This window comes from Grampus griseus, assembly GCF_964374135.1.
Source record: "Grampus griseus genome assembly, chromosome: 15".
Taxonomy (NCBI): domain Eukaryota; kingdom Metazoa; phylum Chordata; class Mammalia; order Artiodactyla; family Delphinidae; genus Grampus; species Grampus griseus.
The window spans coordinates 58,333,109-58,605,514 of NC_139009.1; the positions used below are offsets into that span (position 1 = coordinate 58,333,109).

The window sequence follows — 272,406 nt, forward strand, 5'->3', positions numbered from 1 at the left end:
ATTATTGAGTGAAGGAGTCATTATCCTTCAGAAGAAAATAAGAGGATAAGGAGAGAAAACAGGGGAAAAAGCTAAACAACAAAGCCTGGAAAATATACTATGCTAATATCTTAAAGAGCTAGTAAATTGAAGGAAAGATTCTGGGCAGGGGATAACAAAGATATACATGGTGAGGGAAGAGGAGGGCGTGATGCTCTTTGCAGAGCATTAGCACCGGAAGTGAGAATGCGGGGATCGGGGGTGGGAGCGTTTCTAGAGTTCATCTGCATTTTGTAGATGAGGACATTGGGTCTAGAGTTGGTGGCCAAGCTGGGGCTAAACTTTGTTCTGTTGGCTCAAGGGTCCAGGGCTCTTCTCTGTACTTGGCCCACCCTGAGAAGGAAGCGAAAGGATCCTTTATAAAGACATGGAAAACCATCTGTGAAAAGTTAGTGGATGCCCACATAGTGAGAGGTTTGGGCTTGGCACTTGCAGTGGACGTGATATCCCTAAAAAGTGAGGGGTCCTGAGTGAAAAGAAGGGCATGATTGACGTGCTGGAAATGAAGGATTCAGCACTACAGCTGTGCGACTTTCAAAGCAAGGGTATCAATCATGCCCAAGAAAATTTTTGTTTTCAAATAGGTATTGAGTTTTCAGTTCGTGCTGTGAGTGTACCAGGTGCAAGGAGAGCTGTGAAAAAGTATGAGGCAGCACTTCCAAAGACATCCCAATGCCTTGTGTAACAGCCACATGCTCAGTGGTTTTGGGCTTAGACAGGGAAGGGAACACCTAGGGGGAACAGAAGGAGAGAAGGAGGAATGGAAGAAAGGCGTAGAAAGGCAAAAATAAGGTTTAATGTTATGATTTTGAAATTTTACCTATTAAAAAGGATGGTTAGCAGATTAGGAACCAAGATGGCGGAGTAGAAGGACGTGCTCTCACTCCCTCTTGCGAGAACACTGGAATCACAACTAGCTGCTGGACAATCATCGACAGGAAGACACTGAAACTCACCAAAAAATACCCCACATCCAAAGACAAAGGAGAAGCCACAATGAAACGGTAGGAGGGGCACAATCACAATAAAATCAAATCCCATAACTGCTGGGTGGGTGACTCACAGACTGGAGAACACTTATACCCCAGAAGTCCACCCACTGGAGTGAAGGTTCTGAGCCCCACATCACGCTTCCCAACCTGGGGGTCTGGCATCGGGAGGAGGAATTCCTAGAGAATCAGACTTTGAAGCCTAGTGGGATTTGATTGCAGGACTTTGACAGGACAGTGGGAAACAGAGACTCCACTCTTGGAGGGCACACACAAAATAGTGTGTGCATTGGGACCCAGGGGAAGGAGCAGTGACCCCATAGGAGACTGAACCAGACATACCTGCTAGTGTTGGAGGGTCTCCTACAGGGGCGGGAGGTGGCTCTGTCTCACCGTGAGGACACGGGCACTGGCAGCAGAAGTCCTGGGAAGTACTCCTTGCCCTGAGCCCTCCCAGAGTCTGCCATTAGCCCCACCAAAGAGCCCAGGTAGGCTCCAGTGTTGGATCGCCTCAGGCCAAACAACCAACAGGGAGGGAACTCAGCCCCACCCATCAGCAGACAAGCAGATTAAAGTTTTGCTGAGCTCTGCCCACCAGAGCAACAGCCAGCTCTACTCACCACCAGTCCCTCCCATCAGGAAACTTGCACAAGCCTCTTAGATAGCCTCATCCACCAGAGGGCAGACAGCAGAAGCAAGAAGAACTACAATCCTGCAGCCTGTGGAACAAAAACCACATTCACAGAAAGATAGACAAGATGAAAAGGCAGAGGGCTATGTACCAGATGAAGGAACAAGATAAAACCCCAGAAAGACAACTAAATGAAGTGGAGATAGGCAACCTTCCAAAAAAAGAATTCAGAATAATGATAGTGAAGATGATCCAGGACCTCGGAAAAGGAATGGAGGCAAAGATCGAGAAGATGCAAGAAATGTCTAACAAAGACCTAGAAGAATTAAAGAACAAACAAACAGAGATGAACAATACAATAACTGAAATGAAAACTACACTAGAAGGAATCAATAGCAGAATAACTGAGGCAGAAGAACGGATAAGTGACCTGGAAGACAGTATGGTGGTATTCACTGCTACAGAACAGATTAAAGAAAAAAGGCTGAAAAGAAATGAAGACAGCCTAAGAGACGTCTGGGACAACGTTAAATGCAACAACATTCACATTATAGTGGTCCCAGAAGGAGAAGAGAGAGAGAAAGGACCAGAGAAAATATTTGAAGAGATTATAGTCGAAAACTTCCCTAACATGGGAAAGGAAATAGCCACCCAAGTCCAGGAAGCGCAGTGAGTCCCATACAGGATAAACCCAAGGAGAAACACGCCAAGACACATAGTAATCAAACTGGCAAAAAATAAAGACAAATTATTGAAAGCAGCAAGGGAAAAATGACAAAAAAAGGGATGGTTAGCTACTACATACAAATGGAACTTTATCTTGTAAACCATATGCCAAAGTTCACAGCCTTTGAGTGCAAAAGCTTCCATTTCCTTTAAACTTAGAAAAAATTAAAATGAATACATGCAAATGGGGGGAGGGGAATCCAAGCACTACAAAAAGTTTTAAAATTAAATCTTACTTTCACCACCAACATCACTACTCCTTTCCCCACTATTAATAATTTATTTATAACTCTAGAAAAATGTGTTATGGTTATATAAAAATTATAATAAACATATCACATGCACATACAACACACACATTTCTTAAAATGTATACATATGGGCCATACAATACACACTCTGTGAAACTCTACTGCCTTGATTTCGTAATAATGTATCTTAGAGATCAACCTGAAAATGAGCAGGATCCTGCAAGGCTTTCTCGGGGACAGACCCCCGTGTCCCCTGCCTCTTATTTCTAGAAAAGTTTTAACCTCCTAGGCCTTCCCCTCGTTCCAAAGAATAATTTTTTTTTTAAACCCCACATTTGTTTATTTATTTATTTTTTTGGCTCTCTTGGGTCTTCGTTTCTCTGTGAAGGCTTTCTCTAGTTGTGGCAAGCGGGGGCCACTCTTCATCGCGGTGCGCGGGCCTCTCACTATTGCAGCCTCTCTTGTTGTGGAGCACAGGCTCCAGACGCGCAGGCTCAGTAGTTGTGGCTCACGGGCCTAGTTGCTCCGCGGCATGTGGGATCTTCCCAGACCAGGGCTTGAACCCATGTCCCCTGCATTAGCAAGCAGATTCTCAACCACTGCGCCACCTGGGAAGCCCCAAAGAATAAATTTAATCAGAGAAGTGAGAAAATGCAGAAACAAAGAAAAGCAGTCAAGCAAGACAAAATAATAATAGTTTAGCCATAAAACAAAGTCAAGGACCTTTAGTTCCTCCTCAAGGGCTATAGATAGTATCCTGAGCCATATCCTTGAGTTGTTTTGCAGATACTTAAAACCCCCACCAGGTGGAGGAAGTTAACTGCATGCTGACCATTAGCACATAGACCCCAGACCAGTTGGACACAGAAGGTTGATAATTGAGATTCCCAAAACAGCACCCTGTTATCTCACTGTCAACAAATCAGAGAAATATGCATGGGCTGATCACGCAAACCTGTGACCCTCTCCCTCACATTGTCTTTAAAAACCCTTCCCCGAAAGCCACGTGGGAGTTTGGGTCTTTTGAGCACAAGGTACCTGTTCTTCTTGCTTGGCAATAAATGCCATACTTTTTTTTTTTAATTTATTTATATTTTATTTTTGGCTGCATTGGGTCTTTGCTGCTGCATGCAGGCTTTCTCTAGTTGCGGCAAGTAGGGGCTACTCTTCTTTGCAGTGCACGGGCTTCTCATTGGGGTGGCTTCTCTCATTGTGGAGCATGGGCTCTAGGGTGTAGGCTCAGTAGTTGTGGTGCACGGGCTTAGTTGCTCAGCGGCATGTGGGATCTTCCCGGACCAGGACTCGAACCCATGTCCCCTGCATTGGGATCATGGAGTCTTAACCACTGCACTGCCAGGGAAGTACCAAGCCCTTTTAATGTTTTATGCTGCAAATATTTGTTCCCAGTTTATCTTTTTATGTTGTACATACATTTTTCTTGCTATTTATTGTTTAATTTGTTGTCATGGAAAAATCAAACTTAAAAAAATTAGAGAGAAGAGTATCCCATGGACTCATTACCAAACTTCACTCCCATCCCAAGTTATTTTGAAGCAAATCCCAGACATCATATCATTTCATCCACACGTGTTTCAGTACGTATCTCTAAAGACAAAAAATCTTTTAAAAACATAACTATAATACTATTATTACCTGTATGTGGTATTTTAATATAAAAACTGCTGATTTCTATGCAAATGGATCAATCATTTTCCATTTGACTTCTGGGTTTTGTGTCATGCTTAGAAAGATATTCATTACAAGATTATAAATGAATTCACTCATGTTTTCTTCTAGTAATTTTTTTTTTTTTACTGAAAACCATTTATTAAGTTTAAAATAATTATCCAGGGCATGCAGAGTCCATAAGTCCTGGGAAGAGGCTGAGTGATGCAGTAATCAGAGCCAAGAGAGGTAATTTCTTTTGCTCCCTTTCTTCGTATAAAACATCTACTTCCGAAAAATACCCTTCCAGACCCAGTTCCACTGTACCTGACCTCATTACTTGGGTCAGAGCCTCCCCTGGACTCTCCAGTCTCTGGGCTTTTCATTTTCTTCTTCCTCTTTTTTTCTTAAGGAAGAGTGTTACTGAAATATAATTCACATACCATAAAATTGACCCTTTTAAAGTATACAATTCGGTGATTTTTAGTATTTTCACAGTTGTGCAACCATTGCCACGATTTAATTTTACAAATTTTTCATCACCCTGAAAGGAACCTCATATTCATTAAGCAGTCACTCCCCATTTCCCTGTCCGCCCCCCACCCCCGGCAACAACTAATCTACTTTCTTTCTCTATGGATTCCCAGGACATTTCACATAAATGTAACCATACAAAATGTGACCTTTTGTATCTGGCTTCTTTACTACTAGTACCTTTATAGTTTCATTTTAACATTTTACATTACATTCCTTCTGGAATTTACTTTGATAAAAGAAGTGGGGTTATATAGCTTGAATTTATTCCCCCAACTAGTCCCAACACTTTTAAAAATAATCTATCTTTCCTCTCATGAATTGGAAATGTCACCATTACCATTTACTAAAATCATGTGTATTTTAGTCTGCTCTGGATTCTCTATTTGATTCTGTTGGTCTCTCTACATTTTTCTGGAATGAAACTGTTTTTAATTCTTGTAACTTCAAAATGCAATAAAATATCTAATCTGATTGCCCCCCCAAATATCTTTCCATTCAGATAGTTTTCTTGTTTATTTCTACTAATGAACCCATTAAGATTTTCTAATGTTTACATTTTTTTGACATTTTGATTGAGATCACATTGAGTTTACAGATTAATTTAGCAAGAATTAATATTCCCTAATAGAGATTTTACATTTTCTTTATATAGGTCCTGTCTATTTCTGGTTATGTTTATTTTCAGGTATATTGGTGGTAGTGTTGCTGTTGTAAATGGGATCTTTCCTCCATTATATTTTCTAACCATTTGTCAATTTTGTACACTAATGGTAAAAAAGTAGCTGACCACTTTAATAAGTTCACTTATAATTTCTGTATCAGTCAGCTTTTGCTGCATAACAAAACACCCCAAAACATAGTGGCTCAAAACAACAAGCATGTGTTATTCCTCAAGACTCTGCAGATCAACTGGTGTCCTCGTCTAGGCCAGTTCAGTTTATCCCTGCAGTCAACTGGCACCTCAACTGGCCTAGGTAGTCTGGGATGGCTTCATGGGTCTGGGAGTTTGTTCTGTGTCAGTTTGGGTAATGTCAATGACTTGACACATGTGTCTCACCATCCAGCAAGCTAACCTAGGCTTAATTCACAGAGTAGTGGTCTCAGATTTCCTTAAAACATAAAAGAGGGCAAGTTCCAATGCACAAGCACTTTTCAAACTTGCTAATTTCCCAATGTTCTAAAGAAAGTCATATAGTTCAACTCAAATTCAAAGTGTGAAGAAATATACTCCACTCCTGAGAAGAGCTTCAAAATATCGTAGCCATTTTTGCATTTCCCACAACTTCCTAACAGTTCTTTTTACTCTTCAGGTTTCTCGTTATCCTTTGATACAATTACAAATAATAAACCTTTCTTACCTTAAGAGTGTCTTACTTAAGGTATGAAAGGTATCTCTTACCTTAAGAGATATCTCTTAAATTCTTTTCTTATTTAACTGTACTGGTTAGGATTTCCAGAACATTATTAAGGTATAATGTCTTCTTCCTTACTTTAATGGTAATTAAAGTATGATACTGGATCTTTATAATGGCAAAAAAAAATCTAGCTATTCATGATAGTAAGCCTTTCTGGTTTTTGTTTTGATTTTGTTTTGTTTTGTTTTGTTTTTTTGGCTGCATTGGGTCTTTGTTGCTGTGCGCGGGCTTTCTCTAGTTGTGGCGACTGGGGACTATTCTTTGTCGTGGTGTACGGGCTTCTCGTTGCAGTGGCTTCTCTTGTTGCGGAGCAGGGCTCCAGGCATGCAGGCTTCAGTAGTTGTGGCTTGCGGGCTTTAGAGCATAGGCTCAGTTGTGGCACACGGGCTTAGTTGCTCTGCAGCATGTGGGATCTTCCCAGACCAGGGCTCGAACCTGTGTCCCCTGCATTGGCAGGCAGATTCTTAACCACTGTGCCACCAGGGAAGTCCTGATTTTGTTTTGTTTAGTCAGAAATCAATTTTGCTAAATGGTATTTAAGTATCTATTGAGATGATTATATTGTTTTTCTCCTTTGATTTATTAATATAGTGTCATATTAATACAAATCCAAATAATGAACCATACTTGCATTTTTTTATTGGAATATAATTGCTTTACAATGTTGTGTTAATTTCTGCTGTATAACAAAGTGAATCAAAGTGAATCAGCTATACGTATACATATATCCCCATATCCCCTCCCTCTTAAGCCTCCCTCCCACCTTCCCTATCCCACCCCTCTAGATCGTCACAAAGCATCAAGCTGATCTCCCTGTGCTATGCAGCAGCTTCCCACTAGTCATCCATTTTACATTTGGTAGTGTATATATGTCAGTGCTACTCTCTCACTTCATCCCAGCTTCCCCTCCCCCACCTCAAGTCCTCAAGTCCGTTCTCTACATCTGTGTCTTTATTCCTGCCCTGCCACTAGGTTCATCAGTTCCATTTTTTTAGATTCCATGTATATGCGTTAGCATACGGTATTTGTCTTTCTCTTTCTGACTTACTTCACTCTGTATGACAGACTCTCAGTCCATCCACCTCATTACAAATAACTCAGTTTCGTTCCTTTTTATGGCTAAGTAATATTCCATTGTGTATATGTGCCTCATCTTCTTTATCCATTCATTTGCTGATTTAGGTTGCTTCCATGTCCTGGCTATTGTAAACAGTGCTACAATGAACACTGTGGTACATGTATCTTTTTGAATTATGGTTTTCTCAGGATATATGCTCAGTACCTACTTGCATTTCTGGCATGAGTTTGATTTGATGGGGGTGTGTTTTTTGTTACAGCTGGTAGAAAAATTATGTCTCTATGGATCTGTCTAATCTGGACATTTCATACAAATGGAATTGTACGATACAGGCATACCTCATTTTATTGTGCTTCACTTTATTGTGCTTCACAGATATTGTGTTTTTTATAAATTGAAGGTCTCTGCCAACCCTGCATCGAGCAAGTCTATTGATGCCATTTTTCCAACAGCACTATTTCTTAATTAAGGCTGTTTTTTCAATGTTTAATTGTTTTTTTTAGACATAATGCTATTGCACACTTATTAGACTACAGTACTGTGTAAACGTAATTTTTATGTGCACTGGGAAACCAAAAAATTCCTGTGACTCGCTTTATTGAGGTAGTCTGCAACTGAACCTGCAGTATCTCCAAGGTATGCCTGTATGTGGACTTTTGTGCATGGCTTCTTTCACTAAGCATGTTTTCAAGATTCCTCCACGTTGTATCATGTATCAGGACATCATTCCTTTTTTATGGCTGGATGATATCCCATTGTATGGCTATACCACACATAAATGATCTTGTGGCATCTACTAAGTTCATGCTTACATCATCCTTCTAGTTAGTAGAATTCTTGATATTCTGGTGTTAAAATATCCTTTCAATCCTGCGTCATGATAATTATTCTTTTAATGAATTGCAAGATTCAATTTGCTAGTATTTTATTTAGAATCTTGGTATCTTTTTATAAGTGAGCTTATTATTTTAAATTTCTTCTGCTTTTAAATTTAGTTCTGATGTGAGTTATAGCACAGGAAGAGTTGGATAAGGTAGGAAATATTTGTTCCTTAAAAGTTTCATAGAATCTAATCATAGAGTTATAGGATCTGGTTTCTTTTAGGAAGTAGATCTTTGGCTACCATTTCAGTTTCTTCTATGGATATTCGTTTATTCAATTTTTCTATTTCTTCTTGGGCCAGTCTAACAGACAAACAGTGAAGTTTATGAAACAGCTTGATGACATTTCACAAAGCAACACACAGGTCAAGAAATACAAAATTGCCAATATTCCAGAAATCCCAAAAGTGATTTCCCCTAATCACTACTCCTTTTCTTTTGAAAGATAATTATTACCTTAACTTCTGTGATAATTATTTCCTTGTTTCTCATTGTAGCTTTTCTCCTAAGCATGGAACCCTAAGCAGTATAGTTTGGTTTGACCTGTATTTAAACTTTATATAAATGGAATTATATAATATATATTCTTTTTTTTCTCATTAAACTTTTTTAATGGGTCTCAAATTCTGTGAGAGATTTTTTTGTTTTTCTTTTTTTGCAGTACGCGGGCCTCTCACTGTTGTGGCCTTTCCCGTTGCGGAGCACAGGCTCCGGACGCGCAGGCTCAGCGGCCATGCCTCACGGGCCCAGCCGCTCCGCGGCATGTGGGATCTTCCCGGACCAGGGCACGAACCCGTGTCCCCTGCATCGGCAGGCGGACTCTCAACCACTGCGCCACCAGGGAAGCCCTCTGTGAGAGATTTTTGGTCAAGTTGTTTCCATTAAAAAATACTGATTTTAAAAACTAATAACTTAAAACTGCCACAAACAAAACTAATGGTCCACAAAACATTCTCCTTTCCTTCTGAAGGTTTTACAATGCATTGTTATCATTAACCAGTCTTTTGCTATTAAACTTAAATGGCCAATTGAGACAAATAGTTCTGAGACCGTTCTTCCACCACCGATTAAGACTGAGGTGGCAGGTATTGAGGATAATATTCATTTAGCCTTCTGAGCTTTCTGCGTAGACTTGGTGACCTTGCCACCTCCAGCTGCCTTCTTGTCCACTGCTTTGATGACACCCACAGCAACCGTCTGTCTCATGTCATGAACAGCACAACAGCCCAGAGGAGGATAGTCAGAGAAGCTCTCAACACACATGGGTTTGCCAGGAACCATGTCAACGATGGCAGCATCACCAGATTTCAAGAATTTGGGGCCATCTTCCAGCTTTTTCCCAGAATTACGCTCAATCTTCTCCTTCAGCTCAGCGAACTTGCAAGCAATGTGAGCTGTGTGACAATCCAGCACACGTGCACATCCAGCACTGCTTTGGCCTGGATGGTTCAAGATAATCACCTGAACTGTGAAGACAGCTGCTTCCATTGGTGGGTCATTTTTGCTGTCACCAGCCACATTGTCATGACGACCATCTTTGACAGACACATTCTTGACATTGAAGCCCACGTTGTCCCCAGGAAGGGCTTCACTCAAAGCTTCATGGTGCATTTCAACAGACTTCACTTCAGTTGTCACTTTGACTGGAGCAAAGGTGACCACCATGCCATGTTTGAGAACACCAGTCTGCACTTGACCCACAGGGACAGTGCCAATACCACCAATTTTTTAGACGTCCTGGAGGGGCAAACACAAGGGTTTGTCAGTTGGGCGAGTTGGTGGCAGGATGCAATCCAGAGCTTCAAGCAGTGTGGTTCTACTGGCATTGCCATCTTTACGGGTGATTTTCCACCCCTTGAATGAAGGCATGTTAGCACTTGGCTCCAGCATGTTGGAATGGTTGAATGTTGACACCATTCCTGCCAGAAATTAGCACAAATGCTACTGTGTCGGGTTTGCAGCCAATTTTTTAATGTAGGTGCTGACTTCCTTAACAATTTCCTCCTATCTCTTCTGGCTGTAGGGTGGCTCAGTGGAATCCATTTTGTTAACTCCAACAATTAGTTGTTTCACACCCAGAATGTAGGCCAGAAGGGCATGCTCACGGGTCTGCCCATTCTTGGAAATACCTGCTTCGAATTCACCAACACCAGCAGCAACAATCGAGACATCACAGTCAGCCTGGCATGTGCCTGTAATCATGTTTTTGATGAAGTCTCTGTGTTCTGGGGCATCAATGATGGTCACATAGTACTTGCTGGTCTTGAATTTCCATAGGGAGATATCAATGCTGATACCACGCTCGCGTTCAGCTTTCAGTTTGTCCAAGACCCAGGCATACTTGAAGGAGCCCTTTCCCATCTCGGCAGCCTCCTTCTCAAACTTTTCAATGGTTCTCTTGTCTATCCCATCACATGTGTAGAGCAGATGGCCAGTAGTGGTAGACTTCCCCGAATCTATGTGTCCAATGACAACGATGTTGATGTGGGTCTTCTCCTTTCCCGTTTTTGCTTAGGTTTTGCTTAGGTTTTTAGGACACCCGTGTCCTGGTGGCAAACCCGTTGGGAAAAAAGCTAATATATATTCTTGTGGATCTGGCCTCTTCTACTCAACAATATGTTTTTAAGATTCACCCAGGGGCTTCCCTGGTGGCGCAGTGGTTGAGAGTCCGCCTGCCGATGCAGGGGACACGGGTTTGTGCCCCGGTCCGGGAAGATCCCACATGCCATGGAGCGGCTAGGCTCGTGAGCGGTGGCCGCTGAGCCTGCACGTCCAGAGCCTGTGCTCTGCAACGGGAGAGGCCACAACAGTGAGAGGCCCATGTACCCAAAAAAAAAAAAGAACATGTACACATATTTTTATTGGGTATATTCTTATAAATGGCATTGCTGGGTAAAAATTTATATGTACCTTCAACTTTATTAAATACTATAAAAAATTTTCCAAAGTGTTGTACCAATCTGCAGTCTTCCAGCACCATATAAGAGTATCTGCTGTCCACATCCTCACCAACACCTGGGAGTGCTGGTCTTTTAATTTTAGCCATTCTGGTGGGTATATAATGATGTCTGGTTATAGTTTTTATTTGCATTTCTCTAATTATTAGGGATGTTAAGTATCTTTTCATATGTTTATTTTCCATTGGATATCCTTTTTTTTCCCCAGAAGCATCTGTTCAAATCTTTTGCCCATTTTTCTTCTGGGTTGACTGTCATTTTCTTATTGGTTTATAGGATTTCTTTATGTATTTCATACATGAGCTCTTTGTAGGTTATAGGTTTGCAAATATTTTCTGCATATTCTGTATCCTTTAATAAATGGAAAGTATTTATACCAATGTTAAATTAATCTCAAATTTATCAGTCTTTTTCTTTATGATCAGTTCTTTTTGTCTCCTATTTTAAAAGTCTTTCCTTGCCTTTAATGAGGTTTTAAATTTTAATGTACTCAAATGATCTTTTTCTTTATGATTAGTACTTATTAAAAATCTTTTCTTATCTTGAAGTCATGAAGCTCTTCTTCCTTTAGAAGCTTTATTTAGCCTTTTACATTTAAGTCTATGATACATCTAGATTGAATTTTTTAATGTACCGAGTTTTCCATTTTTAATATTTGGTTAAACAAAATACATCTTTTGTAAACAAACTCAACACAAGGCCAACAAAAAGAAAAGCATGAAAAACAAAACGCCCAGCGTTGCCCCTTACTGGGCATCAGGGTCAGGCTTGCCCCCTTCCTTAAAGGAAGTGGGGCTTTTTGCCCTTGGGCATCAGCATGGGTCCCTGTTCCTAAGCACCAGAATTGGATATGAACAGAGAAACCAGCCCTGAAATGTTTAATTAAGCATCTTTGCATATCCCTTTGGCTCATGGACTGCAAGTGCATGGGGATGGAATGAATTTTCATGTATAGTATGAGGTAGGTGTCAAGTTTCTCCACATAATTTATTCAATGTTCCCAGCACCATTTATTGAAAAGATTATCTTTTCTTTAATGCTTTGCAGTGTCTCTTTTGTCATAAATAAAATATCCACATAGGCATGGATCTTCTTATGGATTTATACTCTATTTCATTGGTTGGTATGTCCATCCTTGTGACACAATTATTTATAATACATGTAACGGACAGTAGAGTAAGTCCTCCCACTTTGTTTTTCTTCAAGATTGTGTGGGTTATTCTAGGCCCTTTGCATTTCCATATTATCAAGTTTCAAAAAAGAATTTTGGCTAGATTTTGTTGGCTACCAATTTTTTTTAAAACCCTCTATTTGATCTTCTAAATAATCATTTGAATATTATTTCTTGGTTTCATGAGTTACACATCAGCAAACATATATAGTGTGGCTGCCTTAGGTAAAGTAATTGACCAGGTTCAAAAATATCTCTGATATGAGCTGAATCGCTCATTTTAACAAAATATGTTGCCTTAGGAAACTGCCTTCTTATGAGAGTCATTCCTATAGAAGCACTTTAAATTCCTTCCTCTCAGTAAACCCAGTAGTAATTGTCCTCTCTTTCCAGTCTCCAGAGGATGACATAAATAGCTGTAGAACTAGAAAGAAAAATGAGTAAAAGGATACAAATCATTTACAGAGTAAGACTTTACAGGTGCAAAATGTAGCTACAAAATTCTTATTCAAAGTATGACAGTTCTCAGTCCAGAGACTTATTTGCTTGGGTTCTCAATTCTTTCATCCATTTCCTCTTTTCACCCTTGTCTTTCTCTTCTTGCCTCCAATATTTTCTTCACCCCAAGGCTTTTCTCCTTAACTACCCCTGTTGCTTGCCCTCCAGCTCTTTGTATCTGTGTATCGGCAGAAGCACAGAGGCTCTCTCTTCTAACTATTAAAGGCAGGCCTGACTTCTCAAGATTATCTTCCCAAGTCACTCAACAAATCTCAAGAGCTGTTGCATATTTGAGAGTACATACCTGGGAAGCAGTTCCCCAGAAAGCTACATGGCAGTCTTGCTAAGTACTTCACAGTTCTGAGTCCCATTTTAAACAGGAGTGAAAAACAGCCTGAAGTTCAAGGGCAGAGCTGGAATTACAGTTCAGAACTTTTGGCTGGTCTGCTATGCTACTGACTAACCCGCCTGGTTATTAATGGTATCACAAATCATGCCTCAGTCTAGGTGAGCTTGTAAAGGAAGCACCAACCACTGTGGTAACCATTTACCTCTTTATGAGATGCTTTTTTCTTGCTTAACTAAGGCTTACCGTATCAACCTTGAAAAGTTTGGAAAAGTATTGAGAATCTAAACACCAGCCATAATCTTACCAGTTAGACAGTATTACCCTCATTGCTTTGGCATATACTTCCAGGCTTTCTTAATGCATAGCTGATATTATACATAATTTTATTTTCTGCCTAAAATTACATCAAAAGCAGGTTTCTATGTCTTTACATTTTTAATATTAATAAATGGCTGTAAAATATTCCTTTGAATCGTAAAGAAGTGAACAGTATCCCTTTTATTAGATTGTAACTTATTTCCAATTTCATCACAATTGTAAATAACATTGATGTGAAAAACCTCATGAATGACTCTTTGTCTGTATTTTGGGTTATTTCCATAGGCAAAATATGTATCTGATAAAGAACTTGTATCCAGAATTTTTTATTTTTGGTCACGCCATGCAGCTTGTGGGATCTTACTTCCCCGACCAGGGATTGAACCCAGGCCCTGGCAGTGAAAGCGCCGAGTCCTAACCACTGGACCTCCAGGGAATTCCCTATCCAGAATATTTTTTTAAACTCTTACAAATCAATAATAAAGACCAAACAACCCATTTTTAAAAAACTGAAGTATGGTTGATGTACAATATTATATAATTACTGGTGTACAATATTCACACTTTTAAAAGGTTATATCCCATTTATAGTATTATAAAATATTGGCTATATTCCCCATGTTGCACAATATATACACTTATAGCTTATTTTATACCTAGTAGTTTGCACCTCTTAATCCCCTACCCCTATATTGCCCCTTCCCCCTTCCCTCTCCCTAATGGTAGCCACTAATTCGTTCCCTATAACCGTGAGTCTGCTTCTTTTTTGTTATATTCACTAGTTTGTTGTTGTTGGGTTTGTTTTTTTTTTTCCGGCACGCGGGCCTCTCACTGTTGTGGCCTCTCCCGTCGCGGAGCAACAGGCTCCGGATGCGCAGGCTCAGCGGCCATGGCTCACGGGCACAGCCGCTCCGTGGCATGTGGGATCTTCCCGGACCGGGGCACGAACCCGTGTCCCCTGCATCGGCAGGCGGACTCTCAACGACTGCGCCACTAGGGAAGCCCTGTTGTATTTTTTTTTAATAAACTTTATTTATTTATTTTATTTTGGGGGGCTGCATTGGGTCTTCATTGTTGCGCGTGGGCTTTCTCTAGTTGTGGCGACCGGGGGCTACTCTTCGTTGTGGTGCACAGGCTTCTCATTTGTGGTGGCTTCTCTTGTTGCAGTGCTCTAGGTGCATGGGCTTCAGTAACTATGGCTCCCGGGCTGTAGAGGGCAGGCTCAGTAGTTGTGGGGCATGGGCTTAGTTGCTCCGCAGCATGTGGAATTTTCCCGGACCAGGGATCGAACCCGTGTCCCCTGCATTGGCAGGCGGATTCTCAACCACTGCACCACCAAGGAAGTCCCTGTTGTACTTTTTAGATTCTACATGTAAATGACATCATACAGTATTTGTCTTTCTCTGTCTCACTTATTTGAGTTAGCATAATACCCTCCAAGTCCATCCATGTTGCTACAAATGGCAAAATTTCATTCTTTTTATGACTGAGTAGTATTCCATTGTGTATGTATACCACATCTTTTTCATCCATTTAACTGTCGATGGATACTTAGGTTGCTTCCATATCTTGGCAATTGTAAATAATGCTGCTATGAACTTTGGGGTGCGTGTATCTTTTCGAATTAGTGTTTTTGTTTCTTCAGATGTATACCCTTGGAATGGAATTGCTGGGTCATATGGTAGTTCTGTTTTTAGTTTCTTGAGAAACCTCCATACTGTTTTCCACACTGGCTGCACCAATTTACATTCCTACCAACGGTGTACAAGGGCTCCCTTTTCTCCACATACTTGCCAACATTTGTTACTTGTGTTCTTTTTTTTTTAATTGAAATATAGTTGATTTACAGTGTCATGTTAGTTTCAGGTTTACAGCACAGTGATTCATATATATACTTTTTCAGATTCTTTTCACTTATAGGTTATTACAAATATAGAGTATAGTTCCCTGTGCTATACAGTAGGTCCTTGCTGGTTATGTATTTTATATATAGTAGTGTGTATATGTTAATCCCAAACTCCTAATTTATCCCTCCCCCTTTGGTAACCATAAGTTTGTTTTCTATGTCTGTGAGTCTCTTTCTATTTTGTAAATAAGTTCACTTATAGTTTATTTTAGATTCCATATGTAAGTGATATCATATGATATCTGTCTTTCTCTGTCTGGCTTATTTCACTTAGTATGATAATCTCTAAGTCTATTCATGTTGCTGCAGATGGCATTATTTCATTCTTATTTTGGCTCAGTAATATTCCATTGTATACATATACCACATCTTCTTTATCCATCCCTCTGTCAATGGACATTTAGGTTGCTTCTGTGTCTTGGCTATTGTAAATAGTGCTGCAGTGAACACTGGGTGCATGTATCTTTTTGAATTATGGTTTTCTCTGGATATATGCCCAGGAGTGAGATTGCAGGATCATATGGCAGCTCTATTTTTAGTTTTTTAAGAAACCTCCATACTATTCTCCATATTGTCTACACCAAATTACTTTCCCACTAACAGTGTAGGAGGGCTCCTTTTTCTCCACACCCACTCCAGCATTTATTATTTATAGACTTTTTGGTGATGGTCATTCTGACTGGAGTGAGGTGATACCTCATTGTAGTTTTGATTTGCATTTCTCTAATTAGCAATGCTAAGCATTTTTTTCATGTGCCTGTTGGCCATCTGTATGTCTTCTTTGGAAAAATGTCTGTTTAGATCCTGTGCCCATTTTTGTCTGAGTTGTTTGTTTTTTTGATATTGAGTTGTATGAGTTCTTTCTATATTTTGGAATTTAATCCCTTGTCAGTCATATCATTTGCAAGCATTTTCTCCCATTCTGTAGGTTGTCTTTTCTTTTTGTTTATGGTTTCCTTTGCTGTATTTATTTGCATTCTTTTTGATGATAGCCATTCTGACAGGCAAACAACCCAATTTTTAAATGGGAAAGAAAGTGGACAATTTACCAAAGAAGATATACTCAAGAGAAATAAGCACATGAAAATATACTTAACAACGTTAGTCATCTGGGAAACACAAATTAAAAGGACAATGAAGTAATACTACACATCTACTTGAATGGCTAAAATTTTTTTAACTGACAGTGCAAAGTGTTGACAATGATAAGGAGCAACTGGAATTCTCATATTTGCTGATGGGAATGAAAATGATGCAGTCCCTTTGGAAAATAGTTTATCAGTGTTTTATAAAGTTAAATTACACTTACCATACAACTCAGCAATTGTCTTCCTAGAAATGAAATAAAATTCTACTCCCCAAAAAAAGGAAAATATATGTCCACACAAAGACCTATATGTGAATATTCATAGCACTTAATTCATAATAACCCAAAACAAAACAATGCAAATGTTCATCAACTGGTAAATGGGTAAACAAACAATTGTGATCTATCTATACAATGCAATATTTCTCAGGAATAAAAATGAGTGAGTTATTGATACCTGCAACAATACAGATAAATCTCAAATGAAATATGCTATGAAGCCAGACACAAAAGACTACTATATGATTTCATTTATATGACATTCTAGAAAAGGCAAAACTATAGTGACAGAAAGAAACTTTTTGAGGTAGTGGAAATGTCTTGATTGTTGTGATGGTTACATGACTGTACATTTGTTAAAACACATTAAATTTGTGTGCTTAAAATGAGTGAATTTTTCTTGTATGTAAATTACATCTCAATAAGCAGATTTTTAAAATAAGGAATGATTCTGAGTTGTTGTTGTTTTTCACTTGGGCAGCTGACCTGAAGTAGAACCCGAGAACACATGGGGAAATTCAGAAAGAGAAGTGGGACTTGAGGGATGCGGAGGATGGTATCAGGATAATGACTTCTGGTTTTGGACGTGTTAATGAGGTTGAGTTAATGAGGGCACAGAGAGAGAAAAGAGACATATAGAAATGAGAAGGAAAAAAAACTCATATGCAGTAAGAAAGAAAGCATAAAATTGAGAAAAGGAAAGATGATTATTGTACATAGGCTTTTCTGTGTTGCCTGTTCTTGTCTCAATTTAATTTCTTTTTTTCCCTCTTTATTCTCTTGGTGTTTCCTTTTCTCAGGGGTTCTTACACAACACGTGTGACCATCTGTGCTTCCAAAGTCTCCCTCTAAACAGACCACACACACATCAACAATAACACAACCAAATGAGAACAATAGGTGGACAAAGTAAAGCAAAAAACTCCAAGAAGCTAAAGATGTTTAGCCCCTGCCCTAACGTGCCCTAACGTGGTAGGGAGGGTTCACTGTTGGTCCTTCACATTCTACAGGGAGAAGCCACAGAAAAGTACCAGGTTATTTGCCTTGAGTTTAAACAGTGGAATAGGAAAAGAGCTTTAATAACTCCATTAGGACCTGGACCAAGGACTTTTCCTATGGGTTTGTTGTGAATAATTAAAGGTTAATGATGGCATTTTTCTTTCAACCTGGCGGAGGCAACCACACCAGTCATGATCCTAATTGAATCCAACTGGGAAACTCCAAAAATTTTCAATAACAAATTTGCCATGGCTCTGGGCCTGTCATTCTGTATCCACGAAAGGCAATGAAGCTGTATTTTTATTTCCATCCTATAGTTGAGGAAATTAAAATTTAGAAAAGCAATGGAATCTACCCACTCCCTCATTAAAAAGGACCAAAGGACAGATGTTCAGGGCAGTTTGGCATTTTGTTTTTAGGAAAGGCAGACAAGAGCTTCTCGGGCTATTGAGGCCTGGGTTCTCCACGAGTTGTCAGGAGAGCGCTTAGATCCTATCCACCTTCTCTGGACCAGGTTTGTGGACTGCTATCACATTAGTAGCCATGGCTCAGAGAAGGACAGGGTAGGACTATTTGGGGTCATCGAGATCTTCTGAGAGAGCTGATGAACAGAGCGGCTTGGCTTCTGCCCCAAACACACATCAGGATGCTTCTCACTCCAACAACTTTACTCCACTTCATACAATATCACATGGCTAGAGAGTGTGCGAGCCAGGGGGTGAGCCCAAATTCTGTCTAACTGCAAAGCCTTGCTCTCAGCCTTCATACTCTGCTGCCTCCTATCCTTCTCGAAAATCTCCAGTATAGGTATTATTATAGGTAAAAAAGAAAAAGGAAGAAAAGAAGAAGGGAGAGAGGGAAGGGAGGGAGGGGGATGCCCTCTACTTCTGTTTCCATATGTTTTCATAAAGAACCTTCCAGTCCGCTTTTTAGAGGAGAGCACTATCTCCCACCCCTGTCACTCATTCTCCCCAAGGAAGGAGCCATTTGCCAGAATGGTATTAGGAGAAAGGTCACTCTTACATGCAGCAGCAAATGTTTAGTAATTGGCTTTGGGATGGGGGAAGAGCCCTGACTTGCAGCACAGGCCAGTTCCCATGGTGTAAACACCTCCACCATGGCTGATTTCAAGCTACTGAAGTAACGTAAACCAGTTTGCAAAATTCCTGAAAATTGAGCACTCAGCTCCCATGAGCTGTTATGTGGGGCAGCAGCACATCAACACCCACGTAACATGGTTATGTGGGCCTCAGCTCCCTGCTGTTAACAGACCCCAGATCTCCTCCTCTGTTGCTCCATTGCTTCCACTTCTTCCTGAAAAGCATCACCTGTTTCCCTGGGGCACCTAACTCTTTAAGGAGTTTGGGACTTGGAGAAGTTCAGCCTTTCTCTCTCTCCTTCTCGCTCTCGCTCTCTCTCACACCCACACACATACATACACACAATTAAAGAAAAGAAAAGAAAGAAATGTTATTTTTAGCATTTTCTGCTTTCTACCCTACAACACAGACTTCACCTGATGAAGGAACACCAAGGCCAGGCTATCTGCCTTGAAAAGGAGAAGGGAAAACCTAATATAGCATGAACAAAACCCAGTTCATAGAAACTTCACTCTCTGCTGCTCTGTCCTCCACAAGGAAGGGACAAGGACAGTCTTCAGTCTGCGTCCCTGTCCTAAATGAGTTCCCAGTGCTGGGTAACATCTTTGTAAGACTCCAGCCTGGACTCTGAGCACATTTCTGACCTCCCCCTTTTGGAGGCTTTTCTCCTTTCAGGTTTACCATCCCACAAGCCCTGGATCTTTCTTGTCTGTTGAGGCTGGGCCCTGGGCTGGGGGTTCAGGGCAGATATGTGAGAGCATCATGATTGACAGCCCCATCCAGATCCCATGGAATGGGGGTTAACTTTCTCCGAAGGAGGGGAGTATACTGTTTCCAGAAGGAAAGAAGTATGACGTGAGGACCAAAGGCATCCACCACAGGACTTCAGGCATAAATGAGTTGATAGAATATAAGCATCTACTCCCAATAATCAAAGCCGGGGAAGCACAAGAAAATCAGACAGTGGGGCTTCAGTGAGGGAAAGTGACTGAGACCTCTCAAAGCACTAAAGCCTTCTTCAGAGCCTGCATCCAGGTACAAACCCAGTTCAGCCAGCCTACTGTCCACAGTGTGTCCACCGCTGGGCCCACTGCTACTCCTGGAGATACAGGCTTTCCCAAACATCAGCACTTTATTTCCTGGGACCCAGGCAGGGTTGAAAGGCTGGCTGGGCTCCCATCGAACTTATGTTGTCTACTCAGTTCCTGAGCATGGGAGAGTGCTTATGTTGGGCCAGATCCCTGGGCTGGGACCTAATTTGTGCTGAGATGCCCTAGAAGGCAAACGTGGTTCAACCTGAGCCCAACCAATAGCCAGGCCCCCACGTCCAGAGGTGCTTGAGTCAGTTGGTAGCACGCTGGGCCTGCTCCAGGTCTGAGTTCAAAACCACAGCAGTTTTCTCCTTGGAGTTTCTGGGGCTTATTCACAATGCCCCCTGCTGACCATTTCTGGTTAACCTTGTGTCTTCTGGATCTCTGGTCAATTTGGTTCATGAAACTAATCCAGGGCCCTCTAGAGTGACAAGGTGAAGTCAAATAATAGATGTGAAGATGCTTTGGAGAACTGAAAAAGGAAGTCTATATAAATGCAATGGATCATTATTGTAAAGCCAAGATTGAGGTGGACAGAAGTAAACGCTTCCCTTGTCTTCAAAACTTGCCTTCTCCTGTATACATTTTCAGTAGCATATTATTTCAGTGGAAAGAAATCAATTGTAATGGACTGAATTGTTTTTCCCCAAAATTTGTATGTTGAAGTACTAACCCCCATTTCTTCATAATGTGACTGTATTTGGAGAAGGACCTTTAAAGTGGTAGTGAAGTAAAATGGGGTCATTAGGGTGGGCTCTGATTCAGTATGACTGGTATCCTTACAAGAAGAAGAAATTAAGATGTAGACACAAACAGAGGGAAGACCATGAGAAGACACAGAGAGAAGGCAGCCATCTACATGCTGAAGAGAAAGGCCTCAGGTGAAACCAATCTTGCTCATGTCTGGATCTCAGACTTTGAGCCTCCAGAACTGTAAGAAAAATTTCTATTGTTCAAGCCACCTAGTCTGTGGGTGTTGGGCTGCACCCCACAGGCCTGTAAGCCCTGTACTCGCCCAGCCTCAAAACTGAAGAAGAGCCTGGAGTTAATGGCTGAGACATCAATGGTTTAATGGATGGGGGAGCTTACACATATGAAGCAAGGTCCTGGAGCGACACCCCTGCGTCTGTGGCAGATGGCGGGCAGGACGTGGCGGCAGTCTTCGCTCCCAGGGGAAGAGGGAGATTACCAATTACAGGAGGAATTGACATCTGGTTCACTCACTGGTTGCCAGGGAAACCAGCAGAGTGGTGCACCCCTCACAACCCCTTTGACAAACTATCATAGTGGAGATAGTTCTGATTTAAAGATTAGAATAATCACTAGCTGGGGCCAGAGGCAAGTACATACGCACTTACTGATTAGGCTCTATGATTAAGGGGGAAGGTCAGTCATGTGAGTAGGGTGTGGGTGAAGCAGGGACTGGTCAAGCAGGGGATGTACAGAGAGCAAGAGAACAGCCATCTTGGGTGGCCCAACCTTACAGTGGTAATTGTTAAGGCAGCTCTAGCAAACTGATACATCAGTCTATGATATATTTGAGCCCAGCTATTATAACTAAGTTTTACTGTACCTAAAACAAGGCCCTGACTCAGAAATTCATAACCTAGAAGGAAGAGATAGGCAAATACAATTAATTATTATGGGTGTTATTAACAATGCTACCTACTGTATGCCAGATACTTTACCTATGTTGTCTTTAATACTCACAAGAATCCTAAAATATTGTACAGATGAGAAAGTAAAGGCACAGAGAGGCTTAGAACTTGCTCAAGGTCATAGAGTTATTATCAAGACAATAATTGAATATATGTTCATCTGACTCAAAAATCTGCTTTATCCCCCACTAGGCCCACTGTCTCTGCACAGAAGGCAGTGGGAACATGAACGGAGCAGTAGGGAGGGTGAGAAGATGATCATGGTAGACATTGGTGGTCTATTTTCTTTTCCTGGTAACAGCGTCTTCTCTTTTATTGGAGAATGGCTCCTCAACAAAGGGAGTACCCATCTTCCCTCCCCAGGTCCAGAGGGATGGTCCAAGGTCTGGCCAATCATAACTTTATCCCTCCATCCACAGGTCAATGACTGTGCATATGTCTGCAGCCATGCTAACCTTAGTTTTTCCCATAATTTTTATAAGCTAAAACTAGGAGAAAGAAATTTTTGCTCTCCCCTGAGATGTCTAAACTGTATATAAGCCTGGAGCACATTTTCCCCAAGCAAGAGAAAATGAGATAAACTCATAACAAGAAACCAAAGTTTGTGTGTGTGTGTGTGTGTGTGTGTGTGTGTGTGTAGACAGAGACAGAGACAGAGCTAACAGCACCATTCAAGTGTTTGGATCCAGCCATTCCTGAGGCTGACTCCAACCAGTCGTCACGTATATGAGTTAATACATCCCCCCTTTTAAACTGAAGTTTGTGGTGGGTTTCTGTCACTTAAAAGCAAGTTTTGAGAAATATAATATTGGTAAAAAAAAAAAATCTTCATAGATGAGGTAACCCAAGAAAGAAGGGACAAGAAAGACAAGAAGAGAAGAGAGACTGAGGCCAAGATGCATAATAACAGCTACATTTGGGGAACTGCAGACAGCTCAGTATGGCTAGAGCTGAGACATGTGGAGGGGTGGAGAGATAGACAAGGCCTTAGTGCCCTGCTGAGATAATTTGGTCTCTATATGAGGTCAACGTGGAGCCACCCTGGAGTTGTTTTTTTTTTTTTTTTGAATTTTTGAACTTTATTTTATTTATTTATTTTTTATACAGCAGGTTCTTATTAGTTATCTATTTTATACATATTAGTGTATATATGTCAATCCCAATCTCCCAATTCATCCCACCACATTCCCCCCTTGGTGTCCATATGTTTGTTCTCTACATCTGTGTCTCTATTTCTGCCTTGCAAACTGGTTCATCTGTACAATTTTTTTGGATTCCACATATATGCGTTAATATGCAATATTTGTTTTTCTCTTTCTGACTTACTTCACTCTGTATGACAGTCTCTAGATCCATCCACATCTCTACAAATGACCCAATTTCATTCCTTTTTATGGCTGAGTAATATTCCATTGTATATATGTACCACATCTTCTTTATCCAAGACCTGTACTCAGAAAACTATAAGACACTGATGAGAGAAATCAAAGATGACACAAACAGTTGGAGAGATATACCATGTTCTTGGATTGGAAGAATCAATATTGTGCAAATGACTATAATACCCAAAGCAATCTACAGCTTCAATGCAATCCCTATCAAATCACCAGTGGCATTTTTTACATAACTAGAACAAAAAATCTTAAAATTTTTATGGAGACACAAAAGACCCCAAATAGCCAAAGCAATCTTGAGAAAGAAAAATGGAGCTGGAGGAATAAGACTCCCTGACTTCAGACTATACTACAAAGCTACAGTAATCAAGACAATATGGTACTGACACAAAAACAGAAATATAGATCAATGGAACAGGATAGAAAACCCAAAGATAAACCCACACACCTATGGTCAACTAATCTATGACAAAGGAGGTAAGGATATACAATGGAGAAAAGACAGTCTCTTCAATAAGTGGTGCTGGGAAAACTGGACAGCTACATGTAAAAGAATGAAATTAAAACAATCTCTAATACCATACACAAAAATAAACTCAAAATGAATTAAAGACCTAAATGTAAAACCAGACACTATAAAACTCTTAAAGGAAAACATAGGAAGAACACTCTTTGACATAAATCACAACAAGATCTTTTTTGATCCACCTCCTAGAGTAATGGAAATAAACACAAAAATAAACAAATGGGACCTAATGAAACGTAAAAGCTCTTGCACAACAAAGGAAACCACAACCAAGACGAAAAGACTACCCTCAGAATGGGAGAAAATATTTGCAAACAAATCAACGGACAAAGGATTAATCTCCAAAATATATAAATAGGTCATGCAGCTCAATATTAAAAAAACAAACAACCCAATCAAAAAATGGGCAGAAGACCTAAATACACATTTCTCCAAAGAAGACATACAGATGGCCAAGAAGCACATGAAAAGCTGCTCAACATCACTGATTATTAGAGAAATGCAAATCAAAACTACAATAAGGTATCACCTCACACCGGTTAGAATGGGCATCTTCAGAAAATCTACAAACAACAAATTCTGGAGAGGGTGTGGAGAAAAGGGAACCCTCTTGCACTGTTGGTGGGAATGTAAATTGATACAGCCACTATGGAGAAGAGTATGGAGGTTCCTTTAAAAACTAAAAATAGAATTACCATATGACCCAGCAGTCTCACTACTGGGCATATACCCAGAGAAAACCATAATTCAAAAAGATACATGCATCCCAATGTTCACTGCAGCACTATTTGCAATAGCTAGGTCATGGAAGCAATCTAAAGGCCCACCCTGGAGTTTTCAGCAGTGGTATGCTGTGATCAAACTTGTTTCAGAAGGTCACTCGGGAGATAAACGTAAGAGAGAACACAGCAGTAGGCAGTTTCAACAGGAGGCTGCGCCAGGAATCCAGGAGAGAGGTCAGGATGGAAAATGACTCCCAAGTTCTTGGCTTTGCCATTGGCTGGAGGGAAGGGCAGGAACAAAAAGAATTGCATTTTCATCACTGCAAGGTTGAAGTATGTGCCAGACCTTGAAATGGAATTGTCCAGTATGTATATTAAAAGAGATGCCTGAATTGGAAAATTTTTTAGAGTTCTGAGTCATCAACTCAACTATTTACTACATGCTTACTACTGGTCAAGCAGTGTGCTGAGAAGAATACAGTCAGATTTATGCTGCCCCAGGATTACACTCCAGCGAAGGCAAAACAGATAATAAACAGACAAAGAAATAGGTAAGTGCCTGGTAAACAATAAAGCATCATTGTGTGATAGAGATGACGTAGAGCAGGGGCTTCATTAACTTAGGTGATTGGCTGCTAGGAAATGCAGAAGCCCCAAGGGTGGAGGAGGCTGCCACAAAATGAATGTTCCCAAATTCATGCAAATATGAACATGCCCGGTAAAAAATCCATCCATTTGGTAAAGTTGCCTTCTTTACCTGGCTATGCCCTCAACGTTGGCCATGATGTGACAAGAGGCTTCAGGGCAGAAAACTGAGGCTAGTGCTTGGGGAACTCCCATCAATTCCTCTTTGTTTATCCAGCGGCTTTCATCCCGCATTCCCAACACCCATCCTGGCATCTGCCCTGTAATTGGCAGGCCTGGCTCATTGGCACAAGCAGGTGGTATCTGATCATTATCCCTCCATCATAAATAAGGGCAACAAAGGCCAAGGTTTACAGGGCATCAGACAAAATTATTTTGTGAGTCAAAGGATCTTATTTTGAGTTGAACCAGAAATACTTGCTGTCTGTTCCTTTCTTTTATAATTGTTTCCTCTTTGAACGCAAGCATCTAACAACTTGGTTTCTCTTCAAGGACCCTGAAGCCATGTTGCTTTATCCCACCTACTCCAGGTCTGCTACTCAAGCCAATCAGTGTTTCTCCCAGAACATTCTTTAAATTGAAGTGTTACTTAAAATTCAAAATACATTACAATTTGTTTCTTTTTTTAGGGGCTCTTGTATAATGGCACAAAATTCATGAAGTAGTTAAGGTGAATTCCTGTGTTTTTAGATTGCCTGGGCAGGGGTTTTGGTTTGGGTTGTTTCCTCAAAAGCTGGGAAGTTCAGGTCACCATCTGGGGGGCTGATTGTTTGGGGCTGTGTTGAAATGATGGTATTACCTTGGAAGCCTGGTCAGTGTAATAAACAATTTCTCTTTCTTGAGGAAATGTTTATGCAAACTAAAGAGGACTGCCATGAGATCATTTTGAATAATCTCATGGAGTTTATGCATAAGATAAAAATCAGGCAGCCTTAGGGACTTCTGGCTATGGCTGTGTGAAGAGGTTGGTGAATCTTCTTGGCAAAAACAAAAGAAGTATAAAACTGGATTAAATTATTTAAAAAATAAAATAAAGTGTTAGGGCTCTGGAAATTGACCACAGGCAGAAAACAAACTAGGAAACATTTATTCTTGAAAAATTACTAGACCTTCAGATAGGAACAGTGGAAATCTATAGCTGTAATAGTTATCTACTGCTGTGTAACAAATTACTCCAAAATGTAGCTGCTTAAAACAACAAGCATTTATCATCTCACAGTTTCTGTGCATCGGGAATCCAGGAGTGGTATAGCTGGGTACCTCCGGTTCAAGGTCTCTCATGTGGCTGTAGTCAAGCTGTTGGTAGGGCTGCAGTCTTACCTGAAAACTCAACTAAGAGAGGATCTGCTTTCAAGCTTATTCAGGTGGCAGCTGGCTGGCTTCAGTTCCTTGCTGGTCATTGGCTGGAGGCCTTTCCTGACCACATGAAGTTCTCCATAGGGTTGCCTAACCTCATGTCACCTGGCTTACCCCAGAGAGAGTGATTTGAGAGAGGAAGAAAGGGAGAACCCAAGCTGAAAGCTGCACTTTTTTTTTTTTTCAAGATATAAATTTTACTAATTATTCAACTTTTTTAGAGAAATAAAATTCTGATCTGTGTTTAGAAACATCAAAGAATTTAACAATTTACCTCCTGGTTTAAGCAAAACACACTTGTAAACCAACATATGCAGCCTAGTTCGACTCAAGAGTAGCTTAGAAGGCATTTTTGTTAGTCAAAAGTCCCAAGCACTTTAATTCTGCCTCTGCACTGGTTACATCTCCAGAATGTCTTCCTAATTTTTTTTTTTGTATTGAGATAAGATTCACATAACATAAAATTAACCCTTAACCATTTTATTTTGTTGTTGTTGTTAAAATATTTATTTATTTATTTATTTAATGTACAGTTGATTTCCAATATTATTTTAGTTTCAGGTATACAACATAGCAATTCAATGTTTTTATAAATTATATTCTATTTAAAGTAAAAATATTTACTATATTCCTTGTGCTGTACAATATATCCTTGTATCTTATTTTATACATAGTAGTATGTACCTCTTAGTTCCCTACCCCATCTTGCCCCTCCTCCCATCACAGTCTGTTTTTATTATATTCATTTGTTTGTTTAATTTTTAGATTCTACATGTAAGTGATAACATAGAGTATTGGTCTTTCTCTGATGTTGAGCATCTTTTCATGTGCCTGTTGGCCATCTGTATGTCCTCTTTGGAAAAATGTCTCTTCAGGTCTTCTGCCCATTTTTTAATTGGGTTGTTTGCTTTTTGGATGTTGAGTTGTATGAGCTATTTATATATTTTGGATATATGACGTATCATTTGCAAATATTTTTTCCCATTCAATAGATTGCCTTTTTATTTTGTTGATGGTTTCCTTTGTTGTGCAAAAGCTTTAAAGTTTAATCAGGTCCAATTTCTTTTTCTTTTTTTTAAATTTATTTCTTTTTGCTTTTGTTTCCTTTACCTTAGGAGACAGATCCAAAAAAAATATTGCTATGACATGTCAAAGAGTGTTCTGCCTATGTTTGCTTCTATGAGTTTTATGGTTTCAGGTATTACATTTAGGTCTTTAACCCATTTTGAGTTTACTTTGGTATATGGTGTGACAAAGTGTTCTAATTTCATTCTTTTACATGTAGCTGTCTTGTTTTTCCAGCACCACTTATTGAAGAGATTATCTTTTCCCCATTGTATATTTTTGCCTCCTTTGTTATAGATTAATTGACCATTTCTGTGTGGATTTATTTCTGGGCTCTTCATTCTGTTCCACCGACCAATGTGTCTGTTTTTGTGCCAGTACCATACTGTTTTGATTACTGTAGCTTTGTAGTATATTCTGAAGTCAGGGCATGTGATACCTCCAGTTTTGCTCTTTTATCTCAGATTTCTTTGGCTATTCAGGGTCTTTTGTGGTTCCATATAAATTTTAGGATTATTTGTTCTAGTTCTGTGAAAAATGTTATGGCTATTTTGATAGAGATTGCATTAAATCTGTAGGTTGCTTTGGGTATTATGGACATTTTAACAAGATCAATTCTGCCAATCCATGAACATGGAACTTCCTTCCATTTCCTTGTATCATCTTCAGTTTCTCTCAATGTTTTGTAGTTTTCAGAGGATAAGTGATTCACCTCTTTGGTTAAGTTTATTCCTAGGTATTTTATTCTCTTTGATGTGATTTTAAATGGGATTGTTTTCTTGCTTTCTCTTTCTGATAGTACATTATTAGTGTATAAAGAAACCAACAAATTTCTGTATATTAATTTTGTATCCTGAAATTTTCCTGAATTCATTTATTGGTTCTAATAGTTTTTTGGTGGAGACTTTAGGGTTTTCTATATATAATATTATGTCATCTGCAAACAGTGACAGTTTTATTTCTTCCCTTCCAATTTGGATGCAACACTTAACCATTTTAAAGTGTACAATTCAGTTGTGTTCAACACATCTAGCCAAAACAATTTTGAAAAGAATATGTTGGAAGACTTACATTACCTGATTTTAAGGCAGCTATTCTAAATCTACAATAATCATGACAACGCATAAGGGTAAACATGTAGATCAATGGAACAGAATAGAGAGTGCAGAAATAAACCCTCCTTTATGGTCAGTTGATCTTTGATAAATGTACCAAGGCAATTCAATGCAGAAAGGATATTCTTTTCAACAAGTAATGTTGATTGTATATCTATACACACACATACGCATGAAGGAGAAGAAGAAGGAGGAGGAGAAGGAGAAGGGGTGGAAGAAGAAGAAGAGGGAGAAGGAGAAAAAATAAGAAAAAGAAAGAAAAGGAGGAGTAGAAAGGGGAGAAGAATTAGAGTAAGAATTTAGACCCTTACCTCATACCATACACAAAAACCAACTTAAAATGGATCATAGACCTACAGGTAAGAACTAAAACTATAAAAAACCTCTGGAAGAAAACATAAGAGAAAATATTTATGGCCTTGGGTTAGGCACAGATTTCTTCAGACAGAAAAAGTATCTATAAAAGAGATAATTGATAAGTTGGACTGCAACAAAATTAAACACTTTTGCACTTCAAAAGACACCATCAAGAAAGTGAAAAGACAACCTACAGGAGAGAAAATATTTGCAAACATACATCTGATAAGAGTCTAGTATCCAGAATATATAAAGAGTCCTTACAACTCAATAATAAAAAGACAAATAACCTAATTTTTAAATGGGCAAAGGATTTTAAAAAACATTTTTCCAAAGAAGACAAAAAAATGGCCAATAAACTCAACATCATTACTCTTTAGGGAAATGCAAATCAAAACCACATGAGATACAACCACACACCCATTAGAATAGCTAGAATCAAAAAATGGAAAATGAAAAATGTTGGCTAGGATGTGGAGAAATTGGAACCCCTGTACATTGCTGTTATTACTATAAAATGTTGCATCTGCTGTGGAAAAAAATTTGGCACTTCTCAAAAAAGTTAGAGTTACAACATGGCTTTGTAATTCTGGGTACAGATCCAAGAGAATTGAAAACATATGTCCATGCAAAAACTTGCCCATAAGTGTTCATAGAAGCATTCACAATAGTCAAAAAGTGGAAACAGCACAAATACTTATACTTTGAGGAATGGATAAATAAAATGTGGCATACCCATACAATGGAATATTATTCAGCCATAAAAAGGAATGAAGTAATGATACATGCTACAACCTTGAAAACATTATGCTAAATGAAAGAAGCCAGAAACAGAAGGCCACATATTATACCATTCCATTTATATGAAATGTCTAGAATGAGCAAATCCATGGAGACAGAATATAAATTAGTGGTTCAGTGGGTGGGAAGAGGTAGGAATGGGGGTGACTGCTAATGAGAACAGGGTTTCTTCTGAGGGATGATAGAAATGTTCTGGAATTGGATAGTGGGAGTGGTTGCACAACCTGTGACTATACTAAAAACCACTTCATTTTACACATTAAGAGGGTAAATTTTATGGTCTGTGAATTATATATCAATAAAAATTCAAGTTTTTCACTTCAAAAGACATCATTAAGAAAATGATTAAGGTATAGATTAGGACAAAATATTTTTAAATCATATATCTGATAAAGGACTTGTATCCAGAGCACAAAAAGAACTCTTACAACTTAATCAGACAAACAAATCTAATAAAAAAAAATAGACAAAAGACTTGAGTAAACATTTCATCAAAGAAAATATTCAAGTGGATAATAATCACACTCAGAGATGCTCAACATCATTAATCATTAGGAAAATGCAAGTTAATACTACAGAGAATCCACAACAGACTCACTAGAATGCCTATAAGCAAAAAGACAGAATATAACAAGTGTTGTTGAGGTTATGGGGAAATTGGAACCCTCATACATTGCTGGTGAAAGTGTATAATGATAGTTACTTTGGAAAAACTTAGCAGTTTTTAAAGCTAAATATACTTTACAACCTAGCAATTCCACTCCTACCTATGTATCCATGAGAAATGAAAATATATGTCTACACAAATACTTGCTCACAAGTATTCCAAATGGCATTATTCCTTTTTTTAAAAAAAATGTATTTATTTATTGGCTGTATTGGGTCTTCGTTGCTGCGCGTGGGCTTTCTCTAGTTGTGGCGAGCAGGGGCTACTCTTTGTTGCTGTGCGTGGGCTTCTCATTGCGGTGGCTTCCGTTGTTGCGGAGCACGGGCTCTAGGCGTGCCAGCTTCAGTAGTTGTGGCACATGGGCTGAGTAGTTGTGGTGCACGGGCTTGGTTGCTCTGCGGCATGTGGGATCTTCCCGGACCAGGGATCGAACCTGTGTCCCCTGCGTTGGGAGGTGGATTCTTAACCACTGCGCTACCAGAGAAGTCCTGACATTATCCTTAAGAGCCCCAAATTGGAAAAAATCCAAATGTCCACCAACTAGTGAAGAGATAAATGGTTGTGGTATATCTATACAATGTAGTATTTATTAGCAATAAAAGGAACAAATTATTGGTGCATGCAAAGAAAAAAGGATGAACTTCAAAAATATTATGCTAAGGAAAGGAGACTATGTATTATATTATTCCATTTATATGATATTTCTAGAAATGGCAGAGCCATAGAGAGAGAGCAGATCAGTGGTTGCCTGGGTTGAAGGCAAGAGTAGACAATGATTACGGACGGGCAGGAAGGGACTTTTTGTCACAATAGGAGTGTTCTAAAACTGGATTGTGGTGAAGGTTGCACAACAATATACATGTACTTAAAATCAATGAACTGTTGACAAGAAACAAAAACAAATTAAAAAACAAACAAAGAGGGACTTCCCTGGCCATCCAGTGGTTAGGACTCTGTGCTTCCACTGCAGGGGGCACAAGGTGGATCCCTGGTTGGGGAACTAAGATCCCGCATGCCATGAAGTGTGGCCAAAACAGAAAAAGAAATGTACACAAGGAAGCTTTGGGATAAAGGTAATATTCTTTTTCTTGGCCTGGGTGGTTATTTGGATGGGTTCATTTAATGATAATTTGTGCCCTTATATATATTTCTCAAACTTACAATTTATTCCCTTTACGGTATATATGTCATACTTTAATTTTTAAAGGTTTAAGACAAAAATTTAACAACTTAGACAATCTAAACAATTCACTGATGAAAAAAAAATCAGGGTGAAATTTAGTGTTCTGCTGATGTCTGTTGGGCCTAATCTTTGCTGTTAATATTTTTTTCTATAGGGTCCTAAGAGAAGAATAGAGGAGGGACAAAGATAATGGATTTGATCATGACTCTGAGTGTTGGCCAGTCCTAGAGAAAATTGGGAAGTAGGCTAGGTGCCTTTAAGGAACTCCCCTGCCCATGCTCTTTTCTTCTTTGGAATATCTTATTCCCTGTGGCCCCTCCCCGCCAAAGCCTTGCCTCAACATCAGGTAGCCTGGGCCCTCATGATGCCCTGGAATGGTACCTCATCTGATTCACTCATCTCAGGTGATGCCTAAACTCTGAATTTGCCTGGACTTCTACAGTGTATGCCCTTGGGGATTGGATTTCTATCAGGTGACAGGAAAGCTGAGAAACTTACACAGTTTATGTGATCCCTTCCCCCTCGGATGTTATCAAAGGAGTCTTCTCAGGAGAAAGCTGGAATTAAAAACAGCTGTTTTAATGGTGGAAAGTCTGGCTGGGAGATGTTCTCATGGGAACATAGGGCTGTGTGTCTAGCTGGGTCTGGCACAGCTCAACAGTTTCTGCATTTCATTGCAGATGTTTGGTTTGGAATGTCCCTTGGCTCTTTGGCTTCTGGAGTCCTCTCTCACCATGGAACTCCTCTGTGGGAGGACAGGACTCATCAATCACATTCCCCAAATGTCAAGCTCCTGCTGTGTGACCCCAGGAGAACCTTGCTTTTCATCTACATAACAGAAGCAAGGACTCCACATTTGCTGGATAAAAGCTTGAACTGTTGGGCAAAGGGCCTCCCTGATGGTTAGAATTCCCAAAGAAGGCTATAAATTGCAATATAAAGGTCACCCCCATCCTCTGGATGTTCGTCATTTCACCCTTCCTTCTTCTCTTTCCTACAGTCTCTTAAGAGATTCTTAGGGGATGTAATTCACTAACCATAAACAAAATTATATTTAACTTTCTCAGTTAGATGCTGTTTCAGCCATGTGAAGCCAGAACCCGAGATCCCTGGAAGAGGTCACTGAATCATTCAGGTTCAGACTTGTAGAATTACTTGTACTTTCCAGAACCTGCCACATTTTCCTTTAACTCTAATACTTTAGACCTGCTGCTCCCTTCCAAAATAACTAAACAAACGAGGGAGTACTTCCAGAGAATATAATTCTAATTAGAATTTGCTTCATATCCTCAAGGCTTGGCCCTGAGTGATAGGAGAAAGGAAACTGGCAATACTAACTGTAATCTCTGCCTTTAAGGAGTTTTCCATCTTTTTGAGGATGGTACTAGTGTTGGTCACCTCCCTGCACCGTGTCAGACCCTCTCAAGCCCCGACTCCCTCTCCAGCAGTGCCCTGGTGACCACTTTCATTCAAGCCCCTCCAGTTGCACGTGTTCAAAGACTCATGGGTGAAAGAGTATAGAGCATGCATGGAAATCCACGGAAAATCCAGACTCAAGAAACCAAGGGTAGCTGAAACAAAGTGCATTCATGCGGAAAGGAGCAGAGGCAGTGATGGGAAGGGATGAGGCTGGAAGGCTCTTGACAGGAGCCAGCTCTTGAAGGACTTTCCAATTATGCAAAAGAATGTCTCCTTATGCCAAGGAGCAGCCAAAGGAGGGTTTGAACAGGGGAGCGACTTGATCAGATTTATGTTTTTAGAAGCTTCCTCTTGTAATAGTGTGGAAAATTGCCCAGAGGAGGGCAAAGCTGGAGGCAGGAAGTTCAGCTGGCAATTACATGTTCTCAATCCTGGCTGCACATGAGAATCACCTGGGGACCCATAAAGAAACATGTAGAGGTGGAAACCACACATCATTTTTTTTTCTTCCAATTCACCAGTAATTCTCATGTGCAACCAGGGTTGAGAGCCATGCCATTAGAGGTACTGGAAGATGTTCAGTACAGCTGGAGTATAGAGGGACATAGGGTAAGGCAGGAGAAACACGCAGGGAGTCCCTGTTCACTAGGCTAGTGATCAACCTGTTCTGTTTTCTCTGATTCACACTAATTTTGGCCCAACTGGTTTTTAAATTTGAATTAGTTGTGCAGAGGGTTTTAGGCCAGTGAAACCATCCTGTATGATACTATAATGGTGGATATATGTCATTATACATTTGTCCAAACCCATACAGTGTAAAACACCAAGAGTGGACTCCTATGTAAACTATGCGCTTTGGGTGATTATGACCTGTCAATGTAGGTTCATGGATTGTAACAAATACACCACTCTGGTGACTGATGTTGATAGTGGGGCAAGGCTATGCATGAGTGGGGACAGTAGGTATATGAGAAATCTCTGTACTTTCAATTTTGTTGTGAACCTAAAACCACTCTAAAAAATAGCCTATTAAAAATGTGAATAATTGCCAATATTAAAAAATACACAAAATTCACACAAAATATCCAAATTTCTGCTTCTCTAAGAAAGTTGTAAGATCTGGCCACACTGGGTCTGCATGACTCCACGGCAACAAACCAAATACTGACTGTCCACTGTCAACACTCCCCAGGCCATCGCAGTCCCCACCACTTGCTATCAATTTCCACCACTGCAGGTAAGGCCAGTTGCTATTTCATCTTACACCCAGCCAGCTCACTCATTTAACTCAATTGCCTGGTCCTTATTGGGATTAGAGTTTGGAAGTCAAGAGCTAAACTCTACAGGGTGGGAGACTTGTTAAGGATTTTGTTTTTGACCTTGGAAGCAGTGTGAAGCCATTGAAAGGTTTCATACAGAGCAATAATATAATGAAATCTGTGATGTTAAATGATCAGCCTGGATTGTTTATATTCCAAGTACAGGAACTACTGTACGAGATAATGAAGACAAATCAAGACCCCTCAGCCTCCTGCAGCTCTCTTACATTCCTGTAATCAATTACATTCTTGTAATCAATTTTTTAAGAATGGATACTTTTAACCAGTAATTTTTCAGAAATAATAGCAAAATAACAGGATGACAATAGAATTGAATTAGAAGGCAAAATATCTGGAAATTTTAAGTGACTTTGACTCTGATCCCCTTACCTTTGCTGCCCTCCTTTGTAAAGTGGAAATAATATCAGATTCTCCTACATGCCTCACAGGGTCATTGTGAAGATCAAATAAAATATATGATAGGAGGAGCTTCAAGATGGCAGAAGAGTAAGACGGAGAGATCACCTTCCTCTCCACAAATACATCAGAAATACATTTACATGTGGAACAGCTCCTATAGAACACCTACTGAACGCTGGCAGAAGACCTCAGACCTCCCAAAAGGCAAGAAACTCCCCACGTACCTGGGTAGGGCAAAAGAAAAAAGAATAAACAGAGACAAAGGAATAGGGACCTGCACCAGTGGGAGGGAGCTGTGAAGGAGGCAAGGTTTCCACACACTAGAAGCACCTTCACGGGCGGAGACTGCGGGTGGCGGAGGGGGGAAGCTTCGAAGCCATGGAGGAGCGGGCAGCTACAGAGGTGCGGAGGGCAAAGCGGAGAGATTCCCGCACACAGGATCGGTGCCGACTAGCACTCACCAGCCCGAGAGGCGTGTCTGCTCACCCGCCGGGGCGGGCGCGGCTGGGAGCTGAGGCTCGGGCTTCCGAGAGGACTGGGGTTGGCATCGTGAACACAGCCTGAAGGGGCTAGTGCTCCACAGCTAGCTGGGAGGGAGTCCGGGAAAAAGTCTGGAGCTGCCGAAGAGGCAAGAGACTTTTTCTTGCCTCTTTGTTTCCTGGTGCGCGAGGAGAGGGGATTAAGACAGCTGCTTAAAGGAGCTCCAGAGACGGGCGTGAGCCGCGGCTAAAAGTGCGGGCCCCAGAGACGGGCATGAGACACTAAGGCTACTGCCGCCACCAAGAGGCCTGTGTGCGAGCACAGGTCACTATCCACACTCCCCTTCTGGGGAGCCTGTGCAGCCCTCCACTGCCAGGGTCCCGGGATCCAGGGACAACTCCCCCGGGAGAACGCACGGCGCGCCTCAGGGTGGTGCAACGTCACTCCGGCTTCTGCCGCTGCAGGCCCGCCCCGCACTCCGTGCCCCTCCCTCCCCCCCGGCCTGAGAGAGCCCCCGGATCCGCTGCTCCTTTAACCCCGTCCTGTCTGAGCGAAGAACAGACGCCCTCAGGCAACCTACACGCAGAGGCGGGGCCAAATCCAAAGCTGAACCCGGGAAGCTGTGCGAGCAAAGAAGAGAAAGGGAAATTCCTCCCAACAGCCTCAGAAGCAGCGAATTTAATCTCCACAATCAACTTGATGTACCCTGCATCTGTGGAATACCTGAATAGACAACGAATCATCCCAAATTGAGGTGGTGGACTTTGGGAGCAAAGATATATTTTTTCCCCCTTTTTCTCTTTTTTGTGAGTGTGTATGTGTATGCTTCTGTGTGTGATTTTGTCTGTATAGCTATGCTTTTACCATTTGTCCTAGGGTTCTGTTCGTACGTTTTTTTTTTTACTTAAAAATTTTTTTTTCTTAATAATATTTTTTATTTTAATAACTTTATTTTCTTTTCTTTTACTTTATTTTATTTTATCTTCTTTCTTTCTTTCTATTTTTTCTCCCTTTTATTCTGAGCCGTGTGGATGAAAGGCTCTTGGTGCTCCAGCCAGATGTCAGGGCTGTGCCTCTGAGGTGGGAGAGCCAACTTCAGGACACTGGTCCACAAGAGACCTCCTAGCTACACATAATATCAAACGGCAAAAATCTCGCAGAGATCTCCAGCTCAGAACCAAGACTCAGCTTCACTCAACGACCAGCAATCTACAGTGATGGACACCCTATGCCAAACAACTAGCAAGACAGGAACACAACCCCATGCATTAGCAGAGAGGCTGCCTAAAATCATAATAAGGCCACAGACACCCCAAAACACACCACCAGATGTGGACCTGCCCACTAGAAAGGCAAGATCCAGCCTCATCCACCAGAACACAGACAAAACACAAAGAAGTACCCTCCACCAGGAAGCCTACACAACTCCCTGATCCAACCTTAGCCAGTGGGGGACAGACACCAAAAACAACGGGAACTACGAACCTGAAGCCTGTGAAAAGGAGACCCCAAACGCAGTAAGTTAAGCAAAATGAGAAGACAGAAAAACACACAGCACATGAAGGAGCAAGGGAAAAACCCACCAGACCTAAGAAATGAAGAAGAAATAGGCAGTCTACCTGAAAAAGAATTCATAATAATGAGAGTAAAGATGATCCAAAATCTTGGAAATAGAATAGAGAAAATGCACGAAACATTTAAAAAGGAACTAGAAGAGCTAAAGAGCAAACAAACAATGATAAACAACACAATAAATGAAATTTAAAATTCTCTAGAAGGGATCAATAGCAGAATAACTGAGGCAGAAGAAAGAATAAGTGACCTGGAAGATAAAATAGTGGAAATAACTCCTGCAGAGCAGAATAAAGAAAAAAGAATGAAAAGAATTGAGGACAGTCTCAGAGACCTCTGGGACAAGATTAATGCACCAACATTTGAATTATAGGGGTCCCAGAAGAAGAAGAGAAAAAGAAAGGGACTGAGAATATTTGAAGAGATTATAGTTGAAAACTTCCTTAATATGGGAAAGGAAATAGTTAATCAAGTCCAGGAAGTGCAGAGAGTCCCATACAGGATAAATCCAAGGAGAAACATGCCAAGACACATATTAATCAAACTATCAAAAATTAAATACAAAGAAAAAATATTAAAAGCAGCAAAGGAAAAACAACAAGTAACATACAAGGGAATCCCCATAAGGTTAACAGCTGATCTTTCAGCAGAAACTCTGCAAGCCAGAGGGAGTGGCAGCACATATTTAAAGTGATGAAGGAGAAAAACCTACAACCAAGATTACTCTACCCAGCAAGGATCTCATTCAGATTTGATGGAGAAATTAAAACCTTTACAGACAAGCAAAAACTAAGAGAATTCAACACCACCAAACCAGCTTTACAACAAATGCTATAGGAACTTCTCTAGGCTGGAAACACAAGAGAAGGAAAAGACCTACAATAACAAACCCAAAACAATTAAGAAAATGGGAATAGGAACATACATATCAATAATAACCTTAAATGTAAAAAGATTAAATGCTCCAAACAAAAGACATAGACTGGCTGAATGGATACAAAAACAAGACTCGTACATACGCTGTCTACAAGAGACCCACTTCAGACCTAGAGACACATACACACTGAAAGTGAGGGGATGGAAAAAGATATTCCATGCAAATGGAAACCAAAAGAAAGCTGGAGTAGCAATTCTCATATCAGACAAAATAGACTTTAAAGTAAAGACTATTACAAGAGACAAAGAAGGACACTACATAATGATCAAGGGATCGATCCAAGGAGAAGATATAACAATTGTAAATATTTATGCACCCAACATAGGAGCACCTCAATACATAAGGCAAATACTAACAGCCATAAAAGGGGAAATTGACAATAACACAATCATAGTAGGGGACTTTAACACCCCACTTTCACCAATGGACAGATCATTCAAAATGAAAATAAATAAGGAAACACAAGCTTTAAATGATACATTAAACAAGATGGAGTTAATTGATATTTATAGGACATTCCACCCAAAAACAACAGAATACACATTCTTCTCAAGTGCTCATGGAACATTCTCCAGGATAAATCATATCTTGGGTCAAATCAAGCCTTGGTAAATTTAGGAAAATTGAACTCATATCAAGTATCTTTTCCGACCACAATGCTATGAAACTAGATATCAATTACAGGAAAAAATCTGTAAAAAATACAGGCACATGGAGGCTAAACGATACACTACTTAATAACCAAGAGATCATTGAAGAAATCAAAAAATACCTAGAAACAAATGACAATGAAAACGTGAAGACCCAAAACTTATGGGATGCAGCAAAAGCAGTTCTAAGAGGGACGTTTATAGCAATACAATCCTACCTTAAGAAACAAGAAACATCTCAAATAAAAACCTAACCTTGCACCTAAAGCAATTAGAGAAAGAAGAACAAAAAAACCCCCAAAGTTAGCAGATGGAGAGAAATCACAAAGATCAGAAATAAATGAAAAAGAAATGAAGGAAACAATAGCAAAATCAATAAAACTAAAAGCTGGTTCTTTGAGAAGATAAACAAAATTGATAAGCCATTAGCCAGACTCATCAAGAAAAAAAGGGAGAAGACTCAAATCAATAGAATTAGAAATGAAAAAGGAGAAGTAACAACTGACACTGCAGAAATACCAAAGATCATGAGAGATTACTACAAGCAACTCTATGCCAATAAAATGGACAACCTGGAAGAAATGGACAAATTCTTAGAAAAGCACAACCTTCTGAGACTGAACCAGGAAGAAATAGAAAATATAAACAAGCCAATCACAGCACTGAAATTGAAACTGTGATTAAAGATCTTCGAACAAACAAAAGCCCAGGACCAGATGGCCTCACAGGCGAATTCTATCAAACATTTGGAAAAGAGTTAACACCCATCCTTCTCAAACTCTTCCAAAATATAGCAGAGGGAGGAACACTCCCAACCTCATTGTATGAGGCCACCATCACCCTCATACCAAAACCAGACAAGGATGTCACAAAGAAAGAAAACTACAGGCCAATATCACTGATGAACATAGATGCAAATATCCACCACAAAATACTAGCAAACAGAATCCAACAGCACATTAAACGGATCATACACCATGATCAAGTGGGGTTTATCCCAGGAATGCAAGGATTCTTCAATATATGCAAATCAATCAACGTGATACACCAAATTAACAAATTGAAGGAGCAAAACCATATGATCATCTCAATAGATGCAGAGAAAGCTTCCGACAAAATTCAACACCCATTTATGATAAAAACCCTCCAGAAAGTAGGCATAGAGGGAACTTTCCTCAACATAATAAAGGCCATATATGACAAACCCACAGCCAACATCGTCCTCAATGGTGAAAAACTGAGACCTATTCCACTAAGATCAGGAACAAGACAAGGTTGCCCACTCTCACCACTATTACTCAACATAGTTTTGGAAGTTTTAGCCACAGCAATAACAGAAGAAAAAGAAATACAAGGAATCCAAATCAGAAAAGAAGAAGTAAAGCTGTCACTGTTTGTAGATGACATGATACTATACATGGAGAATCCTAAAGATGCTACCAGAAAACTCCTAGAGCTAATCAATGAATTTGGTAAAGTAGCAGGATACAAAATTAATGCACAGAAATCTCTAGCATTCCTATACACTAATGATGAAAAATATGAAAGTGAAATTAAGAAAACACTCCCATTTACCATTGCAACAAAAAGAATAAAATCTCTAGGAATAAACCTACCTAAGGAGACAAAAGACCTGTATGCAGAAAATTATAAGACACTGATGAAAGAAATTAAAGATTATACAAATAGATGGAGAGATATACTATGTTCTTGGATTGGAAGAATCAACATGGTGAAAATGACTCTACTACCGAAAGCAATCTACAGATTCAGTGCAATCCCTATCAAACTACCACTGGCATTTTTCACAGAAGTATAACAAAATTTCACAGTTTGTATGCAAACGCAAAAGACCCTGAATAGCCAAAGCAATCTTGAGAAAGAAAAACGGAGCTGGAGAAATCAGGCTCCCTGACTTCAGACTATACTACAAAGCTACAGTAATCAAGACAGTATGGTACTGGCACAAAAACAGAAAGATAGATCAATGGAAAAGGATAGAAAGCCCAGAGATAAACCCATTTACATATGGTCACCTTATCTTTGATAAAGTAGGCAAGAATATACAGTGGAGAAAAGACAGCCTCTTCAATAAGTGGTGATGGGAAAACTGGACAGCTATATGTAAAAGTATGAAATCAGAACACTCCCTAACACCATACACAAAAGTAAACTCCAAATGGATTAAAGACCTAAATGTAAGGCCAGACACTATCAAACTCTTAGAGGAAAACATAGGCAGAATACTCTATGACATAAATCACAGCAAGATCCTTTTTGACCCACCTCCTAGAGAAATGGAAATAAAAACAAAAATAAACAAATGGGACCTAATGAAACTTCAAAGCTTTTGCACAGCAAAGGGAGCCATAAACAAGACCAAAAAACCCTCCGAATGGGACAAAATATTTGCAACCCTCCGAATGGGAGAAAATATTCGCAGATGAAGCAACTGACAAAGGATAAATCTCCAAAATTTACAAGCAGCTCATGCCTCTCAACATCAAAAAGACAAACAACCCAATCCAAAAATGGGCAGAAGAACTAAATAGACATTTCTCCAAAGAAGACATACAGATTGCCAACAAACACATGAAAGAATGCTCAACATCATTAATCATTAGAGAAATGCAAATCAAAACTACAATGAGCTATCACCTCACACCGGTCAGAATGGCCATCATCAAAAAATCTGCCAACAATAAATGCTGGAGAGGGTGTGGAGAAAAGGGAACCCTCTTGCACTGTTGGTGGGAATGTAAATTGATACAGCCACTATGGAGAACAGTATGGAGGTTCCTTAAAAAAACTAAAAATAGAACTACCATGCGACCCAGCAATCCCACTACCTGGCATATACCCAGAGAAAACCATAATTCAAAAAGAGTCATGTACCACAATGTTCATTGCAACTCTATTTACAATATCCAGGACATGGAAGCAACCTAAGTGTCCATCAACAGAGGAATGGATAAAGAAGATGTGGCACATATATACAATGGAATATTACTCAGCCATAAAAAGAAATGAAATTGAGTTATTTGTAGTGAGCTGGATGGACCTAGCGTCTATCACACACATCTATTCCTTACTTTCTGAAGTAAGTCAGAAAGAGAAAAACAATTACTGTATGCTAACACATATATATGGAATCTAAGGGGAAAAAAATGGTTCTGAAGAACCTAGGGGCAGGATGGGAATCAAGACACAGACCTACTAGAGAATGGACTCGAGGACACTGGGAAGGGGAGGGGGAAGGGTAAGCTGGGACAAAGTGAGAGAGTGCCATGGACATATATACACTACCAAACATATAATAGATAGCTAGTGGGAAGCAGCCACATAGCACAGGGAGATCAGCTCAGTGCTTTGTGGCCACCTGGAGAGGTGGGATAGGGAGGGTGGGAGGGAGGGAGACGCAAGAGGGAAGAGATATGGGAACATATGTATATGTATATGTATAGCTGATTCACTTTGTTATAAAGCAGAAACTAACACACCATTGTAAAGCAATTATACTCCAATAAAGATGTTAAAGATATATATATATGTATATACATGATATATGTTATATATATATCATATATATATGATAAATGCTTTATAAACTTCAAAGCGATTCATAGATGTAAAGAACTATCATTATTCAATTATTTCCCCCCATCATACCCATTCCTACTGTGTTTGGCTTGGGAATATAAAATGAGTACTACAAGCCCTAGGCGTCTATAGTCTATTCCAAGTACCAGTGATATAAAGAGATTATTATAAGGTATATATCCAAAATAGTGTAATTATAAACAGAGACTTGAACACATACTTGTATACCAATGTTCGTAGAAGCATTATTCACAGCAGCCAAGAGGTAGAAACAACTGAAGTGTCCATCCACAGATGAATGGGTGATCAAATGTGGTATGTACATACAATGGAACATTATTCTGCCAAGAAGAGGAATGAAGTTCTGATACATGGATAAACTTCAAACACATTATGCTAAGTGAAATCAGCCAGACACAAAAAGACAAAAACTGTATGATTCTGCTTACATGAAACTTCTAAAATAGGCAAATTCATAGAGACAGAAAGTAGGTTAGAGGGTACCAGAGGCTGGAGATGAGGTTGAGATCGGTGAGTTGTTGCTTAATGGGTACAGAATTTCTGTTTGGGGTGGTGAAAAATTTTGGAAATAGTGGTGATGGTTGCACAACACTGTACTTAATTAATGCCACTGAATTGTACACTTAAAAATGGTTAAGATGGGGCTTCCCTGGTGGCGCAGTGGTTGAGAGTCCGCCTGCCGATGCAGGGGACACGGGTTCGTGCCCCGGTCCGGGAAGATTCCACATGCCGTGGAGCGGCTGGGCCCATGAGCCATGGCCGCTGAGCCTGCACCTCCAGAGCCTGTGCTCCACGATGGGAGAGGCCACAAAAGTGAGAGGCCACAAAAGTGAGAGGCCAGCATACTGCAAAAAAAAAAGGTTAAGATGGCAAGTTTTGTTTTATATATTTTACCATAATAAAAACGAATAAATAAATAAATGGGCGGCTCCCCTGGATGCACAGTGGTTAAGAATCCGCCTGCCAATGCAGGGGACTTGGGTTCAGTCCCTGGTCCAGGATCCACATGCCGTGGAGCAACTAAGCCCAGAAGCCACAACTACTGAGCCTGTGTGCCACAACTACTGAAGCCCATGCTCCTAGAGCCTGTGCTCTGCAACAAGAGAAGCCACCACAGGACTTCCCTGGCAGTCCAGTGGTTAAGATTTCGCCTTTCAATGCAGGGGGTGCGGGTTCGATCTCTGGTCAGGGAGCCAAGATTCCACATGCCTCGTGGCCATAAAACAGAAGCAATATTGTAAAAAATTCAATAATGACTTTAAAAAATGGATCAGATTAAAAAAAAATAGAAAATAAATAAGAGAAGCCACTGCAATGAGAAGCCTGCGCACTGCAACAAAGAGTAGCCCCCACTCAACGCAACTAGAGAAAGCCCTCACGCAGCAATGAGGACCCAGCGCAACCAAAAATAAATAAATAAAAATTAAATTAAATTAAAAGTAAATAAATAAACAAATGGGTTCAAGTTCAACGAAAGACAGCAGAAAAAAACAACAGAGCAAACCTAAAGAAAGTATAATAAAAATAGTAAGAATAAAAGCAGAAATTAATGAAATAGAAAACAAAGAAACAATAGAGAAAATCAAATCAGCCAAAAGCCGATTCGGTGGAAGAGGAAAGCTAATAAGACAATAAATATAAACAACCAAATAAAAAGAAGTAATTATAACAAAATGTGATAAGTGCTAAAAGTGATTCACTCATAAAAATGCTATGAAGAAACTCCTAAATGCAAAGGGAAGTAGAGGTCTTCACAAAGACAAGCTTTTTGAACTGTGAACTTGGGAGAGAAGTTTTCTAGGGCACTGTGTGTGTGTGTGTGTGTGTGTGTGTGTGTGTGTCTTCCAGGCAGAGAGACTCTTGTTCTAAACATCATTGTAACTCCTTCCTAGCCCAGCGTCTCAAATCAGGGTGCTTAAGGAATGTTTGCTAAATGAATAAACATCTTCTTTGTCTTATTCTCCAATGTGTCTTTTGTCTGTCCAGGGATTTTAAAATGTAAAATTTCCTTAGCCCCTTACCTATAACTTTCAAATTTGTCCATTCTACAGTCTTTCATGGCAAAGCAGTGTGATGCTATTTTCCTAAAGACCCTACGTTAGAGGCTCACAACATTTATTCTGTTTCACCTGGAAACACCTTGGCCTGAATAGAAATGGTAGTGCCTGTTGGAAAGAAAACTGAAATTCACGTGTAACAGTGGGTGCCGAACTACCTTAAGCATACATATGAGGGTGGGATGTGCCCATCTTCTGCCCCAGCTTTGGGGCATTGGTGTTTGCTGTGGGCATTTTAGGTGCCAAGAGAAGGTTCTATGGCTGCATCGGGGCTGCAGTCATGGTTGTGCAGGTTGTCCACTGCACAAGAGCTCCTGGCAGAGGTGGTGAGGAGGGCTGAGATACAGCCTGTATTCCACTTACCAGGCTGTGCACCCTGGGGCTTTGTCCACCCAGATGAAAGAACGCTTTTTTAATCTGGCACAAATGCATCAGTGAGTAGGGGCTACTTGCAGGCCTATGTCCTTGGCTGTCATCACTGTGCTGTTCCAGCTAGGAGAAGAGTCATGCCTGAGAGTCTCCCTGTCCCTGAAAGTCTTCCTTTCAAAAGAGCTCCCTCGGGCTTCCCTGGTGGCGCAGTGGTTGAGAGTCCGCCTGCCGATGCAGGGAACACGGGTTCGTACCCTGGTCCGGGAAGATCCCACATACCGCAGAGCGGCTGGGCCCATAAGCCATGGCCGCTGAGCCTGCGCTTCCGGATCCTGGGCTCCGCAACGGGAGAGGTCACAACAGTGAGAGGCCGGCATAACGCAAAAAAAAAAAAAAAAAAAGCTCCCTCAATTCTCTTCAGCCTCAAAGTATCTTTTCAGAGGATCTTCTCAAGCCCTTTGGTGGGTGACTAACGCATCACTGGCAATCCACGGATGGAGAATTATCCTCTGCCAGGAGACCTTCTGAGTTCCGTAAAAAGGCAAAGATAAGCTCATTTCCCCCATGCTTCTTGTAGTCCTGCAGTTGCTTCTCCTGCCACAAGATGGCAACCTCCCCCAAGTACTATAAAGAGACTTCACTGAGGACTAAAGTGGGGAGACAGAGGAAGTGGGGATGCAGGGGCTGCCTGTGTAGAACGGACTTTAGTTTGATACCAGCCTTTTTTTTATTATGTGATTTGGGAAATACCTTATCATCCTGTCATGTAATTTTATTAAATGGAGTAACAGTTTCACAGCACTCACCAAGCTCATATAGAGCCTCTTCTCTTTTTCTTGTTCGTCTGGATATATTTCAATCCACAGATGTTTAAATCCAGGAGACACAGGTCAAGGCATAGGGAACACAGTTCCCTGAAAACTAGTATTTCTGGGAAATACTACAAGGCCTTATTGATAACATCATGGGGTGTTGGTTTCATAAATTCTGATTCCAGGCAACCAATAGCTATTAATCATTTTAGCATTCTTCTTTTTTAATTGGGGCATAATTTACATTATATTTAAAAGTATAATTTTTTTTAAGGAGAAGGTTTTTTTAGTCAAGTTTTCATTATGATTTTTCATTTAACTATAGTTAATTTACAATATTGTGTTAGTTTCAAGTGTACAACAAAGTGATTCAGTTATACATATATATATATTTTGATTCTTTTCTGTTATAAGTTATTATAAGACATTGAATATAGTTCCCTGTGCTTGTTTACCTATTTTATATAAAGTGGTGTGTATATGTTACTCCTAAACTCCTAATTTATCCCCCCATCCCTGCTTAAAGACAAAATTTTTAAGTGTAATGTTCAGTGTGTTTTAATAAATATATATGCCAGTGTAACCACCACCCCAATTAGGATATAGAACGTATCCTTCATGATGGTAAGGTCTCTTGTCTGCCTTCAAAGTCAACCCCCAAGACCTGAAGAAGACTTAAGGCCCAGGGGAGTGCAAACAGTGGGTTGAGCAGGGAGTATGTGGCCTTGAGGATAGCGTGCATTATAAGAAATTAAATAGAATTCTTTTTTTTAAACATCTTTATTGGAGTATAATTGTTTTACAGTGTTGTGTTAGCTTCTGTTATATAGCAAAATGATTCAGCTATACATATACATATATCCCCATATCCCCTTCCTCTTGCGTCTCTCTCCCATCCTCCATATCCCACCTCTCTAGGTGGTCACAAAGCACCGAGATGATATCCCTGTGCTATGCGGCTGCTTCCCACTAGCTAGCTATTTTACATCTGGTAGCGTGTATATGTCCATGCTACTCTCTCACTTCATCCCAGCTTCCCCCTCCCCGTGTTCTCAGGTCCATTCTCTACGTCTGCATCTTCATTCCTGTCCTGGACCTAGGTTCTTCAGAACCTCTTTGTTTTTGTTTTTGGATTCCATATATATGTGTTAGCATACGGTATTTGTTTTTCACTTTCTGACTTACTTCACTCTGTATGACAGTCTCGAGGTCCATCCACCACATTACAAATAACTCAATTTCATTTCTTTTTATGGCTGAGTAATATTCCATTGTGTATATGGGCCACATCTTTATCCATTCATCTGTCAATGGACACTTAGATTGCTTCCATGTCCTGGATATTGTAAATGGAGTTGTAATGAACATTGTGGTACATGACTATTTTTGAATTATGGTTTTCTCAGGATATATGCCCAGTAGTGGGATTGCTGGGTCATATGGTAGTTCTATTTTTAGTTTTTTAGGGAACCTCCATACTGTTCTCCATAGTGGTTGTATCAATTTACATTCCCACCAACAGTGTAGGAGGGTTCCCTTTTCTCCACACCCTCTCCAGCATTTATTGTTTGTAGATTTTTTGATGATGGCCATTCTGACCGGTGTGAGGTGATAGCTCATTGTAGCTTTGATTTGCATTTCTCTAATAATTAGTGATGTCGAGCAGCTTTTGATGTGCTTCCTGGCAATCTGTATATCTTCTTTGGAGAAATGCCTATTTAGATCTTCTGCCCATTTTTGGATTGGGTTGTTTGTTTTTTGATATGGAGCTGCATAAGCTGCTTGTATATTTTGAGGATTAATCCTTTGTCAGTTGCTTCGTTTGCAAATATTTTCTACCATTCTGAGGGTTGTCTTTTTGTCTTGTTTATGGTTTCTTGTGCTGTGCAAAAGTTTTTAAATTTCATTTGGTCCCACTTGTTAATTTTTCTTTTTATTTCCACTCTCTAGGAGGTGGGTCAGAAAGGATCTTGCTGTGATTTATGTCATAGTTGACATGTCTCCTTAGTCCCAATTAATCTGGGATCATTCTTCAGTCTTACTTTGTCTTTTATGACCTTAACACTTTCGACGAGTACTGGTCAGTTATTCTGTAAAATGCCCTCAATTTGTATTTGTCTAATGTTCCCTCATGATTAAATTAAGGTCATGTATCTTTGGAGGAGTGATGTTGTATCCTTCTCAGTGCATAAGAGCAGGAGGAACATGATGTCAATTGTCTTCTCCGGAGTGATGTCAACTTTGATCACTTGGTTTAAGGTGATATCTGTCAGGTGTCTCTACCATAAAGTTACCATTTTTCCCTTTGTAGTTAGTAAATATCTAGTAAGATAGTACATAAATATTCTGTTTCTGGCCACTCTTTTACTCTAAAATGCTTTAAATTTATAGCATTATATATATATATATATATATATATATATATATATATATATACTTGTTATTAGTCCTCTTTTTGATATGTGTATTGTAAATATCATACCCTACTCTAAGACTTGCCTTTTCATGCTCTTCATGTCTTTTGATGAACAGAAGTTCTTAAGATTAATATTATTAAATTGACCATTTTCCCTGTATGATTAGAACTATTTGTATCCTACTTAAGAAATCTTTACCTATTCTAAAACATTGACTTGTCTTCTTCTAAAAACTTTATTGTTTTTTTTCTTTCATGTTTGGATCTACAGTCCATCTGCAATTGATTCTCTTTTAGGTAACACCAAGATTCATTATTTTTTCATATGCTGTAAATTGACCCATCACCATTCATGGAAAATGAATGGTGCACTTTCCCCACTGCACTGCTACCTTGGTTATAAATTAGGTGACTGTGTGGGTGAAGGTCTATTTTTGCCCTCTCTCTTCTGTTCCAGTTATCTATTTGTCTATCTTTGTGTGAGTGCCACACTGACTTAAGGACCATATTATTATTTTTTAAATTTTTAAATAAATTTATTATTTATTTTTGGCGGCGTTGGATCTTTGTTGCTGCGCGCAGGCTTTCTCTAGTTGCAGTGAGCAGGGGTGCACGGCCCTCTCATTGCAGTGGCTTCTCCTCTTGTGGAGCACAGGCTCTAGGTACACGGGCTCAGTAGTTGTGGCTCACGGGCTTAGTTGTTCCACGGCATGTGTGATCTTCCCAGACCAGGGATCGAACCCGTGTCCCCTGCATTGGCAGGTGAATTCTTAACCACTGTGCCACCAGGGAAGTCACAGGACCTTATTATTAAGTCTTGATATCTTTATACTTCTAGATTTCATCTTCTTCAGCATAGACTTTGCTTTCTAATTAGTGTTTTTGTTTTCTTTGGATAATACCCAGGAGTGGAATTACGGGGTCATATGGTAGTTCTAGTTTTAATTTTTTGAGGACTGTCCATACTATTTTCCGTAGTGGCTGCACCAATTGACATTCCCACCAATAGTACATGAGGGATCCTTTTTCTCCACATCCTCGGCAACACTTGTTACTTGTTATTTGTTGTCCTTTTGATAATAACCATTCTGACAGGTGTGAGGTGATTTCCCACTGTGGTTTTGATATGCACACCCCTGGTGATTAGCCATGTTGAGCATCATTTCACGTGCTCATTGGCCATCTGTATTTCTTCTTTGGAAAAATGTCTGTTCAGATCCTCTGCCTATTTTTTAATTGGATTGCTGTTGTTGTTGTTGTTGTTTTGATATTGAGTTGTATGAGTTCTTTGTATATTTTGCATATTAACCCTTATCAGATATATTGCTTGCAAATATCTTCTCCTATTTAGCATGTGGCCTTTTAATTTTGTTGATAGTTTCCTTCATTGTGCAAAAGATTTTAGTTTGATATAGTCCCATTTGTTTATTTTTGCTTTTGTTTCCCTTGCATGAGGAGACATATCCAAAAAAATATTGCTAAGACTGATGTCAAAGAGTGCACTGCCTATGTTTCCTTGTAGATGTTTTCTGGTTTTACATTAAGTCCTTAATTTATTTTTTTAATTAATTAATTAATTTACTTTTGGCTGCATTGGGTCTTCGTTGGGTTGCATGGGCTTCTCATTGCAGTGGCTTCTCTCGTTGCAGAGCACGGGCTCTAGGCTTGAGGGCTTTAGTAGTTGTGGCTCTCGGGCTCTAGAGCACAGGCTCAGTTGTAGCACACGGGCATAGTTGCTCCCCGGCATGTGGGATCTTCCTGGACCAGGGCTCAAACCCATGTCCCCCGCATTGGCAGGCGGATTCTTAACCACTGCACCACCTGGGAAGCCCCCTTAATTCATTTTGAATTTATTTTTGTGCATGGTGTGAGAGAGTAGTCCAGTTTGATTCTTTTGCATATAGCTGTCCAGTTTTCCCAGCACCACTTATTGAAGAAGCTGTCTTTTCCCCATTGTATATTCTTGCCTCTTTTGTCATAGATTAATTGCCCATATAAGTGTGTGTTCGTTTCTGGGCTTTCTATTCAGTTCCATGGATCTATGTGTATGTTTTTGTGCCGTTTTGATGACAGTAGCTTTGTAATACAGTATAGTCTGAAATCAGGGAAAATGACACCTCCAGCTTTGTTCTCCTTTCTCAAGATTGTTTTGACTATTTGTGGTCTTTTGTGTTTTCATACAAAGTTTAGAATTATTTTGTTCCAGATCTGTCAAAAGTGTCATTGGTATTTTAACAGGGATTGCATTGAATCTGTATATTGCCTTGGGTAGTATGGACATTTTAAGAATATTAATTCTTCCAATCCAAGAACACGATATGTCTTTCCATCTATTTGTGTCATCCTCAATTTCTTTCATCAATGTCTTATAGTTTTCTGAGTACAGGTCTTTTACCTCCTTAGTTAGATTTATTCCTAGGTATTTTATTTATTTGATATGATTGTAAATGGGATTGTTTCCTTAATTTCTCTTTCAATATTTCATTGTTAATGTATAGAAACACAACAGATTTCTGTATATTAATTTTGTATCCTGTGGCTTTACCAAATTCACTGATGAGCTCTACCAGTTTTCTGGTGGTGTCTCGAGGATTTTCTATATATAGAATCATATCATCTGCAAACAGTGACAGTTTTATTTCTTCCTTTCCAATTTTGATTCCTTTTATTTATTTTTTCTTGTCTGATTGCTGTGGCTAGGACTTCCAATACTATGTTGAATAAAAGTGGTGAGAGTGGCATCTTTGTCTTGTTCCTAATCTTAAAGGAAATGCTTTCAGCTTTTCACCATTGAGTGTGAAGTTAGCTGTGTCTGATTTACTGCGTTTACTGTATATTTGCCTTTAACAATGAGCTTTTTCCTTTTGTGTGGCCTGTCTTTTCTTTTTCTCATAGAGAAGTCCCTTTAACATTTCTTGTAAAGCTGGTTTGGTGGTGCTGAAATCTTTTAGCTTTTGCCTTTATGTAAAACTTTTGATTTCTAAATCAAATCTGAATGAAAGCCTTGCCAGGTATTCTTGGTTGTAGGCTTTTCTCCTTCATCACTTGAAATATATCATCCCACTCCTTTCTGGCCTATAAAGTTTCTGCTGAAAAGTCAGATCATAGCCTTATGGGCATTCTCTTGTGTATAACTTGTTGCTTTTCCCCTGTTACTTTTAATATTCTCTATTTATTTTTAACTTTTGTCATTTTAATTACAATGTATATTGGTGTGGTCCTCTTTGCGTTGATCCTGTTTGGGACTCTGTTCTTCCTGGACCTGGTTGTCTGTTTCCTTTCCCAAGTTAGGGAAGTTTTCAGCTATTATGTCCTCAAATATATTATTTGCCCCTTTCTCTGTCTCTTCTCCTTCTGAGACCTCTACAGTGTGAATGTTAGTAGGCCTAATATTGTCTCAGAGATCTCTTAAATCTCAGTGATCTCCTCATTTATTTTAATTCTTTTTTCTTTTTCCTGTTCAGCTTCAGCGATTTCCACCACTCTGTCTTCCAGCTCACTGATCAATTCCTCTGTATCATTGAATCTACTATTGATTCTTTCACATGTTTTCTCCATTTCAGTTATTGTATTCTTCATCTCTGTTTGGTTGTTCTTTATATTTTCTAACTCTTGATTAAAAGCTTATAACTTCTCACTCTGATTACCCAATTTTTCCTGAGTTCTTTGGACGTCTGTTTGATCATAACCTTGAACCCTTTATCAGGTAGATTGCCTATCTCCACCTCACTTAGTTCTTCTTCAGGGACTTAATTTTGTTCCTTTGGAAAATATTTCTCTGTCACCTCATTTTGCCTAATTTGCTGTTTTTATTTCTATGTATTTGGTGGGTTGGTTATTTTTCCTGACCTTGAAGAAGTGCCCTTTTGTAGAAGACATCCTATGCATCCCAGGAGGGCACTCCCTTCTGGTCACCAGAACTGTTACTCTAAGAGTGTCCTCTATTTGGGCTGTGTGTGTCCTTCTCTTGTGATGAGCTGACTACTGTGGGCAGCCTGGTAGGTGTGGCTGGTCGCTGGTCTAGTTGGCTTTCAGGCCTGGCCTTGTGTGGAGGCTGCTGACCATTGGTGGGTGGGGGCTGGGTTACAAGCCTGCTGGCTGTGGGCCCTAGGGGTATAGTGCTGGCCCACAGTTGGGCATAGCCAGGTTCATGAGTGGGTGGTTGCAAGGCCAGGAGTCCCAGACCTAGTGTCAGCCTGCTGGTGGTTGGGATGGCTTCCTGACATGGCTGGCTGTGGGGTCCAAGGTGTCTTGGAGCTGGTGTCTGCCTGCTGATGGTCAGGGCTGGGTCCTGGGGCTAGTGTCAGCTCACTGGTGGGCAGAGCCTGTCCCAGGGTCCCTGGCTACAAGTCCCTATGGGTCCAGGGGGTAGTGCTGGTGCACTGGTGTTCATGACCAGGGCCAGGTGGTACTGTGGGCTCATGGAGTCTTAAGGCAGCAGCCTTGCTAGTGGATGGGGCTGTCTCTCCACACTGCTAGTTGCTTGGCCCTAGGTGTCCCAGTACTGTGCCAGCAGGCTAGTGAGTGAGGCCTGGACCTGGTGCTAATTAACAATGAGGATTCTAAAATGGTGCTTACTAACACCAGTGTCCACCTGGTAGAAGGAGTTCTCAAAAATGGCTGTCACCAATGTCTATGACCCCAGGGTGAGCCCCAGTTGCCTCCTGCCTCTCTGGGAGGCTCTCCAAGATCAGTAGGTAAGCCTGACCCAGGCTCGTTTTGAATTACTGCTTCTGCCCTGGGTCCCAGAGCATGTGAGATTTTGTGTGCATCCTTTAAGAATGGACTCTATTTCCCACAGCCCTCTGTCTCTCCTGAAAGTGAGCCCCGCTGGCCTTCAAAGCCAAATGTTCTGGGGGCTCATCTTGCTGGTGCAGGACCCCCAGGCTGGGGAGCCCTATGTGGAGCTCAGACCACTCACTTCTTGGGGAGAACCTCTGCAATTGTAATTATCTTCCCATTTGTGGGTTGCCCACCCGGGGGTGTGGGGCTTGACTATACCGTGTTTCCACCCCTCCTACTCATCTTGTTGTGGTTCCTTCTTTATATCTTTAGTTGTAGAAGATCTTTTCTGGTAGATTCCAGTCTTTCTCATCAACAGGTGCTCTGTAAATAGTAATTTTGGTGTGCCCATAGGAGGAAGTGAGCTCAGGGTCTTCCTACTCTGCCATCTTGGCCACCCTGAGTCTTGTATGTTGTACTATGCCATTTTATGTAAGGAACTTAAGCATCCAGGGATTTTGGTGTCAGTGGGGGGGGGGGGGTCTTGGTACCAATTCCCCATGGATACCAAGGGACAGCTGTATAGAAAAATGGATGATCATGCTAGCTCTCACCCTATACTATTTGCAGCTGCTGTGTTTTTGTGATAGCTGACTTACCTGCAATCACTTCAGAGCTGTCCACGTTCATCTGGGGTATTTGCAAAAACAAATGAGACCATGATGACTCCTATGATCAGAGCTAATTTTCATAATGATGGTTTGATTTTATGAGGCATATATGTGAGCTGCAGGACAGCAGCAGGAAAAGTACAAGCTAGAAGAGCAGACGCTTAAAAAAAAAAAAAAAGGTCAACAATCTTGAAAGAAAATTACCTTCCTCATCAGCTGCCAGGCTTCTGAGTGGGGTGAAACGTGGACATGGGCACTTCCCTGGAGCCAGTGATCTACAAATGCATTGTTATTTGCTTGTCAAACTTTGCTAAAGTTTATACTGTTGTAATGCAAGTGATTAACCTCTCTGAGGTCAAATCAGCTTTCTCTTTTGGTTGAGCTGCAGCATCTTATGGTAGCCAAAATAGGTTTTGGAGAAGAAGAGAAAAAAGACATTCCTCTTTTGGGTCATTGAAAAAGGAAAACAGCAAGTGCTGCACGTTTTTCTTTGATACATTTCTGGTAGAATTAGACTATCTCCTGATGGGGAATGGGGTTCATAGAGGATTCATCACCACTGCTTACGATGTCTGTCTGTTAGGCAAACATAAATTTCTGAGATCCTAATATCTAAAAATGAGATAAGTTGGGCAATACCTCTTTCCAAACACCAATTCATTGAATAAATATTATTACAGTACCAAAAGAGGACCTAATCCAAAGTTTGTACTAATGTAGGCATGTTGCTCATCTGCTGCCATGTTATGCCTTAAATTTCTTGAAGGAGCCCAGGCTGGAAGTGAAGCAAGTTGCAGTGTCACCTTCTCCATGGAGGCAGTGATCTGCTGGCTCAGGTTTGAGGAGGTGGGAAAAAGGGAAGTCCAATGCTAATCACTGAAGGTAGAACTGTCACTACCATTGGGCAGGGGTGTCGCCAAGCAGACTTGTTTTTCTGTCTGTTTTCTTATCACTGTTCTTTCCCTTACCTTCAATTTAGCAGGTTGGAAACAGAGATCTTCTTAATTTTTTAAATTTTATTTTGTTTTTAAAGTGAGGTATAATTGACATATGACATTATATTATCAATACTTTCAGGCATACAGCATAATGATTCAGTATTTATATACATTGTGACAGAATCACCACAATAAGTCTAGTTAACATCCATCACCACACAGTTACAGAAATTTTCTTTTCTTTTCTTTTTTTCTTGTGATGAGGACTTTTAAGATCTACTCTCTTAGCAGCTTTCCAACATGTACTGTAGTATTATTAACTACAATCGCCATGCTGTACATTACATGCCCATGATTTTATTTTATAGCCAGATATTTGTAGCTTTTGACACCCTTCACCCATTTTGACCTGCTCGACACACACACACTTCCCTCTGGCAACCACCAATCTGTTCTCTGTATCTATGAGCTTGGTTTTTGGTGCTGTTGTTTGTTTGTTTTGTTTTTCAGATTCCACCTATAAGTGAGATCATATGGTATTTATCTTTGTCTGATTTATTTCACTTAGCATAATGCCTTCGAGGTCCATCTATGTTGTAGCAAATGGCAAGATTTCATTCTTTTTTATGGCGGAGTAATATTCCATTGTGTATATATACATCTTCTTTATCTCTTCATCCACTAATGAACACTTAGGTTGTTTCCATATCTTGGAAATTGTAAATAATGCTACAAGGAATGTGGTGGTGAATGTATCTTTTCAAATTGGGAAACACAGGTTTTCTTCATGAGAATCCCTCTTGCAAACCTTTCACAGACTTTATTTTAGCAAGCCTTATACACTGCTGTGACCTGTGATTGGGATACCTATTATATAATCTCAGAAATCAATGGATTCTATGGTCCCAGATGGGTTTGTGCCTAAAGCAGCACTAGTTCCCTGGCAGAAAGATGGAGAGAGAGAGGAGATGGAAAACTGCTGTTCTTTTTGTAACAAATCTTGTAGAACTATTTGTCTTTTAAAACTGTGTGCATTGGGCTTCCCTGGTGGCGCAGTGGTTGAGAGTCCACCTGCCGATGCAGGGGACACGGGTTCATGCCCCGGTCCAGGAAGATCCCACATGCCGCGGAGCGGCTGGGCCCGTGAGCCATGGCCGCTGAGCCTGCACCTCCGGAGCCTGTGCTCCGCAACGGGAGGGACCACAACAGTGAGAGGCCCGCGTACCGCAAAACAAAAAACAAAAAACTATGTGCATTTGCAACTATGATAAAAATCAAAGCTGTATATTAAAAAAAGTTGGTAGATGGGCTGAATAAAATGGACACAACTAAAAATAGAATTAATGAACTGAATTAAGATTAATACTAAGAATTCTCTCAAGCTCAGAGCTAAAGGACTAAAACAAAGCCAAAATAAAACAAAAACAACCAATGAAAGAAAGGTTAAGCGACATGGAGGATAAAGTCAAAAGTTCCCACAGCATCAAATAGAAATTCCAGAACAAAAGAATGGAAATAATGGAAGAGAGATATAATATAGGTGAACTTTTCTGAGTTTGGAAAATATTTCAGTCTTAGTGAACAACCTAAGAGTGCCAATCAGGACAAGCAAAACAGGTCCACTCCTAAACACATTCTTCAAGGGAAAGAGGAAATCTTAAGTTTTTCTTGTGAGAAAAACTAGATTATCAACTAAGGAAAAAGAACCAGTTGAGTATCAAATTTTTCTTTGATACCAGTGGATTCTAGGAGACAATGGAGAGATATCTTGAAGGACGGTGTCAAATTTAGTTTCCTTATGAGCCCCCAAACATGGCATTTAATATAATTAGGTGGTAGCAAATACTATTTATTTTAAAAGGGAAAGATTGGTTAATAGTTTTGTTATTGAATTTTAATTTTATTAGCTGTGATCAGAAAAATAGCTAACACTAACATAGAGTTACAACAAACTCTTCAAAAAATATGCCATTTAATTATTATAACATAGCACCTATAATGTAGGTACTATCATTATTCCCATTCTACAAATGAGAAAACTAAGGCACAGAAAAGATAACTGACTCTCTTAAGGTCATCAACTAACCAATGGTATAGCTGGGATTCAAACCCTATTTTTATTTTGGAATTTTTTGTGGTTTTCTTTGCAATAAATATTTTGTCAGTTTTTGTGAATATTCAGTAGATGATTGAAAGGAAGCTGCTTTCTCTGTAGAACATGGAGTCCAGTCCAGTTCATAACTATTCATTCTACCTCATAAATAATATTATTCCAATCACTTGTATGTTTTTTGGTGTTTGGTCTATCAAAGTCATAGCAGAGACAGTTTAAATCTTACTTCTATTTCATATTGTAAAACTTGGAAAACTAGTTTCTTCTTCTGCCTCTTAGATGCTGTTTTCTTTTCTTTGTTCCAGAATTTTTTCATGGTTTTATAACCTTTTTTATGCTTACTCATCCTTGAATTTAACCATGCTTTGCACTTGTTCCCAAACAGTATGAGCTAATGCTTCTTGGCTCCCTGCCTGTCTATTTGGATGCTGTTAGAATCTTCTTCATATCTTAAGCTGAAGGATTGATTACCTTCCGGCAGCCTGTAAGGATTGTGAAGAGAGCCATCTGGCAAGGAAGGTCACGCCTGTAAGGCTTCTTCTCAAAGTTTCTGCAAAGCCACTGTCCCAAAGGGCTGAAGGTTATCTGGTCTTTGTCCTCACCTCCTTCTCGGCCAGCAGCCAGAACGGATATCAGAGAGGAGCTTGCCACTCAGGGTAAAAATTCCGCCCCCCCCAAAGGCTCTGGGGCATTTCAGTGAGTACTGGGAAGGGAGATTCAGAAGTCTGGGTTAGACACCCCCACTCCTATCTAGAAGTGTTCTGGAAATTTGTTGTGCCATAAAATAACATCCCAAAGTTCATGGTATGAAACAGTGATAATCATTTACTATTGTCATCTCTCAGGAGTCTGGGGATTGGCTGAGTTCAGCTAAGTGGTTCTCACTCAGTGTCTCTCATCTGGCTGCTGTGAGACAGGGATGATGCAGGGGTCATCTGGCTTCTTCATTAGCTTGTCTACCACTGGGTCTGGGAAAGTTCAAACTGCTGGGGCTGAAACAGCTGGGACTCCTCCGACTCTCTTTGTCTTCATGTGGTCTGTCCACGTCGTCTCCACAGCATGGTGGCTTCAGGGAAGCTGTACTTCAGGGCTCCACAGGCATATGCTCTGAGTGAGAGAACTAGACAGAAGCTATATCATCTTTTAAGACCCAGCTTCAAAAGCATTACTATTGTTATGCAATCACGGAAGCTCACCCAAGAAGTCCACTCAGGTCCAAAGAGTAGGGACAGAGATGCTATCTCTTGACTGGGGTGGGGAGAGTGGTGTTGGAACAGCATGAGAGACTGAATATATTATTACAACCAATTCTGAAAAATACAATCTGCCACGGGAAGTTTAATACAATTTTGTTCAATTAGTAAGTGATTGTATACCATCAATAGTAATACTTACTGACACATACTCCATGCAAGTATCTAACTCATAGAACTGTTGTGAGGATTAACTGATTAAAACAGCATATCTAAAGTACTTAGAATAGTGACTGGCGCATGCTAAGTGCTTATATAAATGTTAGCTATACTCTACAGTTAAGTAAATTAGACTCAATAACTATAGTGTTAACTGACCACCCTTCCCTGCCATTCAATTTTCAGTTGTCCATTCCACTATTCACTTTTTTTTTTTTAAACATTCTTGGTTTACTTCCTTGTTTTGGTGGAACATACCATCTGAAAGCTTCTTAAGAAAAGATTCTTGGAAGATAAAAAAATATTTTTAATCTTTCATGTCTGAAAATATCTTTATTTACCCCCACACTTGACTGATAGTTTGGCTGGGTATAAGAACCTGTATTGGAAATAATTTTCTCCCAGAATTGTAAAGACATTATTCCATTGTCTTCCAGCTTCATGTGTTGCTATGGAGAAGTGATGCCACTCTGATCCTTCCTGATCCTTTGTGTGAAACCTCATTTCTCCCTCTGAGTGCTTACGATCTACTCTATGTCCCCAGTGTTCTGAAATTTTATCATGATGTGCCTTGGTGTGGTTCTGTTTTTGTCCATTTTGTTGGGCTCAGTGAGCCCTTTCAATGTGGAAACTCATGTCCTTTAGTTCTAAAAATATATGATTGAATTATTTAATTGATTTCTTCCACTCTGTTTCCCAGATATCCTGGGCTGACTTTTGAATTTTCTTATCCTTTCTTACATCCTTCTCTTTTTTTGGTCTCTTATCTACACATTCTAGGATATTTCCTCACTTTATCTTCCTACAATTCTACTGAGTTTTTCATTTTTGCTATCATAGTTTTAATTTAAAAGAGCTCTGTTTGGTTCTCTGAGTGTTCATTTTTTAGAGAATCTATTGTATTTCCATTCTATTTTATTCTATTTTTGTTTCTCAAAGGAGATCAATGAAAGATTTTTCAAAGTTTTCAACTCTCCATATAGTCTTGTTTCTTCCAAGTTTCTTTTTTTCTGCTCTGTTTCATATCAGATCCTTCCCTTAAATTCTGATGACCTTTGAATGTTTGTTCTTACTTAGTAGTGTCAAACTTAGTAAAACAAACAAAACAGGACACTTAACTTTTCATTGTAGATAAACAATAAATAATTTTTAGTATAAATATACTCATGCAATATTTAGGATATACTGTATATAAGAATTTTATAATTTAGTAAAAAATTATTTGTTATTTATTTGAAATTCCACTTTAAGTGTCTTGTATTTTATCTAGCAGCCCTAAGACTAAGATCTAAAATGCTGCCTGGAATAAAAAAGAGTGGGGTGAATTGGGAGATTGGGATTAACTTATATACGCTAATATGTATAAAATAGATAACTAATAAGAACTTGCTGTGTTAAAAAAAATTAAATTAAAAAAAAAAGAATGAAATCTTGCCATTTGGGACAACATGGATGGACCTAGAAGATATTATGCTAAGTGAAATAAGTCAGACAGAGAAAGACAAATACTGTATGATTTCACTTATATGTGGAATCTAAAAAACAAAACAAATGAACAAACATAACAAAATGGAAACACAGTTATAGATATAGAGAACAAACAGGTGGTTACCAGAAGGAAGGGGTCTGGGGAGAAGAAAGAAATAGATGAGGGAGATTAAAAGGTACAAACTTCCAGTTGCAAAATAAATGAGTCATGGGTATGAAGGCTTGGGGAATATAGTCAATAACTAAGTAATAGCTTTGTATAGCAACATGTAACTAGATTTATCATGGTGATCATTTTGAAACGTATGGAAAAAATCAGTGTTGAGTAACAGGAACTAACATAGTGTTGTAGGTCAATTATACTTCAAAAACAAACAAACAAACATACAAACAAATTCATAAGAAAGAAGATCAGATTTGTGGTTACCAGAGGCTGGGCAGTGGGCCGGGAGGGGTAATTGGATGAAGGCAGTCAAAAGGTACTACAGGGCTTCCCTGTTGGCGCAGTGGTTGAGAGTCCCCCTGCTGATGTAGGGGGGACGCGGATTCGTGCCCCGGTCCGGGAAGATCCCACATGCCGCGGAGCGGCTGGGCCCGTGCGCCAACGGGAGAGGCCACAACAGTGAGAGGCCCGCGTACCGCAAAAAAAAAAAAAAAAAAAAAAAAAAAGGTACTACAAACTTCCAGTTATAAGATTAAATAAATAGTAAGGATGTAATGTACACCATGATAAATATAATTGACACTGCTGTATGTTATACAGGAAAGTTGTTAAGAGAGTAAATCCTAAGCGGTCTCATCACACGCAAAATTTTTTTTTATTTCTTTAATTTTGTATCTATATGAGATGATGGAGGCTCACTAAACTTATTGTGCTAATCATTTCATGATGTATGTGAGTCAAATCATTATGCTGTACACCTTAAACTTATACAGTGTTGTATGTCAATTATATCTTAATAAAACTGGAAGAAAAAATAAAATAAAATACAAACATTTAAAAATTAAAATAAAATGCTGCCTGGAAGCTCTGTATGCCTGGGTAAGGGGTGGGGCTTGACTATGGTGAAGTCACTAAAGGATTGCTCCGGTTTCATTGAATAACCAATGACAGTCTCTTTAGGTCTTTTCTCTTCCCCAGAGGAGAGTATTCCAGACTCCTCATCTTGGTTGCCAGGGTTGTAGGAGTCAAGTGAAGGAGGAATACTGAGCAGCTCAACATTCATTATATTAAGTTTCATATAGATCTTCAATTTCAGGGCCACGCCCCCAGCCTTGTGTGGTAGATTAAAGGTGGCTGCAAATTTTTTGCTAGTCTCCCAATTGAGGGATGAAGCCTAATGCCCCTTCCTTGAGTCTGGGCTGGCTTTAGTGACTTCCATGAGCTATAGAATGCAACAGAAATAACGTCCAGGGGCTGCCAAACCTAGATAATAAGAAGCCTAGTAACTTTTGCTTGGATCTCTTGGAATATCCTTTTTGCATGCCCTGAGCCTCCACAGGAAATCTGACTACCCTGAAACTGCCATGTGGAGAGGGCATGTGTAGGTGCTCCTGTGGACAGTGCCTGCTGAGATCAGCCTTCCAGCACACCTTATCATGGTGGCAGACATGTGAGTGAATCCTCCAGACTGGCCCATCTGCCAGCTGAATACCATCAAGTGACTTGTTTAAAAAAGTTTTGTCTGGTGTATATTTTTAACATACATACATATATATATACACACACACACATATATATATGTGTATATATATACATATATATGTGTATATATATGTGTGTGTATATATATATATATATATATATGTATATATATATTAGTTCCTGGTATACAACATAGTGATTTGATATTTCTATACATTTCAAAATAATCACCATAAGTCTAGTTGTCCTCTGTCACCATACATATTACACGTTATTACATATTATTACATATTATTGACTATATTCCACACACTGCACATTTCATACCTGTGACTTATCTATTTTGTAACTGGAAGTTCTACCTTTTAATCTCCTTCACCTATTTCTCTCCTTCTCTCCCCTCCCCTCCCTCCCCTCAGGCAACCACCTGTTTGTTCTCTGTATCTATGGCTCTGTTTCTGTTTGGTTATGTTTTTTCATTTGTTTTGTCATTTAGATTCTACATGTGAGTGAAATCATACAGTATTTGTCTTTCTCTGTCTGACTTATTTTACTTGGCAGAATATACTCTAGGTCCATCCATGTTGTCCCAAATGGCAAAATTTCATTCTTTACTATGGCTGAGTGATATATATATATATATATATCTTATTTGTCCGTTCATCTATTGATGGGCACTTGGGTTGCTTCCAAATCTTGGCTATTGTAAATAACACTTCAATAAACATAGGGGTGCATATATCTTTTCTAATTAGTGCTTTCGTTTTCTTTGGATAAATAGCCAGAAGTGGAATTGCTGGATTGTATGGTAGTTCTATTTTTAATTTTTTGAGGAATCTCCATACTGCTCTCCATAGTGGCTGCACCGATTTACATTCCCTCCCACGGTGCACGAGGGGTCCCTTTTCTCCACACCTTCACCAACAACTTATCGGTTGTCTTTCTGATAATAGATATCCTGACCTGTGTGAGACTAAGTGATTTCTGTTGATGTCACGTGGAACAGAAGAAATGCCCAGCCAAGCCCTGTCCAAATTCAGACCTAAAAAATCAGGAGATATAATAAAATGGTCATTGTTTTTATTCACCAAGTTCTGGGCTAGTTTGTTAGTCAGCCTTAGATAACCAGAACATCTCGACTACACTTGGTATGCCCCATTCCAGAGATCCTCTGCTTTATCGCCTTCAGAGACTATGTTTCTGATTTGCTGCCCAAGTGGGAGAGGGCAGTGGCAGCTGCGTACTATTGGGAAGGAGATGGAGGAGATTGGCTGCTTCCAGTACAGACCTACAAAAAATCCTCCTGTTTTTAGTTTTAGTTATATACCCACTCTTAGAAGCACTTGGTGCAGCACGCAATACCTGCGTTACCCTGGGAAATTCTACAATATCATGTTGCTTCTTGGCTTTCCCTACTCCTGGCTTAGGAGTCAGTTTTCTCATGTCTGCTATGTCAATTATCACCTATCTGCTTTCGGGTTTCCAAAATTTTGTTATTTTTCCTCACTTGTTCTTGTGAGGTTTTCTTGGGGGGAGGGGGTTAGTTTCTTGTTGTTGTTTGTTTGTTTGTTGGCTGTGTCAGGTATTAGTTGCAGCATGCGGGATTTTCGTTGAGGCATACGGGATCTGTAGCATGTAGGATCTTCAGTTGTGGCATGCAGGATCTTTTAGTTGTGGCATGCAGGCTCTTAGCTGAGGCATGCGGGATCTAGTTCCCTGACCAGGGATCGAACCCTGGCCCCCTACATTGGGAGCGTGGAGTCTTAACCGCTGGACCACCCAGGAAGTCCCTCTTGAGAGTTTTTTTTAATCTACTATTTAAAAAATTTTTTTTACTGAAGTATAGTTGATTTACAATGTTATGTTAATTTCTGATGTAAAGCAAAGTGATTCAGTTACACATACATATATTCTTTTTTATATTTTTTTATTATGGTTTATCACAGGGTATTGAATATAGTTCCTTGTGCTAGACAGTAGGACCTTGTTGTTTATCCATCGTATTTATATATAATAGTTTGCATCTGCTAATCCCAAACTCCCAATCCTTCCCTCTTCCACCCCCTCCCCCTTGGCAACCACAAGTTCACAAGTCTGTTCTCTGTGAGTGTTTCTGTTTTGTAGATATATTCATTTGCATCATATTTTAGATTCCGCATATAAGTGATATTATATGGTATTTGATCTTTCACTTTCTGACTTACTTCGCTTTGTATGATAATCTCTAGGTCCATCATGTTGCTACAAATTTGTCCTATTTCATTCTTTTAAAACATCTACTATTACTTTAGTGAGATTTCAAGAGGGAGCAAGGCAAATGCATGTGTTCATTCTGCTATATTTAATTTAAAGTCTCCTTTGAATCTTTAATTTCAACTGTTACATTAATTTTTTATTTATTTATTTTTTTAAACTGCTCAGAGGCTGTTGATTTGTTTACTTTCTTTTTTTAAAAGATTTTCTTTTGGATGGGGTCCATTTTTGTAAAGTCTTTATTGAATTTGTTACAATATTGCTTCTGTTTTATGTTTTGGTTTTTTGGCCGAGAGTCATGTGGGATCTTAGTTCCTTGACCAGGGATCGAACGCTCACCCCCTGCCCTGGAAGGCAAAGTCTTAACCACTGGACAGCCAGGGAAGTCCCTATATTAATTTTGTAAATACTCCTAAAAAAAACTTAAAACATTAAATGAAATAAAATACTCACAGATCAGGTTGCCTAGAAGCAAAGCCTGAGACAGGGATTCTTGTGTAAGTGTCTTAGTGAGGTGATATTCTCAGGAGAACCTGTGAGTCAAGCAGGACATCGCAGAGGAAGAAGCAAAGCACAGAAGGGTTTTCTGCTGAAATTTAGCCTCAGCCTAAGCCCATGGGAGCTCTGGAATAGGAAGGATATCATAGATTAATTCTTGGCCTTTTGTACCCTGTAAGGTTAGCATTGACTGTGGCTTCCCAACCTGGAGTGAGGGCAGTTATGGGGAGAAAAGGGGGCGCTGTGAGCTGGGTACACCCGCCTAGTAAAGGTGATCTTGGCAGGGTGCATCTGCTCCATTTCTAACCTTTTCTTTTTTATTTTATTAATTATTTAAGGATTAAGTAGTGGATCTAATCCCTCTGAGGAAATGAATTAGCCTTATTTCATTTTTTCCCACTGTTTGTCTTCTTTAGTTGACTCCACGTTAGTTCATAAACTGAAGCTCAGAAACTTAAAGGTATCAAGCAGAGAAAAGGGGCTGACCAGGTGTAGAATCCAGACCAGTCTGATCCCCAAACCCATGCTCTCAACCATATTAAACCACCTCCTTTAGTTGCATCTTAAGGAAATAATTTAATGTTACCTCTCCAGCTTTTTGTTTTTAATATAAATTTATTTATTCATTTATTTCTGGCTGCGTTGGGTCTTCGTTGCTGTGAGCAGGGGCTACTCTTCATTGCCATGCGCATGCTTCTCACTGCAGTGGCTTCTCTTGTTGCGGAGCACAGGCTCTAGGCCTGTGGGCTTCAGTAGTTGTGGCGCACGGCTCTAGAGCACAGGCTCAATAGTTGTGGCGCACCGGCTTAGTCGCTCCGAGGCATGTGGGATCTTCCCGGACCAGGGCTCAAACCTGTGTCCCATGCATTGGCAGGCGGATTCTTAACCACTGAGCCACCAGGGAGGCTCCCCTCTCCAGCTTTAAGGTTGCTAACAGTCACTTGCATTTTGATCTGTTCGATATAAAACACACTCCCCTGGTGAGGCAGTGGTTAAGAATCCGCCTGCCAATGCAGGGGATCGATCCCTGGTCCGGGAAGATCCCACAGGCTGCAGAGCAACTAAGCCCCTGTGCCACAACTACTGAGCCTGCACTCTGGAGTCCGCTAGCCACAACTCCTGAAGCCCACGCTCCTAGAGCCGGTGCTCCGCAACAAGAGAAGCCACCGCACTGCGAAGCCTGCGCACCGCAATGCAGAGTAGCCCCCTCTTGCTGCAACTAGAGAAAGCCAGTGCGCTGCAACGAAGACCCAACGCAACCAAAAATAAAAAATAAATAAAATCGATTCTTAAACACACACACACACTCCCCAAAGCTACCTACCCTCTGTTAAATGAAATCCGAATTTGCCGATATACACAATAGGTTCATTATGCGAGCATTCACTGCCATGTGCCAGGACGGTACTGGGTGTGAGTGCAAAGACCACTTAGACCCAGTCAGTGCCTTGTTTGAGTCCAACCGGGGAGGCAGATACGAACAAAGATTGTATAATAAGGGGAGAGCGCTGTTTCAATGCCGAACCCGGGAGCTACTTGACCAGCAGCGAACCCAGGTAATGGTAGCGAGAAAGATCTGGAACTGCTCCGAACTCCCATTTCCAAAGGTTTCCCCAAGGAAAGGGAACTCGGCTTTTCTCAAGGGAGAAGGTGGAACTACGGGGAACTTTGGGGTATGTATAGTGCTGAGAGGGAAACGAAATGTGCCGTTCTGATTTCACTTTCCACTTTTCCGGCGTGAGAAAGTGCAGTGTCGCGGGGAGGAAGCTTTGACTCTCTGCCGGAATTCCGGCCGCGGTGGGCGCAGGGCGTGTGCGGGAGAGGTCCCGAGGCGCGGCCCTCCGAGGGTGTGGGCGCGCCCGAGCACCGGAGACCTGAGAGTCCGACTGCTTCGACTCGAGGGAGCACGAGCGCGCCCGGGCGGGGCCGGGCAGGCTGGGATCCAGGCTGGGGACAAAGCCGAGAGCGCGACGCGCGGGCTCTAGGCCGGTGCAGCCCCTCCCCGGGCGCCAGGCGCGGCGGTCCCGGCCCCGGCGTCCAGGTGCGCTTCGCCCGCGTAGGCTTTTCCGGTCTCGTGGGCAGAGAGGGACAACCAGGAACTCGGGCTCAGTCTCCACCCCGAAGCGGGGCGGGTCCGCTTGGGATAAGACCCGCTGCCCGGCCCCGTCAGGGTGTGATCTCGGTGACCGCACAGAAGGAACGCCGTCCCGTCTCGGCCCCAGGGGTAAGGGGGTCCCGGGCTCCGGAAGGGGTGCAACAGCCCGGGAAAGCCTCGCGGGGGTGGCGGGTCCGGCGCCGCGCCGCTCCCAGGAGGGAGTGCCCGCGGCCGGCCTGCGGGCCCGCCCGGGCAGGCACAGGGTGGAGCGAGCCGGACTCGCTCCGGGTGGGCAAGGGAGAGGCAAACACCGCCCTTATCCACCGGCACCTTCCAGGAGAACCTCCAGAGCAGTTTATGCAGCTCAGGATGTACACCAGTTAGAGACCACCGCAGCTATTTATTGAGTTCATGTGCCAAGCACGGTGCTGGATTTAGGCATTACAAAGGATTGAGTAATATTCCCTGGAGCTGACTCAGTCCAACACCCAAGTTTTGCTTTTTTAATTCTTTCTTTACTCCGTTTAAGAAACGAACTCCTTTCTCCTAGTCTCTTACCCTTTCTCTCCGTGTGCACCTGACGTGCTCAGCACAATGCCTGGAACATGGGAATCTGATATTATTATGAGATCCATGACCAGCGTCTGCCGGTGGCACAGCCTCACTCTTTAGTCATGGTTTTAACCAGCTGGAGACTTTGGGACCAAAGAGGTTATTGCTTTTCAACAATCTGCCCAACTTTATGTGCTTCTCAAATTGATGCAAGTCTTCTGTAAGCTGTTGGGAGCATGTGGGTCCTGAGTAACCCACAGCTTTCATGAAAAGTGGGCATCTGCTCTCTCTAGCTGACAGTGGGAAGAATGAATAGGGTCCTCCCCCTCTAAATGATCCATCCCATTGTCCATCAGTTCTAGAACCCTCCACCTCCTCCTTACATTGCAAGTAACTCTCTTGATAGGGAAGCCCTCACTCTTTAGTTGCCAGGGAATTCTCAGATGACAGAGGTGGAAGAGCAAGCAGCAGAGGAAGGGGACAGGGATGAGGAAATGGGTAACCATAGCCGCCCAGGACCGGCTGACTTCCCAGAGCCCTTTCTGGCCAAGGCCGGATCCCCTACATGAGCTTAGATCAGATTTCTATTGCTTTGGGGGTACACGTGCGGGCACAGACGTACACACAATTACTGGATCAAAGGTGTCTGTGAATTTCCCTCCTAGATGTTCTTGCATTTGGTTAGGGATAATTTTTCTCTGAAAGCTATTTAGAGGGTAACATTGCAGTTAAGTCCGAGCACACCAGCCCTCAGTATCTGTAGGGTGAGAAGCCACTTGGTCATCCACAGACTGTATCTTGTGGCCCATTTCTTTGCTTATGTCTAGCCGCTCATTTGTTTCTCAGCCTTGCACATCTGCTTGTAGACTAAGCCTGCTCTTCTCCAAGGGAGACGGAGGTGAGGGGCGGGCACCGGGATAACAGACCTTGTGCCAGGGAGTACTTGTAGCTTCAGAATAAACCAGAGGGGGAATTTTCCTTGGGTGTCAATTTTATCCAGGTATTTGAGGATAAAAACACTTTTCATACAAAAACAATTACAGATATACTTTGTAGTAGGATTCAGAATTTAGATACCTTCTTCGTATAAAACAAACACTTCTAAACTTTTTGCCTGGGCTTGGGGCTGCAATTTGACCCAAACCTAACCTTTGGGAGTTTGCTTTTACTGCAGTTAGGCCTACTTATGGAGGCAGTTTGATCGATGCTGCAGTATCCTCCATGGAGGGACTTTGAGTAACAGCTGTACTAGGTTACTTGTTTAATCTTTATTTCAACCTGAGGCGGGGTTATTAAGCTTGTTTTACAGAAGAGGATCCTGAGGCTCTAAGTGGTGGTCCTTAGTCAAGGTCAGACCTTTTGCGAACATTTAAATCCAGCTGCTGGATACTAAAGCCTGTTCTGTTATCCTCTCTGTCCTACTGCAGCTCTGTCAGTGCTTGGTTCAGAGTGATATGGCATTTGGATTTGTGGCTTCCTGGCTTATTAACTAAATCTTTTTTTTTTTTTAACATCTTTATTGGGGTATAATTGCTTTACAATGGTGTGTTAGTTTCTGCTTTATAACAAAGTGAATCAGTCATACATAAACATTAACTAAATCTTGACCAGTGTTTTTCTTTGCCTTTTCAACTTTCTTCTGGTCAAGCTGATATGTAAACCATGGTGGGAAGAACTGGACCTGGCAGTAGTGTGGGGATACAGGTGAATGGCCCTAAATTTGGGAAGGGCTTGGCTTGTGGATGAGGGAATAGACTCACTCTTTGTGGCACTGGGCAGAGCTGGGCAGGAATTTTTGGATGGCAGGTTCTGGTTGGACTTAAGGAAGTGGCTTTTGAAACCCGTAGGCTGGGTGACTTTGGAGCTGGCGGGAGTCTCTCCCCAGAGATATCTGGGCAGAGGCCGAACAGCCCCTTTCTGATGGAGCTGGGAAGGGGACAAGGTTAAACTAAGATGACTTCTAAAGCCATAGTTTCCAAACTTCAGGTACATCCCTCCGGAAGCTTGGCACAGCACACAGGTTCTTGCCCCCAAAGTTCTGATCAGTATGACAGGGTGGGACCCAGGAATCTGCCTGTCATTGGTTTTATTGGGAATAACTTGTTAGTGTCCAGTTATGTTTGAACTGGACAGAGAGCTCTGCTGTGGGAACCTGCACCACCACCTCTGAAGAATTTAGTTTAAAGGTTCAAGATGCTTGAGGTCAGTCAGTTGCCATTCTGCTTCTTGGTCTGGACTGCTAGACATAAAACTCATGTGGAACATTTTATCCGCAATCGGCAGCAAGGATAAATTGCAGCCAAAGGCCAGACTGTAAGTTACTCTGGAAAAGACCTTCACCTTTTCCCCCTCAACATCATTAACCCTTTAAGGCCCGGATATAACGCAGCATGAACAGCCTGACTTGAAACAGATCAGGAGGCCCCATGGGTGGACTTTTGTCAAGTCATCAGAAAGACGTCCCTGCCCAGTCACTGTGGATTCAATCCTCTGGGTTAAGGCACTCACCTCCCCCCACCACCCAACAGGTAACATTAAATTATTACCAGGAGCTAGTGTAGAGGGGCCCTGTGGTGAATGGGAACAAGTTCTCCTGATTCCTGTGTAGTGGAGCCATCTCCTCTGGAGGAGGTCCTTTGTGGACACAAGCCCGGTGGTATCAACAGTCCCCAGCACCTGCCTTCTCACTCCTCTCCAAGGGCCTCAGGAAGGCATTTTCTGGACCCTGCTTAGCTTCAGCTTCTGTTATTGCTGCTTTTTGATGCTGTACAAGGACCCAGTGACTCACTGGTTCTCATCCTTGTTAGAGTCACAGACCCCTTTGAAAATCTTTTCTTGTTTTATTTATTTATTTTTATTTTTTGGCCGTGCCACACAGCATGTGGGATCTTAGTTCCCCAACCAGGAACTGAACCCGTGCCCCCTGCAGTGGAAACGCAGTGTCTTAACCACTGGACCGCCAGGGAAGTCCCTGAGAATCTGATTAAGGCCACGAATCTCCTCTTGAGAAGAATAAACATGCATTTGACATTTTCCCATACAGTCTCAAGGGGTTTACGGACACCCTTCTAATCCCAACCATGGATGCCTAGACATTGTGTTAAGAATTGCCCTAAAATTTGGCAATGTTTCTCAGAATTTTAAAATCCATTTACTTTTGTTCCATCAATTTGAATACTAGGAATTTATCTTAAAGATATACTTGGACATGTGTGTGGAGACATGTGTACAAGGATATATACATTGCAGCATTGTCTGTAGCACCAAAAGTTTGGAGACGATTAAATATCAGTAAGGGACTGGTTAAGTTATGGAACATCCATGCAATACGATACAATGCAGCTGTTAAAAAGTGGTGCAGGGGCTTCCCTGGTGGCGCAGTGGTTGAGAGTCCGCCTGCCGATGCAGGGGACACGGGTTCGTGCCCTGGTCCGGGAAGATCCCACATGCCGCGGAGCGGCTGGGCCCGTGAGCCATGGCCGCTGAGCCTGCACGTCCGGAGCCTGTGCTCTGCAACGGGAGAGGCCACAACAGTGAGAGGCCCGCGTACTGCAAAAAAAAAAAAAAAAAAAAGTGGTGCAGGTCGATAGGAACAGATATAGAAAGATATTGAAGATATATATACATATATTTAAAGCAAAATACAGTTTTACAAGATATGCTAACATTTCTGTATATAAGAATCGTGGAGGCTATTTATATTCTTAGGTACTTGTTAATGCATAAATACTTCTGAAAGTTTACACAGGAAAATTATGACTGCCACTGTAGTTGGAGGGAGGTGAAGTTCTTACAGACTTATCAACATATACTTTTTGGTACTATTTGAGTTGTTTTTTTTAATCATGTTCATGTATTGTCAGCTTTTTAAAACAGAGAGTTACAGATAGCACCTGTCCATTTAACACTGCTTGTGAAGAGGGAGAATGAAACAGAAATGAAGAATGTACAATTATCAAGTTTTCCAACCTTAAAATTAATATATGGTCATATACTTTCTTATTTGTGTACAAAGAGCTAGCATGGAGTGTGCTTTGGTTTCCATACATTCCATCTGGCTATACTTTAACTGGTTGCAAAAATATTGTAAGGTGCCTTGACTTGCATGGTGGGGAAAGTTCTGCATTTAAATGGTCCGATGGTTCCATGTGTTTTTAGCTGCAGAAGCAGAGAGAGGAGGTAGATGGGATAAGGCACAGCTTGTAGACTAGATAGACCTGCTGGGGCAGGGCGCTTTGTCAGAGAAAGTCCTCACAGTGATATCAGGTCATGGGCACTCAGAGACCTGGCTTTGGCTTCAGAGCCTGGGCCTCCTTCTGCGGCTCAGTCTGTGAGGTCTCTGCCTCTCTGTAGGCTGAAACCTAGTGTCCCCTATGAGCCTGACCCTGTGCCAAACACCTGGCATGTTATTTTTAAAAAATTTTTCACCTATGTTAGGTGGGTCCTGCTAATGTCGTCTCCATTATACTGATGCAGAAACTGAGGCACAAAGGGATTGAGGAATTTGCTCGACATCACATACTATCAAGTGGTAGAGCCAAGACTTGAACTTGGCAGTCTGATTCTATCTCCTGTGCTTACTACTCTGTTATACTATATAATGGGTTAAAAGTGGGGAATCAGCCTGAGAAGGCAGGGCTGGTAGATTAAGCTGACTACGGGGTTGGACTTTTTCAGAGGTAAAGAGGTAGAGGCTATGTCCAAACCACTGGTCCAAGATGGATTTGATGTCATCTGGGTCATTCTAAGTGGGCAGGAAGTCCCAGCTGTTAGGTGGGGAGTGGAGCAGACATCAAACGAGGATGATGTGCTGTGTCATGATGCTGGTGGTGCCTCCCTATGGGAGCAAGACTTGGGGCAGCATCTAGGGGCAAGAGAGGCAGCTCAGCACCTCAGAGAAGGGTCTTCAGGTGGTAGGCAGGATGTCAGTGGCCCCCGCCAAATGGAAAAAAGTTCATTCATTTATTATACAGTGTGACATATGCTAGCTATTCAAGGATAAAATACCCAGACCCCATCCTTAGGGAGACAAACAAGCAAATCAACAATTAAAAAATCATACGATTGCATGCAATTTTTTTTTTTTTTTACAGAAGCCAAATACATTTATTAAACCTGCTCTCAGCCAGGCAGTTAGATACAAAGATGTCTATAACTACAGGGGCTTCACAACCTCCAGAACCACTTAACCAGGCAATGCTGGGTAAAGGTGACTTCGATTAGCTTTAAGCAAATAAGTCCATTTTGAGCTGGTCACTTGGCCTCTGGTCAGCAGTCATCCAGTTTGAGAAATACAGAAGATGCTGCTGCCTCCCAGAATGTCCTGTCCCAACAAGTGGGCCCTGAGGCTGGGGCACAGGGCAGTCTGCAGAGGTTCACTCCATTACCTCACTGCATTTATCATTGCATGATAAATGATTTGATACACTATGCACAGACTGCCGTAGAGCTGAGGGGGTATACCTAACGCCATCCTGGGTGGTCAGAGGAGGCTTCCTGGAGGAGGAACCATCCTGGAGGTGGGCTAGGAGAAGAAGGGCTTATGCACAGGCATGGGGATGAGAAAGCAAGACCAGGCACAGTGGAGGAGTGGCATGTCAGCCAGAGCAGGACTAGTCCCAGCGGCCAGAGCGGGAGGGCCCTCAGAAATTAAGGCCATTCTGTAGGCCCATGGGAGACAGGATCAATTATTGGGGGATAGGTCTTAGAGAGTCCAGGCATCCCATAGTACAAACTGCTGGCCTAGGTTATTAATCCCTGTTTTCTTTTGCATCTGCTCCAATGCTTAGCACAGTTATGTGATAAATGTTTTTAAATAAAAAGGAAGCTCTGGGTACCAGGAAGGAAGAGATTCAGCCTTGGAAAAACAAGGCTCCCTGCTTCCCTGCCCTACACTAGGCCAACTCTTTAAGGTTTGGCTTACATATAGTCTTCACCCCTGATTGGCTTAATCTGGGTGAGGGGTCTCCCCTGGGTGCTCCTGTCTCCCTGTGATTCCCCTACCACAAGAATGTTCACACTTTTGTGCCTGATTACAGGCCTGTGCCCTCCCCTCAGCTTTGAGCTCCTCTGAGGGCAGGGCCGTGTGCCCCCCGTCCTCTGGCCCAGTGCACAGTAGGTGCTCACCAAAGGGGTGCTGAATGAATGTGCTATTTTTCATGGCCTGGAAAATTCAGTCCAACCTCCAAGCCCCACAGAATGACCCATTTTTGAAAATGACTGTTCCAGCCTTTATCTCTACTCTCTTCATGTCCTTAAACCAGCCCAAGTCCACACTTAATGCATTTGACCCTTGAACAACTCGGGGGTTGTTCACTTCCTGCACAGTTGAAAATCCACGTATCACTTTACAGTCCATCCGCTTATCCTTGGTTCCTCGGTATCCTTGGTTCTACACCCGCGGATTCAACCATCTGTGGATGGCAAACTGGCGCAGTAGAATTTAGTGAAAAAAGCTCAGGCGTAAGTGGCTCTGGGGAAGCTCAAACCTGTATTGTTCAAGGGTCAACTATACTCTTTTCCAAATAAGTCTTACCATTCATAATCAGAGCTGAGGCTTCATTTTTACTGTCTTTGCCTACAGACCTCTTTGCTGTTTAAATCCTGTCTGTCTTTCTAAGCTTTTATCAAACGAGAGCTTTTTGACTCTCTTGGGTGGTGGTGGGACGACTTAGTCTGTAGTCTCTCGCTACCCTGAAGGTTTTATGATAGTTGCCGAGCGCTGCTTTGTCATTGGATTGGTTAGCAAGATCTTCTCCGTCTCTGTTTCTCTCACAATGCCTAGTACCTGATAGGGGCAAAATAACTATTTAAGTAAAGACGATGAGTGGCTGCCCACACAGCAAGTGGCAGTTTTGGAATGGGGGGTCTCATGCAGGGACTACCTAAATGAGAATCAGGGCCTGGAACTGGGTGTGAGGAGAATAAGCAGGGGTGCTTATTGGAACTTGATTACATAAGGTCTTTGAGCCCCACCCAAGATTTACTGACTCAAGTTCTAGAGTCTAGCATCCCCCAAATCCATTTTTCTGAACACTCCCTGAGTGATTTTTGGGCACACTAAAGTTTGAGGACTTTTCCCAGGTACCGTGCTAGGTGCCTTACCCTCTGTACTAATTAGAATCTTTTTCAAGCCATAGCTCCAGACGCCAAGTCCTGACATCATCCAAGGCCCCAAGGAAGGAGGAAGTTGGTAGGCTGACTCTATCTGTTTTAGCCTGGGGGACACTCTGTCTCCAAGCCCCTTGGCAGGCTTGCCTTTATTTCTCATTGGCCAGAGTGTGTCACATGGCCACTCATAGACCATTGTGGCGGTTGGAATGGGCTTGCCTTGGACCAGTCATTATTTCTTCCTGGGGAGTCCCACCTTCCTGGTTTACCAAACCCAGTCTGTCAACTCATGAAGGTTCTCTTAATGAGGAAGGAGGGTATGATGGGGATTGACATTATTGCTAATCCTGGCAGAAGTCCTGCACAATAGACACAACTATCTCAGATTTATGCCAGAATAAGCTGGCTCTCACAGTGGGGGTGAACCTTGAAGCAGGGACTGGAGCTCCGCCCTTGTTCTGGATTCCCAGCCTCCTACCTCCAGCGCTGCATGTCCTCCTTTATAGCCTAGGCCACCACTCACATGTAGGAAGAGACTTGAATTTGGAGTTTCACAGATCTTATAAATTAACAGCTCAGGCCTGCCAGAAGTAAAGCATGTTTGCAGTGGGTGGTTTTGAGAACTCTACTGTTTAAATAATCTTTGGCAAACATATTTCCTGAGTCATATTTAGGCATAGCTATGCTTGTATATATTAAACGGTGTTAATGTTATGATACCCCCCCTTCCATTAATAAAATTTTGCCTGTTTTTCCCCCCATGACCTTATTCTTGATGTAAGATCATGAGTGGGAATCTACAGTTATAAAATGCCCATGGGATGGTTTGGGGACCATTTTAGGCATCAGTAGTTGGAATCTAGAATCATTACTCTAAAGCAGTGGTTCTCAAATTTGAGGATGCATCAGAATCACCTGGTGGGCTTCTTAAAAACTAAATTGCTGGACCCCCGCCCCAGAGTTTTGGATTCTGTAGGTCTGAGGTTGGGCCTGAGAATTTACACTTTTAACAAATTCTCAGTTGATGGTGACGTTCTTGGTCTGGGGACCACACTTTCACAGCCACTAGGTTGTATGAACTTCTTTTAGGTTGAAATACTGGTCTGGATTTATTGAAAAGATAAACATAGTGGGATTTTAATCATGCACATGGCGCCTTCTGCCTTTTTCAGGTTCTTTTGTGCTCCCTATTAAAGCTGCCTGTGACCTCCCCACCAGAGCCATGCTTTGGGTGGACTGGATTCCCAGGGTTTTCTGTACTTCAGTGAATCTGGGGAAGGCTTATTCCTCAGAAGTGAGAAGATGAAGTGGCATCCACACGCCCTCCCTCCAGGCCAAGCATGGTTGTCTGGGCACTAAAGGTGGCCTTAAATATTGGTCTTAAACTCCTGCTTTTACCTTAAGAACGAATGAATTTCTGATATGTGCTCAAACATATTGATAGGAGAACCTTGGGAACATTATGCCAGGTGAAATAATCCAGACACAAAAGAGCAAATGTGATTCCACATATAGGGGATGCCTAGAAAAGCCAAATTCAAATTCATAGAGACAGGAAGTAGAATGATGGTTAGCCGAGGCTGGGGTGAGGGGGGAATATCGAGTTATTATTTAATGGGTACAGGGTTTCTGTTTGGGATGTGGTGATGGTTGCATGATATTGGGAATGTAATTAATGCCACTGAATTGTACATTTAAAAATTGCTAAAATGGTAAGTTTTGTTATGCATATTTTACCACAATTAAAAAGAAAATCATCCTTCATCTCTGTTCTCCCAGTGGTGTCCTGGAGCGTTCTTGTATCAGTCCATCAGAGATGGTTGTTAAATGTGCAGGGGTTTTGCAAGCTGATTGCTAAATATAGCCACTATTTAAAATTCAGTTAGGGCTTCCCTGGTGGCGCAGTGGTTAAGAATCCGCCTGCCAATGCAGGGGACACAGGTTCAAGTCCTGGTCCGGGAAGATCCCACATGCCATGGAGCAACTAAGCCCGTGGGCCACAACTACTGAGCCTGTGCTCCAGAGCCCGCAATCCACAACTACTGAGCCCGCGTGCCACAGCTACTGAAGCCTGCGCTCCTAGAGCCCTTGCTCTGCAAGAAGAGAAGCCACCGCAATGAGAAGCCCACGCACCGCAAGGAAGAGTAGCCGCCGCTCGCCGCAACTAGAGAAAGCCCGCGTGCAGCAACGAAGACGCAACACAGACAAAAATAAGTAAATAAAATAAATCAATTTAAAAAAATTCAGTTAAATGAACTTAGGCGTAAATACATTACCTTAAAATAGACATATTTATAAATAAGTTTTATGTATTTATTTTTAAATAAGTTTTATTGAAAACAACCCATCACTTTCCAATTATTTTACTACATTTTACTATTATATATAGTTTCTTATATCTGTGTGGTGGAAATACTATATAATGGTGTACTACTGCCTACTTATTCCCAGCTCCAAGTTCAGTGACACCACATAAGTAAGTTGAAATTGGTCATGTTGGAAATATTTACACCAAAGAAATGGAGACAAACCAGGGTTTTCTTTCCCTGGAGAGCTCCTGTTAGATTATTAGCACACCCCTGGTCTCCTCATGTCTCACTGGTGGAGCAGGGTTGGAGTAAGCTTGTAGGGATAAAGCACCAGCTACTTGGGATCTTCCAGCCAGACTTTCTTGAATTGAATTCTAGCTGTTTCCAAATAGCCATGTCATTGGGTGTTTTCCCCATGCCTGAAAAAGAAGACGTGATGGCTAAGTTTAGTGGGTAGGAAACTGGATGAGTCATATAGTAAGTGAGTGACTTTAACCTCCTGGGCAAGAGTTTTCTCAACTGGAAGGGGTGGGAGAAAAACTAGTAGAAATAAAATAAAGCACTTATTCTAGCAATGGGGAAGAGATACTTCTTTTAAAAGTTTTCATTATGGACTTTTCCCCACATATACCCAAAGTGGGAGAACACTAAAATGAGGCCCCATATACCTGTTCCTCACCCAGCTCAACAATTATCAACATTTCACCAAAAAAGAGACTTTTCTAACCATTGAAGTAATAATAAGAGGGAAGAGTACGAAGGAAAAGATGGGAAGAGTACAAAGTACAAAGGTATGATTTACAATTTTTCTCGCGAATTTTGACTGTACTAAAAGGAGAATATGAAATTGGAAAGATACATAATAAATTCTTGATATAAAATATTAAATTTTATAATATATTCGTAATTTCTAGAAACGTGTTAGTGAAGCACCAAGATCCCAAAAATGGGCAAAAAATGCAAACAAATAATTCACAAAGAAGGATACAAGTGGAAAAAGAGAAGAGAGTGTTCCTGCTACGCGTTCAAAAAAGCAAGTTAAACCAACGGTAAGGTTCAGTACTACACCTCCTAAACATTAAATTATAAATAAAGCAAGCAAACAAGCTTATGGCTGGCTGGGATTTGGATAGCCTTTTAACTTTGGAGGACAACTGGAAATGTAATTATCAGATATCACAAGGAATAGGTCAAAAGAAGAATAAAATCTACAATGCTAACTCTAAAGATTGTAGTCACAGCATAAAAAAACCTGAACAACCAATAGGAGAGGGACATTGAATAAATTATATCAATACAGTGGAAGAATATAAATTTAGTAAAATAATAAATATGATGATTGTGTAGAATTAGGAAAATTAAGAGGAGAGAGTAGAACATAAAATGATATACATACTGTGATTACAACTGTGCTAAAAGATTGGAACAAACAGTAAGTGAAAGTTGCTGGTAAGTTTACATTTTTTTAAATGACCTTTTCAGTGCTTAAAGTTGACTTAATAATTTACAAAATAAAATCAAAGGGGGAAATAGATGTGATTACTTAAGAGCTTATAGTCTCTAAAATTCTATGAAAGTTGATCTTCTCCATTTGTAGGAAAGATCCATAATTATTAGCACTGCACTGGAAAATTCTACCTCTGCCCACATTCTCACTGGGTTTGGGAAACAAGTTTATCAGACCATGCAGGCAACTTAAATAATAACAACTGGAGGGAAAGAGAGGTGACAAATAAAATTAATGCTAACTATCCTGGATCCATACGTCATTGTTACAATTACAAAATCCTGAGGTTGCTAAAACAGAAATAAAACCAAATAATAAATTGTCTGCCATGTACATTTTATAATAAATAAAGGTTATTTTTTAAAAGCTACCCAGTATTTTCTGTTTTATCTTTTCTGTGATCTCTTAAGGTGTTTTTTTAATTTATTTTTTATTATTATTATTATTTTTGGCTTCGTTGGGTCTTAGTTGCAGCATGTGCTGGGGTTGTTGTTAATGCATGCGGGATGTTTCATTGCAGCTCCTGGGCTTCTCTCTAGTTGTGGTGTGGGGGTTTTCTCTTCTCAAATTGTGGCACGTAGGCTACAGAGTGCATGGGCTCTGTAGTTTGCGGCTCGCGGGCTCTTTAGTTGAGGCGCTGTGAGCTCAGTAGTTGTGGCGCATGGGCTTAGTTGCCCCGCGGCATGTGGGATCTTAGTTCCCCGACCAGGGATCAAACCCGTGTCCCCTGCATTGTAAGGTGGATCCTTTACCACTGGACCACCAGGGAAGTCCCTCTTAAGGTGTTAATATTAGATTTTTTATGATCTCTGCAGATAGTCTCCATGTCTTTTAGAAGGACTCCTGCTGGAGGATTGATTGATTGATTTTTTTTTTTTTTTGCGGTACGCGGGCCTCTCACCGCTGTGGCCTGTCCCGCTGCGGAGCACAGGCTCCGGACGCACAGGCTCAGCAGCCATGGCTCACGGGCCCAGCCGCTCCGCGGCATGTGGGATCCTCCCGGACCGGGACACAAACCCGTGTCCCCTGCATCGGCAGGCGGATTCCCAACCACTGCGCCACCAGGGAAGCCCTGGAGGATTTATTTTTATGGGGGGAAAAATAGTTGAATCCAAACAGTAGTGAAAAGAATATTATTTAGATGTGATTTGGTAAGCCCTCTTAAATACACATGAGTGTTTTGAAAATAAAATCTCTTGCCACGGGACTTCCCAGCTGGAGCAGTGGTTAAGAATCTGCCTGCCAATGCAGGGGACACGGGTTCGAGCCCTGATCCAGGAAGATCCTACATGCCACAGAGCAACTAAGCCCATGTGCCACAACTACTGAGCCCGTGAGCCTCAACTGCTGAAGCCCGCACGCCTAGAGGCCTTGCTCTGCAACAAGAGAAGCCACTGCAATGAGAAGCCCACGCACCGCAACGACGAGTAGCCCCCGCTCTCCACAACTAGAGAAAGCCGGCGCGCAGCAACGAAGACCAAACGCAGACAAAAAAAAAAAAAAAAAAAAGTCACTGTTTTTCAAAAGTAAATTTCTTATAAAATTAAACCAAAAAAAAAAAAAATCTCTTGCCACTCGGGAGGGAGGAAAAGAGTGATCATAGAAAATTAATCTCGGCCTTGATGTGCTGAATACAGAATATTTAAGCCAAGCTCTTTAGTCTCAAAGGATTTCTTGATGTTACTATGCTAATCATTTTCTCCTCCTATTTAGAATGTGTTCTTCTGCCAATGATTCCCTGAATGTTTCTTATGAATAATTAAGTGAATTATTTTCAGGGATAAGCTTTGCCTTTAAATATTCTGAGGCTTTTGTTCTTTTGTCATAGACCCATTATGTGTTTTTCTTTCTTTTTTTAACAAATGGGGAAATTAAAGCACCAAGAAGATAAATATTTTTCTTGGTGAGATCTAAAAGAGATAATCTGAGATAATCATTCACGTAAAGTGTTTAGAACAGTGTCTGACACATTATAAGTGCTCAAAAATACCTCTCACAATTATTACACAAGGTATGTAATAGAAATATAAAGTGAGCCACAAATGTAAGTTTGAATTATCTAGAGTCACATTTTAAAAAATAAAAAGATACAGGTGAAATTAATAATATCCATTATCTTACCCAATAGATTGAAAGTATTATTATTTCAATGTATAATCAGTGTAAGAAATGATTAATGAGGTATTTTACAGTATTCTTTTCGTACTAAGTCTTAACAAATCGGTGTGTATTTTACACTGACAGAACATCTGAATTCTATTGCTGAAGTTTCATCAGAAATACTTGATCTGCATTTAGATTTAATAAAATTTAGTTTTCATGTAGATCACATACTCACATTACTTCAACCATACATAAAAGTTTTCCAAAAAACTTAAGTACCAAAAAATAATTTTCCTTTAATATTTGCATCCACATTGAAAAACCTGGTTCATCTTTTTTAGAATTGATTTGACTTTAAAATGAAAAGCACATCACTTTTATTTATTTTATTTATTTTAAAAAATATTTATTTATTTATTTACTTACTTATTTTGGCCGCACTGGGTTTTAGTTGTGGCATGCAGGATCTTTTCAGTTACAGCATGTGGGATCTAATTCCCTGACCAGGGATGGAACCCAGGCCCCCTGCATTGGGAGTGCAGAGTCTTCCCCACTGGACCATTAGGGAAGTCCCAGCATATCACTTTTAAAACTGCACCTGTCCCAGTTAATTCACTAACTCTTATGCCAATTGAATCTCTTTTTCCTTACTGTGCCAGTCATAATGCTTCTGCCTTTCCACTCAATTCCACATCAGTAAGCTGCCTTCATTTAAAATTTTTAAATGTGTCCATAGATATTTTTTCACACTAGAAAATGTTATAATTAAAATAAGTATTTAAATGTGATTACAAATTACAGTTTACATAGATATCACTGTAATTCATGCTGTCTGCAAGACATATTCAAATAAACACATTAAAAATGTTGCATCAATCCATAGATAGTATCAGTCAAAGTGAATCAATCCATTGACACCAAGTGGATTGGTGGTGTGATTAGATGTAAAACTAGAACAGATGCAACGTGCCTGACATGCGCACTGCACAGTGCAATGGTTAAAGTGAAATGTGACCCCACCAAAACATTGCAGCTGTGTGTTATGGAAAAATATCTTATACTGCCTCAATTTAAAACTTTAAACTTAATTAAAATTAAACAAAATTTAAAGTTATTTTCTCTGTCACACTAGCTGCATTTCAGTTACTCATAACCACTTGTGGCTTGTGGCTATGGCATTGCACGGCACAGGTATAGACTGTCTGTCAAGGATAGGGTGGATGGGACACTTTGGTCCCATCCTGTGCACCTTTTTGTGTTGGCATCAGCTTTTTATTTATTTATTTATTTATTTTTTGACTGCATTGTGTCTTTGCTTGCACCCAGGTTTTCTCTAGTTGCTGAGAGCGGGGGCTACTCTTTGTTGCAGTGCTCAGGCTTCTCATTGCAGTGGCTTCTCTTGTTGCAGAGCACAGGCTCTAGGCGCGCGGGCTTCAATAGTTGTGGCACACAGGCTTCATTAGTTGGGGCTCGCAGGGTCTAGAGCTCAGGCTCAGTAGTTGTGGCACATGGGCTTAGTTGCTCCGCGGCATGTAGGATCTTCCCGGACCAGGGCTCGAACCTGTGTCCCCTGCATTGGCAGGTGGATTCTTAACCACTGCGCCACCAGGGAAGCCCGGCAACAGCTTTAAGCAGGAGAGAAGGTTGTTTGTACAGTGCCTGATCGAATTCCCACCTCTAGCTGGTTTTCTCTTTGTTTCTTTTCTGCCTCTCCGAGGTAGCATCTTTTCCTACCCCCAATGCCCGGTTCTCTGATATATAAATGATGCATTTCCACCAGGGTTTTTTTCACTGGTCACCTTTCCCTGCCTCTACTCTGCCTCTTGTCTGGTTTGGGGATGAGTAAGTAGGGTGAGTTAAGGGTCCACCTCACAGCTTCTCAACTCAGGTGGCTGGGCTGGGCTGGGCTGGGGTTTTCTGGAGGGATCCCCACATCAGACAGCTGATGGAGGTGTGTAACCCGTCTCCCCACTATCTCCCCCTCTCTGTCTCTCTCTCTCTCTCTCTCTCTCTGTCTCTCTCTCTCACACACACACACACACACACACACACACACACACACACACACTCACTCGATCTGCCTCAAGTTAGTTTCAGTTCCTCTCAGCTTCTGACATTGTCTCATGTCAGTCCTAGAGCTTTGGGTTTTGTCATGGAGTTTCTTCCATTGCCTCCCTGTGCCTTCATGAGTTTTTTTTTTTTAATTTAATTTAATTTTTTTTAATACAGCAGGTTCTTATTAGTTACCTATTTTATACATATTAGTGTATATATGTCAATCCCAATCTCCCAATTCATCCCACCACCGCCCCCGCTTCGTGAGGTTTTTAATGAAAAACTGGGAGAGGCGGCATCAGAAATAGCAAGTTCCCTGTGTGAATCAGACATCCACTGTGGGAGAATCTTAACAGTTCTGTTTTTGTATTCTTCTTTCAGAGTCAGCTTGAACTCTGGAAAGATTTGGAAATAGAACCCCTGCGCTGGCCCACTGAGGGAGTGTCTGATCCAGGGGGGAGTGGCACTGCCCACAGAGCTAGATCTTGCATATTTGCAGGGCGTGGAGGTGCCAGAAGAATATGTGACATTTAAGAGAGCAGTGTTCATTCTCTGCTCGCTTCCAGATCTCCAAGGTTGAAGCAGTGTAAACCTGTGAAGGAAAACCTAGTTGCTTTTCCCGTTTGTTTAGGAAGAGTGTTTTCTTCCCTCGTGGCGAACAGAAGCGGTGGTATTGGTAAGGAAAGGCCTGGGCTGCATAATAACTGTTTTCCTACCTACAGGCAAACAAACCCTAGCAGGACAGGAGGACGCCTGGCCACGTCAGACTTTCTCACCGCCTCTTTACCGATCACTCCCCTCCAGTACTATAGTTTCTCATTCGGCCCGGTCTGTCTCCTCCCTTCCCGCATCACAAGGATTTTGTAAAGAGCGATGGAGTGGATTTTAGTTTCTCTGGGAAGGGTTATAAGAGAAAGGCCAGATGTTAGATTCAGGGTTCTTTTTTCTGATGAGGCGCTCCCCTTGTTTACCCCTAAGACTTATGATGGCTGAGACAAGACAGGAGATCAAGAGTACTGGTCAACCTTGAAATTTGGGTCTCAAAATATGCGGCCTGTTGTTTGTGATTCATAAGGAGGGGTCCAGGTAACCCAGGTGCAGATGGACATACAGAAGCTCTGGTGATAGAAGAGACAAGAACTGGAGATCAGCACCAGTAGCTTTGTGATCATCCTAGGTGAACAGCTAGTGGGGTTCCTGTCTTAGAGTCTTACTTGCCTGGAATAGTTTACTTATGGTATTTCTGAAGGGGAACATGGAATCAAGTGACCTTTCACATTACCTTGAGGGCCTCTAATTCTAAAATAACTCGGAAAATGGATCGGGAAAACAGTGTAACCTGGGGCAAAGCTTAACTATGCTGAACAGATTTTTCTCTTTGAATAGTTGTTATCCCTGAGGAGCCATGGTTTTACCCGTGATGCTGTGCAAAAGCTGTATGGATTTTTGGATTCCACTGAGTTGGACTTTGCCTTTGAGTGGGTATTGCTAAATGAAAGAGAACAGCAGCAGGCTTCCCCTGAGAGGCCACTGTCAGCCTACAAAGCTGTATAGGTGTGTGTTATCTTAATCATATACTTTTGGCTGTAGACATGTTTATTATCTTATTGAAGTGTAATTTACATACAAAAAAATGCACAGATCTTAAGTGCTTAGTTCAAGGAGGTTTTTTTTTATTTTTTTAAAAATTATTTTTTAAAAATTGTGGTAAAATGCACGTAAGATAAAGAAGATGTGGTACATATATACAATGGAATATTACTCAGCCATAAAAACAGACGAAATTGGGTCATTTGTAGAGACGTGGATGGATCTAGAGACTGTCATACAGAGTGAAGTGAGACAGAAAGAGAAAAACAAATATCGTATATTAATGCATATATGTGGAACCTAGAAAAGTGGTACAGATGAACCGGTTTGCAGGACAGAAATAGAGACACAGACGCAGAGAATAAACGTATGGACACCGAGCGGGGAAAGTGGGGTGGGGCGGCGGTGGGATGAATTGGGAGATGGGGATTGACCTATATACACTAATATGTATAAAATAGATAATAAGAACCTGCTGTATAAAAAAATAAAATAAAATTCAATTTTTATCGGAAAAAAATTATTTTAAAAAAATTGCGGTAAAATACACGTAAGGTAGAATTCACCATCCTAACTATTTTTAGGGGTTCAGCTTAGTGGCGTTCAACACATTTACATTGTTTTGCGACTATCACCACCACTCTTTTCATCTTGCGGAACTGCAACTCTGTACCTGCTAAACTGTAACTCCTTTTCCTCCCTTTCTCTCACCCCCTGGCACTACCATTCTACCTTCTGTTTTATGAGTTTGACTAAGTACCTAATATAAGTGGAATCATACAGTATTGATCTTTATGTGTCTGGCTTATTTCACTTAGCGTAATGTCCTCAAGGTCCATCCATGTTGTGGCACATGTCAAATTTCCTTTCTTTTTAAGGCTGAATAGTATTCCATTGTGTGTATGTACCACATTGTGTTTATCCATTCATCTGTCAGCTGCCACATGGGTTGCTTCCATCTTTTGGCTATTTTGAATAGTGCTACTGTGAACATGGATATACAAATATCTCTTTCAGTCCCTGCTTTCAATGTTTTTGAAAGATACATACATACATATATATATATATCTCCAGATTGTATATACCTAGAATACATATACCCATAAGTGGAATTGCTGGATCACATAGTAATTACTCTATTTTTAACTTTTCAAGGAACCACCATGCTGTTTTCCAAAGTGGCTGTACTATTTTACACTCCTGCCAGCAGTACACAAGGGATCCGGTTTCTCCACATCTTCACTGACACTTGTTATTTTCTGTTTTGTTTTGTTTTTGTTTTTGTTTCTGTTTTTTGGCCGCACCATGTGGAATCTTAGTTCCCTGACAGGGATCGAACCTGTGCCCCCTGCAGTGGAAGCTCAGAGTCTTAACCATTGGACTGCCAGGGAAGTCCCATTTTGTTTTGTTTTAGTAGTAGCCATCCTGATGGGTGTGAGGTGAGTTCAATGAGTTTTGACAAATGTATACAGCTGGGTACCACTGCCCCAGTCAAGATAAGGAACATTTCAGTCACCCCCTAAAGTTCCTTTCCTCATGCTCCTGGGCAGGTATATCCCCTCCGCCTCACCACCAGCCGCCAACCCCTGACCCTAGGCAACCATTTTTTGCTTTCTGGCATTATACATTAGCTTTGTTTTTTCTAGAATTTCATATAAATTTCATATAAACACTTTATTTGGCATCATTCACTCAGAATAATATTTTAGATTCATCCATGTTATCACTATATCAGTAGTTTACTGAATAGTATTCCATTGCATGAATATTCTGCAATTTGTTGAATATTGAGCTGTCTCCAGTTTGGAGCAGTTGTGAATAGGGCTTATGTGAACACTCTTGCCCAAGTGTTTTTGTGGATATGGGTTTTCACTTATCTTGGGTAAATAAGAGATGGAATCCTGAGTCAAAGGGTAGATTCATCTTTAACCTTATTTTAAACTGACGAATAGTTCTCTCAAGTTCACAGTGTTGGAAAGTTTCAGTTGCTCTATATCTTCTCTAACATTTAATGATGTCCGGTTTTTGTTTTCCGTTTTTTTTTTTTTTGCGGTACGCAGGCCTCCCACTGCTGTGGCCTCTCCCGTTGCGGAGCACAGGCTCCGGACGCGCAGGCTCAGCGGCCATGGCTCACGGGACCAGCCGCTCCGCGGCATGTGGGATCTTCCCGGACCGGGGCATGAACCCGTGTCCCCTGCACCGGCAGGCGGACTCCCAACCACCGCGCCACCAGGGAAGCCGCCCCCCCTTTTTTTTTCACCATTTTAGGGGATGTGAAATGGTATCTCATTGTGGTTTTAATTTGTATTTTCTGCATAACCAATAACAAGCATGTTTTCATATACTTACTGATCATTCATATATCTTTTGTGAAGTGTCTGTTCAAGCCTTTTGCCCATTTAAAAAATTGCCTTGTTCATCCTTGTGTTATGATTTTTAGTTCTTTATATACTCTTGATTCAAGTCCTTTGTCAGATGTATGTGCAGTGAATATTTTCCCCCAATCTATGGCTCTTCTGTTAATTTTCTTAATAGTGTCTTTTATTGAGCAAACCTTTTTTAGTTTGATGAATCTTGTCGATATTGGCTTTTATGGCTAGTACTTTTTTGTGTCCTATCTAAAAAATCTCTGCCTACTTCAGGGTGGAGAATATATTCTCCTATGTGGGTGAGAAATAAACGCCAGTTGGACTGTGGCGTTGGCTGCACCACCCTCAGATTTGGACCTTCCCATGGGTGTTTCCCATCATAAGGACGGCACGGATTCTCCTGTACTAGTGTGAACCTGTCCCACCCATGCTGCCAGCACCTGCCAGACCTTGGGTCAGTGAATGAATCCAACACGTGATTACCACGCATGTGACCCAGAGGCAAACCCACCACTTACCTGTAGACAGGGCTATCTCATGTCTACATGAAGGGGTGGGCTGGGCGCTCTCTGTAGCCTTCTCTACCCTTAAAATCCAGCACTGGTGGAAATGAGCTCGTTCTGGGGCAGGCATTTCCGCTCCATTTCTACTCCCTCTTTCTTTGTGTACTTACATCATGGCCTTGGGTTGCTCTCTCACCTGTGGTTTGCTAGATGTTTTGATCTGAAATGGGGGAAAAATCAACTCTGGGAGATCAAAAGAATAGTTGTGATTTAATTCTGGAGGGGCACTGCCTCTAATAGCGTAAGTAAACTGGCATCTGGGGCTTGAGAAAACATGTCAGAGCTGCGCCAAACCCATGTTAGACTTTGAATGAAAGCCCGTGCTGTTTTCGGTTCGTAGCATAAGCCGGAAGAGCTATTTCTAGCATCCCTTCTTTCTCTCCCTACTCGTGTACACTGGAGAGTCTAAATATTGCTGACATTAGGATAAACATAACCAAATGGGTCCATTATTTTAAACCTTTGACACTGGACTCAAACTATCCCAAGGGTGTGATGCATCAGTCAGTCTGAAGCAGGCTGCACTTGGGGTACTTTCATATTGTGGTTGGAACCCCTGCACTGAGTACAGGATTCTGGGCCCTGTTATGGGGGGGAGAAGCACAGAATGCGCCTGGATGGACTCCTTATGTCCCTCTCAGCTGGAAATGGCACAACTCTGGCCACGTGTCAGCTCCAAGAGACACTGTCACAGAGCCATGTTGCCTTGTTCTCCCACTGGAAAGGCTGGACGGCTGAACTAGGGCAGGGGCGTGTGGGGTTAGAAATATGGTCTCTTCAAATAGCCAACAGTCTTGTAATCAACACTGTTGACTGGGAGCTGTCTGCCAGCCAAAGTGTGGTCTAGTTTCCAATGGATAAGTCTGGGAGAGGAATGTTTTTGTTGTTGTTTTGTTTTGCATCCAGCTTGTTAAAGACATGAAGAAGAAGAAAGTATTTAGCTCAGCAAAAGAAGTGACAATTTAAAGTTTTGATTCCATTATTACTCTAAAAGCTTCTAGCATTACGCCTGCCCTAATGCATAATGGTACACGTGTGTACACATGCCTGCATTTAACGTGGTATAGTATAAAGGTCTCTAGGGTCACGGCTGTGACTGAAAACAGCTCCTACCACCCGCTACATGAGTGACTTTGGGCATCATGCTTAACTTTTCTAAAATTTAAGTTATCATGCCCAGTTCACTGTACAATGAGAAGGCGAAAAGATAGGGTATTGATAAAGGACCCAGGCGCACAGTATAACTAAATGGTCAATAAATATTTATTTAAAAATAAAGTCCCCCCCCCCAAAAAAAATAAAAAATAAAAAAAAATAAAGTCCCTCCAGCTCCAGCACACATGACAAGGAATACAAGGCTAGTATTCCTGATGCTGAGCAGTGGCAGAGGTTGTCGCACGGTGGAGTGAGCCCCAGGACCAGAAGGAGGAGATTAAAGGCTAGGAGATGAGCCTTCAGAAAGGTTGTAGAGTCCTTGCAATGGGAAGGAAGTTCAGCAGAGTTCTCGCCAACCACCTGCAGGATTTTTTTTACTCATAGACTACTCTTGAACAGACAAGGCACAGGGGATAATTTTCTGTATGAAGGGAATAGATGGGGTGATGAAGGTGTGCCTTTTAGCACCTAGCATGGTACCTAGCTTGGGGCAGGCATTCAGATCATATTTGTTGAATGAATGAGCGTGAAACATCAGTGAAACTATCCTATCAGTTCCATGATTGAGAGCAATAATTGGTGTTACCAGTGCATCAGCTTCTTGTTTCTACGGTCACTAGCCTGAGAGGACAAGGGGAAGTTTGTCTGCAGTTAAAAGGCAGAATAATTTAAAAACACCACCACCAACAAAAAAAACAGCCAACCAGAATTCCAAAGATCTCCAGTCCACGGGTAGCATTTGGAGTCACTCAGATAATGAAAGAAAATTACTTAGGAAAATTTGAAGCCTTATATTATGGAAGCTGAATGCAGTACCCAGAGAAACACTTATAAAATTTATTAGAATATGCGTTGATTTGTGCCCTGCTTGAAGCTTGTGCCTGGGGAGGGGACACTGAGATATTATGTGAAGTAGAAAGGACATGTAGCAAAGCAAGCATTGAACTAAGAGTGCAGGGCCCAACCAGCTCTCCAGCAATCATTAAAGCCACCTCATTGCTCTTTTTATTTTTCTAATCTTATCTCTTGATACAATATAGAACTCACCATAGCCAGCTTTCATTATTATATCACCCAGTTGGTTTGTAAAGTGGAGATAATATCATGATTCCAAAGGTTACTGGGTAGATTAAGATCATGTAGAGGAGTGTTTAATAAATGTTCCTTCCCTCCTTCTCCCTGCCTTTTGGACAAAGGAATCAGAGTAGAAAACTTTAGTAGACTTTGGCATGATGTAGGAATGGTAGAGAAGGAGTGGGGATGTTTTAAATTATATGTAAAACCTGTGTTTTTTAATTATTTGTGGATTGAAATTATTATTACTGTTTCCAACAATGCTATGAATAAGTGGCTAAAATTTGGACAAAAGACTGTTAATAAGTTACTTGCCAGATGATGGGTTGGAATAGATTCTTCCCTGTAATTGCTTAACAAATAAGTTTCCAACTTTCCATTCATTTAGCTTGCACACTTTGCCTTGGATTAAATGTTTGAAAATGAAAACGCCATCCCGGCAACAAAATTTCCTTTGTTTTTATTATTTATTTATTTATTTGGTTGCACCGGGTCTTAGTTGTGGCAGGCAGGCTCCTTAGTTGCGGCACGTGTGCTCCTTAGTTGTGCCATGAGAACTCTTAGTTGCGGCATGCATGTGAGATCTAGTTCCCTGACCAGGGATCAAACCCAGACCCCCTGCATTGGGAGCGCAGAGTCTTCTTACCCACTGTGCCACCAGGGAAGTCCATCCTTTACCTTTAGAAGAATCTGAGTTCCAAGGAAAAAGAGTTACTTTCATGTTCCCATTTCATAGACAGTTTTAAAAACCTTTAGTGCCTGGGTGGGGCCCACTCGCACTCCACAGATCCACAGACTAAATGTTTAAATTTGTCATCCTGTGGGATGTAAAATGAAACCACGTACCAAAGAAAAATAGTGAATGACTCACTCACACGTGATCTTCCAGGGAGGAGAAGGATTCAGTAAGAATGTGTCACAAGGACATCAGATCCCTTCACGATGAAGGTGGAGGTTGCCTGTCCTGGCATGTGAGTCAATGTTATGAATCTGAATGGAGGCTGCCAAGTTATGTCGGGGTCTCGAGGAGAGCATGTGGTACTGGGGTGAATTCCTCATGGTGCCGCATCCAGCAGTACCAGAGAAATTGTATTTGTTAGCACATCAGGAAGGGGTTCATCTCTCAGGGACGGGTTCATATTTATAGGCTTATCACACATATGCTTGCACACGCTAATTTATTTATGTTGAGAAATATAACTGTTACTTAGACAAAAATCCTCATACTCCAGTGCTTTGTAGACAGGTCCACATGGGAAGCCAAACTCTAGTCCAGAGGTTGCTTGGCACCCGAGGAATCAAAACAAAGAGTTTTAAATGGATAAAATTCATCTTCATAGTGGGGAAATATCTGGCGCCTGAACCATTGATCGTGGGGCCAAGCCACCCTTTCTTGAGGCCAGGGTTTTGATAAATATTTCAAAGTACTCTTCTCTGATGGTTTTGGGTTGAGCTTGCATTGTTGATGGACACAATTTTTCTTTAAATATGTCTTAATACCCTTCAGCAAGCTAGCTTCATCTCGGAAGCCATTCTTTCTCCTTGAGATGAGTTTGCATATCTTTGTTTTGATGATCATTTACTGATTTCACTAGTGAGTCTAATTTGCCTGCTTTCCAAATTCTGGGTGAGTGGGGAGGAATGCACCACACTGCTGCCTATATGGCCTACTGAAATATTACCAGGAGTCAGGGCCTTGTTCACATACCTGCAGTCTGCCGTAAGGACAGGAGAAACTTTATGCTTGAGTCAGTACCTGGCTTGCCAATTTCGGGCAGTGATACAATAGGGCAGAATGCAGGGTAGTGTAATTATTATCCTTCTGGACATACTAGAGGAAAACAGTAGGGATGTGTTCTCGACATACCTAATTTTTCTTTATGAATTCATCATAAATTATTTCTGAAAGTGTATGTAATCTTACTTGAAATAGGTTGAACTTATTTATAACTTATTATTCCCTTATGTAACTGCCATTGGGATAAGTCTCTTACATTTAGTTCCCAGCTTTCTTTCAGTTGCTCTAAAACTATGTCCTAAAATCTTCAGGAATCCTGTCCTGAGCCCTAGGTGAGGAGTTCCCATATTATAAAGAAGATGCAGTTTCCCACCCACTGCATAACCCATAGTTTTTTTTTTAAAAGGCATCGCAAACATATGGTCCCTTCAGCCTTCATCTTTCCATCTTGAAGTGTCCTGATGCTTTTAAGGTCATTTGAGCGACACCCAAGACTGAGTGTGTCTGCATTTCACAGATGTAAAGACTGAGGCAAGTTGCTAATTATTTGCCCCCTTGTGAGCCACAAAGGAGCTTGTACAACCCCAATACAAAGTCTGAGTCGTTGTGAACTCGATCACACTGGTCAGTTTATGTGACTGTAGGCTGGCCTTCCGAGAGAAAGAGCAAATGAATCAAGGAGGTTGAGGCAGAAGAGGATTCCTATAAAGAATCCTTGGCTCTGCAGGCCTGCGGACGTGCGGGTGGCCTTTTAGGGATGGAGTTTCAGGTAGAAGGGCCTTTCGTCCTCTGGAGGCTGATTATTCTGCGCAATTAAGAAGAGGCCTACAGCAGTCCTCTATTGGGAGAGGGGGGTGTTCGATTCCTTCCCCCATTCTTGCCAAGAGTTATTGAGGTGCCAGATACTGTGCTAGTAAGCATGTGTGTGGGTTCACTTTACACGTATTACCTGACATCTAATGAAAGAATCAAAGGATGCCTTTTACTGCATTCATTTCTAAAATCTATTTAGAAACTCAGTTGGTACTAGTAAATAATAAATATACAACAGCTGTCTTTATATAAATGGACTTATGCTGTGTGCTGTCCAAGTTTTAAAATAAATTGTCTGGCTAAAAGCACCCTGCGTTCAAGTGTGATACAGTTTTTTCCTTTAGTAAAACATTTCTAGCTCATTGAATAATGACTCTCTATTTCCAGAAAGCTTTGCTCAAGCCACCACTGAAATTTGAATTTTATATAATGTTAATGTGTCATCAAATATTATTCTTTTGATTTTTGATCAACTGTTGAAAATGTAAAAAACCATTCTTAGCTTGTAGACTGTAGAAAAATAGAATTTGGCCCCTGAGCTGAAGTTTGCCAATCCCTCTTCTATACCATTATCCTGTTATATCTTCATCTTACTGGTATCTGAAATTGTCTTACGTATTCATTTGTTTGTTTGTTGTCTGTCTTTCCTGGTACATTGTAAGCTCCATGAAGGCAGGTTCTTTGTCTTATTCACTGTATTATCTCTATCAACTAGAACAGTGTCTGGGATATAGAGGTGTGTTATGAATATTTAGTGATTGAATGAATAAATCCATATAGTTTAGGAGCCACTGAATCCAATAAAGTCTTCCTTCCAAATATCTCATGTGTATATCCTATTCCAGGGGCCACATCCTACCCAGATCTTTGCCTCTGTTTTAGTGCAGATCTTTGTTCCTGTACTAATACCTCGAGCCTTCCTGACCCCTTGTCTCTGACTCTAGTCTACCCTCTAGTATAGTAACTTGCTGACGTATATTTTGTCTTACATCATTTCTCTGCAAAACCCAAACCTTTTCACTGTTTTCCCGTTCCTACAGTGTAAGTCAGACTCCTCAGGTGCACGTACAGGGCCCTTGGTAATCAGTTCCCCACCTGCTTTTCCACCCGTATCTCTGAGCCTTCCCTGTAAGGAGCCCTCTGCTCCAGCAGCCTCGTCACCTTCTTGTCCCTGAAGCCACTGCTCATTCCCACCTCTGCACCTTTGCTCCGGCTGTGCCCCAGAGCCAGTGGACATTCCCCGTAGGAAGGGATTGACCCCTAGGTCATAGGAGATAAGTCTGTAGCGAGTGATGGGAAACAAGGAAGAATGAGCTAAGCCTCAGAAAGTGGAAGATGAAGAATGAACGTGGCCAAACATAACTCAGTTGGTGATAAAGTGGGGCAAGAAGGATGTCGTTATTCTGGGAGAATGATTGAAAAGGGCTGCCTGGCAGGGTTATCTAGGCCAGTGCTTTTCAAACCACTGTGTGGACAGATATTCAGGGAATCTTGTTAAAACGCATATTTTGGCAGTAGGTCTGGAGTGGCGGCCTGGGATTCTGCACTTTGTAAAAATTTTTTGAATTTATTTTTTAAACCTTTTTTATTTATTTATTTTTGGCTGTGTTGGGTCTTCGTTTCTGTGCGAGGACTTTCTCAGGACTTTCTCTAGTTGCGGCGAGCGGGGGCCACTCTTCATCGCGGTGCGCGGGCCTCTCGCTATCACGGCCTCTCTCGTTGCGGAGCACAGGCTCCAGACGCGCAGGCTCAGTAGTTGTGGCTCACGAGCCTAGTTGCTCCGCGGCATGTGGGATCCTCCCAGACCAGGGCTCGGACCTGTGTCCCCTGCATTAGCAGGCAGATTCTCAACCACTGCGCCATCAGGGAAGCCCTGGGATTCTGCACTTTTAAGAAGCTCCCACGTGATGCCCATGCTTCTGGTTCTGGGATGATTCTTTGAGTATCAAGCATCTAACTAAATGCTCAGGAAAGGAACCTTTTCCATAAGACCTGGATGTGGAAACAGGAAGCCAGTTGGCCTGCTCCTCAGAGGCCTGCCTTCAATAAAGACATTTCTTGCATTCTAAACGACTGAATAAATGAGTGATGGCTCCCGGCTTCTTGCTGAAGGAGGGGGTGTTGAAGAGAACTAAGGGCCAAGCTGAGCGTGTAAGGCTGCAGCTTAAAGGGAGGAAGCACCTTTAAGTCCTGAGATGGTGGCAGTGAAAGTGGTCATTGGGAAATGAAAAGTCTAATGTTGGTTGGGCCAGTGGCCTGTCATTATACACAAATGCGCGTGCGCACACACACACACTCCCTCATTTAGGGTAAAGGCTGGAGTGCAGTGCTTTCCCTGTTGCAGTCGGATTCTCTTTTCTCTCCGAGAGGCACCTCTTCTGATCCACTAGAGCTTCCAGTTCAGAATCTAGGTTTGGCTTGAGTACAAGCAATGTACCTCACCCTAACTAAGCAAGAGGAATCATTTCTGTAATGTGTTATCTCCAAACAGAAGAGCAGGTAGGACAGTATTTTGTTGGCGTAATTAACTCGCCCCTTAGCACAGTTTCTCTCTAATGATTAGCCTGGCCCTTGTCTCTTTGGCTAATCAGTAGCTGGCCTTTTGATGAAATTGGGTGTTATTTCCCTGTGCCTTAACTTTGTGCAAATTGTACGTCATCCTGATTAATGATTTTAATGACACTTCTCTTATCACAGTAATGTCCCTTCTGCTTTTATCACAGAGAAACTTCTGCTTGGCTGACTGAACTCTGATCCTGACATAGTAAAAGTCATGGTAAGTTGGAGACGTGCCTCACCCTCCCTGGTGCCAGCTGCAGACAGGTACAGGATGTGTACTCAGGGACTGTTGCCTTATACAAAGGGTTGTTTGCTCATCAGAGGAGAGGGACGAGGAAATGGAAAGGCAGTTTCTTTTTTCGAAAACACCATTTTAACTTCTTTCAGGGGTGGTGAGTAACCTGACCCTGAAAATTAATTCAAAGAGGGACTCCTTTGAATCCTTCTAACATCCTGAGATACAGAAACAAGTTATAGTTTTCTCTCTGCAGAAACACTACATGTTCATTTTAGAAATTGTAGGCAAATAAAAAGGAAAAACTCAAAATCCCGCAGCTTCCTCCACTAGGAGATGACCGCTGTCCACACTTTGTGTAACCCCATCATTTCAGGCTCATCAGCTAAGAAACACTTGTCATCTGCCTCCCGCTGTTGGCTGTGACTGGACTCCTCAGAGCTTGGTTACCTGATCTCAGGGACAGGCAGGGAATTGGATCCCTTTGAGAGTTCCATAAAGCTCACTGCTGCTGTGGAAGCTGAGCCTTTCAGCTACAAACGTGGCTGTACCTGAGGCTGGCCACCTGCTCTCCTTCTCCTGCCCAAATAAAGTTTCTCAATAGGCAGGTGATGCTTGATCCCTGGTCTTCTAGGAAGAAATAATAGAAGTAGAATCTCATACTTGGAGAGGAACTAGACATTCCGCCAACTCTACACACTTCCCTTTAGGAAGATGGATGTGTAAACTATCCTGAACAAAGAGTAATATACTCTTAACATCTTTTTTTTTTAATTAATTTATTTTATTATATCATATTTTTTGCGGTACGCGGGCCTCTCACTGCCGTGGCCTCTCCCGTCGCGGAGCACAGGCTCGGGACGCGCAGGCTCAGCGGCCATGGCTCCTGGGCCCAGCCGCTCCGCGGCATGTGGGATCCTGCCGGACCGGGGCACGAACCCACGTCCCCTGCATCGGCAGGCGGACTCTCAACCACTGCGCCACCAGGCAAGCCCTCTTAACATCTTTTTTTAACAGTAGACATTCTAGAATTTTCTTCATCATCTCTGACAGTCAAGGGCTTACTCGTGTCTGCACCAAATCTCTTATGCTGTCCTTTAAAATCCATTTGTTCTTGATGGGTTCTCCCTGGACATGTACAACATTTATTCAGAGATGTTTACAGTGCCCCTACTTTGTGCATGGTTTTTGGCCCTGGGGACCCATAATTAATGGGACACTCTTCCTGTTCTGAACAAGCTCGCAGCCTTTCTACATGTGAAGACAGTAACCAAGTGACCCTTTAGTGAGCTTTCCACTGAGGAAAATTACCTCAGTTGCTCTCATCTTTCCTCCTAGCACCTGTTTTTCCATTATGACTGTTATTTATTGGACAGATAAAGGGCTTCTTTAAAGGAAAGGAAAACCATACAATATAATCACAATGTTGTAATTCCCAATTATTTTTCATCACTTTATTTTAGACCCTACTTGTATGACAGTGGTTTTGAAATAGTAGTAATAAGAACGTAAAGAACAGTTAATGTATTCACTCTAGTCTTTGCTATGCTAACACGTTTATTTTACATCTTATAGCATATTAAAATTATTTACTCTCGATGGTGGAGTTATGGGTGTTGTATTTTTCTTCTTAATTATTTAAAATTATTTTATTGAAGTATAGCTGATTTACCATATGTAAATTTCAGGTGTACAGCATAGCAATTCAGTTATATATATATTATGTATATATTCTTTTTCAGGTTCTTTTCCCTTATAGGTTATTACATAATATTGAGTATAGTTCCCTGTGCTATACATTAGGTCCTTGTTGGTTATCTATTTTATACATAGTAGTTTGTATATGTTAAGCCCAGTCCCCTAATTTATCCCTCCCCCTACCCCCGAGATTTTCTTCTTAATTCTTAAAAAAAAATTTTTTTTTCCAAATCTCTACAATGACCATATGACACATTTCTAAAAGGAAAATATGTTTTAAAAGCCATTGTATTCAAATATTTACCAAAAAGTTTTAGAGGTATGATTTACATACAATGAAATGCACAGCTCTTAAGGTTACTGGTAGATGAGTTTTGACAAAGGTATGTATCGTGTGACCTACCCCTCTTATCAAGATAGAACATTTCATCGCTCCAGGAAGTTCCTCTATGCCCCTTCCAGATCAGTCCCCGCCCTGCTCTCCACTCCTCTCCAGAAATGGAACGATTGTTCTGATTGTTTTCACCATAGATTAGTTTTGCCTGTTCGAGAACATCCTATAAATGGAATCATAGAGCGTGTGCTCTTTTATTGTCAGCATTATATTTTTTGCAATCCATCCCTGATGCTGTATCAGCAGTTTGTTCCTCTGTTCCTTTTCATTGCTAAATATTTCATCGTATCGTATTCCCATCTTTTGACATTTATCTTCATCATTATTTATTATTTTAATAACTGAATGACATTTCATTGATTGTGATGTATCACTGATTTCTAGCTATTTGTTTTCATCATTCTTCCCTACATCCTCTGCCTGTTTCCTTTGCCTGCTGCCACAAGAAGCCTTCCTGGGGTGGAATCCCCTGCCTTCCTGGAACAGATAATGATACATTATTCCCTGGAATTTAGTCGATATGGATACTTTAGAGCTAACAGGAACCAATTTTCCGGGCTTATCTTGTTCTGGAAAAAAGATGCTGATAGATAAGCTGTATTATCTTTGCACATTTCTCTATCGATTCATCTTGTTAGATATTAATTTTAATCCCATACTAGTGTCCCTCAGCAATGCAATTTGCTTTAAAAGTCAAATGCAGTGTTTAAGTACCATCCAAAATTTTTTCAACACTGGAGTTCCAGAAGAACATTGGGAGACATTTGACTCAGACAGCTGTCTTGGAGGGGTCAAGGGCTGAGCTAGGCCATTTGAAATTCTGACAGCAAATCACAGCTTGCTTATTACTACAGATATACAGTAGAAGAAAACAAGTAGAATGCCTGCATGAATTTCCTGAGGCTGCCGTAACAAAGCACCGCAAACTGGGTGGTTTAAAATAACAGAAATATGTTGTCTTGTATTTCTGGAGGCTAGAAATCCAAAATCAAGATGTTGGCAGGGCCATGGTCCCTCTGAAATCCGTAGGGGAATTCTTCCTTGTCTCTTTCTAGCTTCTGGTGGTTTGCTAGCAATCTTAGGCATTTTTTGGCAGACATTGGAGTCAACAACACATTATCATGTGGTGTTCTCCCTGAGTGTCTTTGTCTTCACGTGCTGTTTTCTAAGGACACCAGTCATGTTGAATTAGCGGCTTCCTCATCTTGCTTTAATTAATTACAATTAATTAATTCATTGTAATGACAGTATTTCCAAACAAGGGCACATTCTGAGGTACTGGGGGTTAGGACTTCAACATATCTTTCTTTGGGGATGCAATTCGGTGCAATTGATCTCTTTGCCTTTTATGGACACTGTGAATCTCATTATTGATTACAGTTTCCTCTTGTTTGGCTTCTAGACAGAGAAATCTGTGGCTCATGTCGAATAATTACACAGGCCTTTAAGGTCTCTGTTTCCGTTTCCTTTCTACCCCCTTCTTTACTGTAATTTTCTATGCTTTGTGGCCTGTCACTGAACTTCTTCATCTATTTATTTATCTTTTGTATTGAATTATGTTTCTCTTTGCTGCCTCACGTACATAAATAACATTAATAAATCAGTAAATAATTAGAAATACTCAGGGCACCTCGATCTTAATCAGTACATTATCTCTAAATCATAAGTCAACTGAATGGTACCTACTGGTTACTAACCCATGTTTTACTTGTTGATGTTTTTAATTTGTAGTCTGTATATGCAGAGGGTCTGATTCACTAACTTTTTTTTTGTTTGTTTGGTTTGGTTTTTTGCTTTTTTGTGTTACACGGGCCTCTCACTGTTGTGGTCTCTCCCGCTGCAGAGCACAGGCTCCGGACGCGCAGGCTCAGCGGCCATGGCTCACGGGCCCAGCCGCTCTGCGGAATGTGGGATCTTCCCGGACCGGGGCACGAACCCGTGTCCCCTGCATCGGCAGGCGGACTCTCAGCCACTGCGCCACCAGGGAAGCCCAGATTCACTAACTTTTTGTCCCTTGTATGCATCAGAGTATTTCTCACTTTAAGGCATGCTGGTCGTTTCTGGTGATGCTAATCCTCATCTCCAGTGTCTAGACTGCCGTCTCCTCCTCGTGACTTCCCATCTTTCCCTCTGCCACTTGGTCAGGCTTCTGTCCCCTCCATTCCACTGCAGAAGCCTTTGTCAGGATCACCAGGACCTTCCGTGTTGCCCAATCTGACCATCCCTTCTGTGTCCTCTACTCACACCTACCTTAGCAGGCACTGACATCTTCCTCCTTCCTCAGCCTCTGGACAACACACAGTCCTGGTTTTCTTTATACATCAAGGACCAGTCCTTCTTGGTTATCCATTCCGGTCCTTCTCTGCTGGAGAGGCCCAGGCTTGTCCTAGGACCCCTGTTCTTCACTTTCTCCCTAGGTCATTTTGTCCAATACCATCCAAACGCTGATGTGTCCTGAATTTATTACTCTAGACTTGCCCTCTAGATTTACGTTGTATAACCAACCATCCTTTTGACAACTCCACTTGGATGTTTAATGGACATCCCAAACTTAACATTTTGAAAATAGGACTTCTAAATCCCACTCCCCACTGCCATCCCAAATCTGGTAGTCCTCCAGCATTCCCCATCTGGGTAGAGGATGCCACTCTCTGCTTGGCTGCTCAGGGAAAAAGATTTAGAGTTACACTTGCTTCTTTTCTTTCCTCACCTCCCACATCAGTCCATTGGCAAGTTCTGCCGCCTTTGCTCCAAAACATGTGCTGAGTCTGTCTGTCTCTTTCCATTTTTACTGTTTCACCCTCGTCTACCATCATATCCCTGGATCATGGCCCAGATTCTCAACTAGTCTCTGTATCTCCCTACAGCAGCCCAAGTGATCTTTTTAACATGTAAATCAGATCATCTCGTCCATCCCTTTGCTGAAAACCTGCCAGTGCCTCCTACTGCATTTAGAATAAAACAGAAACTCCTCACTGGCTTGTGAAGGTTCTTGTTCTGCCCTTGAAACCTCTCTGATTTTCTTTCTTTTTCATTTTTAAAGTTTTTATTATGGAAAAAGGTGAACACATACAAAAGTAGACCAAATATTAAAAAGAACCCCTTTGTACTTATAATTATTATTAACTCATGGTCAGTAACTATTATATTACATAATAATAACTCAGTAATTATTAACTCATGGTCAGCCTTGTTTCTTCTTTACCTCCACTTACTTCCCCCAACCCGTTATTTTGAAGCAAATTCTAGACATCTTATCCTCTCATCTATAAATTCTTTCAGTGTGTATAAGATTCAAACTCTTAAAAAAATAAAATATAACCACCATACCATTATCATACCTAAAACCGTTAACACTAGTTGCTTAATGGCATCGAATATCAAGTCAGTGTTCAATGTCCAGCTGTCTCATAAATGTCATTTTTTTTTAGTGTTTGATTCAGGATCCCAATAAGTTCACCCATTATGATTATTGATGTGCATTTTTAATCTCTTTTAAGCTATATTTCCCCTCCATCTCTCTCTTTCTCTTTTTTTTAAAAGAAATTATTTAATTTAATTTATTTATTTTTGGCTGCATTGGGTCTTCATTGCTGCGCGCGGGCTTTCTCTAGTTGCAGCGAGCGGGGGCTACTCTTCGTTGCGGTGCGCGGGCTTCTCATAGCAGTGGCTTCTCTTGTTGCAGAGCACGGGCTCTAGGCGCATGGGCTTCAGTAGTTGTGGCACGTGCGCTCAGTAGTTGTGGCTCGTGGGCCCCAGAGCGCAGGCTCAGTAGTTGTGGCACACGGGCTGAGTTGCTCCGCGGCATGTAGGATCTTCCTGGACCAGGACTCGAACCCGTGTCCCCTGCATTGACAGGCGGATTCTTAACCACTGCGCCACCAGGGAAGTCCCTCCATCTCTCTCTTTTCTAATTCTCCTTGCAGTTTATTTGTTGAAGAAACTAGATCGTCCATCAAGTAGTGTTTCTCACAGTCTGGATTGTGCTGATTACAGCCCTGTGGGGTGGGTTAACATTTTCCTCTTTCCTCTTTCTCCTATTTACCATAAATTGGTATTTGGCCTTAGAGGCTTGACTGAATTCAGGTTTGATTTTCCCCTTTCAGGGGAGACAAGATTACTTTGTAGGTAACGGTGTAACTTATCTTACCACTCCCCAGCTTGCCCACCAACTCAAGCCACACTGGCCTCTGTCCCACTCCTCCCCCAGAAGGCAGCTCCAGCCTCAGTGCCTTTGTCTCAGCTGTTTCCTCTACCTGTAACACTTTCCCCTGATCTTTGCACAGTCAGCTGTTTTCTGTCACTCAGACCTCAGCCTGAATGTCACTCCTCAGAGCAGCCCCTCCAGGACCTCCCTGTCTGCCCTGTAGCCCTTCTCACCACCGGCCGCCTGGTGGAATATTTGTTTGTTGGCTCGTTTACTGTCTGCTTCCTGCTGAACTTGAACATCAGCTCCAGGGGAGCAAGAGCCTCATCTCCCACAGTCACTGCCGTGTCCCAGCACCTGGAAGAGTGTCTGGCCCATGGTGGGTGCTCAGCAAACTTGCTGTGTGAGATGGCGCCATGCTGGTGAGAAGTGCCTCTCAGTCACCATCTTTCTCTGTGCACTCAGGCAGCCAAGGGAGGCACCGTCAAAGCTGCTTCAGGCTTCAGTGCCACTGAAGATGCCCAGACCCTGAGGAAGGCCATGAAAGGTCTCGGTAAGTGTCCCACTGGAGGTAAACACCCCTCATGTGCTGTGCATGACAGAGTCACCCAGAGGGTGTTGTGTCCACAGGCAACTGTGAGTACGTCTCAGGCTAAGAAAACACAATGGGAACAAGTTGACTTTTCAAGGCAAACTAGACGGGAGGGTTTTTTACTAAGAATTTTAAATGTTATGAACTCATTCTGGACCTCCCTGATAATTTAAATCTGTTTTACATTCCGGTATTATGAATCTATATATCAGATTTGAGAAATGTATTTGTTTTCCAGTTAACCCACGTATGCATGTCGTGCCAGAAGGTTTACAAAGCACTTTGACAAACATTATCTGAACGAATACGTGCGACAATCCTGTGATGTAGTGAAAGCAGCTGGTCCTATTGTTATTTTCACCCCATTTTACAGATGTGAAACTGAGACTCAGAGAAGTAACATAGGAAGGCACAGAGTAAGTGGAACTGAGTCATGAGTCACACTCAGCAGAGCCTGCCAGCTCTAAGTCCATGTTCTTTCCCTTGAGTCAGCCCCCCGCCTGTTGCTGCTGTAATACGCACAGCTAGGCCAGTACCCCCGTGTAGCATGTGGGATTTTAGGTGAGAAGGCTGTGCGTACGTGACCAGAAGGGCTTGTCTTCCAATGCACCACCCTCTGGTAGCTCCCGTGGGCAAAGGCTTCCCACTGGGTGGGCACAGCCATGCCCGGGCACTGCAGGCCATGCTGACTTAGACCCTGCCTCCAAACTTGCCTGAGTGGACATTTGGCCAGAGAAGTGCTCTCTGTTTCATAGCTGCCGTTTAGAATCTCCTCAAGATTTGGATAAAAACGTTTGACCATGAGGCATTATTTCCCAGTTTTTCTATCCAAGAAGAATTCACCTTAGCCCCAATGCTACTAACAGGAACAATAATAATGAGCATTTATTAAGCTCTACTGTGTGTCAGGCACAATGTGTTACATAGATTATGTGTTAATTCTGACAGCAGCTTGTTTAACTAATGAGAAAGTTGAGGTTTAGGGAGATGAGCTAACTTGCCCGAGGTGTCTGGGGTTGTACATGTCAGGATTCTAGGCAATTCCAGGCAGTCCGACTCCAGAGCCGGAACTCAAGCCACTGCGCTGTGCTGCCGCCCACCTCTGAACAGGACATTACCCTGAATCTATCATTTTCCCTTTTTATAAATAAAATGGAAAAGGTACTCGGCCCGCCCTTTTTTTCAGGGGTATCCTAATTCTTTGGTGGATAGCAAGAACACCATAATTCAGAACGTAGACCACATGGCATTCGGAATTCTCAGAGTCAGGAGGCATTGGATACAACAAACCATTTTCAGTGCTCGCTGTGTGGGCCAGTGAAGGTTAGAGGAGACAAGGACTATAAACCTAGTCCTGTGGTTCAGTCGTCCACGGATGCTAGGCAGCCAAGGCATGCGCAGAAACATGATCGGTTCATAATATGATAGCGACGGGAGGGGCACAAGTAAGATCCCATTAGGAGTCAGGGAGGTCACATGTCATTTGAGAGCATCAGGCAACACTTCTTGGAGGATGTAGAAATTGAGATGGGCCTTGGGAGAGGAGTTAAATTTATTCAGTAAGTAAATAAATAGATAAGAGAGAATGGGTTTCAGGTGAACGGAACAGTGTGAGCAAAGGCATGGGATGAGTGTGAGCATTGCCCTGTTTTGCATTTTAGCTGAGGCACTTAGCTGCAGGCCATGTAAATACGTGGCTTGCAGCAGGATGTACTTACAAAGCAGGAGCTGACTTTTTAGGTGACTTCTGGGAAGGCAGGTACCATGGGGCGGGTCCTGAGGATGCTACTGACATGGGAGGATGACCCAGAGGCATTGTCCAGGAAACAACAAATGCCAGAATCAGGATGCTAGATGGAGGGGGTTAGGGAGACCTAAGCCCATAGACTGGTAATGAAGGAGGTCAGGAGAAAGGAGTGCAGTGTAGTTGGGTCAAGTACAGGAATTCAGGAGCTAAGTCTCTGGATTTGGCTGCCTGTAGCTTTTTATGTGGATATTTACAATAGTGAATGGGGTATGGTGGAGAGTCCCAAATGCCAGACAGCAGTGCAGATAGTAAATCCAGCAAATGGTGGGGAGCCATCGTGTATCCTGAGCAGGGGAGGGACACTGTGAGAGTTTGTCGTTTTAGGAAGATGAATCTGGCAAGACGTTGGAAAGACCAATTAGGAAGTGAGACTACTACTTAGCAGACTTTAAGTTGTCTAAGAAGAAACCCTGAACTGGAGTGGTTGTCATAGGAATTAAAAAGAGGGGACAGATACAAAAAGGGTCTTAGAGCTAGAGTTTGCATGACTTGACAGGAAATCTGAATGTGAAGGAAGAGAGCAGGTAAAATAATCAAAGCTATTTTGAGGGTTCAAGCCTGACAGACCGGAAGAGTGGTGGTGCCTTTCACAGAAACTGGTTAAAAAAGCAAAAGGCAATGAACCTTCTCCCACCAGCTGAGAGTTCTCCTGGAAAAAGGATGCTTGTATCTATTACCCTCTTTCTTTTTTTTCCCCCCCCCGAGAGAACAGAGTAGGTCACTAAGTTATGTAAACTTAAAACTCTATAGCGGGCTTCCCTGATGGCGCAGTGGCTGGGAGTCCACCTGCCAATGTGGGGGACACGGGTTTGAGCCCTGGTCTGGGAAGATCCCACATGCCGCAGAGCAACTAAGCCGGCGAGCCACAACTACCGAGCCCACGTGCCATAACTGCTGAAGCCCGTGCGCCTAGAGCCCATGCTCCGTAACAAGAGAAGCCACTGCAGTGAGAAGCCCGTGCACCGCAACAAAGAGTAGCCCCTGCTTGCCACAACTAGAGAAAGCCCGCACACAGCAACAAAGACCCAATGCAGCCATAAATAAAAATACCCCAAAAAACAAAAAAAACCTCTATAGCTTCCTCCGTACACCTCACATTTTTCTAGATCTCTAATTTTGCAAAGAATAACTCGTAAATCTATACATTTTTTTATTTCTTCCTGAAATATTTCAATAGACTCCCCTATAACTCATCACATCTTCCCATACAGTATATGGGAAAATGGAAAACTCACCCAGCATACATGAACATCCAGCTGTGAAAGTCGCCTGTAAAAGCTGCTGCAAGAAACAGGCAAACAAAATTTAAGATATTTTAAATTTGTAATTCAGGGACTTCCCTCATGGTCCAGTGGTTAAGAATCTGCCTTCCAATTCAGGGGATGCGGGTTCGATCCCTGGTCGGGGAACTAAGATCCCACATACTGCTGGACAAATTAGCCCGCGTGCCACAACTTCTGAGCCCATGCGCTCTAGAGCCCGCACACCACAACTAGAGAGAAGCCCATGCACCACAATGAAGAGCCCTCGCACCACAACAGTAGATCCCACATGCCTCAACAAAGATCCTGCATGCTGCAGCTAAGACCCGACACAGCCAAATAAATTTTTTAAAAAGAGCAAAGATAATCTTTTAAAAATATTTTTTTAAAAACTGTAACTCATAGTGAAAGTTTTGGTAGGATATTGCATCATGGGAATTCATGGGCAGTTATAAAAAGTTTCCTGATCAGAGATCAGGAAAGAGAGCTTAGAAAAGAAAAACACAAATACAGATCTTAAAACGCAGTGGATACAATGAGCAGCCAATTTAAACCCTGTGAAGTGCCAAATCATGAATTAAAAGACAGGTTTGAACTGTTTTGAAACTCAGAGGAGATGATAAAGAGATAAAAGTGAGGAGAGAAAGGCAAGAACGTGGAAGATAAATATGGGCGATCTAAAGAGGGAAAGTACAATGATCACTCACATTCATAGATAAGGAAACTAATGCTCAGAGAAGTTAACTCTTTCATTTAGTGGCACATATATACAATGGAATATTACTCAGCCATAAAAAGAAACGAAATTGGGTTATTTGTAGTGAGGTGGATGGACCTAGAGTCTGTCATACAGAGTGAAGTAAGTCAGAAAGAGAAAAACAAATACCGTATGCTAACACATATATATGGAATCTAAAAAAAAAAAAAAGGTTCTGAAGAACCTAGGGGCAGGACAGAAATGAAGACGCACATATAGAGAATAGACTTGAGGACATGGGGAGGGGGAAGGGTAAGCTGGGATGAAGTGAGAGAGTGTCATGGACATATATACACTACCAAATGTAAAATAGATAGCTAGTGGGAAGCAGCTGCACAGCACAGGGAGATCAGCTCGGTGCTTTGCGACCACCTAGAGGGGTGGGATAGGGAGGGTGGGAGGGAGGCTCAAGAGGGAGGGGATATGGGGATGTATGTATATGTATAGCTGATTCACTTTGTTATACAGCAGAAACTAACACACCATTGTAAAGCAACTATACTCCAATAAAGATGTTAAAAAAAAAATAGCTAATGAAAGGAGAGACCGAGACTCTAATCTAGTGTCTGTTTTCCCACCAAAATAGACAAACCCTCTGAACAAGAACTTCTTTTCTTAGAAAGCTCTCTGCGTGTGTTTGGGTTACACCAGTGTCCGCAGAGGAACCCATTGTCTCATTCCTCTCTCAAATCACACTCACTCCCTGTCTCCGCTCCTCACCAGGCACGGATGAAGATGCCATCATCAACGTCCTGGCCTATCGCAACACGGCCCAGCGCCAGGAAATCAGGACGGCCTACAAGACCACCATCGGCAGGGTAGGTAGCAGCTCTCTGGCTTGACAAGGGACCTGTCAGCAGTAAGGGAGCAGGGGCCCCTTCCTTCTTGAATCCTGAAGTAGTGGCCCTTGGTTTTTAAAAGATGGATCCTTTGCCTTGTGTAAAGATGTTCTTGGAAAAAACAAAAAACACTTTCAACACGTTCAAGAGTTCCTCCACTGTCCATAGCCAGAAGTGATTTCAGGGAGCTCTTGATTCACAAAATTCAAGGCTAAGTTTAGTCTCTTCCCCCACAAGTCCTTTCAGGGACTTGGTTGTGGAATGGACTCAGCCCCCTACCCTTTGGAGTACTGGGCAGGGCACAGATTTCAGTGTTGCTTCCCTTGGCCTTTCCTTTAGGCCACGTGCTAATGAAGATCCTCCAAACTGACTAAAATGTTTAAATCCAGTTTGTTCTAAACAGGCTCTCCGAGGATTTAGGGTCTATCCAACTCTTCTACATAAACCCCTTTGTAGTATATATTCATTCCTTTGAATGATCCTTAATTGAGAGCCACCCCCTCCAGTTCTAGAATGGGGCTCTGTGTGTGTGTGTGTGTGTGTGTGTGTGTATTTTAGTGGCTTATGCATTCAAAGGCGGTTCACTCACCATGTTTTCCCCTTCCTCTCTGAATTCCACACCCCTGAGCAACCCTGTCTCAGTCTCGTTTTCAACAGCTTACTTACCAGGGTCATTGACCCAATCTTTCCACATCACTGGAAGCCCATCTGTGTGATTAGAGAATCTTTTTATTGAGGTAATGTTATCAATGAGTGCTTCCAGGTCTCAGAGTGCTGTTAACTCCATGATAAGTATTTCTATTCTTGGATAATTTTATAAAAGCTAGTCAGACGGGCTGCCTCTCAAAGGCAGGCATTAAGCTGCTGGGTGGGGCACGGCTGGCTCAGCTCTTCCCGGGAGCATCTATATGCAAACCTTGGCTGGGCACCAATGGGATTCCTCCCTCAGATTGCTCAGAGTACCTTCTGGGCATTTTAAGCTCTTCTCCATCCCCAAGGAAATTTAATGAACATGCATGAGATGTGTGAGCTAGAGACAAAGTGTTGCCACACATTTGGGGTTGATTATTCAGCTTCAGAACTAAGCTGATCTGACAGCAGTTTGTTTAGATGACCAACCTTAATGGAGTGACTGAACGCTAATTTATTTGTTCATTCATCTATTTGATACGTGTGGATGTAACATAAAAATATGCACAATAGATTGAAATATAGTGTTGCAGACTCAGGTTTGTGAGAATCTGAGATTGGAACTTGAAACCGAATCAACTCCCTATCGGTTGATCTTAAGCAGGTTCTTAAATTCTCTGACCTGTTCTAGGAGGAAATGTGACTAAATGTCTTTAGGAATTGGTCCTTTGGACTCCCTCTTGCGAGAACACCAGAATCACAATTAGCTGCTGGACAGTCATCGACAGGAAGACACTGGAACTCACCAAAAGAAATACCCCACATCCAAAGACAAAGGAGAAGCCACAATGAAACGGTAGGAGGGGCGCAATCACAGTAAAATCAAATCCCATAACTGCTGGGGGTGACTCACCGACTGGAGAACACTTATACCACAGAAGTCCACCCACTGGAGTGAAGGTTCTGAGCCCCACGTCACGCTTCCCAACCTGGGGGTCCGGCAACGGGAGGAGGAATTCCTAGAGAATCAGACTTTGAAGCCTAGTGGGAATTGATTGCAGGACTTCAGCAGGACTGGGGGAAACAGAGTCTCAACTCTTGGAGGGCACACACAAAGTAGTGTGCACATCAGGACCCAGGGGAAGGAGCAGTGACCCAAGGGGAGACTGAACCAGAACTACCTGCTAGTGTTGGAGGGTCTCCTGCAGAGGCCGGGGGTTGCGGTGGCTCACCTTGGGGACAAGGACACTGGCAGCAGAAGTTCTTGGAAGTACTCCTTGGCATGAGCCCTCCCAGAGTCCGCCATTACCCCCAAAGAGCCCAGGTAGGCTCCAGTGTTCGGTTGCCTCAGGCCAAACAACCAACAGGGAGGGAACCCAGGCCCACCCATCAACACTCAAGGGGATTAAAGTTTTACTGAGCTCTGCCCACCAGAGCAACAGTCAGCTCTACCCACCACCAGTCCCTCCCATCAGGAAACTTGCACAAGCCTCTTAGATAGCCTCATCCACCAGAGGGCAGACAGCAGAAGCAAGAAGAAATACAATCCTGCAGCCTGTGGAACAAAAACCACATTCACAGAAAGATAGACAAGATGAAAAGGCAGAGGGCTATGTACCAGATGAAGGAACAAGATAAAACCCCAGAAAAACAACTAAATGAAGTGGAGATAGGCAACCTTCCAGAAAAAGAATTCAGAATATTGATAGTGAAGATGATCCCAGGACCTCGGAAAAAGAATGGAGGCAAAGATCAAGAAGATGCAAGAAATGTTTAACAGAGATCTTTTTTCATCCACCTCCTAGAGTAATGGAAATAAAAACAAAAATAAACAAATGGGACCTAATGAAACTTCAGAGCTTTTGCACAACAAAGGAAACCATAAACAAGACGAAAAGACTACCCTCAGAATGGGAGAAAATATTTGCAAACGAATCAACTGACAAAGGATTAATCTCTAAAATATAGAAACAGCTCATGCAGCTCAATATTAGAAAAACAAACAACCTAATCCAAAAATGGGCAGAAGACCTAAATAGACTTTTCTCCAAAGAAGACGTACAGATAGCCAAGAAGCACATGAAAAGCTGCTCAACATCACTAATTATTAGAGGAATGCAGATCAGAACTACAATGAGGTATCACCTCACACCAGTTAGAATGGGCATCATCAGAAAATCTACAAACAAGAAATGCTGGAGAGGGTGTGGAGAAAAGGGAACCCTCTTGCACTGTTGGTTGGAATGTAAATTCATATAGCCACTATGGAGAACAGTATGGAGGTTCCTTAAAAGACTAAAAATAGAATTACCATATGACCCAGCAATCCCACTACTGGGCACATACCCAGAGAAAACCATGATTCAGAAAGACACATGCACTCCAATGTTCATTGCAGCACTATTTACAATAGCCAGGTCATGGAAGCAACCTAAATGCCCATCGACAGATGAATGGTTAAAGAAGATGTGGGGTACATATATTCAATGGAATGTTAATCAGCCATTAAAAGGAACGAAACTGGGTCATTTGTAGAGACGTGGATGGATCTAGAGACTGTCGTACAGAGTGAAGTAAGTCAGAAAGAAAAAACAAATATCGTATATTAACGCATGTATGTGGAACATAGAAAAATGGTACAGATGAACCGGTTTGCAGAGTAGAATTTGAGACACAGATGTAGAGAAGAAACGTATGGACACCAATGGGGGAAAACTGTGGGGGGTTGGGGATGGTGGTGTGCTGAATTGGGCGATTGGGATTGACATGTATACACTGATGTGTATAAAATTGATGACTAGTAACCTGCTGTATAAAAAAAGAAAAATGCGGTTGATATAATTCCATTTTTGTGGGTTAAAAAAATGTCTAGTAAAAACTCATGGAGCTGTTTACACACACACACAAAAAGAAATTGGTCCTTTGTCCAAATAATTGCATTTCTTTTTAATCATTGAGCGTTAAGAAATAATCATGAATGATCACAAGGATGCAGCTAAATGCTTGTTTAGAAGAATAGTAGAAAAATAGAACGGGGGTCTTATTAAAGAAATTATATTGCCTCTACATATGGAAATTTCTGCAGCTGTTAAATATGTTGTAGGTAAATATTGACTTGGAAATACATTCAGGGTATATTGTTAAGTGAGCGAATACACTGACGTTGGAACCCCTTTACACTCCTAAATTATTGAGGACCTTTCTGTTTTTGTGGGTTACATCTATTGATGTTAACCATTTTAAAAATTAAAACTTAATTTAAATTAAGGACATTTAAAAATAGGTATTTGTTAACTTATTTAAAAATCTATAAAAAACATATTACATGTTAACATAAATAACGATTTTAGGAAAAAATAGCTTTATATTCCAAAAGAGAAAAAATTAGTGAGAGGATTGGCATTCTTTTAATATTTTGCAAATCTCTTTAATGTCTGCTTAATGGAATACCCTGGATTCTCATATCTGCTTCTGCTTTCAACTTGTTGCGATATGTGGTTTTGGTTGAAGTAGGAAGGAAATCTGGTCTTGTACAGATAGGTAGTTGGGAAAGGGAGGAATATTTTATTATTATTATTTTTTTTTTTTTTTGCAATACGCGGGCCTCTCACTGTTGTGGCCTCTCCCGTCGCGGAGCACAGGCTCCGGACGCGCAGGCCCAGCGGCCATGGCTCACGGGCCCAGTTGCTCCGCGGCATGTGGAATCCTCCCGGACCGGGGCACGAACCCGTATCCCCTGCATCGGCAGGCGAACTCTCAACCACTGCGCCACTAGGGAAGCCCGGGAGGAGTATTTTAATAGCCTTTTCGCATAACTGTAGATCTGTAGACGTACCGAGTAGCCTTTGGAAAGCTTCCCTGGACAACTGTGAGAGGATGAGCGTGTAAAGTCAGATCCCACGTCTTAGTGTTATTACGAAGTTGGTTTTGTGCACACCAGCCCCTGAAAGGGTCTTGGAGCCCCCAGCCGTCCCTGGACCCCTCTGAGGGTGGCTGGTTTCCGTTACTGTAGCAGTTAAGCAGCGTGCTTTCTTGTGTCCCAGGACCTGATGGACGACTTGAAGTCAGAACTGAGTGGCAACTTCGAGCAGGTGATCTTGGGGATGATGACGCCCACGGTGCTGTACGACGTGCAGGAGCTGCGAAAGGCCTTGAAGGTTCGTGGTCCTCCCCTCCTGCTCTCGGTGCTGTTTGTGTAAATGCTGGCTGCTGGCGGGCTTTCTCAAGAATCAGTGATAGAGGCCTCCTGAGAGTGGGGAGGAGGAGATATAGGAGAAAGATTTTCCTGCATTTATGACAACTTGAAAACATGACATTGCATTCTAGCCACTGTAATTTAAAAGTTGTCTCTCCAGAGGTTAAGGAATCATTTGTTCTTTCCTGTGGCTCACTGGGGACTGATTAAACTTGTGCTTTTGGTGCAGCTCCAGAAGCTTTCTTGCTGTATTAGCTACTTTTGAGATATGAAACTTCTGACTGACATCTTGGGGGCCTCTCGGTCTGCTCAGAACTGGTAAAGTGTTCTCAGCTGGATGCTGGATCCACTGTGCCCTACCCCAGGGTCTGCCGATTGTTAATGACCAAGTATGAAATTCAAATACAACTACCCTCCTCCACCATGTCAGTAAATACTCAGCCTCGTGGAAGGTTCTGGGCTAGACTCTGGAAAAACAAAGAGATAACAGCCTTTGCCAGAAGATTCTGCCCTGCAAAGGAAAAGTACAGGGGAGGGCAAGGAAAGACAGCCCCCAGAGGGCAGAAACTGTCCCTAACCAGCACATAGAAACAGCCTATAAATGTATGTTATGACTAATAATGATTGTAGTAAACATGTTGGAATTTGGGTCGGACAGTTAAAAAGGAGCAAATCCTGTTGCTAGAACTTGGTGAGTTGTTTTTATTCTCTGCAGATTCCTGGTTGTATTCCTCCTGTGTGTGGGACTCAACTTGGTAAACTGACTCATAGCCCTCTCCTCTGGGTTTTGCATTTAGGGCGCAGGCACGGATGAGGGCTGCCTGATTGAGATCCTGGCCTCCCGGATGCCCGAGGAGATCCGGCGCATAAACCAGACCTACCAGCTGCGTATGTAGCATCCTCAGTGGCCCTGGCTGAGGCCCTGTTCTCTGAGACCTAGAGTAACAGCAGGTGGTTACCCACTGAAACACTGACCATGAGGGATCCTCAGTTCCAAGCTCTGCCTTCAGGCAGATCCCTGTCTACACAAATGACTGTTGGCTTTTCAAGACTTCTCAGATGCACCTGCCACTCTACTTAGGCTACCCAGGGTTTTATTACCCTGAAAGCTGGAAAGGGGTTCCTTATTATCAAGCAGAGAATCAGAGGTGCTTGTTCAAAAGTGGTGGTGCCATTGAATCTTAGCATTCCAGGGAATGGCCTGGAGGAGCAGTCTTGCCCAACTTCTTACCTTCAGACTGGACTATAGGTCCTGCAGCCACCTCAGAGGGATAACCACTTGTTCCCCTCTTAAGAATCTCCAGAGGGCTTCCCTGGTGGCGCAGTGGTTGAGAGTCCGCCTGCCGATGCAGGGGACACGGGTTCGTGCCCCGGTCCGGGAGGATCCCACATGCCGCGGAGCGGCTGGGCCCGTGAGCCATGGCCGCTGAGACTGCGCATCCGGAGCCTGTGCTCCGCAACGGGAGAGGCTACAACAGTGAGAGGCCCGCGTACCACAAAAAAAAAAAAAAAATTCTCCAGAGAACAATACATCAATACATGCCTTTAAAAGATGCCTACCTTTTTACCCTAAGAATATAATAAAAATGCACAAAGGTTTAGAGCACACAGTGTTGCTTATATTAGCTTAAAATGTCCAACAGGTTGGCTAAACAAAATATGGTACACACACACAATGTAGTCATCAAAATGTATATTGAAGGATATTATTAAATTACAATAAGTGGTATGGTGTATGGATAAGTGAAAAGGACAAATCATAAAATGGGATGCTATGATCCCGTTTTTCAAAGAAAGAAAAAGAATATGTGTGTATGGGGGGAAATGAGGAAGGATATTCACCACAATGTTATCAATGATTATTATATCTGGGTGATTAGATTCATGATGAGGTTTTCTTTTCCTCCCTTCATTTTACTTAGTTGTTTTTTCCTAAGTTTTCTGTAATAAACACATACACTTTGGTAGAAAGAAAACAAAACAATAAGAGTTTTTTGGTAAGTGTTCAGATCTGGAGATTCTAAACCTCGGGAGTCTGGTTCTAGCGCTGGCTCCCCACGTCTGCCGCATACAGGACTTCTCCCTATGGACAGTCCCTGGCTTGTCCCCAAACACAGGTTCAGAAACCCCACTCTGTTTGCCTTTCCACGGGCTGCTTAGCTGCTTCTCTGCGTCACTGCCAACCATGTTCAGGACAAACCCCTGGACGGTAGGAACCACAGAGTGGGGATCACAGCCCGGCCTTCTCAACTGCCCAATTCAAGGAAAAAGAGCATCTCATTTCCCCTCTAATGACAAGCTAAACTTATCTTGACCATTTTACCAGAGTTTAGTTTTTGGAAAACTGTGTGTGGGCTGAAAAACCTCACAAGGAGCTGCTTCAGTAGACAGGTCCTGAAGAGGGTGGGAGGCTCTGGGGTGTGATGTGGTGCCGGGCAGGGTTCTTTACTCTGATGTCACTGATTTTACTCTCTTGCTAGAATATGGGCGGAGCCTTGAAGATGACATTCGCTCTGACACGTCGCTTATGTTCCAGCGCGTGCTGGTGTCTCTGTCTGCTGTGAGTCGCTCCCTCCTTTTGCGGGGGAGGGTTGGGTGTTATTGAGACACTTACTCTCTACCCACTTTTCCAACCTTTCTCATCTTTTCACCCTCCCAAATGGGCATATTCCCCTGTGTTTTTCTTGGGTCTCTGTTATTTTATCCTCTCTCCTTTAAAGACTCTGGCTAGTCATGTAGGCCCATTTGTTCTCATTTATACATACAAGCACCGGATACATGCCAGGTGCTCTTTTTTTGTTTGTTTTAAAGTTGTTTTTTGTTTTTTGATGTGGACCATTTTTAAAGTCTTTATTGAATTTGTTACAATATTGCTTCTGTTTTATGTTTCGGGTTTTTTTTGCACGTGTGGGATCTTAGCTCTGACCAGGAATCGCACCTGCATTGCAAGGCGAAGTCTTAAGCACTGGACTGCCCCGGAAGTCCCAGGAAGAGTAATGTTATAGCGATATGTTAGATGAATTGAACCAGAGGCGGGGAGCCCAGGCAGGAAGGTTACCTCGGTATTCCAGATACCGTGAAAAAAGCAGGTCTGGGCTAGTGTGGGAGCAGGGGTGCCAGAAAAGAGAGATGGATTTGCAAGGCCTTCCTGGTGAGCTGGTGTTGGTGAGGGATGGGGCACTTTCAGGTGCTCCTCAAGCCCCCACCGTTGGCCCCAGAGTCTCTTGATTCTCCTGTCTTTCCAGCTCCTGTTTGGCAGAATTGATCAGTGTACATTTGCCAGTTAGGAAGGCATAAGTCAGCAGGGAAGATACAGGAGTGGGGGCAGGGGAGGAAGGAGTAGAGGACTGTCCCAGAGGGAGCAGTCACCAGGCCATATGTGTCCTCCTGCCCCTTCAGCTGGCAGAGACGCCCACACAACATCAGGGAGCCACACCGAGCTTGCCTTCTGATCGGTCAGCTCAGAACTGTGGGAATATCGCAAGCACGTTCAAAGACATCTGTCCTCTCTCCCTAAGCTGGACTCAGGACCCCTTCTGTCTAATTACCATGTCCTTGGGTTCCCACACACTCTGTCTTATCAGACCTCCCAAATCTTCATGGATCCTCTCTCAGTCTCTTTGGTTTGTTTTTCTCATGCTCAGGGTTTGTTTTTCTCATCCTCAGGGTGGCAGGGATGAAGGAAATTATCTGGATGATGCTCTCGTGAGACAGGATGCCCAGGTCAGTAGAACTGCAGCCTCTTTCTTCTCTTTTGCCAATAAGACAGACCCTAGTTGGTGGACACTAGCTGTGTCCTAGTTGATGGACACACACACACACACACATATATATACATATATATATATATGTGTATATATATATATATATATATATATATACCCACTCTCACCTTTTTGTGGGTTTACTAGGTGCTAGGCATTGTGTTAACTACTTTACATTTCTTCCTTACAACAGATCTGTGAAGTAGATGTTATTACTTCTGTTTTATAGATTAGGAGACAGATGCATAGATTTAAGTAACTTGTATAACATCACATAGCTGGTGGAATTGTGCTCTTTGAATCCAGATCTGTTTGATTTTTTTAAAACCATACAATTCATATTATAAAGCTATGGTAATCAAAGCAGTACGGTATTGGCATTAAAACAGACATACAGATCAATGGAACAGAATACAAAGCTGAGAAATAAACCCATGCATTAATTCATGACAAAGGCGCCAAGAATATACAATGGGCAAAAGATAGTCTCTTTGATAAATTTTGTTGGGAAAACTGAAAAGCCATAAACAAAAGAATGAAAGTGGACCACTACCTTACACCATACACAAAACTTCGCTCAAAATGAATTAAAGACTTGAAAGTAAGACCTGAAACCATAAAGCTTCTAGAAGAAAACATAGGTGATAAGCTACTTGATATGGGTCTTAGCAATAATTATTTTAATCTGACACCAAAGCAAAAGCAACAGAATCAAAAATAAACAAGTAGGACTACATCAAACTAAAAAGCTTCTGCACAGCAAAAAAAACCATCAACAAAATGAAAAAGCAACATACTAAATGAGAGAAAATACTTGCAAATCATATATCTAATAAAGGGTTAATATCTAAAATACGTAAAGAATTCGTACAACTCAATAGCAAAAACCCAAACCATGCAATTTTAAAATGGGCAGAAGATCTGAATAGACATTTTTCCAAAGACATACAGATGGCCAACAGACACATGAAAAGATGCTCAACATCACTAGACATCAGGGAAATGCAAATCAAAACCACAGTGAGATATCACCTCACTCCTGTCAGAATGGTTGTCATCAAAAAGACAACATGTAACGAGTGTTGGCGAGGATGTGAAGAAAAGGGAACCCGCATGCACTGTTGGTGGGAATGTAAATTGGTGCAGCCACTATGGAAAACAGTATGGAGTTTCCTCAAAAAATATATAAAAATAGAACTACCTTGTGATCCAGCAATTTCACTTCTGGTATTTACCCCTCAAAAATGAAAACACTCAAAAAGATATATGCACTCCCTTGTTCATTGCAGTATTATTTACAATAGCCAAGATATGGGAGCAACCCAAGTGCCCATCAATAGATGAATGGATAAAGAAATTGTGGTGTATATGTACAATGGAATAATGCTAGTCAGCCATAAAAAAAGGATGAAATCTTACTATTTGCAACAATGTGAATGGAGGGCATTATGCTAAGTGAAATAAGTCAGAAAGAGAAAGACAAATACTGTATGATCTCACCTATGTGTGGAATCTAAACAGACAAACAACAACCAAAAAAACCAACCTCATAGATACAGAGAACAGATTGGTGGTTGCCAGAGGCAGGGGTGGAGGTGGGCAAAATGGGTGAAGGGGATCAAAAGGTAGACTTAGTTATAAAATAAGTAAGTCATAAGGATATAATGTACACCACAGCGACTGCAGTTAATAACAGTGTATTGCATACTTGAAAGTTCCAAAGAGAAAAAGATCTTAAAAGTCCTCATCATAAGAAAAAAAATTTTGTAACTGTGTATGGTGCCAGATGATAACTAGACTCATTGTGATGATCATTTCTCAATACATACAAATATCAAATCATTATGTTTTACACTTGAAACTAAAATAACGTTATATGTCAGTTATACCTAAATTAAAAAAAAATACACACAACGAAAACCATGCAATTCAACAAATACTTGAGAGTTCTTCAAGGAGCACAGTTCTCCTTGGAAGTGACCAGATGAAAAGGTGCTTCCAAACAAATTTGGGCTGGGAGAAGTTGGAAGGAGTAGAAGCAGTAGAACTCAGAATAGGGTTTTTCTGGATCCTCCAAGTCTTACAGAGAGGCAAGGAATTTAAGAACAACTCCAGTCAAGGCTTCAGCTCTTCTTCCAAGATGAGACAGTAGGAAAACCTGGTCAACCTTCGCTCTTTAACATACGTCAGCAGTAACGGATATGTGCAAACTTTGGGTATTATAGCTGAATTTTGATGTAGGAAAGTAAATGAGTTTGAGATGAAAAGAATTATCAGAACAAGTGGAATTAGCTAGTAATTTATTATCAAAGGCAGAAATTTTAAAGTATAGAGAGGCTATTATCTAAAAGTCCAATTTTATCTATTCTTGGTATGAAAACTGCATTGAAGGAAATAGCAGGCAGTATTTAGAATTCCTACTTTAAAAAGAAATTTGTAGGATATTAATGCCACATTAAAATGCCCCTTGGAGCTTTTGTTAGAAGATGGCACATGTTTGATTCCCTTCTGAAAAACAAACAAACCAGGAAATACAAAAATAGAGAAAAATCTGCATCAACACTGGAAACTGTGGAGGAGGGCCATTAAAATGCCAGATGGGCAGCAAAGCTGGGCCAGGGATGCAGGAGAGCCATTCCTGCCCCAGAAAAGATGCTAACACACACACACACACACACACACACACGCCCTGCCCCCACTAGAAATAGACACAGCGGCTTCCTGCAAATGGGGAAACTCCTCAGGGAAGACTTGGGCTGTGTCTCAGGTGCCTCCACTGGACCAGCAGCATGTCCTCCTGTTTGAAATTCATCCAAATGAAAAGTGAGGAGCTCAAAGGAGAATCCACTTCACCTCATTCTAGGGGAAAAACCAGGTCTGGATATACTGTTCATCATTTCAAGATCAAAGAGCATGAACATCAACAAATCCCAGCTCAAACACTTTGTGGTCTGTGAACAAACTGGGCCACAAAGGGAGGCAAACATGGGCTCTCTATATGGAAGAGACAGATTTCAGATCACTTTGGATCCTGACACAAATGAGAGAACGACAGCTTTTAATTAAACAAGAGCCAAAAATAAAAAAGATGCAATGAGAAAATAATGGAGATGAAAATGGAGCTGGATGAAGGGCAAGCAGAGATAAAGAGAGAGCTACATGAGTGGAGGAGAGGTGTTCTTAGGAACAAGGAAAGACAGAATCTAAATGTTTATTAGAAGCAGAAATGATCAGAAATGACATTGCAGAAAATAATCATTGTGGAAGGCAGTACTAAAAAATTTCCAGGGTTCAGAAGAAAAGGACAAAGCAATCAGAGAAGAGGAAGAATATAGAGGAAACACTGTGGAGATTAGAATCTCAACAAGAAGGGTGTGGACAAATTTGCCCTAAAATATATTTAAATATATAATAAATGTACAAATAAATTAAAGCATCTGGTCCTGGTGTAAGAATAGGGAGAAGTCAATGGAATGATTAGAAAGTCTAAGAGCAGAACCAAGCCTATGTGAGAATATTCAGGAATACATACAGAATAGATGCATTTCAAGTCAGTGAAGAAAACACAGATTACTCAGTGGAGTTGGGACAATTGGCTAACCATTTGGGAAACAATAAAGTTAGATCGCAACTTTCACCTGACATCGTAATAAACTCCAAATAGATTGAAATTTTTAACATAAATAAAGCAAGCCATAAAGGTACTATAAAAAAGTATAGTTAAATACTCTTTTTTAAATCTGGAGCTGGGAAAGGATTTTGTATGCATTTTCTTTTAAGGCAGAAACCATAAAGGAAAAGGGTTGATAGTTTGGCTAAAAAAAAAAAAAAAATGCACTGTCTTAGCAAACAATACCACAAACAAAATTACAAGATCAAATGATAGAATGGGAAGAAATTTCACCTTATGTATAATAAGCTTAATATATAAAGTACATAAGTAAACTACAGTTTTGATACTATGAATAAGAATGCCCCATTTCTCAAAAAAAAATGGTCCATGTGTATTAACAGGCAACTCAAAAAAAGGAAAAATAGAAATGGCAAATACACCAAAAGATGACCAACCTCACTAGTTATTTTTTTTAATTAACACAAAAAGATACCATCTTCTACCCATTACTAAAACTTTACTCAAGTTCATTCTTATGGTATTTTACAAAAGTATCATTCTGTGACAGATTGAAAGTTCGTTCCTTGCCCACATGTTCTAGTTACTATTGCTGTATAACAAACCACCTCAAACTCAGTGACATAAAACAGCTACCATTTTAGTATGACCATGGATTCTGTGGGCCCATAATCCACACAAGGCACAGGTGAGATGGCTTGTCTCCTCTCTGCAGTGTCAGAGGTCTTAGCTGGGAAGACTTGAGTAGCTGGAGGTGACTCAAATGGCTGGGGTTGAAGGCTCCATCACTCATGTGTCTGGTGTCTGGGCTGCAGTGACTCAAAGGCTGGGCTCATCTGGGGCTTCGAAAGGATCTCTTACATGTGGCCTCTCCAGGTGGCGTGGGCTTCCCAGATCATGGCGGCTGCATTTCAAGAGGGACCATCTGGAAAGGCAGCACTCCACGAGAACCAAAGCTGCCTGACCTTTATGACCTAGCCTCAGAAATCAGTGTCACTGCCACCATGCTTTAGTGATTGAAGCAGTCACAAGCCTGCTGAGATTCAAGTTTGAAAAACACTGAATTAGATGAACCTTTTGTGCCCTCCCAGCTTTAAAATTCCACGGTCCTATGAACTGACTCTTTAATAGTGTGGGAATTAGAGAAGGAAGTGAAGAAACAGCTGAGTAGATGGAGGTAAGCCCAAGGAATGACACAATGTATCAAGGTAGGGAATTTTGAGAAAATGAACAAGCCAGCTGCTGGTTATAAATGAACAGTAGGGTTTAAAAATTTTTTTTTAATAAAATACATATAAAATTTACCATCTTAACCATTTTTAAGCATACAGTTCAGTAGTGTTAAATATATGCACATTGCTGTGCAGCCAATCTTCAGAACTTTTTCTGAACTTGCACAACTGAAACGCTATGCCTGTTAAACAACTCATTTCCCCCTCGCCCCAGTCACTGGCAACCATCATTCTACTTTTGGGCTCCATGATTTTGATGCATCTAGGTACCTCATATAAGTAGAATTATGCAGTATTTGTCTTCTTGTGACTGATTTATTTCACTTAGCATAATGTCCTCAAGCCTCATCTCTGCTGTAGCATGTGTCAGAATTTCCTTCCTTTTTGAGACTGCCTTGTATTCTACTGTGTGTGTATATACCATGTTTTATTAATCCATTCATGTGTCAATGGACATTTGGGTTGCTTCCACCTTTTGGCTATTGTGAATAATGCTGCTTTGAATATGGGGATACAAATAACTCTTTAAAATCCTAACTTCAGTTCTTTTGGAGATATACCAAGAAGTAGTATTGCCAGATCATATGGTAATTTCATTTTACTTTTTTTGAGGAAAAGCCATGCTGTCTTCTATAGTAGCTGCATCATTTTACATTCTCACCGACATAGCACAAGGGTTCCAATTTCTCCACATACTCATTAACACTTGTTATTTTCTGTTTCTTTGTTTTAAATAGCAGCCATTGTAACGGGTGTGAGGTGTTATGAACAGTAGTTTTGATTTATCGATAATACCGTATAGTTAAAGGGAATTCCCTGGCGGTCCAGTGGTTAGGACTCCGCGCTTTCACTGCTTAGGGAGTGGGTTTAATCCCTTGTCGGGGAACTAAGACCCCACAAGCTTCACAGCACAACCAAAAAAAAAAGTAATAATATAGTTAAAGTAACCAGAATCAATTTCTTATATTTCTACCAGGTTGGAATATAAGCAATTACTAATGGGGTCCTGGTTCTACTGTGAGACCTTCTGTAGTCTCAAGCAAATCACAGATCATTCCAGAGTGGTGTTGTCCAATAGACTTTTCTGTGATGTTGAAAATGTTCTACATCTGCACTGTCTAGTATGGGTAGCCACTAGCCACAAGTAGCCACTGAGCACTTGAAATGTGGCCAGTATGACTGGGGAGTTGAATTTTTAATTTTATGTAATTAATTAAAATTCAAATAGCCACATGTAGTTAGTGGCTACTGTATAGGACAGCCCAAGCCTAGGACATTCCTTTCGGGTCTTAAGACAGAAACATGTAGTCTGCATGTAGGGAGCTGCTGGTGTTTGCCCTGACTCTCAGGGAGATATTATAGAGTCCCATTAGTTTTATACCTAAGGAAAAATCCTGAGTCATTTCCACTCACTGCCAACACCACTTCCACCGCCATCATCAACAAAATAAAACTAAGCTAACTCTGCTCTCTGAAGTTCTGGAAATATTTACATATGTCCTGGCACCTGCTCCATTGTGTTTTAAACTTGTACTTTGTTTGGCTTCAGGACCTGTATGAGGCTGGAGAGAAGAAATGGGGGACAGATGAGGTGAAATTTCTAAGTGTTCTCTGTTCCCGGAATCAAAATCATCTGTTGCATGGTAAGGCACTTGCCTCATTGTCTAAAGAAACTATTTGAAAGATAGTGAAAACTATATCACCTGTAATTGATAACCTTTTTCCCTTTACTTGGTACAAAGATCTAATTTTACTGAACTGTCTTAGATGTCTTACCTTGGAAATGTATGGGTGCAACAATGTGCATGAGGGCCAATTGCTGAAAGATTAATTATGAATAATTAGCAGATATATTCATAGAAGTTTGGAATTCCTGTTGGTAGGAAACTGACCTCCATAGTCAGTCCTTTTTCTAAAGCAGTTCCATTTAAATTTAGTTACATAAGACAAAACCTTTAGTACATCAGCAAGCAATAAAATAGAAATGTTGGTTGACATTTATTCCTATTTAACATCCAAGTTGTAAAAGCTAATAGAGGGCTTCCCTGGTGGCGCAGTGGTTGGGAGTCCGCCTGCCGATGCAGGGGACACGGGTTCGTGCCCCGGTCCGGGAAGATCCCACATGCCGCGGAGCGGCTGCGCCCGTGAGCCATGGCCGCTGAGCCTGTGCTCTGCAACGGGAGAGGCCACAACAGTGAGAGGCCCGCGTATCGCAAAGAAAAAAAAAAGCTAATAGAAGTGATTTTTTTAGGGGGTGTGTTGCATAAGATGAATAGTGGATGATTTCAGATTTTATTTCCTATGTGTAAAGTTTCTAGTTTGCTTCTGATAATGCTAGTCTTTTTAATGTGATTTTAACTTCTTTGGGAAAAAGGTACTATACGATTGTAGAATATTTATTGTCAGGTTTATTTTCTTCTTGTGAACAGCAATAAAGGTTTAATAAAATATTTCATCTTTTATATAAGCTTTTGAGGTCTGTATGCTATATCCTAATTTTATAAACTCATCATGCCCTTATCATCACTCACAATTTATAAAACTTGTGGGAAATTTGAGAAGAATGAGTTTGCTAAATTGAAAACGTGAAAAAAATGGAAAATTACAACACATTTGGAAGTTGCAATTATTTCAGATATTCCACAGTGACAGTAGGTGATTACTCCAGTTAATAAATGTCATGGGCAGTCATCAGATGCACCAACTTCTGACTCAGATCCTTATTTTTTTTGCCTTCCCTTGCCTGATTACTAGTAAGGCAAATCTCTCCCTGGTGTTATTTTCCAAGAACTGCAGGTCCTCAGAAGCCGATTTAATGCAAATATATTTGTAACAATTTTCGCTTCCAGGCATAAGTCAATAGTTGGGCAGTTATGAAACATTTGCTTGTAAGCCACTGGAAGAAAATCTTTTCAGCATTATTTGAATAAAGAAAACATCATAATTTTCTTACCAACCAACAATAGTAGTGAGGATTCATAATAACTAAGATTTTGTTAATTATCTTCTAGGTGCAGTGCTAAGCATATTATAAGCATCCCAGTGAAGCAGCCATTATTTTCCCCATTTTACAGTGGAGAACACTGAGTCTTAGAAAATGTGTCAATTAGATTTTTAAATTCCAAGAAATAGGCACTGAATAATTACATAGGAAAAGAGAAAATCATATAGAAGGGGACAAGAGGGAAAATGGAAAATACTAGAGGTCCATTGAATTGAAGGGAGAGCTGAACAGCTCCAGAAAGACTAGAAATCAAGGCAGTTCTGAGGATCTCAGTAGAAGGGAGTCATGGATTTATTTCTAAGGCAGAGTTTCCTAAAATCTCGTCTCCATTAAAAATGCTGATTCTTGGACCCCCTACTTCAGACTGGCTAACTTAGGATTTCTGAGAGTGACACGCAAGGAGTTTAACAGGTTTCCCAGGTGATTCTTATGTTCTCTGAAGTTAAAGATGACTCAGTGCTTTTGGCTATCCTCATCATATCTGCTCAGTTAAAAAATTCCCAGGAGAGTAAGACTGATTGGCCCTGGTTGGATGAACTGCTCACTCATTTGTTAGAGCTTGTCATGTATGTTGGGGGGTAGGGGTGTTCCTGGATTGACAGCCCTGTGAGAATCACTCTGATGGGGGTGGAGTAGCATCCCAAAGAAGGCAGTGTTAAGAAGATAAACAGCAGATATCCACTCTAAGAAGGCTCCAGAAGGAGGCAGCAAGAGAGAAAAATATGTTCATAATATTCAAAAATACTTGGTAGAAAAGGGGAGAAATTTTAATTATGTTAAAGTCTATTAAAAGGTGCAAGCAACTGTTACCAAATGTGACCAAGTTTTGAAAAGGTTGAATTGCTCTAGTTATTTTTTTAATTGACGTATAGCTGATTAACAATGTTGTGTTTGTTTCTGGTGTACAGCAAAGTGATTCAGTTATATGTATATGTATATACATATATATATTCTTTTTCAGGTTCTTTTCCATTATAGGTTATTACAAGATATTGAATATAGTTCCCTGTGTTATAGAGTAGGACCTTGTTGTTTATCTATCTTACGTATAATAGTTTGTATCTGCTAATCCCAAACTCCTAATTTTTCCCTCCCCCACCTTTCCCCTTTGGTAACTATAAGTTTGTTTTCTATGTCTTTGAGTCTGTATCTGTTGTGTAAGTTCATTTTTATCATTTTTTAGATTCCACATATAAGTGATATCATGTAAAATTTGTCATTCTCTGTCTGACTTACTTCACTTAGTATGATAAACTCTAGGTCCATCCATGTTGCTGCAAATGGCATTATTTCATTCTTTTTTGTGGCTGAGTAATATTCCATTGTGTGTGTGTGTGTGTGTGTGTGTGTGTGTGTGTACACACACCACATCTTCTTTATCCATTCACCTGTCGATGGACATTTAGGTTGCTTCCATGTCTTGGCTCTTGTAAACAGGAATTGCTCTAGTTTTGATGTGCTGAAAGGAAGATGAACATACAGGTGATTGCCAAGCTTATTAAGGAAACAAGGAGAAAAAAAAGCAAATCTCTCCAGAGGTTATCTCCACTTTATGTAGTGAAAACAGGGTCCCACATAAGGGAAATGACTTGCCTGAAGTCCTCCAAGATTCACAATATTCCTTCCTCCTCTCCTCTGTTCCATTCCACTTGCCATATGCATCCTGGTTCTCACCCACATTGCTAATTAGTTTCCTCTTGAAATATACCAAAGAATAATAGTATAGTCTAGTTAAAAGATGCTCATTCTCTCTGTACAGTTTAGTTTCCTCTATTCTTTATTATTTATATTTTCATTTTGTTATTGTTTGTAGTGTTCGATGAATATAAAAGGATATCACAGAAGGATATTGAACAGAGTATTCAGTCTGAAACATCTGGTAGCTTCGAAGAAGCTCTGCTGGCCATAGGTAAGCTGGTAGGGGGTGGGGAGTGGAGAAACAAATATTTATAGACTTTCCTCCTTATTATCAATTTGTTGTCATGGGTTGTAGAAATTTTTTTTCAGGGATAAAAAAATTGTTTAAATCATTCATGACATGTGATCCAGAAATTTTTTTTTTAATTGGTTTATTTTGGGTTGCACTGGGTCTTCGTTGCTGTGCACGGGCTTTCTCTACTTGAGTCGAGCAGGGGCTACTCTTGGTTGCGGTGTGCGGGCTTCTCATTGCGGTGGCTTCTCTTGTTGCAGAGCATGGGCTCTAGGTGTGTGGGCTTCAGTAATTGTGGAATGCGGGCTCACCAGTTGTGGCTTGCAGGCTGTAGAGCACAGGCTCAGTAGTTGTGGCACACAGGCTTAGTTGCTCCACAGCATGTGGGATCTTCCTGGACCAGGGCTTGAATCCGTGTCTCCTGCATTGGCAGGTGGATTCTTAACCACTGTGCCACCAGGGAAGTCCCGTGTGACCCAGAATTTTAAGCGAGAAATATTATATATAACCTGATTGTTATTGTACCATGTGGCTTTATCTATTTTATATCCTCTGTGCCTTTATATCTTAGCACGTGGAAAGGTTAATCCTATACTAGCTGCATCTTGCAAGTCTGTGAATGGTTAGAACTAATAACTGTTTCATATGGTACAGATAGCAATAATCTTTTTGAAATTTTATGCTGCCTTTTGCTTTAATGGCCTTTATTAATTATTTGTCTAGGAACTTGACGATAAATTGAGGGTACTTTCCATCTGTGAAAATGCTTTTAGCATAGCCTATGCTCATAAAACATTGGCTAAATTTTTCGACAAAGCAATCAAAAGATACTACTTCACACCTTGTAGAAACAATGGGAACAACTGTCTCTTCTTGTTTTGCAGATTTTATCTGTAATCTTTTCATTTCTCTTTTTATCTCTTGACAGTAAAGTGCATGAGGAACAAATCTGCATATTTTGCTGAAAGGCTTTATAAATCTATGAAGGTAAGTGGCCTCATTGTTAGCATCTGAATGGCTCTGAGGGTCTTGTGTCCACCTTCATATGCTTACTTATATCCCCCATGCAAATTAGCCAAAATCAGCTTGAGCTATTCAGTTCAATTCTTCAAATACTTCACTGAGTGCTTGCTAATAATAATGCTAGGTAATATTTATTGAGTACTTATAATGTGTGATTACTGTTCCTAATACTTTATATGTATAATTTTATCCCCACAACAGCTCTGTGGGGCAGGTACTGTTATCATCTTCCATTTTACAGATGAGAAAACTGAGGCATAAAGAGGATAGGCAATTTGCCCAGGGTCCTCAGTGAGGAAAGGAATGGAGCAGGGATGCAAACACTGGTAGTCCAACTTCAGAGCCCCAGCTCCTAACCATGCATTGTACTCCGTGCAAACACCCTTGCTGAGAGCCATGGGAGGGGCAAGAGAGATCAAAATGCAATCCCTGGTCTCAAAGAACTTCTAGCTCTGAGAGGAAGGCAGCTCTGTGCAAAACACCAGTAAGAACAAAATAGAATGTAAGACGGTAGTTGAGGATCCAAATATTATAGGAACACAGAGGAAAGGGTGTTTAAAAAAATATTTGTTTGGGGGTGAGCATCAGAAAAGGACATATAAAGAAATTGGTATATTTGAGCAGGACCTTAAAGGAAGTTTTACATCAGAGGGTTTTACATGGTAGGAAGGATGGTAAAGCTGGGAAGGGAGGATGACATGGTGGGTGGATCACTGTATGTGAGGCAGGAGGGCTGGAGAACACAGGGTATGTCCCTAGAAGGGCAGAGAGCTATCTCCTCTGGTCAGAACACTGAGTGTTGAAAAGATAAGTTGGGGAAACCCTTGAGCTCCATGGTAAGGAACCAGACTCCACAGGCCTCTAAGGTTAGAGTACAAGGGACGTCATTGGGAGACTGATACATAGTTTACCTTGATAGACTAACAAAGAGCACTGTCTAAACTAGCTCAGCTTTGCATGCAGGGATCTTGTTTCTTCCTTAGGGCTTGGGCACTGATGACAACACCCTTATCAGAGTGATGGTTTCTCGAGCGGAGATTGACATGTTGGACATCCGGGCAAACTTCAAGAGGCTCTACGGAAAGTCTCTGTACTCCTTCATCAAGGTGGGTCACAGCAGCCTTGCCTTGGCCCAGAGGAAAGTGCTGATGAAAGGAGGGGGTTCTGACCTAGGTTTTTAGACACTTCTTATCCTCTCCTTGGCAGACATCATTCCATTTAAGGATGGTACTCTAATTCAGATATTTCCAGTCTCTCTCCTTTCCCACAGATGTTTAAATCTCTGCCTGGTTAGAAGCTGGAAATGTTTGCTTTCTAAATAGAGTTAATTATTTCATGTTGACCCCAGACAAAGAAAGATTATATATATATATATATTTTTTTGGAGTGTCCATATTTTTTTTAATTTTTAAATTTTATTTTATTTATTTTTTTATACAGCGGTTCTTATTAGTCATCAGTTTTATACACATTAGTGTATACATGTCAATCCCAATCTCCCAATTCATCCCACCACCACCCCCACACCCCCTGCCGCTTTCCCCCTTGGGGTCCATACGTTTGTTCTCTACATCTGTGTCTCAGTTTCTGCCCTGCAAACCGGTTCATCTGTACCATTTTTATAGGTTCCACATATATGCGTTAATATACGATATTTGTTTTTCTCTTTCTGACTTACTTCACTCTGTATGACAGTCTCTAGATCCACCCACGTCTGTACAAATGACCCAATTTCGTTCCTTTTAATGGCTGAGTAATATTCCATTGTATATATGTACCACATCTTCTTTATCCATTCATCTGTCGATGGGCACTTAGGTTGCTTCCATGACCTGGCTATTGTAAATAGTGCTGCAATGAACATTGGGGTGCATGTGTCTTTTTGAATCATGATTTTCTTTGGGTATATGCCCAGTAGTGGGATTGCTGGGTCATATGGTAATTCTATTTTTAGTTTTTTAAGGAATCTCCATACTATTCTCTATAGTGGCTGTATCAATTTACATTCCCACCAAGAGTGCAAGAGGGTTCCCTTTTCTCCACACCCTCTCCAGCATTTCTTGTTTGTAGATTTTCTGGTGATGCCCATTCTAACTGGTGTCAGGTGATACCTCATTGTAGTTTTGATTTGCATTTCTCTAATAATTAGTGATGTTGAGCAGCTTTTCATGTACTTCTTGGCCATCTGTATGTCTTCTTTGGAGAAAAGTCTATTTAGGTCTTCTGCCCATTTTTTGATTGGGTTGTTTGTTTTTTTAATATTGAGCTGCATGAGCTGTTTATATATTTTGGAGATTAATCCTTTGTCCATTGATTCGTTTGCAAATATTTTCTCCCATTCTGAGGGTTGTCTTTTGGTCTTGTTTATGGTTTCCTTTGCTGTGCAAAAGCTTTTAAGTTTCATTTGGTCCCATTTGTTTATTTTTGTTTTTATTTCCATTACTCTAGGAGGTGGATGAAAAAAGATCTTGCTGTGATTTATGTCAAAGAGTGTTCTTCCTATGTTTTCCTTTAAGAGTTTTATAGTGTCCGGACTTACATTTAGGTCTGTAATCCATTTTGAGTTTATTTTTATGTATGGTGATAGGGAGTGTTCTAATTTCATTCTTTTACATGTAGCTATCCAGTTTTCCCAGCACCACTTATTGAAGAGACTGTCTTTTCTCCATTGTATATCCTTGCCTCCTTTGTCATAGATTAGTTGACCATAGGTGTCTGGGTTTATCTCTGGGCTTTCTATCTTGTTCCACTGATCTATGTTTCTGTTTTTGTGCCAGTACCATATTGTCTTGATTACTGTAGGTTTGTAGTATAGTCTGAAGTCGGGGAGTCTGATACCTCCAGCTCCGTTTTTTTCCCCTGAGACTACTTTGGATACTTGGGTTCTTTTGTGTCCCCATTCAAATTTTAAGATTTTTTGTTCAAGTTCTGTAAAAAATGCCATTGGTAATTTGAATCTGTACATTGTTTTGGGTAGTACAGTCATTTTCACAATACGGATTCTTCCAATCCAAGAACATGGTATATCTCTCCATCTGTTGGTATCATCTTTAATTTCTTTCATAAGCGTCTTATAGTTTTCTGCATACAGGTCTTTTGTCTCCCTAGGTAGGTTTATTCCTAGGTATTTTATTCTTTTTGCAATGGTAAATGGGAGTGTTTCCTTAATTTCTCTTTCAGATTTTTCATCATTAGTGTATAGGAATGCAAGAGATTTCTGTGCATTAATATTGTACCCTGCAACTTTACCAAGTTCATTGTTTAGCTCTAGTAGTTTTCTGGTGGCATCTTTAGGATTCTCTATCTATAGTATCATGTCATCTGCAAACAGTGACTGTTTTACTTCTTCTTTTCCAATTGGTATTCCTTTTATTTCTTTTTCTTCTCTGATTGCGATGGCTAGGACTTCCAAAACTATGTTGAATAATAGTGGGGAGAGTGGACATCCTTGTCTCATCATTCCTGATCTTAGAAGAAGTGCTTTCAGTTTCTCACCACTGAGAATGATGTTTGCTGTGGGTTTATCATATAAGGCCTTTATTATGTTGAGGTAGTTTCCCTCTATGCCCAGTTTCTAGAGAGTTTTTAATCATAAATGAGTGTTGAATTTTGTCAAAAGCTTTTTCTGCATCTATTGAGATGATCATATGGCTTTTATTCTTCAATTTGTTAATATGGTGTATCACATTGATTGATCTGCATATATTGAGGAATCCTTGCATCCTTTGGATAAATCCCACTTGATCATGGTGTATGATCCTTTTAATGTGTTGTTGGATTCTGTTTACTAGTATTTTGTTGAGGATTTTTGCATCTATATTCATCAGTGATATTGGTCTGTAATTTTCTTTTTTTGTAGTATCTTTGTCTGGTTTTGGTATCAGGCTGACGGTTGCCTCATAGAATGAGTTTGGGAGTGTTTCTTCCTCTGCAATTTTTTGGAAGAGTTTGAGAAGGATGGGTGTTAGCTCTTCTCTAAATGTTTGATAGAATTCACCTGTGAAGCTATCTGGTCCTGGACTTTTGTTTGTTGGAAGACTTTTAATCACAGTTTCAACCTCATTACATGTGATTGGTCTGTTCATATTTTCTATTTCTTCCTGTTTCAGTCTTGGAAGCTTATACCTTTCTAAGAATTTATCCATTTCTTCCAGGTTGTCCATTTTATTGGCATAGAGTTGCTTATAGTAATCTCTTAGGATGCTTTGTATTCTGCGGTGTTTATTGTAACTTCTTCTTTTTCATTTCTAAGTTTATTGATTTGAGTTCTCTCCCTCTTTTTCTTGATGAGTCTGGCTAATGGTTTATCAGTTTTGTTTATCTTCTCAAAGAACCAGCTTTTAGTTTTATTGATCTTTGCTATTGTTTTCTTTGTTTCTGTTTCATTTATTTCTGCCCTGATCTATATGACTTCTTTCCTTCTGCTAACTTTGGGTTTTGTTTGTTCTTCTTTCTCTAGTTCCTTTAGGTGTAAAGTTAGATTGTTTATTTGAGATTTTTCTTGTTTCTTGAGGTAGGCTTGTATAGCTATAAACTTCCCTCTTAGAACTGCTTTTGCTGCATCCCATAGGTTTTGGATTGTCATGTTTTCATTGTCACTTGTCTCTAGGTGTTTTTTGATTTCCTCTTTGATTTCTTCAGTGATTTCTTGGTTATTTAGTAACGTATTGTTTAGTTTCCATGTGTTTGTGTTTTTTATGTTTTTTTCCATGTAATTGATTTCTAATCTCATAGCATTGTGGTCAGAAAAGATGTTTGATATGATTTCAATTTTCTTAAATTTACTGAGGCTTGATTTGTGACCCAAGATGTGATCTATCCTGGAGAATGTTCCGTGCGCACTTGAGAAGAAAGTGTAATCTGCTGTTTTTGGATGGAATGTCCTATAAATATCAATTAAATCTATCTGGTCTATTGTGTAATTTAAAGCTTCTGTTTCCTTATTTATTTTCACTTTGGATGATCTGTCCATTGGTGTAAGTGAGGTGTTAAAGTCCCCCACTATTATTGTGTTACTGTCGATTTCCTCTTTTATAGCTGTTAGCAGTTGCCTTATGTATTGTGGTGCTCCTATGTTGGGTGCATATATATTTATAATTGTTATATCTTCTTCTTGATTTGATCCCTTGATCATTATGCAGTGTCCTTCCTTGTCTCTTGTAACATTCTTTATTTTAAAGTCTATTTTATCTAATATGAGTATTGCTACTCCAGATTTCTTTTGATTTCCATTTGCATGGAATATCTTTTTCCATCCCCTCATTTTCAGTCTTTATGTGTCCCTAGGTCTGAAGTGGGTCTCTTGTAGACAGCATATATGGGTCTTGTTTTTGTATCCATTCAGCAAGCCTGTGTCTTTTGGTTGGAGCATTGAATCCATTCACGTTTAAGGTAGTTATCGACATGTATGTTCCTATGACCATTTTCTTAATTGTTTTGGGTTTGTTTTTGTAGGTCCTTTTCTTCTCTTGTGTTTCCCACTTAGAGAAGTTCCTTTAGCATTTATTGTAGAGCTGGTTTGGTGGTGCTGAATTCTCTTAGCTTTTGCTTGTCTGTAAAGCTTTTGATTTCTCCATCAAATCTGAATGAGATCCTTGCTGAGTAGAGTGATCTTGGTTGTAGGTTCTTCCCTTTCATCACTTTAATTATACCATGCCACTCCCTTCTGGCTTGTAGGGTTTTTGCTGAGAAATCAGCTGGCAACCTTTTGGGAGTTCTCTTGTATATTATTTGTCATTTTTCCCCTGCTGCTTTCAATAATTTTTCTTTGTCTTTGATTTTTGCCAATTTGATTACTATGTGCCTCTCCTTAGGTTTATCCTGTATGGGACTCTCTGCACTTCCTAGACTTGGGTGGCTATTTCCTTTCCCATGTTAGGGAAGTTTTCGACTATAATCTCTTCAAATAATTTCTCTGGTCCTTTCTCTCTCTCTTCTCCTTCTGGGACCACTATAATGTGAATGTGTTGCGTTTAATGTTGTCCCAGAGGTCTCTTAGGCTGTCTTCATTTCTTTTCATTCTTTTTTCTTTATTCTGTTCCATGGCAGTGATTTCCACCATTCTGTCTTCCAGGTCACTTATCCGTTCCTCTGCCTCAGTTATTCTGCTATTGATTCCTTCTAGTGTATTTTTCATTTCAGTTATTGTATTGTTCATCTCTGTTTGTTTGTTCTTTAATTCTTCTAGATCTCTGTTAAACATTTCTTGCATCTTCTCGATCTTTGCCTCCATTCTTTTTCCGAGGTCCTGGATCATCTTCCCTATCATTATTCTGAATTCCTTTTCTGGAAGGTTGCCTATCTCCACTTCAATTAGTTGTCTTTCTGGGGTTTTATCTTGTTCCTTCATCTGGTACATAGCCCTCTGCCTTTTCATCTTGTCTATTTTTCTGTGAATGTGGTTTTTGTTCCACAGGCTGCAGGATTGTATTTCTTCTTGCTTCTGCTGTCTGCCCTCTGGTGGATGAGGCTATCTAAGAGTTTTGTGCAAGTTTCCTGATGGGAGGGACTGGTGATGGATAGAGCTGGATGTTGCTCTGGTAGGCAGAGCTCAGTAAAACTTTAATCCGCTTGAAGGTTGGTGGGTGGGGCTGGGTTCCCTCCTTGTTTGGCCTGAGGCGACCCAACACTAGAACCTACCTGGGCTCTTTGGTGGGGGTAATGGCGGACTCTGGGAGGGCTTATGCCAAGGAGTACTTCCTAGAACTTCTGCTGCCAGTGTCCTTGTCCTCACGGTGAGACACAGCCACCCTCCACCTCTCAAGAAAGGTTATATTTTAATGAATGGTTTTAAGAGCACAATTTCCATTTCTACCTGCTTACAATAAAAGAGAAGCAACTGAATCAGTCATCCAGGGCCAGCTGAGGTCTGCTGAAAATATGGGAAAACATGATAGTCATCCTGGATTGCTATTCTTTACCTGGCACCAGACTTCTAGGAGTCCTAACATGGCATGGGAGTGATGCGAAATGATTCACGTCTCTCAAAACCCCTCATTACTGGGACTTTGCTTCTTGAGGATGCCTCAGGAATATGAAGCCAAAGCCATTTCCCTAGAAGCTGGTGTTGCCAGCACAGATCAGGATTTGATCTGTGAATTAAATATTCTGATCCTACTCATAGCTTGGAGAGGTTTAACTACTAGGTGATTTGAGCTGCAGAGTTTATGACTATGTCTACAAGGCATTTAGGAACTTGTTTCTATTTCTGTACAGTCTGTGAGGTCACTGTTTTTTGCAGAGCTGAAATACAGCTAGCTGTAAGCAAAACAATTTTAAGATTCAAGGATGACCATAAATGAAGCTATGGGAAAATATATTTGTACCATATACTTATAATGTAGGGTTAATATCCCTATATGAGGAACTTGTACAAATTACTAAGAACAAGGAGAAAAATCCAAAAAGAAAACTGGACAGAAAGAAAACATGAGCTTCATGAAAGATGAGACACAAATGGACAATAAATATGTACAATGTTTAATCTCACTAATATACAATGGATTGCAAATAAAAGCAAATCACCATTTTTCACCTAATACCTTAACAAAGTTTAAAGAGGTCATAACCAGCATTGAGAAAGGCTTGGGAAAATCTCACCGTCTCTTATGGAAGCACTATAAACTAGTCTAACTTTCCGGGGAGGCAACTTGCCAATAAATGTTTAAAAAATAAACTATACCTCTTACTTAGTTATTATATATTTAAGAATATCTTTAGGCAAAATAATAAGATAAAAGTGCGCTAATCCACAGAATGGGAGAAAATAATATCTAGTAAGGGTTTACTATCCAGAATATATAAAGAACTCCTAAAACTCAATAACAAAAAGACAAACAACCCAATTAAAAAATGACAAGGGATTTAAATATCGTCATTTCTCCAAGGGAGATATACAAATGGGCAATAAGCACGTGAAAAGCTGTTCAACATCATTATGAAAACCACAGTGAAATACCACGTCGTACCTACTAAGATGGCTATAATTTTTAAAACATGGAAAATAACAAATGTAGGAGAGGATGTGGAGAAATTAGAACGTTGTGTATTGCTTGTGTGAATGTAAAATGGTGCAGCCGTTGTGGAAAACAGTTTGGCGCTTCCTCAAAAATTTAAACATAGAATTACCATGTTACCCCGCAATTCCACTTCCAGGTGTATACTCAAAAGAAATGAAAAAGGGGACTTAAACAGGTATTTGGACACCAATGTTAACATTATTTATAATAGCCAAAAGGTGGAAACAACCTAAGGGTCCGTGAACAGGTGAATGGATAAACAAAACGTGATATATGCACACATAATGTGAATGAAGTTTCCGATACATGGATGAACTTTGGACACATGCTAAGTGACCTAAACTAGACACAAAAGGACAAATACTGTATATGATTCTACTTACATGAAATATTTAGACTAGGTAAATTCATAGAGACAGAAGGTAGATTAGAGTTTACCAGGGGCTGGAGGATAAGGGGAATAGGAAGTTCTTGCTTAGTGGTTACAGAGTTTATTACACATTATTTTAATTTTTATTAACCAATAGAGAATGACTCAAATTATGGGAAATCTATCCAGTGGAGTACTATACAGACACTAAAATGATGGGGTAAAAAATATTGATTGACTAGGGGAAACAGCACAATAAATACATTTACATTATATGTTTGTATATATATAAATACGTTAATATGTGTATACACACACTCATATAACACTGGAAAAAATTTAAAATAAAGAATACATTGCCCATTCAATAAAAATTGTCAAAAGAAACAGAATAGAAATAGAAAATATGTAAATAATAGAAAAAAGACAGGAGTAAGGTTACAAATGTAAGTTATAATAATAAATAAACTCTCAGGTTAGGTAAAAATATAAAATCCTACTCTATGCTGTTTATAAGGAACAGTTGAAATACAGTGATATGTAAGAAGCTTTAAAAAGAAAAGGCCAGGGAAAAGAACATTTGACAAAAAGAAAGCAGGGATTATACTATAAGTAAAAAGAAGAATTTAAGGGGAAAAAGCATTAAATAGGACAAAGTAATAGATCACTTTATATTGATAAAAGCAACAATTTACAACGAAGATTAAATTACCATAAAACGTTAGTTGCCAAATAGTATTGCATTCAAATATATAAATAAGAAACTTGAGGCTCCAAAAGAAGACGTTGATGGAAATACTATGCTAGATAGACTTTAACACATCCTTCTCTTTTGGCAGATCAATGAGACAAAGTATAAACAAGGGTGTATTAAGATTGATTTTAATAGATATACATTAAACTTTGAATCCCATCCCATCTTTTCTAGTGCCCATGAAGCACTAGCAAAAATTGATCTATTATTTAGGCCATGAAAAATACTATGTAGAAATTATAGCACCTTTCTGGAAGGCTATTTTGCAACCCATATTCAAAGAAAATACATGATCATTAATCTGGTAATTCCCATTTTATGAAAATTTATCCTGAATACATCATTCAAAAAATGCACAAAAATTTATAGTATGTTTATTGCAGCAGTGTTTATAATAGTGAAAAATTGGGAAAAAAACATAAATATCCAATGAGGGGTAATCAAATAAATTATTTTACCTATGTGCAATAGAATACTCTGTAACCATTAAGGAATGATGCTGTGGAAGAGTATTTAATAAATTAAAATAGGGAAATAGGTATAGAAGTTAAAAAAGTAGAATATGGAAGAATACTACAATCCCATCATGTAGGAATCTATATCCATAGAAAAAAGTCTGGAAGGATATGCAAAAAACAAAATGTTAGGCAGAGTAATCTCTAGATGTTAGAATTATAGATGATGTTTTTATGTTCTTTTATGTCTATTTTCTACATTGAACAGGTGTTCTTTTTATAATAAAAAATAACAAATGTCATTTAAAAAAAAAAAAAACCTCTCTAAGAAAGATCCCGGCAAGACTGAAAAAGTTAACCTAGATGACTTTGAGCTGTGTATTCTATTTTAAAACCCATTTATCTGATTGTAACTCTGCTTTCCTTGTCCCCAGGGTGATACATCTGGAGACTATAAGAAGGTATTGCTCATTCTCTGTGGAGGAGATGATTAAAATAAAATCCAGAAAGGATAGGAGGATTCCCTACACTTTGAATTTTTTTTAACTTCATTTTTCTACACTGCTACTAGCATTATCTCAGAATGGTTATTTCCAATTAAAATGCCTACAGATGCCTCCTAAGATATAGACTGCATTATTATTCATCTGTAATTACTCACTATGATGCTTTAAAGCTGTACTTGCTTTTCAAAGCTTATAAAACCTAAAAGGAGATTTTAAATTAGAAATAAGAATGTGCTCCATGTTTTCAACAGATTTCTTCCTTGTTTGTGTTTCACAGAAATTGGAATATATTAAATTATTTCATATTTTCTTTTTGGTGAAAACTGTTGAAATGGAAGACTGTTCTAAAATCACATTTCTTCCCTAATTCTATTTTTAGAGTGGCTAGTAATTTCTTGATGTGAAATTGTGAGCATCTAGTTAGTAAGAAAATCTATCCAATTTGCTATTTTACATGTCATAGTTTGAAAGCATCCACAGATCTCCTTTGTTTAGGTTTTTGTCTAAAGTGTTAGTTGATCTTTACTAAGTTTGGCATTAGAGACTTCCTCCATCACATCTTATGTTACCATCTCAGTCTCTCCAGGTTAAAGTATACCAAACTCACCAACTCTTCTGAACGAATTCAATTCTAAATGTGGTTATACAGATCATATATGTCTGGTTACCAAACATAAATGCTGAACATTCCACAATATTATGGTTAATAATAACAATATAATAAAATAATAATAATGGTATTGATCCAGCTTGAAGATGAATGTGAAAGAATTGTGTCAAACTGCGTATTCTGGTGATGGTGTAGTGCTCTGAATTTATTTTTACTTAAAGAAAAATTTTTGTGCCCAAAATTTTTAAAATCATTTTCAGTTTTGTTGATTTGTAGTAATTTATACTTGCACTGTGCCTTTCAACTCTAGAATTACTGTAAAGGTGTACTTGGATTTAATTTAAAAGTTCACTTTGTATACAACATGGAAAAATAATTTCAATAAAACACAGTGCCTTTCAAATGAGGTGTATGCTTTCTCTGACTGACTTTTCTGCTTGTGAGTTTTTTCATCCTGGACTCTGAAAGTAGATATTTTTGAAGGATTTGTGTTACTCAATTTCTATTAGAAAGTACAACATTAGGAAAAATAACATATTTAATCTTATGTACCTCTACTGCTGTAAAACTAATGTTCATATATACCAAACACTACTTAATGATATAAAATAGTATATTTAAGTTATCTCTGGAAATGAGTGATGCTCTCGGTTCTAAGTAGAACATTCATATTAAATAAGAATATTTGTCTTCTTCATTCTGTAGTTATTTGTTGTATTTTGATGGGTGAAATATAAGGATTTGTTTCTACTTGCCTATTACAAGTGCTTGACTACTGGTGAAAGCTATTTACATGAATACTTAGTCATTCCAGTTAATTATAGGAAATAGTACTGCTGCTTCAATACCTACCCAGAAGAGCATGGAATTTCCAAATTAACGTTATTTGGCTTTGGAAGCATTACAAATTTGGGAGGGGTTATCTTTAAATTATATATGGCTTAGCCAGAATTTTAAAACAAATTACATATGTTGATGGGAAGCTTTCTACAGAGTAGGTTAAAGCTACCCTGGAGGAATGATTGATGTACTGAACAAGCATGACTTTGTAATATAACTAGGAAGCAACTTTGTTTTTTTTCTCCCACTGTCCATTTACATTTATTCATTGGGTCCAGTTCTTCTCCTGTCTTTAGATGAAAATTCAGATAGAGGATAGGGTCGTGACTTTTCTGGTCATTCTTTGGCTTTAAAAAGTCCTACTATAGAACTGTGTCATTTCAGCAATTAATGTTTTCATTCAAAATTCCAAACTTCATTTACAGTTGAGGCTTTTCCCCTCATTCAGATCTGGCTTATTGCCAGCAGGAAGCTGGAGTTTGGGGAGGGTGATATGGTGGGCTTCTTTTCTTTCTTCACCTAGTCTTCTTTCTAGACCCTACCTTCCCCTCCCCTACCTAGCAGAAGGGAGGAGAGTAAATGGGAGCAGGAAAGTTCTTACCTGTTAGTGCTGTGGTGGTAGATGATCAATGCTGTGTGACCCTGTCAGATGTTTTTTGTTTTTTAGTTCTGTCAGAAGTTTAAAGCTGATTCTTGTTGGCATTCTCCTGAGTTCCTTTACAACTCCATCACCAGTAAAATACTGATCTTTAGTTCCTTTGGCAAAGCAAATGCAGTTCTCCTTTTTCAGCCCCTAGGAATTCAAGCTCTTTGTGCTGAAGTCTTTGTCTTTCCACCCAGGCCTTTTAGACAGGATCTAAGATGATTCCATGTTGGCTGTCTTATAGTGGCCCACATTTGTTCCATGCGTATCCTTTGTGCTGACAAATTCTGGGCATGCAGGCTGATCCCCTAGCAGCAATCATTTTCTGCTCCTCCCCTACCCCCTACCTCCACCAAGCTGCCTCTGCTAGCCTCTCTCAGTTCAGACTTCTCGGAGTGAGTACACTGGGATGTCCAAATTACACATACCGCTGATGGGAGTATAAACTGGTGCAGTCATTTCAGAGAGCAATTTGGCAACAGATAATAAAGTTGAAAAGTTCCCAGCAAATTCACTTCTGGGGATCTATTTGGTGACTCTCTTGCACATGGTGTTTAATGCTGCTCTATAAGAGCAGTAAAGTAGAAACAACCTAACTCCCTCAGTGAGGGAAAGGATAAAATTTGGGTGTCACACAAGAGCAGTGAAAATTAACTATAGATTTGTTAATTGAATAAGTCTCAAAAGTATAATTTTGAGAGAGAAGAAAGGTGCAAAATGATAGGTATGAATGATTCCATTTAATTTACATGTCTAAACGTGCAAAAGAAAACGTATTGCTATGGGTACACGTATAAGAACGTGCATGGGAATAATGATATACACCATTCTGAGGATAGTGGTCACTAGAGTGGAGGGAGAGAAACAGACTGAGATGGAGAGGGAGCTTCTGCCTATCTGTATTGTTCTACTTAAAAGAATTAATCAAAACAAGTATAATACATTGAAGTTTTTATTAAAATTTAAGTTATTATACTTGTGGTGATAGGTATTTATCATATTACTCGATTTGAGTAATTCATTATAAATATTTCATTTATGGTATTTCATTATAAATATTTTCATTATAAACATTTTATTTAGAAAGTAGCCGAAGGGTGATGAACCTAGGGGCAGGACAGGAATAAAGACACAGATGTAGAGAATGGACTTGAGGACGCAGGGAGGGGGGAAGGGTAAGCTGGGACCAAGTGAGAGAGTAGCATTGATATATATACACTACCAAAAGTAAAATAGATAGCTTGTGGGAAGCAGCTGCATCACCCGGGGAGATCAGCTCGGTGCTTTGTGACCACCTAGAAGTGTGGGATAGGGAGGGTGGGAGGGAGACGCAAGAGGGAGGGGATATGGGGATATATGTATACCTATAGCTGATTCACTTTGTTATACAGCAGAAACACGACGTTGTAAAACAATTACACTGCAATAAAAATGCTAAAAAAAAAAAAAAAAAGAGTAGCCGAAGGGAATCAGGGAATGAAAGCTGACTGTCCAGGGTCCATAGCAATGGCTGCAAACTCCAGGCATACACCTGTTATTTTTGCTCAGACACCTGTAAATTTTGCTTGGGTCTCCAGAAGGCACTTTAAAACCTGACAGTCCCGGTTCAGACCCTATTCAGACATCCCACTGCCGCTGGGAGGGAAGGAAAAGAAAGCATGGAACGGTTGCCATAATCAGTTAAGGGCAGCGGAGAGGTGCTGCTTAAGAAACCCGAGGGCCTAGCAAAGTTCCACATTCTAGGTCCTCCTCTGTTGGAAAGCCTGCGCAGGGCGTGACCCTAGCACAAGGTGAACTCCTCCAAAGACGACCCCAAACAGCAATGTCTTTTTTGCCCCTTGCCTAACACAGGGCCCGGTAGACATCTGGAGCTTAAGGAACCTTCGCAGAAAGAACAAACGAGGTGGAATTGCCGGTCTTGCTAACACAAAGGGATGTAAAAAGTAATTCTAAAAGCTAGCCCGGCCCCCAATTCAGGATTGCAGGTGGGCCTAGCTGACCTCACGGCAGAAAGCGCCAATCTGGACACGCACGTCCGCGCTCCCGCCCTCATCCCATTCTGCGCAGGCTCCATCCGTGACGTACACGCACCTCCCCCCGCCCCTTCCGGAGGCTCGCCGTGCGCATGCGCCCTACGGCCCGCGCTTTATTGCGAAAGTCTGGGGGCAAGGTCCTGAGGTCCGCGCGCGCTGCGCGGCGAGACGCGGTGGGCGTGGCGGAGGATGGAGGCGGTAGCGTCCAACGCAACGGTCGGGATTGCGCGTGAGAAGGTGGCGGTGTAGGCACGCGCGCTACGTGGAGGCCGGCGGTGGTGGTCGGGCCATGGCGGGAGACCGTTTTCGTTGGACTCCCTGAGGTGCGCTCCCTGAAAGTGTCGGCGGGCCGTGACCCATGGGCTCGTTGAGCAGCCGAGTGCTACGCCAGCCGGGGCGAGCCCGAGGCCAGCAGGAGCCGGGTTCTGGGGCTGGGGGCTCGGCCCGGAGGCTGGAGAGTGGTGGCGACGCGGCCGCCCACGGCTTCTGTTACTGTCCGGGCAGCCGTAAGCGCAAGCGGAGCGGAGAGGCCTTCTGCTCCTGTCACCCCGATTCCGAGACAGACGAGGATGAGGAGGAAGGGGACGAGCAGCAGCGACTCCTCAACACCCCTCGAAGGTACGTGGGGGGACGCGCCCGCACCTGTTGGGCGGCTGCCGCGGTCCGGCCTGGGGATGAGCCCGGTGCCCGGGGGGCTTCGGGGGCTGCGGCGCTCCCCAGCCTGTGAAGAGCGGACGTGCCCTTGATGGGGTAGACCTGGGAGCCGGTCCGAGGCAGGGCGGATGGGGAGCACCTGGGGAGACGCTCGGTATTCTGGTTTGTAAACCACAGACGCCGCCAGGGTGGTGCTACAGCCCCAAGACGAGACTGAGAAACGCCAAGCTAGAGCTTGCGCCTCATTAAACCTTAGACAGGGCCGGCCGGCTGGCCCTTCGTAATACACCTTGGTCCTCTCTGAGCGGGTGGCAGTAGAATAAGATGTTTTGCATCCGGCTGCCTTCTATGGGCCAAGACACGTAAATTTAGGCTCTGAAGTGGGCACCCCTGTTGTCGGTCCACAGTGGAAGGGAAATGATTACAAACAGGAACTCTCGCTGTACAGGTGAAATTTATCAGTACTGTGTACATTTGTTCCTCACTAGGAACAGTCTTTCAACGTCTCTAGTACTCGAAGTCGTTGACCGTGGATATATGTAAGGCAGCTTGCTTAACCTTTTTTAGAAGAGGTGAAAAACGGAATATTTACTTGTGAACTAAAATGTAGTTTATAAGTGGAATAAATTTTCACATAAAAAATCCGGTTGCTCTTTTTTTAAAGGCCATCAGTGGGTTACGTAGATGTAATTTTTTGAACGAAACTTTGAAAGATTCTAAAATTTTATGCTACACGTGTTACATATTTATTGTCAAATAAGAGTATCATAAACAATCTCTGTTAGTAGTTTGATTTATAAATCCCTTCATACAGTTTTATGTATGAATGTTTATATTTACAAAAATGGACCCCCACTTCCAAACTGTTCAGTTACCTTTTTGGAGAATTAGTATTTTAAGAGCTCAGATTCTGAGTTCTAGTCTGTACTTTGCACTTAATAGCCTTATTTCCTCATATGTAAAATGGAGATACTAATACTTGCCTTATAGGACTTGACAAATATTAGAATGCATGCGATGCACAGTGCCAGGTATGGAAGCACTCAGTAAATATTAGGACTCCTTGATGAATTGGCTCCCCTTATCTTTACAAAATGTAAAGACATTTACATTCCTGATACTATAGCCACTGCCACTTTCTTTTGATAAGTGTTTAAATGTTACATCTTTTCCCACTCTTTCCCTTTAAACCTGTGTCTTTAAGTATCTTGTAGACAGCATTTAGTGGGGTCTTGATTTTTTAAAAATCCAATAGGATAATCTCTGTCTTTTAATTAGTATTTAGACCACTTGCATTCAGTGTCACTATAGAAATATATATGTCCGGGGTCCATTTCAAAGAAATCACACAGTAATTTGAACAGGGAAAGTTTAATATAACCATTATTAGGAAGTAACAAGCGATTAACTACTAAAGGTAAGTTACTAAGGTAAAGAGATCTCTAAAAAATACAGGAATAGAGGACATAGGGAGCTGTCACTACTTCTAGGACTGAGACAGAATACCCAAGGAAGGAACAAATTTGGGCTAGGACCACCTTTCCCAAGCTGAGATTCAGATGTTGGAGGAGTTGTGGCCCACTGGATGGTAATGGAGTTTGCTAAGATGTGGAAGGCTGAGACTGGCAAGCGAGAAACTGCCCGCTGGCGTGCCAGCAAAACTAGCTTGGAGGCTGTCTGGTCCACGAAGCTGAAAATATTAACTGTCTAGACCTTTACAGAAAAAGTTTGCCAACCGCTGAACTACATGAGTGGAGTGGAATGGAAAGCTTCTAAAGCAAATTTTTGTTGGAAAATGCATGTCCGAGTCTAGTATGTGTTGTATCAGTACAAGATGCCTAGTTTATTCAGCTCAGCATGGATGAAAGGTGTTAGAAAATCTTGTATGTTGGCACTAATATGCTTCCTGAGGTTGTCTCATGTGCACTTCCACCTCAACTAACAGCTCCATGAAAAGCCTTGGCCTCCAGGCCCACCTTCTCTACCTTATACCTTTTGTCAAGTGCATGTTTTACGTTTACGTTAACAAGACTTAAAACTCAACTGTTCAGCAACCAGATCTTTAGTTTTACGTTCATAGGTTGTCTCTAAACATTGAAATCTAGTAAACAGTTAGTTGTTGTTATAGCTATGTAAATATTGTTCACTGCAGAGTCAAGTAGTGTGCTGGGATTATAAATCATACTTCTTGGGTCCAATGTCACAACCCCTTGTTTTTCTCTTGGGAGAAATTTTCTAACCTCATAATTAAATGGAATTTTTTTTTTACATTCCATCATGTTGGGCCCTATTTTCATTTGTAGCTTATTAGAATAATACTTTTTCGTATTGCTTTTTTATTTTCTTAGACTTTCTGACTGCCTTCCCTCCCACCCCCGCCATTGACAAAATAATAATATTCCTTCATCATATCTTCAGATTTTTCTCTTTCCTAACACACTTGCATGGAGTCCTTCTTCTCTAAACCCAAGACCTCCCTCCTGGGTCCCTGCATCTTCTTGTTCCAATCTGGATCCATTGCTCTCTAGGTCTACACTTATCCTGGGACTTACTTTGACTCTGTCTCTAGGATCGGATCCACTGTTTTCTGTAGCCTGTATCTTTTTGTTTCTGAACTCATTTGAGGGAACTACATCCTCAAATATTTTCCTAAGAAAGGTGTAAAAGAAGGTAATTTGTGCTTATCTAGCTGTAAATTTAATCTCTCACTTTAGTCATCTTTTGATTGGGTGCAGAAATCTAAAATAACTTTTGATATCTTTGATGGTATTAATTCATTGTCTTCTAGCCTACCATACTGATGAGAAAATGTGATGCTGGTCTAATTCTCTTTTCTTTCTAGGTGACTTTTTTTCTCTCTGGGACTTCTGGAATTTTTTCTTTAGTGTTTTGGGATTTAACTAGAAGGTGCTTAACTGTAGGTCTTTTAATGGCCTTGGTAGTTGGTGGATCCTTACAATCTGGAGACTAGTTTGGGGAAACTTTCTTCTGTAATTCTCTTTCTCCTGTTATCTTTGTTTTCTCTTTCTTGGACCCCTCTTAACTGGATTTTGGATTTCTTGGATTGTACCTCTTTTCTCTTTTCTTTTTTTCCTTTCTAGGTCTTTTTTGCTTTGTGTTCTGGGAAATTTCCTTAACTTTCCCTTTTGTTTTTTTGAATTTCAGCAACTGTGGTTTTGGTCCCAAAGATCTCTTTTTTTTTCCCCCTTGTTCTGAGTAATACTTTAGCTTAGCATCCTATTATTTTATAAATGTAGTAATCTTAACTCTCTAGATGTACTAGTTATAATTAGAGTGTTAGAGTTTTTTTTTTTAAGTTCTGTTTTCCGTGAATTATATGTTTCCTCTGATGCCAATTTTTCTCTTTTTTAAAATAGTCTTTAATGCTGTTAATTTTCCTCATGTTGAGAGATCCTTGATTGTCTGCTTCAGAATGAGTCACTGGTGTGTGTGTGTGTGTGTGTGTGTGTGTGTGTGTGTGTGTGTGTGTGTGTGTGTGTGTGTGTGTGTGTGTGTGTGTTTTGAGTAAATAGATCTGTTTCTGCTGGGCCTTCCCTTTGAGTAGGTAGACTGACTACTAAGTTGGATATGGGTGGGGCATGCTTTGTTTTAGAGCAGAGATTCACAAGCCTTATTGGTTCACAGTGCCCTTAGTGTCTCAGTAATTTTTTTCATGGCACCTCTGGTCCTAAAGAAATATCTCATAGTTAGGTCCAAACAACTTAATAGCGTAGATTGCATGGTATCTGAAAGATGTTTCTGTGATTTCCTTTAATTTTGGAATATTCCACATGCATCCCTGAATTTGCTGTGGTGCTCTAGGTGCTTTGGCACACAGTTTGGGAACCATGATTTAGGGTGAATAGGTTGGGAGCTAACAGGCTACAGATTCCTCAAATGCCAGAATGAGGATTGCTTTGTCTGGGGCACCAGCACCTACACCAAAGTCTTAGATCTTCCTGATAGATTTGTTCTGTTTCTTTCTAGAAAAACCTTGGAATCTGTTTGTATAAGTTATCTGTACTCTGTGTTCATAGAGAGTGGGGGAGGCCATTAGGGGAACAAGTTTCCCCATTTTTTGCCTCACTCCTCACTTCAGCCTTCTGTTTCCCTTGAGACCTCATCCTCCCAGCCCCATCCCTACCCCCACGGTTCTGAAGGGCAGATGGGCTTCAACGTCCATCCTAGACCGTGATATCTTTTGGGCTGTGGTTGTCACTGCTCTTTTCCATTCCAGTTTATTTTCTAACTTCCAGATCCATGGAATTCTCTCATCATGTGATAAGCCCACCCTCACCTTTTTCCTGTTGTGGGTTTATTCCTTTATGTACTTTTAATCTTTTCATATAATTTGGGGAGAGTGCTGTCAGGAACTGGAAACTACATTGTCTCATTTATTTCTTACAGTAACCCAATGAAGTGGATAATAATATCCTCTTTTCACATATAAGGTAACTGAGCTGTGGTAGTAGAGCTGGGACTCAAACCCAAGTCTGTCTGCACTGAAGCATGTACATTTTTTACCGTCTGTTGGGAAGGGGTGTTCAATACACTGATTTGAGACACCATGTGAAACAATTACTTCATTTTTTAAAAAGATTTTAAAACTTTACTAGGAAAGCTATCAGGATTGGCCAGGAATATAAAAGATATTGATCAGTCTCTGCCTAGGGCTTTGCTTACTTACTGAACCATCTTGAGCAATGATTGTCAAAACAAAAATAACAATTCTTCCTTTAAATTAAATCTTATGCACAAATCCAAGATGTTTACAAATATAATATATGATGCTGCTCTGGTTGAAGTTAGATGGGATGCCCAGAGTTCACACCTCGACTCTCCCTGGTGGCCCCTAAGACACTTCTCCATTGAGCATAATTTTGAAAACCTTTGGTCTAAGGCTGCAAACCATTTGTCCAATGTGGGGAAAAAGACATTTTAAGGAGTTTAAGAATAGTTCGATACTAAAATAAGATTAAATGTAAATTATTTTTAAAATTACTTGTGTAGGGTGAAATTTTTATTCTTGTTCTTCATTTTGTAATTGCATAGCAGTATTATTGCAACTGTATTACATCATCCATAGTGCTGGTTACTAAATAAGGAAATACGCAAAAATCACCATGCTGACTTTTCTTTATTGAATAGGTAATTCTCTTAGTTCAAAAATCAGAAATTGCAAAAAGCTGTATAGTGAAAGGTCTCTCTTCCACGCTGCCCCCATCTATCCACTATTCCCCCTCTTGGGAATAGAGTACCCCACAGGTAACCACTATTATTAGTTTCTTATGTACCCTTTCATACATGAGCACGTTTGAATATATAATATCCCTCTATCTTTTTATACAGTGGACAAATTGGTTCTATTTAATAGAAATTGAGCAAAAGGAGTATTTTGAGTTACATGCAAAATCAGTAAAACATTCAGTTTTACATATATGTAACGTCTGCATTTCTTTTAACAGGAAAAAATTGAAGAGTACATCCAAATATATTTATCAAACATTATTTTTAAATGGTGAAAACAGTGACATTAAGATTTGTGCTCTAGGAGAGGAGTGGAGCTTACACAAAATATATTTATGTCAAGTAAGTATTTTATTTTTCTATATATTTGAGTAACCAAGGTAGTCACTTAAAACAACTCACACTCTTATAAGTCTTGTTCTTTCTCATTGCATTTCACAGTAATCTTTTGCATGAACATTTGTTGTTTAAGTCCTGTCTGATGAAAAGTCTTGTTTTGTAAGAGATATGGTGAACATTGTTAGTGAAAACTTAGTTTGGTCTAGAAAACAGATTTTGAGTTTTCATTGTCATACCAACCTTTTTGTCACTACTCCAATAAGGTACTTATTTTGGTGCCTTCTGTTGACAAAAAGGGAAAAACCATTCAACGTTTAAGTTAGGATTGCTGAATTTGTTTATTTTGTATATGATTATTTCAGTTGGATAAATTCAGCTGAAATGTTGCTTTGTAGTTAAGACTGAATGTAAATGGAAAGTTCTTGGCACTTACTCTTCCCTCTCTCCTAGAAAATGCCAAAACCAAAACCAAAAAAGTATATGGACTAAGTCATTTAGCTGATATACCTGTTTGATTTCTGTGAAAATATTATTATCAGCCACCCCATTTTAAACATTCAAGACTTTCAAAATAAAAGAAAATGTTGTTCTAATGGCTCAAATATTTTAATCATTTATTCCTTCATCAAATCTGTTTTCAAGTCATTGGTCTAGGCAGTGGGAATAGAACAGTGAACAATTCACTTTTTATCCTATGGAGCTTATATTTTCCCTCTCCTCTTCATGATATGACAGTAATTACTGGTAAGACGGTATAGTATGAGATTTTTCAATAGAAGCATTTGAAAGGAATTTTTTCTCTTACACTTTAATCATGTTTTTTATTTAATTTTTTTGAACAAGTTTACTTTGGCTTGCATTATATTACCCCAGAGACTATATCAGAATACTGGTCTTAACTTGAGGACATGGTCCATATCTTTCTTTTTGATCTCTGAAAGCAGTTTTGTGAATTCAAGGGTGAAAATGCCTCTGTTAAGGCTTTCCCTCTCAAGAGAAACTGGATTGATCATAGTGCAAGACACATGCTAAATTATAAGTCCCCTGAGGACAGAAACATCTGTTTTGTTTTCTGCTATATTCACAGTGCCTTAAACTACATACTTAGTAAATTTTAAAAAATTAGTAGTTAGTATTTGATCCGTTCCAAAGTAATTCTAGTTATGGGAGGTGCTACCTAGAAGGTAACTAAAGACTTCATCCATTCTGGTGTCTTTCCAATAATTCAGATTCATTCTGGAATTTTTTTTATAAGATAAAACTAAACTTTGGATTTTCCCTAATTCCTTGGGGATCATCCTATTAGTGTTGACTTGGGACTGGTCTGGACCCTTTATAGCCACTGAGATAGAGTAAGGACTCAACAGCTTTTAGTTTTCTCTTCTCTCTTCCTCAGTATATTATTTTGTATCCACGTTACGTGTAGTTATATGTTTATGAGAGAGACTTAAATATATGATACAATTTCTAAGCTTGAATTTAGAATGCTATTGAAAAGGAAAACATATTCATGTAATATACTCAGAAATTGTTCAACTAAGTAAAAAGCTTAGTTGGTTCAAATAGTAACATAGGAAGTCAGTTCAGGTAGTAATACGAGAATTTGGTTTGGTTTTCAATAATTAAAGTATTTTGATAAGCCTAATGAGTGTCCTTATCTTAATTTCTTTTCTCCTATCTGGCAGTTTGTTTTTCTCTTGAAATAATATGATGCGTTAGTTTTGATAGAATAGTTGCTTAGAGTTAGAAATGGGAAAATAATTTGGAAGACACAGAAAGTACTGCATAAGTGTGTTTTTTGTTTTTGTTTTTAAGTCTGGCTACTTTTCTAGTATGTTCAGTGGTTCATGGAAGGAGTCCAGCATGAATATTATTGAACTGGAGATTCCAGACCAGAATATTGATATAGAAGGTAACCGCCACCATGATTACTATTATGCAAAAATCATAAAAACATAAACTTTGTATTCTTTTCACAGAAAATAAATATTTTCTTCTAACTTTGTTGGCTAGAGAAAAGCTCCATTTAACACCCTAAGGTGACAACTTTATATTAATTTACTCCAGAGTTTATCAGTTCTGTTCTAGTATCTTTAATCTATTTAGTCATGTCAGCCTTATCAATCTGTTTACTTCATGGTTGTAAATATATCTGCCTGGGATATAGAGGATGTAGAGTGAAGGAAGGAGAAGTATGACCAATAAACAATAAGCCAATAAATATTATTCATTGATTATTCCCTATATATGAAGACCTTTTCTGAGAATAAGTATATGAATCATGTAGTCAGTATTGTTTTAGAGCTGTAAGGACCTTAGATGAGGAAGCTGAGGTCCAGAGGATTTAAGAGACTTACTTTAGGTCTCAGAGCGGTTTAGTGAGCCTACATCAGACTGTAGGTCTCCTAACTCCTGTCCTAGTGCTCCTGCTCCTGTCTTTGATAGCTGAAGTGGAAGTACCCAGCACTCACCTCATAGGCAAACAGAAAGGAACATTTATAAAGCAAACCATGTAGGACATGCATGAGAATGGCAGTAGAGAAAAGGGTGGACAGACTTAAATAGCTGTGGCAGCTGGGTGAGAGTGTGGCATGCATAGGACCAGGAGCTTTTCCACACTCCCCAGTGGTAAAGCACTGAAAGCACCAGGGTTAAGATTATCATTGGGTCTGTGTAGTTGTACTTAATGATTGGTTTACTCAGGGATATCTTTATAAAACTTTTTCCAAAGGTGTCTTAATTCTGACCACTAACTAATGTCAAGATTAGATGTAGAAAAATCCAGCATGATTTGGTAGAACAGATGGAAATGTATAACATTGTTATTAAATTAGCACCATCAATCCATAACCATTACTAATAGTTAAATTAATGATACTAATCTTATCCTTTTCTGTACCTACTAGATTTAGACATATGTCTTAGTGTATGAAGACTGTCATTGTTATTTTTGTAATACTCTTACAGCTATAACTGTTATTTCATTCTACCTGTGTACTTTTGCTTTAAGCACTGCAGGTGGCATTTGGGTCATTGTATCGAGATGATGTCTTAATAAAGCCCAGTCGAGTTATTGCCATTTTGGCAGCAGCTAGTATGCTGCAGTTGGTAAGTATGCATAGTACTGAAAAAAAGGATCACACTTGTATTTTTGTTTCAAGGTATCTGTTCCAAAAACCATAATAAAACTTAGCTTTTTTATAACTTTTAAATGAAATGTATAAATATTCCATTCATGATAAGTCATTTAAAATGTTTAATGAAAAGCAGTTTATTACAAATGAGACGGTCTCGATGCCTATGTAAAATGAATGCAAGCTATTTCTGTGTGGATATCTTAGAATGACTATAATGTGGAAGGAAGGTACTTGTCTTAAATCCATTTACAGATTTCTGTTCGTTAATAACTTATCTTGACTGTTTTAAGCAGGTGGCTTATTACTAATTCATATAGTTCATAGGTTTGGGAAACATTGAGTGCTTACTATGTAAATGTTTTCTTAATTATGAAATAATTGTGTGTAAACCACCTAAATGTATATAATCTATTGGTAGAATGACAGATTTGTTCATTCATCAGAAGTGTATTGAGCAGTGTGTCAAGCTAGGCATAGAGATACAAAGGTAAATAAAGATATAATCCCCACCTTTAAGAAGCTCACAATATAACGAGTGTGTAGAGTGGGGGAGGGAGGGTTGATATACAGACTCAAAGGTAAAGTAAGAGCTGTCCAATATTATAGATGTGATGGTAAACTTTCTGTAGGATTTAGTGGATGCACAAAGTGGTTGGTTTAACCTGTTGGTGTCAAAGAAAGAAGTTGTGTTTGAGGTTGAGCCTTAAAAACTGAAAATGTATTTATCTTGTGAAGTAAGAAGAGAGGGGAAGAAAGAACATTTCAGACAGAAAACTAAGACCTAGAAATATGAAACAATGGAGGATTAGAGAATCTGAGTGGAACATAGATCTAGCACAGACTATAAGAAGGGTTCGAGAGAGGGAGGCAGAGACCAGATCACGAAAGCCCCTCAATCAATACCTTTTAAGAAGTTGAGACTTTACATATAAGTACTTTTGGAAAATTTTAATCAGGGGAAAGACAAAGTTATATTTCAGAATGCTTTGGGAACAGTGTGAAGGATGAACTGAAGGAAGGATGAGTATAAAACCTATTACATTCCCACCAACAGCTGATTCACTTTGATGTACACTTGAAACTAACACAACATTGTAAATCAACTATACTCCAATAAAAATTATAAAATAAATAAATAAATTAGAAAAATAATGATGAGAAAAAAATTCAAGGTATATTAACATTAAAAATTTGTTGCCACATCTAGGAGAATTATACTAGATATATTAAAATTACTGTACATTCCATTAAATATGAAGAAAATGAAAAAAAACCTATTGCAGTAATCCACGGGAGGGTCTAAATGAGGGTAGTAGCAAAAAGCATGGAGAGGAAAACTGGTTACCGGAGAGGTTAAGCAGGGATAATCCACTGGACTTGGTGACAGATGAGATATTAAAAGGAAAGGGAGGGAGTCTAGAATGGCTTCCAGGTAAGTGTAAAATCACAGTGGAGTCAACATTTTATTTTGATCATTTTAAAAAGTTGTTTCTTTTTATGTGACTTTTGTATACTGATTTATTTTAAGTATTAGTTAATAGCTTGCTAAATATCCTTGGCTGAGGTAATTTGATTTTTTTATAAATGTTTTGATCCTTTCAATACTTATTTCCAATAATTATACTTTATTTTTTAACTTTTAATCCTTTTTTGGTTTAGTTCTTAACTCACTTTCTGCATTATCTGTATGATTTAACTACTTAACACTAATACACTTGCATGATGAATATATCTCAGAAATTTGAGTAAAAAATGACGGGGTCCTTTCCATATATTAAATAAAGTTAGCTATTTGAAATCTTCCATATAAACATTTTAGATTAAAAATTCATTGTAAGTTTTAAACAGTAATATATTTGTTTTAGGTGTATTTCTTAGGTATTGATAGGTGTTTTAAACTAATAAAAACTTTCTGATGATTCATATTGTTTACTTACCTAGCCCATCACCTGGTCATCTGACTATATAAAGAGGTCTTAGTTTTAAAAGAACAGGCAAAACAGACAGAATGCTGCTTAAATTTGCAAAGGTCCCAGAGAGGGGAAGGACAGAAAAGAGAGAATAGCAATATTCACCTCTGTCTTCCTGCTTTTACTTCCTCCCTTCCATTTTCACTTCCAAGTATTTAGTTTAATACTTGCTGGATTTTTTTAGGTATTTTTACTGGACTTATAAAAAGACTTAGGTTTGCTGCACTTATGAGTTTTCTTTCTTTCTTCCTTCCTTTTTTTTTTTTTTTTTTTACTTTTTAATATGTAAAAGCACATATTCAGAGCTTATTTTTCCCATGTGAAATGGGCCTTTCCAGTGCTTATTTATATTTACAGGATGGTTTAATACAGCAGTGTGGTGAGACAATGAAGGAAACAGTTAATGTGAAAACCGTATGTGGCTATTACACATCAGCAGGGACCTATGGACTGGATTCTGTAAAGAAAAAGTGAGTTACCTTTCTTGTTTTTCCTTTTATCCTGCTTTAGGGAATTTGGCTGCTTTGGTTTCTTAAGAGAATGTATAGCTATAAAAAGAAAGAAAAAAAAGGGAGGATAGAATTTGTTATAAAAGGTCTGTTTTTACATTTGGACTATTTAGTAAATTCCTCAAAAGTGTGGTCTTTGTGATTGTGGGTGGGTTATACATGCTTATAAAAACTATGGCCACTCTTTACAGCACATCTCTATTAAATTTTTTTAAGCAGTAGGCATAATAGTCATTACAGTCGTCCCTCACTATCCGCAGGGGATTGGTTCCAGGACCTGGGTGGATACCAAAATCTGCGGATGCTCAAGTCCCTTATTTAATGGTGTAGTATTTGCAAATAACCATCCTCCTGTATACTTTAAATCATCTCTGGATTACTTATAAATACCTAATACAATGTGAATGCTATGTAAATAGTTACAAATACAACGTAAATGCTTTGTAGATAGTTGCTGGCTTGCGGCATATTTAAGTTTTGCTTTTTGGAACATTCTGGAATTATTTTTTTTTTCTCCAATATTTCCAATTCTCGGTTGGTTGAATCCATGGATACAGAACCCGCGGATACCGAGGGCTGACTGTATATCAGTGCAACTACTGGCAATGTTTTTAATTCTTGAGAATTGCAGTACCCATTTTCAAATTATAAAGAAGGTAATAGAAGTATGTAAACCCCTTTATAAACCATTTAACACAAACTTGAAAATGAGGTTTTCTTAATTAGAAATGCTCTTTTTAATATAAAGGGAATATTCCCTTACTAACTGCTGACAAAAACAATACTAACTTTCCAATTGTTAAATTTAAAAATTTGCGCATGTCCTAGAAAGATTAATATTCTTTTTTAATTTTAACTGTAAGTACTACTTAATAAATCATAGATACATGATATATAATGTAATAATTCCATGTTTAATTTCAGGTGCCTTGAATGGCTTCTAAACAATCTGATGACTCACCAGAATGTTGAACTTTTTAAAGAACTCAGGTACTTGAATTTTAAATAACTTTATTATCATTTGTTAATATGCAAGACATTTTTGTATAAAGTAAAAATATATTGCTTATGAAAAAGTGAACAATTTAATGAAAGGTATCTTGACTACATCATGAATTGAAAAAATGCTACACAAATTTCTTTTCTTTGTTGTAAATGATACAATGTGTATTATGAATACTCCTTTAACCAATTTTAATGTAAAAATTCATTGCTGCTATAAAACTATAGAAAAAGGGTTACCTCACTTTTGCTGGGCTCTTAGAGAATCTAAAAGTTTATTTTAAAAACCATCTTTTCCCATTGAGAAATTACATTTGAGGAAATTGCTTTAAACTTTTTGCTAAGCTTAGTGAAATTAAATTCACAATTAAGTTGGTCTTTTGAATTAAGTTTGCTTATTATTCCTTCTTTCAACAAATAATTTCTGAATGTCTACTGTGTGTAAAGGTACTATGTTAAGGGCTGCGAAGGAGGCAGAGGTGATTATGTCATGGTCTCTGCCCTCTAGGAGCTTATTTGTAATAATGGAGATGACTTATCTGCCCTGGGTCTGAGAAATTCAGAGTGGGAATGAACTTTTAAAGGCCAGTAGACTATGCAGTCACTTTCAGGCTTGCAGTTCCTTGACAGTGGTGCTTCTGAGACAAGGGTACAAATGTCCCTAGGAATGTGTGGCATTCTGATGGAAATATGCAAAACCAAAGCCTTAACATTGCATAGCTTACTGGGATGTCAATTTTAATGATTTTTGGGGGGAGGTGTGGGGAGGAGTAGGAGAGAAGTAAACACTTTTATGTTTAAGTACATTGTGGAATAGAGAGAATTAAGTTTCTTTGGATTTACAAGATGAAATACAAAAATTAATAGAAATGTTATTCTTATGGCTAGCCTACTCCTGGATTCCTGGGTCCTTTCCTTTCCTCTGCCCTTAAGAGGTACTTTGGTAGAAAAGTTTGAGAAGCATTATTCTACCAAAAAATCATCACCTAATGATATCAAGGCATAAACAAAGCTCTGCAGTGTGTTTGGTTTAAAAGTCATTAGGGGACTTCCCTGGTGCTGCAGTGGTTGGGAGACCGCCTGCCAATGCAGGGGACGTGGGTTCGAGCCCTGGTCCGGGAAGATCCCACATGCCGCAGAGTGGCTAGGCCTGTGTACCACAACTACTGAGCCTGCGCTCTGGAGCCCACGAGCCACAACTACTGGGCCCATGTGCCACAACTACTGAAGCCTGCGTGCCTGGAGCCCATGCTCTGCAACAAGAGAAGCCACCACAATGAGAAGCCCGTGCGCTGCAACTAGAGAAAGCCCACGCACAGCAACAAAGACCCAAAGCAGCCAAAAATAAATAAATAAATTTATTTTTAAAAAAGTCATTAGAAACACTTTTTCTCTTTTATAATTTCTCGTTGAGTTTTTTCAAAAGGAAGATAAATCATAGTGGTCATCTTAAAGCCCCAGATGCTCTTCTGGCTTTTTGTGGCTTCAAGGAAGGAAGGAAAAAGGAAAAAAGAAAAGAAAACAGCTAGTGATATTATTTCCATTCTAAATTTAAACTAACACATATTTCTTGATTTTAATCTCCTTAACAGTAATAAAAACATGTTTTATGACTAAGCAATTCTCTTAAGCCTAGAGGTGAAAGATAGACTTTGAAGATATATCTCTTTCAGTGAATTTTGACAAGTGTCTTTTTTTTTTTTTTTTTTTAATTGAATGAGGGGGAAAGAAAAAAGAGGAAGGCTGCCACTTTATCAGAGCATACTAAAACTTATCTTACTGGGACCTTGCTTTAACTTGATTAATTAGCACAGCAAAGCTCTTTGTTTCCTTGTCAGTGCAAGAAAAGACCTTTCACAGCATTACTGTCTGAATTAAAAGTATCCTTATGTTCGGATAGACTCTTTGTCTTGGGCAAAAAGACTGATGTAATTTTTAATTCCACAGTCTCTTTTGATAAAAAAGACTTAAAGTTTTCAGTTCCACCAGGGTCTTTTAGCTTGTGCATGAAGAGAGGCTCACTACTTCTATTTTATCTTTTCTAGTATAAATGTCATGAAACAACTCATTGGTTCATCTAACTTATTTGTGATGCAAGTGGAGATGGATGTATACACAGCCCTTAAAAAGGTATTGCCATAATATGATGTGTAAAGATATCCCCACTGCATTGCTTATAATATTGAAAAGCTGGAAACAGCTAGTGTCCAGTGGTAAGGGAATGGTTATAAATGTGAGAAAAGTAAAAGGAAATATGCCAAAATGTTAAGAAGTCTTTGTGTTTAGGGAGTTGATATCATGATTGATTTCAGTGGTATTCTTTATAGTTTCCTCTCCTAAGAATACATTTCTTTTTTTTCCCAGATTTTTTTTCAACAGTTAACATGTTGTTATTTACATTATCAGAAATGTTAAATGTTTTATATGTTTTTCAGAAATGTTTGCAAAATTGAGCTTTAGTTGAATTAATAACTTTATGATGAAGTTTTCACATGTTTTTCTAGAGAATGTTGAAATTCTTTTAAAGGTCTTTTGTACTTCAGGCATATATTTCAGTTCATCCTTTTGAAAGGTTTCAACATTTTTAATATAATTTTGTTTTCACAACGTCTCTGAAGAGACAAATTGGCTATTACTCTTGATCTGTAGATGGTAAAACTTAGAACTCTTACAATTATTAAGTGGCAGGCTTGAGGCAGAACCCAGGCCTGTGAATTCCAGTCCATTGCTTTTCCCACTGCATAATTTTGCCTTTAGCCTTTGTCCCTAGCTAACATGGGACAAAAATGTAGTTGAGTGGCTTCCCTGGTGGCGCATGTGGAAGATCCCACATGCCGCAGAGTGGCTGGGCCTGTGAGCCATGGCCGCTGAGCCTGTGCGTCCAGAGCCTGTGTTCCTCAGCGGGAGAGGCCACAGCAGTGAGAGGCCCGCGTACCGCAAAAAAAAAAAATGTAGTTGAGTCTACACTCACAGTGTAGTTGAGTCTATACTAACGCGGTCGTGAAATCTGGGAATAGTCACCTTCTAGGTTATATCATTGGGATTGTTTGTCTTATGATAGAGATGAGACTCTATTACTATTTTTCCTCAGGGAAGTTTAGTAACTGTGTTAACCAGTCATTAAAGGAGGGTAGAGAGTCCATTTCTATATCTGAGCCACTGGTAGTATTCATTCTTTCCCGTAATTATTGATGAATGCTTACTATGTGCCAGGCACTGCTCTAAGTATGTTACACATATTAATTCTTTTAATGTCCTGTGACATTGACATATTATCATGCTCATCTTACAAATGAAGAAATTAAGGCCCAGATTACAGAATGATGTAATTTCCCTAGCTATTAAATGACAGGGCTAGGATTTAAAAAACAGTAATGCTCTTCATTACTCTGCATACTGTCTCAACAGCAATTAAGACAATAAGAAACTCCTTTTTCCCCATATTTAATTTCTTTCTTTTATAATCTCACATAGTATGTAGTGAAACTGAATTAATTGGTGAGTAGAATAAATTAGTATATTTTATATATATATAGTATATTATATATAATATACATAATAGTGTGTGTATATTATATATATATACACACACACACGTAGAACATTTACCTTTTTAATACTATAATTACAGTGTGTTTGAGACCATAAGTACTTTTCAGGGATTAGCTTATTCCTTATCATATACTCATCTAGTTTTTATCTTTGGACCATGATTAATGCCATGATGAATTTAAGAATTCTGAGCATATCCTGTGATAGTTCTACTTCTTTCAATTGCTTGTAAAATGGAAATTAAATTTTTTAGATATTATGTTTTAAGGAAGCAGTTTGAAAATGTAAAATCATAAACTAAATGAAGTCTTGTAATTTTTTTAATTTATTTTTTTAACCTAGTGGATGTTCCTTCAACTTGTGCCTTCTTGGAATGGATCTTTAAAACAGCTTTTGACTGAAACAGATGTCTGGTTTTCTAACAGGAGAAAAGGTATGCCTGAAATTTTTATTGAGAACTTGTCTTTTTTGTTTTAAATTGAAATTTAATTAAAATCAGGCCCTGATAAACCTAGGGGATTTTAGAGCTGGAGAGGACCTTAGCAATGGTCTAATTCAACTCCGCATTTACACTGAGAAAATTGAGACTGGATAAAACAGACATAGAAAAAACAAAATTTTAATGGCCCTCAGATGCAAAGAAGTGGATAAAAATCGTAATCCTTAGCTCACGATTTTCATAGTTTACTGTCATTTTTAGTCCATGCATGGCCACCTTTTTCATTTTTTTAAATAATGTATTGAACCTCAGTGAACTAATCTTCAAGCACTAGAACATTAGTAACTTCAGTCTGCTCATGTGCTTCTTTCCTATTGTGTCCCTCTGACTTTGCTTTTAAAAAATGTTTAATGTTATGGCATTTTGCACGTCTTAACATGAATGCGTTACATAGTGATGTGCTGGTAAGCTGCCTCTCTGAAAAAATAATCACTTATTTGTAGCATTTTTTAAAATTTTCATGATACAAATTCTCCCAGCATGGCTAATTTCAGGCTACTAACGTGACACCACTGAATGTGGAGTTGGGAAGAAATGCGTACCATCGGCTCCTGTGAGCCAGCACAAGCCAGATCCAGCACACCACTGGACAATATATCATCCTGTTTTTTTGTTATTGAACTATTTCATATTGTGGTATTGATTTTCATTTCCTTGAAAACTAAGGAGACTGAACACCTGTTTGTGTGTTTATTGGCCATATGTTTCTTCTTCTGTGAAATGTCTGTTCAGGTTTTTTTCCTATTTTAACATTGTATTTGTCTTTTCTTACTGATTTGTCGGCATTCTTTATATATTCTTGATTCTTTGTCATAAGTGTGTGTTGCATTTATCTTTCAGTTTGTAGTGTTTTTTTTACTTTTCTGAAGGTGTCTTTTGATGAATAGAGGTTCTTATATTAAAATTTAGTGCTCTTTTTGTCTTGTTTAAATAAATTTTGGGAATTATTTTATGTAGTGAGATTTACTAGCTAATTATTTTTCCTTCAAGCTCATGAACCAAAAATGTGTAAATGACCATATCAATAAAATCTAACTTGATTTGCTTGAAGAACAAAATGCTAAACTTCTATCTTAAATTACACTTTAGAGCTACATTATGGCATTTAAAGAGGGATTTGAGAAATTATAAAGGAAAAAAGTAGAGGAGAAAATTTAACTTAAAAAACAGAGATAAAAGCTGAAAAAGATAAGGACCGTGGAGAAGCTAAAAAGGCAAAGGGGGTCTTCCCTGGTGGTCTAGTGGGTAAGACTCCATGCTCCCAGTGCAGGGGGGGCCGGGTTAGATCCCTGGTCGGGGAACTAGATCCCGCATGCATGCCACAGTGAAGATCCCACATGCCGCAACTAAGACCCAGCAAAGCCAAAATAAATAAATAAATATTTGTGGGGGTGGGGGAGCAAAGGGACTCAATGGAAACAATAGATGTTAGGTAAATGTTGACATAAATTTATGCTCATTTGAGCTCCAGTTGGATTAACTGCAGCAGTCCATCAAGAGAGAAATTATTCTGTAGCCTAAGTGCAGAAACTAGAATAAGAAGCTGTGGTCCCCTTCTGGTTTTCCCACTCCAAGCTCTCCATCCCAGCCTCAGTAGTGTAAAAGTATACATTTTAAGATAACTTTTCAGGGAAACATTTATTGCATAAGGCAAAATGTATGTCTGATGCCCTTGTTTTTCAGTGAGGACTTTATAAGTTGTTTATCAGTGAGGACTTTATAGGTTTATTTCATACAGTTTTTAAATTATAAAAGTGATGAATACTCAGGAAATAAGACCAAAAAAATCACTTATGGTCCCCTCACCCACTATATTTTAGTATATTTCTCTTAGGTTTTCTTAATTATTTGACTTTGCAGATATATATGGGTCAGGACTATCAGAACAATAGAAATTTTTCTGCACAATTATATGTAGGGATTGCTTCTTTTATTTACTATCCTTAATAGCAGCAAGGCTGAGTACACTGCCATGGGTATACCTTGTAATAGAGAACAGGCTAGGGATTATGTACAAGTCTCTGCTTGATAGCAGTAACTCCAGATCTTTCCTTCCCACTCATGAAAGCATATTAGAATGCAACTGAGAGTATTTTTAGAAATAACCTTAAATTATCCCTATAAGAAAAAATTGATAAACTTGAATTATTTTAACAATAAATACTACCCTTGTGTTGCAAATCCATGGCTACGATGTCTTTGTATCTTATTTTGTATTTTAATAGAGAATTAATATATTAACTAGTGTTCATCACATGTAACTAAAGCATAAATTAGAAAGATCCCAAGAAATGTTCCATGTCCTGTGTATCTTGTGAAGACCCTTGAGTGAGGCATCTGGGCTCTAGAGTTCCACTGAAGTGGTGGGATTCTGGAAAGATACCTGAACCCTAACCACCATTCTCAAGCCGCCTTTTCCCACCTTGCTGCACTGTAAGCTCCAAATTCCAGAAAGGTGTCAATTGAATTCCCAGCCCAAGGGTCTAATTAGGACCAAAGTTAATTTCCTGGGGCTTTTTTCTAAATCTCCCCAAGTTTTTTATCCACACACCCAAAGTTTATAAAATCCTTGAAAACTTTGAAACTAGCTTATTTGTATTCTAGTAGACGTGTGTGTGTGTGTGTGTGTGTGTGTGTGTGTGTGTGTGTGTGTCTCCCCCTGCCCATAAAAACATGTAGGAATAAATAAATTGATTTGAAAAGAATGGCTATTTAATTTAATCTGTTTTTTTGTTTTCTTTTACAGATTTTGAAGGTATGACCTTCCTTGAAACTGAGCAAGGAAAACCATTTATGTCAGTATTCAGACATTTAAGGTTACAGTATATTATCAGTGATTTGGCCTCCGCGAGAATTATTGAACAAGACTCTCTAGTACCTTCAGGTAAGAACATGATGAAATTATGATTTTAAGTAATATCTTTCTGATTATAATAGTAATATCATAGAAAAAAATAATGAGGAAAATAGAAATTATCCTTAATTCCAATAAGGTATACATTTTTATACCAAAGCAGAATCATACCATATAGATAATTTTCTGTGTTCACATTATATATTGTATTTTCCCATATCATTAAATACTCTTCAGAACATTTAAATGGCTATATAGTATTCTATAATGTGTGTGTTCTTTAATTTGCTTAACCAGCACACTATTTTGGACTAGACTTTCAAAAGACTTTTGAAAAAAAAATAAATTAATTAAATAAAATAAAAAAGACTTTTTTTTTTTAAAAAAAGACTTTTGAAGTACTATTTAGAGGTCAACTGCTTTTTCTATTAATACTCCTTAAATTTGTTATTTTCTGTTTTTTTCTTATCCTAATTAAGACTTTATGTCAAAGTAAATGTAATATCTTTGCCAATTAAAATTTTGAAACAATTACTGGTTTAGTTTTTTAATTTAAGTATCTAGTGCTTGTGTAGGATTAAGTTTAGTACTATATTTGCATTTAAGAAACAGAAAATAGAATTTGTTTGAAGATTGACTTGTAAATTTGTATAGATTTGTCTGAAAGTTGTAGGTTTTTTGACACCTCGGTTTTTAATATAGCTGTGTGTTTATAGATTTAAATTGTTAACTGAAATCTGTAATTTATTTACAAAAGTATTGAATGGAAAACAAACCCAGAGTTAACATTTCTGGTAGTTTTAAAATAATGCATTTTTTATAAAATCACTCTAGGCAGGTTTATAGACAGTGGTTTTTTTGGTTAATTTTGTATAAATCATTTGTATTACGTTTGTGTAGGTCGTGGGTCTGGGAGTTTTTTGTTGTTTGTTTGTTTTTTAAGCCACACTTTCTCTTGAAGGTTATGTTCCCTTATAGTATAGCAGTTCTGTAATAGTTTTAGTTTGTGTATACACCAGACCCTAGCAATGGGGTAATATTAGATGCCAAGGCCTATTACATACTCCCACTCTAATCATACTTGCATTTAAGGCTCTCTAGAAATGAATTTTGAAAGAGGTTAAAAGATAAAGTCTGTTGTAAAGTAGTTTAATTTAGGCGTTTCTGTGACGCAAGTGGATAAGCTTTGTATTTTTGGAATGCAAATGGGTACAAGTATTTCTAGTCTGAAATATTTTATTTATTATAAAATTAAAAAGAATTTGTATCCTAAATTTCTGACCAGATTTCAGCCATTTTTTTTCCTGACCTAAAATTACAATAAAGGGCATTATTTTTTCCTTTTAGAATATAAATGGACAAATAGTTTTTCCTATATATCCAAATAAAAGTTATCATTTCAAAAGCAGAGTATAAATTAAAATTATATCCCATGCTGTTTGTGAGAGGGCAGAAAGTGGCCACATAGCTCACATTTTTAAGGTACATTGGTAAATGCTGTCAATAGCAATGTATCCTAGATTTGAAGTAAATGAAAATAATTTCAATTACTTAGCTAAAATTGACTGCTCATTTTTCAGAAATAGTGCCAAACACGTGTTAACATTATTCAAAGTTATGCATTCAGTAATCTGGGGAATTTTAATGCATACATTTTGATCATCTTTAGGTCAGAATTAAATTCAAATAGAAATTAAAATAGAAAATATTAAATTTAAATTAAAATTTTAATAGAAATATGTTTAATTCCAAATTAAATCAGGATTTTGTATAGAAGCATTGTATTTTAGGATTTAACTGTGTCAAGCACAGTTGAATTCCATTATATCATGGAATTAGATTTACCTTAGGTCAGATCATTATGTGTGTTTCATTCCATGCTTTCATTGTCATACTTCCCTTCCCTTTGATACCTCTGACCTCTCTTGTTGCCATTCCTCCCTGACCTTTCTCTTATGTCTTCTCATGTCTTCCATCTCTTCTCTCCATTTATTTAGCTCTCCCAGAAGAGACTATTTTCCCTCTGTAGAGGACATTCTGTCTCTTAAGACACCGTGCTAATAAAGGGTTAGGAGGCCAGATAGTAATGGGCCAGCCCCCCAGTGCCCTTTCCAAATCATTGTTGCATATGATCCAGCTCACCCTCTATTCTTTCTCTTCTGATCCCTAGGCATTCTTCCACATTCATCTAAGACTTGGGCACTTAATTTCTGTCTGCCTCTCTACACCTGTTCAGTAACATAATGTGTCCATATTAGCATTCCATTTAGTACCCTAGCCTCCTAGTAATTTGACCTCAACTCCTGTAACATTTATCTTTGCTGATCGTTAAGCACTTGCCACCTATGAACCTTGTTGTAACCCAGAATTTCTCAGCATGAGAAATCCAGTAGTTTGCAAGCTGTACCCTTCTAGCATGTTCATAGCCTCATTCCTTTTACACTGTTGTTTGCTTTCCAATCCGTTTTTTAAAATAAATAAATTTATTTATTTATTTATTTTTGGCTGAGTTGGGTCTTTGTTGCTGTGTGCGGGCTTTCTCTAGTTGCTGTAAGCGGGGGATACTCTTCGTTGCAGTGCTTGGGCTTCTCATTGCTGTGGCTTCTCTTGTAGAGCACAGGCTCTAGGCGCGTGGTCTTCAGTAGTTGTGTTGTGCAGGCTCTAGAGTGCAGGCTCAGTAGTTGTGGCGCACAGGCTTAGTTGCTCCGCTGCATGTGGGATCTTCCCAGACCAGGGCTCAAAGCCGTGTCCCCTGCGCTGGCAGGCGGATTCTTAACCACTGCGCTACCAGGGAAGCCCTCCAATCCGTTTTAAGCCCCCCATTTTCTGCCAGTCTTTCAAACCTCCTGCCTTTTCTTCCTTTCAGGCCTGGATTTCATGTTAGATCATCTGGACCACTCTCTTTCACAGTTGCTTCCAGCTCTTTGTCCTTCTACTTTACAAAATTCTAAAACTAAATTAAACCTTCTTTGTTTCTATACCCTCTACTCTGTGCTGAGTACTGCTCCAGAGCATTCTGTAACTTTTGTATTGGTGCCACTGCAAACTCATATTTCAGTGCTAAGCCTGTACCTTGCGACTCCTTATATACTACTTTTACTTGGTCATTCCTCATTTTCATTTGCTTCAGCAATTATATATCAAACCTCTGCCACTCTGTTCAAGCTTCCTCTCCAATAACCTTGCTGTCAGTATGGAGTATGGGAACTCTCCTTCTATTTTTTTATATAAATTCTCCTTTAAATTTTTATATAAATTTTATATAAATTTTTGCAAGGTTATCAGGCAAAAATTTGTTTAGATTCCTGGGCTTCTTCACCTGTCCTTCCTGTCTTGTCCCAGAGGTTGAGGTGCTCCCTCCCTGTTCAAGCCAACCTTCTACTGTGTTAATAATCCTATCACTTCCTGTTTATTATGGAATTTTGCACTGTCATTTAATAATCTGTATCTTCAACCCCCTCCTGTTCTCCCTCAGCTTACAAGTGTGGTCAAATCTCTTATTGAAAAACAAAACAAATCCCTCCCTCCCCCCCCCCCCCCGCCCCCAGTCTTGACCCTGAGTCCGCTTCATGGTAACTGCTCTTGTCCTTATAATCACTTTCTTCAGAGTTGCTGTCTCTATCTCCTTACCTTTCAGTCATTCCTCAGCCCATTTCAGTCTGTCTTTGGCCCCGCTATTTCACTGAAACTTTCTAGCGAAAGTTAGGTTTGTCCTGTTTGTAAAATCTAGTGGCCTCATGTTAGTCTTACTTTAACTTCTCTAGCATTTTATATCATGGTTTGTTAGTTTTTTTCTTGAAATTCTTACAGTACTACCTTAGTTTAGAAATACTGTACTCTCCTGATTCTTTTCCGGTCTCTTTGACCATTGCTTCTCTTTTTCTTTTGTAAGCTTCTCTTACTCTGCCCACCTCTTAACTTCCTGAGGGCGCCCTTAGCGCATCATTGATATTTTCATTCTATATAGTGTCCCAGAGTGATTTCCTTCATTCATATGACTCACTGAAAGATTCTAGTTCTGACCTCTCCTCTGAGTTTCATACTTGAATATCCAACTGTTACTAGCCATGTGTAAATTGCTTCAGTTCATCTATTCAAAACAGTACTTATGGACCTGCCTGGTAACGTAGTGGTTAAGAAGCCACCTGCCAATGCAGGAGACACGGGATCGAGCCCTGGTCCGGGAAAACCCTGCATGCCGCAGAGCAACTAAGCCTGTGCACCACAACTACTGAGCCTGAGCTCTGGAGCCCATGTGCCACAACTACTGAAGCCTGCGTGCATAGAGCCCGTGCTTCGCAGCAAGAGAAGCCACCGCAATGAGAAGCCCACACACGGCAACGAAGAGTAGCCCCCGCTCGCTGCAACTAGAGAAAGCCCGCTCGCAGCAACAAAGACCCAACACAGCCAAAAATAAATAATAAATAAATAAGTAAATACATAAATTATTTTTTAAAAAAAACAAAACGTACTTATATCTTTCCCCTCCAGCTCTAGTCCCTGGTTTTTTCTTCCCATATTCGCTTATCAGTCATCAACATTAAAAACCCACCCAGCGGGCTTCCCTGGTGGCGCAGTGGTTGAGAGTCCGCCTGCCGATACAGGGGACACGGGTTCGTGCCCCAGTCCGGGAGGATCCCGCATGCCGTAGAGCGGCTGGGCCCGTAAGCCATGGCCGCTGAGCCTGCGCGTCCGGAACCTGTGCTCCGCAACGGGAGAGGCCCGCGTACCGGGGAAAAAAAAAAAACAACACCCAGCCTCACAGAAAATGGCAGAATCCTGCAAGTCATCCTGTCCTCCTCAAACTGTCTTCCTCCACATCCATTCACTATGTCCCATAGATTTTTTCCCTAGATAATTCTCAAACTCACCTCCTTTTTTTTGCCTGCTACCACTTCCTTGTTAAGACATCGTCATCTCTTGCTAGATTACTGTAGTACAGAATATATCTGTGTCCTGGTTGGACTGTATGTTTTTCATCTTTTTCTCTCAGGTACATAGTACAGTGCTTGACAGGTAGTAGGCACTCAGTTTGTGTGAACTAAAATCATTTTCTGAAACATACTAACTTACATATGGCCTAATACTGTATTTACTCTATCAGATAAGTTTAGGTTCTAGCTCCTAATCTAAGAACCTTAAAGGGGAGGAAGAAAAGTAAACAAATATGTGTAGATTCTTCAGTGTCCCAGGTAATATGCCAGATAATACATTTAACACCTATCATGTAACGTAATCTTTGAAATTATCAAGGTAGTTCCCATTTTATAGATGAAGTATTACTATCCTGTCATACAGCTAGTGAGAAGCAGAGCTCAAATGCAACCCCAAGTCTTTCCTATTCTAAAGCCCATATTGCTTTTGGCTCCATCTTACTTAGAAGAAGTCTGCTATGTTTAATCTCTTTAAGTTTGCATATCCAGTTGCAGAAACTTAAGCAAACTTAACTTTGAATTCAAACTTAACTTTGAATCACCATTCTTTTGAGTATGTTTAATTTTTTGGCTTTTGATAACAAAGTAATGCAATAGATTTATTCCCTTACTTTGCATTGTGGGCAAGAAAATAGGTATTCTTGTAACTTTTTATATCAGGAATTACTGTTGTGGGAATAATGGGGAAACTTAATGCTTAATATTTTTGTAAATTCAATAGAGATGATAATTGTTAAAGCAGTATGAATTTTATGAAAATAAGTTGCTTAAAATGAAAAGGTATATAAATTCATGTAATTAGTTTTATTGAGAAATACTGTACTCAGTAGAGTAAATTTGTCATCTTTTGGAACTAGATTTTTAGGTTATTATACATGAAGATCTTTGAGATGAACTTCTCCATAATTTTATACTAATATACCTATAGATGCTCTCTACAAAATATTCTTTTATCCAGATAGGAATTTTTTATTATGTAGACTTCCTTCACCTTCATGATCTAATTCTGACTTAACGTGTTTCATATAACATTCAACCTGTAGGCTGTTTTTTGCTATATGCTTTACTGGTTGTGAGTAGATTTTTGTATGTGTATATACCTGAATATACACTGTTTCTTTGATTTAAACAATAAAACTAGGCAAATTCAGGGCGTATCTTATCTGTCTGTTTGTGTTTTAAAGTTTTGTAAATCTAAGACATTTAGATTTTCAAATAGTATACTTTTGGAGACCCCCTTCCCCATATCCTTTGTATAAGACAAGAGAAATGATCTAAATAAATTCATTCTGACTTATCTCATTTATTCTATTAGAAAAGTACTGTGTTTACATTCAAAACTGCTGTCGATTAGATCTGCAGCTGCTGATTTATAGCACTGTCAAATGCCACTTTGATGTGCCCGTTTTGAGTTTTTGTTTTGTATTTTGGTCTGATAAAGTTTAAAAGTGCTTAAATTTGTTTTCACTGAGTGGAAGTTTCTTGAAGGCACTTTTTCAGAATCTTTCCACTGAACACTAACTCTGCCAAAAAGGATTCTGGGAAACTCTGCCTAGCGTATCTGCGTTTTGGGAGATATGTCTGCATATAATCGTATTAAAAACTCTGTATAAGGCAAATTGTTTCACTTATTTTTATCCCATGTTTTTCAATCTCATTTTATCAGAGATTTCCCCCTGTGTATCAACTGTCAACATTGCATTTGAACTAGTGGTTCTAGTGACATATTTTGGGGCTGCTGCTACTGGATGAACTACCTGTGACCAAAAAGATATCTAGTTTGACTTTTTACCCTTTTAGATTAAGGCAAGAAAGGACGGACAAAAATGTGTACCCACATTTTTAACTTGTTAAAAATGCTTTCAGGGAATTCCATGGCAGTCCAACGGTTAGGATTCGGCGCTTTCACTACCGAGGCCTGGGTTCAATCTCTGGTCAGGAAACTAAGATCTCGCAAGCCAGGTGGCGCAGCCAAAAAAAAAAAATGCTTTTAGTTTTAAAGGAGTTTATTCAAAGTTGTTGAAACTAAATTTTAAAACATTTTCATGGGATATAGCTTATATGATATTTGAGAATATGAATGTGTAACCCTTTCATTCCATTTTTATAAATGAATCATGAAAAGCCATATTCTATCTCTGGATCAGTGAGTTTCAAACTACAGGCATAACCTGTAGTGAGTTGAGAAATCATTTTAATGGGAAGGGATCAGCTTTTTTTTTTTTTAATAAAATACAGTAAAACAGAATTTTAAAATCCAAATACCTTGCAAATAAGATGAACAATATGTGTGTAGGTATACAGAGTCACATAAATTTTGCTGTTAGTCTTTACCTACTGAAAATGAATTGTTTGTGGCCTAGATATTCAGCAGTTATTCCGTATAATAGCAACAATATTATTTTAGGGAAAGAAGCACTCATAAGTGTATTTATAGAGAATTTTAAGGAAGGACACCAATAAATCAGTGCAAGTCATCTGGATACCTTTTATTAGGTAGAGAATTATGAAGTGAAAACCCAGATTTTAATTGCACTAGGGTTTTTCCCCTGCCTTTCGGTAGAGGTAGAGAAATCATTTAACTTAAAAATTAGAAAAACTACCCTTTTAGTTGGGAATAAATAAGAGCAAAAAATAAATATGGTGCTAAGCCAGTTCTGCTTATATTTTTAATAAATCCATGTTTTATGTAAAATAATTAAAATTTCAGCTTCCACAGTGTCATTTTGTGGAAAAATTATATGCTTATTATTAAAGGGAAGAATATCTATAATTATTATATTCCATTTGCAATAATTTAAATTATAATAGTTATCTAAATCGTGTCAAAATTATTTCTTGAGTTGCATAATTCATCTAATAATTTAGAGATGGTATATTTCTCATTAATTGTTTTTAGATAATTTAATTTAGGAACAATCCATTATTCAGTTTTCTATTAAAGCTTTTGTTAAAACTGAAAATATTACTTTTGGTATGTTTCTCACAAATGAAAAATAGTATCAGCTATGAAAAGGAAATTATTAAATACAAGAATATACTTTTAACTAAAGTTTTAAATGTATGTGATCTAAGTAGAGTCTATCCTAAAGCAAAGGAAGATAACATTTACCACTTTAAAAATCATTAAGCTGTATCGTTATAGCATATTTATAAAATACAAATTACCAGCTTTACTTATTGCTGTTTTAAACTTGAATTTTAAAATGGTAAAAATTTTATCAGCTTCTTAAAATTTTTAAATCCTTTATGTTTTTCCATATTTCTTATTATTCTTATATGTATTTTTACATTTTAGAATGGCTATCTTCTGTGTATAAACAGCAGTGGTTTGCTATGCTCCGGGCAGAACAAGACAGTGAGGTGGGGTAAGTATGGTACATCATAGCATTGTTCATTAAAAAGAAAAATTTTTTTTTTTTACTGAAATATAGTTAATTTACAATATTGTGTTAGTTTCAGGTATACAGCTAAGAGATCCAGTTGTATAATATATATTTTTCAGATTATTTTCAATTATAGGTTACTGTAAGATACTGAATATAGTTCCCTTTGCTATACAGTAAATCCTTGTTGCTTACCTATTTTATGTATAGTAGTTTGTATCTGTTAATCTCATACTCCTAATTTATCCTGCCACCCCTCCCTTTCCCCTTTGGTAACCATAAGTTTGTTTTGTCTGTGAGTTCTTCTGTTTTTTATATAGATTCATTTGTATTATTTTTTTAGATTCCACATATAAGTGATATCTTATAATTGTCTTTCTCTGTTTGACTTACTTCACTTAGTATGATATTCTCTAGGTCCATCCATGTTGCTGCAAGTGGTAATATTTCATTCTTTTTTATGACTGAGTAATACATATTCCATTGTATATAAATATACCACATCTTCCTAAGTCAGTCATCTGTTGATGGGCCCTTGGGCTGCTTCGATGTCTTGGCTCTTGTAAATAGTGCTGCTATGAACATTGTGGTGCGTGTATCTTTTTGAATTAGAGTTTTCATCTTTTTAGGATATATGCCAAGGAGTGGAATTGCTAGGTATGGTAGCTCTAATTTTAGTTTTTTAAGGAATCTCCACACTGTTTTCCATGGGAGTCGCACCAATTTACATTCCCACCAACAGTGTAGGAGGGTTCCCTTTTCCCCACACCCTCTCCAGATTTATTATTTGTAGACTTTCTGATGATACCCATTTTGACTGGTGTGAGGTGACATCTCATTGTAGTTTTGATTTGCATTTCTCTAATAATTATTGATGTTGAGCATCTTTCCATGTGCCTGTTGGCCATCTGTATGTCATCTTTGGAGAAATGTCTATTTAGGTCTTCTGCCCATTTTTTGATTGGGTGGTTTGTTTTTTTGAGTTGTATGAGCTCTTCGTATATTTTGGATATTAACCCCTTGTAGGTCACATCATTTGCAAATATTTTCTCCCATTCCCTAGGTTGTCTTTTCATTTTGTTTATGGTTTCCTTTGCTGTGCAAAAGCTTTTAAGTGTGATTAGGTCAGGTCCCATTTGTTCATTTTTGCTTATATTTCTTTTGCCTTGGGAGACTAATCTAAGAAAATATTGCTGCAGTTTATATCTGAGAATGTTTTGCCGATGTTCTTTTCTAGGAGTTTTATGGTGTCATGTCTTATACTTAGGTATTTAAAGTATTTTGAAGTTTTTTTGTATATAGTGTGAGGGAGTGTTCATATTGATTTGCATGTAGCTGTCCAGCGTTCCCACCACCACTTGTTGAAGAGACTGTCTTTTCTCCATTGTATTAATATATTATTGCCTCCATTGTTGTCGATTAATTGACCACAGGTATATGGATTTTGCTATGAATTTTTTAATGTATTCATTATGTTGAAAAACCAGTAACAGTATTAAAGTCAAGAGCTGTTAGAGAAAAAGATCATGTAATCAGCTTTTATTCTTATATTTCTATAACTATCAATATTATAAATATTTATCTTTTTGGTCAATTAGTATAACAATGTTTGTATTGTCACTTGCTATATATTAGTAAAATTGAATAATTGATATACTTTGTTTCACTTAGTGTTATGATATTCTTTTAAGCTATTGAAATATTACCTGGAATAATGCTTTCATAAAGCATGATCTTCATATATATGTATAGGTAAAGCCAATTTTCTTATTTGTGGCAGTATTGTCAAATTCTCACTAATATAATAGGGGTTGTTTTGTTTTTTTAAGTTCTTTTTTTAAAAATATTTATTTATTTATTTATTTATTTATTTGACTGCACCAGATCTTAGTTGCGGCACGTGGGATCTTTAGGTGCAGCACACGGGATCTTTTAGTTGCAGCACGTGGGATCTTTTAGTTGCAGCATGCGGGCTCTAGTTCCCTGACCAGGGATGAACCCGGTCCCCCTGCATTGGGAGCGTGCAGTCTTAGACACTGGACCACCAGGGAAGTCCCCTGTAATAGTTTTTTTGAAGACTTGAGCGTAAGGTGAATTAACCCATCTGGTTACACAGGTGCCTTCATCAAAAGCATATGACCCCTCTAGAAAATATTTATGTACTGTCTTCATTTTAAGAGAAAGCATATTATCTGTTCTTTCAATGTGTAGTGCTTTGCAGTTCAGTGAAGTACTTCCACATTTATTGTTTGATCTTTATACTAGCTCCTTGGTATAGGCAGCGTGAAGAGACAGTCCACCTGTGAGTACATAAAAAGGTTTTACATTTAAATTTTTTTCTGCCCTGATCTCTTTTAATTTATTTTTATACACTAAAGAACTTCCTAAAATAATAGCCTAGTTGTGTTTATAGCTAAACAGTGAGTGTGTGAAAGGGTTCTATAAACTTAAGATAATGATTGCAAGATTTTTATCCAGGGTTCTTAGTTTCTACTTTACTTGTAACATATCCCATCTTTTCCCAAATATATTCATAGCATACTTATCTTGCACAAATACAGTAAGATTGTTGAAATAGGAGACCCCTCCAAAAAATGAGAGTTAATTATTTACTGGAATTCAGATTTGAAGCATTTTGTAATGTATGAAATGTTTTATAAACCATCCTACCTACTTCTTTTGTATATTCAGTTTTTAAGTGTTGGATGTTCTCTATTATTCAAGACTTTTCTCATCTGTATCCTTTTTGAGTTTAATATAGAGTCTCACCGAAGAGACTGAGTTAGAATAAGTGGCTTTCTTGCATTCTTATTATGTATGTGACTGTATTGCCCCTAATGAAGCACTCTCTTCCACACATACTGAGTATCTGCTCGCTACTGTAGGGCTGCTAAAGTGAGAAAGACAGTGTACTCCATTGACTCTAGGTTATAATCTAGTAAAGTCTCCCTCCAGGGTTCTCCTCTTCCAAACGCTTTTCCACATTGCCAACAGGATTAGCCTCCTAAGTAGAAATATAATTTCACTTCCCTGCTTAAATAAGACCAGGGACATTAGATGATAGTTAGGGATTATTGCTTTATATGTGATATATATTTACAGATTAAAGGATATGATGTCTGGAGGGTCAGCCTCAATAATAATTAGTTGGGAGGGATGTGGGGAGAAATGGGAGTAAAACTAAAACAGGAGTATTGAACCTATATGGTGAGAAAATTTGGCTCATTGTACTATTTACTTTTTTTTTAAGCAAAGCTTTTATTTATTTATTATTTTTTAAATTTATTTATTTTTGGCTGTGTTGGGTCTTCATTGCCGTGCATGGGCTTTCTCTAGTTGCGGCGAGTGGGGGCTGCTCTTCCTTGCGGTGCACAGGGTTCTCACTGCGGTAGCTTCTCTTGTTGCGGAGCACAAGCTTTAGGTGTGTGGGCTTCAGTAGTTGTGGCGCATAGGCTCAGTGGTTGTGGCTCACGGGCTCTAGAGTGCAGGCTCAGTAGTTACGGTGCACGGGATTAGTTGCTCCACAGCTTGTGGGATCTTCCTGGACCAGGGTTTGAACCCGTGTCCCCTGCATTGGCAGGTGGATTCTTAAACACTGTGCCACCAGGGAAGTCCCTATTTACTTTTATATGTTTGAAACGTAAGAAAAAATTTTAAAGTAACAGAACAAATACATGGGAACTCTCTCTTATCTACAGGAAAATTTGAAACTCCTGTGAACGTAGCCTGTGGGGCCCTTTAACAGTCTGTCCCAAATGCCTTTCGCTTTATCTCCTCTCATGCTCATTTTAGGCTCCAGCTGCACTAAGTTCTTCATACATTTAGTACCCTTTCATGCTCCGGTCCTTTTTTGCTAGTCCTTCTACCTGGAATGCCCTTCCTCTGCATAGAGTTCACCCCTGACGTCTACCCCAACAAACTCCCTCTCAGGCACAAATAATACTTCCTCTGTTATTATCCCCACTCTTAATCCCAGGCAATAAATCTGTGCCTTCTTCATGCTGTTAACATCAGTTCTCTCCACGTTATTATCTTATTACTTATGTCTAGTTCCCTGCTAGACTGAGCTCTTGGATGTCAAGGATATGTTTTATTAGTTTTATTTCCATTTCATTATTTTTTATGTATTGTATTTGTTTCAATATATTTATTAGATAATGATGATGAAGATGGCCCCGGTATCTAGGTACTTAATAAATGCTGTATATGAATGAATGTATTTTATCATTTGGAATTCTAAGCTAATAATAATGTCATTTTATTATTACATCTTGAAATAACAGTGTTTCTCTTAGTTGATTAAGGTTTTTAAAGTAAGAGGGCCAAGTAAAGATTAACTGATAAAATTCTACAGCTGTTTTCTATTAAATACTGAGTTCGTATAGTTGTACTACTTTAAAAAATGGCTTGTGTGCGAAACAATAATATCAAATGGTAGGTGATACCAAGTCACGTCTTAAATAATAGATTTTAATTTAATTTTACTTAGTAGTTAGACTTTTAAGTGTTTTATTTTCTCAGTAAGCAGAATTTCTCATAGATTATTTCCCCCTCTTCTCTGGTTTCACTGGGCCCTAGTAAAAGTATTCTAGAAGTCAAGGCAATAAATGAAACACTAAAGATTTAAATTTTTTTTTATTTAGCAGAGGTAATGGGCTAGATTTAATCATTGCATTTTGATTTTTATCTGTACTACAAAATTTTATTTTTAAATCTAGTAGAAAGTTTTTCTCTTGTTGTAACTCACAGTTATTTTTCAAATATTAGTTGCTGATTTTCTGTGAGATTTCATGTTTTATATATATTTCTAGGCCTCAAGAAATCAATAAAGAAGAGCTAGAGGGAAATAGCATGAGGTGTGGTAGAAAGCTTGCCAAAGATGGTGAAGTAAGTATGGGTTGTGACTCTTAATAGTCTTATACAAATTGTTGTACTGTTAGTGCAAAATATACTTTCAATAACAATCGTGATACATATTATACCTCAGAAGAGCTTTTCTGTGGATTAGTTTCTGTAGCATGATATCCTGGGCAAGGAGTTACATACTCAGTGGTGATTGATTATTCAGCCTTCCCTGAGACTGTTGAACTTTCTGGGTCTAGATATGAGATATGAGAAGATCCCTCAGCAAACCAGAAATAAAGATAAATAAGATGTTAAATGGGAGCTGTTACATAGTCTTAAAAGTAATTCTTTCTATTTTACAGTTACCCTAGATCAAAAACATTCAAACGCTTTAATTGCTACCCACATTAAAAATTATGTATTTCATTAACACCCAGTACAAATGCATATAAGTGAAACAAAAGTATTACAAAACAGTGCTTACAGCTACTTTGTCCTATAGATGTATTTCTACTTAATTTTTTTTAAAAAGCTGATTGTGACTCATTAAATTGATTTTACAGCCACTAAAGAGACATGAACTACATTTTTTTAAAAACTCTACCCTAATTGTAATTTTCATCTTTGAAAACAGTTCAGCCTAATTTAGATAACCATTTGGTTATTTTTCTCCCAGATTTTCCCTAATTTTAACTTTAATTTTGAAAGTTTCATTATTTTATGTTTGCATTCATAATTTCAGAGTATGAAAGAGGAATAGCATCTTATTTATTCCTTAGTCCTCCTTATTGTCGCTTCCAGACCTTGTTCCACCCTCATCGTCATTGAATCACAGCTCCTTTGAAGTGCATACTTCTGCACCACTCACTACTCTGACTGTGGCCATCATTCGCTCGGCTTGCTGGCTTTCTTTCTCCCTACTCTTCTTATCAGTCTTGGTGATTTTAGCATCTGTTCCCTGACCTTCCTTCCCTCCGTGATCTTGTGCTCTACCCTACCTCAGGAACCAATGTCTTATAAGCATATCCTCAATTTTTGTATCACTAATTCATGTACCCTCTTCAAAATTTCCATTTTAAGCATACCACTTGCAGACTCCACCTCGTGTTATCTTTCTAGCACTCTCCCTCTAGTACCTGGACTCCCAACAACTTTTTAACCCCACTAGAGTGTACAATACATTGTTCTTACTATCTTTTCCCCATTACCCTCTCACCACATCCCCTACTTCTTTCTTTACTTGACTTATATTTTATGTTCCATCTTAAAATTGGTCCCTGGCTGGGGTGGGATGAATTGGGAGATTGGGATTGACATATATACACTATTGACACTATGTATAAAATAGATAACTAATGAGAACCTACTGTATAGCTCAGGGAACTCTACTGAATGCTCTGTGCTGACCTAAATGGGAGGGAAATCCAAAAAAGAGGGGATATATGTATATATGTATAGCTGACTCACTTTGCTGTGCAGTAGAAACCAACACAACACTGTAAAGCAACTATACTCCAATAAAAATTAACTTTAAAAAGTTACTGACCAGGGCTTTCCTGATGGCACAGTGGTTAAGAATCCACCTACCAATGCAGGGGACATGGGTTCGAGCCCTGGTCCGGGAAGATCCCACACACCACAGTGCAACTAAGCCCGTGCACCACAACTACTGAGCCTGTGCTCTAGAGCCTGCGAACCACAACTACTGAGCCGGCACATGCCACAACTACTGAAGCCCGTGCACCTAGAGCCCGTGCTCCGCAACAAGAGAAGCCACCGCAGTGAGAAGCCCGTGCACTGCAGCGAAGAGTAGTCCCTGCTTGCCACAACTAGAGAAAGCTGGTGCGCAGCAACGAAGACCCATTGCAGCCATAAAATAAATAAATAAATACATAAATTTATTTTTAAAAAGTTATTGAGCAAAATTAAGGCAGGGAACTTTTGTAGGTAACAATTAATTAAAAACAATATACAAGGTGGAAAAAAAATTGGTCCCTGGCTTATACTCTTAACTTCCTTTTTCCCTTTTTCACTCAGTCAAATTCACCAGGCTAAACCCCAGTTCTTGTTAAATCCCACCTTTCCATGCATTCCATGCCTGCTTCCATACAAATGAATGTGACTAAAGAAAAACACCATACAAACCCCAGCAGGTTTCACTTGAATGTTGTAACTGTAAACTTCAAGCAGGTTTTTAGTGCTAAATGGTGATCCTCCTACATTTCCCTAGTGAATTTATCCTCCTACTCCTGGAGTAACTCTCATACCTTCTCAAAAGGGCAATGCTACCACCCTTATTCTTTCCATTGGCCTTGCTTCTTTCTTTATTCAGAAAATAAAAGCAGTAGGAAGAGAATCTGTGCATCCTCCTACCAACAATACTACCAGTCTCCTTGCATCTGCAGCCGTGTGCTGTGCTTTTCCTTTTACTAGAATGGATGAACTGTCTGCTTCTATCCTAGTCCACCTCCTCTTATAATGGACCCCATCCCTTCTCACTTGTTCAAAAAGTTTGCTCCTACAGTCATCACCTCGCTCTCCTGCATCATCAGTTTTTCTCTTCTGTATCATTCTCATTTAGCATATTAACATGCTACAGCATCCCCCATCTTAAACCATTCCCTGACTCACATTCCCCTCTAGCTTCCACTCCATTTCTCTGCACCCTTTTTAAGCAAAATTCATTGAAAAAAGTTGCCTGTATCCACTCCAATTCATTTACTCCAGTAAAGTCAAGTGAAACGCTGTGCCATTGTCACCAGTGATTCCTACATTACCAAGTCGAGTAGTTTTTAGTCTTCCGAAAGTTCTTGGCAACAAGTGAGTTCTTCACTCACTCCACGGAGATTTTCTCCATTTGACTTCCAGGACAGCATACTGTGCTGGTTTTCCTCCTGCTTCGTTGGCTGCTCCCTCTAAGTCTTTGCTAGATCCTTCTCTTTCTCAACAAATGTTGGTGTGACTGGAGGCTCAGTACTTGGACTTCTTCCATATCTGTACTCTCTATGCTGACTCCTAAGTGATCTCTTATAGTCCCATGACTTTACACCAACTCCTAACTCCTGTATCCAGCTACTCACTTGACATCTTTCTTAGAATTCTAATAGCCTCTCAAATATAATGGTTCCAGCTGAACTCTTTGATTTTCATTCCCAAACTCCTCCTTCCCAAGTATTCTCCAGCCCATAGATAACCCTTCTGTTCATCCACTGCATAAGCTCCACACTTCAGGTTCTTCTTCCTTTTGTTCCATATCTGTTGTCCATAAGAAGTTCCTTTGAATATATATCTTCCAAATATATATATATATATATATATATAATTTTTTTTTTTTTGGCTGCATTGAGTCTTCGTTGCCATGCATGGGCTTTCTCTAGTTGTGGCGAGCGGGGGCTGCTCTTCCTTGCAGTGCATGGGATTCTCATTGCAGTAGCTTCTCTAGTTGCGGAGCACAGGCTATAGGTGCATGGGCTTCAGTAGTCGTGGCACACGGGCCCAGTAGTTGTGGCACATGGGAGCACAGGCTCAGTAATTATGGCGCTCGGGCTTAGTTGCTCTGCAGCATGTGGGATCTTCCTGGACCAGGGATCTAACCCATGTCCCCTGCATTGGCAGGTGGATTCTTAACCTCTGTGCCACCAGGGAAGTCCCCCAAATATATTCTTACCACATCTACCACTACGACCCAAGTCCAAGCCACCATTATCTCTTGCCTGGACTGTTGTAGCTTCATAACTGCTCTCCCTGATTTTACTCTTGTTCTTATACATTCTGTTTTCCACACAGCAGCCAAAATCATCTTTTTAAAATGCAGGTTAGATCATGTTACATCCTTCCCTAAAGTTTTCCGTTAGCCTCTTACCACAATTAGAAGAAATCCAAACTCTTTCCTACTGTGGACTCTAGGCCATATGTTTTCTGGCCCCTGACTGACTCTCTGAACTAATCTCCAGCCTCCGTCCCCCTCGGTTATTGCCCTAGCCACGTAGCCTTTTTGCTGTTCCTCAGATATGCCAAGCATGTTTTTACCTCCAGAACTTTGTACTTGTTTTCTTTGTCTAAGTCACTTTTCCCCAGATAGCTACCCAGTCCACTCCTTAGTTGACTCAGGACTCTAGTCTCATAGCACCTCCTTAGAGAGATGTTCCCTGACCACCTGCCTGAACCAACAGGCTCCCCAGCTGCCAGCCCACCTCCCCTACCCTGTCACTCCCTCCTGGCATTCTATTCTGTCCTCTTCCATCCCATTTCATGTTTGTTGTTCATCTCCTCCTCCACACAAACACACACGTATTAAAATATACATTTACTAGGGCAGAAACTTCTTTACTGCCATTTCTTTAATGGCTAGAGCAGTACCTGGCACAAAATATGTGCTCAATAAATATCAGTGAACTCTTGATTTAATGTTGTAATTCAGAGGGTCAACCAAACACTTGAAGTCCTAACTTTACTTCATTATACAATGCCACTTTACTTAATAGTCTCTCATTAACTATTAGGTGATAGAATAAACAAACTTGTGAACCTCATGATGGTATTTAAAATAACTCAGTTGTGTATCTGTTGGTTAGTTACTTAAGGTATTTTAGGGTATTTTTAAAATTTATTTAAACTAAAAAAAACAGTTCACTCATTTCTCCTGCTCCCCACCCCTCGCCTCTGGCACCCACCAAGCTGTTCTCTGTATCAGTAAGCTTAGGGTTTGTTTTTTTTTTAGTACATATTTTTTCTTAGATTTTACATATAAGAGAGATCACACAAGGTATCACTTAAGGTATTTCAGAGTATTTTTAAAGCAGGAAAAATTTTAGCGGATTCTTACTACCTCTATCTAGACTCCTAGTCCCCTAAACTATACCTACTTAGAGTTGGTATAGCTTATAACTATCAACTAAGCCATATTAGTTATGATAAACTAATTAGTTTAACATATTAGTTATGATAAAATGTGGAGAGTTGATGAAACAGATCATGAAGAGACGATATTAGCAAAGTACCTGAAGGAATAATGATCATAGAGGCTGCTTTTGCTGGCTTTGATATATACTATGTCTATGTGGTAAACCTTGTATATATATCACAGATATATTGTGTGTGCTAAGCCTTAAGGCACTGACAAAAAGTAGGGACCCATAAGACAGAAATACTTGAAATGAATTAGAAAAAGAAAAGACAGTTTGAACTTTTTATTTTTGACTTGCTAATATGATAAACTGAAGTAAATCTTTCTCCTTTGTATTTTAGTACTGCTGGCGGTGGACAGGTTTTAACTTCGGCTTTGACCTGCTTGTAACTTACACCAATCGATACATCATTTTCAAACGCAATACACTGAATCAGCCATGTAGTGGATCTGTCAGTTTACAACCTCGAAGGAGCATAGCATTTAGGTAGGATGAGATTTTCCCACCCCACTCTTCCTCACTCTAAAAGAACTATAAGAAATGAAATAAAACCATAATTTACACCAACAATAGTAGAACTTTGGTAAGATACAATATATATGAAACTGCAAGGAAATGATAAAGCTCCATTCCTACAAAATGTATTAATAATCAAAATTAAAAGACCCAGATCTAGTATGTCAGGAAGAAAGAATGGGCTGGAATATGAATGGTGTAGGATTGATACTGGGCTTGAAGCTGTTGCCTTGCTGCTATTCCTAGAAAATAAAAGGTCTAAACTGGAAATACAACAAGGTATTCTTAGAGGAAAACATGTCTGGTATTTTCCTTAACTTTCTATAGGATTTCAGATGTCCAACTTCGCCTAATAGTTGAGCTGGCAATATTTTTCTGGAGAGGATGCTGACAAAATGGAAAATAGCTTAATGAACGGATTATTTAAAAGTCATATATTTACCTTATACCATACACAAAAATTAACTCAAAATGGATCAAAGACCTAAACATAAGAGCTAAAACCATAAAAGAAGTCTTGGAAGAAAACAGGGGAAAAGTTTTATGACATTGAATTTGACAATGATTTCTTCAGTATGATACCAAAGCACAGGCAGCAACAACCACAAAAAAAGTTGAACTTCATCAAAATTAAATTGTGTGTCAAAGGACACTTAACAAAGTGAAAAAACAACCCATGGAATGGGAAAAAATATTTGCTAACTGTATATCTGATAAGACTATATAGAGAACTCCTAACATTCCCCAACAAAAAAACAACCTGATTCAAAAATGGGCAAAGGACTTAAATAAACATTTCTCCAAAGAAAATACACAAATGACCAATAAGCACATGAAAAGATGTTCAACATTACTAATCATAAGGGAAATGCAAATCAAAACCACAGTGAGATACCACCTCACACCCGTTAGGATGGCTAATATCAAAAACAAAACAAAAGTGTTGGTGCAGATGAGGAGGAATTAGACCCTTGTACATTGCTAGTAGGAATGTAAAATGGTGCTTAGTTTGTGGAAAATGGTGTGGCAGCTCCTCAAAAAATTAAATAGAATTACCAAAATGATCTAGGAATTCCTCTTCTGGTTATGTACCCAAGAGAATTGAAAGCAAGGACTCAAACATATTTGTACACATAGCAACATTATTCACAACAGTTAAAAGGTGGAAGCAACCCAGGTATTGACAGATGAACGGAAAAACAAAATGTGATGTATACCTACAATGGAATACTATTCAGCCTTAAAATGGGAGGAAATTCTGACATGTGCTATAACATGTCAGCTTGAAACTTGAAGACATTACACTAAGTGAAATAAGCCAGTTACAAAAGAACAAAAATACTGTATGATTCCACTTACATGAGGTACATACAGTAGACAAGTTTATAGAGACAGAAAGTAGGATGGTGATTGTCAGGGGCTGAGGTAAGGGGAAATGGGGAATTCATGTTTACTGGGTATGGAGTATCAGCTGGGGAAGAAGAACAGGTTCTAGAGATGAATGGAGGTGATGACTACAGAACAGTGTGAAATGTGTTGAATGCCAAGAACTATACATTTAAAAATGGTTAAAATGGTAAATTTTATGTATATTTTATCACAATAAAAAAGGCATACTTGGAGACTTCCCTGGCGGCGCAGTGGCTAAGACTCCATGCTCCCAATGCAAGGGGCCTGGGTTCGATCCCTGGTCAGGGAACTAGATCCCACATGCATGCTGCAACTGAGAGTTCTCATGCCACAACTAAGGAGCCCATGTGCTGCAACTAAGACCTGCTGTAACCTAATTAATTAATTTTTAAAGGCATACTTACAAATTATTTTTATATCTCAGATATAGATATAGCACAAGCTTTTATATCTCAGATATAGATACAGCACAAACTTGTAAATCTAAATGGAATCAGTTTATAGTTTGAAAAGACTTTAAATTCTTAACAAATAAAAGACTTAAAGATTTTAAAAAATTAAAAGAATATGGAAGAAAAAAGTAATTATTAAAGTAAGGTAGGGCTTATTTAAATTGATATGTGCTTTAAAAAATCATTAGTTTTTGTGTGTGTGTGTGTTTTTAATTCTAGATTACGTTTGGCTTCTTTTGATAGTAGTGGAAAACTAATATGTAGTAGAACAACTGGCTATCAAATACTTACACTTGAAAAGGACCAGGTATGTTTGATTACTTTTCTGTTAATTTTTTCATTATAGTATTTGCCTTTTGACTCCTCTTTTGAAAATTCTTAAGTAGATTTAATGTTTGATTTAAAGATTGGTTTGAGAATTTTTTGAAGGTAAGTATGGAAGTACCATGTTCACTTTTGCATAATTTACTCCATTCTACCAGAAGTGTAACTAAGACCAAAAACAATAATAATAAAAAGAAAACAGGGCTTCCCTGGTGGCGCAGTGGTTGAGGGTCCGCCTGCCGATGGCAGGGGACATGGGTTCGTGCCCCGGTCCTGGAGGATCCCACATGCCGCGGAGCAGCTGGGCCCGTGAGCCATGGCCACTGAGCCTGCGCGTCCGGAGCCTGTGCTCCGCAAGGGGAGAGGCCACAACAGTGAGAGGCCCGCATACCAAAAAAAAAAAAAAAAGAAAACCAATTTGATTTGAGGGGCAGAGCTGACAATAAGGAAATAATTATTCATCCTGAACATGATCTTCACAAAGTTATGAATCTTAATTGTTTTCTCCATGTGTTCATTTATTTATACAGTAATAACATATCTTAAAGACAATCCAGTATATCTCCATAGCTCCTAGATATTAAGTGAACATTATCCTCTAGCACAGTAGGTTTCTAAAATGACAGATGTCTGTAATGTTCCCAAAATTATCTCTAAAGCCATTTGTTTTTTCATAAATCACATGCATGTAGAAGTTTCAAAATGTCATGATGAAAAAGTAAACCAGTTTCAAAAAGTAAAACGAGAGCTGTTAAAAATCAAGGATGTTTATTTCTAGTAAAGCTAACCACCATTCCAAAGGACATACTGTTTTAATAAAGGGTTTAGAGCCTATGGTTCACATAAATTATTAGAAGTTAGCAGTTTTCCTCAGACTGAAGAGACTCATAAAACATCAAAATTTAGCACTGCAAGGAACCTTGAAGTGATAGTTCTGACCTCACCTACCCTGTATGAGAACTCCTTTAACAGCATTCTTATAGAGGCTCCTCAACCATTGTTGGAACTCTTAGTGAGAGGGAGCTCTGTTGTGTGGTAGGTGTAAGTGAGAGGGTAGGTACGTAAGAAGATTCAAATCTGCCTCCATTGGAATTCTCTGTTGGTCCCTCTCACCCTCTTGAGCTGCATGGACAATATCTATGTTTACCTTCAACTTGGAACTTCATTAAAAAACATTGTCGGGGCTTCCCTGGTGGTGCAGTGGTTGAGAGTCCGCCTGCCGATGCAGGGGACACGGGTTCGTGCCCCGGGCTGGGAAGATCCCACATGCCGTGGAGCGGCTGGGCCCGTGAGCCATGGCCACTGAGCCTGCGCGTCCAGAGCCTGTGCTCCACAGTGGGAGAGGCCACAACAGTGAGAGGCCCGCATACTGGAAAAAAAAAAAAAAGAATTGTCGTGGCTCAAAGCAGCCAGAGACTTAATTAAAAAGCACCAGGCCAAGATAGTAGTTGTATTCCTAGTGTTCCTTGATTTGTTCATTCAGCAAACATTTGTGTCCCTACTACTTCATGCTAGGTTCTATGCTAGGAGTGGAGGAAATAAAGAGGAGCTCATATAGCTAAGTAGAAGGAGAGGGATGGGCTCAAAGAGAGTGTAACGTTGAGGGAGACATCTCTAACCTTTACTGTGGGGTTGGGGACAGGTGTGGTTATTGGGGGAGGGGCAGAGACACAGTTCAGGGAAAACCTCTTCTGGACAAGTTGAAAAGTGAATGGATACCTGAACCAAGCCTCAGATGATGAGTAAGATAGAGGCAAGGGGGCTTCCCTAGTGGCGCAGTGGTTAAGAATCCACCTGCCAATGCAGGGGACACGGGTTCAAGCCCTGGTCCAGGAAGATCCCACATGCCATGGAGCAACTAAGCCCACGTGCCACAACTACTGAAGCCCGTGCGCCTAGACCCTGTGCTCCGCAACAAGAGAAGCCACCTCAATGAGAAGCCCGTGCACCTCAACGAAGATTAGCTCCCACTCACTGCAACTAGAGAAAGCCCACGCGCAGCAACGAAGACCCAACGCAGCCAAAATTAAATAAATAAATAAATTTAAAAAGATAGAGGCAAGGCAGCACATGGGTCATTCAAGGAATGGAGAGGTTTGGAAGAGGAAGGGTTCAGTAGGTGTAGAGCCAGGGCATGATGGGCTATGGATGGAGTTTGGACTTTTTCCTGAGCTCTGTTAGAGAGCTATGGAAGGATTTTAGTTGGGGGGTTGCATATGTGTTTTATGTAGCTTATAGACGTTTGTTATAGAAAAATAGAAAATAAAAATAAGCAGAAAAAAATCATACATAGTCCACTGAGAGATGACACCGCTGATATTTTTTTCATCGCCTATATCTTTTTTCCAAAATTTTATCTTACTGTTAACTATGTTGTAGCCTGCTCTTTTTCCACTTTGTTGTATATAGATAGCTTTTCTTGTCAATATATATCCACAACATCATTTTTATAACTGCATAAGACTTATTTTAGATATACCATAATTTAAATAATGCTTTTTTGGATAAAGTTGATTCTTTTTCACTATTATAAAAAATGTACATGTATCTTTATATGTTTTTCTGATTTTTTAGAAGATGAATTCCACAAAGTGGAGTTCTTGTCAAATAAATGGTGTATATATTTTCTTTTTTTTCTTTTTTCTGTTTTTTTTGCGGTACGCGGGCCTCTCACTGTTGTGGCCTCTCCCGTTGCGGAGCCCAGGCTCAGCGGCCATGGCTCACGGGCCCAGCCGCTCCGCGGCATGTGGGATCTTCCCAGACCGGGGCACGAACCTGTGTCCCGTGCATCGGCAGGCGGACTCTCAACCACTGCGCCACCAGGGAAGCCCGGTGTATATATTTTCTAATGGCCAAATTGCCCTCCAAAACTACTGTCAACTTACACTCCCTCCAGTAGTACAGGAGAGCATACGCAACAAAGTGTATCATTCTTTCTAGTCCTTCTCCCAATATAATAAGTGGAAACAAATCATTTATTTTAGTTTTCATTTGTTTGGTTTCTGATATTTTTTTTTACTTATTGAACATATTGTGTAAATTGACAGTTTGTTTTTTTTAATTAAGGTGTTTGTTTTCTTGTTAATTTTAACACCTTTTATATATTAAGAATAATAACTTTGTGATATGCTATACTTTTTCCATTTTTGTAATTTATCTTTCACCCTTCATGAAACAGTCTATCAATCTCTTCCTTTAATGAGTTCTTTTGATGTGCTATTTAGGCCTTCTAACTGGGATTATATAGTCATCTGGGTTTTTTTCCTATTCCTTTTATTTTTTCATTGGAGTATTTTGATACATCTAAAGTGTATCAGATGTGTCAATGTGTTTGAAATGCCATTTTTATCATATACTGTAAGGCCTTATATACTTGGTTTCATTTCTGAGATTTCTGTTTTACTGATTTTATTGTGGAGACAATAATGCTTTGTTTTAATTAGACTCAATTTAAAAAGAATTTTATTACCAGTAATGCAAATTCACCTTCACCCTTCTCTTTTCAAAAATCCCTGGGTTCTTTGTGCATGATTATTCTTCTGTATGGGGTATAGAATCATTTTGTCCAGTTTCCTCTCAAAAAATCCTATGAGGGTTTTGCTATATACTGTTAAATATAAAGTAATTTGTGAGAAATTGATATCTTCCCTTCTGGAATATGGTATTTTCTACATTTAATCAGGTCTTCCCTTACATCTCTAAAATTTAGTTTTCCCCCGTATTTATTCTTATATGTTTCCTGGAAGTATAATGCTAGGTATTTTATATTTTAATTACTAACATGAAATGAATCCTTTATAAATAGTTTTTGATGACTATAGGAAAGCTAGTGATTTTTATATATTTATTTTAAAACTATCCCTCTTACAGGACTATGCTAACTTTAATCCTTGCACTATAGAAGGATCTCTCAGAAATGTGTAAGAAGGACTAGAAATATGATATATGATAGTGGCAGAAGACAATTTAGAAGCTATTGCTATAATCCAGATCAAAAATGGTGAGAACCTTATGGAAGGTAGCAATGAAGATGAAGAAATGTTGATGGGTTCTAGAAATAAAGGGGTGCAATTGATAAAATTTGGTGCTTAAGTATGTGTGAGGGTGAGGACAAAGAAGTCAAAGATAGTACCTGGTTTTGTGACTTGGGCAACTTAATTATAGTGGTAATAATAATCCGTCCTATAATTACCGATATTTGAATTATAGGAAGGAAAATGAACATGACTTAAAGTGAGGGTGAAGAGATGATGAATTCAGTTTAAAGCATATTTAATTTGAAGGCATTGAGGTGAGAATTTGATAGACCAGTGGATAAATGGGTCTGGAGTTTATAAGCAACGCCTGGGCTAGAAATAATGATTGGATGAGATAAGCTACAGGAAAATATGTCAAGAATATGACAGGAGGGAAACCTAGGGAACACTGGTCTTTAAGGGGTGGGCAAAAAAAGTAACCTGGTGAGACATGTAAGAGCTGGGATGGGGAATCAAAGCCAATTGCAAGGGTGAAAGTATAGATGGCACAGAAAGAAAGGAAAGAATAGGTAGTATTCAGTAGCTGATGATTTGAATTTGAGCTGCTTTATGTCTAAGTGAAGATTTCTAGTAGGGAATTGGATGTATGGATCCTGGAACTTAGACCTATAAATAGAATGTAGGGCAGTAATAGAGCTATAGTACAGGTAAGTAGCATGAGCCTCAGAAAAGCAGAGAAGATAGAAATAACGGTCTGGAAACAGAGATGAAAACCCAGGAAGATACCACCACTCTGATGCTGTGATGTGTAGACTTCACCGCTTCCACTGCATAGTGGAAGAAGGAAAATGGAGCTTTTCTATAAAGATGCTTCAATGCAAATGTAGGTGTAAATTGAGCCCTCAGGTGGAGTTAAAGGTTTGATGAAGCTAGAATTAGATCTGTCTAGTTTGGGGAGGGGAAATGGGGATTAATACAGTTCAATATTCAGAAATTGGGTATGTCCATTCAGCCCCCAAGTGATGTCCGCATGGATCCCTTCTTTTCCCAGAGTTGGCCCTTTGATCTACTCTCCCCCACCAACCTTAACTATATTCAGATACCAGAATGCTAATCTTCCTTGGAGTCTTTGTTTGGTCGTGGTAGAGAATCTTGCTTTTGTCATCAGATACACATATCGTCAAAGCATATGTCCTCAACAAACTTAGTACATGTGCCTTCACTCAGGTTATTGCTACAAATGTTGACTAGTCCAGGGTGACTCAAGCATCTAAAGATCAACTATGATTTGACATAATTGCTCTCTGCTTAACCCTGTTAGCACCATCAGCCCAGGTGATTGCTTCACCTGACCTATCATCGTATCCATTTTGTTCACTAACTTAAAAAAAAAAAAAAAAACCACTTTGCCCATTTTGGAGAACATAGAGATTGTGTGTGTGTGTGTGTGTGTGTGTCACATTTCTATTCCCTACCTTCTTTATCCAAATTTATCTTGCTGCTCCCCCAACACAAGCTGTGTCCAGTTGAGCCTTTGTCAATCACTCAAATGTTGCAGTTTTAGTCCCTCTTCATTGCAGGAGCACATGCTTCAGTTAAAAATTTTAAATTCTAGATTTAAACAGTATTTTAATAGTATATTCTCCAAAATGTATAAAGGTGAAACTAATGCATATTATTTCAGTATCCAAGTATTTAAAAAGTAGGAGTTCTCATGTCAGTGCTACGGCTTATATTCTGAGGATTTATTCTGTTCACCAAATACTGCTGGTAAAGGGTTCCAGAGATCTGTAGCACTGAGTGAGTGAGGGTTCCATTCGTCACTCTCAGGTGTAGTATCAACTCCTGTCTCTGTGGAATTTCAGGTCGTTCTCATGTGTATTCATGTAACTGAACCTGAAACTGATTTTACATGATAATGTATTTTAGGTTCCAAGAGACAAATAACGTGTTTGCATTAGAGACAGTGGGAAATCTTAGACAAGAGTGGGAACCATGCTTATTGGTGATAATAATGACTCCCCACCTTCATCCCAAGTATTTGCTATACATAAAGACCATCAGACGTTGAAGCCAAATGAGAAGTGTGTGTATTTGTGCACTGTATCTGTTCATAAAATATGTAGTTACTTGATTAGAAATTTTTCAGTAATGAAAATTACTACCGTTATTTATTACTTAATATATAACTGGCTTTGTGAGCCCTCTATGTGCATTGTCTCATTTAATCCTCAGTGTAATCATATGAGGTAGGTACTCTTATTGTCCCCTTTTACAGTAAGGAAGCTGTAGTTGATAAGGTCAGTGACTTGCCCAAGGTCACACAGCTAGTGGGTGGGAGTTTTGAGATTTGAGCAGTGACTCTCAGACTCCAGATGCATACTTTTAACCACCATACTAACCTTCAGTTTACTCAATTCAATAGTTTGGTTCTCTGTTTTATTTTGATAATATTACTATTATTAAAGCAACAAATTTGTTTTATAGGAACAAGTAGTGATGAACTTGGACAGCAGGCTTCTGATCTTCCCTTTATATATCTGCTGTAACTTCCTGTATATATCGCCAGAAAAAAGAACTGAAAATAATCACCATCCAGAAAATCCAGAAAACTGAGGATCTCATCAGCTGGAAACAGTAGCACTTTGTAAACTTTTTTGGCCAGCTTTAATTTAATGGCCCTGCAGATATTCACATCTAAGGTGACTAACAGTGACAAAGGCCTTATGAACTGTTCAGATAATACAGAAGACTATTCTTATCCTCATTATATTTCTATGCATATATAAAAAAACATTTTAAAGCCAAGAAAATATCTGTCAAACCGTTTGTTATAAAGATGTCGACTCATCTTTTTAATTTGGCATCAGTAGAAAATTGCCGTAGGTAAATTTCACATTTCTCTGCAACCAAATATAGAGTTAATTTTTAGCTTGAACTTTGATCCTACCTAATGTTAGTGAACCTCGATTATCCATCTGTAAGTTTTATTTTTATTTGGCTAAAAGAATGCTAAAGGAATAATTTGGCCAATTATAAATGCTGTTTCAGTTGGTGTGTTTAAAGCTGTCCTTTAATTTTTTCAACTGCTCTTTATGATTCCTCCTCCTAGTCGAATATTCTTCCAATCTATATATGTTTTTAATCATTAAAATTTTTTTTCATGGTTTTGAAGACTGAGGAACTTTTTCTTTAAATTAAACATTTTCATGCTATTTTATTTTGCTTTTTATTGATATTTAGCTTTACTAAGATTTTAACAACAAAAAAATCAGGTTCAGACTTTCAAATGAACTTGGATGGGGGAGAAAATCAGTTGGATTCTGAGGATATTCCTTTGCCTTACATGGTCTTTTCTTTGACATTCTGTACAACTCTATTATTAGGTCACAGATTATTTATGTACCAAATATTACACTTTAAACATTCTCATATTCTGTGATCTTTTTATTTATGTTCAAATTTTTTAAATTGGGAATTCTATTTCCTACTTAAGCTCAGGACTTTATAACCTCTGAATTGAGTGCCTTTGAGTTACACATGCTATTAGAAATCTCATAGTAAATGTAAATAAGGTCGGAGGATATCATATAGAAGCTGATAATAAAACATTAATATACAAATAGAACTTATTTTTGTCAAAAATGAGATGTACATTTGTCATGATTTATATATGTTGGTTTCTTGTGTTTACTGCTGTTTTGAAAATAGCCATGCTCATTGTCTTTCCAGTCAAAGTGAGTACTTTTTGTGGTTAATGTATATTTTTAGTATGTTTTAAGAAAAATGGGAATTACTTTTGTGTATCTGTACAAATAAATACTCATTTGGAAAAAAGAATCAGCTATTATATAAAATGACCAAAATAAAAAAATGAGTTGAAACCAGAATTTTTTTTCCAAGTTAGATTTTTTTCCAATTAGATTTAACTTTTAGAATTTATTGCTAGTTTTTCTTCCCTAGTGATATGTCCATAGATTCATAAATCACTTTTGTCCTTTCAAAATTCATCCTCATGGTAAATTTAAAGGAAGCTTTTAAATGCCTTCCCTATCTCCACCCCTAGAACTGTAGTAAAAAATCCAATAATTTGGCTGTATTGAGGCTTCATTTCTTGTTTTTGTATTTGGCTATAACTATATATCTCTTCCATGAGATGCTTTTGTTTTTTTCCTATCTATGGTAACATCAGAGGTTCCTCACCCTTACATATTAAAAAATATAAATAAATACCAAAGAAATTGAATTCTTTGAATAATTGAATTTTTCCAAATCTTGGGAGTAAAGATACTTAAAATTTGAGTATATTAGTGAGTAACATTATTTCATTTCACTTATATGAATTAATCAAATTGGAATTACATATGGTTCCTGTCCATTCTTTGTTTCCTGGCCAAATTGCTTATGTCATTCACACATAAAATAAATATTTGTTCAGTCATAAGTAGGTTGTGTTCTCATTGGAGGAACTGGTAATTGTCAGCTAGTACTTCACATTGATAGTAAAGATCTGCTTTTGTTTTCTTACCAAATACTTTAATGTTTGCATACTTTTCATTCTTTATAATTGGAATATTTTCAATAAAGTATTAAAAGTGTCAGCTGAAGTATCATATAAACTACTATATATGAAGGTGTTTGTCAGCTTTTGCCTTATAACCTTTGCCAAGTCTTTTTTTAAGCTGCAAGGGCTAGAAAACAATATTTACCCCCTAATAATTATTTTTACTTGGCTATCAGTAAAGAAGAGGTCCTTAAGAGAAAATGTTCTAGAGTTCCATGCTAAATTATTAAAGAGAGATATGAGTGTACCTTTCCTTTTTTTTTTTTCTTAAATAAATTTGGCTTGAACCTTAGCAAGGTAGGCAAAATTAAATGAATGTTGTAGTCATTAGCTTTTTAACCAAGTGTTTAGCAGCCAACATTTTATCACATTTCAAGTCTTTAAATAGGATTCATTGCCATCATTAATGAGCAGATTTCAACATCAAATGCAAAATTAGGGTTACCAAGAGTCAATTTGGCTTTCTAAATTTAAGTTAATTAAAATTAAATAAAACTTATTAAAATTTACTTCCTCAATCACACTAGACCCATTGTAAGTGCTTAGTTAACCACATGTAACTAGTGTCTACTGTATTGGACAGTGCAGATATAGAATATTTCCATCATTGCAGAAAGTTCTGTCCAACAAAGGTGATCTAGAATATTGGACTGTTAACGCTGAAACTATGTCAGGAGTTACATTCACTTAAAGATGAACCCATGTAAAGAATAGAAAGGATAATAGAGCCAGGGGTGCAAATGGTAGATAACTTGTCAATCACCTAGAACGATGTGTTGAATCATAATTTCAAGCAATGTGTACCTAAATCACTTGACTACATTCAAAAACAAAAGTCATTGTACAGTTTCATCCCAACCACAGAGTTTGCAGTTCTTCCCAAAGTCCACGGTACAGGGATACAAAAGCAAAAAAACCTCAAACATCATCAATCACTGTTAACTAGTGGTCAGACTGCATCTAAATTAGGGGGGAAATTACTGACTCAACAACGTGCATCCATTTGTAATGATCAAGTAGGATACTTTTGTAAAAGCTGGTGATTTTACATAAAATAGGACTAGAAGAGGTAAAACAAAGTTTAACCAAGGCTAAAAATAGTACATTTGCCGGAATCACAGGTGGTTAATGTTGATTCTTATGTAGAGTACATACATACTTTACAGCTTGCCTTTACTGAAAAATTGCTGTCTGGTTGGGGAGGGAAGTTATAAGCCAGTGTGATTACAAGTGTTGACAGTACCCCAGCCCTACTCCACTCAAAACCCATTAAAATGGCCATTAGAATGAGAGAAACTCAGGTATTGAAAACAGGATTTTTCTTCCAGATACAGTGCTGGATAATCTGCATTCTGAGAGCGGGCAACTTGATCAGTAAATAAGGAAGCCCTAGCAGAATACAGTTCTATCCCACATCTTAAAGGGGGAGGAGCCACTTAGAGACATACCACTTCTTTTCCTGCCTATGGTTAATCTCAGGGCTGTCCCTTTAGGAAACTTACTCCTTTGGTTTTTTTCTTTCTCTTCTGTACTTTGCTTTTTTTCCCTCTATACTCACACCAATATTTTAAACATGCTTAAGTTTCTCCCATCTTTGAAAAACCTTCTACATTTACCTCCACCCACTGCCATATTTTGCCCTGCATAAGCCAAACTTCTCAAGAGGGTTTTATGCAGGGAATTCCCTGGTGGTCCAGTGGTTAAGACTCTGCTTTCACTGCCTTTCACTGCCATGGACCTGGGTTCGATCCCTGGTGGCAGAGCTAAGGTCCCACAAGTCGTGTGGTGCAGCCAAAAAAAACCACAAAAGGTTATACAAGTTCTCTCTCCACTGCAAAAGCCATTCACAACCCAACTCCACTAAAACTGAGTCAGCAAAGACTTTGTTGCTAAATCCTTTAGGTTAGATGTGGGTTTTTTTTCCCATTCCTTTTAACATTTAAAATTAACTGCTTTGTTCTCCTTAAAAACAGCAGCCTTCTCTTAAAACTTCTCTGACCTCACACTCAATGGGTTTTCCTTCTCTTTCTCTGGCTCCCCCTTAGTCTCATTTTGGGGTTCTTCCTCTAGCTGTCTCCAGGCCCTTTTCTCTCAGCCTCCCCGGGGTGGTTTCATGCACTCTCATGGCTTCAAATGAACATCTATGTTCTGACGATTCCTTTTTTTGGAATCAAAAAATCAGCCTAGATCTCTCTTCCAAGCTCCAGATAACACATCTAGTTGGCATCTCCTTTTGGATGTTCAGAATGGCACCTCGGATTAGTATGTCCAAGATCTGAACATATGGTCTTTACCCAAAACTTACATTATGTACCTTAGCAAATGATGCTACCATCTACCCAGTTGCACAAACCAGAAACCTGGATGTCATTGTTGAATCTAAAATTCTATCATTCTCTGCCTCCAAAAATCAAGTTTTTCCAGTTTTATCAATTACTTCTCAAATTCAGCCACTTTTCACCTTACCTACTGGTAACACTCTAGTACAGGCCACTGGAGTTTCCAATCTAGATTATTGTACCATCCTCCCTAGGTGTCTCCCCCTGTAGTCAAGTCTCCAGTTACCCAAAGTGTTCTCTGAATAAACGCAAATGGGATTCCCTCCGGTCCTCAAAGCCCTTCAAAGGCTATTGCTTTTGCCTCAGGATAACTCTACCATAGCTTACAAGGTTTCTAGTCTTGTCTGTACATTTCACTCCTTGCTGCCTAGGTGGCTGCCATACTTCTTTAGTTCTCTACTTTTAGCCTGTCTGCTCCCTTGCCTCTTGCCCTGGCATATGCAGTCTCCTTTGCCCAGACAATCTCTTCCACCTGTCCACACCACAGAAATCACCCCATTTGACCTGGCTAATTTCTACTCATCCCTAAGGTCTCGTTTGGACATCATTTCCTCCTGGAAACTTTTCTTGAGAAGCTTTCCCCTCAAACCAGTTAGGTACCCACTTTATGTGCACTCATAATATCTTGTTCTGCCCCTCTCAGTGCATCTTGACACTGTATCCCTCACTGGACTGCAAGCTACTCAAGAGCAGAGTTGTTTTTTTCATTGATTAAATCCTCTGGCACATAGGTGTGCAATAAACATTTGTGTGAATAATTGTATTAATCATGCCTTTATTTCTTTCATTTTCTGCGGTTTTGACATCTGGGGCCTTGCTGAGACTGCCCTTCCCAGGGCTAGCTAATTTCTAGAGATAGCAAAAGACTCCCCTTCTGAGTGTGCCTTTCATATGCAAACCAGCCAGGGGAAAGCCCGTACTCTCCAACCACCTCCTTTATCGAGCTCACAAGCCAAGGCATTTTTCCTCTGCTATAATGACCCCAGGGCCAGGTAACAACAGCTCTGGACAGCCCCTAAATCCCAAGGCCCGCTGTAATTATTCAAACTAGTCAGTCTTAAACCTACTTAGCCTGCTTCCCAGCCTCTGCTATTCCCTCCCACAAAACTCAATAAAAGCTCTCAACCATACTTTATTTCCCCTTTCCCCCTCTGCCTCCTGACCCACCCTAGTTCTTCCCCGGGTGGACTTAAAACTATTTGCGTATGCTGTGTTTACAATTGGTTTGGTATGAAATATTTTATGCATGTGGACAAGACAGTCGGAAAGAAAAATGGGGGGTGGGGAGGAATAAGAACTGTATTAGGGTGGTTTATATATGGCTTTTTCCAGACATTTCTATAATAACATCAGGCAACACATTTTAACGCCCACCGTGGACAAAGAAGATGGGGAAGCCACCTCGAAACGGGGGTTGAAAGAGCAGACAGGATAACTCTGCTCTCAGCGAAAACTCCGGGCTCGGAAGAGGGGGGCATCGGGCCTGGGCCGCGTGATTCTGCGCAAGCGCACCACCGCCCGCCTTCCTTAGAAGCCGGAACCCTGGCGACTCGTTTCGACGCTTCCCAGGCTGCAGGGAAAGCTCAGTTCTCCGCCCTCCCGGAAGTTGTTGCGCAGTCGTTTCCGGGGCGGCGTGAGGTTGGGGAGGACTCCGAATGGGTCGCAGCCGCAGCCGGTCCCCGCGAAGGGGTGAGTCCAGAAGCAGTTCTGAGGGTCTGGGGCTCGGTCGAAGACCCGTCCCCCATTTTGTTCCCAGTCCAAGGGCCGCGGAGAGGGGGGACCTTTTCTCAGGAGGAGAAGAGAGGGGGTGGATGGGGAACGAAGACCTGGGCCCTACACGTTTCAGCCCTCGGATTTGAAGGCAGTTTTTTTCCGAAGTTGGGGTTTCGCCGACCCTTTGTCACCCTCATACAGTAACTTTTGTTGTACTTGTGGCTGGGGAATGTAGAGTCAGGCCACGGTTCCCTTCATTTCTGGGTAACCGATTGCAAGTCATTCAGCCTTCCTGCGTCCGAGTTCCCGTAATTAGACATTGGGGGTAATATTGCTTACCTTTAAAAACTAAAGTGAGAATTGATGCCACACTGCGTAACATTCAGCATGTGATACCGCCAGGTTCTTAAATGCTCAGGGTTTCCTTCCTAGTTAATAGTAGGGAAATCGATGGTTAGGAGTTTGCGTGCAGGGAGCTCACCTCGTAAGCTCACCTCGTAATGTCTTCTGGCCCATGAAGTGGGCAGTGAGAGGTAGAGAAGCCAGGACTTGGATCGGGAGATGTCAGGTAGTCCCTCGATTCTGCCCCCTCGTTAGTTTTTATCATCTTCAGCTAATCAGGGTTGATCTTAAAAGTTAAATGAGCCCTCGAGCCACAAAGGGCTATTGAGCACTTAACATGTTCTCAATCGGAATTGAGAGCTGCTGTTGAAGTCGAATACACACCGGATTTCTTTGATTTAATGCGGAAAAAAGAAAGAATAAAGTGTCCATTTTTTTATAATGAGCACATGTTGAAATGCTAATAGTTTGGATATATTGGGTTAAATCTATACTTTTAAAATTAATTTCATGCGTCTTTTTTACTTTTTTAATGTGACATCTAGAAATGGCGCGCATTATATTACTATTGGTCGGCGCAGCATCCAGTAGATGTTGGAGGTAATTTTCGGCTCTACAATTTTGTATTTATATTAGAGCGTAGGCGGTCCCGGTCCACCTCCCGAGAGAGAGAACGCAGGCGCCGAGAAAGGTCCCGGTCCCGAGAGCGAGACCGGAGAAGAAGCCGCTCTCGATCCCCGCACAGAAGACGTTCCAGGTAAGTGCAGAAAATAACCAGAAGTTTTACCACAGCTTTGTAGTCGCTGCGCTTGACTCTGTTGTTATCACTTACAAAGGCACTTATGATTTCATGAAATGAGGGGAACTTTATCCCACTTTATTCTAAACCTAACATTCCCATTGATAAAATGGGGTTGATAACATTCCACATAGTAGAGTTGCCGTGAGGAGTAAATGAGAAATAATACATGAAAAGCACTTAGCAAGAGTAAGAAATAAGTGTTTTGTATTTTTGTCTTGCTTTTTTTATTTACTTTTGGTGATAATAATTTATTCAAGTATATAATCAAGAATGTGAGGGCTTCCCTGGTGGCGCAGTAGTTGAGAGTCCGTCCGCCTGCCGATGCAGGGGACACAGGTTCGTGCCCCGGTCCGGGAAGATCCCACATGCCGCACAGCGGCTGGGCCCGTGGGCCATGGCCGCTGAGCCTGCGCGTCCGGAGCCTGTGCTCCGCAACGGGAGAGGCCACAACAGTGAGAGGCCCGCGTACCGCAAAAAAAAAAAAAACAGAATGTGAGATCTTGGAAGAATCTTAGAAGTGGACTCTGATTCTTTTTTTTTTTTTTAATAAATTTATATATTTATTTTTGGCCGCGTTTGGTCTTTGTTGCTGCATGCAGGCTTCTTATTGTGATGGCTTCTCTTGTTGCGGAGCACCGGCTCTAGGCACGCAGGTGTCAGTAGTTGTGGCTCACGGACTCTAGAGCGCAGGCTCAGTAGTTGTGGCGCACGGGCTTAGTTGCTCCATGGCACGTGGGATCTTCCTGGCCCAGGGATCGATCCCGTGTCCCCTGCATTGGCAGGCGGATTCTTAACCAATGCGCCGCCAGGGAAGTCCTTGGACTCTGATTCTTAATAAGCATCAGACACATTTGTTTGTTTCATTGCTTTTTTCTGCCTTACAGAAAATTTTTTTGCCCTAGCTATACTGAGTGTAACTGATGATTAAACAATAAATAATTTTTTGCTAACAGTCAGGGCCTAGGCAGAACCTTCTCCCTCATTCTGCTTTGGGGAACAAATTCCTGGTGCTCTAGAGCCTGGCTTTTGTTCAGCCTTTACCTTGCAGGCACTCATGTATATCTGTGCTCATCAGCACAAGTGGCCGGTATGTCTCTGTTTCTGACATTTTTACTTATTAAATTTTAGATCCCCAAGACGACATAGATCCACATCTCCTTCCCCTTCTCGACTAAAAGAAAGAAGAGATGAGGAGAAGAAAGAAACAAAAGAAACAAAGAGCAAAGAACGTCAGATAACTGGTAATGTTATTAGATAAATAACTGTAGGAAAAGTACAACCATGTTTAGATAACTAGTTATGATAAAATTATAAAAGTATAATTTTTGAACATTTAACTATTAAGTTTTTAATAGTGTTCATTGCATGTAGTTTTGAGATGTTGTTTTAGTTGTACCTTAGTTGCTGGTTATCTGGTGCTCTAGATACAAGGACAGTTAAAAACATGAGAATATTATATTTTGGAAGTATCGTCAAAACTAGTGTTCTGTCTGATATTAAAGATGGTCCTTCCTAAAGGCTCCAAGCATGTCATTTTAAAAACACTTATTTATTTATTTTTTGCTGCGTTGGGTCTTCGTTGCCGAGTGGGGGCCACCCTTCATTACAGTGCGTGGGCTTCTTATTATGGTGGCCTCTCTTGTTGCGGAGCACGGGCTCCAGGCACGTGGGCTTCAGTAGTTGTGGCTCGTGGGCTCTAGAGTGCCGGCTCAGCAATTGTGGTGCACGGGCTTAGTTGCTCCGCGGCATGTGGGATCCTCCCGGACCAGGGATCGAACCTGTGTCCCCTGCATTGGCAGGCAGATTCCTATCCCCTGTGCCACCAGGGAAGCCCCCAAGCATGTCCTTTTAAGCAGTCTCTTACGATGGAGGAAGGAGAGCGCAATCCTTCCTTGCCCCTTAAGTTATATGCTATCCAAATTGAGGAATTTCTATCATTAAACTCAAGTCTTTAGCTAATTGTTTAGTGTATTCTCTGCTGGTAAGCCACCTCTCTTTTTATATGTATAGAATGATAGAGTTTAAAATTTTGTCACTTATTTTTGTAGAGGAAGACTTGGAGGGCAAAACAGAGGAAGAAATAGAAATGATGAAGTTAATGGGATTTGCCTCCTTTGACTCCACAAAAGTAAGTAAAACATGTAACCAGTTAAGTATTCTTATTTGAACTGATCTGTCCCATTTTTCCATATTCTTTTACTATCACTTGTAATTTCTTTCATTGATACAGGTTTTTTGTTAGAAGACAGTAACTATATGTGTGAAGGGATTTGAAAGCAAAGAGAAGGAAGTGGTGAGCTGCCATTGGAATTCAGGGAGTGTTTGCCTGGGATATTTGAGTTAGATCTTAAAGGGCCAGTAGAGGTGATCAGACAAAGAAGAGGAGGACGATGATTTGAAGCAGGGGGAAAAGCTCATGACAATGCCATGTAGGCATTAAAGAGCATAGAGTATTGTGGGAATTTCAAATTCAGTGACTAGTGAAAGCATGTTGGTGGGCTGGTGGCTATGAATGAGGCTAGAAATAGAGGTGGGAGGCAAATCGCAGAAGGCTTGTGATATCCTTAGCCATGCTGAGGAACTTAGAGTTGATTCTTTAGGTGATGAGAGGAAGCAGTGGTTTTTAAGCAAGGGAGTAACATACGTGTGTTTTAGAATGATGATCTGGGGCTTCATGGATGGGAGGCTGAGAGAACTGCTGTCGTGCAGTGAGAGATGATGAAGGCCTGAACTGAGAAGAGGGGCTGGAATATGGAGAACCATTCAGGAACCAGAGTTAGTGGTGGTGGGATGGAGGTGAGTAGTCAGTGATGACTCTGAAGTGTCAGGCTGATAGGGTTAACCAAAGAAAGGATTATAGGAAGGGGAAATGCTGTGAAACAGAACGAAGCGCAACTGCCAGATAAAGATGGCATTGCGTAGTTGCATGCATATCTCATAGCTCAGAAGAGGGGTTGACAGGAGTTTGAATGCTCTCTAGCCCTGACCATAATCCTGGAGAGAATAAGGAAGTAGGGGAGGCAAAAGCGGGAGGGATTGTGGAGTGGGAGATGAAGAGAGGGAGGGGGGAGAGAGATAGGGAGATAGGGAAGTACGGCAAAGGGGAGATGGAGGGAGAGAGGAACTTGAATGAAGAGAGAAGGGAGGATAGAGAGAGGAAGCTAGTAAGCATAGGCAGGGAGAGTGTGTGTGGAGAGAGAGAAAATATATTTTAAAAACTTTCTTTTATAGAATTTTAAGTCCTTTTAATTTTGCAAAATGAAGTTGGAATTTTTGAGGAGAATTGTCAAAAATAATCCACTTCCCCTAATCTTGTGTTCCATTGAGTTGTGAACGGAGTGGGGTAATCTCAGGTGCTATAAGAGTTTCTTTCTAACTGATGTGATTATGTGGGGCTCCCATGTATTTTTTTTAAATGACAGTGTATGACCTAAGAGGAGCACCAGAGGTATGACTGTTATGAGGTGAGAAAATTAAGAATGCGCTCTTGTTCTCACAAATGGTTATGTGAACCCCATTTTAGAATTTAATGCAGTTTATGTCTCAGGTTTTTTTCCTGAATATACCAAATCCTTACTTGTTATTCAAAAGAACATTTTATGAGTGAACTGGTTTATTAATACATATATTGGGTAAATATATGGATAAAAATATCTCCAAAATGAGACAACTAAATTTTATTGTTTTTAGAATAGTGAAGGACCTTCACTATTAGAATTCTTTTCTCTTTTGGTTTTACTGTTGCCGGATATTATGTTTGAAATTCCTGAGAATCAGATGTAAAGATGGAGCCACTACTTTTAAATGTAGTCTTTTAAATGTTTGTGTATAAAGGAGAAATTAAGTGAGAATTTATAGATCCCATAAAAATTATGGAGTACCACAAGAACAAATGATGTCAGTTGTTTTTTTAATGACATCTACAAGGATGTTAATTTAATTCATACGCAGTTGGCTTCATGACTATCAGTTACAAAGTCTCTCAGCTCATTTGTATTTTTCAGTAATGTGTATCTTGTGATATTTCATCATTAATCTATGGTGGAACCTCTTCATATGCCAACGTAGTCACTTATTTTCTCTTCCATTTTAGCATTCTAGAAAGTTTCAAAGTTTGGCTATGCTTATTAATGGATAATTTTCTATTCCAGCATGTAAATGAGAGGAGAGCTAATAATATACAACTCTGCAAATAGTTTTCAAAAATCAGAAAGCCTTTAGTAATTGAACTTAGTAAAAAGGTTAACATCATTTACTTTTTTTTCCAAGTCATGCCTACCTCCTATTCTTGGGAGGTTAAAATAATACACCTTAAGTAATTTACTCAGTCCCCCGGCCCCCAAAATGCAGTGAAAACAGGAATAGAAAAGGAAGACCAAATATACTTGTTTTAGCTCAACTTCAAATATATACCTCACCTGTGCATGCCAGTGGATAGGAATCCTTTTTTTTGGCCTAACACAGATATCTAATAAGTATGCTAAACAGGGTACACGCCCATGTGTAATAATAGGGGAGGGAGGTTATGTGTGTGTTCCTGCACATGCACTCATGGTGGCATTAACTGGCAGTGTTCATACATTTAACAGTCATTTTCTGAGTACCTGCAAGTGCAGTAGCCTAGGATGTGACAGTTGCAAAGGTCACTCACAGCCATATCCCTCCATCAAGCTCCATATGAGCTTGCAGTCTGATGGGAAATAACATCATGTATATGATGTTATACATCATGATCATGCAGAGTAGAAAATGCAGGGTATTGTGAGGAAAGCACAGTTAACATTCTATGGGAGTTAGAGAAGAGGGTGCTTCCTGGCAGCTGGATCATTTGAATTGGGCCTTGAAGGATGCATAAGAACCAGATGGTTGAAGATTGGATGGGGGTCAGGAAGACAATTCAGCCATGAGGAACAGAAAGGGGAACAGGTTGAATCAAAAGACCCATAAAGGAATTACTGGAAAAAAAAAGTCTGAGATACAAGTGATACAACATTAGCATCTGTTATTCTGATTCTTGATTTAAAAATCAAAACTTCAAGGCCTATGTAAGAAATGGGATTTAGATAGGAATGGTGACTGATTTGAGAATGCCATCAGTTAAGGTCGTAAGTTAAATTTTTGTGAATGGATTTTTCTAGAGAAAATATCCATAACTTGTATTTGGTTTTGAAGAATTCTTTGACCAGAAAAGGTGAGGCTCTGCTACCCAATTTCCCTGTATGTCTTGCATATAATACATATACCATGAGTGTTTTTTGGTTTGAATATTGGTTTATTTGCTTATGTGTGACTATAAAAAATGTGAACAGAGAGTTATAACACTTGGGAGATCATGGGATATCATCAGGATCTGAAAATTCTTTCACTCATTGGACTACCTCATGCTTAAATGAATCTTGCCATTTAAGAGGGTCTGTGGGATGCAGCTCTTTGATCAAGGCATATAATATGTTCTTTCTCTGGTGTGTTGTTTGCTCGTTTGTGTGTGTGTTTTGTTTTTTGTTTCTTGCTTTTCTCCAGGGGAAAAAGGTGGATGGCTCTGTAAATGCCTATGCCATAAATGTGTCTCAGAAGAGGAAGTATAGGTATGCATAGCTGCCATTATTATGTTTGAACTAATATAAATTATATGCTTGGGAAAGAATTTTTTATGGGATAATGATGTTTGTAGGAAATGTAGCAGTTTTCCAAACAGTTCCTTACTTTAATAGTTTCCATATTGTCCCTTGCTTTAACCTTCCTTGTTTATATTCTTGTATGTTAAAATAGTTTCCCATTTACATGTGAACTAGTAACTATTATAAAGAAGGGTAGTTGGCTTAAATATTTTAGGGCTCTAAGTAGTTCTTTCTTCAAAATAACATAGTCTTAAGTCTTTAGGCTTTAATTTCATTATAATTATAGGTTTTAAAATAGATTCCTCTTGAATTATTTACCTAACTTGATTGTATAAGGATTTCAACTGTAAGTATCCTTCTGTTAAATATAGGTATATTTTATTAATACCACAGAACAAACCAATCCATACTTGAAATCTCAATGAATGGAAAAGTCAAGACATCTTAAAACATTGCCTTTCTGTCTACATTTATCACTGATAAAAGACTAATATTCCAATTAATTTAGAATATGAATAGTGTGATTTGAGACTGCTGTGAGTTAAAGTACCAGAATCATCAACAGTCCATTGTAAAATTACCTTCAATTAAGGTCTTATGGGGAGAACTAGTACAGTGTGAAATCAGATTTGCTTGATGAGTATGTATTTTGAAACTCTTCTCTATTTCCTTAAACTAGCTAGGTGTTTAGCGTTACCTAAAATAAATATGGATTTTCAGTTGATTTTTTTAAAGTCTGTAGAATCTTCCCAAATAATATTGAAAGTATATTTCCATACCTCTATTTGGATTTTAACTTTGAATACTTCTTGCCCTAGACTCTGCCATTTTAAAAATGGTTTATAGGTTTAATTTCTGAAGCAAGTGATTAGTTCTTTTATAAGACGAATCCAGAATTTTTTTAATGACAATAAATTTTCTCATCATAGGCAGTACATGAATCGAAAAGGTGGATTCAACAGACCTTTGGATTTCATTGCATGAGAATTGAAATATTGAAGAATGATTTTTTTCCCCTCATCTTGATGAGAACAGTGGATTTTGTATTTTGTATTTAATATGCATCAAAAACAGGATCACAGTCCCTCCTCCTTGTAAAGTAAGAAAAGTTTATTTATGATGTGTGTAGTTCACTTACCCTGCCTCAAAAAAAGGTTAAATATTACATTTTTTTCCTTTAGGAAATTTCATTTGGGGCAATCATCAACCCCATTTTTTTTCCTTATTCCTATGGAAACTGTATATGTCTTCTTCTTGGATGCTCTCTATGACTTTTTAAAACACATAAGAGTAATTTGGAAGTAAGTTTCTCAAATAAAGCAATATTTTTACCCTTTTGTATTTGATACTTTTATTACTAGGTAAAAGAATCTCCCTACACGTTTTCTTTTTTCATACCTAGATTTAGATATCATGATTCTTTATAGTTTAAAAATTAGAAGAATGAAAAAGTATAACTGGATTTTTGTATCTTCTGTGTTTTTTCCCCCCAAATACCATTTTTTCCCCAATAGAAAAGTAATACATGCTTATTATTTTAAAAATTAAAAAAAAAAAACTTGGAAGAAATCAGAAAGTAGGGGGAAAAAGCCAAAAATCAGCCAATAATCTACCACCAGAATATTAATATTTTGGTATATGTGTTTCCAGGCTCCTATGGGTATGTATTTCTTGCCCCTACCCAAAGAGATCAGAATGTTTATGCCGCTCTCTTTTACTAATCCTTATACTCCCGTGTACTGTGAGCTTTTTTTTTTGGCTGCATTGGGTTTTTGTTGCTGCACTTGGGCTATCTCCAGTTGCGGCGAGCTGGGGCTACTCTCTGTTGCAGTGCGCGGGCTTCTTATTGCGGTGGCTTCTCTTGTTGCAGAGCATGGGCTCTAGGCGCGCAGGCTTCAGTAGTCGTGGCTTGCAGGCTCTAGAGCGCAGGCTCAGTAGTTGTGGTGCACGGGCTTAGCTGCTCCGCGGCATGTGGGATCTTCCCAGACCAGGGCTCAAACCCGTGTCCTCTGCATTGGCAGGCGGGTTCTTAACCACTGCGCCACCAGGGAAGCCCATACTGTGAACATTTTTTTAAATGCTCTTATAAATTCTTTGAAAACTTACCTTTTAATAGCTAGTTGGTTATAGTGGTACCATAATTTATTAATCCTTTATTGGTGAACATTGCCTTCCCTCCCATGATTTGCTATTAGAATTAAAGCTGTGAGTAGATTATTTAGGGGTTAAAAAAAAAACCAAAATACAACACCAGGACATCCCCAGCAGTCCAGTGGTTAAGACCCTGCCTTCTAATGCAGGAGGCGCAGGTTGCATCCCTAGTCGGGGAACTAAGATCCCGCATGCCCATGCCATGCAGTGTGGCCAAAAAAACCCCAAAACAAAACAAAACACAACACCTGTGAGTAGTATCCCTGTTACACGTATCTTTTTGTACTTGTTGCCTTATTTCCTCATGTTTCATTCTTGGAGGTGGCATTGCTGGGTGAGATAAAGGGTGCATGTTTTACCCTTTGTGTGCATGTTTTAAGGCTTTTTTTTAATATTTATTTTTATTTTTTGGCTGCATCTGGTCTTAGTTGTGGCACGCAGGATCTTTCGTTGCAGTGCACAGGCTGGTCTCTAGTTGTGATGCGTGGGCTTCTCTCTAGTTGTGGCGCGTGGGCTTCTCTCTAGTTGTGGCTCACCGGCTCCAGAGCATGTGGGCTCTGTAGTTGTGGCATGCAGGCTTAGTTGCCCCGCGGCCCTCACCAGTGAAGTATGAGCATTTCCATTTCATATACATGTACCAGTATTGAGTGTAGTTTTTTCTTAAGTTTCCACTCTGAAGGTTAAAATAATGGCATTTGGTTTTGTTTAATTTCTGAGGAAGGTGAACATTTTAAGAATGTGTTAGCCATGTATATTTCTTTTGTTTAATACTAATTCCAGACCTTGGGTCCATTTGTCTTTTGACAAGCTTTTCTTTTTCTTATTTGAAGGAAGCTCTTTTTATATTGAAGATAATGACTATTACCTATTCTGTTTCTATCTCACTGATATTTGAGGCTTTGTGGCTAGATTTTAAATTTTGTGTTGTATTTTTTTGAGTAAGTAATATAAACACATGGAACACAATTTAGACAGCACAAAGGGTATATAGTGATGAGGTAATTGTGTATCCTTTCGGAGATATTCCATGTATACACAAGCATATAATATATATGTATATTATTACTCAAATTTGAGCAAACTCTACACACTATTTTGCACCTGTTGTTTTTTCATTTACTACTACATCTTAAGATTGTTTCTTATATTGCCCCTTATTTTTTAAGGGCAGCAATTATAGTTCGTTGTAGGATGGACTATAATTGGACATTCAAGTTGTTTCTTATCTTTTGGTATTAAAAAAAAAATAATGTGGGGACTTCCCTGGTGGCACAGTGGTTAAGAATCTGCCTGCTAGTGCAAGGGACACGGGTTTGAGCCCTGGTCCTGGAGGATCCCACATGCCGCAGAGCAACTAAGCCCGTGCACCACAACTACTGTGCCTGCGCTCTAGAGCCCATGAGCCACAACTACTGAGCCCGCATGCCACAACTACTGAAACCTGTGTGCATAGAGCCTGTGCTCCACGCCAAGAGAAGCCACCACAATGAGAAGCCCGCGCACCGCAACAAAGACCCTATGCAGACAAAAATAAACGAATAAATAAATTTATTTTTTTTAATGATGTAATTACTATTCTTATATGTCCATGATTTTACAAGTGTCTAGCTGGATTTTAAATCCATACTGCATCTGAAATTTGACCACCTATTGTAGGTCTCTAAAAGCTTTCCTAGCAAATGAGTTCCCTGTAAAGAAAATAATAGTAGTATGACTGCATTGCATAATACAGTGTACAGAGCACCTTGGTTCATTTAATCCTTATCAGATAGAGCAGGTACTATTATCTCCATTCCCAGATGAGAAACCTGAGGCTATTCAGACCTAGAGGCAGAAATGATTAATGTTTACACTACCTACTGGCTTCAGTACTTAAATATTTAAATGTGCTGCATCAGCTGCACAACTTGTAGTACCCATTGCACAAGTGTCACTACCCCGAGCAGGTGGATTATTCTGCTTAGACTTTTTGCCAGGTAAGCTAAATAGATTCTCATACGCCCACCCTCCAAAATACTGTCTATCTGTAAATTATCTATGACAAGGACTTTCTGACCACATTTTTGCACATCTAAAGAAATGAGACCCAATTGTTGTCTTATTGGGAAGCTAAAACTTCTGGGATGAAATAATATGCCCAAAATCAGATGATAGGTTTTTGGGTTGTCATGTTAGTGTGGTTTTAGTAGAGATTTGACTTGAGATCCTCAAGGCAGCATACTTTGTAAAGAAATAATCTGAGAATACCCGGTAGGTCAATAGGTTCACTCTCCGTAAGCTAACACCAAAGAAATGGAACAGGAGGAAATCTTTAAAGATCCAGAGATAAGACACCTCTGATCTTAATAGAAGTCTTGGTTTGAAGGAACTTTTATCCATTAGATCATCTGATTCTGTAAGAATAAGAAAAATGGAGCATCCTTGTCTTCCTCTAACAGGCTACTGCCTCTCAGAAGACATAAGTTTTGCCAAATCTTCTAAGTATCTAAATGCTAAGAGTGTTCTAGGGCCCAATCCATGGACTCTCCAATCTCCCTCTGGTGAGTCGTCCATCCACATAGCTTCAAACGTCTTCTGCCATGGCTCTCAAATTTATATTTCTAGCCTGACCATTTTACTGAATTCCAGGCTTGTATATGCACTTGGATTATTAGGCAGCTCAAATTTAAGATGAATTGAATTCTCATTTCCCTGCCCAGTCTTCTTCTCTGAGGCTTCCCCATCTCAGCAAGTGGCCTCTCCATTTACACCTTTGCTCAGAGCAAAATCCTTAGGGGGTCATCCTTGACTCCGCTCTTTCTCCTGTGCCCCACATCTGATTCATTAGAAATCCTTTTGGCTCTAACATCAGAGTGTATTTTGAATCCAACCACTGTTTTCCCCAGATTTACTGTGATATAATTGACACACAATTTTAAGATATTGAAAGTGTATGTTGTGATTTGATGTACACTGAATCTGACTACTATTCACCATCTGTACTAACAGAAGCCATCTCTCTTGCCTGGACTACTACAGTAACCCCCTAATAGGTTTCCTTCCCTCTTCAGCCTCAGTTTATTCTCCACCTAGCAGCAGAGTGAACCTTTTAAAATGTACATCTGGTCACATTGCTTCTGGCTCTGGTGGTTTTCTATCATTTAGAGTGAAGACCAATCCTTACTGTGCTCTACATATCTGTGTAGTTTGGAACCTGGCTTCCTGCAGCCTCACCCTTGCTATTGCACTCAGCCACGCTGCTAGCCTCCTTGCTGTTCCTTGAGAACAGGTATGCATCTACCTGAAGAGTCTTCCAACTTGCTTTTCTTCCCGGAATGTTCCTCCTTCCCCTCCCCCACCTCTCAGATTTACATGGTTAGTAGATTTACGTGGTCATGTTGTTCAGGTCACTGCTCAAAATAAGTTCATTCCTAACCACCTTGTCCAAGTGTCCACCTTGTCCAAATAGTAGCTTCCCCTCCCCTCTCTATCCCTTTACCCTGTTTTACTCTTTTTATTTAGCGTTTTAAAAATTGAGATAAAATTCACCCTTTAAAAGTATATCATTTCGGGCTTCCCTGGTGGCGCAGTGGTTGAGAGTCCGCCTGCCGATGCAGGGGACACAGGTTCGTGCCCCGGTCCGGGAAGATCCCACATGCCGCGGAGCGGCTGGGCCCGTGAGCCATGGCCGCTGGGCCTGTGCGTCTGGAGCCTGTGCTCCGCAATGGGAGAGGCCACAACAGTGAGAGGCCCGCGTACCGCAAAAAAAAAAAAAAAAAAAAAAAAAAGTATATCATTTCAGGGAATTCCCTGGCGGTCCAGTGATTAGGACTCCGTGCTTCCACTGCAGGGGGCATGGGTTCAATCCCTGGTCAAGGAACTAAGATCCTGCAAGCGGTGTGTGGCACAGCCAAAAATAAGTAAATAAATAAAGTACACCATTTCAGTGGTTTTAGTATATTTACAGAGTTAAGTATTTATTACCACTATCTAATTCTAAAATATTTTTATCATCCTAAAAAGAAACCCCATACTCATTAAAGTCACTCCTCATCCCTCCCTATCCACCTCTACCCTCCACCCCAGAAACCACGAAATGTACTTTCTGTCTCTAAAGGTGTGCCTATTCTGGACGTTTTCATTTAAATGGATATTTCAAATGGATGGAATCACAAAATACGTGACCTTTTGTGTCTGGCACCTCTTGTGCTGCTTTTACATAGCATAATGTTTTCAAGGTTCATTTATGTTGTAGCATATATCAGTACTTCATCCCTTTTTATGGCTTATAATATTCTGTTCTGGGGATATACCGTATTTTTTTAAAAATTATTTTATTTATTTTGGCTGCGTTGGGTCTTCATTGCTGCGTGCAGGCTTTCTCTAGTTGTGGAGAGCGGGTGCTACTCTTTGTTGTGGTACACCGGCTTCTCATTGCGGTGGCTTCTCTTGTTGCAGAGCACGGGCTGTAGGTGCACCGGCTCCGTAGTTGTGGTACACGCGCTCTAGAGCGCAGGCTCAGTAGTTGTGGTGCATGGGCTTAGTTGCTCCGCGGCGTGTGGGATCTTCCCGGACCAGGGCTCGAACCCGTGACCCCTACATTGGCAGGCGGATTCTTAACCACTGCGCCACAGGGAAGTCCCCACATTTTTATTTATAAGTCATCAGTTGATGGGCATTTGGGTTGTTCCACTTCTTGGCTATTACGAATAGTGCCACTATGAACATTCATATACAAGTTTTTGTATGAACATATGTTTTCAACGCCCTTGGGTATATAACTAGGAGAGGCACTACTGGGTCATACAGTAACTCTATGTTTAACTTTTTGAGGCACTGTCAAAACTGTTTTCCAAAGCAACGGCATTATTTTACATTCCCACCAGCAATGTATGAGGGTTCCAGTTTCTCCACATGCTCTGCAAAGTTTCCTTTTCCTTATAGCTTATCACGGCCTGACACACTCTATATTCACCTGTTACTGTCTGGTTCTTCCACTAGACTTTGAACTTTCAGGAGTAGCGCTTCTGTCTTGTTTGCTGCTGTAGCCCTGGCACCACACAGTGCCTGGCACACAGCAAAGCACTCAATAAATATCTGTTGAATTCATGAATATAGTTCAGTAAACTTTTTTCACTTAACCACTTCCCTTGGTGTTTTTTTTAAATTAATTTTTATTGGAGTATAGTTGATTTACAATGTTGTGTTAGTTTCTGCTGTACTGATACAGCAAAGTGAATCAATTATACATATACAAATATCCACTCTTTTAGATTCTGTTCCCATATAGGTCATTACAGAGTACTGAGTAGAGTTCCCTGGGCTATACAGTAGGTTCTTATTAGTTATCTGTTTTATATATAGTAGTATGTATACGTCAATCCCAATCTCCCAGTTTATCCTTCCCCCCTTTCCCCCTTGGTAACCGTAAGTGTGTTTTCTACATCTGTGACTCTATTTCTGTTTTATAAATAGGTTCATTAGATTCCACATATAAGCGATACCATATGATATTTGTCTTTCTCTGTCTGACTTACTTCACTCCACTTTCCTTGGTTTCTGAGTTAACCTTTAGTTCCCCAACTCATAAATGAATACATTTTTCCTATAAAAATTTTAAAACATTATGACAGCTAAATCTGTTTTGCACAGCCCTGGTTCACTGTGAATCCTTTGTGGTGTTTACTTCCAGATCTTATGCATGTATGTATGTAACAGAGTTAGTGTTGGAAATGAGGGAAATACACAGTTTGGCCTTCTTTTTTTTTTTTTTAACACAAATAATATGCTTTAGGGATCATTTTACAACTTATTTACTCAGCACTGCCTTGGGGATGTTTCCATGCCAACGTATGTACCTCTACCTTTTTTTTTTAACTGCTACATAGTGTTCAGTGTAATGTATGTACCCTTGTCTAGCCATTGCTCTATTTTTAAAGTAGCAAATATTTGTGGAATAACTAACTTTTGCAAAGCAGTGTTTTTAAAGGTTTTTAAATTTTAATTTTCTGATAATGGGTATCATGATATTTGAGTGTCCAAAGTAGCCACAAAGAAAGGGACTGATATTAAAGCAGAAAATTACAGTTCTGATTTTTACACTTAGAAGAATAAAATCAATTCCTCAAAAACTTATAAAACAGAATTCATTTTAATGTCATAGTGGTTAACTATGTCAAACTCAGTTATAAATAGTGTTTTTTAATTCAGCAGTTTGGGAACTTTTTAGACAGTTATATAATATCAACAGTTGTCTTCCCTGCCACTCTGAGGTACTCACTGAAAAGCACCTCTCTGGCAGAGCTCCTGTTGCATTTAATGAACCTTCCCCTCAGCACTGGCATTTACATACTGTCCTATACCCACCTGGAGTATAAACCCCTCAGAGGAAGGAAACTGGGGCTTTCTAAAATATGTAGTAAAGATTATCTGACAAGTATAATCTTTTGTGGTTCCCATTTTCAATATTTTCTTTTACTCCCCAGTTCTATTAGTTTAGCTTGATGCCTGATCAAAGATATAAACCATTGTCAGCCTACGTTTATCTTATTACAGATAGCTTTTTATTTAAAATTCTGGTCATAAAATTCAGGTTCAAACATTCTGGAATTTCGAATTCTTATTTTGGGGGTTGTGCCTATCTGTCAGTGCTTATGTAATGCCTTTGAAGTGCTAGATGCTGGGAGTCACCACTTCTACTTTGTTTTAGGATTTCATTTCTTTTTTCAAAATGCGTACTTTCAGATTATCTTATTTAACTGGTCATTGTAATGTATTTGTGTAAAATAATTTCCAGAAAAACAAGAAAAAACCCTTTGTTTTATACTTACTGCTTGATGTCCAGTAGATGGCACCAAATGCCCTTTGGAGTTCTTCATGATACTAATTCCTGGTTGGTATTGCTGGCTTACTGATCTTGTCTTCCACCACTGCCAAGGAACAGAAAGGGGTCCATTCTTTAGTCTAATTCTCTGATTGTTATATAACTTAGTATTTTTGTTTGGAGTTTAAGATAGACCTGTTGGTGTTTAAATGGTTCCTTGCCATATCTCAGATTTCAAACTTTTTTCCTTTTTTAATTTTGTATAAGTGTGATTTTCAGTCAGGGCAATTCTAGGGGAAGAATCATGACTTCGAAATAAGACTGGGTTTAAAAAAAAGAGTTGAGGGTAAGGGAAAGAGTAAAGAGAGTCTGAGTGTTCATAATAAAATCAAAGAGAATATATAGAAGTATACAAAATCCAAAATTAAGGTAATGAAATCAAAGTGTTTTTACTGTCAGTTTGGGCTCTTTAGAATTGTATTCATTTCACTATGATTTTCAAATTTGTTTTACAGATAACTTGCAGTTAAAACATACTCTTTAAAACTTATATCCCCATTCTTCTAGCTTTTTTGTGCTTTCTTAAAAACCTTTATCTTTAGTGGTAAAGGTGAATATTTATTAGTTTTCATAAAGAATCACCTTTTAGGTCCAATTAACCATTAAAACCAGAAAATATGTGTTCTGTATGTCAGGCCTGGTTTACTGCGTATTAATTCTGTTGAGTTTATTTAATTTTAATGGATTTGTCAACCATTAAAAAGGACACATTTAAAAACTTACCATCATAATGTGTTTCTTTGTTTTTCCCCAGTGTTTGAGTGTCATTGTTTGTGACTCATATAGAAATCCGTCTCTTAGTTGTCTTGTTTTTAGAACAGCTACCAACTGGAGCATTGACACCATGGGCTCTGAGTGAAACAGATCTAGGTTCAGTTTCCATTTCTGGCTGAATGGATGTCTAGGAAAGTCATTTAGCTTCTTGGGCATCAGTTTCCTCATGTGCAAAATGTAGATAATTAACCTATCTAATGGGGTTATATTGAGGATTAGCAATAATGTAGGTAAGTTACCTGACAGGCTATTGTTTTCACATATTGGCAACAATAAACTTTTCTAAAAAGCTTTGTTAAATATGTTCATGCTTTACTCATTTCTATATTCAGGACTCTCAATTTACGAAGAGTTTTATTTCCGTTTCTTAAAATGAAGATGTCAGTATATTAACAGAGTAACTTGGGTCTTGAGATAGCTTAGGGAACAATTCCTAAATAAAGTTTCTAGTTCTGTCTATGTACATTTATATTGGTACCACACAAACACCATTCATAGCCGTCTTGAAAAGAAAGGATTCTTTTTGAGTGTTCTCCTCTAGAATTAAAAGGGAAGGAAAGACCCCGAAAGAGATTTATGTCAAAGAATCTCAGAATTCAACGCCAATCTGTAGGTACAGGAAGTTTCTGAGCTTTTAAAACCCAGTCGCGTGAGGGAGTAATTCGCCAGCACTTGGGGCGGGGGTAGTGCCTAGTGCCTTTGGAGAGCTCAGCTCTGTATACAGCCTCCCTACTCCAGCGCTTTCTGAGGAGAGAAAAAAACGCTGGGCGGCGAACACTGGACAGGAGACAGGCTTTTCCCCCGAGCCCCTCAGCCACGTGGCGCTCGGCGGAGCCCCAGGCCCACCGCCCTACCGTCGGGCTGTCTGCCGCTCTCCCTTCGGAGAGATTCGCGGCTGGGCCCTCGACCTCGGGAAGCCTGTAACCTCCGGGTCTCGGCCGGCAGGCCCAGGGATCCAGCCCCGAACCCGAGCGGGGCAGAGCGCCCAGGTGACGCGCGGTGCCAGCTTCCACTCGAGGGACGCCCAGCAGGTCCCCGGAACTTTTCCCCAGAGACAGGTCCCGGCAACAGGTCCGAGGTGGGGTCGGGTGGAGCCGAGCCCGGCGGCAGCCGGTGAATCAGCGCCGGTCTGCGCCCGGGTCAGCCCTGACGGCCCATGCCAGATCCCGCGAGGAGCAGCCGAGCCGCTGACCACCAGCCATTCAGGGCTCGCTGGCTTGGGGAAAGGTGACGTCATCGTAGCTGGGCGGTGTAGGAAGGTTCCACCAATGGGATACAGGCAGAGTGGCTTGCTTTCTGTAGCTCTTGGCCAATACTAACAAAGCAAAAGGGGGCCCGGTTGTCGGTATAGAACCAATGGAAAACAGGGAAGGAGCACGAGGCGGAGTTGCGAATCCTATCACCAATTGGAAAGAGAAGGTGGAGCCCGGGCCTTATCAAGCGTGACCAACCAGCGAGAGGAGCGGACACTGAGGGGCGGGGCTGTAATGCCTTCCCCCAATCGGACAGCGCCAGAGGCGGGGCATTCTTTGGGGTGCCCAATGAGGAACGCAGCCGAAGCGGGCCTGTCAAGAGAAGGGGCTGGGGGCGGGGGGACGGTGAGTCGGAGATAAACACTCCGCGGCGGTGGCGGCTGCTGCTCTTCTTTGGGTTCTGTCACGGTGTCGGTGGTGCTCGGCTCACCGGTCCCCTCCCCCTTCCGGCGAGCGTGGTCGCCAGAGAGCTTCTCTCAGCCCTGCTCTGCGGGGTCCACAGCGGGGCGTGGGTGTCCGGCGGCAGCGGCGGCGAGTCCGTGGGCAGTGGGGGTTGGTCCAGTGGCTCCGGACCCCGGTGCAGAATGGCGGCGGCGGTTCGGATGAACATCCAGATGCTGCTGGAGGCGGCCGACTACCTGGAGCGGCGAGAGAGAGGTGCACGGGGACGGGAGGAGTCCGGCCCGAGCGGGGACTGGGGGCTCTGAGGGGCCCAGCCGCAGGTCCGGGTGCCCAGCTGCTCCGGGGGTAGTTGGAGGAGCTGAGAGCGCGACCTCGAGCGCTCCCAACCCCTCCAGCTCTCCCCACGCGCGGTCCGAAGGGAGGCCGTCGCTGCCCCAAAGGCAATGAATGGGGGTGGAAAAGGGACCGCTGCCCCGGGGTCCGTAGCGTCGCCCGCTCCGCACCCCGTCGCGAGTGGGGGGCCCGGGGCCCCCTCAGCCAGGCCCTTGGTTTACCTCACTGGGGCTCGTCCCGGCCGGCCCCCAAGTGGGCCTGGCGCCGGGTCTCGCAGACGGAGGAGCAGCGCCTCCCCTGCCCCACACCGTCCCTCCCGGGCTCTGGCTCCCGGTGTTTGCCCCGCACCTTCGCCTGAGGCTGGTCCCACTTAATACACACCAACCTGCTGGACGTTGCCAGTGGGAAACCCAGGCTCCAGGAGACTTGCTGTCTTTCTCAACAATGAGCAGCTGGAATGCTCCTTACACCTGCTCCTCACTGAGGATATTCACTCAATTAAAAAAAAAACCAATCATTGTTCTAAGAATTCCACCTTGCTCCGTTTAATTATTTCCACAATCTTCTTTTAATGAAAAATAAATCAATCTTAAAAGGGAAATACTGTGGAGGGGAGAGAGTGTTGAATGTTCGGGGCTCATTCATTAACTGGATCCTCCGGTTTTCTAGAAGCTGAACATGGTTATGCCTCCATGTTACCATACAATAACAAGGACAGAGATGCCTTAAAACGGAGGAGCAAATCCAAGAAGAATAACAGCAGTAGCAGGTAATTTGGTAAATATTTCCCTTTCTCTTTTAGGTTATACTGTAGATGATACAAACTGCAGAATGGACGTTGCCTGTTGTGATTATAACAGGGTTATAATCATGTAAATGAAGTGGCGATCATGATTCAGTAATGTACACATGGTCTTAAGGCGTTGGAGGAAGCCCTTCTATTTGGGTTGAGGGGACTGAAAAGAAGAGAGAAATGGAAATGTTTTCTATTTCTTTATGAACTTTTTTTAAAACGTAATTTTGCTTTTCTTCCCTTTTGGAGCAAAAATCTGTGGAAACTTCAAGTGAGATTAGCAACAGTGACCATATTTTGCCTTCAGAAGTTGCAGATTCAGGGCAAGTTTTCTATAATTGAAAATACTGGACATTATCCACTTTTTACTTTTCATAGTAAAGATTTTATAGACGTGTTAAAGTATTTGACTTGGCATAGGTGATAGGATTTCATATTTGACATGTAAATTAAATACAGTTATGTGTCTGATAATCTAATTTGTCACTCTATTTGTAACGGCAAAGAGGAACGACTGAGGCTAAAACCTGCCTTTTTGGTGATGCAGGAACATATAATATTAAAATATTAATATGCCACAACCCTTTTATGTTAGCCTTGTAGTTCTTGAAATTTGTAAATTTCACTGGGAAGTAAATACTGGTTAATGGTCAATGAAATCACATACTAAAACCCTGAATGTACTTCTTGGTACATGTTGAGTACTCCACTAATGCTATTGCACCCTTTTTTCCCCCTCTTTGCCCTTAATATATGTTAGCTAGGAAATCTGCTTTTATTAGACTCATTCAATTATACCTTTTATTCCAGTAAATTAAAAACATTGACATTTTCAACACTGATTTAGAATCCTTATCTGTCTCCCATTCTCATGAAAATTCCCTGCGAGTAACTGTATTTGGTTAACCTCTGTGGCATAATACAGACAACTAAAAGCCAGAGGTTTCGCACTTAAACCTTAAACTCCCTTGTCCTTGCTGCCTCTTCTGTCCTTGATTCACCCCATTGTCCTTAGCACTGGAAGAACCACAGGATATGAGTGAACAGCACATATGTGCCGAGCTCTTGAATAGGAAGGCACATGAAGGATGGATCTGTTAATTAGTTACCTGGTAGTTCTTGAAATTTGTAAATTTCCCTCCCACCTTTAACATTATCTGAAGGTGGTAACAAGTAAAACTGTGCATGAGTACTGACAGCCTTTAAGAAGAAGGTTAATGCTGACTTGTATTATGCAATGGTATACAACAATTTATGTGTTGCTTTTTGTTACAGTATTTTTAAAAACTTTTGGAAGAACGTTGAAGCCTTTGGGTTTATTTTTCTGGATAAGTGTAGCTCATTTGTTACTTTTATCCTTGTCCACTCATGATTTGAGAGGAATTGCTCACATTAATAGTCAAGGCTTAATCCTTAGCATTCTATTTTTTTCTAAGTTTCACTCTATTTTTTTCAAAGTTTTCACTCTGTTTTTTTCTAAGCTTAATCCTTAGCACTCTGTTTTTTTCTGAGTTTCGTTTTTTTCTAAGTTTCACGGGAAAGTTGTTGAGGGGATGTTCAGTGGTGAGGAAAAGAAGGGGATGTTGTTGAAGAGAAGTAGCTTGGCCCCAAAGTTGATTAGGAAAGAAAAATAATGATAGTTGAGAATTTCAATTCAGGAAATAGCTTCTTTCTCTTCTCTTTAATATCCAGCTTTATTTCTGGGGAAATGGCTGCAACTCTGGATTTGGGGAAAAACTCTGTTATTTCTGTCAATGGGTTTGGTTTGCTTTCCATGGTTAGAGACCGGAGGCTATCACCGTTGTCCATACTCTTGACTAGTAATGAATTTGTGCAATAACTTAAGTGGTGCAAGGATTTCTGAGAGACCATGATTAAACCTGAAGATGGCACCAAGCAAACATATGAAGCAAGAGCAGGTTGTTTTGTTTAAATGTACTCACTTCCTTTATGACCTGTTCAGAATGACCCTTACCTGAGCAGTGAGACATCTCCCCAGAGAATGCAGTTTGACCCCTTGATTTGAATTAGACTTATATCCAAGGCCATATATGGTCAGGATTTTGAACTGAGGTAAGGGCTATAGAAAGATTACTGCTGGTTTACATAACCATTGGTAACAGTTTATTCTTGTTAATTCAGGTTGAAATGCTGGGCTCTTTGCTTGTAGTGTTTGGGGGGTGTACTTTTCCTTGGACAATAAAAAATAAGATTTAGCTACATATCAAACTTCTTGGGAAATGAAAATGCAGATCTTAAGTTTCTCTAGTTGCTTGTTTAAAGAACAAAAACAAATGAAATTGTGAATATTGATTGTCTTGGAATCATCCAGAGAACTGCAGGGAGATGGAATCTTTTTTTTTTTTCTTTCCTACTGATTTTTGAAATCAGTTACTAAATATTTAGAATTGAAATCCAGAGGTTTTAAAAGTATGTTTTGTTAAATTGGTAAAGCAGGCATTGGCAGTAATGTGAAAGAGGAAGTTCAGCACTTGCCTCCCAGTTCTTTTATGAGACAGTGGCCGTATAGCTGACTTGACAGGGTGAGTCTTTTTTAAACCAAGGACTGGTTTGGCTTAGTTATCTTTTTGTTAGAATATATTTTTAAATGGTGACATTTGACCTTTATCAGTGATTTCAGAGTTATCAAATCTTTTCAGTAATTACATGGAAAATGATTTTGACACAAGGAAGATGATTTTGACACAAAGTATCTGTATATTCTTATAATGCTTTAATTTAAAATATAAATGTTTTCCCATCAACAGAGTTGGCGGGCAGTCTCTTAACTGGTCATTTTTTGAACGGCCTGCTTTTTATTAAAGAAAAATTCAGTTTCACTAAACCAAATGTACTTCAGTAATGCCCTAGCCATTAGGTATAAGTCCGCTTGTAGAAATCACCATATGTTCAGCACTCTTAAGTAATCAGATAAGATCTATAGTTTCCAAAGCTCTGTTCAAAGTTCGGAAGGAGTTATGCTGCTTATGGAATTTGTTTAAAAGATTATCTTGGGGATTCTGAATTTTTTTATATGTATCTTCAAAGAATCCAGAAATTTTGGGTAAGGGTGCCCTGTGTGCTACGATTTTTCTATAATCAGAGACCATGCTCTTTTCAAATATCCACCCTTCTCTCCTCCACCACCTTCCCAGAATGGTCCTTGTCTACAGTTAAACAGGGAAATCTTGACCAGCTTTCATCATACACTTTCATCCATTTAAAAACTCTGTCAGGCTTTGAACTTGTTATTCCCTGTTAAAACCAGAATGCCACGTGCTTTAAAGCCAAACGTTTGCAGTTGCAGGCCAGACTCTTGTTAACTGTGATATCCTGATGGCCATTGCAGGAAGTATACCATCAGAAAAATATAATTGAAGAACACTGAAGGATAACCAAGTGAATCAATTTAAAGCTTTTAAGTCAACCAGTTTTAAGGTTCCCATGTCCTTTATCTAGAAAACAAATATTCTAAAATTGAAACTACTGTCATTATCTTATTATTTGTTTTTCCTCATGAATAAAAATTGGCACCCCAGAAGCCTTGTGGAAGAGAAGTTTAGTGCTGGGTTGGAAATTTCCCATTCAAGACTACCCCGCACACACCCCACCCCCAGTCTCTGGTGTGAATGAACTTGGTGGTGGTGCCTCTTGATGTAAATGAGTGGCTGAGCGTTCACAGAGGTAGTGTTCCTCCATGATTACTGTAAGAATTTATCTCCTAGGCCCAGTAAGGTTCCAGTTATGGCCCCACAGAATTCTCGACCTGAGCCAGGGTGTCATCTCTCCTGAACTGATTAGGGTCCAGAGAATTTCCATAAGTAAAGTCAAGATTCAGCTCCTTTATAATGCTGGGACGTTCCTCAAGTTTATTTATAACTAGTTAGGCATGAGTTGTATGAGAAGGACAATAGCCACATTGACTGATTTCTTATGACTTCTGTGGAAACCTGTCCATAAATCCTTAGACCAGGGTCAGCTATAAACACACTAAGAGTATGATTTCACATACACCTCCACTTTCATCCAAGACTCTCTAATCACTTTTACAGTTGCTACCTCATTGATCCACGCTTGTTCAGTAGACAACTGGCAGTCCTTTTTATTTCCATTTTACAGAGGGGTTAACCGAGGACAGGATGGTAAGGAATTTTATTTCTTTCACAGTACCAGTCGGTGGCAAAGCTGGACTTGAGATTCCACCCGAAGTGCTGCCTTAACTAGCCTATCGTCTTTCTGTTGAGCTGAGTCTTGGAAGCCTCTTCCTGAAATAATTTGGTAGCTCTTCAACAGTAGCATCTTTCAGGAGGTTGTACATGATAAAATAACTTCAGGAAATAGAAAGATTGAGCGAAGAAGGGTTATTTTTATCCATTTTAAACTGTATCCTATAGTCAAACAACTTAGCATACAATTTTGGTGTATGGCACACCTTGAGGCTGCAGGGCAGGGGTGGGGTGCCCCATCTCCACTGCTGCACGCTCGGCCTGAAGAGAGCTTTGCGGTGTTATACGGCCCAAATTCACATAGCAGTGTGCGGCTGTTCTCCTCTTTGTGTAAATAGAACCCTCTTATTTCCTTTCTTAAAATGGACTACTTTTCCACTAGGGAATGCATGCCTCTTAGTTTGTCACTTCTCCTTGAACTCTGTTTTAGATCTTTACATTTATCTAATTCCCCAAAGGGACTAATTTCTTTAGTAGAGCCCTTTCTCTGTCTTCTCTCCTACCAACTTGGGAGAGAAAGCAGTTAAAATAATTGTGTTGGTGTTGGAGTAGTCCTTTAAGACAAGAATAATCTTACTTTTATTGTTCCCTCTTTCAGATCGACTCACAATGAAATGGAGAAGAATAGGTGAGTTGCAGGTTCTGGGGGTGGGATGGGGGGAGTTTTGATGTATTCTTTTTTCATTAAGTTGAGACTTAGTTGTGGCTCTTAACTTCCCACACTTAGCACCTGATACAAGAGTTTACTCAGGGTCCTCTAATCAGCACTGCCCGTACATCACTTAGATAGACCCAAAGACAACACCCCCAGTCCTCAGCCCCCGCAGCCTGCTCTTCCCGAGCAATGTGTTTCTGTGTGACTATTCTAAGGCCAAAGCATTTTAGGTCAGAGGCAGTGTTTCTACAAATAGTGTTTTTTAAAAATTACATGCTACTGAATATAATTGGTAGCGCTGTCTTAAATCATGCACACACAGATATATAGATATAGATATAGATCTATATAGATATAGATACACATACACATACATATGTGTATATGTATATTTACAGTTCACTTGTGAATAAAGATTCTCAAAAGTCAGGCAAATGTATGCATAGCAGAAATTGGAGATGGTGAGGCACTCAGACGAGGCCGGCCACCTGCACCGGGCTCCATCTTGCCACAAGCTGGAGTTTGTCTCTCACCTAGATCCCCTCTTGCTGCTTATTTAAATCTTTATTTTTCAAATGACATAGCCTAGTCACTCTCAACTCTGGTTGCACATTAGAATCACTTGCAAAGCTTTTATTTTAATGTTTTTAAATATTTTTATATGAAATACATTATACACATACACTCATATACTTGGGGGTAAGAGAACAAATTTTTATTTCTACTGATTTATCTTATGTATTTATTTTTTGTTTCTTACGGATGCCTTTTTTTTTTTTTGGCTGCGTTGGGTCTTCACTGCTGCGCTCAGGCTTTCTCTAGTACAGCGAGCGGGGGTTACTCTTCGTTGTGGTGCACGGGCTTCTCATTGTGGTGGCTTCTCTTATTGCAGAGCACGAGCTCTAGGTGTGCGGGCTTCAGTAGTTGTGGCATGTGGGCTCAGTAGTTGTGGCTTGCAGGCTCTAGAGCACAGGCTCAGTAGTTGTGGCACATGGGCTTAGTTGCTCCGCGGCATGTGGAATCTTCCCAGACCAGGGATCGAACCCGCGTACCCTGAATTGGCAGGCGGATTCTTAACTACTGCGCCACCAGGGAAGTCCCTCTGCTGATTTTATAAAATAACTTTTTGTTATAGAACTTTTCAAATATACAAAAGTAAAGTGAATAATGTAATCAATTCCTGTGTATCCATCACCCAGCTTCCACAATTATCAATATTTTTCCAATCTTGTATAGTCAAAACCACCCCTTTCTGTGGAGTGTTTTAAAGCACATTTTCTTCTATCTCTAGTAAAGATTAAAAAAAAAAAAAGACATAACCACTTGCTTTTACCATGCTGAAAAAAAATTAATAATTCTTTGTGAAGCTTTAGGGCAAAAAAACCCCCCAAAACACCAATGCTCAGACCTCATCCCTAGCAATTCTGATTTAATTGGCTTGGGTTGAGAGTCTGCACTAGTATTTTTTTATAAAAACTCCCCAGGTGATTCTCATATGCAGCCAGGGTTCCAAACCATTTAACAAGCCTCATTCTGGTCTCTGAGCTCCCATCAGTTTGAAGTACAGGCTACCCATCCAGATTGAGTGACTTTCTTGGTGGCCTGCATGAAGAAGATGATATGTAATGATGGTTCTGTAAATATATGTGGTTATTTCATGCAAACCCTCTTTGAAGAGGGAGCCTGACTCTGATAGTCAGGATGTGAATGACATGTTTCGTCAGTGAAAGGGCAGACCAGGCCCTGACTAGGAAGGAAAATCTTGGAACAGGGCAAAGATCTAGCATTACTCCACTGTGTATGTGTGTGTGCGTGCGTGCACGCAAGCATGTGTGAGAGAGATGGATGCAAGGTGAGTGTGCCTCGCACATGTGCTTCTCCCCATCCTTCTTCTCCCCTTTCAGTTTCTTTGTGATCGTGACTGACCATGTTTGAAATCAGAGCGTCTTTATGCATTAGGGATTTATGTATCATGAGCTGGAAACTCCAAAGTATCTCTTCTGAAGACAGAAAGGTAGTCTTTCTGTCTTCAGATGTGGCTTCTCTTTCTCATCTTTAGATTCTCTCCCATCTTCCTGCCTCTGGGGTGAACTGGGTAAACTGGGACTATTTCTGCTGAAAAGTCTTCTAGTTCTCCTCCCCCTAGGCATTTTTTTTTTAGGCATTTATTTTTATTATTAAAATTTCATCCCTTCAGGTAAGGGCTCTTAGGCTTACTTACTACAGCTTTGTGCCTTTTACCTCTGCAGGAATACCACAGGATGTCGATTTTATCATTTTTTTAAAATATGTATGTATGTATGTATGTATTTTGGCTGCGCCGGGTCTTAGTTGCAGCATGCGGACCCTTAGTCCCTATCGTTTATTTTAGCAGTTGAAAAATGTTTGTTTTCTGCCTATAGTGTCTTAAGAGCTTGTGCTCAGTACTGGGTACTAAGTAAGTTCATACTGGGGTATTAAATCAGCATGGTCTCTATCCTAGAGAAATGTAGTTTGTCTAACGAGAAAGACACAGAAACAGTCTGCACAGGAGGCTGTGGAGGCAAAGTTCCTAGAAAATTGGATTTGAAGTCATCACTGAGCAAGCTGCTTATAATTCAGATTGCTTGCATGTGACCAGTCTACTTTTGCTTATTGAAAAGTTAGTTATCTAGTTTCCTTATTGTCCTTTTTTTTTTGGAATTTGATCTTCTAAGGTCTTGAGCATTTTTTCTCTAGTCTAGAGCATGTGAGCAGAAGAGAAGGAAGTCAGGACTCAAATTTACTTAATTTAACCAAGCACTGGTTGCTGCAATCCGGGGTGGGGGGAGGGAGGGTTAAAATTGTTGGGCTCTTCTCCCGTATAGTGTAGCTGCTTAAGATTTTAGGGTTTGGTGGTCCGCTGAACAGCTGCATTTGTAGTCCCCTTGGTTTCAGTAGCTGAATCCTATAAAACAGTACCACTTTGCTAAAGGCTAATACACCCTTGCCATTTTTTACCTTAACATCACATTTTTTAAAAAGATGGGCATGGCTCTCAAAAAAACAAAAAAGCAACTGAGGAGAACTTTCAGTAATTGGATTTTTTTTCTCTTTAATATTGCGAAGTTAATTATACCTGTGTTAGTTTTTTCATGCAGAAACCTTTTCTGAGCACGTTAGAGATTCTGGAGAGTTGGTGTGCATCAGGACTCCACTATGAGAATACTGTATTCAACACCACCCATTTAATAATCTTGGCATTGGTGGGAAGATAGAAGAAAAGACTTCTAGAAAGGTGGAGGTGGGAGGTGGTATTGGTGGCAGCAGCAGTATTTTTCATTCAATAGACTAGGCATTCGTGGAGCACCAAAGATGCTGGGTGCTAGGTGCTGGGGATCCTGAGCCCACAGAGGCCAAGCCCCCAGGGTGGAGGGCTCCATTTAGTCTCACTGTAGATATGTCTGTCACTTGGCCTGTGCTTCTCTGCATTGTAAGTAATTTTGTGGGTCTATCCTCCTAAGGAAACACCCTTGGTGAGTGTGTGGTCATTCTTTCTTTTTTTTTTTAAAACTAATCTTGTAGAAAATTTTGAGAAATATAGAAAATCATACTAAAAATTAAATCATCCCTAATTCTAGCAGCCCAAGGAAACCAATGGAACTTTGAAATGTATCTTTCCAATTGTTTTTTGGAAAGTAACTTTAAAAATAGTTTAGTGTAGAAAATTGGAAAGTTCAGAAAAGCACAAAGAAAATAAACATTACATGTAATAGACCTTGCAGCAGTAGCAACCGCTGAGTTCTATATCCACCTAGACTTTTGTGCATACTTTTTAAAAATCAATATGGGATTATATAGTAAATAATTTGCTTCTTTTCAAGCTACGTTATGAACATTTTCCAATACCGTTAAATCTCCTTTTCTTACATTACTTTTAGTGAATGCCCAGTATTACATCACATGGATGTGCCATAACTCATATAACCAATCCCCTATTTTAGGTTCTTCCCAGTATTTTTTTTTAATTTATTTATTTTATTTATTTTTATTTTTGGCTGTGTTGGGTCTGTTGCTGCGCGCGGGCTTTTCTGTAGTTGTGGCGAGCGGCGGCTACCCTTCCTTGCGGCGTGCGGGCTTATCACTGCGGTGGCCTCTCTTGTTGCAGAGCACCAGCTCTAGGCGCGTGGGTTTCAGAAGTTGCAGCACGCGGGCTCAGCAGTTGTGGCTTGCAGCTCTAGAGCGCAGGCTCAGTAGTTGTGGTGCACGGGCTTAGTTGCTCCGCGGCATGTGGGATCTTCCCGGACTAGGGCTCAAACCTGTGTCCCCTGCATTGGCAGGCGGACTGTCAACGACTGCGCCACCAGGGAAGCCCTTTCCCAGTATTTTCCTAATATAAGTGATGCTTGCTTAAACTACCTTATGGGTAATTCTCTGTCCAACATCATAATTCTTTCCTTAGGGTAAATGTATAGTTGTGGAATTCATGGTATCCACATTGTTACGGTTTTTGATGTTGACTGCTGGATTGCCCACCAGGCGGGTTATAGGTCATATTTTCCTTCTGCCTTTACAAGTTTATATTTTACCTTAAGACTTTTATGAATTTAATAAGTAAAAAGCAAACAGAAACACACAATTTGCATTTCTTGTATTACTAGCACAGTTTAATAATTTTCATATCTTTGACAGTTTGTGTATGTGTGAATTGCCTGTTAAATAACCTTTGCCCAATTTTCTACTGAGGAGTTTATATTTTTCTTTATTTTTAAAAGATTCTACTGTATGAAGGATATATATGAAAGAGATTGCCTCTTCATGTATCATATAATTGTCCAGTTTGTCATTTACCTTTACGGAATCAGTCTTCTCTCACTATCTGAAATTGCCGCCTCTGTTGTATACTGAGTTCTTGCTTATGGCTAAGTCTGGTTCTAGACTTGTTCTTCTGTTCCACTGACCCACCTGCTCTTCCTGTGGCAGCGTACACTGTTTTCATCATTGTGGTTTTATGCACTTCAGGATCTGGTAAAGCAAATCTCTATTCTTCCCTCCTCCTCCTTTTTTTTTTTTTTGCGGTACGCAGGCCTCTCACCGATGTGGCCTGTCCCGCTGTGGAGCACAGGCTCCGACGCGCAGGCTTAGCGGCCATGGCTCATGGGCCCAGCCGCTCTGCGGCATGTGGGATCTTCCTGGACCGGGGCACGAACCCGTGTCCCCTGCATCAGCAGGTGGACTCTCAACCACTGCGCCACCAGGGAAGCCCCCTCCTCCTTTTTTTTATTTTACTATGTTCTTAGCTCTTTTCACCAGTTTATTTTTCCTAATGAATTTTGTAGTCAGTCCTTCAATTCTCCGTACCCCAAATTCTTTTGGGGATTTTCAAAATCCAAATTAAATAATGCCAGTATAAATTAACCTTTAAAAGTTCATGTTGACATCTTAGAGCTCTCCATCCAGGATTTGATGTGTGTGTTCATTTATTCAGATCTCTTTTCTGTCTCTAAGTAAAGTTTTTTGATGTTCCCATATAGATCTTGCACATTTCTTGTAAAAGGTATTCCTGGGTTTATTTGTATATATTTTAAAATTGCTATTGGTTTCCCATTGTAATTACTGATTAATTATTGTTGGGATGTGGGAAACCTTTTAGTCTTTGGTTGTTGTTATATGCCCTTTATTGATGATAATTCTGCTCTTTCCTTTCCTTAGCTGGGAACTCCTCTTGTTTGAATGCCTTTCAATAAGCCACTCAGCAAATGGAGGCTGAGTGAACACATATACGCTGCAGCCAGTGGGTCAGGAGTCAGGTGCTTGAATGGGCTCCTTTTCAAAAGAAGGTTCTAGTATCTCCTTTAATTATAGACACTCGTTTTTCTGGAATGGTACATATGCAGGCCTTTCTGGAATTAGGCAGCTGGTCTAGAGAGATTACCTCTGCCAGAGTCTTATGACTCTATGACAAAAGATTTTTTTGTGTGCTCTGTGAGGAGGATTCAGCAGCCTGATCTAAGCTGTTGTTTTCATCTGGTCAAACAGTATTTCAGTGGCATCTGGTCTGTCATGAGAAACCATTCCAGTCAGGTCTCTTCTGGCAAGATATTCTAATTGATTGCAGTTCCCTAGAGTGGTTTCTCTTGGGTCTTGTTTTTCAAATGGCCAAACTCCTTATATCGGAAGGGGTAGGGTCCTGAGTTGTGGTGTGCATTGCACCATTCTTACCGCTTCTGAACGCCCTTGACCACATTCAGATTTCACTCTAGGATGTTGTAATAAATCCACATTGCTTTGTTGCCACATGGGGCTAAGGGCATGGCCTGGTTATTACGAAGGAAGAATATAGGTATTAGTGTGGTCTATGGTGGCGGTGTGGAGGCGCACACTGATTTTTACTACTAGAATCCATCTTTCCTGGACGGTACCTCTTGGAAGAACATGAAGAAGAGACATGCTGGTTATTCAGCCAATTTCCAGTCCCCTACAGGGAACATTGGAGGCACTCCCTGACTTTTTGTCATAGACACTAATAGTCAAAGGGTGAGAAAGAGCTAGCAAGTACTAATTATAATCTATATTTTGTATTTTTTAATTGGGCTCTAGAAAGGAAATATTAAATATATACTTATGTATTTAATACTTTAATAGAGAAGTGACTTTATTACTTTAAAATGTAGCCACCATGAATTGCTGTTTCCACATTGCTTACTGAGTGCCGTGTTCCCATACAGTGAGCATATGACTATCTCTGTATATTTTACAAAGATTACGATCACAGTTACGAGAAATCTTCAAACCTTCCAAGGTTCCGCCTAAGTCGGTAATAATGATGCATTTGGCAATTATTTCTAAAGGGTCCATTTTAGAAAAAGGAGAGTACTTTTCTTCCTCAGAGAGTGACTTGTAGTCTTCCCCTGGATTTTTTGTTTAACCCAGTAAGGCTTTGTTCTCAACCCAAAATCTGGAGAAGGTTATGATCTCTGTGACCTGTAATCACTTTTAGGGAGTAGTTTTTTGACCCATTAAGATTTGTTTCTTCTTAGTCTATACTAAATATCCTTTTTTTTTAAATCACTACACAGCTCATACATACCCATATCTGAAGTTATTTTTATTCAACTTCCAGTTACCCTATAGGATTTACAAAGCTATTTAATGGGCTAAATCTGTGTCCACACAAAGGTAGGAGAGGAAATAGGTATTGTTTATGCAACTCTTTTTTTCTTCTTTGGAAATAATCTTGGGCCCAATTTTAATGAAAACTAGTACTCAGTGAGGTCCAGTGTATCATGTTCGTTAAGTAGGGCTTTCCTCAAAGAGAAGGGACATGAATTACCAAAGAGATCAGATTCTCCTCTTAGGTCAGCATCTGCAGGTGCATTATTATTTCTAGGCTCCAGTGGGTTAACACGAAATAGAAGACTTGGTCATTTCCATTATTTGGTAATGAAAGAAGCAGAACATTTAAATACATAGCAGGTCTGCAGCACGGAAATAAACGAATGAATGAATGTGATCTATTTGGAAAGGAAAAAAAGCTTCTGATAGGCTATGAAAGCTTGAAAACCTTTATGGAGAAGTTAAGTCAAACAAGATGTGGATGAGGGAAAAGAAAGAATATGTTTGGTAGAGGGCAAAGGGGAGCCCATTCTAGAACTTTCAGTAGGAACGGATATTTGTCATGGTCTGAAGGTAGCTCATATAAATAATTCTGCAATAATTTGTTTCCGTGTTTAATCACTCCAGCTAAACTTTAACCTTTAAACTTTTACCTTCAAGGCAGGGACTTGGTCTTACTCAACATCGTATCCCCAGCACCTAGGAAAGTGGCAGTATGTAGTAATCCTTTGAGAAATGCTAGAGGAATAAATGAATGAAAGAGCCAAGCATATATTTCAAGATTTCCACCTGCGAACCTAATTACTTATCTACCCTCTTAACTGGCTGCCATACTGTTTACTGTGCCCCAACCTGATTCTTTTTTGTCATACACTTCACTGTGAAAGTCTGAGGGAGAGAGTTCAGTTACATCTTCAATAAAGAAGAGCAATATCTGATAACAGTGTCTCCCTCACAATACAGACAAAGACAGACAGACACACACCTGATTTCATACCATTCCTGGTCTTGACTGCATCCAAGTCAGGAAGAACTTTAGGGACGACAGAGTAAATTCAGGAGCACTGTCTGCAGGTAGCATAATCTCTACCTGTAATCTTACTTTTTTTGTTGCATCTCTCTCCCAATTTACAAATCTGCTGGCCTGAGAGAGAGAGAGTTATGAATAAAATCAAAGAAGCTTGAGTCTGGGGACTTCCCTGGCGGTCTAGTGGTTAAGTCTTAGTGCTTCCACTGCAGGGGGTGCGGGTTTGATCCCTGGTCGGAGAACTAAGATCCCGCATGCCACGTGGCGTGGCAAAAAAAAAAAAAAAATCTTGAGTCTGGAGGCAGAGGTATAAAGAGCAGCCTTCAGAATTGTCTGAGAGTGCACTGGTGAGCCCCGGTGCCGTCCATCAGTGCCAAAGCTCGGGTTGGGGTGGCGCCTCCAACAGCCCAGAGCCCACTTCACTGATGACCTCCTTCACTTGCATATTAATTTTCCGTACTTCATGGCTGACAAGAGTGAAGGAAAACTAACAACAGAACTCTGAGGTATCCAAATATACTTTAAATCTTTAATATATTTGGAATTTATTTTGATGTTAATCTCCCCACTCCCCTGCCATTTTCTGAATAATCTGGGCTATCTCCAAGGATTTGCAGTGTTAGCTCCGTTATATGCTAAATTTATATCTATTCCTAAAGTCTGTTCCTGGGAATTTTTTCTTCTCTTCCTGTGACTTGTCCATCTTTTCCTGTATTAGTATATTCTGGTTTTAATTACTGCAGCTTTATAATACAATTTATACAATTTTTGGTACCAAACAATCCTCTTCATTCTTCTTTTTCAAAAATTTTGGAGGTCTCTCACACAGTTATGCTTCTAGGTGAGGTTTAGACTAATTTCCCAGCATTAAAAAGATTACGGTTGGGATTTTTTTCTCTTGGTATTATGTTAAATTTGTAGACAAACTTGGGTAGCATTGACATTTTTACTTTGAGGGTTCATATCTAGGAAAGTGCTGGTTTTTTCCATTTATTCAGGTTTTCTTATGTCTCTCTGCAAAGTTTTATAGTTTTCTTCCCAGAGATCCTTCCCAAACTCTTTTTTTTTTTTTTTTTTTTTGCGGTACGCAGGCCTCTCACTGTTGTGGCCTCTCCCGTTGCGGAGCACAGGCTCCGGACGCGCAGGCTCAGCGGCCATGGCTCATGGGCCCAGCTGCTCCGCGGCACGTGGGATCCTCCCGGACCGGGGCACAAACCCGTGTCCCCTGCATCGGCAGGCGGAGTCTCAACCACTGCGCCACCAGGGAAGCCCCCCAAACTCTTTTAAGTTTGTTCTTAGACGTGCTCTCCTTTCTTCTTGCTATTGTACGTGAGATATTTTAGGTTCTCTGGGTATGGATAATACATCCAGAGATGTGCTTGGATTTCCAAGGTCAATACATATTTGCCCCAATTTTTATTTTCTTTTGGCCATCACAGTAGAGAGATGTAGGCAGAGATCTCGGTGTGCTTCAGATGCTTCCCCCTCAACCTTGGAGTCCCTTCTAGCCCTGCCTCTACATGATGGGGGTGGCTCCAAAGGAGTCTTTCCTTTAGCCTGGGTTAGCATTATAAAGTCCTTGCTGATTTTTAAACGTAAAAAAATAATACCTTTAGCATAAGCAAGATCTTTATTTCCATAGAAAATGGGTTAGATTTTCCATTAAATCTTTTAATGACAAAAGATGTCAGTTTTCTTTAAGTGAGAGTTTAGTGAATTTGGATTTTACCAGATAGCCTCTATTTACCCTGTGAGATACTCTTGAGTTCCCTATTGATTTCGAAAGGAATATGATAGGGTTATAATTATCTGTGTTTGCTCCCAGCAATTATCCTTCCTCAAAGGAAGCTAGAGTTGAAAGAATGACTGCTGCCACATACAGAGCACTTCATGTCAGACCCTGGTCAGGGGCTTCCATACCCTATCTCAGTTAATGCTCAATGACAGCCCTGGCAGGAGGCATTGTCATCGTCCCTCTACTGCCAAGGAAACGGATGCTACATGGAGTTAAGTAATTTGCTCAAGGCTACACAGGAAATAAGTGGCAAGGCCAGGACCCCAAACCTTTACCCTTAATCACTACACTAATATTTGGTTGTATAGTGACTGACAGATTCAGAATATAAAAATAATTAAAAACAAAAATAAATAAAATTTGAGATACTAAAAAGAAAAAACAATAAAAAGCTTACTGAAGAGAAGCTCTAGTTTGTATCTAGTTTAATTATCATAGGCCGCACTTGATTCTGAGCGTCACTCACTGTAGCTCAAAGATTGGTTTCTGTGTGCTACTGGAGACCAAAGGTATATCAGCGCATGCAGAGTAAGCAGAGTGATATTTCTGAAGAATCAGCAGGTGAGGTTTGTCAAAGTCCATTGGATCAGTGTGAAGAGACGAGGCAGTTGGGGCAGGAGGGAGCCAGGACTTGACTACCCTTCTCTGCTGCCAGTGGGGAGCTGGGAGGCAGCTCTTGACAACAGGGAGAGCTCTGTCTGAATATGTGATGAGAGGGGCTCCAAGTAGGGGTCAGATGTGGGTACCAGGTGGCTTCCTGTTGAGGAAATGTAGCAAAACCCCCTGCTAGTTCCTGAAAGAGGGGTTAGGCCTGGTTCACAGTGGGACAGCAGGCTCCTTCTAGAAGGCCAGAGCCCTGGGCACGGGCGTGGTCGGGACTGAGGACAGAGAGCTGAGACAGGAGCTTGTTCTACTTGTTTGGGACCTGGGCACTCCATGGGTGCTCACGGCTGGCTGAAGGATTCCGGATCCCGGCGTGGGGTAGAGGGGGGCAGGGTGTGTCTCAGGCTTGAGGCCCCTCAGTGGGAGCTGCTACAGAGGGGTCTGTTTGCTTTTTTGTCTGGTTCAGGAATTGAATTTCACTATCATATCATGGAACTGAGCCTGCTTCACATACCTCATCCCTCCCCTGGGGGTGGCCCAGGCACCAGCCCGGGGATGTGCTGCAGGTAGGCGGCAGGTGGGCAGGGCAGGCATCAGGCTGGAGCGGTGAGGCAGGCACTGCGAAAGATACAAGTTGGCTTTGACTCTCTACGAGAATCCAGAAAGCACTGTGCTCCTATTTCCATAAAACTAGGTCAGAAAACACTGAATGAACATGTTTTAGCCTAAACTTGAAGTAGTCAAATGGCTTATTTCAAGTTTCACAACTGGGAGTGTTCTTTGGAAACCCACATTTGGGTAGTGAATATTGTACTTTCTGGGCTAGACTCCCTGAGTAACTAGGAATGACGACGCATGGAAAGATGACTTTATTATTTTTATCAGTAGACAAACTTCCTTAAAAATTTACATACTCATATCTGTAGATAAACCCACATCATAAAAGGACTAATATGACACTGTTCTGAATCATGTAGTCTTTGCGATGAGCAGGCTGAAAAATGTCTAAATCTAATTTTATTTTTGAACTTGTTTTAAAACTTGACAGTCTGTAAACTTTGTAGTGAGAATAACTATATGTGACTAATCATACATTCTCATGGTGTTTCTAATAACATGATCTATTTTCATGGCTCTTTGTGAAGAATATTATCCAAGGTGAACAAGTACCTTTTATACACAAATTCTGTTTTTGTTTTTTTCTCCTCATGTAGTAGTTGGAGGAGCAAACCTCTAATGTGGCTCTTTGCTGGTGGCCATTCCATGTGGGCAGGTTTTCAGAGCAAGCGGAAGTCTTGTAAAATAGTAAGCCTCTTGTACCGCTACCTCTTTCTAGCTCAGGAGTGAATGCTGGACTTCTCTAGCTTGCCAGGGCTTAGGGGACCTTGGAGAGTCTAGGACAACCTCAAGAGCCAGAAGAGGAAGGAGGCTCAGAAGCAGGTGAGGTGAGAGCTCAGAACCACTTGTTGGATCTGCCTTGGGGGAACCTCCTGAAGTCTTGATGTGAAGGGTGTGAATTGACTGCCTTGGTCAATATCAGGTATACTGGCCTGTATTTGAGCTTTCTGAAGCAGTTTTCTTCTTTCGATCCCAACCTTTGTTAATACGGTGAAATTTTTAAGAGGGAAAAAGGGGCAAACTGAGCTTTCCAGTTGTCTTCCAGTTCAGCTGGAGGATAGCCTCTCAGGCTCCCAGGACCTCTTCTCCAGGTTGCCGTGGGGACGGGCAGTGGACATGTACCTAAAACCCCAGGACCCTGAGCACTACTGAAGGTGCAGAGACATAGCAGAGATGGACTCTGCCCCGAGAAGCTTGAAGTCTAGTGGAATAGACGACACCAACCACGCGGCAAGCGTGCATTAAGCCGATGGGAGGGGAAGGCACCAAGGCAACCCAGCAATGGTTAAGTTGCGGCCCCATCTTTCTAAGGAGTTGGCAATGAAAGGTTAAGTCACAAATACCAAAAAAGGCAGGCAGAACAGTGAATTTCCCAATGAATAGGATAAACTAGTACGTACTCAGAAAATGGAGGAAGCACTGTGGACTGGAATGGCCTGTGAAGACTTGAAGGAGGTGGTGGGCTGAAGCAAAAACTCTGAATCTTGGCTGTTTCTCACATTCACAGAATCTGCTAGCCTCTAGGATAAAGCCTAAACCAAGGTTTCAGTGAAGTATTAATTTCCAAAATTTTAGGGACTCTTGTGCTTCTGCCACATTCTGCCACACTGCAAGACCTGTTGGTGGTTCTCTCCAGCTGTCAGCATGCTTGTTAGTATAGCAATACCACTGATGGGCATTTTCCTTGTTTCTAAAAAATGCATCTAACTTTTTGAATGGTTGAAGAACGAAAAAGTGTAACAAATTATTCAGTAAAAACTCCCCCCCTTTCCTTGTCCCTGTTCGACTAGCCCCTGACTCCTTTCTGCCCAGCCACTGTTACTAGTTTCTTATGTATCATTCCAAGCTTTCTTTATGTTATACAAGAAAACATGCCTTTAGATAATTATTTTTCCTCCACTTTTACCCAAAGATGTAGCATGTTATATGCACAGTTTGGTATCTGGCTTTTCTTTACTTAACAGTATATCTGAACGTTCTTTCCTCATAGTACATAGAGTACATTTTCATTCTCTTTCATAGCTGCATAGTACTCCACTGTATGGATATACCATACTTTATTTGATCAGTTCCCTATTGATGATGAGTTGGGTTGTTTTAATCTTTGCTATTACAAATAAAGTTGTAATGAATAACCATATACATTTGTCATTCACATGGGTAAATATTATATACAGCAAGATATAGTTGTAGTGATTTAGTGGTCCTGGAAGGGGAAAGAACAGTATGGATTCAAAGGATTCTCTCACTGGCATGTCATTACTTTCTGAACTTGGATGTTCTGTAGGTCACATCATAACCCAGAAACCTGGAGATAACCTGATTCATGTGCTTAAAAAATAGTAGATATGAGTCTCTACCCCTTCATACATATTATAGACTTAACTTTAGAAAACCATGGATTTTGCTTTTCCTTGGTTTTTACCAGAGTTGTATAATTTCAAAAGATGTCCACTTGGCTGGAAGTCACTGGTGGCATTTGCCATCACTGGACTGGGCGACTTCATACTCTGTTTGAGCTTGTTCTCCCGGGTGACATCCGGCTGGCTTTGAAAGTCTCCAATGCTACTATGATCTTGTTTTTGTAGACGGGCCCACCTTCGCTTATGCCTGGAAAAGTTGAAGGGGCTGGTGCCACTTGGTCCAGAATCAAATCGACACACTACACTGAGTTTATTAACAAAAGCCAAATTGCACATAAAGGTAAGTGCATCCTGGGATGCCTTTTTGTCTTTACCTGCCCAGGGAGGGTTTGTTTGTTGTTATGAGGGACAGCAGATGTCTGTCTCCAGGACAGTTCTCTCCTCTGAACTCCTCGAACTCCAACCAAGTCAATGTCTTGGATGACTCACAGACTCAACATGTCCAGAACCCAGCTGAGTAGTTCTCACCCCTGTGCGCCAGAAGTTAAATTGTCTATCCAACTGTCCATCTCATGTACAGGCCAGAAAGTCAGGGTCATCCTTGCTGCTGATGATCATCTTGCTCCTTAGCCACGTGTCTCCAAGACTTACATATGTCACAGCCTGCTGTATTTCCACAAAGTCCATCATGTACTGTAGTAAACTCCTCAGAGGCCTCTTCCAAGCTAATCTCCAGGCTTCCCAAGAGCAATCCTGCCGGAGCTCAAATCAACATGTCACCACATTTAAAAGTCTTCCGTGGGGCTTCCCTGGTGGCGCAGTGGTTGAGAGTCCGCCTGCCGATGCAGGGGACACGGGTTCGTGCCCCGGTCCGGGAAGATCCCACATGCTGTGGAGCGGCTGGGCCCATGAGCCATGGCCGCTGAGCCTGTGCGTCCGGAGCCTGTGCTCTGCAACAGGAGAGGCCACAACAGTGAGAGGCCATGTACCGCAAAAAAAAAAAAAAAAAAAAAAAAAAAGTCTTCCATGGCTCAGGACACACTGTATGACCAGGCCTGCCCGACCCGGCCGTCCCCTGCCTTTGCAGCAGCAGCTTGTGCCAGAGGCTCCCCTCTCTGCCTCAGCCCTTCTTTCAGTCCCTTGCACTTGTCAGGCTCTCTCACCATAGGGCCTTTGTACATGCTATTCCCTCTGCTTGGTACTCTTTCCCCTCCCTTTTTCACCTAGTTAACTTCTTGTCATCCTTCAGACCTCAGCACAGGTATCACCGTGCAGGGAAACCTTCCCTGACTAGGTCACCTCCTTCCTGTGACAGATGGTCCTTATTATTACTGGATCTCTCTCTCTTAGCACTTATCACAGTTGACACCTGACCATGGCTTGTGTGGCTATTTGGTTGTCTCTGTCCATGCTGTTAGAGTATGGACAAGGGAGGGGACCAGATCTTTGTGTTCACCTTGTATTTCTAGCACCTCCCGGAGGGTCTGAAACAGAGTCAGCACTCAGTATATGGCTGGAATAGCAAAGGGTAACTCCTGAGAGCCACAGCCAAAATCACTGTTTAGCATGTTCTTATAGTCAGAGTCATAGCTGGACACGTGTTACTTGAATTATGGTTGATAGCCTTGCGTACATGGCAGTTGTAGGAGGGAAAAGAACCTCTGTTTAGAGCAAAACAACCACAGTTACACAATCTTCAGAATTATCTGAAGAATTATCTGAGAAGCTAGAGAACAGATTTGTAAAATCAAAATGATCTATGGAAATGTGTTTTCTAAGCTCTTATTTGGACAATTTAGAATCAGGACTTCAAAAGGCAATATTATTCCTGCCAACAGACAGAAGTTAAATGAGGTTTGGCATGACGCAAAAAAAAAAGCGCCTATGTAATTGGGACACGTACTTGAATAAACATACTTCTAAAGGAAAGTCTGTTTCTTAAGCGCCCGTCACACGCAGTGCTCTAGCTCAGGGAGTAGGTGTTTGGGGCGTCACAACAGACAAGGGAGAACAGGTTGGGTGATCCTGCCACAGTCTTTCCACTATCACAGTTGAGGGGTGCTGGACGCTAGAGTGTTAGCTCACCCCGGAAGCCATGCGACAGTGCAGGTTCCAAAGTGTTGTCGATGCTGAAAAAGTTAGATGTAGACAGGAGTCACCGGCCAGGCAGCTTCCTGTCCCTGCGAGAAGCTTGACAAGGGACACAGCAAATGGCTTCTGAGGAAAACTGCCGTATTTCCCCACAAGGCAGGGAGGTGCAGGGTCATTACCAATTTTGAAATCTGCCTGTGCCCTTCAACAACTACCCCTTTTGACCTGCAGAAACTTGAAGACTGTGACAGAAAAGCCATTCACCAAATAGACCAGCTTCAGCGAGAGCAGCGACACCTGAAGAGGCAGCTGGAGCAGCTGGGCATCGAGAGGATACGGACGGACAGCACCGGCTCCACGGTCTCCTCGGAGCGCTCCGACTCTGACAGGGGTGAGCCCCCCCGAGCCCGCATCCTCAGGCCCCTCCCCAGCCCCCTGCCGCCTGCCAGAGGCGGAGCCGAGGGGAAGCCGAGAACCCCCGTGACTTGGAGAAGTCGAGGGGCGTGGCCTGCGGGGACAGGCGTCCTCTCCTGCAGCGGTTAGGCACCGCGGCCAAGGAGGGGCCCTGCCGAGTCGCTTGGCCCTTCCGAAGCAGGCCTTCACCACGCTCTGTCTCGTCCTTCCCACAGAAGAGATCGACGTGGACGTCGAAAGCACAGACGATCTCACGGGCGACCTGGACTGGAGCAGCAGCAGCGTGAGCGACTTGGACGAGCGGGGAAGCATGCAGAGCCTGGGCAGTGATGAGGGCTACTCCAGCTCCAGCATCAAGAGGAGAAAGCTCCAGGACGGCCACAAGACGCGTCTTGGGCTCTAGGAGAGCGTGGTCGCTTCGGCTGCCGCCCGGATGGTCCCGCCCGTCGGCTTCGATTAGGTAGCGTATCGGACCTGCCCACAATTCCCTCGCACGTCAGCTTCCGTGTTCCACCGTCACCAAAAGCAGCTGTGCAAAAGTTGTCAAGGAAGTGCTTAGGAGTGTGGGTTTCTTTTTTTTTTCTTTCTTTTTCTTTTATCCACGATCCCCATCTTGAATGGGGTTGAGCGGGCCCCCGCGCCTGCTGGCGTAGGGTAGGCACACGCTGAGCCAGTCAGTGCAGCCTGGACACCTGAGGGCGTCACCGACCCGTTACTGCTCAGTCTGGGGTGGCCGAATGCCACTCGTCCCCAGGATTGTGGGTTTCTGACTGCATCCTCTAGCTTCTCTCTTTCTCTCCATAAAAATTCGTCTCTGACAGACTGTACATTCCAATCACTTTGAAGCACCCAAGAATTCTTAGACGGGATAAGCACTTACTCACATCTCGGCAATTTCCCCCTCTTATTTACTGTCCCCGTGTAGTCTACCAGACCTTCCCTGAAGTTTTCTGGCTTCCTCTGTGACTTGCCTAGCGGAAATGTCCGAATGTGTCTTGTGCTTAGGAAACTGAAGGAAACAAAACTTTTAAAGTTGAGATCCTGATCTCAGAACTCCAAAGTAAGCTTTGAAAGTGGGATTTAAGAGCGCTTAACCATGGCCCTCACCGCCTGTGAGCAGGCAGGAATACCTCCAGAAAACACACCCTTCACACACGTCCCGCGCCAACGCCCCCGACCCGCGTGTGGATGGCCGCAGTATTTCTCACTCTCAAACGGACCCCTTGCGAGCACGTCTTTGGGGTAGCACAGCTTATAAAAGTTTCAGCATCGTTTGTTCTCACGAACAGAACGGTACAGTCTATTTTTGTGCGCTGTCCTTGGGACCATGCTGTGTCCTGCTCTCCCAAGGCACATTTCCCCTCCAAGTCGGTTATGCTCCTTGTCTCTGGAACATTTTTTTTTCCTACCTCAGAGATAAATGAGATCTCCATTTCCCACTTAACACAAACTGATTATGCCTCTTTTGTTTTGTTTTTGGTTTTTTTCCCCAAATAAGTGACATTTGGTCCAATTCTAATCTATTTTGCTGTTTAACTTGCAGCAATAACTGAGCTTTGGCACTAGCTGAGCTAGTGTCCATCATCAGTGCAAGGAGAAGTCTACATTTCTACTCTCTGTTGCAGGTGAACGGGAGGGGATGGTACAGTGTTACTACAATCCTCTCCTTATTGATTATTTTTGGACACACCCAGAAACTTCTTTATGGAGGCTTTTGGGTTAATAGTTTAAAAGGCTGATTTTTCTTTTTGGTTATGATTTCTCCCTTAAGTGGTCTCCCACTTTGTAGCATTTTTATTTAAGCTAAAACAGAGCACATGTATATGTACATAAGACACATTAAATCTATAAATACTATTTATTCATTTTATATAAACTAATGTAATGGAAAATAAATTCTTATGACTGTGCTTTTATAGATGTTCTAGAAACTTTGTATGTAGGTATCTACAGAATTGGTTCATTTCCCCTTAATACTTTTGCATTCATAGTTTTGAGGTCTCGATGCTTTCAGCCTCTGGTGAATCTTTTTCATTGAATTCAAACCATTTGTAAAACCTGTGACGCTGAAACAGAGCGTGTGTCACAAAGTGATGAGAACATTCCTAAATCCACAGCCGCACTGCAACTTAAGGGCTCCCTGGCTGAACCAGTAGCGGCGGCGCCTGTGCCCCCCGCTGGCCTGTGGTCTCCCCGGCCCCAGACTCACCTCCTCAGCGCCTCTTCCTTGCCCACGACTAAAAGCTCAAACGCACTCCTCACGGAAGCTCATTCTGGACGTGAAGAACAGTCGAAACAAAGATTACTTTTGTGTTTATTTTTTCTTTTTATTGATTTCTTAATGTATTAAACTTTTTTAATTGGAAGTAGTGATTCCTAAATGATTCCAAAGTCATCTGTAATTCTTCTGTTTTTGTTTTGTTCTGTTTTTCTCTCCATTTCAGGTTTGGGTGGGGGGAGGGGCAGGTGACACAAAGGATTTTTTTTTATTATTGTTGGAATCTTTTCCAATTACCAGCTGAAGATTTGCACTGAAATACAACTTGTATGCCTTTTGCATTTTTAAAGCCTGCTTCCTGAATTTAAGCAGAGTGATAGTGTTCAAAGAGCCAGCTCAGCCTGTAACATGTTTGAAAAAGATATACCTGCACTTTGAGGTCCCTTTCGAATGCCATTCGCTAGACCTCGCAAGCATTTTAATTGCTACATTCAAGCGCCTCACAAGTCCACGATGCTAGATCCTGTACGGCATCGAAAACTCAAGACTTTGGCAAAAGCTTGTGGGCTTGCATTGGGGGAGGGAAGGGAACAAAACTTGTGTATTTGTTTGTTTAATTTAGAAATAAGGCATCTGAGAGATGCCATTATTTTCTGTGTTTTAATTGTTGTGCCTTTGAGTTAAACTGCATTTTTGTCTTTTGGTTGAAATATGAAATGTACTGTCCCAATATAAAATAGTAATTATTTGACCTTTGCACTGTTTGTCTGGTCCTTTTCAATTTGATAGCATATAAATGTGGAACTTAATAGATCTCTATATTTTTAATGCGCTTGTGATAAACTGACACCAGGGTTAGACACGACTTTCAAATCTTGAGGTAGACCGAATGCTAGACAGGCCTCTCTCTAACCAAAACTGTAACCTTCAGGACCAGCAAACTCAGCCCCAGGCAGCTAATCCCCTTCCCTACGTGGCTGACCAGCCGCCCTGATGCGCCAATCTGTCGTGTCATTCACTGATCCACCAGCATAACTGTTAAGAGCTATACAGCCTTTTTGGTTCTGTTTTGTTGTTGTTGTTGTTGTTGTTGTTTTGTTTTTTTAAGCAAAACGAAAAACCTTTCTATTAGGGTTGTTGGGGGGAGGGGACGGGCAAAGATATAAGCCCCAGCCTTTAAGACTTTGACTATTGTACGTAAATACAGATGTGTGTATATATAGGCACATGCATATTTTTATGTGAAAACTGGTTTTAAGAAACTAAAATCAAGTCTACACTCTTATTGATACCATTGCAATGCAAATGGGAAAGTAAAGAGTATGTAGTGCAGTTTAATTTCATGCAGTGAGAAAATATATGTGTGCTTCTGTTAACATCCCAGAAAACCTAGCTTTCCATACCTGTTGGCTTAGAATGGCGGGCAGGCACCCAGGGTATATTTGTTTTCTTTCACTAAGCAGAGATCTGGGATTCAAGGTGCTGATAGCGACCGTGGCTCCTTTCTCTAGTCACAGATCTAATGCTAGTGATTCAGTGTCACCTTTTTGAGCAGGACCTACATTTTTCTTCCTGTCAACCCAAAACGAAAATAATTTTAGTGTCGATTCAGAATTGAGTACTAAGAAGGCCCTGACCCTGCAATCGGCCGCTTGAGTGGTTTATTTTTGAAGGTGGGCATTCTCCTTTAACCTCTACTTTTTTCAAAAGAAACAAAGGGCCCTTACCTGGGTTTCCTAGGAGCCTCTCTTCTCAGTCCCTGAAGTGGCCAAAAGCAAATCCTGGGGTGTGTAAACTAGGTAAGATTGTGATGCTCAAAATAACTAACAATATCTTGGGGCTTGATAATGGATTTTGTGGGCTTGCTTCTTGCCTCTCCCCCATCCGTTAAAGAAAAAACTTATTTTTGAAAAGTATACACATACACATGATTCAGGTTTTTATATCATACTGTATTGGCAAAGATACCACTTTCATTGTGCTTTATTCCCCCGAATCTCACTCCTTTCTTTCTTCTTGTTTCCCCAAGTTTCTTTGTCTTTCCCCTTTATCGGACCTGTGTGTTGAACACCAGAAAGTCAAAGGCTGCAAGGCGATTTCCTACAAGTCAATCTATTATTTTTCTATGTTTAACTCTTGGATGCAGTATGTTTAGGTTGCTGGCTACTCCTGATTTTTAAAATCCTTCCTGGCAGAAGACGACCCAAAGACCCCTTTAGGTGAGGTGGATTTTCTCGTTCTACACTATCAGGTCTCTGTAGACTGTGGGATGTTTTGTTTTCAAAAATACCTGGGGATGAGGCCGGGGCTGGGGGGGTACGATATGTGATTTATCCTGATTTTTTCATTAATATTTATTACATGGATGATTTTCTTACCCTGTGCTCTTCTGAAAGAAGAAATAACTGCCTGGCACCGTTAGAGCCAGCTGTTGAATGGCTGAAGAAGTTGAGTATCTTTGTCTTCTCGCAAAATCGTAAAATGAGAATTAGTAAAGCACTAGATTCAAAGATTTACCCAGATTTTAAATTTTGATTTCTTATTCTGTCTGGGGGGTGTGGAGGATTGAGAGGGCTTTCTTCATTTTAGCTTTTACCAGAGAACCAAGCTTGCCTTGACCCCTTGTCCTTAGAATTGGTGCTCTGGGAATGTTGCTGTGAACCGTCAGCGTTGGGGGCCATCTTCCTAACGGTGAACACAGCCTAAACAGGGAGCAGCAGATGAGAGTATGAAATTCTGTTTCCAGATGTTTATTTCTTTATGTAAATACGATGCCAATGTAAATCCTGTGTCAAGACATAGAGAATGGTGCTTTTTACTACAGTTAGTACGTGCATTTTGAGAACTACTCATGTTTCAGAGAATCTTTGCTGTGTATATGTAAACTTCTGTATTGTTCAACTGTTAACAAATAATAAATTATTTCATTATTAAAGATATTTTGGTCTTCTGGATGTTTTGTATCCCAGTTTAGCCTTCCATGGTTTTTACTTACAGAGCTGAGTTCATCAGGTTTCTTTTTCCTTTTGATTTCATGGAAAATTTGCTGGCCAAAAGTTTTCAGCCCTTGGATTCTGTGATGGGAGCTTTGATTGTGTGGCTCTGGTTGAAGCGCTTCCCAGCTGCTCTCCTCCCGTTTCTCCTGCTCATGCGCTCGCTCTGTTAACATCCCAGATAACCTAGCTTTCCATAGGCTTCCCTGCGACCCGTCTGACCGTGCAGGCTGCGTTCGGGGCTGCACAGCAAACGAGACTGCCCCGTCTTTCCGGCAGCCTGTGGTCTGGTGGGAAAGAGGGAGATGCATTCACAGTTTGATGCAATATAGTCGGTGGTGGCATAAAGTCGTACAGGGACGGGCTGTGAGAAATCACAGAGGTGGTGGCATTCGAGTTGGGCCCTGGAGAAAGTGTGGGTGTTGGATGGAAAGAAGCCTTGCAGGGAAAGAGAACAGCCAGTGCAACGAGGCAGGTGATGGGGAAGGGAGAGCTCCTGGGACTGGGACGTGGCTGGGAGCCCGTGGTGTGTGATGGGCGGTGTGGAGACACCACACAGGGAAGGACCTCCTGTGTTGCACAAGTTACTGAGAGGAGAAAAGTCACCTGATTTCGGAGATTCGTTTTTTTACATATTAACCCCTTGGTTAATTCACATTTAGTCATTCATTTGACAAACAGGGATTGAGTGCCTAGTCTCTCTATCTTAGCGCTGAAGACAAACCAATGAACAAAACACACAAAACCCTGCCCTCTAGTGCAACCGACTGGCGTTCAAGTCCTCGGCCAGGCAAATTTTCTGAGCCAAGAACATCATCCTGAAGCACGTTCCCTCAGCCGAGCGCTCGTTCCGAGTTAAGGGGAAGGAAAGAGGTGTCTTTCTCTTTCTTGACCGGTGACTTCTTATCGTAAATACCACCAAAAATTTTTGAAGGGTTTTTATGATGCCCTAGACGTAAACTGTGATGGCCTGGGGGTCTTATGAAAAAAAGGATCCTTCTGGTATTTCTGCTTGGGGTAAGTAGCCCAGCTCTTCTGCTTTCTCCAAAAAGGAGGGACACATCTGGACCCTCCTAGGACATGTGATTCTAGAACCCATCTCTGTGGTCAGGCTCCAATTTGAACCCACCAAAGACTACATTGCCAGCAACATGGAAGAAAGCCACGTTCTGCCCCAGCCTCAGGATCCCCATTTACTGTGGCCGAGGAGAGGAGACTCTGAACCACAGGTAACTACGAAGACAGCGCTCACGTAAAGTCAGCCTCCCCTACAAGATGACAAATCTTATTTCCAAGGTTTCCTGACTTTGTTGGTTCATGGTAGCCTGATGCAAAGTGCCCTTTGTAATGCTGTTTGGACCCATGTCTTAATCACGGTCAACTCGCTCTGCTCCGTGCCCTGGGGAACTCTCACGGCTCTGGGGTTGAGGCCCTCGTCGTGCCCATGTCACAGGGGAGGAAGCAGAGAGAGAGCTGAGGCATCTTGCCTCAAGTCCACGGAGCCGGTGAGCTCTGACTCCAGAGCCCAACACTCCCTTGCCTCCATTTTTGCAAATTGCAACTGTGTCCGATTCTAATCTATTTTCCACGCAGAGCACCTTTTTTTTTTTAAGGCTTCAAATGCAGCTACCTATTTTCCACGGAGGGGTCCTCGGTTCCTGTTAGTGGGGCAGAAACGCGGAAGGCACAAGACAATTGTGGACTGTCATTGCTAAGTCATTTCCCTCCCACCTCCCACCCACCGCCGGATGCCCACTCCCCTCTGAGTCTGCCCTGACCCAGCCATTCCTGACCCTGACGCACCCCTGTGGCAGCAACCCAGGCTGCTCCTGGGGGAGCACGACCTGTAGAGGAGTTGAAGGCGATCTTCCACTACAATGTTTTTTGGGCTGAAGACCCCGTGACATCACTCTATTGATTCAACAAGTATTTATTAAATACAGCTCCTACTTAGCCTCCAAGTCCCTGTCATCGAGTGCCCCTTTGTCCACCGCTGAGGTGTCACTGTGACCTAGACAAGGAGGGACACACCGAGGCTCCCTGCCCAGAGACTCTGGAATAGCAGCCCCTGTTCCCATTGCCCACTAGGTCTTCCTTCCCATCAGTTTGGGACACTCAGCTTCCAGGGGTCAAGGGCCCCATGGGAAGCAGGGCTTGGCACTGGCCGGGTGTCAAATCAGCTCTGCTCCCCCTCTGTCCCATGTGGGACTCCTGGGGCATCCATGTGGAACCCAGATAAGGTGGATGGGGCTGCTGATTAGGAGTGAATAGGTTGCCCAGAGGCAAAGGAAGCTGCAGGTTGGGAGAGAGAGGGGGAGCCCCTTTCAGGCAGACAGGAGGGCGGGCTCCGCCCGGCTGGAGCTTCTGGGAGCCTCCCTCCTTGTGAGTGAAGGCAGTGTCTCTGGTGAAGACAGGCTCTGGATTTAGTGGGCAGCTGAGGCAAGAGCCAGCACAGGAGCAAAGGGTATGGCCCCAGAGTCACGACAGAGCTGGCAGCCGAGGGTCTCGGGGGCTGGAGAGGTTCACTGAGGCTCTGGGGGAGGAGGGGGCGCCTTTTATAGGATGCCCTTGGCCTCACCCGGGGGCAGAGATGAACGAGGACAGTCAAGGTAGGGAGCTCTGTGTCGGGGATCTGTCTACCTTCAGGGAAACCGTGACCCGGGAGAGAAGACACCTGGAGGGCCGAGGGGACAGAGAAAAGCAAGAAACACACCGGCCCAGCCAACCCTGTTGGCCACCCAGATGCCAGGCTGGGTCACACCTGGAAGCAGTCCCCAGCCCTGCACAGGGACCAGTGGGATAAGAGACCCAACATCCATCTGCTGGAAAGTTCATTTAGTTACAGGCAGAGCATCTGACCGACTCCTGCCCGGCCTTGCTGATATTCACATCGCACGGAAGGTAGGAGATGATGTTTTCATGAAGCGCTGGAGCTAATTCTGATCAACAAAGACGAGTGGGCTGGCCAAGTGGAGGAAGGAGAGATCCTTAGGGGGAGCACTGTGTCCCTAGGGTGAAGGTCAAGCACACACACTCTGGTGGGATGGATCCGCAGGCCAAAGCCAACTCCAGCCTTTCCTCTCTGGGTTACCTGGGGCAAGTGTCGTGGGCTGTATTTACTTCCTGGGTCTCTTTGGGAGAATTAAAGGAGATGAAGCATGGAAAGCCCAGTGCCTGAGGGTCAGGAAGCATTTAATGCCTATGAGCAATTATGGTTATTTCACTAGCAAGGAGAGAAGCTGGAGGAGTGCTGGGAACGTAACTTAGATTTTTAGGAAACAAAATTCTGACTTCATGAAGAAATCAGCCTGGAAGGGAAAATTACATGAGAGGGTAGGGAAGTGTTCAAGTATGTCATTCTGACTGTGCTATTTAGACAACACATTGTGGGCAGGAAGTGGTTAAACTGAAAGGAGGAGCAGAGAAAGGATGACTCAGGGACTGAAGGTGACAGCGTGGAGGAGGGGCCGTTTTCCAGGTGGTCCCTCGCCTTGCTGCTACTCAGAAGGGCAAAGCTAGCCCTAAGCCCCTCAGCCCTGCAGGGTAGCTCTCAAAGAGAAAGCAGGCAGTGCAGGGGTGGCTCTGAGAGAGGGACTTGCTAAAATGCCTGCATCTTCAAGGAACTCATCAAAAGAGTACAGGATGGGCTTCCCTGGTGGCGCAGTGGTTGAGAGTCCGCCTGTCGACGCAGGGGACACGGGTTCGTGCCCCGGTCCGGGAGGATCCCACATGCCGCGGAGCGCCTGGGCCCGTGAGCCATGGCTGCTGAGCCTGCGCATCCGGAGCCTGTGCTCTGCAACAGGAGAGGCCGCAACAGTGAGAGGCCCGTGTACCGCAAAAAAAAAAAGAGCACTGCCTGTGTATAATGAAAAACGTTCCAGTCTTTTCTTTTGCAAGCAGGGAGAAGTGAGGTTGACTAAGCAAGGGTGAGGTTATGAGGGTCAAGAGTGAGGAGAGGGAAGGTGGGTGTGTTTTCCTCTAAGTAGCGGAAATAAACTTGCCAAAGTATAGAAGGGAGCTGCCTCAGGGCAGAAGGTAACCCGCACCTTGTCTAGAGGAACTGGGGCTCCTCTGGGGGTTTCCACAGAGGCAGCGGCAGAGTCAACGTGGGTCTGAGTCACCTGTCAGAAGCAGAAGGAACACCGCCCTTTCTTCCCAACTCAAGAAAGTTCCTTGGATTGAAAGTAAATGAGAATAACGTTCTTACAGGACTAGCGTGGAATCTGCTCTAGTGCATATTTTTAAAAAGTAAATCACCTGCAAATTTCAGTATTTTATTAACAAATCACTCGTGGCCACGCCAAGGTTAAATGAGTGGACATGGGTCGACCAGCAAGACAGCAACAGGCGGTGTGAATGGAACACTGTCCTCAGCCCTGACCCATTCACCAGGACCCCGGGAACTTGGAGTCAGGTGTGGCTGGCATGTTCTCCACATCTGGGATGACACCCAGACCACCTGACAGAATCAGGATCCAAATGTTTTTGACAGACTGAAGTGAGGGGCATCTTGGACAGACGCATTTTAAGAGAGAGGACAGACTCCAGTACTCGGCCATGAATGCACCTGTCACAGAGGGGCTGTCGGCAGGCAGGTTCGACGCCAAGTCTCCAGAGTGAAGCGGCCACCACAGAGCAAAGGCCCTAGGTTATATGAAGAGGCCCGTAGGGCAAAGCAGAGCAAGGAGGGGCCCCGGGATGGGGGCTCAGGGCCCCAGACAGCACTGGGCCCAGCAAAGCTTCCTCCCTGGCTCTGCTGCCCTCACCCCACCCCAGGCTCTCCCCAAACCCCCATCCATGACCCCTTTAAAACAGACATCAGGTCTCAGCATTCCTCGCTGGCCCAAACCCTCCTGTGGATCTCCACCAAGCTCAGCAGCGCGTCTATGTCTCGTCAGTGGTGGGTCCCCACCTGATCTGGCCCTGGCCACCCTGCCCGAGCTCAGGTCCTAGCACCCTCCCCCTCACTCACTCTGCTCCGCCCGCCCTGGCCTGTGGGCTGGGCCTCTGCACTCGCTACTCCTGGCTGGAATGCCATCCCGGCCACCTCCCTTCACTCAGGTCTCTGCGCAAACCTCACCTTATCCACGAGGCCTCCCTGACCCCCTCAGCCTAAAATTGCACATCCCCCATCACTTCAATCCACTATCCCCCTCACCCTGCTTCATTTCTCTTCATCACCACAGGACAAATCATCTTTTTGTCCGTTTGGTATTCAAATGCATCTGTGTCAGAGCAGAGGCTGAACTCTCCACTGCAGCTCTACCCCAGCACCGAGGCCAGTGTCTGGCACACAGTGGGCGTTCAGTGACCCACATTTATGGTTGGATGGATAGAAGCATGGATGGATGGACGGATGGGTGAGTGAGTCAATGAATAAGAGACAAACTTCTGGCTCAGAGCTGAGGCAGACCATAGTCTCCAGTGTCATGTGCCCCAAGGACAGATGGTGGGACACAGGGAGTGAAGTTTCTACTACACAGGAAGGGCTTCATCACCATCAGAGTTGCATGAAGGCAGCATAATGAGGGTCCTGGAAAATGCCTGAGCTTTAGAATAATCCAGATGACTTGGTCAAAAACAAAAGAAATCCGAAAGAAAACAATTTGGTTGAGAACAAGATGAGAGGAAAACAATTCAGCGCGAAGGACGATTTGGTCTAAAAAAATATACTCCACCTTACGTTTCAAACATTGGAATTTTGAGGTAGCACGCAAGTGGAGTGCATTCTTTTGTGCCTTTTCAAGTATTTTGCTTAAATTTCAGAAGAGTTTTACTCTCTGCTTTAAATTTCTAGTTAATATTTTAGCTATTTCTTTTCATTCTGTTCATTTAAAAAAATTTGTTGTGCAGCCTCGGGCAGCTGGCCTGGAACCACCTGGTGAGATCTCTTCTCTCTAGGAATGGTGGAGCTGGAGAGAGGCTCCTTTAACCCTCCTGCAGGATGAACCCCCTGCCAGAAGACATGGAGAACGCTTTCATGGGGAGTCAGAGCTCGCACGCTTCCCTGCGCGACGTCCATTCCATCAACCCCACGCAACTCATGGCCAGGATTGACTCCTATGAAGGAAGGGAAAAGAAAGGCATATCTGACGTCAGGAGGACTTTCTGTTTGTTTGTCACCTTTGACCTCTTATTTGTAACGTTACTGTGGATAATAGAGTTAAATGTGAATGGAGGTATTGAGAACACGTTAGAGAAAGAGGTGGTGCACTAGGACTACTTCTCTTCTTATTTCGATATATTTCTTTTGGCAGTTTTTCAATTTAAAGTGTTAACACTTGCATATGCCGCGTGCAGACTGCACCATTGGTGGGCCATAGCGTTGACGACAGCAGTGACCAGTGCCCTTTCACTAGCAAAAGCAAAAGCGATCCTCTCAAAGCTTTTCTGTCAAGGGGCTTTCGGCTACGTGCTGCCCATCATTTCCTTCATCTTTGCCTGGATCGAGACGTGGTTCCTGGATTTCAAGGTGTTACCTCAAGAGGCAGAAGAAAACACTCCTGATAGCTCAGGATGCCTCGGAGAGGGCGGCACTGATACCTGGTGGTCTTTCTGATGGTCAGTTTTATTCTCCTCCTGGATCCGAAGCAGGATCTGAAAATGAAACTGAAGAAAAGCAGGACAGTGGAAAACCACTTTTAGAACTATGAGTAAGACTTTGGTTAAATGTGAAAAACCTTCACTGAAAGTCACCAGAGGGAAAAAAGGACTGGAACTGGGGGTCTCCCTATTGAAGGCTGAAATGGTGACATCCACTGCTGACATTACTGATCGGCTAATAAAAAATTTATTGATTGTAATACCTCACAGACATGGTACCATCTCCACATACATTTAGTCACCTGCCTGTGGCTGGTAAGATAATGTCATGATCCATCCTGTATTCAGTGAGACTGAGTCTGATCTGTCATTGAGTAGTTGCAGAAAGTCTTGTGCTGTGTTCCTGATCAAAGGACTTCTTAATATATTGGAATAACACTTTTTTAGTATGCAAAATATCTTTTTATTTTGACTTGCAGAATGGAATTTTTTTGTTCCATGTCTCGGATTTCTTTTGTGTTTCTTTTTTAACTCCCTACATTTCCCTTGTGTTTTTTCAACTCACGCACATGCACTATTTGTACAATTTTAAAAGGTAATAAAATCCAACATATCAAAATGAAAAAAAAATTTATTGTGAAATGTCACTCATACAGATAAAAGTACATAAAACATAAATGTGCTGCATAGTAAATTATTATAAACACCACCCAGGCAAGAACCAGGACGCTGCCAGCCCCCAGGCGCCCCTAAATGCCCTTCCTGACACAGAACTCTCATAACCCAAAGGGACAGGCCAACCCTGCTTCTGCCCTAATCACATTCTTTCTTGTCTTTATAATTTTGCCTCCTGAGGAGACATCTGTACCCACTGTAGTTTAGTTTTACCTGTTGGTTTTAGAACATTTTATAAATGGAATCACAGCGTACATGTCTGTGTCTGGCTTCTTTCACTCAACAGTATGGCTGCGAGGCTTGTGTGTCGTGTGGTTGCAGTATGTTCCTTTTCATTACTCTATTGTGCAGTTTGTAACAGCAAAATGTTGGAAATAATCTGAATCTGCAAAAATAGGGAATTGGCCACATAAAGTATGGGAATTTACAAAACAGAAATTACCGCATAATTCTATTTTTGCTGAAAAGGAAAAACGAGGATTTCCTTTTTGAAAAGGAAAAGAGAGTGAAAGAGAAAGAATGAAGGAAAATACATCCATATGAATGTCTATAGAGAAAGATCTAGAAAAATATGCCACATTTGACCTAGGGAGGGTGAGTGGGTGCAGGGTTCTTCATGATGTTTCTTTATATTTTTTTGGATTGACCTAATTTTCTGGTTTTCCTATAATGAGCACTACTGCTTTTGTAAAAGAAAGAAGAAAAAAACACTAAAAGGAATTTAAACAATGAAAAAATCATCAAGCAATAATAAGGAACAATCAAAAAATGGTCGTGGAACTTTGGTACGGTATTTAGGGGGTTTTTTCCCCTCCTAATTTATTTTCAGCCAATATTTCTCCTCTACTTGTTTGATGATTTTTGTGAATTTTTTTCATAAAAAAATGTGATAAAAACAATGAATGTTTCCAACCACAGTTAACATGTTCATGAGTTTTGCAAATACCTTACACACTTGTTTAGTTAACCTCTTTGTTGGTCATTTCAGCTGTTCAAATTCATTTTCACCCACTTTGTCTTGCCTTGCTCTATTTATAATAAATGCAAACAACCTAAATTCATTTTAGCCAAATCTTTGTTTGTCCAAACCGCTCCGGTGGACTGAATTGAACATTCTAAAGTCAGGCAGGCTTCAACCTGCCTGACTTACCATTACAGCAACGCTATAATCACTTACCATTCAATCACTTACCATTACAGCAACGCTGGGCAGACTAACTTTTCCCAATTTCAACTTCCCCATCGGTTAAATGGGGATAAAACCTACACTGCAGGGGTTTCCTGAAATTTAGAAAGAAGTGGTCACATCAGTACCTATGAGTCACGTCAGGCCCACTCTCTCAGTCTCGGCACTGCTGACATCTGGGGCTGAGGAATTCTGTGTTGGGAGTGGGGTGGGGGGTGTTATGTGCACTGCAGGACGCTTTGCAGAATCCCTGGAGGATGCCATTAGCAACCTCCCCACCCCCCCAACACCCCCCAAAGCTGTAACAGCCAAACTGGTCTTCAGACATTGCCAAATGTGCCCTGGGGGCAAAACTGCCTCCAGCTGAGAACTGCTGCCTTAGACTTGTCCCTCTCTCACACCCCATAACTGAGGTCCCCAAGTCCTGTTGGTTCCTCCTCCTTGTTACCTTGGGAATCGGCCCCCTTCCCTACTGAGCCTGCGTAGCCTCGTCAGCCAGCACCCGAGCAGCACAAAATCCCCACCAGACGACCTCCCTTGACCCTGTTGTATTCCCTGAGCCCTATCTGTGGGCTGTGGAACAGGAAAATACCAATGTGTGGTTTGCTCCTGATCCTTCCATCTCAGTCAAGTAGCCAGGGCTTTCAGGGCTCTCTTACATCACTGGGCCAAGAGTCAGTGCTGCCTGTAAGACGGAAGATACTTTCCCCTCCTGTATTCTGTACCTGCCCAAACCCACGATGATGATATGTTCGTTGGAGTGCCCAGGACGGGAGATGTGGGGTGGCCTCAGGGTGAGTGAGGGGAGATGAAGAGGACAGATCTAACTGGACAGGGGACAGACAGTAGTCAGTCCTGGAGAGAAGAGACACCCACACACCACTCAGCAGCCTCATCCCGAGAAGTGATAAGACATCACAGGGAGGGGATGCCTGGTGTCCCTAGGAAGGCGGGACCCCAGACCCCTTGTACGACTGTGCATGGCACAGACAGCAGCACAGTCACGTGGCCTAGAGGGATCCTGTGGACGGAGACATGGGTATCTATGACTTGCAGCCTCCCTCCCCTCCATGCTTCAGTGCCACATAAGATCCTGGGACCTTTCCCCAATCCAGAGCAGGAAATGCCCCCAAAATGACTGAGAGTGACTGTCTTAAGAGCCTGGCTGAATGGGGGCTCAGAGTTAGACATAATTAGCTTTAATTTTGGAAAAAAAAATTTTTTTAATGACATTTCTCACACATCTCTGAGTTTGTGGAGAGGCTCAGGTGTGTTACAAATACAGATGTCACCGTGTCACTTCCCTGCCTTCCCGTTACCTAAGGTTGAAGAGCCCCTGATTGCACACAGCAGAGGAGGCAGGGACTTATTCTCCACACTAGCTCCCGGGACAGACAGCACTAATCGATCACGGCACCTTTCTGGCCGTGTCTGAACACAGTCCCAGGATACTGTGCAGCACCTCCCATCAGACAGCTGCATGGGTCTGAGTTGGTGCTTGAGATGAAGTCACGTGTTTTCTCTACTTAAGGACCCACAGCCACCCCCCCCCTCCCATCTGCCACAAACACATTTTACCGCTTTTTAAATCAGGATATACCGTGGGTGCATACATTAATGCTAACAGGGTTGATTTTTTTCTTTCTCCAAAACGTATTAAATTTATAATGCACTTTTGAACTGATTGCCTCTTAGAGGTGAAGAAATCCGGCGTTGGCTATCCCTGGCCTTCTGGAGTTTCCTCAAAGGCCGTGCAGGCCCCTCCCACCTGGCCCTCTGTCTCCGCTGCCCCAGTCACCCCGTTAGCCGGCACCAGCCCGGCTTGCCTCCCTCTCGCCCCTCACATTTCTCCCTCTGCCCTGCATCGTCTTGGAAAGCAACCACTTGTCTTTTGAGACTCAGCTTAAAGACCTCCTCTGTGGAACGCTTCCTGGCCCTCAGCCCCACCACGTGACCCTCCCTCTGCCCCTGCACAGATGGGAGTGAGGAGGGGACGCGACACCGGGCCACTCTAAGATCCGGGGTTCCTTTGCCTGGCGGTCTCCCTCTTCAGACTGTAAATCCCTAGAGGGCAGGGCTCACTTCACACACTTCCCAGGACTGGAAGACGCTCTAACGGGAGCTCAGGGAGAAGGGGCAGGGCAAGGCCAGCCCCAGGTGAGTCCCACAGGCGACAGGTGGAGAATTCACCCCCATCCAGGCTTGGGGGGGGGGGGGCTGGCCCACAGAATCTGAGCAGTCAGAACTTGAGAACCGATTTATGAGCCCACAGTGAGAAACAACAGCTGGGCAGAGTGGGTGGCTAGAGTGGCCGGACCAGGGTTCCCCCTCTGTGGCCCAGCCATGGAAGCCACATTCATTATGCAGGGTTGCTTGGCAACAGTGGACTCTGGCCAGGACAGTGACCGACGGGACTGGAACATGTGGCGGCATCAGCCCTGACAGCTGCCTCAGCGTCTCCTCGGGGGGCTGAGGACCAGGTGGGCAGGCCAGGTCACCTGTCTGGGGATGTTGAGGCTGGCCACTCCCTCAGCTGCCCTCCTGATGGACACACTGTGTCCTCAAGGTAAAGTAATAGCCATAGACTGGCACCTAAGCATACCTGGGAGCCTTAGCTCTCCTTATGATAACTGCAGTCTGATTTCATCGTTTATGAAGTTTATTTGCTGCCAAGGCCCAGCCACACCTGGCACTGAGTAGGTGATTAATAACTGGTTGCTTCTGGGTTTGTTTTTCATAGGCTACGGGTTAGCAACGCTGAAACTACTTTATGGGTATTTAGGGTAGAGCAAATAAGTAACCTGGAGTCAGGTTTCTCCTTGGAGAAAGAAGTTGCAAATATGGAAAGGGGGAAGATTAGAATAAACGCTGTGATGCTGCATTGGAATTGGAGGTTCAGTATGAACTCATATTTTAAATATATAGAGAGAGTATATATACAGAGAGATAGACACAGAAACATACGTAGATGTACTATATTTTTTCTGACCACTGAGAGGATCTAGGAGGAGTGACACCCTAGTAGTAATAAGCACACCCAACCCCCAGATCCTGGTTTCTAAATACCAGACTCCACCAAAAGGAACCAGGGCTCCTTGGAGAAACGGCCGATTTCAGGGGTGGTACAGGGAAGGTACAAGATGAACCTAGAACATCTTGTGACAGAGAATAAAGAAGCGTTCAGATGATGGTGGGGACATGTGCCAAGAAGACAGAAACCAGTTTGAAGAGTTCCCCGAGGCCAAATTTAAAACAACTTGAGCATCAAAATAAATAGTGGTAGTAACAGAGTATAACTCACTGAATAAAACAAGCGTCTGTGAGCCTACAATTATATAAATAAATAACAAACAAACAGGAAGGGAAAACTCTTCTTTAGAGTTGAGTGCCAGCTAACAAATGTAGAAGGGTAGAATTAGAAAATCACCATGGGCAGGCAAGGATCATCAACAGATCTAGCGGGTGACTGATGAGAAAGGCTACTTATATAGTCTCAGAGCATCAACCCAGAAGACACTCATTAATTACACAGGGAAGGGGACCTCCCTGGTGGCGCACTGGTTAAGAATGCGCCTGCCAATGCAGGGGACATGGGTTCGAGCCCTGGTCCAGGAAGGTCTCACATGCCGCGGAGCAACTAAGCCTGTGCGCCACAACTACCGAGCCTGCGCTGTAGAGCCCGCAAACCACAACTACTGAGCCCACATGCCACAAATACTGAAGCCTGTGCGCCACAACTACTGAAGCCTGCGCACCACAACTACTGACACCCACGCGCCTAGATCCTGAGCTCCACAACAAGAGAAGCCACCGCAGTGAGAAGCCCGTGTACCGCAGGAAAGAGCAGCCCCTGCTCGCCACAGCTAGAGAAAGCCAGTGCTTGGCAACGAAGACCCAACACAGCCAAAAATAAATTAATTAATTAATAAAAAAATTATACAGGGAAAATACATGCAGTTTACAGGGGGAAACCTGGCAGACACCACTTTGACCAACTAATTAAAGTTAATATCACCAGTAATGGAACAAATAGGTATCCCATGCCTCCTGATATGATCCCCTGAGAAGGACACAATATCACTTTTAGGTATTCCTGCCCGAAACGCTTAACCTGAATCTAATCCTGAGAAGATATCAGAGTCATCCAAATGTAGATATTCATTCTACAAAATAACTGACCAGGCCTCTTCATAAATGTCAAGGTTATGAAAGACACAGACAGACTGAGGACTTGTTCAGATTAGAGGTTGCTAAAGAGACATGACCACTCAATGCTACGTGACTGAATGGGATCCTGGATCAGAAAACAACTGTCTTCTTTCACTATAAAGGTCATTATTGATACAATTGGGAAAACATAATAAGGTCTGTAGATTAGATAATAGTAATATCATGTCAATGTTAATTTCCTGATTTTGATCCTTGTGTTGTGGTTATATAAGAGAATTCCTTGTTTATTAGGAAATAAACACTAAAGTATTTAGAGGTACATGTATATCCTATTTGCAATTTTCAAACAGTTCATACACATCTAGATATGGAGAATGTGAGAGCGAATGATAAAGTTAATTGGTAAAATGTTAATATTTGGAGAAAGCAGGTGAACCATATATGGAAATTCTTTGTGCTACTCTTGCAGCTCTTCAGTAAGTCTGGGGTTACAGCAAAACAAAAGCTCAAAAATAAAATAAATGTTTGCTGGATAAAAGCATGAAGAATTACCTAGCACAGTTGGTGGAATTAGTAGGCATTTAGTGTAAGGTGGTCATTACTAAAGAGTGTGTCTGGTGGGGGCCATGAGTTGCCCCTTAACTAGAGGTATCAGAATGTTCTAGGCCAGGGATTTTCAAACATTTGTGTGCATAAGAAACACCTGGAGATTTTGCTCAGTACAGGCCCTGCTGTGTGTCTGGGTGGGGGTGAGATCCTGCATTTCTGACAAGCTCCCAGGTGATGCTGTCGCTGCCTTTCTGCTGGTCCAGGGATCACACTTTGGGTCACAAGGGGGTGGATACAGCTGGGATTAAGACCAGGTGTTCTGGAGCCTGGCTGCACTTCAGGACCACCAGAAGAGGCATCGTTAATTGGTCTTCCCAGATGATTCTAATGGGCAGCAGGATTAGACCTTGATGACCTTGCCAGCATCTGTCTCCTCCTATCTGTCATCTCAAGTTCAGACCCTCAGTCTGAACACTGCCCTGGCTTCCAAGCTGCCTTCTTTGCTGCTGCCTTACTCTGTCCTCTACCCAGAAGCCAGGTGAATCTTCCTATGCTCCTCCCCTGTTCAGACACTTGTGTGCAAGTCAGGTGCGAACTCCCCACCCAGGGGTCAAGCCCTCTGTGACTTGTGGCCAAAACCCACTTTACCTGGCTGCTTGCCAGCCTCCCCCTCCCCCTTGACACCCTGCTCTCAGGAGAGCAGTGTCCCCATCCTGCACCTCAGGTTCCCTGCACACAATTGCGTTGGGAACCGGCCCCCGACACACACACGCAGCAGGTCTCCAGGTAAGAACCACCACTTAGTACCTTCTTCCCCGGGGGCCCGTGCCATGATGTGTCAGTCTGGCTGGGCTCACCCCAGGCGCTCACTTTCCTCCAGGAGAGAGAGCTGGCTGAGAGCCCGGTGATCAGGCGCTCTCCTCACTCATAGCAGGGCAGGGAGGGTCTCTGCAGCTGGGACACAGGTCACCCTGTTCCTGTTCACCCAGGACAGGGCTCGGCACCCTGTCTGCGTGAGGAATTGCAGGGAGGGGACCACTTGGGTGTTGCCATGAAACTCTGGCCTGGCACCCAATTCCCCATTCCCCTGTCCACCTCCCACCCACTCTTTCCCCTCCCTCCTTCAGCCCAGCAGGAGGCTAGGATCTGAAGGACCTAGCCAGGTCACAGGGAGATGCCACCTACGTTGTCCCCTGGGGGGAGGGTTTGGCCTAGGAGAGAAGCTACATTTGTTAGGGGGTTGAAAACCAAATTTGAGAAGGGGGATGGGGGACCTGGATGCCACGAGACCACCCCCTTCTCTATTTCTCCTTCTCCCCTGCAAGCCAAGACCTCTGGCTGGGCTGCCCCTTCTCCAGTCCTCGCGTTCCTGGGGAAAGACTTTCCAGATCCAGGACTGCCTGTGGCCCCACGTGCCCTGGGACTGATGGAGCTAATTCCAGGTAAGATGTTGGGCTGCCCAGGGAAGGGGCTTCAGTAATCAAAGGCGTTAGAGGCTGAGCAGTTGCCTCAGTTCCCAGGAGAATCATAGCTGGAATCTGAGGGACAAGCAGCCACTCTCGGCTCAGATAGGTTCAAGGTCAAGTCCCCAGAGGCTTCTTAGAAGGCTCGTCCCCACCTCTGGTTCCCACTCAGGCTGTTTCTCTCTCCCTCAGGGATGTCCAGGTGGAAACTCCCAGGAGAAGCTCATTCCATCCTCATGAAGGGAAGATGCCCTTCCTGCCTCCCATCAAAAGGTCTTGAAGCTTTGCACACTTGGTCTCCCTTTGGACCAGGGAGTCTTCAGATTCCCAGCCTTGCTGAGTTCTAGAGAGACGGCCAGGAACTTGGAAGCAAATACGAGGTAGGCCCTTAAGAGGGATGACCCCATTTTCTGGATCTAGAATGTCCTCCCACCGCCCGGCCCCCTCTACCCTCCAGATGCCCTTGGGCGCCCCATGCAGGTTAACACCTGGCCCCCAGCCTTGCTTTCTGCCTCCAAGTCCTGGATCCCAGGCGGCTGTAAGAACCTATTTCGCAGGCAGATACTTTCTCAGTTGTTTACAATAACCATAATTTTCCAACCCCCAATCAAGACCACAACTTTAGGGTCACTCTTGGCTATAAGAGTCAGTTTGGATACTAAAATATTGTAGTTTGTAATGATTAGAGGAATCACGATTAGATTAGAAATGACAAGAATTATGGAGGGAATAAGTCAAGATATTTGAAATTGAGGCTGTCTTGGAAAATCCAAGATATATCGTCACTGTATATGTATTCTCTTCTATCTCCAAGTGAGACCCTCCGTAAATACTTGAACCTTCCTTCTGTTCTCCGTTCACTGCGTATTTTCCCCACCCTCTCACATCCATTCCACTCATCCCCAATAAGCACATTACATGGTTTTCCCATGAGTCAACCTTTATTGGTTTTTGAAGTAATGAATTATTGGCACAAGGATCAATGGGTTTCGAAGCAAATCACAGAAAGAAACACACATTGTGCAGGTGGGAAGACCCAACAGTGAAGAACCCCAGGGCAGCTGTGACCCACACCATGAGGGCTGGGTCTTGCTTGTAAGGACCCTGCAGCCAGGACCCAGCCCAGCCGAGACAGGCTACCTGGGCCCAAAGGTGACTGAGCCACATCTCAGGGAACCTGAAGGCGTCCCCCAGTCCTCTCCCAAAGATAATCATTTCTAGCCTTCTTGGAACCTTCTTCTAGCCTCCAAGTCTTTGCCACCAGCAGCAGCTTGACAGCCACGAGGACCCGCCACCGCCCCCAAGAAAGCCAGCCTGCTCTCCCTCACCTGTTCCTTTTCCCATGGAAGCCTCCCCCATCAGGGGCAGATTAAGGGCCCTGCAAAGGAGGAGCAGGAAGGCAAGGGTGGGTGTAAGAGGGCTGGCCAAGCCGAGTGACCCCTGAGGATATGTGCCCATCCCCTCCACCGTGGTGGGTCCTCCCGCCAGTATCTGGGGGGTGAGGCAAAGGGGGCTTCTCAATAGGGGAGCTGCTGCCGCCCCTCCTCTGAGTAGAGCTCCTCCTCTATGAACTCCAGGTCGAACTCGTCTTCCAGGGACCCTCCTACAGGCAGAAGGCGGAACTTCTTCCCTTGCAGTGTGCACGTGCGATGCTCGAAGTCCAGGACGGCGTTGTGGTCCTGGAGCAGGTCGGTCCCAATGATGGCGTCTTCAGCACTTGCGTTGGCCACTAGGAAAGCCGCCTTCAGCTTCAGCTTGCCCAGGGATATCACTGTATCCCAGACACCCAGGATCTTCATTTCAGCCCCGTTGGCCACTTTGACCACATTCTCAAAGGGTCGCAGGGTATCCAGGTCGCCACCGGTGACTTCCTTCCACAAGCGCGGGTGGACCACGGAGACCTGGGCCCCAGAGTCCACCAGGAAACTCACGGGCACGTCGCCAATTTTCCCCTTGAGGTAGTAGCCCTTACCCATGCTGTTGGCAAAGAGGATCTCCTTGGGCTGGTAGCTGTGGGCCGCCCCGGGTCCCCCAGTGGTCTTCAGGAGGGCCTCTTTCACAGCCCCGTATTCCCCCTGGTCCTCAGGACTGAGTCCACTGTAGGCCTCCAGGGCGTCTCCCCTGAGGGACTCTTTCAGGAACCTCAGCTTGGTGGCGTGGTCCCAATGGCTGAGGTCACTGATGACCTCAAAGCGGTTCAGCCAGAGGTGCGGGGCCACATTGGCTCCATCAAAAGGCTCCAGGACAAAGGCATGCTCCCGGTGGCCCTCCCAGCTCCTGGCTGCACTCCCGGCCATCCCTCTGCTTTCCTCTGGAACTGCAGCAGCAACCCACACCAGGCAGAGAAAGCCACAGGGCAGCGTCGGTGCAATCACGCTGGACACGAGGCCTCTCTAAGCAAAGTGTTGCTCGGTATTCGCCATGGGCAGGCAGAAGGGAACAGGTGAGGACTGTGTGACCGACTGCTGGGTGCAGAGACGGAGAGCTGCTGTAGCCTGCTCACTCTGCAGAGCCTTTTTGATGCCTAGCCTGAGCCCCCAGGGCTCCCCATTTGCCTTTGTTCTGGAAGCTCCGCCCTGCTCCTCCTACCCTCCTGCCAGCATCCTGTCCGTCTCGCAGGATCAGTACCTCACCCTCCTGCATTCGTCATCGGGACGGGTACCTGCCAGCCACATTGCAAGGAAGGCCAGCCTGGGTCAGAGGGGCCCTACTCAGGTACCCTCCCCAGCCTATGTCCCAGAATAACAGATGAGGACAACAGGGGATGTTACGATATCCAGGTGTTTGTCATCAGCTGGAGAAGGAAGGGGGTGGCAGGGACCAGAGGCCCATCAGCTTCTAGACTGGAGAAGCCCCTTTGCATCAACCTCGAGTGACCCCTCTGAGTGGTTAAGGGAAAGGAGCTTACATTTATCGCGCTTCTGCTCCGTGTGGCGAGGGCTAGGTGTTTCTCGTGCGTTCTGAACCAAGTAGAGAATCCCGTAAGATTCACTGGAGAGGGAGGTGGAAGAGAGTCCCAGAATCAAGAATGTCCAGAAATAAATCGATTCTCAAATGAGGGGACACACACATTTTCCATGAACGCAATTGTTAGAGTAACTTTCCCTCGTTGATCACACCTAATTCAGAGTCAGCGTGTTTGCGGGCTAAGCCTTGGCCCGCACACCCACATTAGGGCCTTGCAGTGGGCTGGTGCGTATCTTGCACTTACGGGAGTGGGGTCCAGAATCCGGAGTCGGGCTCCTGCTCTAGCTCTGGGTGGGCCCCACCATGGGCTCCTCCTCTCTCACCTTCCGGGAACCTTCCAAGAGCCCCTTCCCCAGGTGCTGTTGTCCATTCCCTCACCCAGTCACTCGTGGAAAGAGCAGCCAGGGAATTCCACTCCTTTGTGTTCCAAGAGGGGGAAACGTCCACCATGTTGGCAAAGCCAGTGGTGAGAGTCTGGAAGGTTTTGGATGGAGGAGGTTGGCTGTGGGACCTCTTGCAGGGGGAGGGTGCGGGAGGGTGGAGGGCCACCCCGGGCCACCCCATGGATGCCCAGAAGGCAGATCTGGGAGTCCTAGGGCTGGAGCCTGACTCGGGCCTGCGCAGGGTGACCGGAGCTGTTGGGGGGCCCACATGTATGACCCCGTTCAGATGTCGCCCCTCCATGGAGCCCTCTACTCCGGCCCTCGCTGGTGTACCTGCTCCCCGTTGAGCCATGCGTTGGCTGTGCTGGTCCGTTCACAAGTCCGTCTCATGCACGTGCACGTCTGTCTCCAGGCCCCGTAGAAACTTACTCTGGGGCCAGCAGGTGCTCTCTGCTGGGCTCCAGGCCTGGCTGAGTACCATCACCAAACAGGAGAGATGAACACAGGAGAGGAGCGAGAAGCAGTGGCACACCTGTGGCTCTGGGCTGTTTTTCCTTGCCCAGAGCCTGTTTCTCACCAGCCGCCTGTACCACCGATCACCCAGTGCCTGGCTGAATTCCAGAGGCCCCGGGCTCCAGTCCTGCCTATGGACGGTCCCAGGGTCCCGGACCATGCCGAAAGACCCTTAGTCCCTGCGGCTGTGTCAGTCTCTTCCACCTGACACAGTGAACCAGCACAGAGGCAGCTGGGTCAACACCTCTCGTCACAGCTGCCTGGCTGAGGTGGGGCCATCATGCCATTCCAGGAGCCCAGAGGAGGGGGAAGTGGAGTCAGTGGGAAGGTGTCAAGGGCAGGTGGGTCTCCGAGAAGATTGCATAACGCAAAACCTGTACCCAGAGGAATGGCCCTGCACCCACAAGACCAGGAAGCCCCTTCTGCAAGTGGACGTTTGTCAACAGACTCCCAGTCCCTGGAATGGGTGTTGTTCTGTGGCCCAGGGAACGGACCTAGTGGCTCTGTGGCTCCCCGGTATTCGTCACCCCGAACACCTGGTCCCCTGGAAGTGGGAAGGAGTGAAGAGGCTGGCATGTGACCGAGGGAAGTAAGAGGCAAGGTGGCTTGCCAGCTGACGCGCTTGGTGGGCACTGGGGCACCCCCAAAACTGCGTGCCTCCTTCTCGTCCCTGTGTCTGCTTCCTGACAACTGCTGGGGCCACACTGGGGGCCCGAGGAGGAGCCTGAGCCCTCAAGTCCCCAGGGTGGTGGGCAGGGCCCCAGGGTGCAGGGGGTGCAAGGGGGGCCTGGGAGGGCAACCGCACGTTCTCAGGAGATCATTTTGAGCAAAGAGCCTGGAGACACTTTATGGAGTCTGGGGCCCCCCGTGAGGCCCAGACTGCAACACCAGGAGGGAAAGAAGGGCACCACCAGCCCTTGCTGGGCACGCGGGCTCTGGTGGGTGCCTCACACTCCCAAGATCAAAGTCACCCTGGGAGCTGGATGGGGAGTGAGCAGGCGGGGATTTAAGGATTGTTCAAGGCAGGAAAAGAAGGCTGAGGGGACACAGAAGGTGCTTTAACTGGGACCGCTTCATGGGCATTCGATCTGGGGAGTCACGGGTGCTCTGCACTCAGCGGGGCCCGAGCTTGTTCGGAGGCTCTGCTGTTGCTGTCTTGAAATTCCCAATAGTTTGGAACAAGAGGCCGAACACTCATTTTGCACCAGGCCCTGTAAATTATGTAGCTGGTTTTGTCTCCATCCAATCTGCTGGGACTTCTCTCCACACACACACACACACACACACACACACACACACACAGAGACACACACACACACACGAGACAAACGCCCTCCTTACCCCGCCTCACACATACATGTCCACAGAAATGCACTCCCCACACACTGTGCACACATCCTGCACATGTAAAACCCACCCCCAGCACGCAGTCACACTACCATTCTCGGTTCAAAACCACTAAGCAATTGCATAGGCTTCCCTGGTGGCGCAGTGGTTGAGAGTCCGCCTGCCGATGCAGGGGACACGGGTTCGTGCCCCGGTCCGGGAAGATCCCACATACCGCGGAGCGGCTGGGCCCGTGAGCCATGGCCGCTGAGCCTGCGCGTCCGGAGCCTGTGCTCCGCAACGGGAGGGGCCACAACAGTGACAGACCCGCGTACCGCAAAATAAAACAAACAAAAAAAAAGAAACTGCGTAACATGCATACCGAATTCAGCCCCCACCTTTCGTTTCACAGATTTCTTTGCATGCACATTTACACCGAGTGCTAATATCGTATTTTACCTGATGTTTATGAGCCTCTGGGCACGCTTACTGGCCCAGAAAACTAGGCAGGTCCCGTCACCACGGCTTACAAGCTGATGAAACCAGGATGCAGATGTTTAACAGCCCAGTTTCGAAGAGTTTAAGGCCGACGTGTATATGCAGGCTGACCCCCTGGAGCAGACCCAGTCACGGCCACGCCACTTTGAGAGTGGGTCCTCCCGCCTTCTGCCCTTCCTCCACTGTGCGGAGCCGAAGACACGACTCCCTCCATCCTTCCTACCTCTCGGCTCTGCCACCACGAGCAAGCTCCCCTCGGCCTGCCCCACTCCAAGTAGCTCCCGCCCCGGCTCGGCTCGTCCCTCCCGAGGCCCCATCCCGGGGTTGGCGTGAGTGCGGGGCTGGGGAGGGGTGATGGCACAGCTCCCGGGAGCGGGGTCCCAGCTGCTTCCAGGGTTTCCCTTCAGTGGGTCGTGGCATCAGGTCCTCAAGCAGCAAAGAGGGGCAAAGAGGTGAATTCTGCATAAAAATCCAGTTAGGGATTCAGAGCAGAGCCCAAGGGAGTCTGGGTGGGCTCTGACCAAAGCAAAGCCTGTGGGGAAACCCAAGGCACCAGCGGGTTCCTTATTTCCAAACCACAAACCCTCAACTCCCAGCCCCGCTGTTGCTGAGTGGGAAGTGCCCAGCACTCACACCAACTGTAGCCAGAGGCTATGGGGCAGGACAGCTTTTCCTTGCCTGGTCCCCCTCCTGGGTCCTGGGCACAGCTCAGGGACAAGGAATTCCTGCCCGGCCTTCCCTGCTCCCATTCTCCGCTGTTCCAGAACCTCTTCCTCCCATTTGGGTCGCCCTCCAACTCCTTTACCACCTGGTTTAAAAGCCTTCCACCCAGAAGCCGCTCCACTCAGCCCACCGGCTGAATCCACTCTGTCAGCAGGCAGCAAGATGCCTGGTGCCCATCGTCACCCTGGAGGGTCCCCGAGATGTTTAGAGAACAGTGATCTGAGGCCCCAGTGCCACCTGCAGTGCTCCAGGCCAAGGGTCAAGACCAGGGCCAACCAACAGTCGGTCAAAACAAGTTGCTGACTAACTCCCTAGAAGTTCAACACGCCAAAACCGGTTCTTACCCTGTTCTTAGCTTTCAGTCAACTACGAAGACTTCTTAAGGTGTTCGGAAGGCCTCCCCACACCCCTCCTCACATCCCAGCCCTCCAAACTGGGTTCCCGCCTTCTTCCCATTTCCTGATGCCCCAACCCTAGAAGGTCATGCCCTCATCCCTTCTGCCACCCTCCCTCTGGGCCACAGAAGCCCAGGGGTTCTGCCTGGCCAGAGGGACTGGCTCTAAGGAAAGACCCCAGGCAGATTCCCCTCCTCTCCCATCTCCACGCTCCCCTCCACTTAACTGAGGCTGGGAGTGGGACTCATCATGTAATCCAAACCGCTTTGGAGATATTGACCCACTTTGGACAAACACCCTTGAAATTTATGAAATATTCAGGCATTCAAAATATATAGACTGCAGTCTCCAAATACAAGGGGGCTTCTAACGACACCAGGAAACTTGGCTCAAAGCTAGACACGTGGAGGACTTTTGTCCAACTTAAAATACCTCCAAGGCAGCTCTGAACTGATCCTGAAACAGTTTTAATTGCTGCTAATGATAACTGGTATCTTGAGCCGTGCAAGCATATAACATAGCCTCAGCACAGGAGCTGTTTCTTTTGGATCCATTGTCAACTCAGCTTTGCTCCTAACTTACAGACGATGGGGGGACAAAGGGGGGCACCTTCCCTCTGGCATGTCAGAATGGTCTCTTTACCATCCGGAGGAAGGAGGGGGAGGGTGGGAAAGGGAAGGAGGAAAACCCAGCAGAACCCTGACCAGGATGGAAATCTCTAGGTTATCGGTAGCAGCAGTAACACATTTATCGAGCGCCTACTCTGTGCCAGACACCGTGCTGGTGGCTGTACATTAGTGTAAATCACTCTGAGTCTGCAGTTCTTTGGGCAAAGAAGCAGGTTGATTCAATTCTAGACTTATTTCTGCTTCACATTGAGCTCTGAATCAGATCTGAGCCCTCCACTCACAGAGTTCTCAGGTGAGCGGGGGAGAAAGACTCAGACGCAGACGTCCCAATTCCAGAGAGATGAGCACCTCATCCCACCAGAAACCAACCAATATTACCCAAGAAAAACCAAAATTAAAGGAGCGCCAGAGAGGAGCCCGGGGAATGAGGGCAGCCCCAAATCACAAACTCAGATTGATTTGTCGTTGCTCTCGGCAGGCTTTCTGGAGGGATTTGAGGGGGAAGGCCCTGGGACTGAGCCGGCTCATGTGGACACACCAGACCAGGAAGCCAGTTAGTCTCTGGATACAACAGTCCGACAGAAAATACAAATGTAAGCATAGAAAAAAGACTGGAAGGAAAGACAACAAAACAATGACAGTACTTTTTTCTGGGTGGTAGGCTCATGAAGATCTCAGTTTTCTTCTGTATCCATTCTGAGAATATATCCTCTAATAAAAAAAAACACTATTTAAAAATAAAGAAGCTTCTTGCAAGTTCTGTAAGTTTAAAATTATTTTCAAGCAAAAAAAGATTTTAAGCGGGGGTAGATGGGAAATCGCTGTACCTTCAGATCAATTTGGCTGTGAACCTAAAACTGCTCTAAAAAATAAAGTCTAATAATTTTTTTTTAAATTTTTAAAAAGGCACTTAAAGGAGTGGTAATAAAATAACACTGACAATAGTAATAACTGTTGAAACTAAATGGTAGGTGTAAGAGGGTTCATCTGAGTTTTCCACAACTTTCGGGTGTGTTCAAAAATGTTCTATCATAGAAAGTAAAATACTAAGTACACAAAAGCTCTGTGCCAAGACCCTCCGCAGCCTGGCCGGTTCTAGGCCCGCTGTCCGGCAGTCTGCACGTCGCCCGGTCTCGGTCACCGGAGCCGCTGGTCACTCAGGACAGGTAAGCGCAGTGTCCCTGCTGGGCGTCCTCTCCCAAGCCCCAGAACCGAGGTTCTCAGCTCAGTGCTGCCTGCAGCACCCGCCGGCACACCGCGCCCCAGGCGCACAGCCCTGCTCCCCTTCAGCGACCGGCTCCCCAGACCCCCGGCAGGGATACCAGGCTTGCTTCCTCCTGCCCAGGCTCCCACCTAGCTTCCTGTTGCAGGCCCCGGTCCTGTACTCTGTTTCTTCATGGGCTCCCCTCCCTCATCCGAGCCAGCGTGCGCTAGGCTCTCACATCCTAAAAAATACTCCCTCACGTGATCCAGCATTCCCCTTGGTCAATGACTATCTTCCTCCTTCCTGCCCAGTCAGTTTCTAGCAGGGCTGGTCCACACTCGCAGGGCCACGGCATGCAGATGCCCCACTGCAGGGCGCATGGGGCTGAAGGCCACCCACGTCCCTCCCCACCCCAAGCCAGTGTGCTCCAGATCTGTCTGGAGGAAGGAGGGGCCCCTCCAACTCGCACAAAGGTGCCATGTGGTCTAGAGCAGCCCGCTTCCCTCTGTCTCTCCGTGTCCGCTCCACTCACTCCCCAAGCCGCTGCCTTCTGCCCCTCCACCCTGAGCTATGCCCTTTCCAAGGGTGTCAGTGGCTTCCCAATGGCCGCATCGCAGGAGCCCCTGGGGATATCTGATTTTCCTAAGCGTTTGCCTTGCTGGTTTTCTTCCTAGGTCTTTTCTGCCCCATTGGCTCCTGGGACCCAAGTTTTTTGACCTTGTGCCTCAAAGACCATTCTCCTCAGTCTTTCATGGCGCCTTTCTCTGAGGCTCCCTCTACGGCCCTTTCTCTCTCACTCTCCCCCGCCTGTACCCCTGGCCTAACCTAGCCCCCTTGCTACATGCCACACCCACCTACAAGTGCCACTTTCCACACTAAATGCATTGTCTCCTGCCTAGACCTGCTCTGCCTCATGTGTTATCTGAGCAAAAGGCACCACCATCCAGCCAGTTTCCCAAGTCAGCCACGCTGGAGTCATCCTCGCCTCCCCCCTCGTCTCGCTGCCCATTCAGTCAGCTGATGGGTGGCCTTGTTCTGCTGGCTCCTCCTGAGTCCCCCCATCCTGCCCACCCTCTGCACCCCGACTGCCCTACCTCAGGCCCAACTGCTGCAGTAGTCCCCTCCCTGCTGTCCCCTCCCTGGTAATCCACTCTCCTAGGGCTGCCAGAGTCCTGAGATGGAAGTATACTCATTGCATTCTTCTGCGCAAAATTCCTCCATGGCTCCTCAGGCCAAAACAAAATCCTGACTCTCAACATGGTACGTGAGGCCCCTCCCTAGCTCACGCTCCACCTACATCAGATGACTTGTATCCCCAAGCATGAGGAGCTTTTCATGCCTTTTCACAAGTCACTAACTTGGCCAGGCAAGCCTTGCCCACACCCCTGTTCCCCTGGTGAACTCCAGCTCTTTCCTCAGAAGTCAGCTAAGGTATTGCCACCTCCAGGAGGTCTTCCTTGATTTCCCTGACAGACTTAAGGGTTCTCTCCTCCAAGCTCCCATCACAGAGACTGCAGTCCTCATGCCACCTGCAAGGTCCTGGAGGCCAGGACCAGACCCATTCCTAGTTGGAGCACCAGCACAACCTAGGCATGAAGGTCGTGGTCTTTTGGGGTCTTTGTTCATGTCATTCCCTCTGCTCATCTATCCTCTAAACCCTGCTCACCTTCACCCTTTTCCCAGGAAGCACTGCCTGCTCTCCCTCAGCAATTGCCTCTCCTCTGTGGCTTTGCATGTCAGGCTGGCAGTGCTGTCTTCATCTGGTAGACCACTGTATTCAAACTTTTTTTTACGGTGATCATAGGAAGAAAGACATTTTTCATCATACTCCAGCACACATATGCATTATATGAAATATATATACACATATGTGTGTATACTGTATACATGTATATACGCATGTGTGTGTGTGTGTGTGTGTGTGTGTATAAAGCAAAGTGCATTTACCACATGTGACACACTCATATTTTCTATTTTACTCCACTTTTTTCTCTTTCTTTAACGCTGGTAATGACACAGCGTTAAGCTCCCAACCCATGAATTGGTCCCCACCCGCCATTTGAAACCTCTGCTGTAGCCAGTGGGGATCCCTAAGGGTTTCCAGCAGGGGAGCAATGTGATTAGGAAGGTGGGTTAGGAGACTTCCTTGGTGGTCCAGCACTCCCAATGCAAGGGGCCCGGGTTCAATCCCTGGTCAGGGAACTAGATCCCACATGCATGCCGCAACTAAGAGTTTGCATGCAGCAGCTAAGAGTCTGCACGCTGCAACTAAAAGATCCTGCATGCCCCAACGAAGATCCCACGTGCCACAGCTAAAACCAGACACAGCCTAAATAAATAAATATTTTAAAAAAGAAGAAGAAGAAGAAGAAGAAGTGTGGGTTAAGACAGTGCTTCTCAAATGTTTGAAGTTTTGTACATTTCCAATCTGTCATGTGCTTTATTTTTAAAATACAATAAAGATGAATTATTAGAAAAGAAAATAACAAAGATATAAAAAATAATGCAAGCCCGTATTTGTTATTACGAGCCTCCGTAGACACTGTGGAGTGGCGTCACGAGCACGCTGGGAGATGGACGCCAGACCGGGGCCAGAGGCGTGAGGCGGCTTTGCCAGGCCTTTTGAAGCCTTCAAGCCCTTGACACGTGCGACACCTGCACTGCCAACCTCTGTCCTGGAGGAGTTCCGGTTTGTACAGTCTGAGGTGCTTTGCTAAGGAGAAAGGCGGTGCTGGGCAGGCTCCTTATTGATGGAGCTGCCCTGCCTGTGTTCGAATCCTGACTCAGCCAGTAAGCAGCTGTGTGCCGTGGACAAAGGACTTAACCTCTCCCAGCTTCCGTTTCCTCTTAGGATCATCCTGGGAGATTAATAAAACAATCCATCCGGGCTTCCCTGGTGGCGCAGTGGTTGAGAGTCCGCCTGCTGATGCAGGGGACACAGGTTCAAGCAGGTTCGTGCCCCGGTCGGGGAGGATCCCACATGCCGCGGGGAGGCTGGGCCCATGAGCCATGGCCGCTGAGCCTGCGCGTCCGGAGCCTGTGCTCCGCAACAGGAGAGGCCACAGGAGTGAGAAGCCCGCGTACAGCAAAAATAAACTAATAATAATAATAATAAATAAATAAAACAATCCATCCTGCAGGGTGGGGCCCAGGAGGGGAACTTGGTTGACACACCCCCTTCTGGCGCTCATGGTTAAGATTTTGCTGTCCTGGTCTCCTTTCTTTCTGAATCAGCCTCATCCTCACAGGTCCCTTCTCTGCCCCTCAGCGACCAGCGTGATCAAACCGCCCCAGCTCCTCCCTTCGTCTCTGCTTCACGCTCTCAGAAGATGGGTCGCATCCTACACGGCAGAGAAAATAGTGAGCCCCAGGTTCTGTCCACTTCCACTCCTTTCTCGGGGACTCTTCACCCATCCAGGCTAATCCCTCCACCTGAGTCTCACTTACCCACCCCTCCTCTCTGCATTGATGGGAGCTTCTTTCCACAGATAATTCCCTCCCTCTTCTGGGAATCCTTTCAAAGAGTCAAGCCTCTGGTCACTCCTCAGCCTAAGGAAATCAGCCCTGTGGTGTGCAAATGTTAAATAACAGACCTGCTGGAGAAAAAAATGTGTGCATACATACATATATGTGAGTTTATTATAAACGTTATTGACATAAAGGATGTTTAGCAATTTACAAATAATAATAAACTATACAGTACTCTTGGGACTCCCCTGGTGGCACAGTGGTTAAGAATCCGCCTGCTAATGCAGGGGACACAGGTTCAAGCCCTGGTCTGGGAAGATCCCACGTGTCGCGGAGCAACTAAGCCCGTGCGCCACAACTACTGAGCCTGCGCTCTAGAGCCCGCGAGCCACAACCACTGAAGGTCCTGCACCGCAACTATTGAAGCCCACACGCCTAGAGCCCGTGCTCTGCAACAAGAGAAGCCACAGTAATAAGAAGGCCATGCGCTGCAACTAGAGAAAGCCTGTGCACAGCAGCGAAGACCCAACACAGCCAAAAATAAATAGATTAATTAATTTAAAAACATATATACAGTACTCTTTATTGTCAATTGCATATAGCAAATCGAGCCTTACAGAATGCTTTCATTGATTTTTACCAACCCACTGATTCCATAACCAACCTATAATTATAATTGAAAAATGAATGTAGTTCCAACATGAATGGTGGTTGATATTTTTGTGCCAACTAGCAAGGAAAAAGTGAAACAATAAAGATATATGTTGGAATTTCACTCATTTGTCCATGGCGTAAGCAACTTCCTTACTGAATCAGATAATGGTTTTTGAATACTGGAAGAACATTTGCTCGATTTTTCTGTGCCATTCACAATGTACTGGCCACTGGTACAACATACATTTAGATTTAATGTAATGTGCCTTGTTAACATTTCCTCTATAAATTTCTTAAGTCTAGATAGTCAACAAAACAATAAATCAAGCCCTGATTTGTGATGTTTGCCAGTTTCCATGGTGTAAATATTCCCACCATGGCCGATTTCAAGCTACCAATGTGATGTCACTGTGTGCAGAGCTGGGAAGAAAAGCACAGTAACACAACATTATATAGTATTTCCACAGACGTAAGAGATGTAAAGAATCTTAAAGGCATAAATAGTAAAACACTGTAAAATTCTTAGGAAGTGATGAATTTTTAGTATTTATCTTTGTTTTTAATATAATTTATTTAATTGTAATTTTAGTATAGTCTAATTTTTAAATAATAGCTAGGTTTAATTTTTAAATAATAGCTAGGTTTAATAGTAGCTAGGTTTTCTGTCTCACATAATTCCTGAAAATTTAACCATCAGCTCTTAGGAGCTGGTCTGATCTGAACACACCTGGATCTGACCCCCTCCCCCCCAGCTCTGCCTTGAATGGGACCTTCAAAAAGTTCTCCCAGCCTGATGGCCCCTTCCGATGTGTACATTTCAGGTCCTATCTTATAAGCAAAGCTGAGTCCATTTTCCTGCTCTCAAACCTGCTCCCCTCCAGGGCTACCATCTTGGTGAAGGGCTTCTCCATCCACCCAGGAACCCGCCTCATCACGATCCCACAACCCTCACACCTCCTCTGGCACCAGGTCACTGCCATGTAAACCCCCCTCAAGCCTGGCCCTGCTCTCTGTTCTCTGGCTTGCTCGGGATCACACTCCCATCACCTCCTCCCCGGACCCCCCAGTGGCCTGGCACTGCCCACCTTCCTCACGGCATCAAACCAGTCATTATGTCCTGCCCTGTTCTGTACTGGGCAAAGTCAGGCTTCCCAGAGCACAGTAGTCATTGTCTCTCATCCTGTCTCTCCAGATCCATCTCTGGCATGTCCTGCACACTCAACCTCTGCTCCAGCTGCATCCAGCTGCAGTACTAGCTGCAGTTCCCCTAAGGCATCCCACCCTCCCAAAACCTCCATGCCTCTCACATGCGTTCCCTGTCCCTGGAATGCCTTCCTCCAATCAGATTCCTGTTGGACAAAATCTTATTCCTTCTTTTGGACACACCTCAAATATTTTCTCCGTAATGAGCACCCCCTACTCCAAGCAGAATTCATTCATTTGTTCACTCACACGTTCCTTCATTACTAATGTTTCTTTAGTGCTATGTGCCAGTTCTGTGCTAGGTGCTGGGAGCCAGACTCTCCGAAAGCACTCAGTCTTATAGGGGAAACAGGACTACGGCAATCAGCTCGCTGGCAGACAGAGCTCTACAGAGGGTGTTGGGGAAAAGCAGAAGAGGAACGCCATTGCTAAGCCTCCCGGGGATTATAGCCCTTGATCTGAGCTTTGACAGATGGGTAGGAGTTAGCCAGGTGAGGAACGGGGGAAAGCGCTCCAGAAAAAAGGGGGCAGGTACAAAGGCCCTGAGGCATGAGAATGCAGGATGTGTTGGGAGCTGTAAGTGATTCAGTTTGGCTACCCTCGAGGGTCAAGAGAAGCCCACAGAGGAAGGCCAGACCAGATCCAGAGAGATTTTAGTTGGCACATGGAGAAAGTTTGATAAATGGTGATGCTGATAAATGGTGGTGAAGGCAATGGGGAGCCATGGAAGTCTTCCCCATCCAGAACTACAGGCCTTTCAGAAGGATCATTTCGAGAAATTAATGGAGAGATACAGAGTACAGGGTTAAGTGATGGAAATGGCAGTGCAGTTAGAAATGGTGAAGGCCGCGTTCGGTGGCAGTGCTGAGGAGAAGAGAGGCCAGGCTGGGAGGGAGTGTAGGAGTAGAACCGGGAGTACCTGCTGACTACCTGGAAGGGATGACTGACGGGGCTGCCCCGATGCCTGGCCTGGGTGACTTGGAGGATGGTGGTGGCATTCTCTGGAGATCCCAGAGGAATGGCTTTATGGGGTGACTATGAATTCATCCTGCGACGTGCTGGGTTTGAGGTACACATGGTACAACCAAGTGGAAAAACCCCCTTGTCAGTTCGATAGTGGAATCTGGACTTCAGGAAGAAGTCCTGATTGAAAGATGGAATGTGGGAGTGGTCAGCAAATCAGCATTTGGGAGCCATCTCCCCATGGAGGGAGGGAGCTGACTGAGAAGAGAAGAGGGTCCCACCCCAGGCCTGGGGACACAGGCATTGAAGGTTCAGCCGCAGGCCAGGAGACGAGGTGAGAGAGGCAGAAGGCCGAGAGCAGAGTGGGGTCCCGGGAGACAAGAGCCAGGGGTGCTGAGGGAGGAGAGAGGGCTTAGCACAGGCCAAGGGTGGGAAAGATGGAGATATAGCTGAGGATTTTAGCAACTTGGTGGCCCTGGTGGCTTTGAGGGAAGGAAGGCCAGCTGGAGAGGACAAGTGCAGGGCAGTGGAGGGAAGGAGAAGGTGGGGAAGAGGGGATGCTGGCTCCCAGGAACGTGGGGCCTGAGAGGGACAAAGGAGGGAGGGAGCCCACCGTCCCGCTGGTAGGGTTAGCCTTGGGCGGGCGAGGAGCTGCCGCTCAGGACGTGTGCAGGGCGGAGCCATGACAGGGAAACACGCAGACGGCGAGCCAGGCAGGTGGTGTGTCCGTCCAGATTCCCTGGGAAGCAGGTGCAAAATGGCATTAGGAGCGAAGGGATTCAGTGGGGAGCAATGACTGTGAGAGAACGGGAACAGGAGCGGGCCGGGGAGAAGGCCGAGAGCGGGCGGGGCGATGCGCCCGCAGAACCTCACGCTCGCTCGGGGCAGCGGTGGCGAGGCCCGCACAGCCCTGCGACACTCAGCACTGTCTGCGGCTGGGGCCGCTGCCCCCAACCGCCCCCCCCCCCACGGCTTCCCTCCGAGGACTGAGCAGCATGCCTCCACGACAGCAGGGGCTCCCCACCCGGTGACCTCAGATTTCTCCGAGACGTGGGATTGGGGCTGTTCGCCAGGAGTGGGGTGGAGAGGTGATGGGTGGAGGGCTGCGGGGGAGGCTTGGCACCATCCTGGGGAGAGGAAGACTAACGCTGGAGGCCTCCAGTTTGTAGTGGCCCCAGTCACCCCATGGCGGAGATGAGGGCAGCAGGAGGCTGGTCTGACCCAGAGCCAGGATGTCTAGCCCAGCCATGGGCAGCGGAAGGACCGACGAGCAGGGCGTGGCGGGTTTGGGGGAAAGGGGTCTGACATGATGGAAAGGGTCTGAGCCTTCCAGAGCGGGAGGTAAGGATGGGCTGGGGCAGGTGCTGGGGAACTCTGTGAGGTTGAGGATGGGAGTGATGGGAGTCGCGGCTGAAAACTCTGTAAGGGAGAAGGCTGCGATCAGAAAGTGGGAATTCTAGAATTGTTTTAGAGCAGAGGTGGAACAGTTCTAGGTAATGACAATGTTGGGTGGCAGAGGACGGCACAGAGCCATGAGGCCAGGCTGTTCCCAGGATATGGGGTCATGGGCTGATGGCATGGACAGGACTGCAAAGTCCTGTCACATCTCCTGTCAGCCAGTTGCCCTGCAACCCTGCGCCTGACAGCCCCCAGAGCTCCTGGGGCAGGGCTAACCCTCGGGCACCCCTGGTCACACGCCTGGCAGCTCCGGCCATGCCCCTCTGGGACACTTCCAGGCTAAGGCTTGACCCTCAGGCGGGAGGAAGAGGGTCCACCCCAGCCAGAGGCCACAGAAGGCTGAACAGACTCAGTCGGTGAAGGGCAGAGCTCCCTTTGAGGAGACATTAGGGTGCAGAGGGTAAGTATAAGAGGGCATTTAACAGAGGACCTGACTGCCTCCAGGTACTCAGGGAAGGCTTTCCAGATTTTGGATCTGAGGAAAAAAGGAGGTGTCCTAGGTGAAGTGGGGGGATCAAAAGGGGGTTCACAGAGAGGCTCCACTTGCCCAGCAGGAGCCCAACCTTTCCTTCCCTGTCACACTGCCTTCCCTCAGGTTTTGGAAGGTCCCTGTGGCCTTTCACCACAGGGCCTTTGCACATGCTGCTCCTCTCCCTGGAAAGCTCCCCTGCCTCCTCCCCCATTCTTTAGGGAATTGCTAAGTTTGGAAAGCACCCGGAATTACTTGAGGAAGACTCTGTAGCAGATACATTTGAATTTGCCATACACTTCACTCACAGACAGAGGCCAAGTCTGTGGTTTTCTCTCTGTGGTGCCATGTCGTCATTGGTAAAATGTGGGTCTTGCTGAGTGATAAAGGGGAAAGGAGTGGAGCACGAAGGAGATGTGAGCCTGGAGGCCCCTCACTGTGCGAGGCACAGAGTAGGTGCCCAAATTTATTTGCTGAATAACCGACCAGTCAGGCCCAGCCAACGGGGCCTATTTAACGTCCACAATTGCCCTGCAGTCAATGAATTTGCCTTTGACTGGGCTGAGCCAGACAACCTTGAGGTCAGAGCATATGTTGGAGATTACGCATCTCAGGGCACAAGGGGTTATACCTGTCCTTGCTCAAAAATTACAGGAAGTTGCTAAATGGGCCAAAAGAAGAACCAGCACACTTGTTGCTCTGTCTCTCTGCCCCACCTCCAGCTGTTGCCTCATGGAAGGTCAAAACAAGTAAGATAAAATCTGACTCACAGCTCCGAAGAGAAAGGAGTGAGAAATGTGACCCACCCTCGGCTCTGCCCCACCCAGCCCCGTCTCTCCCCACTATGTGGCCCCGGGGAGGCCCGACCCAGGACGGCGACCCCTGAGGCCAGCGCCCCAGCCTGTGCCAGGGTCCCCCTGGTTTCCATTTTTATACTCTTTTCTGATCTCTCATGAGATCCAAACCTGGTTTCATTTCTTGATAGTGGGTCTGGTTGTTTTCATCTTCTCTGACAAAAAGTTGGGTGTTAAGTCAGGGAGGGTTGGAAACCCACAATCCTCCAAGCCCTGGTCTCGGCCCACTGGCTTCTCAGAGGAGGTGCAGTGGCATTTTTCCTTGGAAGCCAGGCCCAGCTCCCCAGCACCTCGCTCCCTCCCATCTGATCTTGGTGAGGCAGCGGTGTGGCTGGCAGCCTTCTCCCACACCCCAGCCCCAGGAGGCCCAGCCCGGCCAGGAGTCTCTCCGGGGCCCTGGAGGCTGAGTGGAAGCCCTCAGGCAGGCCGTTGGACTAGAGGAGGCTGATTCTCCAGAACCAAGACACATCCTTAGATGTAAAACACATCTTTTCTGGAACCTGACACAGGGCCTTTGCCCAGAGGTGATTTTATTTATTCTTTTTTTTTGGCTGCGTTGGGTCTTTGTTGCTGTGCGCGGGCTTTCTCTAGTTATGGCGAGCGGGGGCTACTCTTCATTGTGGTGCACAGACTTCTCACTGCGGTGGCTTCTCTTGTTGCAGAGCACGGGCTCTAGGCACGTGGGCTCAGTAGTCACAGGCTTAGTTGCTCCACGGCATGTGGGATCTTCCCGGACCAGGGCTTGAACCCGTGTCCCCTGCATTGGCAGGCGGATTCTTAACCACTGCACCACCAGGTAAGCCCCCAGAGGTGATTTTAGATCATTATTTGTTGCATTCTTTCCAGGGTTGTTTGAGTGAATGAATGAACGACATTGACACTGTCAGGAACCTTCAAAACCTATACATTTCTGGGTTAAGAAAACCCTTTACCAGCCTCTTTCCTTTTTCCCAGAGACACCATCTCACCCCACCAGTGCACGACCGTTGCAGACCCCCTTCTCCTCCAGGTTCAGAGGCTCCCAGAGAGTAAGACGGCATGATGCCTCCTTTCCTCATGGGCGACCGTTGCCTCTTCCCCACACCTCACTCCCACTCTGCTCTGTCTGTCACTGTGCCCCAGGTAACACACCTAGACAGAGAGCCCTCCCCCAGACCAACCTATATGAAATTGTCTGAGGATAGAAAGTGCTAGAATATGAAACACACACACACACACACACACACACACACACACACACTGAAGAAGCACAAACTGGGCAAAAATATAGGAATTCAATTTCACTGATTTTTGTTTTTAATTACGGGATTTCCCAGTGTCTCAAAAGAAAATTACAACCCCCCAGACAAGCATATATAAGTAAACACATAAAGACACTGGCAACAAGCCCACTGTGGGTGGGAAATCACCAACAAGGGGAACTCTGCTCCCCTCTAAGAGTTCTGTAATTGTTCCAGAGGCGCCATTCCTGCTCCTCCAACCATAGTGTAAGTTGCCTAAGATGCTGTCGAAAGAGCACAGGGCCAAAAGGCAGGAAACTTGAGTTCCAAAACCACGACGGCCCCTAAGTAGCTGTATAACGTTGGCCGAGCTCCTTAGTATCTCTGAGCTGTCCTCTTTCCATCTGTTAAATGAAGGCTGGCCTTTAGAACTTTTCTTGTACTCACAGTGCCTGGCCCAGTACCGCCTAGGAAGAGCTTAGTCAGTATAACTGGAAAGAAATGGCCCAACATGATTTTTGTATCCATGATCCCAAACCTGACTTAAGATTTGGGTAAATAAAGTACCATTTCCCAACAAGTTCATCAGGAAAGTTGGATAGAATGCATCTTTGGAGGATCATAAGGTCTTAGAGATTCTCTCTTTTTCAACAACCCATTTTTCAGCCCATGGGGTGAAGGGGAGAGAGGTTGAAATTGGTAGGAGTAAGTCTGTGGGGGCAGTGGAGGGACCTATGTGACCGAATCACTAAGGGGAGGCTTGCTTGTGTCACTGTACCGTTGCAGGCTGGCTCGTACCTGTCTCTAGGTGGGAAGGCCCAGATGTGGGTCCCTGCCTTTGGGGGGTGCATGGTGATAATGGCATGTGCCTACCCATTGCCTGGATGCAAACCCAGATGTCACCCCGAGCCCGGCCCAAGGAGGAAGCGGGTGAGGTACCCTGGACCACCTGTGCAGGAACATGAGTGGAGAAAGGAGGACAGCCCTCTGCAGGATGGGTGTGCAGGCAGGGTCCTGGGCCTACTGTCCAGGCAGAGACCCCAGAACTCTGAGAGATGCTTACTGTTGCCCCCAGAGAACCCTCGTCCCCAGGAGTTCCTATGCATTTCCCAATACCCTCTCCCCAGCTGCTCAGGACTCTGGGGGACATGAGAACCTGGGAGTCTCCTCGGGGAGGGTTTTCCCAGACTGGTCCTCAGAATGGTCACACACGCATCCCAGGACGTTTGCCTTCAGGTTCCCTCTGGCCCAGAGGGGACACAACCCAGTGGGCTAGAAAGCTCAGCGTCAGGGCCAGGCCAGTTCTGCCCCTCCCCCACCATTTGGCTACAGGAAAGCTACCTGGTCTCTGTTTCCTCTCGTATAAAATGAAAAATAGGACCAACCCGACAAGCATTAATGCAAATTAAATGAGATAATGTACTGAGAGCACTGGCAACCCAGAGCTAGCTCATACTTACCGTGAAGATTACACACAGCTACAGACCCCTCACAGGTCAGACAAGCAGCAGGCCTCGGTAACATTCTGTCGGCCACGCTTCTAAAGGGCTCCTGGCCAGGTCATGTGATTGTGACTGGGAAAGGCCAGGCACATCAAAATGAAAGAAAACCTCGTCCCCCCCCACCCCAGGACTGGCAGACTCTAGGATGGAGAGCACCCATGGCTGCTCTAGAGGTTATGAAACCCACCCCTCATTGCACAGCTAAGGAAACCATCTCAGAGAAAATGGGTAACGTGCCAGAGGCCACACTGCGAGTTTGTGACAGTATTTGGAAAAGAGGACATACCTGCCAATGTCTTCTAGGCGTGGCCAGGTTACTTTCTCAGATATTAACTTGTGTTTAGATTGTTGCATTCTTCTTCTCCCTTCCCATTCCAAGGTCTTAGATCTGTCCTCTTTGAGCTTCAGGACCAGACGGAATCTGACCCTGGGCACAGAAGCCTGACTGTGGTCTGGAGCAGAGTCAGAGCCTCACAGGGCACCAGGGCCCATGCGAGTGGACAGCCCATAGAAGGCCCCGTTGCCAGGCAACACCATGAGCCTCCTGGATTCCAGGGTGACCCTTACCGGGAAGGGGCCTATAGTGACCAAGATGGAATTTCCTCCCTGTCAGACCAGATGGGAG

The 272,406-nt window shown here is 41.7% G+C and overlaps 5 protein-coding genes and 2 pseudogenes across 9 annotated transcripts; 5 read left to right on the forward strand and 2 right to left on the reverse strand.

The window, feature by feature from the left end:
• Positions 1–9,298: 9,298 nt before the first annotated feature.
• Positions 9,299–52,940, reverse strand: LOC309834114 (elongation factor 1-alpha 1-like; annotated as a pseudogene). The gene is made up of 3 exons: positions 52,910–52,940; positions 13,431–13,468; positions 9,299–10,708 (listed from the first exon to the last, which is right to left on the reverse strand). The product of its transcript is annotated as an elongation factor 1-alpha 1-like (transcript).
• A 12,437-nt stretch (positions 52,941–65,377) lies between these two features.
• Positions 65,378–135,295, forward strand: ANXA4 (annexin A4). Of its 3 annotated transcripts, none has more exons than XM_082672585.1 (13): positions 65,378–65,492; positions 93,025–93,077; positions 99,800–99,887; positions 104,476–104,570; positions 109,265–109,378; positions 110,214–110,304; positions 111,897–111,976; positions 113,083–113,139; positions 119,593–119,686; positions 122,861–122,956; positions 123,906–123,964; positions 124,984–125,106; positions 134,032–135,294. In XM_082672585.1, exons 2-13 carry the CDS (start codon positions 93,075–93,077, stop codon positions 134,089–134,091), a joined length of 960 nt encoding a protein of 319 aa, XP_082528711.1. In that variant the 5' UTR covers positions 65,378–65,492; positions 93,025–93,074; the 3' UTR covers positions 134,092–135,294. The 3 variants fall into 3 exon arrangements, with proteins under 3 accessions (XP_082528711.1, XP_082528713.1, XP_082528712.1); XM_082672587.1 differs by lacking the exon at positions 65,378–65,492 and adding an exon at positions 88,685–88,721 and having other exon boundaries at positions 134,032–135,295; XM_082672586.1 differs by lacking the exon at positions 65,378–65,492 and adding an exon at positions 92,659–92,800 and having other exon boundaries at positions 134,032–135,295.
• A 3,292-nt stretch (positions 135,296–138,587) lies between these two features.
• On the forward strand, positions 138,588–186,854 carry GMCL1 (germ cell-less 1, spermatogenesis associated; the record flags this gene model as incomplete). Its single annotated transcript, XM_082672624.1, has 14 exons — positions 138,588–138,847; positions 144,349–144,472; positions 146,285–146,381; positions 147,480–147,577; positions 149,934–150,046; positions 151,010–151,075; positions 153,133–153,217; positions 154,982–155,072; positions 157,885–158,022; positions 166,225–166,294; positions 171,124–171,199; positions 176,405–176,550; positions 178,662–178,749; positions 185,231–186,854. The coding sequence occupies 14 exons, from the start codon at positions 138,588–138,590 to the stop codon at positions 185,357–185,359; spliced, it is 1,581 nt and encodes a 526-aa protein (XP_082528750.1). The 3' UTR covers positions 185,360–186,854.
• A 4,351-nt stretch (positions 186,855–191,205) lies between these two features.
• On the forward strand, positions 191,206–199,459 carry SNRNP27 (small nuclear ribonucleoprotein U4/U6.U5 subunit 27). Its single transcript, XM_082672725.1, has 6 exons — positions 191,206–191,335; positions 192,338–192,458; positions 193,632–193,744; positions 194,552–194,631; positions 198,024–198,088; positions 199,051–199,459. The coding sequence occupies exons 1-6, from the start codon at positions 191,302–191,304 to the stop codon at positions 199,103–199,105; spliced, it is 468 nt and encodes a 155-aa protein (XP_082528851.1). The 5' UTR covers positions 191,206–191,301; the 3' UTR covers positions 199,106–199,459.
• Positions 199,460–209,564: 10,105 nt separating this feature from the next.
• MXD1 (MAX dimerization protein 1) lies at positions 209,565–236,694 on the forward strand. The gene is made up of 6 exons (XM_082672838.1): positions 209,565–209,818; positions 210,566–210,665; positions 215,514–215,543; positions 229,276–229,390; positions 231,373–231,532; positions 231,771–236,694. Exons 1-6 carry the CDS (start codon positions 209,746–209,748, stop codon positions 231,956–231,958), a joined length of 666 nt encoding a protein of 221 aa, XP_082528964.1. The 5' UTR covers positions 209,565–209,745; the 3' UTR covers positions 231,959–236,694.
• A 6,016-nt stretch (positions 236,695–242,710) lies between these two features.
• Positions 242,711–243,419, forward strand: LOC309834241 (STARD3 N-terminal-like protein; annotated as a pseudogene). Its single transcript has one exon. The product of its transcript is annotated as an STARD3 N-terminal-like protein (transcript).
• Positions 243,420–252,869: 9,450 nt separating this feature from the next.
• On the reverse strand, positions 252,870–253,995 carry ASPRV1 (aspartic peptidase retroviral like 1; the record flags this gene model as incomplete). Its single annotated transcript, XM_082672751.1, is given in 4 exon segments — positions 252,870–253,744; positions 253,747–253,876; positions 253,880–253,935; positions 253,938–253,995. Coding segments are annotated over 4 exon segments (1,119 nt in total).
• Positions 253,996–272,406: the final 18,411 nt, after the last annotated feature.

What these genes read in the sequence shown, in the direction of transcription:
- ANXA4 (XM_082672585.1), top strand. An exon ending in ACAAGACCACCATCGGCAGG is followed by an intron (nt 104,571 to 109,264) that starts GTAGGTAGCAGC and finishes CTTGTGTCCCAG; the next exon opens with GACCTGATGGACGACTTGAA. An exon ending in CTCTGTACTCCTTCATCAAG is followed by an intron (nt 125,107 to 134,031) that starts GTGGGTCACAGC and finishes CCTTGTCCCCAG; the next exon opens with GGTGATACATCTGGAGACTA.
- SNRNP27 (XM_082672725.1), top strand. Translation starts at nt 191,302, where the DNA reads ATGGGTCGCAGCCGCAGCCGGTCCCCGCGAAGGG. An exon ending in CCGCACAGAAGACGTTCCAG is followed by an intron (nt 192,459 to 193,631) that starts GTAAGTGCAGAA and finishes ATTAAATTTTAG; the next exon opens with ATCCCCAAGACGACATAGAT. An exon ending in CAAAGAACGTCAGATAACTG is followed by an intron (nt 193,745 to 194,551) that starts GTAATGTTATTA and finishes TTATTTTTGTAG; the next exon opens with AGGAAGACTTGGAGGGCAAA.
- MXD1 (XM_082672838.1), top strand. Translation starts at nt 209,746, where the DNA reads ATGGCGGCGGCGGTTCGGATGAACATCCAGATGCTGCTGGAGGCGGCC. An exon ending in AAGCCAAATTGCACATAAAG is followed by an intron (nt 229,391 to 231,372) that starts GTAAGTGCATCC and finishes TTTGACCTGCAG; the next exon opens with AAACTTGAAGACTGTGACAG. An exon ending in GCGCTCCGACTCTGACAGGG is followed by an intron (nt 231,533 to 231,770) that starts GTGAGCCCCCCC and finishes TCCTTCCCACAG; the next exon opens with AAGAGATCGACGTGGACGTC.